The sequence below is a fragment of the Epinephelus fuscoguttatus genome, linkage group LG7 (assembly GCF_011397635.1).
Source record: "Epinephelus fuscoguttatus linkage group LG7, E.fuscoguttatus.final_Chr_v1".
Taxonomy (NCBI): Eukaryota; Metazoa; Chordata; class Actinopteri; order Perciformes; family Serranidae; genus Epinephelus; species Epinephelus fuscoguttatus.
Window position 1 is genome coordinate 45,427,009 of NC_064758.1, and position 287,468 is coordinate 45,714,476.

Sequence of the window (287,468 nt, forward strand, 5' to 3'; positions counted from 1 at the left end):
CCCTGCAGCGCGTCACACCGCAGAACAACAAACACATCGAACTCATCGTTCTGATTATTATGGTTATTGATGACTGATATGTTAATGAGCTGTGAGCCGAATCAAAGAGCAGCTCGAGACGGTTTAAACACGCTCCTCATCTGCGTCCTGCACGCGGAGCTCTGTCGCTGCCGCGCGAGGAAACCTTTAAGTGACCAACTTTTAAACGGACCCTGGTGTGCGGGTCCCTCCATGTGTGCGTGAAGGTGTCGGCGGCTCGTGGCTCTCCTACCTGCGGGGTCTCCCTGCGGCTCCTGCGGGGATCGAACCTGCAGCTGGTCGGTCACATGATCCAGAGAGCGGTCCGGAGTCCAGAGTCCAGGACCCGCCGCTCCGTCCCCGGTCAGCTGATTGTCTCCCGCCGCGTCTCACATCAGGTGTGATCGATCGATTGATTGATGACGCTGATTGTCGCCTCGTGCAGCCGCTCCGGGATCAGCTGATCAGCGCGGCTGCAGACTCTGATCGATCATCGCGGATCGATGATCTGATCAGATGAGGGGTCCCCGCTCTTCATCCTCCTCCTCCTCCTCCTCCTCAGACTGTGTTCACACTGAATGAAGCTCCGCTCCATCAGCACCTACAGGCGCGCTCACAGCGCCGCGGGCACGCGTACGTACACGCACGCACACAGACTCGCATCATGAGACTGTTGATCTGATCGAAGATCTATAAATGTCTGATCGATCACTGCTGATCATTTGTCGGTTCTCTGATGTTTGATTGATTGTTTATTGATTGATTTGATCAGATTGTAATAAATTTGTGTTTTAATCAATCAATAGATTTGATCAGAAAAACATTAAATATATTTAATGAGTTTAAAGAAAAAAGAATTTTGTCATTTGGGACAAATTATGATAAAAACAGTGTTTAATTTGTTGTTTAATCTAACTACCGACCGCACTGCTGTGTGGGTCTGAAACCTGGAGGACCATCATCATCATCATCATCATCATCATCAATAAACTGCAGACTTTCATCAACCAGTGCCTGAGGGTACCACTGCTCTAACCATTTCCTGTTTCCATGAAATTAAGATTAGACCAGACCAGGTTCCTCTAACCCTTAAGGTAAGGTAAGGTAAGGTAAGGTAAGGTAAGGTAAGGTAAGATAAGATAAGATAAGATAAGATAAGATAAGATAAGATAAGATAAGATAAGATAAGATAAGATAAGATAAGATAAGATAGCTTGTTTTTGAGGTTTCAAGTCATCTGGCACTTCCTCATCTAACAGAACTCTGATATCATCATACAGCAGTTACAGTGCTGAGGTCGACCGATCAGATGTTCCTGGAAGTTTACGGTGGCGGCACCTGAACAGCGGAGCAGCTCACCTACTCAAATAAAAACTGCTCCGACTACAGAAACCTTTGGCTGAATCCAGACTTCATCGAAACTCCCAGACTTTGTGGGTGCGTTTCCAGGAAGTCTCGGAGGGCTGATGGCTGTCCAAAGCTACAAGTCATCCAGTCCATTAGAGGCCTCAAGCAGACTTCACTGATTTAATAACCCACAATTCATTGCAATACGGACGTGAAGCTGTTTTTTTCCAATTGCTGAAAAAAAGAATTGACTGTGTAAAATAGGCTGAAAAACTACAAAAGGTCTTCCAATGTCAGTAATACGTAATTTATTTCATTATAGTCGGTTATAGTCCTGTCCTTGTTTACAAACATTTGTGTTGTTGAACGCCTGTTGCAGATTTTATAGAGATGTGTTAATACATTTTTGTTTAGTCTAAAAAAGGTTTCACACGGGATTTATATCTGTTATCTGCAGAGACAGACGAGGTCGGCACGATTCAGCTGCTCACAGTCTGCAGGTCTGCAGGTCTGTGAAGGCTCAGTCTGCAGGTCTGTGAGGGCTCAGTCTGCAGGTCTGTGAGGGCTCAGTCTGCAGGTCTGCAGGTCTGCGAGGGCTCAGTCTGCAGGTCTGCAGGTCTGTGAGGGCTCAGTCTGCAGGTCTGTGAGGGCTCAGTCTGCAGGTCTGTGAAGGCTCAGTCTGCAGGTCTGCGAGGGCTCAGTCTGCAGGTCTGCAGGTCTGCGAGGGCTCAGTCTGCAGGTCTGTGAGGGCTCAGTCTGCAGGTCTGCGAGGGCTCAGTCTGCAGGTCTGCAGGTCTGCGAGGGCTCAGTCTGCAGGTCTGTGAGGGCTCAGTCTGCAGGTCTGTGAAGGCTCAGTCTGCAGGTCTGCGAGGGCTCAGTCTGCAGGTCTGCAGGTCTGTGAGGGCTCAGTCTGCAGGTCTGTGAGGGCTCAGTCTGCAGGTCTGTGAAGGCTCAGTCTGCAGGTCTGCGAGGGCTCAGTCTGCAGGTCTGCAGGTCTGCGAGGGCTCAGTCTGCAGGTCTGTGAGGGCTCAGTCTGCAGGTCTGTGAGGGCTCAGTCTGCAGGTCTGTGAAGGCTCAGTCTGCAGGTCTGTGAGGGCTCAGTCTGCAGGTCTGCGAGGGCTCAGTCTGCAGGTCTGTGAAGGCTCAGTCTGCAGGTCTGCAGGTCTGCGAGGGCTCAGTCTGCAGGTCTGTGAAGGCTCAGTCTGCAGGTCTGCGAGGGCTCAGTCTGCAGGTCTGTGAAGGCTCAGTCTGCAGGTCTGTGAAGGCTCAGTCTGCAGGTCTGCGAGGGCTCAGTCTGCAGGTCTGTGAAGGCTCAGTCTGCAGGTCTGCGAGGGCTCAGTCTGCAGGTCCAGAGGGACGACATTTGGATTCAGCCTCAAAGTTGCTGCTGAAAACTCGTCTCTTCTCGTTGGCGTTGAGTGATCTGAGCTTGACTTCTGAACTGACTTAATTTTGTCGTGTCTCTATTATGTTTGTTTTCTGTTGTTCTTGTTTTTGTTTACTTCTGGATTTAGGTGTTTTGACAGTATTTGTGTTTTCACAACTGTGTTTTTTTGTTTGGAGATATTTTTTGGGGCTTTTTAGCCTTTAATTAATAGGACAGGTAAGCGTGAAGGGGGAGAGAGAGAGAGAGGGAGTGACATACAGCAAAGGGCCACAGGCTGGAGTCGAACCCGGGCCGCTGCAGCAACAGCCTTGTACATGGGGCGCCTGCTCTACCACTAAGCCACCGACGCCCCAACTGTGGTTGTTTTTAAATGTGCTCTACAAATAAAATTTGACTTCAGTATAAACAGTATATAATATTTATTATACAAACAGTGAAAACGATTTCTCAGAGTCGTTTGCTCTCAGATGATCCAGACTGAGCGGCGGACTCCGCCATCAACACACAGCTGAGGTAGTGTCTACATGTAAACACCTGAACAGAAACAGGAAACAGAGTCTTTTGTCATGACATCTGATCACTGACAGGAAGTGGACTCCATGTGGCCGGTAAAAAAAATGCTCTAAAAATCTTTATTGTTCCAGAGAATATTCACAAACGACAGGTTTGACTTCCTGCTCAGACAAACTGACCAATGGGTGAGCTCCGTCATTGCGGCCAACCAGCTCTCGATCAACAGATGAAGAAACAGAAACCACAGAAGAAGAAATAATAACACTTTTCTTGCAGACATTTATAAAAAAAAATGATAAACTAAATATTTTTTGATGCTACAGAAAGAAAATAATTTACAACAGAGCTGGTTTTAACCACGCCCCTCTGCAGAGACTCCGCCCACTGACACCACATGACCTTATCATGACATCACGGGGGTGGGATCTAAGACAGACGGACAGCTATAACTACTTTTAATAAATTCAAACTTTATTGGGTGAAAAGCTGTTGGCTCCGCCCCTCACCTTCTCCATGACGACCGAAAACGTCAAGTTCCGATTGGTTGAAAATGTACAAATATCCTACAAGTCTTTTATTTTGAAGCAGTCAGAGCCCCCCTCCTCCGCGATGTCACAGGAACCAGCTGCAGGGCGGGGCTTCAGACAACGTTAACCAATCACAGTCCCCAGCAGAACGGCGGCTCCTCCTATTGGTCAGTTTTGAACTTCTTTGGCCCGACAGGTTTTCTGAGGGCAGAAATTTAAAGTGTGTTAATGCGACTCAAAGATCAGCTGTGTCACATAAATACTTCATTAATAATACAATATATCACTGAACATATGCACCCTTTTACTGTTAGTACAGTATACGGGGCTTAGCTGGAGGCAAAACAATTCTCCACAGACATTAGCTAGCGCTAGCTAACAAGTTGTGTTGTCTTGTTTTAGACGATGGAGGAAGATGATGTGAGTGGTGTGTTCAGAAACACTCATTGTGAGTGTGGGAGCGCACTCTGACACAAACTGGAGCGTTGATAAATTTGGAGCGCTGTCTGAATGTAGCGTTGGGTTATCCAGAGCAGCGCACTCTCAGAGTGGCAGAGCGCACTCTGGACACTCTGTCTGTGGAGACCACCATTGTGACATCAGCTCTTAGAGGGTCTGTTACTCTTCTTCACGTGAGAAAATGTGAGCAGCTTACACGTCAGGCGAGGCTCCCGGTCTCTTTACAGCTGGTTTGTTGTCTTTACTGCTGTCTACAGGAGAGAGAATATGATCATCAATAATCAATATCAGTAATGATCATACAGCTGATCATTCCGTGCCGGCACATAATCCTCTGGTTATTATTCTCACCTTGGAGCCATCGGACCTGCGTGGCCGGCCCGTAACCCTTCTGATTGCGAGCAGCGATGCGGAAGATGATGGCGGGCTTGGTGGTGTAGTCGATGTGGGCGTTGGCGAGGCTAGTGGACTGGACCAGGCAGGACGGGGTGGGGCCGCAGTACACCCTCATGAAGGCCAGCTGGGCCGCACCTGAGCCGGAGGAGGTGGCCTGGCTGGACTGGATGGCCAGGTACACCGAGTACTCCGTGATCCTCCCTGACGTGACTGCAGGAGGCTCCCAGGTCAGCTGGGCCCCGTCCAGGTTCTGAGGATCCACAAGAACAGAGATAAACAGACTGGATCCACATCTGCTGACAGATCAGTGTGGTGGAACCGGATCCAGGTTCCTCTAACCCTTTCATCTCTACGTGACATTAAGATAAGATGAGATAAGATGACATTAAGATAAGATCAGATAAGATAAGATAAGTTGAGATGACATTAAGATAAGATGAGATAAGATAAGATGACATTAAGATAAGTTGAGATGACATTAAGATAAGTTGAGATGACATTAAGATAAGATAAGATAAGATGACATTAAGATAAGTTGAGATGACATTAAGATAAGTTGAGATGACATTAAGATAAGATAAGATAAGATGACATTAAGATGAGATAAGATAAGTTGAGATGACATTAAGATAAGATAAGATAAGATGACATTAAGATAAGATGAGATAAGATAAGTTGAAATGACATTAAGATAAGATAAGATAAGAATTAAACAGATTCTGCATGTCAGTAATTGATGAACAGATACATGTAATAACAGAGTTGTGTGGCTCCCCCTGCTGGTCTCTGAGCTCTATCACAACACATTACAGTGATGGTGTTTCCATGGTAACCCGGCCTGCTGCTACAGAGTAGGCTGGATGAAAACTTGAAGAGGAGAAACGCTGAACACTGTGACTGGTTTGGATTTGACCTGAGGCAGGATGTGACTCTAATCAAACCTGATCTCCACAAAGATTTGCCAGAAAACTAGACTGTGATGTCACGTTTCACCAGCAGGGCGCAGCGTCTCACAAGTCTGGCTACAAGTCCTCCAGCATATCTTGGTGAATATCAAGTTTGACTGCAGCATCATATCTCACCTTTGGTAAAATCAAACAGGCCGCAGTAACAATGTTCGGTGTTTCATCTCCTCTTTAATCTTACTGGTTCTACTGGGACTAAACCAGTTTGTTTACAACATCACAGACAGGAGGCGTGTCTCACCTTGCTGATCTTGATGGCGCACGGCGCTCCAGGGAAACCAGGAAGACACGTTTTGAAGGCCGACACCTCGGAAAACGCTCCGCGGCCGCAGATATTGATCCCTGCGACACGGAACTTATACGCTGTCCCCGGCTGCAGCTCCACCTTCCTCATCTGACTGTAGTCTGGGACCACACCTGAGTCATCCTGCAGGTACACACATCATCAATAACCTGATCAATAACCTGGTCTCAGTTATATAACCCTACCCCCTAACTCTGAACTATGAGCCATGTTTCCATGGTAACAGTCAGTGACACCTGACAGGAGAGGAGCTCAGGTGTTTCATGTGTTCTTACGTCGGCCATGTTGTCATCGTAGGGGACGTAGTAATGTGTGACCACCATGTTGGTAACCTTGACGATGCCGACGTCATACCAGCGACTTTCTTTCGCCGATGATGTCACCTTCTGCTTCTACACACACACACACAAAGTTAACATGTTAATGAGCATGTTGTTAGCGTGACATGTGAGTGTTTGCGTGTTGTCAACATGTTGTTAGCATGTTGCCTGTATGTTAATCCTCTGCCAGCTCGTTTCTCACCCCTGCGGCTGCTGCAACACCATTGGTCACCTCGGAGGCCGTAGGTTCAATCTTGATAACGCCCCCTGAAGTCAGAGGCGGGGCGGGTCCAAACGTACTGGCCAATCGAGCTACGGCGCTGGTCACTGCTGATGATGTCAGCTGGGTACTCTCTGCTGACGGGTCATTCAGGCTGTCTGCTGGAGCAAGGCCCTCTGGGAAACAACAGGAAACTTTATTGAACAGAGCAGGAGGACAAAAGTCTGGAGAAGAACGACACCTGTCAGACAGGTGAGTCTGTGACCAAACCACAGAAGAAGTGTTCAGGTAGAATTTACTGTTTTTATCCTTATTTTAAACAACACGTTTCACCAGTCAGTCATCAAAGAGTTAAACTGGGACTGAAGAAGAAGTCATTTAAATATTAAAAAAGGGGCAGATTAAATCAAATGTTTTCACGTTACATGAGAAGTCAGAAGTAAAAAGATGAATTATGAATACGTGTGTGTGTGTGTGTGTGTGTGTGTGTGTGTGTGTGTACAGTGTATATGTTTCAGTCTGTTATTATTCAGAGAATTAGGTCAGTTTTTCTGAAACAATCAAAGATTAAAGCCGAAAGTTAGAGTGAACTAAATGATCAATCAGTCAGACTGAGGCTGCGTTCACACCTGCCCTGTTTGATTCGGTTCAATTGAACTCAGGTTCATTTGTGCAGGTGTGAACACACCAAAACAACCGGACCGAGACCTTCTTGAAGAGGTGGTCTCAGTCCGGTTCCAAAGGAACTGTGGTGCGGTTGGTTTGTGGTGAGAAGGTGTTGCGACCTGGATGTGAAGCAACTGCAGTCACATGACACATTGTTTGGGTTAAACATGAGCATGTTCCAGTCCTGGAGGATTATTAATGTGCACCTCCTCCTGTACTGCCTTAATATGCACATTCAGCACATCCAATGCATCAAAACATTGTTTTCTAGTTGGAGCCGCGTTTGCCTCGTTTTCAAACTGTATGCTTTGACTAAAATGAACAATGACAGCAATATAGTCCACGATGAGCAGCGCTAAAATCAACCTGCGTAGTTGTCCCTCCATTGTGACATTAGAAAGTGTCACATTTATCTTGCAAGTGTACTCTTCTTCAACGTTTGCTTTACTTCCTGGATTTTTCCCACATGGAAATTCTGACCAATCAAGAGCAGCTTTCTCACACAAGGCATTTGATCTGGTCCTCTTGTAAATGCTGCCGTGAGAACATGAACCAACTCTAGGCAATTATACAACTTTGGAACAACATGAGTCCCTGATTCAGACCGGAGGAGACCACTCTAGGGCTGACAGCAGCCTGAGATGTTGTTCCAGCTTCAGTTCACTGAGACATCTTCAGTCCCAAAACAAGGTTTAACCACTAAAGCTCGGTACACACTGTGTGATGTTGGGCTGTCCCAGACGAAAGCTGACCAAACCAGCCACGCTGACACAGAGAGAACATGCAAACTCTGCACAGAGGGGCTCCCACACCCCGGGGTTCGTACTAGGAACCCTCTTACTGTCAGGCAACAATGCTAACCCCTGAACCACCGACACTAAACACTGATTTCACAGTAGGATGCTGAATCGTGACATCACTGAGACGTTCGTTCATTGATTCAGGTCCTGAGTGTCTGACTGTGGGAAACAGTCTGAGACGTTTGTGTTTGCTGCTCTACCTGTAGGCACGCTGCTCTGCTCCGCTGGCTCTGACTCTGGATGGTTGTGGATGTCCTGCTGCTGCTGGACCAGAGCTGCCAGCTCCTGCTGGGTCAGAACGATGGGGATGGACTGATCCACCGCCCCCCCTCCTTCACACACACACACACACACACACACACACACACACACACACACACACAGATGAGGATGAATATGCAAAGTGTCTCCTCCCTCAACATGATGGATCAGCTCCTGAACATTAAAACTTCTCTGTGTGACCTCTGCCATCTCATCTCACCCATCTGTGCTGCTGCCTGCAGGACCGCCCGTATGGTCGCCTGCTGAACTGCCTCCTCTGTTGCCGTGGTAACAGCCAGCTGATCGGAGGTCAGTCCTGTCACCATCAGGGTCGTAGCCCCGGAGACCTCCTCACCTCCATCCCCTTCTGATGACATCAGCTCCTGAGGGAGACCGTCCGTCTGAAAGAAAGACAAGCTGGTGTGTTACTCATGGGTCATTGTGTGTGTGTAGTAGTGAGTGTGTCAGGTCAGGTGCATGAGCACAGGTGTCAGGTATCAGTCTACAGAGCTCGCTGCGTGTGCACCTGTGCTGCTGCTGCGCTGCCCTCCATGTGAACCTGTAACACTGGGACCGCCATCTGCATAGGCTCCTCCCCCTCCTCTGCTGCTGCTGCTGTCGCCATGGCAACAGCATCAGAGGACTCTGCCCTGACCAATGAGGAGATCTCCTGCACACAGACAGAAAGAGGGAATCATGGGACATCAGAGGGGACAATGGTTTGTGTGAGTGTGTAAGTGTGTAGGTGAGTGAGTGTGTGTCACTCACAGGTATAGATGGGCCAGGGGTGGGTGTGGCCTGTGTAACCGTGGTAACAGCTCTGCTCTGACTGGCTGTGGTGGAGGAGGCAGTGTCGGACATGGAGGAGGTGGGGTCAGATGAGGAGGAGGCGGCGTCTCCCTGCAGACCGTCTCCACCCTGCTGAGCTGCAGACAGAGGACAGGAAGTGACATCATTTCCTGATATTAATGTTAATTCTCTTCACGTCTGTTTTACTGACCACATTAACATGATAATTAAACCGTGTCTTGTTGGTCGTGTCGGCAGGTTACCTGTCGCTGTGGTGGCGGTGTTGGTGGTTCCTGTTTCATGGGTCTCACACGGAGGATTTGAACACACCTGCAGGTACAAACACCTGAGTTCAGTCTCTGGCCGACACACCTGTCTGTCTGAGGCTACAGAGGGCTGAGTTTTACAGTTAGATACCAGAGCATCACATGACATCAGAAGATCTAAAATATAAGTGGTACCAACCACGCTGGCCCCTTTAGAAGGGGGGAGCTGCCCTATGACTTAAGTACCGTGATCATTTTGTATCATGGGGCCTCTGGTGATTCCCACCACTAACAGTCATCATTTCAATGTAGTGAGACCTTTTTTTTTTTTTTTTTTAACGGACATCACTGTATGAAACGACCTATAGTAACCTCTTGGATAATCAGAGCCTCGTAACACTTCACAGCTACAAACTAGAGACCTGCAGCACTCAGAGGACGATGACTTTCATAGGTATACTGACAATAAGGGCGTTTCTCAGCTGTTTCCAGAACAGAAGTGCTCGCCATCCAATCACTGAAAATGCTTGGTGTCTTACTGTGGTAACTATGGTATCAAAACAAAAACTGTCTCAACAACTTGTGAAACGTAAATGAGGATGGGAACCGCCATCATGTACTCTGATCATAATGTTCTCAGCCCCTATGCACTCTAAACTTTCAAAATCTGAAGAGGTGCCGAAACAGAACACAATATTTATTACATATTTATGACGAGAGCAGCTTCACACGGCGCTGAGCTGCATCTCAAATTGATCTTCAGGTTCCCAGCTTTCAGATGATGTATATCACTTACGTGGCATCTACTGTCGCCCTGCTGTCTTCCCCAAAGAATCTCCCATCCCCATGTGGTCTCAGAAGATTAACCAATCAGGATGCAGCTGTCTGCAGGCAGGTGTGCTCTCACCTGACGAAGTCCTCCCGCTCCAGCTGTGGTGGCGGTGTTGGTGGTTCCTGTGTCGTGGGTCTCACAGGGCGGGTTGGAGCACACTCTGTCGTTGCCACCCATGGTTGCCGAGGCGACGGTGGCGGTGTTGGTGGTTCCTGTGTCGTGGGTCTCACAGGGCGGGTTGGAGCACACTCTGTCGTTGCCACCCATGGTTGCTGTGGCGACTGTGGCGGTGTTGGTGGTTCCCGTGTCGTGGGTCTCACAGGGCGGGTTGGAGCACACTCTATCACTGCCGCCCATGGTTGCCGCCGCAGTAGCAGTTGTAGTAGTACTTGTCGTACTTCCAGGTTCTTCTGAGGTAGGTGAAGCCATGAAGGTGACGGGCAGATCTTGGACCAGCGGCTGAGCCTCGGCACCACTCGGAGTCGTGATCAGAGTCACCTGTACACACAGATCTGCAGTGTTAGTACACACACACACACACACACACACACTGCTGTACTACAGCGTAGAGGAAAAAAAATGCAGTATTACTACAGTACCTGTCCGTCAGTGTTTTTACCTGTTTATGTCCCGCTGCTGCAGTTGCTGTAGTAACCTGGCTGGCCAGCGTGGCAATGGTTGCCAGGGTTGTGATGGGTGTTGCCAGGGAGGCATTAGCAGCTGAAACAGCTCCTCCTGCCACTGTGGTGGAGATACTTCCTGTTACTGTCCCCTGACTGGACATACCTGAGACACAAACACACCTGTCAGAGGGCTGGGATTGGTTCACACACACACACACACACACACACACACACACACACACACGCACGCACACAGGTGGGTGGGGCTATCATACAAGTCGCCAACTGCAACATTCACACACACTCACACAGTGATGACATCAGGAGCAATTTAGCTAAGTATCTTGCCCAAGAATACTTGGACCCGCTCTGGAGATGGCTGTGGATCAGGAGAGGAGGCCCAGGGGGAGGAGCCAATGTCACCTAAAACAAGCCTGATCAACCATAGCTGGGTCACCTGGGCAAGACCCTCAACACCTGAAGGCCCATCACTGATGATGTGTTGTATTCTATCAACAGGATGGCTCCGCATGTTACAGCTGAGGAACGCCTCCATGGCCAAACCGTGTTTACCTGTGGTTCCCTTGACAACCAGTGTGGTGACGGTGGGTTTGGCGCCGCCAACTCCCGGTGACACCAGTCTGACTCCGCCCATTGGGACGGTCCTGAGGATTGAACCAGGCGTCCCCGGAGCTCCTTTTAGCACCACCTGAACACACACAGACACACAAAGGTTTGTGACAACTGATGTGACAGTCTGTTACGGAGTTCCACAAGGTTCTGTGCTCAGACCGATTGTATTCACTTTTTCATGCTTCCCTTAGGCTATGTTATGAGGAATCATTCTGTACATTTCTGTTACGCAGATGATACGCAATTATATCTATCAATCAAGCCAGAAGAAAGCTAATTAAACTACAGGCATGTCTTAAGGATATCAAAACCTAAATGAGCTACAGATATAGTTTCTCTTAATGCCCTGATCCCCAGCACCACCGTAAGGAACCTCGGAGTAATCTTTGATCAAGATATGTCCTTTGACTTCCATATAAAATAATAAAACTTCAAGAACTGTGTTCTTTCACCTGTGTAATACTGACAACATTAGGCATATCTAAAAACTGGTCCATGTATTTGTTACCTCGAGGCTGGATTATATTTATCTCTTATTATCAGGTTGCCCCAACATGTCTCTCTAAACACTATCCAGCTGATCCAGAACGCAGTGGCACATGTCTCGACAGGAACTAAAAGCAGACCTCCCATCTGTCTGCTGAGCGTAGCCACTTCCTATGTCTGTCCTTTCAAATTAAGGTTTGGATATATTTTGACAAGGTGTAGCTCCTAATATCTTATGTGATTCACTAATCTTGGTGACTAATGACCTTTCTGGTCGACTAACGTTTGGTTGACTGTTAAAGGGCAGCCCCGCTGAAAATACAATCTGATAAGATTTTAGATTGTAGAATACCTGTGTGTTTGTGTGTGTTACCTGTGTGTGTGTGTGTGTGTGTGTGTGTTACCTGTGTGAGCCCCTGCTGGCCGCCTGCAGAGATCTTGGGGACAGTGGTGATGATCGTCCCAGCAGTACCTGGTGTCACCATTTTGGTGGTCAGGATTGTGATTGGACTGTTGGCACCTGTAGGGGGAGGGGCTTCACTCAGTCAGTCATCACATTACACATAAAGATCAGCTCAGGTGTTTAGGTGTGTGTGTGTGTGTGTGTCTGCCCTGTACCTGCCCCACCCTGCAGTGCTGACACTGGGATGGTCTTAATGTAGGTAGTCCCAGGTTTGGAGGTTGCCGGGGCGACACCAGCCTGGGCGGTGCTGAGAATGGTGGTTTGTTTACCGTCTGCTGAGGTCACCAGCTTCAGGATGGTCCCTGCTGGGAGGCCGGCCTTCGCCTGGCGCACAGGGAGGGGTTAATATCAGGTGTAAACTTACGGGGCATTTCAGACGACTTAACAACTGAACACTTCACAGAGAGATGTTTCTGAGAACATCTGGTGATGCAGTAACAGAATCTAGATTCATATCTGATCAGTACCGTCTGGTTCAACAGTTTGACTGCAGCACATGAACAGTGACTGAAATAACTGACAGCTGTCTTAGAGTCTCTGCACTTATTTCACTCATGTCATCACCAAAGTTTCTCTTTAATGGCAGCAGCCAATCAAATCCAGCCAGCAACTATTAGTATAAACAGATAAACACAGAGGAGGCATCGATACCCAGCGTCCTGCCTCTCAGCTTCTTCTTCTGCTTTCGCCGCAGTAGGCGTGGTCTCATCTAAAGTGGGTCAGTAAAACGACAGACACAACATGCGCTGCTCCTCAGTCGATCTCAGTAAGCAGTACCTGGAGGATCTGGGTGACTGGGTTGCCCACAGTCTGACCAGTAGCTGCTCCACTCTGAACTGGTTTGGTCTGAACCACGGACATCATCTTCCCCAGGTTACCAAGGTTACCGATCTGAAAGAGAGGGAGAAGTGATGTCATCAGGTCAGTCTACCTGACATCCAAAACATATCGATCAAACATCTGTATGACTTATGGCTCAGAGTTTTAATGACATATTAAAACTTAATTACAGCAGGTGACATCACTCACCAGAGCCCCGCCTCCTCCCACACTGAGAGGACTGTTAACGAGTGTGATGGTCTTTGTGACTCCGCCCACCACTGTGGTGACCACCTGAGCCTGCTGGGACACCGTCACCGTGCCCGACTTGTGCACTGTGATGATTGGTCGGCCAGGGGTCCCGGGGGTGGAGACTACAGGGACTCCGCCCACCTGAGCAGCAGCAGTCTTCAGCATTCTAGTGGCCGGGTTACTCACCTGAGACAGGAAACAGGAAACATGTTTGTACTGATCAGCTGATCACAACAGCTGTTCCAACAGTACCATCACAGTGTTGTACCGCACCGTCTTTACAACAGTTGCTCCAGCGGGGACGTTGAGCACCGTTGCTGTGGATGGAGGGATCTTTTGGGTCGCTGCAGCCGCCGCCGCCAGTGCAGCCATACCACTCATCTGAGGACTGCTTCCTGTTGGCTGAGAGCAAACAGGAAGTAGGAAGAGGGTACTTCAACTGTTGAAAGTCAAAGTTAAGTTTGAAACAAGAGTTTGACAAAAAGTTCAGAACAGAAAGTCCAGTAAAGTGGAACGTTCAGGAGCTTTCAGCCACATTCTGTGGGCTTCATCAGTGGAAAGAGTTGCTCTGTTGTCATGGAGATAGTTTAGTTGCCAAATGACTTCTACAGTATGAATTTCAGTCGCATAACAACAAGGCAAGCATGGTATGAGGCAAACATGTGATGTGTGATGACGTCTAATACTGTGATGATGACACGACTTGTGATAAACAAATATTGAAGTGTGCAGGTTTTGTGTTTCTGCTGACACAGACTCCAAACACTGAAAAAATCTTTTTCAAAAATGCATATTTTTACAGGCTGACATGGATAAAAGATGAAAAACTTGAAAGTGATCACAGAGGGACCTGCTGTAACATCGTGGAGTTTGCTGAAAACTTTGATTTTATGACAGAATTATTTAAAATCTGCTTTTGTACAACTGACGAGATTTTTAAAAATTATTTTAGCATCTAATTTTATATACTTTATTAATCCCCCCGAGGGGAAATTCAATTTTTCACTCCGTTGTCATTAACACACAGGCCCGAAATACACACACATGCACAAACAGGACCTATACATGCACAAAGTGGATTGATGTCAGAGTGAGGGGGTTGCCTTGGTCAGGCGCCCCGAGCGGTTCGGGGTTCAGGGTTTCTACTCAAGGGCAGTGAACTGGCACCTCTCCAGCCACCAGTCCACGCTCCTTATTTGGACCGGACAGGGACTTGAACCGGCGACCCTCCAGTTCCCAACCCCGGTCCCTATGGACTGAGCTACTGCTAATCATGAAGTCTCCATTGGCGCCCGAGTCAGAGTTGTCACTATCCTGCAGTGGTACTCAAACATTTTCTGTCATGACCACTTCAGGAGCCACAAAAATATATGCCCCCCTAACCCACAACTTTTTAATCAATCATTAAAAGCTCCTAATAAATATGAGGCTTCATGTTGAATTTTATTGAAATAAAGTTCAGCACGACAGCATCAGCAGACTCTTGTAGGCTTGGACAATAAGTCATTTTTCATACCTTCATAACGTCCTGAAATTTCAGCGGGGTACTGGCAACGCCACTACTTTGTGCAAGCTCGTTCAGCTTTTTCAAACTAATAAACACCCAGTAGAAACTCACGCAAAATTAAGAAATGTAATAATCTCACAACTATTTTCCTCATTAAACAGAGAAATACAACTGTACACCTTTTGAATTCTCATTTCTCTTGGTCACTGAAACTCGTCAAACACATAAAACTCACCCAAACTGTTCTGGTTTCTCCAGTCAGTCAGTCCACTGTTCCAACAATCAAAAACTTTGGTCGAGATGAACCCTTAATTGATCATCAGGCGCAGTCTGCTTTTTCCACCATTTTAGTTCATCATTAGTGACTCTTGTACTTATTGTACTCCTGTTGTTACTCTGTTAGATACTGTTTTTTTCTTTTGCTCCATGAAAACACTTCTTATCTTGTTATTTGTACATTTTTCCAGATATCTAATACTCTATTCTTATTCTACAACTGGGCCCAATAAGTGACCCACTGGTTGTTCTGGTTGTGAATGTTTAATTTTGGTTACTGTCCTTAGTGTTACTGTAATTTAAGGCATTTCTCTGGCACAGGAATTTCCCTCTAGATAAATAAAACCACGGAAAAAAACACCAGAAAAAAACCACAATGTGTTCCCATGATGTGCACGTGTTGCTCACACAGCCAGTGTGGCCTGGGCGTTACTCCACCATCACTCTGTGTTGCGGTGTCTTTTAGTTCAGCCGCCTGTTCCGTCAGTAGAGATTGGAGACTGACCTCTGGTGGCGTGAGCTGTGCACTACATACATTGAGTTTAAGAAAGGGAAGAGCGCCTGTATTGAGTGTGCCAGTAAACCCGGAACTCCGTTAGCGCTTTTAGCACTTCCGGTTCTCTCGTCTAAAAGTCAAAACGTTTTTTGAATGGGATTTTGGTAAAATGCCTCAAATAAGGTCTGTGGTTAACAAAAGCTTAAGCGAGTTTCAGGTTTTGTTCTACGACATAAAACACGTCAGTAAATACCCTACTTGTGAATTTTGAAGCTTTTACGTGTCGTAAAAAAGGTGGTTGCTAACAAGTTGCTCAATACGACTACAAACCCTGCCGGGGACATTAAACGTCATCACCCTCGAACAGGTGAGAGTGCTGGCAGTCCGCCATTACAGCTTCTTATTTAGCTTAAACAGTCCGATTTCCCCATTATACAATGTTTTTAAAATAAAGCGGCCGTAATCAGTTGAAAGCTTAGTGGCGGTGACGTCAAGAGTCATGCGACCGTGGAGTAGTCATGTAGTCCGTTAAAGCCTAACGTTAGCTTTTTACTTCTGGCGATCGCATTTAAGCTTCAAATGTGGTATGAAAGGTGTTCATATGTGAAGATTATCTCGCTGAACAAAACCTGTAAGTATCATAAACTTGTGTTAGCCACAGAGCTTATTTTCTGACATAATCCAAAACGCAATGCAAAAATCACATTCACTTTCTCTTCCGGGAACCAGCGCGATGCTAAACTTCCGGGTTTTGACGTCAGCCCTGGCACACTCTATTTATGACAATATTAAAATTTACTGTCATTATTTCTGAACACCCTGGTATACTGTAATACTGTGAAACCGCCTGAGCCTGGACTCTTGCATATTTTCCCTCCATAAATCAGATTCATTCATCTTGCCAAAGGACCGCAGTGGAAAATTAGCCAGCTGACTGCACATTTTCAGAAATGTTATTAATGTGTGCTGTCCCCATTAACAAATAAATGAAATAAAATTTGTTTTACTTCATATTTTTCTTCTGGTCATCCATGCCCCACCTGCAGTGGTTCTTTGTCCCCTCAGGGGGGCCCGCCTCACAGCGTGAGAAGCACTGCTATACGCTAACAATCCCACCTCTTTCACAGAGTCCTGTCTGCGGTGGAAACGCTAAAAAGATCTACAGTTTAGTTCAGGTACACTCAGCTTGTTTTGCCTGGGGGCCACTTTTACAAAATGACAGGTAGCTCAGGGCCAGTCGCAGTCGCCTCCGTTTCTAGGATTTGAGGACAACAGGGGCTGAGCCTGGACCTCTGTCGGGGGTCCATTTTGATGCTTTTAATGCACTCTGGCACCTTAAGGCTATTATCAGCATCAAAAAAATTTCCAGTATAAATTCATTCATTTTCATTGTTAATTAGAAAATAGTTGGGGGGCCACCCAGCAGCCTATCGGGGGCAAGATTTGGCCTGCGGCCTGTAAGTTAAGTATCACTGGTTTAGGTACGTGTCCTTGGAGGTTAACCACCAGCTCTGAGGGTACGATACTCAAAGTGTTTGGGTATAACGTGGCTAAAGTGTGATTAACATGTGGTGAGAAGCTCCAGAGGAATAAAGATCTCCTTACCGTCCCCTGACCAGCCTGAGCGGGTACGACCATACGAACACCTGCAGGAAGTGTCGTCACGGTGACCGGAGACTTTGGCGCAGCCTGTCTCACTGTGACAATGGAGGGTCCGCCTGCTGCACCTGGAGCTGCTGCCATCCTCAGGACAGCTGCAGAAATACAGGACACAGGTGAAGAACATTCTGATCTACCTGCTGCCACCTGTAGATGTACCTGTACAGGCGAGTAAACCTACCTGGTGATTTGGCAGTGGCAGCCAATGGGCTTCCAGGTACGGAGGCAGTGGGGGAGGGAACCAGCGTGATGCCAGACAGCGGGACAGTTTGGTTAGCTGGTGGCATGGTGATGGGGGCAGGGGTCTTGGGGGAGCTGGTCGCAGGTGTGGCAGTGGGGATGGGGTTGGGGGCGGGGCTAGAGGCAGGTGAGCCGATGTCGTACTTCTGCACCTGCAGCAGGTAAGTCTCAGCTGTCTGTGATGGACCCCAGCTCACCTCAAGAGACGTGGTGTTGGCTCGGACCAGCTGCACCCGGGAGGGAGCGCAGGGACGCTCTGTGGACAGACAGGTGAGACAGGTAAGTTTAAACTGAACATCTGTTCCTCACCTGTCTCCAGGTGCTACAGGTATTTATTCCTCACCTGTCGCCAAGTATCTAACACAGCTCCTCACCTGACCCCAGATATTTAACATCACTCCTCACCTGTCTCCAGGTACCAGAGGTCCTTGCAGCACACCTGGTTGTTCCAGGCCTTCCTGTATCCATCTCTGCCGCTCCAGATGTAGAGTCTTGAGTTGATGGCCACGCTGCAGTGACCTGCTCGAGCTCTGGGGACGTTCTCCTCCAGACTGTCCATCAGGACCGTCTCCCAACACATCGAGTCTTCAGAGTGGACAGGTGGACAGACAGATGAACAGGTAGTTTCGCTGCAGTGTCAATTTCCTGATGACGTCACTACTCTCTGAACAGAGAGTGTGTGTGTGTGTGTGTGTGTGTGTGTGTGAACATGTATTACCCATGTTGTGGGGAAATACATCTGTTTACACACAGTGGGGACCTGTGTGTGTGTGTGTGTGTGTGTGTGTGTGCGTACCCAGGTTGAGACAGGCCAGTGTGTTGGTACACTTCCACTCCTTCTCATGAGTTGCCACTTTGACATCATCCATCACCAGAGGAATCCAACCTCCAAACACATACATCCTGACAAAGAGACAGACAGACAGGTGGAGACAGACAGACAGGTTAAAGTATAAATGTCAGATTAACAGATGCATTAACAACATGTATGTGTAGTATTACTTGTTGTTGATGGTGGTGGCAGAGTGCAGGCTGCGGGGGAGGGGGGCGGTTCCATTTAGGGCCGGTTTACTCCACGTCAGAGAATCTGTGACATCATAAGAACAGGGACCAGTCAGAAGTCAGTGTGAAGTCACCTGTGCGGAGTCTGTCTCACCTGTGTGGAGGCTAACTCACCTGTGTGGAGCACCCACAGGTCTCCCAGTCTGCAGCCGCTCATCCCTCCGTAGATGATGAGTCTGTTGCCGTTGCGACCATTCGCCACCACAGCCGTGTGACTCTCTCTAGGTGGCGGCGGCGGACCTGAAGTTGTCGGGATCTCCCAGCCGACCACGCTGGAGATCGGTCGCAGCTCCAGACGGTACAGGTCGTTCAGATACCTGAGAGGGACAGGTGTACAGAAGGTTTCTGACTATAACCTGGCTCTGGGTCAGACAGTGGTGCAGGTACCTGAGGACCGTCTGATGTTTCTTACCTGGGGATGTTGTTCTTGGGGTCTTCACTGTCATTGGCCAGTCCTCCAAACAGGTAGCAGCAACTGCCAATCAGAGAGAAGCTGTGTCCGAGGCGGGGGCAGGGGGGCGGCCCATTCTTTGGAGCCTTGGCCTTTAGATGTTTCCACTCCCAACGACTCGCCTGAGGGAGAAAACAGACAGTGTGTCAAATACAACCTCTCCATCAGCAGACTGCCCAGGTGTACCAACAGTCCCTAGGTGTGCCAGCAGCCCCCAGGTAGACTGTGCCCTCTGCAGTGACATCACTGACCTGCAGCTCGTACAGGTCACTGCTGTATTTTCCATATTCGACCATCCCTCCAAACACCAGCAGCCTTGTCCCGTCACATGCGAAGCCGTAGGCGGCACATCCAGGGGGGACGTCGCCTCGCACTGCAGGGATGAACCACTGGTTGGTGGCTACAGGGGAGTCAGACAGATTACAGGAAGAGTTCATTACACTACACACTGAAACATCTCCAGGATGAGCTGCTGGTTAGTCGCTGCGGGATTTGTGTGTGATCATTCTACTTCCTCCATCCTGAGACCCTGAAACAGATCCGGGGTCAACATGTAGGACTGTCTAATCATTTAAATGTGTCTCAGTGGAGACGAGGGTCAGCTGATCTGATGGGATGATAAATTACTGTAATATTAATGGTGCATTATTGTAAAAATGTAAAAATACTTGTAGAAATCATAACACCAACATCAGTCAGTTATGTAGTCAAAAGATAAATGTGTAGAGTCGGCTTCATCAATGACTCGTGGACACACTCACTAACTTCATTTTTTTCCTTATCAGCCAAAATATTTCTCTCATCTTAGTTTGCATGTCAAGTGAATCTTCAGGAACAAAATACAGCTGCAGAAACACACACACACTTGTTATTTATCTAATGATATATAATACTAAAACACTCAACATTATTTCATGTTTTTTTGTTTGGTCAAAAGTTAAAACATAACTTATTATCATTATTATTCATCCAAAGTTAAAATATTAAATATTTGTTAATGTTTATTTCTTTGATCCAAAGAAAAAATATTTAACATCATTTTAAGTTTGTTTTTCCTTTAAATCCAAAATTAAAACACAAAACGTATTATTTCATGGGTTTTCTGTGTACCACGTTAAGACATTAAAATTATTTCCTGTTTTTGTTTTTCATTGATTCAAAGTTAAAACATATATTTTTAAATAATTTCTTATTTTTTGTCTCAATTTTTTCTTCTGCTGCAGCGGGGGGGCGGGTCTCTGTGACGTCGGCAATGTTTTCAGTAAAAACGCGCCATTTCTGCCGGATCCTCTCCGTTAGCTAAATGGCTAATACTGTTAGCATGCGGGTAGCTAACCTAGCTTAGCAGGCTAAACTCCCTGTAAACTTCAACAGCATACCGGCATCAGATTGTTTTACACCAACTGAATACAACCAATAAGCTAGTTAGCTAGCGGTTAGCTTGCAGTTAGCATAAACAGCAGCTAATCATAGCACGGCTAGCATCTTAGCTTAGCTGCATATCCTCCAGACATACTTTACACAACTTAAAAGAGTTAACCGGTTACCGGTGTTATAAACGTGCAGCTCATCCACGATCCCCTCGTTCCCTCCGCCGAAAACCACCATTAGCTCCTTGATAGCCACGGCTCGGTGCCCGTGCCGGGGCCGTGGGACCGGGCCGGTCCAGCCCAGGACGCGCTTCCAGCGGGGCTGCACCACCGCAGGTTCGGAAGCCATGACGATGCTGTCAGGGTGCTCCTCTCCCGGTCCTCAGTGATGGGGTGAAAAAAATCCAAATTAAGTCGAAAAAATACAAGTCTCCGGTTTGCTAACAGCTGCTCAGGATTAGCATCGGCCTGCTAACTAGCTCCTGAGGCTAACTAGCCAACTGAAGCTAGCTAGCTAGCTTTTTTTCAGACGGGATCACAGATTCCGTCTGTTTTATTTAACAGAGTGAATTAACCTCCTCCTCTGGTGATCCAGTCTGTGGCTCTAACAGAGACCAGTCTGTGGCTTTAACAGGGACTAGTTTGGGGGTCTAAAAGGGACCTGTGTGTTTAGCTAGCCCAGAGACTGCAGCAGCCTGCCCGGTGAACGCTGAGCAGTGTCGGTAGCGAACCGCCGGGAGCTGCTCTGGCTAACAGAAACCAGCAGAATCACACATCCAGCTGCGGGAGAAAGCGCCACACGGCCGCTCCATGCATCAGTGTGAGGGGGCACCGTGGGGACCGAGAGCCGCTGTTAAAGATGCAAAGCAGAGCGTCTGTGCGCCGGGATGGAAGCCGCCATCTCGCTGCTAACAGCAATCAAACAAAACACAGGGAGAGAAGCTAAGTGGCTAACTGCTAACAGTCAGCTGGTCCACCGCAGGGTGTCAGTCACCTCACAGTGTTTACACATCAGACACACATCTGCAGACCACAGCCATGATGTTAGGGACTGTACATGATAATAACACACACAAGTCACCTCTTATAAGGGACTCTTTTGGGGTTTTTTCCATGGGAGAAGGGCTAGCAAATTTAATGGCTGTATTTTGTATTTATCTCAGATTTTTAAAGAAAACATGCAGGTTTGGAGGGCATGCTTTCTTTAAAAATCCCCAAAATTACACTGAAACACTGACGAAATGCCAGAGAATGCCTCCGTCAAATAAAACAAAACATAACAAACAAATCTGATCTTAAAAAAGTGATATTTCATCAAAATGACTTTTTTTATCGTCTCATTAAAAATTTGTCCAAAAATAAATTGTTTGCATGACAAGAGTGTAAAGCTGAGGCTTTCTCCAACTCCAGGGTTTCATCCTTAACTTTTAACTTTCAAACATCAAAGGGTAAATTTTAAAAATATAAGGGACTGTTCTTTACTTATGAGAGGAGGGGGATGGCTGGGGTGTGACTTTGTTGTTTTTGTTTGTTTGTTTTTTTACCCTCCCTGAAGCTCCAGATATCTCCCCTTGAACCTCCCTGAGTGACTGGAGGAAAGCCCATGACCCTCCCTCCTCCATAAATGAGTTATTAGATTTTTAAAACTTACCCTTTGATGTTTGAAAGTTAAAAGTTAAAGATGAAATCATGGAGTTGAAAAAAAAATCTAATTTTTTTACTCATTGGACAAACTGTTAATTTTTGGACAAGTTCTACATGAGACATAGAATAAAGTGATTTTGATTAAGTATCACTGTTTTAAGATCTGATTTCTTTTGGGGGGGGGGGGGGGGGGGGTTTATTGTGATGGAAGCGTTCATTGTACATGACGTGTCCAAGGTCCGTCGGAAATTTGAAAATCTAACAATTTCTTCTTTTTTTTTTTTGGTGTGATTTTTAATGAAAACATTGCTTCCAAACCCGCTGGACCGTAGAAACAGTGTTTCCTTTAAAAAATCTGCATTAAAATAAAATATAAACACAACCACTACATTTTTTATGCCTCTACCCAAGACCAAAATAAAAAAATATAAGTAACTCCCACCTCATAAATAAAGAACAGTCCCTATTAACTAATTTATGGTGGAAGGAGGGACATGCATTGGACATGCCTGTTGCTCCAGGAGGCTCAAGGAAAAATATTTGTAGCTTTGGGGAGTGTCAAAGTTAAATAAAAAACAACAGCTCAATCAGTTATCTAAAGAAGTTATCAATAATAATGTTAAAAGTAAATCAATGGTTCTCACAGTAACTCATCAATAAGTTGATCATGTAATAAATGGATTTTGGTCCAGATGATGTGCAGCTGTTTCCTTCAGAAGGTCAGAGGTCAAACAGTTCAACAAAATGTCTGCTGGTCGACTGACTGAATTAAACAGCAGCCACAACCCGGAAACCCAAAAGTTTACCTCTAAGTGATGTACAGAGAGAAATAAATGATTTATTAACCCTTTATAAAGTTGTGATTTTTATTGTAATCTATTGAAGCAGGTAAATTTGTCTTAGGTGTTTGGTCACAAAAAAAAGAATAAATATAAAAATGCAAAACTACAATACAATTAAAATACATCACAGAAATACTGTAGATTTTGTACTCAAGTATTTTATGACAAAGACGTACAAATAAATGTTTTTGTAAACAAACGTGACCAAAAAGTCCCAGCTGACGTGTCTTTAGTCCACCACATGATGTCACAGATACCATGACGTCACTGCAGGTGTGATGATGATGTTGTATCTTCATGTGAACCTCTGCTGCGTATGATTGGTGAGATTACTGATTTGTATAAACGGAGTAAATGAACGGAGATGTGTTGACGACAGCTTCAGTCTGTGGGACGTCCAGAACAGACTCAGCAGTTCGTGATACAAACATGACGATGACAGCGAGTGAATCTGACTCTGAATCAGTCTGTGTCAGTGGTGCTGAAGATAATCCAGCTCGTCACTCTCCTCCGGTCCTCTGACAGAACTCCGCCCACCATCTGACATGAGATATGAAATGAGATATGAGACGACATGGAGTGAAACGTGTGAAAAGAGAAAAAGAGATATAAGACAGAATGAGATCATGGATGAGTGAGATAAACTGAGATGTGTGATGGTGGTAGAAAATATAGCAATGACACAGAAAACTGTACAACATGTGAAATAGAATGAGAGATTTAAAACGACACAGGAGGAAAAGAGATCGGCCTCAGTAGGAGAAAATCTAACGTGATGTAAAACAGTAGACGTGAAGTGAGACTCGATGAGACTGAACGAGATGAATCAAGATGAAATGAGATCTTAACTTCATAATAAGCTGCAGTATGTGACGACATGAGAGGACACAGAATGAGCTTGAAGATAAGATAAAATGTTTTTGTTAGAGTCATTTTTACCAAGTCCTAGTTTCCTATGATTTTTTGCTTGTCACTTGAATGCGCCACCTGACCTGGCATCTGGGGAACCTTTCATTAAAGGCAGGTGTGCTGAAGTGAGTGTGAAGCGTGGAAGACGCCACAGGGCTACAGTCTGTAAGCGCCATGTGTTTGGGTAATCTTAGTTTTTATTGTTTGATGAGGTTTTGTAATACCCCGTTGATGTAAACCTTGCAAACCAACCGAAGCACCTGGATCATAGACCACCACTAGAAGTACCGCCCTGCGGCTGTTTGCCTCCGCACACCAGTCGAATTTCCCTTCTGTTGTGTTCACACCAATCGCAGTGTGAATTTTCACGATGCGTTACTCCTGCTGAATCGATGAGTGAACTTCAACCGGTACGTCCTCGACGTCGTACATCCCTGGAGGATCTCAATGCTGATCTCAATGATCTCAATCACGCACGAATCACTCACTCAGGTTCAGATTTTTCAACTCTCTCAAATAAGCGTATGATGCGAAATTGCACTTTATGCATTTTACTTGCACCTGGTGTGAACACAACGTTCCAGTCTCCATCCATGTCAGTGAAAACATGGATGCTTCACACACAGAAGATCTATACAATCAGCACAGTTTCAAGATTAGAGTCACCAATTCAGTATCTGACCAAATGTCTCCCCTTCTGTTCCTGAGATATGACGTTAAAACATGATGATGTCACATTCAAGCTGACCTTTGACCTTTTGGTTATAAAATGTCATCACTTCGTTATTTTGTCATAATTAGTGAATGAATTCTTAAATTGAGGCCAAAAACATGTTTTGTGAGGTCACGCTGACCTTTGACCTTCAATTACAAAATTCTAATCAGTTCATTACTGATTCAAAGAGGACGTTAGTGCCAAATTTGAAGAAATTCCCATGAGGTGTTTTTAAGATACCACGTTCACAAGAATATCAGACGAGGTCGTAGTGACCATGACCTTTCACCTTTGACTACCAAATTCTAATCAGTTGCTCCTTAACTTAAAGTTGATGTTTGTGCCAAATGCAGTCTTCATTTTGTTGACCAAAACTATGATTTTCATTTTCATCAACAGCCTTTCTTCCATAAATCGATGAATAAATCAGTCTGACGAGCTAAAAATAGATCTTGATATTAAAAAGTAAAATGAAATCTTTGTTTTATTTTCCTTGACGAGACGTGATGAAAGTGTTAGTGGTGGACTGTCGGACATTCAAAGCCGAGAACGGCTGTGCTTGTAATTATCTTCAAATGAGTGACAGGCTGTAATTCAGCGGTAAATAATCACGAGAAAATTTAAGTGTCAGATTAAAACTGATGAGATAATTAGATTAAATGAGATGAGATACAAAGAGACGTGAGATGAGATGACGACACGACACACGTTTGATATCTGATGACATGAAACAGAATGAGATGACGACAAGAAGCATGATGAAATCAAAGATTTGAGATGTTTAACTTACAAAGGTCATCAGACGACAGCAGCTCGGGGGTTTGAATCCTTCCCTCCTCGTACAAAGTTTTCTTCTGCAGGAAACGCTGCTTACTGGGATTCATGTGGACTGAACACACACATGAGAACAATCAGTTTTCAAACTCCATCACTTCAATCACACATCTCCATGGTAACAAGGATTTTTTTGTCTGTTAAATAAACTGTTCAGAGTAGTGACATTACTTTGTTTCCAAAACAAAAAGTGTTTTGTGAAATAAAGACTGTAGTTCAGACCCAAACAAATAAACTGCAGTCTGCTCCTTGAACAAGCTGCTGACGTACCTGAGGGCCCCGGAGACACCAACTGCAGGGACCCCGCAGAAGAGAGGCATTGTGGGACACCATGGAGCTCTGCTGTGGTTTGCCCGGGCCCTGACCCGTCACTGGGGCTGCTGGGCTGGGGAGGGAAGTTGTACTGGTCCTCAGTGGGGACAGAAGGCTGGCTCAGCTGCGACTCTGTGGGCCCAGTTGGCCTGTGATACTGGTCTCTGGTGGATGGAGACAGAGACCTGGAACTGGTCCCATTAGATCTGTGCTGGGAGCTAACGTTGTACTGGGAGAGGCCTCGACTCTCATCCGTTTCACATGGACCAGCAAACGAGGAGGAGGAGGAGGAAGAGAGGGAGGCAGAGGAGTGCAGTGGGTGAGGAGGGGTGAGGGAGCAGAAAGAAGAGGAGGAGGAGGAGAGCTGAGAGGACTGGGAGGGCTGGTACGTGTCCTCCAGTGGTCCCAGTTTGGACAGCTGGTTGGAGAGAGTTCCCACAGTAGAGTCCAGGGGGAGGGGGGGTCTGGGGAGGGACATGGAGGGGGGTTGAAGACGGTAGAGGGGGGAGGAGGAGGAGGAAGAAGAGGAGGAGGAGGAAGAGGAGGAGCTGGTCTTCCTCACAATGACGTGGATGTCCTGAAGTTTTTCAAACACCTGTGAGGAGAACACCGACATGAGGAAGAGAAGAGGACCCGAGCAGGATCCCTGAGGACGCCTCGCTCGTTTCACTTCTATCATCACACATCTACATCAATAAAGAGGAGCTGGCACCCCCAGAGGCTGCAGACATCACTACAACCATAATCTGAAGTTTCTCTAATCTTAGAGATGTCTGTGGCTGCAAATATTAAAATAAGATTATCTCAAATTAAGATTTGACTTTCCATATTTGGTGAATGACAAAATAACATGAACACTGACTAATAACTTTCTGACCTGTGACCTAAAATTAAAATGAAAGTGAGTTTTTGTTTTATTTTCATTTCAACCGTTCCAACATCAAACATTCCAACAAATTGAAAATATACGCTCGCCTGCCACTTTATTAGGTACACCTTGCTAGTGCCAGGTTGGACCACCTTTTTAATTCTTGGTGTCACAGATTCAACAAGGTGCTGGAAACATTGCTCAGAGATGTTGGTCCATATTGACATGATGACACCACACAGTTGATCCATGATGTTCCAGCACATCCCAAAGGTGCTCTATTGGACTGAGATCTGGTGACTGTGGAGGCCATTGGAGTACAGTGAACTCATTGTCATGTTTGAGATGATGTGAGCTTTGTGACATGGTGCGTTATCCTGCTGGAAGTAGCCATCAGAAGATGGGTACACTGTGGTCATAAAGGGATGGACACGCTCAGCAACAATACTCAGGTAGGCTGTGGTGTTTAAACCATGCTCAGTTGGTACTAAGAAAATCTCCCCCACACCATTACACCACCAGCAGCAGCAGCAGCAGCCTGAAGCGTTGATACAAGGCAGGATGGATCCATGCTTCCATCTGAATGTGGTTTTTCCAATCTTCTATTGTCCAGTTTTGGTGAGAAAACCCGTGTGAATTGTAGCCTCAGTTTCCTGTTGTTAGCTGACAGGAGTGGCACCTGGTGTGGTCTTCTGCTGCTGTAGCCCATCTGCTTCAAGGTTGGACAAGGTGTTGTTGCTTCAGAGATGCTCTTCTGCACACCTTGGTTGGAACCAGTGCTTATTTGACTTCCTGTTGCCTTTCTATCATCTTGAACCAGTCTGGCCATTCTCCTCTGACCTCTGGCATCAACAAGGCATTTTGGCTCACTGGATATTTTCTCTTTCTGGGACCATCCTCTGTAAACCCTAGAGATGGTTGTGCTGAAAATCCCAGTAAATACTCAGACCAGCCCGTCTGGCACCAACAACCATGCCACGTTCAAAGTCACTTCAATCACCTTTCTTCATCATTCTGATGCTTCGTTTGAACTTCAGCAGGACGTCTTCACCATGTCTACATGACTAAATGTTAATAAGTTGCTGACACCTGATTGGCTGATTAGATATATGCTTTAATGAGCAGCTGAACAGGTGGCCGGTAACTATAAGTTGTATAAGTTTAAGTTGACTTTTGACAGACATCATGACTGGGAAATTAAGTCATTTTAAATCATCCACTGAGAACACTAGCCCCTTTTTACACTTCCTGTTTGTTCACTGAATGGGGGGACAGAGCTGTCGCATCTTTAATCCGCCATGGGAGCTAGTAACAGCACCCAAATGATGTCTCAGTACACAGCACAGCCAGCAGGACAGCATCATGGGTGGAATGGGTGTGGCAACATATTATGCTTGCGACCCACTGTGGGAGATTTAAAAAGTAGCTGTTAGCACTTAGCGGCTAACTCAAAGAAGAAGAACAGCAGCCGTTAGCAGTTAGCAGCTAACTCAAACAATGACGTCAGGAGCTCCTTACCCTCCGAGCAGAGGACGAGCTCAGCCGCCATATAACAGGGACGCAAAATGATTGTTATTGACGTGCTTTATGTTGTTATTGTTTATAAAGTGCTGCAGATGTGTGTTACATGTAACACAGCGCTGTTGTGTTAGACGTCACACCTGTCATGTCTCCTTTTATTCTGTGATGTCATCATGCTGTCTAAAATCATACACTGGAGCAACACGATGCTGCCGTTGTTTGGTTCTGTATAAAGCTGATGAAACTCTGTGTTCTTGAATAAACTAACGAGCAGGCGGACTAACAGAGCCTCAGTCTAAATATGCAGACTGAATGTTTGACCTAAATGTGTAGAGGAAGTGAAAATAGGTGCACACACTGGTGTTGTGTTGTAGGGTCTCCTCTTCCTGTTAAAATGACACTTCCTGTAGCGCTAACACAGGAAACTCTTACAGGGATGTGACTTAAAACATTTAAGACACATCCTGTGTGTATTTAAAACATCCGAGGAGCTTCTAAGGACCAGCAATCACCCTGGAACTTCATGTAGTGTCTCTGACCTTGGTCATTGCCGGTCTCCTTTTCCTTTTCTTGTCCAGACACTTGCACGCTAAAGCCACCACCTCCATACAGCCAGCCGGCTCTGCAGCACCACCTAAACACACAACATGAGTACAGCAGCTGCAGGTTAACAGGTAGGGAAGGTCATGTGACACTAAAGTGGGATTTATACTTCTGCGTAAAATAGACACTGTACCTATGTCGTACCTACACGCCCTACGCAGTACCCTGACATGCACCTCCCCAGGAATTTAATGACCCATCACGGCACAGTAGACCTCCTGTTTATTTTTGTAACGTGAAAACCATTTCCCTCAGTGGAAACCAAACTTCTACTAACTTTTATTTCACTGATAGGAAACAATAAACTGAAGACAATGAAGCCACAAAATAGCATTTAAAGTCCTGTGTGTGATTTATCCTGGCTTCATATGAGTAGAGAGAAACTCTGCTAGCTGCTAAGCTAATTTATACAATGTAAAATGCCATAGGTTTGTGCTAATGATGTTTGCATGTTGTATTTATTTGGAAAACGTGTTCAGTATCAGACAGTTGTTTTGTCAGTGAACCTTGTGAGCTGTAATGGAGCCGAATTTTGCAACGTTACCTTTGTTTAATGTTGGAGGGTTACAGTAGATGGCGCTGGAATTAAAGTGGTGGTGTCTGCTCAGGTGATCTTTTAAGTGCACTATATTTAGCCCTCTTGGGTGCGTTCGGCCTGACAGAACTTTTTGGATCAAATGGATGGCTGCTGATATACAGTAGAACATTTTGATATAGGCTCTCATGAAGGATCTTCTTAATGATGACAGAATTGTAATCCTCACCCATATCTTTCTAAATATATTTCAGATTGCAGATGCCACAGTCAAACGAATCAATCATCCTCATGTTCTATGATAGTGCGCCAGCTATTGAGCCCTTTGGAAAGTGCGCTCAGATTTTACTGCGCATGTGTTGTACCCCAGTGATATGGTGCCATGCCCTCTCCTCTTTTTAACCTCCTTGACAGAAACCCCATCGCCGGCCAGTGTTTTGGAGGTGTAACTGCAGAGTGATCACAAAGGTGTAGGCCACAGCGTAGGGTCTGCGTAGAGCTGAGGCACAACTGTAAATCCGCCTTAACAAATACACTGACCTGTGATCAGCCGCTGGTCCAGCTGTTTCCTCCAGGATGCTGCACAAGAACCCTCTGGACTGTCCTCCACCTCCTCCACGAGGTCCCTCTACACCACCAGAACCAGAACCAGATCACTGAGCCAAACACCATAACAACACTTCAGCTAGGTTTTGATATTTTAATGTGTGTGTGCGTTCTGACCAGGTATCGCTCTCCTGACTTCGTGTTTTTCTCCAGAGCTCGTCGACCTGTCAGAATCTCCAACAGCACCTGAGACACACAGCAGACGTGTCTGAGTCAGTCCTGAGCTGATGAGCCAATCGCTGTAAAGTCAAAGTAAGTCTGTATCTATCACAGACTACATTTCCCATCGGCCCCTGCCATGTCTCACCACTCCAAAGCTGTAGGTGTCCACAGCGGGCCCCAGCTCTCCGTCCCTCACGTATTCATCCGGCAGGTACGCCAGCGTTCCTCTGACCGTTGCCGTCTTACCGACAGATGCTGTCTGAGCCGCCGTGCGTCCCGCCGGGCTGCGACACGCAAACCGAGCCAGACCGAAGTCCGCCAGCTTGGCCACCAGGTGGCGGTCCAACAGGATGTTTGAACTGCAGAGACACAGAGAGAAACAGAGCTGAGTGCTGACAGCAGGTGAACGTGCAACAGGTGCAGGCAGTGAACGTGCAGTGACCTCTTCACGTCTCCGTGGATCAACACTGAGTGTCCATCAGGCGGCGAGTGGAGGTACTGCAGAGCAGCTGACGCTCCTTCGGCAACACCGAGTCTCTGAGACCAGGAGAGACACGCCCGCTCCTGACAACAAACACACACACAGATGACATCACATCAGGATGGAAACTTTTAAAACATATGAAGACACATAGAGTCGGGATGGGCAACAGAACTCAAGGAATCATTTGAACGTCAGTATTCATTCCAACTATAGAGTCCTCGCCGCTGCTCCTCCGAAATGTGAATATGACCGAAATATTTCTTTTTACTATTTAAAATTGATAAAATCTCATTTTAATGTAGAGCTACGTGCAGTGAATCACTTTACTCAGCGCCTCCTTGTCCCACTGTCCCTCTCTCTGTCCCTTTTCACACAGAGATGGCGCCACAGAGCCGCTACGACATCCCTTCTTCATGCCATCTTTACATTTTTACACAGAACCAAACAACGGCGGCATCATGTGGCTCCAGTGTGTGATGTCAGACAGCATGAATCACAGAATCAAAAGAGGCGTGACATGTAACACAACAGTGTCAGCTTCTAGTGTGACATATAACATACGTGTCAGCAGCTCTTTATAAACAATAACAATGACATCACATGTCAATAACAATCATTTAGCGTCCCTGTTATATGGCGGCTGATCTCGTCCTCTGCTCGGAGGGTAAGGAGCTCCTGGACCTCACTGTTTTCACCATTTGTGGACATTTTCAGCTGCTGTTCTTTGAGTTAGCTGCTAACAGCTACTTCCTCATTTCGCCTCATCATTCATCTACAAAGTCATTGCCATCACCACCAGTGTCTAGACTGCACGGGAGGATTTATCTCCCTGTGGTGCCTAAGCTGCAAAGACTTCATTAAAATCTTATCAGCACAATCATCTGTTAATCTGTACACCTATATTTTGCATTAAATTTGATCTTTATTCCTTACTCCTGTCTCTGCTGATTGAACTGCAGCCATACAGCGTGTGTGTGTGTGTGTGTGTGTGTGTGTGTGTGTGTGTGTGTGTTACCTGTTGCAGTTGGTCCTCCAGTGACCTCATCTCCATGTAGCTGTAGATCAGACACACTGATCCTCCTCCTACACTGAAACCCAACAGATCCACGATGTTCGGATGTCTGAACCTGAACAACACACGTGTTAGTGTTTGTCACTGTGTCACACACACACACACACACACACACACACACACACACACACGATCTGGGCTGTATTACCGCAGAGAGCAGGTTTGAGTTATTTAACCCCAGTGTTGGGTGGGCAGCAGCGTCACTAAAATAGCAATGTCACTAACTTAACTCCATTTCTCAGTAGCGTGGTGGTGACATCATGACTTTCTGAGTCAAATATCTTTTTATTAGTGACACTGATTAATTGATTAATCAAAAGTTCAAAGCTCTTTTTCCCAGGAATAAAAGTACTGTTGTTCTGTGGTGGTCTGGATCAAAGTCAGGATAATAAAACTGAGGATAGGTGATGTCACTGACACCATTGCCACCCCGAGGCACATAGACAAGGGGTCGGCGGATATTCAAGTGCTGGAATTTGTTATTTTCGTGACAACGCCTGAACGCAACACAGGCTCCGCTCCAACTGAGTGTGTGCACAGTGCTGCACTGCGGGTTTGGGCCGTGCTCGGTTATAATTGGGGGCGGGGGCGGGGGCGGCGGCAGGGGCGGGGCGAGGTGCAATATTTATTCTGCAAACAGCCCATCCATAAAGAGACTCCCACAGAATAAATATTTTGCATCTGGCTGATGACAATCTTAATTTAAGGCACCATATTGAATTTAATTTGACATGAAGTAAAAAAAATAAAAGTAGCTCTGCAGGAAGTGAGTTAGTTTTACCATTTCCTCGTAGCTTAGCTTGTTACATTTCTCCGGGGACAGCTTCAATGTAGTGAAACTTCATTTTGATGCAGAGTATCTGGTAACTTAGCTCACTACATTTTCCAAGGAGCTCGCCCAACACTGTGTTCACCCTGAGATGAGGGAAAATTTAGGTTTTTCAGTTTCAGAAAGAGAGGAAACTTTAACTGTCAGTCAGTTAGTGTGGTCACTGACTGTGAGGCGAACCTGCTCGATGGCAGTTTGTTTGTGTCTCCTCCCGTTGATAGAGACAGACACACTGATTTATCTCCTCATTGATTCAGTCTGTATCAGAGCGCGTTAATTAGCAGAAGTTTACTGTGAGAGTCAAAATCCTGGTTGGATGTTAGTGTGCGTCTCATGACCATCTAAAGTTTCCACTGTTATGTCAGTCATTTCTTTGAACAGTGGTTTTTGCCCTCACATTAAAATATCACAGAGCATGAAACCCGCCTCAGCTCAGAATCAAACCTCCTTACAGGACGGATGGACGGACAAACCAAATGCATAATGTCTCCGTCCACAGCTGGCGCCGGCACGAGACATCAAATCTCAAAGTTTACACCGATGCTGTTTTGTTGAATCCACGGTTGTACTCACTTTGACAGTTTGTCCACTTCAGTGTGGAAACTCTCCTTCAGCAGAGCCCAGTCCAGCAGACAGTCCTACAACAACAACAACAACAACAACAGCTCTGACCAATCACAGTCCACTTCCTGTCAGTGTTACAGCCAATAGAAACACAGCTGTAGAAGTTCATGTTCAGTGATCAAACTTGATGTTTACACTTTGATCAATATTCACTGGCTGCTTCCCAAACATGACATCACATCCTGTTTAAGTGCTGCGTGTCATGTGACCTTCACCATGAGTTGTGTGTGTGCTGTGCTGTGATTGGCTGACCTGTTTGAGTCTCTTGATGGCACAGTTGGTGTTCCTCAGAGTCGCTCTGTACACCACTCCGAACCCCCCCTCCCCCACCTGTAGGGAGGGGGAGAACCCCGCCGTCCCAGCATGCACCTCTTCATACGACCAGCACATCACGCCGCTCCTGCTGATGCTGCCACTGGTGCTCGCCAACGCTGGGGGGGCCTGAGGGACAGCATCATCATCATCATCATCACCATCATCATCATCATCATCATCATATTCATTATTATGACACCCTGTTCTCTGTGTGTGTGTGTGTGTGTGTGTGTGTTACTTGGGGGGGTCGCTGAAGGTCAGACTGCAGATTGGGAGGGGGCGGGGCTGGTCCAGGGAGGGCTCTTCTTCCTCCTCCTCCTTCTCCTCCTCCTCCTTTGTCTACTGAATAAAGAACACAAGAAGAAGAGCAGGCGTTGATGCCAATACAACGCACAGATATGCAGTGTACACACACACACACACACACACACACACACACACACACACCTGTGTGTCTAAGTGATTTATTCTGATCTGGTTTCAACTGAACGCTGACGAGAGAATTTTTTTATAATTCAGTTTTCACAACAGATACATTCATGACGTCATCACCTCATCATCATTAACCAGAGGAAGATAAACAAGTAGATGTAGTAGTCAGTAAGTACAGTACTTGACTGCCTCTCTGTACACTGAGCTCATGTGTGTTCACGTGCTTGCAAGTGCGCACACGTGAGCGCGGTGCCCAGAGAGGCAGTCAGAGCTACAGGCTACAATGAGGCTAAAAACAGAGTTCAGATGAGGTTTTTCCAAACAACTTTTTATGTCGGGGCTTCAGGACACTTGGATCACTACGGACGAGCAGTATGGAGATATTTTGTGGTTTCAATGATGTGTTTTTGGACGTTTGAATCTGGGGCGCCGTCAGCCTCCATTAGGTGGAGTTGTGTTGCTACCTCCTCTCCCCTTGGATCTCTGCAAGTGATGTGAGGACTCTAAAACTTCACCTGAGCCTCCCTCGCCATATGGGTGAGTAGATAATGACTGAATTTTCATTTTTGGGCGCACTATCCCTTTAACGCCCATCATAGACTGTATATAAAGATGGACGACGCATGTCCAACTCCGCCCACTTTACAGAGGTAAAGCTAAAGCCAGGTTCAGACTACACGACATGCTTGTCTATTCTGACAGTCACTATGTCACATTAGGCCATTATGGATAGTCATAAAGAGTCCACAACCAATCATCGCTGGTCGTCTTTCACGCTGTGTGTGATGTCATCAAGTTATTTTTATTATTATAGCCATTATTTCTGTCACTGTGTCTGTTCATGTCCCAGCTGAACTGTTACTGTAGTAACATAAAAAGTGCCACCAGATGGGCGGAGCTACAACTGAAGTACCACATTAAAACTATGACAGTCACTGAATCCTCCACAGGAAGTTCCACGAAAATGTTTCACAATAAAAGCCTCTTTAGAAAGTGAAGGGATTCTCTCAAATGAAATGATCAGGGGCTTTTAATCTGAAACTGATACAGGAAGTGTTGAGTTTGAAATGACGGTGCGATGCATTAAATTTAACAGGACAAACAGGAGCGGACCAGACACTATCTGTGAGTTTGATTCCTTTATATCCTCCTTTATGAAGAAAGAACATTGTTTGCTAGCTTGATGCTAATGGCAGTACTCAGCGGGTTGATAATCTGCTTTTTTCCTTTTTACTCTGTGTGCTAACGTCCCTACAGGAAATATCTGAAAGGCCGGGCTGTTGTTGTCGTACAGTTTCCATGGCAGCAGATCGCTCTGTGTTCCTACTGGTCAAAGTGACGGCTGTGACGGGAGAAGTCGTGGAAGACTAAAAGAAAATTAAACAGGCTAGACTTTCTGTTGGAACGTCGTGAGGCGTCCCAGACACAACGTGGGTTGTCGTCTACTATGAAACGATGGATTATTGTGTACGAAACTCGTTCACAATCGGAGCCAACAGCGTACGACCCTGTGTCGGGCTGTAATCGGACCGATATCGTGTAGTCTGAACCGGGCATCAAGACTGAACAGCAGCATGATTAAACTACCTGAAACAATAGAAACCATTTTTGGAAAAAAATTATTTGACGTGTCCTTTGTGTTTTTAGTTTGGCCGATGTCCCATCAGCTGATGTGGAGGGGGCGGGGTTTATGACCTATACTGCAGCCGGCCACCAGGGGGCGACCCAGATGTTTTGGCTTCACTTTTGGGGAGCTGTCAAGTCGTCCATCTTTATTCAGTCTCTGACACACATGTTGTTATGATGCTGTTACAACCTCCACTGCTGCCTTGAAGACTCTGTCCCCATTCTGTGATTGGACCGTTTACACAGAGCGGTCAGGTGAATAACGCCGCCAAGTTCCTGCCTTGAACAGGAAGTGGAAAACAAGCTACAGCCTCCCATCGCTCTGACAACAACCAGTCAGGTTCAGACCTGTGTGTGTGTGTGTGTGTGTGTTACCTGTTGTGCTGAGTCTGCAGGTGCTCAGTGTGGGCGGGGACTCGGGCTGTTTGGTAGGGGGGTCAAAGACAGCAGAAGGAGGAGGAGATGGAGGCGGCGGCAGAGCAGGAGCAGGAGGAAGAGGAGACGAGGAAGGCTTCAGCCTGGACGCCCCTGCAGAGAGAGAGAGAGAGAGAAGTCAGCTGCAGAGTTTGACCTTTGACCCCACAGAGGTCAGCAGAGGTCAGTGAACTCACAGCCAAGGATGACATCACGGGGGCGGAGCAGCTGCAGACGCTCCAACAGGTCGATCAGCTCCCCGACACGACCGTTCCTGTTCTCCCATTGGTTCATCACCCAGTCGGTCCGCCTCTCCCTCCTCTCAGCCAATCGCACGGCAGTCTGATCACTGAGGACCTCCGAGGCTGTAACAGAAATTTATTGATCAATCAGTTTGTAGTTCACAGTACATTTACTCAGGTACAGTACTGAAGCACCACTCTGAAGTATTTATACTTTACTCACACCCACAAAATACTCAAGTACAAGTATCAATAAAGTACGTCAAAATACTTCATTACAAGTAGAGCTTCATGTAGTTAGAGTACTCAAGTATTGTCAGCCTCATGTAGTTGAAGTACTCAAGTACTGTCAGCCTCATGTAGTTAAAGTACTCAAGTACTGTCAGCCTCATGTAGTTAGAATACTCAAGTAAGTCAGCCTCATGTAGTTAAAGTCCTCAAGTACTGTCAGCCACATGTAGTTGAAGTACTCAAGTACTGTCAGCCACATGTAGTTAGAATACTCAAGTACTGTCAGCCTCATGTAGTTGAAGTACTCAAGTACTGTCAGCCACATGTAGTTGAAGTACTCAAGTAAGTCAGCCTCATGTAGTTGAAGTACTCAAGTACTGTCAGCCTCATGTAGTTAAAGTACTCAAGTAAGTCAGCCTAATGTAGTTAAAGTACTCAAGTACTGTCAGCCTCATGTAGTTAGAATACTCAAGTAAGTCAGCCTCATGTAGTTAAAGTACTCAAGTACTGTCAGCCACATGTAGTTAGAATACTCAAGTACTGTCAGCCTCATGTAGTTGAAGTACTCAAGTACTGTGAGCCTCATGTAGTTAAAGTACTCAAGTACTGTCAGCCACATGTAGTTAGAATACTCAAGTACTGTCAGCCTCATGTAGTTGAAGTACTCAAGTACTGTGAGCCTCATGTAGTTAAAGTACTCAAGTACTGTCAGCCACATGTAGTTAGAGTACTCAAGTACTGTCAGCCTCATGTAGTTGAAGTACTCAAGTAAGTCAGCCTCATGTAGTTGAAGTACTCAAGTACTGTCAGCCTCATGTAGTTGAAGTACTCAAGTAAGTCAGCCTCATGTAGTTGAAGTACTCAAGTACTGTCAGCCACATGTAGTTAAAGTACTCAAGTACTGTCAGCCTCATGTACTTGAAGTACTCAAGTAAGTCAGCCTCATGTAGTTGAAGTACTCAAGTACTGTCAGCCTCATATAGTTAGAATACTCAAGTACTGTCAGCCTCATGTACTTGAAGTACTCAAGTAAGTCAGCCTCATGTAGTTGAAGTACTCAAGTATTGTCAGCCTCATGTAGTTGAAGTACTCAAGTACTGTCAGCCTCATGTAGTTAAAGTACTCAAGTACTGTCAGCCTCATGTAGTTAGAATACTCAAGTACTTCAGCCTCATGTAGTTAAAGTCCTCAAGTACTGTCAGCCACATGTAGTTGAAGTACTCAAGTACTGTCAGCCACATGTAGTTAGAATACTCAAGTACTGTCAGCCTCATGTAGTTGAAGTACTCAAGTACTGTCAGCCACATGTAGTTGAAGTACTCAAGTACTGTCAGCCTCATGTAGTTAAAGTACTCAAGTACTGTCAGCCTCATGTAGTTAGAATACTCAAGTAAGTCAGCCTCATGTAGTTAAAGTACTCAAGTACTGTCAGCCACATGTAGTTAGAATACTCAAGTACTGTCAGCCTCATGTAGTTGAAGTACTCAAGTACTGTGAGCCTCATGTAGTTAAAGTACTCAAGTACTGTCAGCCACATGTAGTTAGAGTACTCAAGTACTGTCAGCCTCATGTAGTTGAAGTACTCAAGTAAGTCAGCCTCATGTAGTTGAAGTACTCAAGTACTGTCAGCCTCATGTAGTTGAAGTACTCAAGTAAGTCAGCCTCATGTAGTTGAAGTACTCAAGTACTGTCAGCCACATGTAGTTAAAGTACTCAAGTACTGTCAGCCTCATGTAGTTGAAATACTCAAGTAAGTCAGCCTCATGTAGTTGAAGTACTCAAGTACTGTCAGCCTCATATAGTTAGAATACTCAAGTACTGTCAGCCTCATGTACTTGAAGTACTCAAGTAAGTCAGCCTCATGTAGTTGAAGTACTCAAGTATTGTCAGCCTCATGTAGTTGAAGTACTCAAGTACTGTCAGCCTCATGTAGTTAAAGTACTCAAGTACTGTCAGCCTCATGTAGTTAGAATACTCAAGTAAGTCAGCCTCATGTAGTTAAAGTCCTCAAGTACTGTCAGCCACATGTAGTTGAAGTACTCAAGTACTGTCAGCCACATGTAGTTAGAATACTCAAGTACTGTCAGCCTCATGTAGTTGAAGTACTCAAGTACTGTCAGCCTCATGTAGTTGAAGTACTCAAGTACTGTCAGCCTCATGTAGTTAAAGTACTCAAGTACTGTCAGCCTCATGTAGTTAGAATACTCAAGTAAGTCAGCCTCATGTAGTTAAAGTACTCAAGTACTGTCAGCCACATGTAGTTAGAATACTCAAGTACTGTCAGCCTCATGTAGTTAAAGTACTCAAGTACTGTCAGCCACATGTAGTTAAAGTACTCAAGTACTGTCAGTCACATGTAGTTAGAGTACTCAAGTACTGTCAGCCTCATGTAGTTGAAGTACTCAAGTATTGTCAGCCTCATGTAGTTAAAGTACTCAAGTACTGTCAGCCACATGTAGTTAAAGTACTCAAGTACTGTCAGCCTCATGTACTTGAAGTACTCAAGTAAGTCAGCCTCATGTAGTTGAAGTACTCAAGTACTGTCAGCCTCATATAGTTAAAGTACTCAAGTACTGTCAGCCACATGTAGTTAGAGTACTCAAGTACTGTCAGCCTCATGTAGTTGAAATACTCAAGTAAGTCAGCCTCATGTAGTTGAAGTACTCAAGTACTGTCAGCCACATGTAGTTAAAGTACTCAAGTACTGTCAGCCTCATGTAGTTGAAATACTCAAGTAAGTCAGCCTCATGTAGTTGAAGTACTCAAGTACTGTCAGCCTCATATAGTTAGAATACTCAAGTACTGTCAGCCTCATGTACTTGAAGTACTCAAGTAAGTCAGCCTCATGTAGTTAGAATACTCAAGTACTGTCAGCCTCATGTTGTTAAAGTACTCAAGTACTGTCAGCCACATGTAGTTAAAGTACTCAAGTACTGTCAGCCACATGTAGTTAGAATACTCAAGTACTGTCAGCCTCATGTAGTTGAAGTACTCAAGTACTGTCAGCCACATGTAGTTAGAATACTCAAGTACTGTCAGCCTCATGTAGTTAAAGTACTCAAGTACTGTCAGCCACATGTAGTTAGAATACTCAAGTACTGTCAGCCTCATGTAGTTGAAGTACTCAAGTACTGTCAGCCACATGTAGTTAGAATACTCAAGTACTGTCAGCCTCATGTAGTTAAAGTACTCAAGTACTGTCAGCCACATGTAGTTAAAGTACTCAAGTACTGTCAGCCACATGTAGTTAAAGTACTCAAGTACTGTCAGCCACATGTAGTTAAAGTACTCAAGTACTGTCAGCCACATGTAGTTAAAGTACTCAAGTAAGTCAGCCTCATGTAGTTGAAGTACTCAAGTACTGTCAGCCACATGTAGTTAGAGTACTCAAGTACTGTCAGCCTCATGTAGTTGAAGTACTCAAGTACTCTCAGCCACATATAGTTAAAGTACTCAAGTACTGTCAGCCACATGTAGTTGAAGTACTCAAGTACTGTCAGCCACATGTAGTTGAAATACTCAAGTAAGTCAGCCTCATGTAGTTAGAATACTCAAGTACTGTCAGCCTCATGTAGTTAAAGTACTCAAGTACTGTCAGCCACATGTAGTTAAAGTACTCAAGTACTGTCAGCCACATGTAGTTAGAATACTCAAGTAAGTCAGCCTCATGTAGTTAGAATACTCAAGTACTGTGAGCCACATGTAGTTAAAGTACTCAAGTACTGTGAGCTTCATGTTTCAGTGCCAACAGTATAGAAGTAATCTGTAACTCTGGTGTTGGTAGTTTTGCTGCAGTACGAACTCCTCCTCTGTTAGCTAAAGGCAGACCGGTACACCGTGCTAGCTGTTAGCCGTTAGCAGACGGTCTCGGTTCTGGTCGTGACTCACCGAAGCGGGTCCAGTCCAGGTCGGACAGTCCGTCCATGACCCGACAGAACTCCCAGAGGACGGAGGACGGCAAGTTGTAGAGAAACTGTCCCTTCAGGTCTCCTGTCGACATGTTTCTAATGGAAACTAAACGGTGGCTGACTCTGAAGCTAACAGGCTAACAGCTAACGGAGGGGACACCATTCACACCGGGACCCGGATCAGTCGGTCACATAACAGAACCGGAACAAACAAGATAAAAACTTTAAAAACTTTAGAATCTCAGAAGTTCAGCTGCTCCGCTGCTTCCGCCCTCTGTGTGTCCAAGCTCACTGCAATAAGAGTCGATGCCGGTACCTCTGCCTCCAAAATAAAAGCTTCTATGTCGAAAACAACGTGACCGTATTTATTTTTTCTGTTTAAGATTTTTTTTTTATTTATTCCAAATAATTTTATTTCATTTAAGTTGGACATTACTTTTATTTTATTGTATCTGACAAATGAGATAAAAAGAAACAATAATAAAAAATGAAATAAACTGATATTATATTTTATATTGGTAGATATTTTCTCTGATCGCCTCTCCAAACAGTTTGTACATGACTGTACATAAAACACATTTATTGTGTTTTGTGATGGATAAAATTCTGACTTCATCTATTTCTACGTTTTATATGTTTAAGTTCAGGTTCTGTGACTTTTATTACTTTTCCAACAGGAAGTCCTGAGTCAAGACTTTCTCTGCGCTCTGACTGAGATTTTTAATTTCCCTGTTTGAACTACGGCAAGCATAAAGTTCCCACTGTAATCTGACGTCATGATCACTCACACATACAGCTCAGCTTTGCTTCCTCTTACCACACTGATATTTTTGACTTTGTGGGTTGTGCCTGAATGCACATCTGTAACACTGAGAGATGTTACTTAATTTTCTTTGTGCGTGTGTGTGTGTGTGTGTGTGTGTGTGTGTATGAACATGTACAATGAAACTTGAAAAAAAAAAGTTTAAATATGTAAAAACGAATATTTGAAATTAAGCTTGAATAAAAGTTGAAACATTCAGAATGAAATGTTGAATTTATGGAATAATCATGAATGTGGAATAAAGGTTTAATATATGGAATGCACCTTAAATATGTGAAATAAAAACTGAATATGTAGAATGAAAGTTTGATTTTATGGAACCAACCATGAAAAAATTAAAATAAAAGTTTTTATATATGGAATGAATCTTGAATATGTGAAATAAAAATTGAATATACATTATGAATGTTTTAAATATATGGAATGAAAATATGAGTATATAGACTGAGCTCTCAATATTTGGAATAAGACCTGAGTATATGAAATAAATCATGAATACACATAATGAAAGCTGCAAAACATAAAATGAAAGTTTAAATAAATGGAATCCATCCATCCATTTTCATCCGCTTATCAGGGACCGGGTCTCGGGGGCAGCAGGTCAAGCAAAGCACCTCAGACGTCCTTCTCCTCAGCAACGCTTTCCAGCTCCTCCTGGAGGACCCCAGGGTGTTCCCAGACCAGATGAGATATGTAATCCCTCCAGTGTGTTCTGGGTCTGCCCCGGGGCCTCCTACCAGTGGGACATGCCCCGAAAACCTCCAGCAGGAGACGCCCAGGAGGATCCTGATCAGATGTTGAACCACCTCAACTGACCCCTTCCGACGCGAAGGAGCAGCGGCTCTACTCCGAGCTCCCTCCGGATGTCCGAGCTCCTCCCCCTATCTCTAAGGCTGAGCCCAGACACCCTACGGAAGAAACTCATTTCTACTGCTTGTATCCGCGATCTCGTTCTTTCAGTCACTACCCAGAGCTCATGACCATAGGTGAGGGTTGGGACGGAGATGAACCAGTAAACTGAAAGCTTTGCTTTCTGCCAGGACGGATGGACGCAGTGCCCGCATCACTGCAGAAGCCACACCGACCCGCCTATCCATCTCACGCTTCATTCTACCCTCACTCTTGAACAAGACCCCGAGATACTTGAACTTCCTCGCTTGAGGCAGTAACTCTGCCCCAACCCGGAGAGACAGAGAACCATAGCCTCAGACTTGGAGGTGTTGACTCTCATCCCAGCTGCTTCAAACTCGGCTGCAAAAAGCTCCAGTGCATGCTGGAGGTCACGGTGTGATGGAGCCGACAGAACCACATTATCTGCAAAAAGCAGAGATGCAATTCTGAGGTCCCCAAACTGGACCCCTTCCTCCCCCTGGCCTCAAGATCCTGTCCATGAAGGTCACAAACAGGATTGGTGACAAGGGACAACCTTGGTGGAGGCCAACACCCACCGAGATCATGGTCGACTTCACACTGAGTATGCGGACACAGCTCTCACTTTGGTCATACAGGGACTGGATGGCTCATAGCAGCGAGCCTTGCACCCCGTACTCTGGTAGTACCCCCCACAAGACCCCCGAGGGATGCGGTCATAAGCCGTCTCCAGGTCCACAAAGCACATGTAGACTGGATAGGCAAACTCCCACGCCCCCTCCAGCAGCCTTGCAAGGGTAAAGAGCTGGTCCACTGTCCCACAACTAGGACGGACTCCGCATTGCTCCTTTTCAGCATCCTGGAGTAAACTTTACCCGGGAGGCTGAGCAGTGCGATACCCCGATAGTTGGAGCACCCTTTTTTGAAGATGGGAACCACACACGGCTGCAGATCTGTTGATACGACCACAAAGTCGATCATTGATCTTTGGCCTAGGGTGTTCTGGTACCAGGTACACTTATGAAACTCCCTGTGTTCCAACATGGTGTACATTATGGCCAGTCCATAGCTCACACAGAAGTCCAAAAACAAAGCACCACTCGGGTTCAGATCAGGCAGAAAAAAGAATGAACTTTGAATTTATGGAATACAACTTTAATATATCAAATAAAACGAATTTAATATATAGAATGAAAGTTGAAATATACGGAATGTTTGAATTTATGGAATCAGCCATGAATACATGGAATAAAACTTTTAATAGATGGAATGAACCTTAAATCAATGAAACAAAATTGAATATATATAATGAATGTTTTAATATGTGTCATGAGAGTTTGAATATATAGAGTGACCATTCAATATATGTAATAAAACTTATATATTATATTATATTATATTATATAATATATTAAACTTTAATACATAAAATTAAAGTTTAAAAATATAGCATGAACTTTAAATTTATGAAAGAAAACATGAATATATAAAATGAAAAGTTTGAATATATAGAATGAAAACTTGAATATAGTGAATAACACTTTAATACATTAAATAAAACCTGAATATATAGAATAAAAGTTTAAATAAATAGAATGAACTTTGAATATATGGAATGAAACTTGAATATACAGAATGAAAGTTTTGAAATATAGGATTGACTTTAAATATATGGAATAAAATTCAAATATATTACTAAAACTTAAATATATTAAATAAAACTTGAATATATTAAATAAAACGAATATAGAAAATGAATGATTTAATAAATAGCATAAAACTTGAATATATGAAATAAAACTTGAACACATAGAATGATATTTTGAATATATGGAATGAAAGTTTGAATATATAGAATTACCTTTCAATATATGAAATATGACTTAAATATACAGAATGAGAGTTTGAAAAAACAGGTTCAAACTTGAATATATTAAATAAAGCTTGAATATATAGTATGAAAGTCTGAATATCTAGAATGAACCTTGAATATATGGAATAAAACTTGATTAAATAAAAGATACACCTTGAATATAAATTAAAGTTTAATATATAGAATGATAGTTTGAATACATGGATGAACCTCAGCTATATGGAATAAAACTTAAAATAGAATTAAAGTTTGAATATATGGAATGAACCTTGAAAACTTGGAATAAAACTTAATGGAAGCTTGAATATATGGAATGACAGAAAATACTGATTAAAAATATTGAACAAAATGTATAAATACTGAATGAAATCTGACGTTGTCATGGAGCTGGCGCCATCTTGGGTTTTCAATGTGATTTATATGTAAGGCTGTGAGACACTATGAGCTCGTCAACACAAAATCTAGTATCAGCATGTGCGTGCAAAATGATACAGGCAACCATATTCAGTACTGTTGTCCTGATACAGTGAACCTCACAGGCCACAACAGTCCCTGCCTACCGTCTTTATACGGACCATCCATCACACATTAATATGATGCAGTGTGGAAATAAAACGAGTGTTGATAAATTACTGATGTTCACAGTTACATGTGATGAAATATTAATAATAATGTGACAGAAACATTTTGCTGCATCAGATAGTTCTTTAACTTCAAACACATGTGACTGAAAACACTAAACTTCCTGTGTGTAAATATATTTATGATGGGTCCACTTTTCCTACACCCCTCAAACAACATCATCACCAACATCATGACACCTCCTACTACCATGATGACGCAACACCCCCCCTCCGTCCCTCCTCCACCTTCATCCCTCCTCCTCTTCCTGCTCTTCATCCTCCTCCCCCCTCCTCCCTCCATCTCCTCTCTCTGCTCTCGTCAGGCGGCAGGATGGACGTCGTAAATCAGGTACATAGCTCCACATTATATTTTATAATTCTGCTTCATGTTTTCCTCTCATCTTCATCTTCATCTTCATCTCATGTCTCGTGCTCGGGGTGTGTTTGTGTCGTGTCTCGGGGCGGCCCGCCGGGGATTGGTGTTTGTGTTTGTCTCCCGGTGAAGCATCTCAGTGTCGGGCCGCATCACGGCGGCTGCTCGGAGACATTACTCATATTATTAATCACGATTAATAATAATTCATAAATCATCAGAATCAGAAGAAATGTCGTCAGACATCTGGATGATTTTTGTTTATTAATTATTATTCAAAGGGGAAATTTTGTGTTTCTGTCGTCATCGATCAGAAATATCTGATGATTACAGATGATTCAAGGTAATAATCAGATTATTATGGGATGCTCGGATGATGCTGGATGCGGGAGGTTTTATAAGGAGGGGCAGGCCGGTGTGCGGGGCTCTCAGCCCTGCGTGCTGTCTGCAGGAGAACAGAAATAAAAACACAAACTGTCGAAACGTCTCAGCTCCATGTCGCGTGATGACACGATATTCACCGTGGTGTGTGTGTGTGTGTGTGTGTGTGTGTGTGTGTGTGTGTGCGTGTGCGCGTGAGAAATGACAGCCGGAGAAGGAGGAGGAGGAGGAGGGGTTCCTCTGCTGATGCTGATGTTGATTTCGTTGCGGTCTAACTGAAAGATTAGGGACTGTTCTTTACTTATCAGAGGAGGGGCGTGGCTGGGGAATGACTTCATTTTTTGGGTCTGTTTGTTTCTTGCCCCCCCTGAGTGACTGGAGGAAAATCCATGCTCCTCCCTGCACCATAAATGAAAGTTAAAAGTTGAAGATGAAATCCTGTCTCAGTTTTTCACTCTGGTCTTTTAAACGGTTTATTTTTGGCCAAATTTTAAATGAGATGCAGAGTAAAGTGATTTTGATGAATTATCACTGTTTTCAGATCAGATGTGTTTATAGTTTTTTTATGATGGAAGGTTTCGTCACACATGATGTGTCTGTTGGAAAAGTGAAAATCCAACCATAATTTCTGTTTTTACAGTTTCTGACTGATAAACGGTGAAATTCTACCAATTTTAAAATAGAACACACCTTCCCAAACCAAAGGCATGTTTTCTTTAAAAAATAAATAAACAAATACAAAAACACAACCATTTGAATTTGTATGTCCCTCCCCTAAACCACAATAAAAAACTATTCAAGAAAAAATAATGCCCCAAAATTTAAAAAGTCAAATTTTCTTTAAACAAACAAAAAAAAGCCAAATACATGAAAAGAGAAAAAAAAACAGAGAAAAAAAATTGCCAAAAATTTTAAAACATCTTTTCTTTAATAATCTTTAGTAAAATTACAAAATACAACAATCAAAATCTTGGAGTTGAAAAAAGACTCAGTTTTCACTCTTGTCCTGCAAACGGTTTATTTTTGGACAGATTTGAAATGAGACGTAGAATAAAGTGATTTAGATGAAATATCACAGTTTTAAGATCAGATGAGTTTATGGGGTTTTTTGTCCAGAAACGTTTGTCACATGATGTGTCGAAGGACCGTCGGTAAATTTGAAAATCCAACCATAATTTCTGTTTTTACAACTCATGGCTGTGAGAAATGGAATACTTTTTGGGCCGGGGGGGCTGGAGTGCGACTTATTATCCCGTCCTGATCCTTAGCATCCCGTGCCAAGAGTTAGCATCCTGTGCCGTGTGTTAACACCCTGTGCCGTGTGTTAGCATCCTTTGTCGACTGTAGTATTCCATGTTGACCGTTAGCATCCCTTGCTGAAAGTTAATTAATTTAATTAAGTAACTTGTAACAAAACAGGAGTTGTTAATGCATCCCAAAATTTAACTTGCTGCTCTCTAACAGCTTCACTGTCACGTGTGGAAAATATTTTTACATTGTTTTTATCTGTGCTTTTATTGTATGAGAACTATGTCTGAATATCACACACTTTGTGACAGAATCAGTGACATCTATTAAATTTCTTATCAAAACGTATTTCTAAATGAATGCTTGCAAACAGTCTTATTTCTATTTTTAATGTACTATTTGAATTTGTATGTATCTTATCTATTATCATTGTTGTTGATTTCATCTGATATTGTTATTGTATTTCATTTTATTTTTGTATTATTTTTAACAGTCTGGTTTTATTTGTGTGGCGTAAAGCATTTTCTAACTTTGATTTTAAAGTGTTGTATAAATAAAGTTATATATTATCCTCTGGCTCTCATCAGAGCTGGTTGGACAGAAGCTGAGTGATTTGATGAATATATAAAAATAAACTCCATCTGTTCTGGTTGTGTGCAGCTGGTGGCCCAGGGTCAGTTCAGGGTGCTGAAGGTTCCTCTGGGCTTCATTAAGGCCTTACAATGGGTGAGTCCATCACACTAACACCACTGATGACATCAGCATCTATGGAAGTCATAAATAAGAATACTAATACAAATGAAATAAGACGGGGGTGTTAGTGGTCATCTGGATGAACATCTTCTACATTATTCCAAATTCTAATAATCAGAATAATGTTTCTAGATCATTTTATAAATGTTTACAAAAAGTTTCAATATTTTCTCAGAATATCACAAAGATGCTGCAGAAATGTCCTGAAAAAATTTAAGTTCCCAAAATGTTCCCAAAACTTTGTGAAAATGTTTCAGTACAACAGAAATCTGGCTGAGTTCACAGCAACAACACAAAAATCAGATCCTGCTTAAGTGCAACACACACACACACACACACACACACACACACACAGTGCCAAGCAGGGATGATGATGATGATGATGATGATGGTGATGACGATGATGATGGTGATGACAATGATGATGGTGATGATGATGATGATGATGGTGATGACGATGATGATGGTGATGATGATGAGAAGAAGAAGATGAAGAAGAAGAAGAAGAAGATGATGATGAAAGTGATGATGATGAAAGTGATGAATTGTGAGCTGTAACAGCCCACGATAGTGCATGAGCTACAAGCTACCAGGCTGGTGCGAGCTAAGTGGCTATTGTTAGCTCGTGAGCTAACATTACCGGCTAGCATCCTATTCGTTTCTTTTCTGTGCCATCTTTGCGGTTGTTCTTCTTCTTCTCCTCTGGTAAAAGACGACCGCATTGCATTGTGGTATACGGGAATGAAATGTAGGGTACATCGTTTGTTCACTCACATTTGCTGTGCATTGTGGGTATTATATAGTCCACTATATAGTGAATGAAATTAACCACGGAGAATTCGAACAACACTACAAAATGGCGAACACACTATATAGTGCACTATATCCGTGATGGGAGCGATTTCGAACACAGCTACTGTATGAACTCTGAACACTTTCCCAGAATGCAACAGGTCACAGCAGGCTGTAAAACGTCTCTGATGACATCAAACTGAAAACACTAAACACAGGTTGTTTCGTCCTCGTCATGGTGACCAGCACATCTAGGTGATGATGTCCAGCGTGTGTTAGCATGTCAAACATCGACGCGCCATCTTCGTCTTATACACAACTCTCTTTGTTGTAGCTGAGCGGGAATCTGTGGGCGGGGCTTCAAGTTTCAACTTTTTATTTGTGCTGGCCATTGTCTGACTGACTCGCAGTCAGTCACCTTGTTGTACTAACCTTAGCATGTGTTGCTAACGGCGTACTGCTAAAAGTTTTAGGGAAAAATGTCTCTGTTTTTCTCTCTTGTGCATTTTAAATTTCTTGTGTTTTTGTTTTTTTATCTGATGTTTGTCAGACATGATGAGTCCAAGGACCGTCAGAAATTTGAAAATCTAACGATTATTTCTGTTTTTAAAGTTTCTGGCTAATAAATGAAAGAAAGCATTCATGTCAAACCCACCAGCATGTTTTCTTAAAAATCATCTGTAAAATAAACACAAATCCCTCCCCAGTGCTTAAAAACTTATTTGACACTCCTCCCCCTTTTTCCAGTAATGAACTCTCCCTTACAGCTGCCAAACCTTAGCATATTAGCACTGTTAGCATGTTAGCATGCTGGTGTTAGCATTTAGCTCAGCACACTGCAGTGTTTCACTGTTAGCATGACTGCTGTTTAAGGTGTTTTCACCTTCAAAATCTCTGCGTTAACTTCTTCTCTCCTCCTCCTCCTCCTTCTCCTCATCCTCCTCCTCCTCCTCCTCCTCCTCCAGTTCTTCGCCATCTTTGCCTTCTCCACCTGTGGCAGTTATTCTGGGATGTTCAAGATAGCGGTGGAGTGTAAGAACCGGACATACAGCGACCTGAGAATAGAGGTGGAGTTTGAGTATCCGTTCAGGTCAGTACAACATGATGTCAGCTGCAGGTGTTTGATGAGTCACAGGACTGATTCCGACCGTACGGTGTGAACAGGCAGAGATGGAGGCAAACACAAGATGAGATGAAAATGCCTCAGTGAATAAACAGCACAGTGACAGTGAAGGTAACACAGGAGAGAAACTTTAAATATGTAGAAGTTTATTTGTATTATTTAATAAAGAAAACATCTTTAGCTACGGCTGATCATTTAGAGTTTGGTGATGAAGACAAAAAAAGGATTAAAATAGACTTGTGTGAGAGCTGAAGACTGGAGCTGGATGATCGTCATGGCGAATTGTTTATAGATGCTATGAGATGCAGAGAGCAGAAGAGCTGCTGCTGCTGCTGCTGCTATGAGGGGTCATTAATTAGATCAGGCCAAGGGCCAGAATTTTTCTAAGCAGACACTGTGGGGACCGAACTCCTGTATGTGGGCACCTGATTATGTTTTAAACCTTGAAAGATACATAATCAATGAGGGTCTGAGGCAGGGTCGCCACGTTAATGTGTAAAACTAAGGGACACTTTCTCTGTATCCCCATGCCTGGGGACACAAATCAAGAGGGGTCTGGGCGTCCTCCCAGAGGGGAAATAAAAGAGTCAACTATTGTAAAATGTGCATCAGCCATATTGAGGATAATAAAAACATCAGATCAAAGACGTGAGCAAAATGTTTGGTCTGTCACAATAAAGTATTTGGTATATTTGAAAGAAGTAAGATGGGCAAGGGATCAGCAGGAATCCTGAAGTTAAACTTTTTAAGACCTTTTTCAAGAAATTTTCCACAGCCTACATTTTAAGACCTCGTCGCCACTTTGAGATCTAACAGGTTACACCAGAGGCATATTTTAATTTACATTTACTATAGATGTCACGACTAAACAGTGTAAAGAGTAGTTCCTGATAGCGCCTTGGACCACTGTGTCCATGCAACTTGATTCAGACAGACAGGTGGGAATAACTGCATGAGGTGGAAGTGACGTATACACTGAGAGATTTAGAGCTAAACCTTGTTTGTAGGTCGAGGCTAATATTAGTGATCATATTATATTAATTGTAGGCACATTTGTAAGCTTAATAAGGCTTAGCCTAATTAATTAATTAGTTAGCCTATGCTGATGAATTTTATTAGCATTCTTTTAAATTAGCTCACATTTGAGCCATTTTTTTTTAGCATGAATTGTGCAGCAGTTTGTAAAGTCTGTTTTAATATTGACAGAGTGACAGAGGTGAACTACTGAACACAGCATCTTCACAGATTATTAATATCTTAGTCAGGATGTTGCTTTTTTACTTTATGACATTTAGTATTTTGGTATTTTCCTCATGAGATTACTGAATCTGGTGCATCATTACCGCTAATAATAAGCTGACAGATGGATTTATAACTCACAGGTCAAACTTACATATTTGGGGATGTTAAATCATTTCTAATAAAATTGTTTCCAGTTCTGTTGCTAAGAAAAAAGAAAAAAAGAGATATCCTAAATAGTGTAATGTATTTCTTCCCCTCCTCAGAATCTCTGAATGAATTAATATTCTATGGGCCAGTTGGAAAGCTTTGGCGGGCCAGATGTGGCCCGTGGGCCGCCAGTTGACGATCACTGGTCAAGATAATTTCAGGTTTGCATTTGTGAGAAGAACTTTCATGCTGTCAGAGACCACAATCTGAACTTCCACTCTCTCTGTCTCAGACTCCACCAGGTGTATTTTGACGCCCCCACCTGTAAGGACGCAGACAAAGAGCGTGTTTTCCTTGTTGGTGACTACTCCTCCTCGGCCGAGTTCTTTGTCACCATCGGCGTCTTTGCCTTCCTCTACTCCACGGCGGCTCTCAGTATCTACGTCTTCTTCTTCGACAAGTACAAGGAGAACAACAAGGGCCCGCTGATCGTAAGTTTACCCACCTGATGCCATCTCTGACAGGTGACCTGACTGGTGACCTCATACACTCTGTGTGTGTGTGTGTGTGTGTGTGTGTGTGTGTGTGTGTGTGTGTGTGTGTGTTCGTTCAGGACCTGGGTGTGACCGCGGTGTTTGCCTTCATGTGGCTGGTGAGTTCGGCGGCTTGGGCCAAAGGTCTGTCCGACGTGAAGACGGCAACTGACCCAGATGAAGTGATCACTATGATTGCCGCCTGCGAATCTGAAGGGAACCACTGTCGTGAAGTCCACGACCCGGTCATGTCTGGACTCAACACCTCCGTGGTAAGACCATCGCTGAGCCTGACGCCTCTGAGGGTCAGGGCTGTCCGACCTGTGGTGAGGTCATCAGGTAGATGACCCTCTCAGGATCGTTTAAAGTTTTGGCGATACCCGAGTCAGAGAACTGACTAAAAATCTCTGTGCTACAGACACATTTTAGTCGCTACCAAAATAAAGGGTTTGTTTCCTTCATCCTCTCCTCCTCTTCCTCCTCCTCCCCTCTTCCTCCTCCAGGCCTTCGGCTTCATTAACCTAGTCCTGTGGGTGGGGAACCTCTGGTTCGTCTTTAAGGAGACGGGCATCATCGCTCCCTTCATGCGAGCTCCGCCTCCTCAGGAGAAACCTGCTGCACCAGATGCTTATGGCCAGCAGGGGGCGTATGAACAAGACCCATACGCCAGCAACCAGGGAGGCTACCAACCTGAGTACAGCCAGCAGGGATACAACCAGGTGAGGAGCCCGGCCGCTAACTAACACTCACAGTGTGAACCAGGTGACTCAGAGCACACCTGGAGAATGAATCAATACATCCTGTAGTTAAAACAGTCCAGTTAATTCATTTGGTCCTGCTAATACAGTCTGAACCTCCAAACCCCTCAGCACCAGCTGCATTATCATTTAACTCAATACACACAACCACACACTGCAAACACACAGTCTGTGTAGCAGGTTAAAAAAAAAAGCCTCTCTGCTCTGCCTACGTGACGCTTCTCTGCCGTGCCCCATGGATCACAGCCGTTACACCTCCAGTGTATATATACACTCAATGAGCTACAGTTTAAATATTTAGTGTACTAGAGTATATATATAGTATAAATACTCTGTGTGCTGCAGTATATTCCTGTGTGTGTGCATAATGCTGTTGTGTGTTGTGTCTCCTGAAGGATGCAGAGTACGGTCAGGGTTACGGCCAGCAGGGGGCGCCCACCTCCTTCTCCAATCAGATGTGAACTGACAGGAAGCAGGTGAGTCCTACAGGAAGTGGAGGCTGAGGTCCCTGTCTGATTGGTCCTTTAAATTAATTCATATAATAAGTGATGATGTCACATATGTCTTCTTAAAAACACATCAGTGAGACACACATCTTCCTTCATCATCATGAACACACACACAAACACACACAAACACACACACTGTAATTTATTTCACACACGGACCTGCTGACACTGACACTCGCTACAGCACCAGATGTGGATTAATCCACCAGTAAAAATAGTCCCCAACAAAGTCGTTGAATAATCTGGAGGGCCTTAAAGTCATGGTTTGGGTAAAAGTGAATAGATTTCTGTCAGAAAGGGCTTTCTTTCAGAAAGCCTACAAGGAACACTTCTCCATAAGCTACAGTCTGACTGATGACACATAAATAATAACTATATTTATAATTACGTTTTTATTTATGGCAGATGTCAAACTATGAGCTGTGTCGTCGTTGTTCTTGCTGACTTTTAATTTCTTTTTGCCACAGTCTTGTTGATGAACTGAACAGAGAAACTTTATTTAAACACCAGAGACTTTACATGTTTGTCTTTCCTTCACAGAAAACGTCGGAGTGAACCAAGAGTGGGTCGCCTGCAACCTACCCACAATGCAACACTCCTGTCTGCCTGTCTGCGGTTAATGGGCGGGGGGTGGGGGGTGGGGGTTAGATGTTAACTATTATGAATTGATGTGTAAATGCTAAAAAAAAGAGAGATATAAATAACAAATCTACAACTTGAACACGGAACCAAAACAACAAGAACAACGACAGCAGCAGTGGCGGCGGCGGCGGTGCTGATGAAACAAGTGATGATGTTGATCAGAGTTCTTCATATTAATCTGTGGACAGAATGTTCGTGTTGTATAGATATCACTCTGAACAGATATATTGGCTGAAAATGTTCTTCATGTTTCTGCCCCGCCCCCTCGTTGTATGCCCCGCCCCCAGGATCAACACACCTGATTCATAGGAAGCCGTTCAGACTGGATTCACACTCAGACCAATCAGAACCAGAACCAGATCAACCTGGATCCAAACCAACTCTCCTGTGTCCGCCGACATCACCTCCCAGCTGTTTGCTGTTTGTCTTGCTGCATGTAAATATCAACACAGGAAGTGATGTCACTCTGAGTGAACCCAGTCTGGACTCCAGCTTCATGGACCAGACAGGCATCCTGTCACTACCGAGGCCACGCCCCCTTCTGAGGAAAATAAAACCTGCTGTCACATCAGGACAGAAACAGGAAGATGATCTGAATTTATAACTTCAACACTGACTGTCAGCGTGACGAAATATCGGGGTTCAGAAGGTTGCAGACAAACATTTATTTTAAAAAATGAATGCACACAAAATGAAAATCCACACATGTCCAGTATCACCGATCTCTATCTGGAGGATCATTTTCTATCCAACAGAAGGGGGCGTGGCCTCGACATTCAGAGTGGGTCTGGTCCATAGATGCAGAAACATAGACGCCTACATCGTACGTCAGTGGTGCAGCCATATTGGAGCGGTCAAGACTTCCTGTAAACAAATTCAAGTAAACAGGAGCTGCAGTTTTTCTATAACTGAAATGAACCGGTGTTATATCCATGGCTTTATGATCTACGTGTAGTGGAGAAAAAAAGTTTTGTCCCCAGTTAATTAGAATCTTGGGAGTTGGATGACCTCACCAATCAAATGGCTGCATGCTGCATCTGCTTCGACCACCCCTGATAGAAATCTATATCCTGCCTTTATGCTTTAACCCCAAGAAAAAGTAAAATGGTGTGAAACTGGGTCAGAATGAGCAGCAAGTCCAGAAACAAGAACAACTGCAGCAAAACTTGGCAGGATGAAATTGAGAAAGCAAGTTTTAGGCTAACATCACATCATCAGCGAAAAAGCTAATGCTAGCTCAACAGTTTAGCCTGGTCAAGACTTTGCAGATGTAATTCTGACAGACATAAGACACTTCAGGAACAAGGAGAAAGATGGCTGCCAGAGGACGCAGTTAATTATAATCTTGATATTTAGTGTATCATCACTTCTGGACACTCAGCAGAGGAGTGTGTGTTAGACTGACATGAACTGAATTATAAACATGGTGGAAAGTAATTTATTGTCATGAGGAATTGTAAAATCTCATATCAAACATGGATTTGGATTATTTTCCTTGCTTAAATACTTGTGGAGATGCCTCCATATATAATTTAATGTGGAAGTAGCCAACTTTTTAGTGCGCTAACTAGCTAACACTGTCTGTTTATTAACTCCTTGACCATAAAATAATACAGTAACTTTAATAACTGCTCATTTTAGAAAGGACACCACAAGAAAACATGTTCTTTGATTATGTTGTATAATGTCTGGTTATATTGGCTCCTGTCTGCATCCAGACACAGGAACGTGAGAAGCTTTCTAACATAGTGCACTAGCTATGTTAGCGCACTAGCTATGTTAGCTATAGCTGATCACTGGCAGCCAGAAACAAACATCTGTGATCCATCGTCCAGTTGATAACCTAAATAAAGAACATGTTTTCATGTGGTGTCCTTTCTAAAATGAGCAGTGGTGAAAGTTACTTTATTATGTTGTGATCAAGGAGTTGGTGATAAGCAGACAGCGTTAGCTAGCTAGCTAGCATGCCAGCTAGCTGAGAAGTTGTCTACTTCTATATTAAACTATATTATATGGAAAAGTCTCCATATGTATTAACCAAGGAAAATAAACCAAATTCATGCTTGACAAGAGTAGGATTTTATAATTCCTCATAACAATGAATTATTTTCAGTGGCGTAAAGAAGTTACAACCGGCCCAGTGCACGCCATCGTGCAAGTATTGTCTTGACAGAAATAGAGACTCAACATTGGGCAACATAAACACACATATTACCCGGCAATCACCACTGCATATCTGACAAAAATAACAAGGAAAGTAAGAAATTAAAACAAAAGGAAAGAGAGAACCATGACAGATGGTTTTGCCTTTTGAGGACATTTATAGCAAACAACACCATTTTTAAATGAACAATATTGTGTTTGTTATCATTTAACTTTGAACACAGGTATATTTCCAAGGTAGTAATCTGAATCACTCGCAAGGGCCCGCTCTCTCTACAGGCCCCTCCACCCCAGGGGCCCCAGTGCACTCACACTGCCTGCATTGTCTTTATTTATGCCCCTGATTATTTTACACCATGTAAATAATTCAGTTCCTGTCAGTCTAACACTTTACTGAGCGTCCAGCAGTGATTAGAGACTAAATGTCCAGATTCTTATTAACTGGAGACAAAACCTTTCTTCTACTGCGCATAAATCATAAACCAACAAATATTAAAAACAACTCATTTCAGTTGGTTGAGAAATATAAACTGCTGAGGAGAGGACGGTCACGTGTGTGTTGTACGAGCTCATTTATCGTCGTCATGGTGACAACAACAAACTGCAGCTCCTCTGTTTACTGTCACTTGTTTACTGTGCTCTCTCCAATATGGCGGTGCCTCTGACGTATCACAGCAACGGGCTGACACAGTCAGTGCGGCGTCTACATATTTATGTCTCTGGTCTGGTCTCTACGGTGACGGCTTCTGGTCATTACAGTCTGTGTGTTTGATTGACGGGCTCAGCTGTGTGTCACATTCCTGCAGCTGCTCTCAGATCAGATACAAACGTCCGTCTGAAGATTATTTATTATAATTATTAATATTATAATTAGTTGTGGTAATCTGAGCTGAAGCAGACGTCGCTCTCCGGCTGCTGTGTTTATAAAGCATGAATGTGACCATCTGGAGTCTTCGCCACATCCATTTTGTTGCTGGTTGCTTAGCAACTGTGTTCTCCTAAGTTCAGACAGAGTGTTGAAATGCTGCATCGAAGCTGTTGTGTTGTTTACGAGGATTTTAAAAAGAATCTTAGGTTAGTGTAGCATGTTCAGACAGATTTAATCACATTTAGGACAAAATGAATTAAACAAAAATCTCCTGTAGTTTGTGTCAGTACACGGATACTTTACTGCAGTAAAAGTACTAATACCAGAGTGTAGAAATGATCTGCTACAAGTTAAAGTCCTGCATTGAAAATCTTAAGTACAGAAGTATCAGCATCAAAATATAAAGTACCAAAAGAAAAAGTACTCTGCGGAATAATATAATATTATTGTACTAAAATTATTGATGCATTAATGCACTGATCAGTTTGCAGCTGACTTACTATACTGCAGGGTAGTTTTATCTTTAATAATACTTCATCGATTATTGATATATTTTATATCAATAATCTTAATATTTGGAGGTACTCAGAGTGCAGTTAGCTCAGGACGGTACAGCAGTGAAGCAGTTGAGTAAATTCTTGTGTTTGAGTTTTAATCTTCAGACAGACGTTTGTGTTTATTTGTCTTCTCCTCGGCTCTCAGCCAATCAGCAGCAGCCGTGAGTCTTTCTGGAAAAAAAACAAACCTTGATGCTTCTTTGTTTTTCGTTTTTTTGTTTGTTTTGGGGTTTTTTTAAAGTGAAGCCGTTTATAGCGTCAGTATCTTCCTCTGCATGGTGACGTGTTTCCTGCTCGTGTTGTACAGTAACTGATGATCAGTGTGATTCTACTTCCTGCTCTCTTGTACAGGTGTGCATGTGTGCGTGTGTGTGTGCGCGCGTGTGTATGTGTGTGTATGTGTGTCATTACCTGTCCATTCTTCATCTTTATTATTTCTCCTCCATCTTTTCTTTATTCTTTCACTTTTCATTCTTGACCTCCTGCCCTCTATTTCTTTTCTTTCCTCTCCTTCTCCTCCTCCTCCTCTCTTTTCATTCCCCTCCTCCTCCCCCCCTCCTCCTCTCCGTCGTTCTTCTTCGTGACTCTCCCCTCTGCCTCTGTGATGTAACTTCCTGTGTGATGACTATCTATTCAGCATCAGTAACCATGGCGACGGTGTTGACAGTGACGATGATGATGTGTGTGTGACTTGTTGCTATGGAGACACCCCTCCCCCCCGCTGTGTTTATTCAATGGAAAGTTTCAATAAACTACAAACTTGTCCGAGTCTGTGTCTGTTTGTGAAGAGACGAGTGAGTGAGTGTCAATCAGTTTTATTTATAAAGCCCAATATCACAAATCACAATTTGCCTCACAGGGCTTTACAGCATACGACATCCCTCTGTCCTTATGACCCTCACAGCTGATCAGGAAAAACTCCCCAAAAAACCCTTTAACGGGGAAAAACGGTCGAAACCTCAGGAAGAGCAACTGAGGAGGGATCCCTCTTCCAGGACGGACAGACGTGCAATAGATGTCGTACAGAACAGATCAACATAACAAATTAACAGTAATCCGCATGACACAATGAGACAGAGAGAGAGAGAGAGAGAGAGAGAGAGATGCAGGTAATGACAGTATCTTACAACAACATTAATGAAAGTAATAATATTATAGTTATAGTTCTGGCTACTGCGGTACAATATGTTGAAAGTATGTATTAATATCTGGCAGTATACATGTGTGACAATAGTCATGTGTATAATAACAGTAGAAGTATGACTAATGACTAATGATGGCAGCAGCAGGAGGCATCTGGCAGGACCACGGCAGCAGCACAACCACACACGTCACGCTGTCCAGGCACCGCTGTGATATGAGTTAATCTGAGAGACAGTGGAGCACAAAGGCTCCGGAGAAGAAGCCGAGTTAGTGACATGCAGAATGGCCGGGTTAGCAAGATGCAGTAATAGGATACGAGAGAGAGAGAGAAGGAGAGAAGGGGCCCGGTGTATTATAGGGGGGTCCTCCGGCAGACTAGGCCTAAGTCAGCCTAACTAGGGGCTGGTACAGGGCAAGCCTGAGCCAGCCCTAACTATAAGCTTTATCAAAGAGGAAAGTCTTAAGTCTAGTCTTAAATGTGGAGACGGTGTCTGCCTCCCGGACCGTAACAGGAAGATGATTCCATAGGAGAGGAGCCTGATAGCTGAAGGCTCTGGCTCCTGATCTACTTTTGGAGACTTTAGGGACCACGAGTAACCCTGCGTTCTCAGAGCGCAGTGTTCTGGTGGGATAATATGGCACTATGAGCTCTCTAAGATATGAAGGAGCTTGACCAATTAGAGCTTTATAAGTTAACAGTAGGATTTTAAATTCAATTCTGGATTTTACAGGAGCCAGTGCAGAGAAGCTAAAACAGGAGAAATATGATCGTTTCTTAGTTCCTGTTAGTACATGTGCTGCTGCATTCTGAATTAGCTGGAGAGTTTTTAAGGACTTACTAGAGCTACCTGATAATAGAGAGTTACAGTAATCCAGCCTTGAGGTAACAAAAGCGTGGACCAATTTTTCTGCATCTTTTCGGGTCAGGATAGGCCTAATTTTCGCAATATTACGCAGATGAAAAAATGCAGTCCGTGAGGTTTGTTTTAAATGAGAATTAAAAGACAAATCTTGATCAAATATTACTCCGAGGTTTCTTACGGTAGTGCTAGAGGCCAGAGCAATGCCATCTAGAGAAACTATGTCATCAGATAAAGAGTCTCTGAGTTGTTTGGGGCCAAGAACAATAACTTCAGTTTTGTCTGAATTTAACATCAGGAAATTGGTGCTCATCCAAGTTTTTATGTCTTTAAGGCAATTATGGAGTTTAGTTAATTGATTACTTTCTTCTGGCTTCATCGATAAATACAACTGAGTATCATCCGCATAACAATGGAAATTTATAGAGTGATTTCTAATGATGTTACCTAAAGGAAGGATTGGTCCGAGCACAGAACCTTGCGGAACTCCAAAACAAACTTTGGTACGTAAGGCTGATTCATTATGAACGTCAACAAATTGAAAACGATCAGATAAATAAGATTTAAACCAGCTCAGTGCAGAACCTTTTAGGCCAATTAAATGATCCAGTCTCTGCAATAGAATTTGATGGTCAACTGTGTCAAACGCCGCACTAAGATCTAATAAAACAAGTACAGAGACGAGTCCTTTGTCTGAAGCAATCAGAAGGTCATTTGTAATTTTAACTAGAGCTGTCTCAGTGCTATGATGCACTCTAAATCCTGACTGAAATTCCTCAAATAAATTATTATCATGGAGAAAATCACACAGCTGGTCTGCGACTACTTTCTCAAGGATCAAGGACAATCAGCACAGTTTCAAGATTAGAGTCACCAATTCAGTATCTGACCAAATGTCTCCCCTTCTGTTCCTGAGATATGACGTTAAAACATGATGATGTCACAGTCAAGCTGACCTTTGACCTTTTGACCTTCATTATTTTATCCTGTTAGAAATCTGGGTCAAGTTTTGTGAGGTCACACTGACCTTGACCTTCAACTACAAAATTCTCATCAGGTTAATGTTCAATTCAAGTGGACGTTTGTGCCAAATTTTAAGAAACTCCCTGAAGGTATTCTTGTGATATCATGTTTAGACGAATGAGACAGATGAGGTCACATAGACCTTGACCTTTGACCATCAGAAACTAATGAGTTCATTTATCCACACGGGAAGCATCATCAATGTGTGAAGGCTTTTCTTGCCACATTTGAGCTGCATGTGATCAGCCTGTTAGGTCTATGTCAAAGAATCATTTCCTGTTGCCAGAAAGTAGCGCTGTAACTATAAATAATTGCTGGCATGTGGATGTGTTCATGTGTTTGGGGCAGACTGGAACATGTAGTTTGGAGTAAGAAACCACTTCCTGTTTCATGGCAAAACATGGAAATTTGATACCTCACCAGGGGCAGACTGTGCGACAAAAACTCAGGCTTTTAATAATTTTCTGTGTCGAAGGTCTTTAGATGCTTCAGACAAAATTTGAAGTCAATCAGATTAAATCTGTGGGTGGAGCTGTTTAAGTTCGACCACTGTAAACGGCCATCTTGGGATGTTACATGTGCCCAGCTCAGTTGACGCTTTCAGTAGTAGTCTCAGTCAGTAATTCAGGTCTCGCTTGTAAAAGAGATTTTCAATCTCAGTGGGACTTCCTGGTTGAATACAAGTTAAATAAATAAATAAATAAAATGAAGAGTTAATTTCAGAAATGTTTTTTGTCCTTCTGCTGCAAAGACATCCGAGACTCTGAAGACGTGTCCTGAAACACTTCTGTAAATATAGGCAGATACATGCAAGAATAAATGATAGAAAACAAACATGTTGTGTGTGTGTGTGTGTGTGTGTGGTCGTCATTGATCTCTCCTCCTCCCTCCCTCCTTCCTTGTGTCCTTGGCTCCTCCTCCACTTCTCTCACACTCCTCCCCCATCAGCTCACTTTATACCCCCCCCCCCCCACACACACACACTTTCCCTCCTCCACACTTACCTCATGTCTTTGGCGCCTCCTCCTCTTATCATTTACTCTCACACTCCTCCCCCTCCATCTCTATTTTCTCTCCTCTCATCCCTCCTCCTTCCTCCCCTTCCTCCTCTTCCTCCCTCCCTCCTCTTCCTCCCTGTTATCAGATGAGTCAGTGTGTGTCCGTGTGTGTGTTCAGTCAGTAGCGTGATGGCGTCTCTCAGCCTCCTGCTGCTCAGCACCGCGCTGATCCACACCGCTCAGGTAAGAACAGACACCCGCATCACATACATACAGGGGGGGATGGGGGGGGGGCTTCACATGTGTGTCGCATGTTCTCGTTTAATGTCGTCACGGTAACCTGATAGTGATGCAGAATAATGTCACTGCTGTTTACCTGCCTGCCAACGCTGTTACATCACAGTGTGTGTGTGTGTGTGTGTGTGTGTGTGTGTTGCCTTTACGTCTGTTCTCATTTCCATCTGATGGTGTAATATTTGATTTATTGATCAGGTTAATCACTGCAGAGAGAAACAGACTGTGTGTGTGTGTGTGTGTGTGTGTGTGTGTGTGGGCAGTCACTGTGACCAGAGGAACATTTTTTTTTCTGTCACCATAGCGACAGGAGACGGTAACCCATGGCAACAGGGCCGTATATTAAACAGGTTACAGCAACTCTCCTGACATCTGACTGCTGTTCTCTGTGTGTGTGTGTGTGTGTGTGTGTGTGTGTGTGTGTGTGTGTGTGGCCTTGTTTATCTATCCTTAGGGGGACCCAGTTCAGTCTGGGACACAATGAGGACATTTGGGGACACAAAGGCCTGTTTATTTAACTGCAAAAGCATAAAATTTGTATTTGTTCACATACGTCAGTGTGAAGGTTTATGCTCTAAGTGTTGATTTTAACGGCTACAAAAAAATTTCAGTGTGTATGTTTGCTGTCATAATTATGGATGCTCTTATTCTGGGTCATACTAACTTTGAATACTGATTTTATAACGTCTTCATCCCTTCAAGTATCTGTTCTTTTGATGTGTGGATCGTAGTTTTATGATGTATTGTTCCAGATTCTATTGTATGTTTGTTATCGATGAGCACTCAACCTTACTTTTCTGCCTTTCTTGGCGAGGTCATCACTGACAAAGTACAGAGCCCCTCTGGGGTCATGTGATTTAAACTCTTCTTTATTTAATTTTGACAATATAACTTGTGACAACACATTTACTAAGTTCCTAATAGGTATGACCGATGGTAGCGTAATTGTTTGTTAAAAATGTCAAATTGTAATTTTATGGCTCATCACTGTTTTGATGGATTCAGCTAATGGCTAATGTGAGTTGGCAGTTGTTACCATAGTAACAGTAAATGTTAATGGAGTGGGCTGAAGGAACTAAACAGAGTGATCAAGCTGCATTGTTAGTATGAATAAGAAACACTGTATATGGTAAAAATACAAAATATACACAATATGAACATCAATAAATGACAAGCTAGCACCTGTGATAATAAGAAGGTGGTAGATATGGATAGGATTCACTGTATTATAGATCGTCTACAAATACAGTACATTCTGTAAAGCTACAGTTTATTTAGAAAGCCTCAGGATGCTCGCACTGATTCACCTGACACACTTCGTTTTCTCCACTTTTCCTGAACCTTGATGATAAAGGCGGCCAAGTTAGCGTGACAAAGAGTCAGAAAGAAGCCACGACAGGAATAAAGCCCAGAATCTTATTTTAACTTTAGAGGAAGACGGAGGCCTTGAGCTCTGAGTCTGCGTTAACTTTTCAGTTTTTAACCTCCGTCTCATCTGAAGCTGAACCAGGAGCTGAACACGACCAGGACACATGTGACATCATCATCAGCTTTAGTGTCAGGAGAGGAAACTGAAGGAGAGCAGCTTGAACAAACATGTTCGTGAACATTTTCAGATACGTTTTATCAAAACACGTCAGCTGTTAAAAATGAGACGTATAAAAGTCTTTTTTGGGTTTCTGAGACAGGAACAGGACAGAACTGTTTCTGATTTGAATCATACGTCCCGGATCTTATTCAGACGACATTCAGCTGCTTCGTTTTGCTTCGTTGGTTCAACACGTTGATATTTCTCAGTATATGAACAGCTACCATCTCAACACCTCTGTTCGTATCAGGCTGTAATTTCTACAGAAAAACACTGAGTCAGCAGGAAGTCAGACTGAGTGATGTTCCTCAGAGAACTCATTACACCCTCCTCCTCCTCCTCCTCCTCCTCCTCCTCATCCTCTTCATCATCAGTCTCAGATTAAACCTCCTCCTGTACTGAAGACTGAGCATCATGAAGTTGAGCTGATGCATTCTGGGAGATATTACAGTCATAAATCAGGTTGAATCTGAGCAGCTGCTTCTGTTTCTCTGACACACACAGAAACACCTCAGCAGGAAATTAAACCAGATTCATTTTCTACTGCAGCAAATCTGACGCTCCGACACTGATCATCAAAACTGCTGGTTCATCTTCTACTGTGGAGCTGAATCATCATCATTATCATCATCATCATCATCATCATCATCATCATCAGATACTTTATTATCCCCATGGGGATATTCAGACTCTGCAGAGACCCGTTATCAGTTTTCACCTAGTACTTCTGTTAACGATCAAAATGCTTTATATTCTGGTCTTTTTGCTGCTGACTCACTGTTCAGACTGACTCACTGTTCAGACTGCTGAGTCACTGTTCAGACTGACTCACTGTTCAGACTGCTGACTCACTGTTCAGGCTGTTGAGTCACTGTACAGACTGCTGACTCATTGTTCAGACTGTTGAGTCACTGTTCAGACTGCTGAGTCACTGTTCACACTGTTGAGTCACTGTTCAGACTGCTGACTCACTGTTCAGACTGACGACTCACTGTTCAGACTGTTGAGTCACTGTTCAGACTGCTGACTCATTGTTCAGACTGTTGAGTCACTGTTCAGACTGCTGAGTCACTGTTCACACTGTTGAGTAACTGGTCAGACTGCTGAGTCACCGTTCAGACTGCTGACTCACTGTTCAGACTGTTGAGTCACCGTTCAGACTGCTGACTCACTGTTCAGACTGCTGACTCATTATTGCCGTAAGTCAATTAAACGCATTAACATCAGTGTTCTGATAGAAGTGTGTTTTATAGAAATCTGATCAGCCTGAAGCTTCAGAATCACTTTGGTCATTAAGTCTCCCTCCTCCACACCAACCGCACACACACACACACACACACACACACAGGACCAATCTCATTAGGGGAGGCAGGAACATTACAGCTCGTTATGCTACCATGGCAACAGCCTCCCTTGACGACACTGACAGCATCCTCATCTCTCTCTCACACACACACACACACACACACACACACACACACACACACACACACACACTGTGATCTGTGTGTCTCACACAGGTCAGCCAGTGATGAACGACCTCACTGATTTGAGGTGTGGCAATAATTAGTTATTGATCACAGATCAGAGAGGGATCGTATTACACAGCGCTGCCACAACTGTCAAACAGTTTGAAGTGTGTGCGCGATGAACAGAGCAAACATTTAAACAATACGAATCATTCTTCGTCTGAAAAAGTTCACACATGAACTTGAGGTCATGAGGTCATGGGTCATCTGGTGGGGAATCTTCATCTCAATCTGCTGCTGTAACCATAGTAACACAGCATCACCAAATACAACTGCCTGCTGATGACCTCTCCTCTCTACCTGTCTCTACCAATCAGCTGCCCAATCTGAGCATCTGGTATCTGGTATCTGGTATGGCAACACCACTTGGACAAACAAAGATCACGCAGAACTGCATGAACATAGTTTATGGACTTTTATATTTTAGAATAGAACAAAAAAATCAGCTGCTGAAGTTGAAGCAAATGTAACGAGTAACGAAAAACCTTTCAGCTTTGTGACAATTCATTTTCCAGCTGAGTTTATTCCACATAAAGGAACACATCGTCATCGTTCAGTTTATAAACATCAGCACATCTGGAGATACATGGTTATCACTGGACAGGAAGTAACTAAAGCTGTCAGACAGATGTGGAGCAGGAAAAGTAAAATATTACCTCTGAGGTGAAGAACAAGGAGAAATGGACCTGAAAATGCTTTAGTTTCCACCACTGACTGTCACATGAGCAGCTCTGTAGAGTCTGTTTAAAATAAAATCCTAAATATCTATAAAACACAGTTAAAGGTCAAAGGTCATGAAGCACTGTCAGGAGACTGCAGTGTGACCTGATGTTTACACACTGCAGACAACAGACGGGACTCTTTACAGCAGCTGTATGCTGAAAAGAAGAACAATGTGACAGTTTTCAACAGCAAAACCCAATAAAATCATACAAACTGTGTTTTATTGTAGATTATTTTTACTTTAAGGGAAAAGCGTAAAGTTATTTAAATGTGACTTTTAAAAACATTATGGGCATAAAATAAATATAATTCATTAATAAGAGATGTTTTTAATTTTTTTCATTTATTTACATGGAGGGATGAATTCACACGTCTCATTAAAGATCAGAAACAAACAAGCAGCAGGTAGAGACTCACCTTAGGCCGACCTCTGACGTCACTCTGTCCGGAGGATGGACAATGGTTCGCGTGAACGTTCTCAGATCCAGCAGCTGGATCAGGTGAAGAGCACAGTCCTTATGTCTCGTGTCTCATTGTGTCCGTGTGTCCGTGTTCTCTCTGAATCAAACCTCTCAATCATCATGTGCTCACCTGAGCGGCTGCAGCAGCTCACGCTCTCTGATCACCTGTCCGTCATCTTCCTATTTTAACTACTTCCATCCTCGTGAGGTGTCACCACTGAATCAACCAATGAAAACAACTCATACCTCAAATCTTATTAGATACAGGCCGACAGAAAAATAAAACAAAATAAAATAAACCCAGATTTTAAAGAGAAGTTAAAATATTTCAGCAAATGAATCCTGCGTTTGTGTCAAAATATGAACTCTCATTTTATTCTATTCTAACATCACAGATTTGTAAACTCTAAAACTACCTTGCAAATATAAAATGGATCTGCAGATACACAAATTCTAAAAGAAATGACAGCATAAAATGTAAATGTGCAAGTCTGTGCTTGTGTTAATGCTTTTCATTTATTTGTGAATTAAATACATGTATTCACAGATTTTTATTTGAAGAATTTATTTGTGTATGTAAACTTTTTTTTGGGGGGGGGGGGGGGTGCAAATCTTTTCTGATAGTGTGGAAGTTGTTTTAAATGTACAGATTACACTTTATCACAGAGGCTGTCGATCAATCAGTTCACACAAATGATATCGAGAGTAATCGACCTCTATACATTATTAATATATCTGATATTCATGTGTAATCTAATCCTTATTAAAAGATGTCAGTCGCGCGCACACACACACACACACACACACACACACACACACACACACAGTATGATCAATCTGTCTTATATAATCAATAAAGAACAATAATTAAAAGATAACATAAATTAATTTTACATCCTGCCAACAGAGGAGGGTGAGGGTCATTAAAAAAATAATGTAGAAATGAATGTAAAAAAGCTCACTCGTGTGTGTGTGTGTGTGTGTGTGTGTGTGTGTTAAAATCCACCTCTCCTTCTTCTTCGTGGTCTTCTACTTGGTCCTGAGGAGTTTTTACCTGCAGAGGATGAAAACTGATTTTAGGAAATATAATTATTGTGTTTCTCTCAGAGAATAAAATGGATTAAGATGGATGTCAGTTACGTGTTCAGTGCGGAGCTGCAGTCTGGACGTGGTGTTAGCCTAGCTTAGCATAAAGACAAGTTTAAAAATACACCTGCCAACATCTCAAAGACTGATTAACATGTTATATCTCTGTTGTTTTCTGAGTGTTGAGCAATTTGTTACCTGCACTGCACAGGAGTGTTACGCCCATGGAAAGGTCGAGTAATCCAGAGGGTTTAAGCCCCACCCTCACACCCAACAAAAGCTCCACCCTCCTCTTTGTGAGGAGACAAAATATTTATAGTGTTCAACAACTAATTAATGGAACGCAAGTCTAAACAGATGTGTTTTTAACTGCTTTTTAAAAATGTCCACGGAAGAGGCCGCTCTCAGCTCATGAGGTAGTGCATTCCACCATTTCGGTGCAACAGCCTTAAAGGCTCTATCACCTTTCATCTTTAGTCTTGTGTGAGGGACAGTAAGTAGGTGGCCTTCAGCGGACCGCAGTGACCTGACAAGACAGTGAAAGGACACCAGATCCATCAAGTATGCAGGTGCTTGACCATGGAGGGCTCTGTAAGTGATGGTTAGAATCTTGTGCTGGATCCTGAAATTGACAGGGAGCCAGTGCAGGGATGCCAGGACTGGAGTGATGTGAGTGAACTTATGAGATCTGGACTTATGAGATCTGGACAGAAGCCTGGCGGCAGCGTTCTGGACTAGTTGGAGGCGGTCTAATGAAGTTTTATTGAGACAGGTGAAAAGAGAATTACAGTAATCCAGACGTGAGGAAATAAAAGCATGGATGATCATTTCTAGCTCGGAATAAGTTTGGAAATGTTTTTGAGGTGGAAAAAGCAGGAGCGAGTGACAGTTTTGATGTGGTCATCGAAGAGCATGGCCCGATCAAATGTGACCCCAAGGTTTCTCAACTTGGGGCGCACATTTGCACTGAGGGACTCTAAGCAGCTGGCCACTTTAGATGCTGAGGCGTCAGGTGCAATAATTAAAATCTCAGTTTGAGCTGCGTTTAACTGAAGGGAGTTAGAAGACATCCAGTCCTTAATTACATTCATACAATCGTACAGTGAGTCAATTCCATCGGTCCTATCAGGGTTAAAAGAAAAATATAACTGGAGGTCATCTGCATACATATGGTATGAGATACCTTCAAAATTACTGATGACATCTCTGAGAGGGAGCATGTATAGCGTAAAGAGGATAGGCCCAAGCACTGAACCTTGGGGCACCCCGCAAGAAAGGGGGGCAAACTCTGATTTATGAGGGCCAACAGCCACAGAAAAGGATCGATCAGACAGATAGGATTTAAACCAATGAAGAGCGGTCCCTGAGATTCCTACCCTGTCCCTCAGCCTGTCTAAAAGGATGTGGTGATCAGCAGTGTCAAAGGCTGCACTGAGATCAAGCAGAGGGTATAAACCTCTCGTGCAGTATAGGAAACAAGTTGTTAACGCTCAGGTCTCGACCTTCCTTCTGTTACTGACCCCTGACCCCCGACCTGTCTCCCAGCCTCTACCTGCAGCTCGTGGCGGAGGGCGTGGCCTGGATGTGTCAGTGGGTGGGATCAGACGCCAGCGCAGAGACCTCCGTAACCTGCTGCCTTATGAGGACCAGGTGTTGTCATATCCTGCTTCCCAGGGGGGAGGCGGGGCCAACAACCTGTACTACCAATCAGATGACTGGAGGGGGCGGGGCCTGGACCAGGCTCTCCAGCGATTGGTGGAAAGGGACCAGAGGCGGGAGCAGGAAGAGGAGCAGCGAGCAGGTTGGAGTTTTTTCTCAACATATAAAAATCTTTTTCTCAACAGATTTCAACTTTTTTTTGTCTGTGTATTACGACTTTTTCTAAACATTTTACGACTTTTTTCTCAACAGATTAAAAAACATAATAGGACATTTTTTGGTCAAAATATTGCAAGTTTTTTCTCAATATTTTGCGACTTTTTCTTAATACATTAAAATTTGTTTCTCAACATATTCTGACTTTCTCTCAAAAAAATTAACACTTCTCTACAGATTACGATATTTTTCCTCAATATTTTACGAACACAGGGACTTTATTGTAAACATATTACAAATTCTTACAAACATATTACGACTTTTTCTCAACAAATTACAACTTTCTTTCTCAACAGATTAGGACTTATTTTTGAAATATTACAATTTTGTATCACACTTGACAAATTATTAGTCAGCTGTTAAACAAATCATGACTTTGTTCTAGAAATATAAATACTTTTAAAAATACTTTGACTTTTTAGATATTTTGTCCTGTCTTGAAACAGTGACTGTTTCAGTTTGATTCTAAAATCCGTTCTGTGAATAAATCTTTATCACATTTGTTTCAAGAAATAAAAACTTGACAAATAATTCGACCAATCAAATGTGTCCACAGCATACTTGGCAGCTTTGCTCCGCCTACTGAGCGAGGCAGAGAGCGCAGGATTGGTTGGCCCAGGTGACGTTGAGGTGGTAGAGGAGGAGGAGGATGAAGAGGAGGATCAGGGGCCACCAGGAGACTTCCAGGGCCCGGCCCCCGCGGACTACGATGAGACAGGACGGGGGCTGAACATGGGGAGGCCCCCCGCTGCCTGGTGGGGCCTCCTGGAGCCCCAGCTGGCTCAGGCGCTGCTGGACAGGTGAGCACCAGGTGACTGAGTTAGGGTTTAAGCTCTCGCATTTGTCATTAATCAAAGTTATTGACAACTTGTGATCGACAGGATGGAGCCTCAGCTGGCTCAGACTCTGCTGGAGAGGGCCCGACAGGAGCGCCTTCAACAGGCCGGACGAGTTCCATCAGGACTGAACCGAGGAGGCGACCAGGACGCTCTGAGGTCTCAGCAACATCACACTCATCAATAATCCTGTTTCAAGATTAGTACAAATCACAAAGTTTGTTGACAATAACTTCCCCATATAACCCTGTGTTTTATTGACAGATGACGACTTTATTGACAGAATATAACATTACTGTGACACATGATGACTTCATCATCGACACATGAGGATTCCATTTTGGACATTTGACGACTTTTGTCCATGTACAGAAATACGAGCACTAACGATACCGTTATATGTCCTCTTCCTCCTCAGACGTCTGGTTGCTAGGTTACTGTCTAGCATTGGCCCTAACGACACCCCGGTGATCTCCTCTGGTCGCCGTACGAGGAGGGACGTGTCCATTGCAGCACCTGAACCTGCTAGCTCCGCCCACAGGAGAACCCGCCGCTCCCTTGATGATGTGGCTCCTCCCTCACCTAGCAACGACCCACCTCTGCTCAGAGTGAAAAGGCTGGAGGACGAAGAGGAGGAGGAAGAGGAGAAGCTCAGCCCCCCCGCTGCCGGGCTGCAGAGGATGAAACGCATCAATACCATGGCAACACCTGATGTGGAAGAACTGAATCATGGGAGTCGTAGGCGCCGGAGGAGAGCTGTGGCGAACTACGACCCCCAAATACTGATCGATCAGATCCTGGAGTACATGAGAGAGTAAGAGGAGGAGAGGAGAGGAGAGGAGAGGAGAGGAGAGGAGAGGAGGAAGAGCAGGAGGGGAAAGAGGACAGGATAGGGGTTGAGGAGAGGAGAGGAGAGGAGAGGAGAGGAGAGGAGAGGAGAGGAGAGGAGGTGAGGAAGAGGAGGTGAGGAAGAGGAGGAAGTGTATTTCATCATTGTCTTTCAGGATTTTTTATTTCCTGTATTTTTTAAATGTTTTGCTGCTTTTGGTGAAAAATCGTCTCTGATCAGTCGTTTGTTGTTAAAATGAGAAGAAATGAAAAAGTGATGGAGGAAATTTAATTTATAAAATCTGTCATGTCCTTAAAAAAGTCTTTTAAATGTCCTGCAGAGGGCGGCGTCATTCTGCTTTTTATTTAACCCCTTCATCTCCACTTCAGTGATGAAATATATTCATGAAACAGCTCAGTCATTATTAATTAATATAAAAGTAAACAATCAACTTGATTTCATGTGAAAAAGAAGAGCGGCTCTGAATCATCCAAAGATTTTATCGACTGAACGTGTGACAGAATAATCAGAGAGAAGTTTAACTGCTTTAAACTCAGCGGGTCATTAAAATAAAGCTTTAACAAATGACGTTTGTTCACACTAATGATGAGATGAAACCGGCTCTGTCTGCAACACGCAGCTCAACATAATATCAGTTCATATTTACCGTAAAACTTCTATTAAAAGCCCAGGCTATCATTTGCTTAAATCACTGAAATCAACAGGCCTATATTTGAGACAGGCCTTTAATTCCTTTCACACAAAACTTTTGCTACAATCAAACTGTTTATTTGAACTAAAATGAATATGACTTGTTTATAAATAAGGCTTTGAATAACATTTTAATTATTATATTATATAAATCATTACATTTTTTTTACAGCACCCAGCATAACAACACAACACTACTTTATCCTGTTAAAACAATGCTCTTAACTTGGATTAATGTTTATGAAAAATCTTGATTCTTTTGATCAGTGGACCCTTACCGACTACAGAAATATAAATAACTTAGCGGGAAATAAAGGAATGGACACATATTCTGACTTTATGACCCCTACAGAAGAAGGCAGTCACCATTTCTTTTTCCATCCCCGTTGTTAAACATGCATCTAAATCTGAATGGTTTCAGTTAAGTAAACTGAATGATTGAATTGTAAAGAATCTGACCAAGCTAATGATGCGTAGCATCTCTGTACTGACAACAGTTTAAACATTCATATTTGTATGTGCAATCAAAGCAGCTCAGTAACATTAGCTCAGGTGGCCAACAGCCTGTTTTATACATCCAAAGAACTTCTATAAAAATGAGCAGGCCTCTGATGGAGACAGGCCTTTATTTGTCGACACGTGTAGCAGCACCGGGCTCGTTACAGTGACTGGGCCTTCAATTGAAGTTTTACAGTATTTGGGTTTAAGTGAAGATTTTCTTCCAGAGAAACTCTTTAACGAACAGTCTGAACTCTGTTTAAAATATTAGAACCTAATTATGTTTTTGTTGTTGTTTGTTTTGTGGGAAACTTTTTCGGAAATGACATATTTGCCTTAATCTGGTCTGTGGAGAGGCTTTTAACACTACACTACACTACCCACAATCCTCAGCAGCTGTTCCAAATGCCAAAAATAATCACTTTAACTTTTTTGCATTTTTTTTCCATCAGTTTTACAAAGATCCAACTGTAACATCAAAACCCAGCAGCTGACCCGCAGCACAGTCTGAAGCTCTCTGACTGGTTGTTTCTGACAGCAGTGCTCTCTGGGACTTGTAGTTGACCCCGCCCACTTTAATTCTTTATTTAAAAAAGGTCAATTTTCAAAAATATCTAGCGGTAAATTCAGCTCTGTACTGACCCAATCTTCCCTCCATCAGTGTGAAAATGCAGACAGATGACGGTAACCGTGGCAACAGCTCATCAGCTCTGTGATTGGCTCGTTCCTGTTGTGTTCATGTACTTCAGCTTGTGTGCAGCAGCTCTGTCGGTGTGATCACTCGTCTGTCCGTGGTGAAACGAACAACTTTTATTTATCTCACAATCTGAATTAAAGTCAGTATCCACCACAAACTGCTGTCTGTCTATCTGTCTGTCTGTGTGTCTATCTGTCTGTCTGTGGATTTCTGTCTGACGCACAAACACGATTTACTATCAGCTGTTACACATTTTAGAGTTTCTTATAATTTCTGTGAGGGATGATGTTCAGCCTCCACAAACAACAGACCAATCAAATGTTCAACAAAGTGTTAATAAAGTTTCTGACCAGATGTTTGAAATTAAAAGGTTAAATATGAACAACCTAATCTTACCTCACAGTCGTCATAGTGATGCTCTGCAGAGCTTCATCATGATGACGTTAACGCTCACAAACACAAAGATAAACATCAGCTGATGAAGATCATGTGATGCGATCAAAAGCTCAGCCATTCGTGGACCTGGAGGAGAGATGATTGAAGTCGACTGTTTGAACTTCAAGACTGATGATACATGATGTGACACAGGACTCACCTGTTCAGGTAACTTTACAGGAACAGTTAACTTCAGCTAGATTGTGAACGTCAGTTAAACAGGTCATTTTACCACGTGAGATACCTTGACCTTTATTCAGGAAACATCAGCACTTAAAACAGGTAACCTCACCTGAGCAGGTGAGATTAATCTTCCTGTGATTCAAAACTCACTCACATTTCTGTGGAAAAGCTGCTCAGTGAACCAGGACTCACCTGCTCAGGTAACATCATCAGGTAACATCACCAAGTAACCTCAGTTAAGGTGGTTACATCACCTATGCAGGTAACTTTTCCTAATAAGGTCATGCCACCTGGTCAGGTAACTTTATCACATAACACTGATCTGGTGACATAAAGATAATTTTACCTGGTCAGGTAACATCATTAAGTGACTTCAGTTAAGCAGGTGACTTCACTTACTTCACTGAGGTCCTCTCACCTGGTCAGGTAACATCTTCAGGTAACTTCAGTTCAAGTTACTCTACAGGAACAGGTAACTTCACAGTAACATCAACAGGTAGCTTCAACTAGACCGTTTATATCAGTTAAACAGGTAATTTTACCAGGTGAGATACCTTGACCTTTACTCAGGTGACATCAGCACCAAAACAGGTAACCTCACCTGAACAGGTGAGATTAATCTTCCTGTTATTCAAAACTGACTCACATTTTTGTGGAAAAGCTGCTCAGTGAACCAGGACTCACCTGCTCAGGTAACTTCATCAGGTCACACTGGGTAATCTGGTGACTTACTTACAGATACCTTTACCTGCTCAGGTAACATCATCAGGTGCGCTGTGCTTCAGCGCCTACATTTTCTCTGCAGCAGCAACAGGAAAAGCAGCTGTCACATGACCTGAACAACAGTCATTGTCATCCTTCAGTGATTCAGAAACAAACTCAGTCTGATCAAATCTATATTTTATTGATGAGAATAAAAACATGAACAAACAAACTGTTTATTAAGTTCAGTCTGAAGGCAGCACGATAAACAACAACAAACATTCTACAAACATCCGACATTATAAAATGACTTTTTTACTTTGAGGCCAAACTGTACGGAGGCCCATTAGGGACAATTTGTATTGATCTAATTATGTCTGGTTACAAAATAAAATCTCAATATTAAATATTAAATCTCATATTTGGCCACAGTGATATCACATCATTGATTCATTACTTGTTTCAAACATCAGTTTAATTAAATAAAGTTATTGTTGCTGTCCCGTAAAAAACATGTATCTCAAAAACCCAGGTGGGGGGGGGGGGGGGGGGGTGTTAAAAAAGGTCCATTATAACAGATATAACAGACTCACTTTAGCTCATCAACAGCTGCTTTTTGTTTGTGCTTCAAAGGTCGACACGAAACTTAAACTGAGAGTTTAGATCGATCACTTTCATCTCATTGGATAGCCTAGCTTAGCACAAAGACTGGAAGCTTGTTAGCTGTCTAGTTAATCCTTTAATCCTGTAGTCAGCCAAGCCAAGGGTCAAGAACTAAAAGCTAACTGGACCTGAAGCTAACTCTCAATGTCAGTTCCTCTTCCCTCCATAACTCAAATAACTCCAACATGAATGACATTAGAAAAACATGAAAATATAAAACATAACAGTAGCGACCGTACTGAAGTAAAAACATGAAGGCTAATTATTATCAAAATGTAATCGGCTACTTAAAATAGTTAAAGTCATAAAAGTATCATCAGCAGATTCAACTCAAGGTCAGTATGTTGCAGTGAAAGTGTTTTCCTCTAATTAATAACCCTGCTGTAGATGTTTCAGGTTGAGCTCATTTGAACTCCTTTATATCCTTTTGGGTATTTTAATCTAGGCCTACAGCAATGCATCATGGTCTATAAAATCATTATATGTTTGTAGCGTGGCTGTCCTGTGAGAAACACGCATCTCTTGAAAAGTCAGGAAAACTGCCTGTTTTCAGCTTTGTGACGACGACTTTTACAGCTGAGTTTATTTATCGACACATAAAGGAACAACAGTCAACACGTCTGGAGATACATGGTTTTCACTGGACAGGAAGTAACTATTAACTAACGTCGAGCAGTAAAGAGTAAAATATTACCTCTGAAAAATAGAAATACTCCGGTAAAGTACCTTGAATTTGTACTTCAGTTAAATACTTGAGTAAATGTACTTAGTTACATTCCACCACTGGGAGACGGACCACAGGTAACTGAACGTGATGTTATTGCTGCTGGAGATGCATAGAGGCTGTAACACATCAACACAGAGGATTGTTAAATCTAAAACCTGATGAAGATGTGACACACGTTCTGTCCTCCTGACGCACGGCTTCAAACTAAAGATACTCATGTTACTGTGAAATACATCCTGTTCCCTGTCTCTCCTTTTCTTCATCCTTTTCTCCTCACCGTCACAACATGAAGGTCGATATGGTTGCCAGGAAACCAGGTGATGATGACAGGAGATTCTATTCGTCACCTCCTCCTCTGATGATGATGATGATGATGAAGGATGGAGAGATCAGGAGGAGAAGTGAAGTCAAACTGCCCCTGAAGAAGAAGAGGAGGAGGAGGAAGATGAAACAGTTTGTGTGAAGTGTTAAAGAGACAAAAGAAGAAGAAGAGACTCACCTGGCGACTCTACGCTGACATCAGCAGACCTGTGGTCACTGCAGGAACAAACACACACACACACACCTTTTTATTTATCTGTTTAATTGAAGCGTTGCTAATGCTAAGCTAACTGAAAATGAAGCTAAGATACCCCACCCTCACCATCCTTGGCGTCTGGCGGCAGCAGGGCATCTTGTCTGTTGGCGAGGACGAAGGCCAGCGTGGCCAAGATAGCGGCATCCAGGATGCCCAGGATGGCCAGGATGTAGGCCCAGTGCACCGAACAGTTACCTGGAGAGAAGCTGCCCACCTGGAGACACAGGTTCAGAGTCAGAATTCAGATTCACAAAACTTTATTGATCCTCCCAGAGAGACTGGGAGACGTTACACCTGCACACATACACTGTAAATTATTTCAATATGTAACTGTAATATTTCACAATAAATTACAGTATTATCACCTCATGCAGATAAATATATTAATTACAGAATAAATACAGTAAAGTTCATCCATGAACCATTTTCCCTGGATAAGATCTTATAAAAGTCCATGGTCGTATTCACACAGAGCTGAAGCTGCCCGTTACATTTACAATACATCCATGAAGTCGATTTGATTTATGTGATTTCCAGTTCATCATAATGAGACGTTTCACTGACATAAAAACTGGAGCCATAATGCGGTGTGTGAGCTTCAACTGTATATTTCTGTCCCTGTGCCTCAGAGGCAGACTTACGGACATACAGGATAGAAGACAAACTTCATATTACCTTGTCCCAAAAACATTTGACTGTGGGCAAATGCCATGACAGATGCATGAGTGATCCTGCCTCACCTCAGCCATGCCAACATAGATGTGAAAGGACCGCCCTGTGCACCACCTTTATTTGCAAAATGTATGTATGTATCGAACACATTTGGATACGATTGATAAGTTTCTCAGGTCAGACTCCCGCCGGGCTGAGGTCAGGGACACACCCAGGTCTCTCTCCCACTGATGTTCGATGGAAGCTTGGCTGTCTGAGGAGGCGAGGTACATTAACCCGTACACTGCCGAAACTACTCTCCCTCCTAAAGCGATCCGACTCAATTTATTATCAAGTTCCTTATTAAGCCCTGTGGACATTTTCTTTGTGATGAGGGAGCTTAAGATTGATCCTAACTGGAGGTAAAATTCAGCATCTGTTAAATTATACAACGTCTTCAACTTGTTAAAGCTGAAATCAGAAATGATCATCTCAGTAAAATATTAATTTACCCCAGAATGAAATGGGAAGAACTGTCCAACTCTTTATTTCTTCTCTAATTGACTTTAGGAGATGTGGTCCATTTAAGTCAAAAATCTTGTCTATAGGAGTTTGGATGTTTATTCCAAGATATTTCATGTCCTGTGTTCTCCATTAAAAAGGGGCGGTACTGAGATGTGAAGGACAGGTTAGGTGGTTCGGGGGAGCGGCCTCACTCTTAAAATTAAAATTCACCTTATAACCAGAAAAACTCTCAAATGCATCGATCAACTTCGTCACCTGTTGGATCGACAGAGATGGTTTTGATAACATTGATTAAACATCACCTGCGTACAGATTAGCTTCAAAATCACATCGCCCAATGTCAACACTGGCAATTTTCCTCTGTGCTCGTTGACAACATGTCTAACAGCATTAGAATTTCATGTTGTGTGAACATTAACATTTTGACATTTTGCACAACATTGGCTTTGTTCTCTATATATATGAAGAAGCGTAGTTATTATATGTCAAGGTGACGTTGGCACCAGACGTTGGGAAACCAACAAAATATCAACGTCATCTGTCGTCAGATTTTATGTGAAATTGATGTTGGCATCAATGAATGTTGGCAACCTGAATTCAATCAAATATCAACAGTGAAAGATGTTTATGGCCGCTAAGTGTTTTATAAGAAATGGAAATATATGAAATATGTTGAAAGATGTACAATAGACACAGAATCATCAAGTCACTGATCACCTGATCATCATACACCTGCTGCTGACTCTGTGTGTCTCAGTACTGATTAAGAATAAGAAAAGATTTATTTTCTGTCGATCAGTGTCAAAGAGTTTCAACAGAGTGAACATGTTTAATATAAAACACCTTTATATGCATCTAATATTTTAGATAAATAATTATATATAAAACTCACAGAGTCTCCACACAGAGCTCTCATCTCTGGACTCTCCCACGAGTCTGGAAACAGAAGACAGGCCAACGCCAGACAGAAACCTGACAGACAGACGGACAGACAGAATGTGTTCAGTCTAAAGCACAACAAAGTTTCACCATTTTGACTGCGAACCAGTGACTGACCTGCGGTGAGCTGCAGCCACGCACAGATCTTGTAGACGGTGGCGGCGCTGCAGAACCTGAAGAGACAGAGACAGAGGACGCTGGTCCACACCGCCCACAGAGACACGCCCACCAACACCGCCACCGACTGGAAGGATGGCAGAGGGGACAGACTGGACAGACCACCACGACAGTCCGGGACCGGCCAGTCTGACTCCACACACACCTGACAACACACAGGCATACAGGGACACACAAGTATACAGGGACACACAGACAAAGAGGGACACACAGACATAGAGGGACACAAAGGCATACAGGGACACACAGGCATACGGGGACACACAGGTATGCAGGGACACACAGGCATACGGGGATACACAGGTATACAGGGACACACAGGCATACGGAGACACAGACATACAGGGACACACAGGTATACAGGGACACACAGACATACAGGGACACACAGGTATACAGGGACACACAGGTATACAGGGGCACACAGGTATACAGGGACACACAGGTATACAGGGACACACAGACATACAGGGAGAAATGGAGACAAATTATCAGTACATTTGAAAACATCTGATTTCCGTTGGACATGAACGTCTACATAGAAACACCTGCTAGACTAGTAACTGTTCCTCAGCTGTGATTGGATGGTCACTGTATCATGTTCCTCAGCTGTGATTGGACGGTCACTGCGTCATGTTCCTCAGCTGTGATTGGACGGTCACTGTATCATGTTCCTCAGCTATGATTGGACGGTCACTGCGTCATGTTCCTCAGCTGTGATTGGACGGTCACTGTGTCATGTTCCTCAGCTGTGATTGGACGGTCACTGCGTCATGTTCCTCAGCTGTGATTGGACGGTCACTGCGTCATGTTCCTCAGCTGTGATTGGACGGTCACTGTGTCATGTTCCTCAGCTGTGATTGGATGGTCACTGCGTCATGTGTCTCACCTCAAACAGTCCCAGGGTGCCACTTGGTGGTGCTGGTCCCGCCCCCAGATGGCGAGTGTCTCCCGTGCCGATCCAGGACGGCTGCACCAGGACGACTACCTGAATGATGGCGAAGCAGAGCGTGCAGACGGCCCAGAGGACACCAACGGCCCGGGCGCTCCGCACGAACTCTGTCTGATAGAGGCGAGAGAGGTCGGCGAGGGCGGGCGACACCGACATCACTGAGAGAGACAGAGAGATTAACTTAAATATAAAGTGTGAAAGATTATAATAATCATGACTCATCACTGTTGGTCACATCTGATCAGGGTTTGTTTTACCTCGTCCACTTTTGTGTCAGCTGTGATTTGCTCCCACTAGAGGACAGATTTAAGTGTCCATGCATGAGATCAACAGGTCTGCGTGCGAGACCAGTGAAAGCATGCGAACACACATGAGCGTGGTGCCCATGTCTCACAGTCTCGCGCAAGTGCACACGTGAGCGCGGTGCCCAGAGAGGCATTCAGAGCTGCAGGCTACAATGAGGCTAAAAACAGAGTTCAAATGACGTTTTTCCAAACAACTTTTTATGTCAGGGCTTCAGGACACTTGGATCACTACGGACGAGCAGTATGGAGATATTTTGTGGTTTCAATGATGTGTTTTTGGACGTTTGAATCTGGGGCGCCGTCAGCCTCCATTAGGTGGAGTTGTGTTGCTACCTCCTCTCCCCTTGGATCTCTGCAAGTGATGTGAGGACTCTAAAACTTCACCTGAGCCTCCCTCGGCATATGGGTGAGTAGATAATGGCTGAGTTTCATTTTTGGGTGCACTATCCCTTTAACTCCAACACTAGAGATACATCTTCTTTTAATCCCTTTTTTTTTTTTTTTTTAGCTTTTTGCACTGTAAATTTACAAACATCTCTCAAATCATATTCAAAATCATGCACAGAAAAAACCTTTGTACAGAGTGTGGACTTTGATTTAGCTTTAAACATTATTTGCATTATTTTATAATACACCAAATCATTAAATTTTAAAGTATTGGAATTAATGAACAGTGGGTTAGTGTGATCATAGTAATCAGCCTTGTTAATAATATGTATGGCTCGTTTTTGTAGTAGTGTCATTGAAGTTATAATTGTTTTAAAAGTAGAAGTGAACAATAAATAATATACAAGGCCTCGTCATTTAGTATATCCCTAGATTTATTCAGGATTGCTATAGACTTCAAGATTTTACCTCTAACATAATCAATGTGTTGTTTCCATGTCAATTTATGATCAATCACAACCCCTAGAAATTTTGTCTCAAAAACTCTTCAATATGTTCATAACCAATCTTTAATTCAATCTGTCCATCTATTTCCTGTCGGTTTCCAAATACCATGAATTTAGTTTTCTTCATATTAAGAGACAGTTTATTAACATCAAACCAAATTTTCAGTATTCCCAGTTCCTTTTCTACAGCCAACACAAGTTCCTGTAAATCTGTGTCATCCACAAAAATTATACATTTTAACAATTCTGTAACATTACATACATTGTTAATATACAGTGGACCAATCACAAATCCCTGGGGTACTCTACAGACTGATGCCTATTTTCCAAGTAACTTTTCATCCTAGAGTAAGCTACACCTCGTATCCTGTACTTCTCCAGTTTTCTCAATAACTAGCTGTGATCTATTGTGTCAAAAGCCTTCTGCAAGTCAATACAGATACCAACAGAGTACTCATTATGTTCTATCACTTTTGTTACTTCTTCAACCATCTCCATTACTGCATAAGTAGTAGTTCTGTTTTCACACTCCGTGAGTGACTGGAGGAAAATCCATGACCCTCCCTCCTCCATGAATAACGAACAGTCCCTGATCAAACTGTTCTGAGAGCTGTTTGATTTTTGAAAGGCCAAATATAAAAAAGATGCTGAATACTTTCTAATGTTTCATAACTCAGTTGTGTTGTTGTATTTTCATTGTGTGGCTGATTCAAGACATTAAAATGTTAAAATTATGTGTCTTCTTTCATTTCTGTTTTTGTTTTTTTAAATATGAAAACATGAAGTGTCCCATTTTTGCAGCGGCTGTATAAAGTGTTGTCAGGATTCATGACTTCATGCTGCAGCAGCGGGCTGGTGTTTGGGAGTCACCGGATGATCCAGTCAAATGTTCCAGAATGCGGATTTTCACAGAGTCGCATGTTCCCAACACTCAGCCTCCTCGAGCCACAGTGACTGCTCTACCTGAAGCTCCACCTGACACCAGTCACGGCTCTGAGCCTTCATTTACCCGCCATGTTTATCGATTATTGGCAGAATATCAATAAAAATACACGTTTATATTTGATACTCTGTGAACATTAAGACGGTTTAAGATTTTCATTAATGTTCAGTTTTTATCAATAACTGCGTCAGGCAGCTCCTGACAGCCAATCAGCATCAAGATAAACATAAACACGGTCCGCACATCCCGCCGGTTACATCATCACCTCTACACACACGCGCGCGCGCACAGCCGTGATTGAAAGAGAAGCTGATCTGAAATCAGAAACATCGACACATCAGATCAAAGAAGAAAAACCGGAAACGCACCTGCAGCGGGAGGAGATGCACCTGTCCGTCTGTCTGTCTGTCTGTGTGTGTGTGTGTGTGTGTCTGCAGGATGAGAGGATGCAGGCGGAGGAGAGGATGAAGGGAGAGGGAGGAGGAGGAGGAGGAGGAGGAGGAGGAGGCAGCTCTACATCCCCGGATGTGGATCTTCCTCCACCAGCACTGATCTGTAATCAATAAGTCACACTGACACAGGCCGAGATGATGAACAGGTTATCAGGCAGTATCGATCTGCTGCAAAGGATCGATACTTGGCTTCATCTCAGCGCTTTATACCGTGTTTCTGTGATGGAGCTGCTCACAGCGCCACCTGCAGGCTGACCCGGGATCAGCTTCTTCTCCTACTGAGGAAATGATCTCACTCATTTATAACCACGAAGAAACATCAGGACTCAGAAACACTGAGGGACACATCAGAGGTACTTTTACTCTTCAGTTACCCAAATTACCACTGTAAGTAATCCATTATACACATGTACTGCACTACATGTAATCTATTACTTTGTCATTAAGCTTTTGAGAACAAGTCCTACATTTAAATTATTACTTTGTGCTACTGATAAAAGTACAAAAGTATCAGAGTATCATCATCATCATCAAAGTATACTGAAAGTACCAAAAGTAAACGTACTCAGACTACAGGGTGTATTTACTTATTGTTATTGTTGTTAAATGTAGTGCAGTGAAATTATTTCCCCTGAGACGTGGAGTAAAAATATAAAGTAGCAGAAAATAGAAATACTCAAGTAAAGTACAGGAAAATTAAAATTAATTATTAATGAGTGACATCAGCAGGAAACAAAGATACATACAAACATTTTAATAAAACATTTACAAACACAAATATTGCACAACACACAAAACTCCTGTTGTCTCCACCTTAACACTGCCTTCACCGTCCCTCAGTCTTTAAATCAAACGCACCTCAGACACAGGACCTTCTGACTCTTGTATATTTCCGTCCGCAGCTTTAAAGATTGAACGTCTTCATATGTTGAACTTCGCTGACAGGAAACTAAATGTTCAGACTTTTCAAATTAAAGCGCAGACCTGATAATTAAACTCTCAGTCTGCAGCTACACACTGACACAACTCTGTTTTCAATAAAATAATGTTCCTTAGGTGTAAAAATCAAACGCTCCTGAAGTGAGGACGTCTTCTGTTCAAAAGAAAACTGAAAATTAAAAAGTAAAAATTATCTGGACATTTCAAAATCTCTCGTCTTCAACAGAAACTGGTTATTAAAACTTTTCATCTATGTTTTTTCTGTCTGAAACAAACTTCCTGTTTTATTCTTTGTTTTTAAACCAGTCGGAACGACGTGATGCGTTCATGGACACAAACTCTGACTCGTCTCCTCATCCAGTTGTTTTTTGGTGTTTTTGCCTTTTACAACGAGCGAAATAAACACCTTGTTTTTCAGGCATCTTCTGAAACGTTTAAGTGATTTACAGACACAAAAGATTTCAAATGACGCAGACAACTCGTCTGTTTCTACAAGCGTTTATCTTCTCACTCCCTGTTCTGATTATATATTTTACTGAACTTTTATTTTTCTCCTCCGGCTGATCTCAGTTTAAACTTCCTGTAGTTAATAAATGAAAATAGAACTGCAATTTTTTGTTGTTACTGAGCAGCTGTTTGTGGGCGTGACCTCCTGATGACATCATTCCTACTCCTTTCTGCTCAGTATTTTTTCAGAATAAAAGCACCCAGAGTCTGCTGGTGATTCGTCACATTTTCAGGAACTGAACCAACGACCTGCTGATGATGATGATGATAGAGATGATGAAGATGATCAGCACCAATCTGGATTTAAAAAAATAAAAACACTTCGTTTGTTTGTTTTTTTTGGCAGCTGTAAGACTCCGCAGACGTTGCTACATTTCCCACAAAGCACCACTGCTGGTGTGCTGTATCCATGGCAATGCAACAGCCCAATCACACCAAAGGGAGAGAGACAGGAACAGTGTCAGTTTTTTACACCACCCTCCTCCTCCTCCTCCTCTTCCTCCTCTCAGCTCCATGGAGGGATCTCTTCTCCAAACTTGGCGCAGTGAGCAGCGTTTTTAGCTTCAAACAGAATCTGAAGGAGAAAAAAGTTTCAGTTTATTGATCTTAAATGATGAAGATGTTTTATTGACAATAATAAACGTATGGAGACAGATTTGTGTCAATATTATTTGTGTGAACTGATCAACAGCCTTAATGTGTAATCTGAAAATTTAAAACACAATCGGATCTGCAGATACATTAAGTCCATCAAAAAAACCAACAGTTAATTAATTTAATTAATTTACAAAGAAATTAAACGTATTTGTGACAATTTTACAAACATTCACAAATTTGTGAATCCATTTATTTATTAATCTAACTGCGAAAAACAAAATATATGCAGAAAATTCAAATCCCAGCCTACACATGTGCTTTAACAAACAATCTTTTTTTTATTTGTGTATCTGCAGATCCATTACACACTCACAAAATAGTTTTTAGGGTTTACAAATCTTTCTTTGCATTTGTGGAAATATATTCACAGATTTCACATTAACACACAGATTGTCGAATTCCTCGCACACATTATACTGACAGAAATCCACCTCCATAAACAAATATTGGCACTAATCTATCTCCGAACACAAATATTGGCACTAATCCATCTCCATATTAATGACATATTGTGATTATGATGAGGTCACCTGGTTGTGTATGTAGGCCTCACACAGGTAGCACCACACCGACAGGTCACTGAAGCTCAGCACCAGCGGATGTTCAGAAACAACACCGTGATTCACCATGTGCTCATTAACGTAACGACCACACAACACCTGAGACAGGAAGGACAGCAGGTGAGAAACATCATCATCAACAGGTGAGACAGACTGTGTGATGGACAGGTGAGACAGGTCACCTGGTAGCAGGTGAGACAGGTCCAGTTCTCAGCGTCAGAGCCGCAGTCCTGACACGGCTGGAAGATGTCGATACCTGAGGGGGGGAGGGGCTTCACAGCATCCAGGTGAGGACACCAGGGCAGAGGGTCCACCACAAACAGAGTCTGAAGACAGACAGAGAAAGGTCAGTGACATGGAGACAGAGAGGTATTAATACATATAACTGAATTATATAAACATAATATTCTCTGACGTCCGTCTGTCCTCCAGAAATCAACTCCAGAGACGTCTCAGGCTTCGACCAACCACACGCTCCCTCTGTCTCTGGCTCTGCCCCCGCTCCATCAGCAGCCTTGTCTCCGGAGGCAACCGACTCTGATGCTGCCACGGCAACAGCCTGTGAAGGGTTAATAAAGTATGAAAGACATGAAGATGGACTTTATCTATGATCTATATATTAAATCTGTATATCTAAACTCTCTCTATATATAAATCTATATATCTATAATCTACATAAAATAATTGGATATATTTATTGTCTTTATGAAATTATTAATAATATATCTAAAATCTAAAAATAAATCTTTACATCTATAATTCATATATAGCAAATCTATACAAATATATATATATATATATATATATATATATATACATATATATATATATATGAATCTATATATAATCTATCTACATATTTATATATAATAAATCCATATATTCGTAAACTATAATGTATGTATACATAAATCTACCATCAAGACATGTAACAAATCTATATCTATAAAATATGACTAAATATAAATCTCTCTCTCTCTCTCTCTCTATCTATATATACATATACATATATATATACATATATATATATACATATATATACATACATATATATATATATATATATATATACATATATATAAATATATACACACACACACACACACATATATATACATATATATATATATATATATATATATATATATATATATATATATATATTAAATCTATATATCTATAACCTCTATATAATAAATCTATAAATCTATAATCTATATCTAGTCAATTACTCCAGGCCGTTGATGGACTTCCTGCTCACCTGAGGCTGGGTACTTGTTGCTGATTGGCTCTGCTCAGGTGTCACGTCACAAGACTCCGCCTTCACTTCACCTTCACAGGTGACCTTCTCCGAGCTGGGGCGAACCTTTGGTCTGGCCCCGCCCACGGGGGTGGACGTAGCAGGAGGGTTATTGGCTGAGGTTTCAGTGATGTCCAAACTGGCCAACCCCTGAGTGAGCTGCTCCAGACCACCCTCCGTCTGATTGGAGGAAAACAACCAATAAGAGTCACAATATTCTAATGTCATCCTTTTTCCTCATTCTGATATTAATCTAAAACATTTACTGATAGTTCCTCCGATCCTGCAGGGGGCAGCGGTGGTTTGTCTGCGCTGCTCTGCTCTGACTTCCTTCCATGTCCTTTAGAACTACGTTTCCCACGATGCTTCAGGGCAGGTAGGGACGTCCGCACAGACTCTGGGACTGAGAGAAAAATCGGGCAAGTAATTAACACTAACATTAAAAAATATAAAACAGATGAAGTCCTGCACTCACTGTGTATCCTCAGCGAACTCCAGTAGGGGGCGTGGTGTCGGATGACCTCGTTGATCGCTGTCACGGCACAGTGATGTGGAGGGGGGAGGGGCGACACCAAGGAGGGAGGGGGGTCTCCTAGCAACACGCTGGTGCACATCGCCATGGAGTCAGAGATGGACGTCAAGTTATAACCTCCCTGAGAGACAGAAAGAGAGAGATCACTTCAATTTCCTTCACTTTACATTAATGCACATTTCACATCATGTCATAACCATTCACTTCACACCCTCACCTCCCTTCTGTTCACTTCACTTTACAATCGTCACTTCACTTCTATTCACTTCAATTTCCTTCACTTTTATTTACTTCACAACCCATTCACTTCACTTCTATTCACTTCAATTTCCTTCACTTTTATTTACTTCACAACCCATTCACTTCACTTCACAACCCTTCCTTCCCTTCACTCTACATTCCTTCACTTAACTTCAATGCACGTCATTTCACATAATCTCATAACCAGTCACTTCAATTCAATTCATAACCTTCACTTCACTTCACTTCTGTTCGCTTCACTTCATTTTCCTCATCTACCCTTCACCTCAGTTTCCTTCACATTACATTAATGCACTTCATCTCACAAATATTCTCTTCACTTCACAACCCTCACTTCACTTAACTTCCCTTTACTCTTCACTTCAATTTCTTTCACTTTACAGTAATGCACTTCATTTCACATAATTTCACAGCCATGCACTTCACATCAGAAGCCTTTACTTACCTTGTTTTGTTTTTTTACTTCATAACCCATTCACTTTACTTGAAGACCCTCACTTCACTTCCCTTCACAAGAATCCCCTAAGAATTCCCTGATCTTCACTCTTCACTGAATTCACACACACACACACACACACACCTGACAGTTTGTGTGTTTACCTCCAATATGAGTAGGACCCGCCCCCCCGCCAGTGACATCAGCAGGTGTGTGAGGTGGGCGTATCCCTCTGGGGTCACATGATATCCACCCAGCGGATCCCCCCGAGCTGCATCGAACCCGGCCGACACCAGAACCAGGCCGGGATTAAACTGCAGAGAGAAGCTTGACCAATCAGAACACTCCTTCAGGCCTGACCGCTCTGTGTGTGTGTGTGTGTGTGTGTGTGTGTGTGAGATGTTACCTCAGTTGCGATCGGCATGACAACCCGGTGAAAGGCTGCCAGGTAGTCGGAGTCACCCATCCGCCCGCCACTCCATGCCACATTCACGTTAAACCCTGCCCCCTTGGACACGCCCACTCTGTCAGGGGCAGCATCTATCGAAGACGGGAAGAACATCCCGTTGTCGTAGCGATGGAGGGAGATGTACAGGACACTGGAGAGGGATAGACTCATCATCATTATCACTTCATTTCACTGTACATCACTTCCTGTCACATGACACTCCTCCTCACCTGTCATCGTCCTCAAACATGTGCTGCGTCCCGTTGCCATGGTGAACATCCCAGTCCAGGATAAGGACTCGCAGTGGTGCATCGTGGGAGATTTTCTGGGCGTGGCGAGCAGTGAGCGCCGCCGTGTTGAAGAAACAGAAACCACACGGAAAATCTTTCTCTGCGTGATGACCAGGAGGACGCACGATCGCCACGCCGTTACTCACCTGGAGAGACCGACAGGAACACGTCTCATCTCGTACCACAGACTGTAAATAATGTCCTGCACCACCTGGGTCAGGTGGGAGCTAACGTTAGCTGGTTAGCGGCGCTGCTCATTCGGTGATGACAGCTGGTAACATGTTCCCAGTGGCAGACTGTGTTGCTACGGGAACATTGTGCCCATATTATGGTCTCCCCCAGAATAATGGGTGTAGCTTTCGTTACATCACCCTCTGGTTTGTGGCTCCGGGACGACGTTAGAAGCGTTAAATGAGCTGTGCTGCTAGTTAGTTTCTACCAGACCTAGGTGGTGCACAGAGTAGCAAAACTAAGCTATAAACCGACATGTATGACCGGTCAAGAATATTGTGGCTAACTAACAGTTAACCGTTGGCGTCCCTCATATTCAGTGTCCGTATGTTACCTGTCCTGTGAGGATCCTCTCCACTGCAGTGAAACAGCTCCCAGCAGCCAGCAGGGCAGACTGGAAGCTCTGGTTGTTGATGTAGATGGAGTTAAACTCGTTTCCTAGTTTGTACAGATCTCTGGGCTTCATCGCTGCTGTGGCCTTCATCTGCTCAATGTGCTGCACACTGCACACACACACACACACACACACACACACACACACACACACAAACCTCTGTAAACATCACCGCCTTCATGTGTTATCGGAACAATCTGAAAAATGAGTTCCAGAACGCTCCCTAAAGTCGCAATGACTCAGAAAGTCAATAAAAACTTTGGTTCATTTTTGATCAATGTTAGAAACGTCTTATTTCACATGTTGCACACAGCACGTCCTCTTCACAGCGTCCGTGTTGTTTCCACGTTACGACTTAAAGCTCATGAACACAAACATGAACACGAAGGATCAGAGAAGCACCTGAATGCACCATACGTACCTGTGACACCTGGACAACTCCTCCTCTGTCGCTAAGCGAGCTGGTATCCGTTGGCAACGGTCGACCAATCCCAGCTGCTGATGTTTGGAGAAGATTTTGAAGATTCTCTGAGGCTGTTCAGGATGATGTCTGCATGTGAGTCACAGAGTTACAGTTTTATCATCACATACACACGCACTGTGTTTACACGTCATACATCATCATATCACATCACAGTTATCTACAGGACAGGCGGAGACGACGTCACTCACCTGTCCCACATGTTCAGGTGCTCCATCATACTCTCATCATAAACCAGACCTGTTGTCGTGGTAACGGAGGGGGCGTGGTCAGTCTGCTTTGTGCTGTGCTTATTGGTCGTTGCTCTGATGACACGCCCCTCAGCAAACGGGCCGCCTTCTGCACAGGAAACAGGAAGAGGACAGGAAGTTTATGTTGAGCGTCGTAGTTCTTTCCCTTTGTGAATGTGTGAGTTCTGCTTTTCAAAATAAAAGCTGAGGCAGTGTGATGGAAGTCTCACCCAGCGTCTGCAGAGAGGCCCAGTGTGGATACAGAGCTGAGACGGTCTGAGAGATCGACTGCAGGGCGCTGAAGGACAGACAGACAGACAGATGGATAGACAGACGGACGGACAGCCAGACAGACAGAGAGGCAATCAGACAGACAGAAAGACAGACAGACAGGTGGTTAGAAATCTAGCAGTGTTACTGATAAACTCAGGTGTGTCTCAGGTGTTTCACATGTTACCTGTCAGACGGAGCGGTGGGCGGGGTCAGAGGAGGACAGGCTCCTCCCAGCAGAGCTCTGATACAGGCTGCAGCGCCCTCTGCTGTCAACTGCAGGTTATAACCTCCCTGTGCGAGTACAACAGATAATGCTATATACGTATACTCAGGCAGTATTTATCTAGGTGTGTATTAAGAGTACATGTGTATACTCCGGATTTATTTTGACAAGGCACAGCTCCTAACAGTGTTTCACACTGGTTTTTTGTTGTCTGACTAATGACCTTTCTGGTCGACTAATGTTTAGTCCACTATTAGGGGGCAGCACCAGTGTATACTCCAGTATACATACAGTATTTAGTACACACACACACATGTAAAATGTAAATATATATATATATATGTGTGTGTGTGTTTGTGTGTGTGTACTAAATGCTGTATGTATCCAGTACAGTCTGCAGTGATGATGTGTGAGTGTTTTTACCTCGAGAGCCAGAACGAGTCGACCTTCAGCCAAACTCATCAGCATGTGAGTCAGAACATGGAAACACTGAGGACTCACACACATCTCCCCCTGAAAACACACACACAAGCACACACACACACACACACACACACACACACACACACACACACACACAGTAAGATAAAAACCTATTTAAATTCTTGTACCTGATCTCAGGTCTGTGAAGTTTTTACCTTCAGATCTCCAACTGCAGCATCAAATCCAGCTGAGACCAGAACCAGCTGGGGCTGAAACTGAACGCACACATATATTTATATAATGATGTAAAGCTTATCAGCAATGATGTGTGTGTGTGTGTGTCTACAGGCAGGCAGCGTCTGTCATCCCCGTCTGAGGATCAGTAACACATGACACTGATCAGTGATCAGTTCAGGATCACGTCATCACAATGTGAGGAGTGAACAGTGAGGAGTGAACAGTGAGGAGTGAACAGTGAGGAGTGAACAGAGAGGAGTGAACAGAGAGGAGTCACCTTGTTCCAGGGCAGGTTGATGTTTCTGCCTTCAGCTCGTCCACTGCCGATGAACTGACTGTCAGACTCAGACAGGTGAGGCCAGAAAGACCCCTGCTCATACCTGTGGACACTGAAGTACAGCACACTGACACACACACACACACACACACACACACACACACACACAGATAAGACTCAGTGAATCATAGGTGCAGGAAAAGACGAACACATGGTTTCTGTGTGTTCACTGTTTATATATCTGTCCTCTGGAGTTTACCTGGGGTCCTCCTGGAACTGGTACTGGATGCCCTGACCGTGATGAACATCCCAGTCCACTATTAACACCCTGAAACACACACACACACACACACACACACACACACACACACACACACACACAGTCATTACACTGACAGTTTAAAGAGCCAATCAGAGCACTGTTATGAACCTCTGGCCTTCAGAATAAAAGCAGGATGTACACTGATGAAGGTGATGCCACTTTTATACACAATGAATCAGTGTCCGAGAGACCGTCAGCCAATCAGAGCAGAGGATCAATCACACACACACACACACACACACACACACACACACACCCCTACCTGCTGATTGAGTGTCTGGTCTGAGCGTATCGAGCTGCGATTGCCACGTTGTTGAAAACAGAGTAACCGTTTGCCTCATTTGACTGAGCGTGATGACCTGGAGGTCTGACAGAGAGACAGACAGACAGACAGACAGAGAGAGAGAGAAACAGCTTTTTGAGTGATGAACACAATATAAGTCTCCGAATGATTTGCCTACAAAATGCTTTGAATGTGAAACAAGCGTAGCAGGAAGTAACGGTAACACCTGGAGGAAATGAACGGCTCAATGAGACGACATGTGAACCTGCTGCTCTGACTGAACTGGAACCAGTTTAACACCGTTTGTTCCAGAGAAACTTTCTGCTGACGTAACTGGTAAACATTTGAATTTACAAGCTGAGGAGGAGCACCTGAATGCACCATAGCAAGCTGTGCTTACCTGATGACAGCGAATCCATTCCTGAGGTCAGAGGTCATCACCTGATCGACCAGCTGGAGGACTGAACCCACCGCTAACACACTCACCTGGAAGGACTCCTACCACACACACACACACACACAAAAACATATTTCATACGTGTTACGCCCTCTAACTGGCTTTGCTATTGGTTCACCCCCCTCTGCACCCTGCACCCCTCTGTGTGCTCTGGTTTCAAAGGGGAGATGAGCAGCGGTGAGTGCAAAGATCTGTCTCAGGGAGCAGAGGCAGAGTCTCGATGGTGTGGACCAATAGCAAAGCAGCAAAGCCTGTTAGTGGCTAGAGTTATGTCCACTATCTATAACTCTGTGTGTGTGTGTGTGTGTGTGTTCTTACAGGATGGAGGTAAACAGAGTCGTATTTCTCAGACAGAGTCTGAAGTTCACTTTCTGTCATCGTCTGAGTCGACTTCATCAATTCCACATAATCCTTCCTGCAAACACACACAACATTAGAAGAGAGGACAGTAGAGGACATTAGAGGACATTAGAGGACAGTAGGGGACATTAGAGGACAGTAGAGGACATTAGAGAACAGTAGAGGACATTAGAGAACAGTAAAGGACAGCAGAGAACAGTAAAGGACATCAGAGGACAGTAAAGGACATTAGATGACATTAGATGACAACAGAGAACGACAGAGGACAATAGAGGACAGCAGAGGACAGTAGATGACAGTAGAGGACATTAGAGGACATTAGATGACAATAGAGGACAGTAGAGGACAGTAGAGTCTCACCTGTGAGCCAGCAGCAGTTCGTCCTCTGAGGCCTCTCGGGGCTGAAAACAGAACAAAGTCTCATCTGTGATTCTGAGGTTACAAAACTGAAGTTTACGTGATGTCAGTGAACATTTACAGAGACTTTAATATTTCATTCTGAGCTGCATTCAGGTACAGTAGGAGAGATGGACATCTGTCTTTATTCAGGAGCGTGACTTGTTGATTTCACCTTCAGTATCGCTCTGATCTCATCGCTAAAACTCTTAGATGGTGATAAAACTTTATTGTCAGATCAAGTCTGAGATGTTCACTGGATCACAGCAGCTCCAAACTGTTTGTATGAGCATGAAGCCAGCTGACTAAATAGGAAACATCTAAAATGGCTGCCGTCCAGCCTCAGTTTGTCACCATGGTCGACTGATTCACAGTTAACCTTTAATCTGAGAGCGTCTCTTACAGGCCGCAGATGGGTTCTGAGTTTGGTGGAGCCATCGTGCTTTAATGCAAAATACATGATGATGTCATTTTGTCTCATGCACCTTCATGTCACGGACACAACGATGAGCATGAAGCCAGCTGACTAAATAGGAAACATGGTGCCATGTGTGCAGCTATTTGCACTATGTGCTCCAAGACAGATTTCCCTCCGTAGCAATAAAGTTGATCTGATCTTATCTTAATGTACTGAGATGTGAGGCACTTTTACAATGAAAGGAGAAAATAAAATTAATTTAACAGGTTTATTGCACAAACATGTGAGAGCAGGCAGAGCTCAGAGGGAACGTTACAAACATCCTAAGGGAGGTGCAATTTTATTTGATCAGCTTTTATCTAATCATTTTATTACACTGCTGCTGTTTTGATTTTGCCTCAGTACGCTGAAACCTACCATGTGATGTGTTGTCTTTTGACGTCTATTGTGCCATGTGTGCAGCTATTTGCACTATGTGCTCCAAGACAGATTCTGTAACACTGTAAAAGCTGCTGGTCGACAGGAAGTGACCGCCATGAGACGGCGTATCATCTCTAGTCAATGACTCTCTGTGCTTCTGATCTGTAACGTCGACAGGAAGTGACCGCCATGAGACGGCGTATCATCTCTAGTCAACGACTCTCTGTGCTTCTGATCTGTAACGTTGACAGGAAGTGACCACCATGAGACGACGTATCATCTCTAGTCAACGACTCTCTGTGCTTCTGATCTGTAACGTCCTGTCCACCATGAGACGGCGTATCATCTCTAGTCAACGACTCTCTGCGCTTCTGATCTGTAACGTCGACAGGAAGTGACCACCATGAGACGCCGTATCATCTCTAGTCAACAACTCTCTGTGCTTCGTTCTGATTTGCAGCTTTTCAGACTTATTTTGTGGCTGAATATAATTTGTAGCTTCTTAAAATCTGAATGAGGATAGTGATAGTGAGATACTGGCTACAGTGATGAAACAAAACCAGCATCAGATGGACTGTATTCATAATCAATACGCCACAATAATATAAATAACCAGCGCCAATTCATCAGTCAGTGAGAATGTGTGTGTGGGCGGGGCATAAGTACATACAGCCAGCAGCAGCAGTGACCCACCGTCTGACACCGGCACACCGTGAGGACGGAAACAGAGGGCTCTGTGGGGACGGAGCACCTGCTGCAGCAAGCCAACACACCGTCTGTGGTCATTTTGACTTGACCAGCAGACTTCACTACAAGCTGATTGGCTGTTGAAACAGGTGACGTGCTTTAAAACCAGCCGCCGGCCTTTTGACCAGCTGAGTGTCAGGTGACACCATCAGTCAACTTGAGTCGAGCTCAGACCGGCCAGTTCACACTGCTGACACTTTTCTCTTTATTGGTTACATCTCGTCGTGAATATTTGGTCTGAACTGAGCTTTAAATCAGTACACACACAACAGACAGACAGACAGACAGACAGACAGACAGACCGACCTCCACTCTGATGCAGTGCGACAGCAGCTCCTGTCTCTTCAGCTCCTCCATGATGGACGTCACTCTGTCGGGACATTCTGGATGACTGAACAACAACAACGACACACAGGTGACACCTCTTCCTTAATCATGACTTAGCTAAATAAACCAGGTGTGTGTCTGTGACGTGTTCACAGAGGGAACACAGGTGAGCAGGTTACCTGTCGTCCCACAGGTTCTTATGATGAGTGAAGATCTCAGAGTAAACCAGACCTGTTCCACTGACCGCTGACCTGCTGCTCAGATCCTGCACACACACACACACACACACACACACACACACACACACACACATTATTACTAATTACATTACACGTACCTGACGTGTGTACCTGACGTGTGTACCTGACGTGTGTACCAGACGTGTGTACCTGACGTGTGTACCTGACGTGTGTACCTGACGTGTGTACCTGACGTGTGTACCAGACGTGTGTACCTGACGTGTGTACCTGATGTGTGTACCTGACGTGTGTACCTGATGTGTGTACCTGACGTGTGTACCTGACGTGTGTACCTGATGTGTGTACCTGACGTGTGTACCAGACGTGTGTACCTGAGCGCAGTACTCGAGTAAACGTGATCAGCTGTTTGTGTCTGAACTGTTTAAAGACGTCTTATTAAAGAAGAATCATCACTCTGTTTAGTTTCTCATGTCTCACCAGCGTCTGCAGTTTATCGCTCAGCTCCTCGTCCTCCTCTCTGCTCCTCTCCATCCTCCCTCTCCTTTTCGCCTCCTGCAGAGCGCCTCCTCCTTTCCTCTCCTCCTTTCCTTTACTGCTGCTGCTGTTGCTGCTCTGCAAACACAAACAGGAACATTTCATCACTCCTCTCAGCGACACACTTCAGCTGCTCAGATTCAAACAGAGCTCAGACCTGAAATACAGAAACAGAAGGAGAGAGGGGTCGTCTCGCTGACTTCACTCTGAGATAACCGTCATGTATTAACATGAAACTGTGACGAGAGATCCTGAGGTCAAACTCCAGCTCGGGTTGATGATTGACAGATTTCTTCTTCTTTTCTCTCAATAAATGAAGTTCAGAACAAAAACAAACTCTTATGTTGAACAAGTTTCTTACGGATTTCCACAACTTTTATTTTTGTGGTTTGAGAGTAAAGATGTGAATAAAGAACTGGTTTCAAACTGTCTGATCCACCAGAGTCGTACACCTCTGAGTTTATCTGATCCTGTTATTGATGCCATGCATACAATGATGTCACACTCCTGCACCTACACTGCTGGAAACTTAGAACGGGAAGGAGACATGGCAGAGATGAATAAATGTTGTAAAGTGTGGCTTCATGTCATGAAGACAGACCAGCTGACTGACCTGAGGAGACAGACGAGGAGATCGTCTGACTGACTTCAGTCCAGATCCTGAGGAGTCTGATCCGGACGGCATCTCTGATCCACCTGAAGAACAACAAGATGTCTCCATTAGTAACCGATCAGCTGATTACTTCTTTAATTAACTATTGAATCATTGACGAGTCCACGCTGACGTCTCATTTAGTCCAAACAAATCCAGCTCACTGAGACATTGACAGCAGAGGACCAGATGGTGTTTAATCAGTCATTTAAAGGATTAATCAATCAGAGTTGTCACGTGTTTACCAATCAGTAATGTTATCTGACCCGACTGCAGCAGACGTGAAATATCTGTTGAACTGCCTTTAGGTTGTTTTGATGCATTTTCTCTTCAGCATGTTTTAACCAGAGCTGCTTCTCCTTTGTTGCCAGAGTCAGATGTTTTGGTCAGCCTCTCTCTTGAGTCACATATTATATTTGATGTTGGAAAGCCATATTTAAACCATTGTTAAACACGCAGTATCCAGGCGTTTGCAGATAAGCAAACTGCCAGCAATCACTTTACCTGCTCATTAGACTCATTAGTCTGTTGCCAACAAGCTGCACACATCGACGTGTATCAGCTGATACTGGTGACATTTCAACAGTTTAAATACAAGGAAAGTATTTCAATCAAAGTTAGACATGTTTTGGGATTTTCAGGAACATATTTTAACAACAGTCAAAATTCACATTTCATATTAAAAAACTTTTCCAAGGTATTCTTTGAATCCCAAATCATTTCCAGGCCTGGAAAACAGTTTTTTTATTTCATAACTTTTCCAGAAATTTTGATGACGGTGGGAACCCTGATCAACGACCAAAGTTAGCAACAACTGACACAAAATGCTGTTTGATTTTAAAACATGAGGAGGAAGAGTTTGTGTCTCTGATCGTCAAACTGCTGCTTAACCTCAATGGCAAACACTTGATCTGCAGTGTCACAGAACACACTCACATCTAAAGCTGCAGGATATGGAATCTGTAATTTTTGCATTTTGTTTTAATTGCAAAAATATAAAAATGGTGATAATGTGTTTTTGTCTGGAGTATGATCTGAATGCAGAGTATCTCTGTAGCACCACAATGCTTCACTAACAAATTTTTTATAATATTTGGATTGATTGTGTCGTCATCATGACACATCTGCAGTCCTGTCCTGTGTACAGGATATTTCATTGTTCAGTTTCACCTGAATCACATCAATTTTTCTTTCTTTTAAATATTTTTTGTGATATTTAAAGAAAACAAGTGTTTGGAGGACATGTTTTCTTTGATTTTTTTGTTTTGGTTTATTTTTCTTGTCAAAATTTTTGGCTTTTTTTCTTTAAACCAGGGTTCCTACACATTTGGAATTTCAAAATTCCATACTTTTCCACACCCTAATTTCCAGACTTCTCTGCGTTTTTTCCCCCCCAGAGAATATGTGACATCTGAGTAAATATATCAGTGTATTATATTTCACATCATATTTAATTATTCTTAATAGGCGATTGTAGCCAAGTACCATAATGGCATGCAAATAAAAACTCAGGTAAGTTCAGTGTCTGGGCTGAGGCAAAAAGGTTGGGACTCTGGGTGCAAGCGATGCAGTAACGAGATGTCTGTGTTTTTTCCTTTCATGTGGCTCAGAATCGTTTCTCCCCCATGTTGGCGATGTCAAGCGATTTCACACAAAGCTTGCATCTAGCTCCGTGTGTGAATTGGGAATCCTTGGCCAACCAGCATTTATATACGGTATTGTCAAACCATCCATCCAAAAACTTGCATCTACCCATTGTGAACCACGTGAAACTCGTCTTCTTGTCGAAGGTGCAGTGTTGGACTGAAACTTGATACCTGGGGGGCTGGAGGAGGGTCATGGGGCAGCGACTGGACATACCACTTGTCAATCAGGTAAAAGGGGCGGTATGTTTTCTGAGACGTTTGCTCTCACACAAACTGTGCTTGGCCCGGCATAAAACATGATCCAGATTGATTAAATTATTTTTGGAAATTCATAATTTTCTATTTTAGAAAACAGTATTTTAGAACAGTGGTAATAGTCTGGAAACATAAATATTTTTCCATACTTTATTTTTCATTTTCCATACTTTTTAATACCTGGAAATTGATCAAATTTATTTCCATACTCTTCCATACTTTCTATACTTACGTACGAACCCTGTTAAACATATCTGGCAATTTTGTTCTCTTAAAAATTTCTTGGCAATTTTTGTAGTCATCGTTTAAAAAATGCCTTTTTTACAATTTTCATTTTTTCACTCTTAAAGTTATTTTTTATTTTGTGGGGGCATATTGATTCAAATGGTTGTGTTTTGTATTTATTTTCATTCTTGAAGAAAACATGTCTTTGGATTTGGTTAGCGTGTTTCTATAAAAATTGCCCAATGTACACCATTTATAACAGCTGGTAACTGTAAAAACATACATTTATCATACATTTTCCTCACTTCAGTCACTCGGGGAGGCTCAAGGAAAAATATCTGTAGCTGAGAAGAGGTTTAAAAGAAAGTCACACCCCAGCCACGCCCTCTGCTCTGACAAATAAAGAACAGTCCCTAAACTGAAGGATGAAGTGCTCCTTAAGATAAATAAACTCCTTTTGGATCAGCTGTGAAACTCATCTTCACAAAGCTGAACACAGACTGTTCCCCTGACTCTGCAGAGACTCGTGTGCAGTAAAATGACACAAACAGAACAGACACACCAGGTGGAAAAGAAACACGGGCAGCAGGTAACAGTTACTGCACAGTGAGTACTTTAACTTCATGTTAATAAATGCACACTGTGACGTCAGTCAGGTTTTGATGCAGGACTGTAACTTGTAGCTGAGTGGGTCCACGGTGAGTCTCAGTAACGTTACTGCTGTAAAGGATCCGAGTACTTCTTCACCTGTGCTGTCACAGAGACAGGAAGCTCCGTGTGAAACACAGCGACCTGCTGAAAACAGCTGACTGTCTGAGGACCCGTCAGGCTCTCTGTGACGTCACCATAACAATAACAAATAACAACAATAAAACATGAAACCGTTCAGACTCACCGCAGCTGCTGCTCCTTCCTCTGTTTGTCTCTGAGCGCCAACTGAACGCCAACAACGTCGCGCCCGAGCGACGTCATCGGGGCGTTGGCGCATTGCGATGACGTCACAATAGACAGGCTCTAATGAACTTCTCTTGATAGTGAAACTCCCTGAAATATCCTAATTTAAAATCTGCAAAGAGTTCAGTCCGCACACATTAACAGAGCCTGAAGGGACTGAGATTTAATCTGAATTATACTTTTTAATTATATTCTCATTTTTTACAGCTTGTGTCATATATTCTATTTTTTTCCCTGTTTTTTTTTTTTTTTTAATTACTGTTTTTTACTACAGACATAGTGATTTTAATACTGAGGTCAACCTGCCTTTATGTATTATAATATACACATCTTTCTAACATGTAAATATCATCACTGTCTGTGTTAATATAATAATGCTGATCCTGTTTAATCCATGATTATAAATGTATTTATTCCAGCAGCCTGTTCTGTTGCTGTCAGTGTGAAAGTGTGAGATAAACACGCCTCCTGATTTAAATCAAACACATGGAAATTAAAAAGAGCTGTGAAAGAAATAAAGAACATCCTTTAAAAATGTCCTTATTAAAGAAAACACTTTTATTTATTGAACTATATTTACTCATTTATATCTTTGTCTCATTTACATTTATTTATTTATTTCAGGATTTATCTCACAGCCAATTTTTAATTATGGTTATATAATTGTATATTACTTGTATTCATAGGCATATTTATTTGTGTATTTATTCATACAATATTTTGGATGCAGTGGTGTGCCTCTTGTATGTTTCATGGCCCATAAAGCTCATTCGAATTTTTTAAATTGTGATTTTTTTTTTTAATTATTTACACTTTGTTAATTTATTTTCCATTTTTTTTACTGTTTTATTTTAGATATTTGATTATTTTCTTTTACTATTCACTCACATTGATTTTATCTGCCTTGCTGTAAATTTGTTTTTCAATAAAGAAAATAAACAAACACATTTTACCAAAATAAAAGCTACATTTGGAATAACAGCAACATTAACAGTTGGAATAAATCTCACTCTATATATATATCAAAATATGATTATAGTTATTATCAATAATATATCATGTGATTATATAATTTCTTCTATTGTCCTAAAATAAATCTTTTATTATCATCATATTAAATAAATGAATACATATTTGTTTCTTGTAAATTTGACACCAGTTCTGTCCATTAAAACATGCTGACAAGGTTCAGACTGGAAATTAAATCTTCTTTTTATCTAGATCGTCATGTGGAGCAGAAGATTTAATATTTTATTATCCATTAATGGAGATTTATCTCAAATATAAAAGTTTGAAACTCGTCTTAAAGACACTCATCACTAACTAATTCAGAAAAGTTTATATAAAAATAGTTTTCTGTTATTTTGGATTCATTTGTCACATGATGTTAATATTTTATGAATATTTGACGACGTGCTGTTTAAATGATCTCTGTAGCTAAATAAATGTATTATGTTTAAAATGTTTTTTTCATATTGGCAAAATCTAATCACCACAAAATAAACATTTCTATAAACACATTTAATAAAAAATAAGCAGAAATAATAAAACATCAGGTTTTAATGAAACATCAGCTTGAATACAACGACATGAACAAACAAACAAACAGTTTCTACAAACAGTAAAAAACAACATGAACAAATAATAAAAAATATGTAGCAGAACACTGAGATATAAAATGAGACAACAAAACCATCAGGATAAAAAACTAAACATATTAAAGTTTTAGCTGCATGTTGTTGTTTTCTTATTACACATTAAAAACAACACTAGTGTTGAATACTAAATAAATATATTATCATATGAATGAATACAGGAAATATAAAATGTTATTAATATAAAAATGATGACATGTTATTTGCCCAGCTGCTCCTCACAATAAAAGAGTTTATTTCTGTTTGTTTGAAATTTAAGATTAAAAAAACTTTATGATGAAAAATTAAAAACTGTTCAGCTTCAGATCTGAGTTGTTTTTTTTCATGTATTTACTATTCTTTATCATGATGTTCTGTAATGACACTGTCTGTCACTGGAGTCCATCTGTCTGCAAGAAGCTCTTATTGTGAAAGGATTTTTTCATACATAAGTTTTAAACCCGTATTGCATCATATAAACATCACAGATTCTGTCTGTATTCATTCATGTGATCATATATTTCATAATGCCTTAAACTTTTAGAGAATAGTAAAGGAGAGTGGTTTACGTCTCCATAGCAACCGTGGTAGTGTAGTACTGTTGGAATAAAACCATATAAAAACATCAAGGATCAATACTGTTATTAATGATGTCATCAGATTCACCACAGAGAAACAGTCTCATAATCACAATAAACCATCTCATGACTGTGAGACTTCAGAATGATGTCACCTTTATCTTGTCATTAACAGACCCTTATGATGATAATTATGAATTATTTTCTTGTGATCAGTAAAATAACGCCCGGTGATTTCAGGTTCTGTCACATGATGACCAGATCTCATCTTGTAAACCTTTTCATGACCTCACTGAGACAAAGATTTCAGAATTTAAAACTAAACAGTCTCAAAGTTCTGATAGTTCTGATGTAATTATGAGACGCGGCGGCCATGTTTGTTTCTGTGGTGAACGTGTTGAGCATGTTGTTGGTCTGAGAACTGAAACATTCAAACACACTTAAAATGGAAAGACTTTAAATCCCTTCATGGTGAATGTTCCTCCACCTGTCTGTGTGTATGTATCTACCTGTCCACCTGTCTGTCTCTACCTGTCCACCTGTCTGTCTACCTGTCCTTAGCAGAGCGCAGGTCTGTTGTGATCGGGTCGTGTTGGATGGTCTGGTGCAGCATCAGAGCCAGTAAACCAGCTCGATTCGTCATCGCCGTCCTCAAGTTCCTCTCCTGCTCGAAAAGCTCGTCCAGTTTGTACCACTGAGACAGAGACAGAGACGGAGACAGAGAGGATGATGGTCTGCACTCCAGTCATTGCTGGGATGTTAATTAAAGCTGTTGTTAATAATGTTTTGTAGTTCAGTGAGGACAGAATGTTTGACAGTGAATAAAGTTTTCTGTAGTTCTGTTAACCACTGGACTGTCTCAAGATCAAATAAAGTTTTGCTGATGCTGAATAAAGTTTTGTATTTCTGTCAATCACTAAAAATCTTGAGGTCAACTAAAGTTTTTTTTTAACAAATAAAGTTTTGTTGACATAGAATTAAGTTTTTCGTAGTTCTGTTTACCACTCGGACTCTCTCGAGGTCGACCTCAGCGCGGCGCAGTTTCTCCCAGCAGTAGTGTTTGTTACACTTCCTCTTCGACAGTCGGCAGAACTCTCCTGTCGGCTCAAACACATCTTTCACCAGAGGACAACCACAAACCTCATCTGCTGGGACCTGACAGACAGACAGGTAGACAGACAGACAGACAGACAGACAGACAGACAGACAGGGACATGGACACTTGATATAAAAACAGTTTACATCAGAGGTTCAAGACCTTTTTGCGCCGTGGACCATTTTCATATTACTACATTTGTTGTATTCTATATTGTTCTCTCTCTGCGATGTTCTCTGGTTGTATGTTTTGTACCTTTGGATCTCTGGAGTGTTCTGGACACAGGACCTGCAGCCGCTTACAGTACGTCTTACTCTGAGGGTTATACACATCACAGAACAACCGGGTCGCCCTGAAACACAGACAGACACTTCAGAGACAGACAGGTCCTACTGTGACAGCATTAAACTCCTGAAAAGACAGACAGATAAACAGACAGATGGACAGACAGACAGACAGGCGATCTTACCCCTCTATTCGTGTTGGGTACATGGAACCAAACGATGTCTGACTCTCGTACTGTTGAAGAGACAGACAGAGAGTTGCGATTGGATTTCACGAATTATTTAGAAACAATCAAAACTAAATATCTGTGATACTTAGTCTAAGTATTATGAGATATCGGTGCTGCATATGACATATTCAACCAAACGAATATTAACAGCACTGATGACAAACACTGGTTTGGACTAAAAACACATCTGAGCGAACAACACAGACATGAGGAGTTCCTCAAGGCTCCGCCCTCTGTCCTCTTCTATTCTGGTTCCCTGCAATCACTGAGTAACACCACATTAAACTGTGTCCAGCAATGTAGTGCTGTTTGTTTTAACTTTTTAACTTTCTGTCTGGTACAGTCACTAAACTGTATCTATAAGAATAAACTCTCTGGGACTGTGTCAATGGTCAGTAAAACAGCAGGTCCCAAAAACGCGACCAACTCTTTACAGAGCAGACGAGGAAGAAAGTGAAGAGTATCTTAGCCGATAGCTCCCGTCCTCTCTTCAGCTGGTTTGAGCTCTTGAGCTCCAGGAGGCGCTGTAGATTAAAAATGTATTCAAGAAGTTCTTCATCCCAAATGTCATCGATACAGAACTGCACCCCTGAACATGAGTTATTATCAACCTCTATCTGACAAACACCTGGACAGGAAGTGGCTGTTTGGTTTTACTCTACTGTCTCTGGTGTCGTCCTGGTGAAGACAGACACACTGACCTTAGCGTAGCATCTCTCCATGTGTCTCAGCGCCACCTTCGGGTTCACAGGATGACTGCAGGAGACACAGAAGATCTGAAGGTCTGTGTCGTCGCCGTCACCTTCAGTCACCTACAGACAGACAGACGGACAAAGAAAGACGGATCAAAGAACAGCTAAATCAAACTGAAAGCTAACTGTCTGTCTGTCTGTCCATCTCACCTCCTCGTGATGTTGGACCTGCTGCTGCTTGGCGTTGGCGATGATGCCTTCGAGTTCATGGAAGCGTTTCTCCATCAGCGTGAGGCGGAGCCTCGCCGCCTGCTGCTCTTTCCTGATTCGCTCCAGCTGTCTCCGCCCCATCTCCTCGGCAACGCATGGACTCTGCTGCCACTGCTGGATCCTCTGAGGCAGGATCTCGTAGATACGACTGACAGAGAGAGATGTGTTTACTTGTTTGTGTGGATGTTGTTGACTTGTTTGTGTTGTTGTTGTTGTTGTTGTGGTTGTTGTGACTCACTTGGCGGCGAGCTTCATGCCGCAGTCATCAGAACAGTACTTGGAGTTGGTTCTTGCTGGTTGGACACATCCTGGTCCCAGACACTGCTTCAGAGCCCCGCCCACATCCTTGACCCCGCCCCCTCCACCTCGCTCCCTGTGACGCTGCTTCGTTTTGTGACGGCGAGGCTTCACCTCCTCTTTAGGAACAGACACAGACTTCTACAGAGGAGCACAGGAGTGTTAGTGACATCATCAGTGACATCATCAATCAGTCGGTTTACACCATCCTCACCTTCTTCTCCGGCTTCTTCTCCCGTCTCTTGACATGTTTCACCTTCACCGCCTTCTTCCTCAGAGAGTCCGACTGAGCGTCCTCTTCCTCGCTGCGCCACACCTGCAACACGAAGACACATCACACCACAGGAAGTTCCTGTTCTTGCAGCTGATTGGTCGGAAACAGTCGCACACACTGACCAGGTCTCTGAATCCAGCAGCTTTGTACTGCTCATACAGCTCCAGCTCGCTCTCACTGAAGATCTCCTCTTCATCCTCATCCTCCTCTTCCTCTGTCTGATGCCCCGCCCCTCTACGCGACAGGGCCCGCCCTCTGCCACCACTCCGACTCATCTCCTCGTCTTTGACACGAAGCATCTTCTGCTCAATAAACCAACAACAACATCATCATCATCATCATCATCATCAGTGAGTCGTTAACAGGTGTGGAGAAAATAATGATCAATAAATCTTCATTACTTATAGAACATCTGATCATCCCAGTGGCCACTTTATTAGGAACACCTGTACAGTCTGATGGAGTCTGTTTCAACAGCTCTGTTTATGACTCTGAGTGACAGGTGGAGCTCTGGTGGACGGGCTGTGACTCACAGGGTTCAGCAGCTGATTATAAAACAGACCTGCTGATGAACATGTAGACGCCAGTCTGCGGTGACGTTCACACATGTCACTGATAAACCAGAGAACTAAACAGTGCCGTCATGATGAACACACTCTGTGCGTCTTTAAGAAAACTAAGATTCATCCCAGTCATCCCACTTTTTTTCTATCCGCTAATCTGACAGAGCAGAGGACTCTGGGAGAAAAGAAGAGGAGGCGTGTCCTTTACTGAGGACTGGTGCGATGGGGGAATGTCAGGTGCTGTCCTGTTCCTGCTGTGGATCACTGCTATACGCCGCTCAGAGGCGGCTGCACAGCGAAGTTGCTGCCTGTGTTCTGCAGGAGTGACCATGCCATCATCTTTGAAGTCAAGATATGTAAGAGATGGAGCCAATCAGAATCTGGAGCACATTTCAGGACACAACCGTTGACATCACCAATGACATCATCACTGAGTCTGTGGCTACTGAACCCCCCTTTATCCCTGTGTCACAGCGTGCCGACTCACCCGGGCTCGGACCTCACACTGCCGCAGACGACACTTCTGTCGGATTTTGTTTGGACCTCCGAACTTCTTCATGTCTTTACAGAAGTCACACTGAGCGCAGTCCTCCGTCCTCAGGCAGGCGTCACACTCCCCGCACATCCGGGCTGAACGCTTGATCTGAAACACACACAGACAGGTGTCGCAAAAAAGTATCTGTGAAAATATCGGAATAAATATCAGAGAAAATATGAAAATATGAAAACAAAAAAATCTGAGAAAATATTTCAGTTAAAATATATCAGTCTAGTTGCCAGGTTACCTGTGAGCCCCGCCCCCTGTCAGTCTAGTTGCCAGGTTACCTGTGAGCCCCGCCTCCTGTCAGTTTTGGGCTGAGGGGTGGAGCTCCCGTCTCCATCAGGTTCTGACTCTTTCTCCTCCTTCTTCTTCAGACGGTATTTAATCTCCAGAGACGAGTCTTTGTCTGCAGGGACACAACACAGCTAACAGCTAACACTAACATATGGCTAACAGCTAACACATGGCTAACAGCTAACACTCAGCTAACATATGGCTAACAGCTAACATATGGCTAACAGCTAACAGTTATAGTATTTCTGCATGAACACTGTGTGACATGTGATCAGACACTGACCTCTGCAGGACGGACAGTACCACACTCTGATGGCTTTAGCTGCTTTTTCTGAAACTCCGATACAGTCTCCATGAAACCACTCGGTACAGCTGTCACACCCTCTGACAGACAGACAGACAGACAGGCAGACAGACAGACAGGTTAATGTTAACGGCTGTGTGTTGACTCTCTGACCCTCAGATGAACGTGAGGTTTCTTACATCATGAAACAGTTGATGTCTGGTTTCCTGCACACACAGTAAACGGGACATTTGGGCGTCTCCATGGCAACCTTTTCTTCTCCTCCCTCTTCACCTTCCTCTCCACCCTCTCCTTCCTCTCCTCCTTCTCCTCCTCCACCTCCTCCCTCCTCCTCCTCCTCCTCCTGTGGACCTCGCTCTGCTCCTGCAGTCTCCTCCGACTGAGATGCAACAAACAAACAAACAAACACAAACATGAAAACACCTTTAGACTCGTTCTCTTTTATTAAACATAAAACATAAAACACAGGACAGAGTCGTGTGGATTTATATTTTTATTCCTGGTCAACACAATTGTTTGTAATTGTACCGTTAACTATTAATGTGCCTATCATCCTCCTGTTGGGTTGTTAGATTCAAACTTAATCTTAAACCACACGTCACATATCATATATTAAAAATGAATGTTGGTTTATTTGATCATGTTTCATTGTATAGTTTATCATTTATTGATGATGGGGGTCATGTCAAATCATTTTTAAGCACTGAGGAGGGACTTATGTTTTTATCTTGGTTTCAGGGAGGAGCATACAGATTCAAGTGGCTGTGTTTTGTATTTATTTTTCCGCCCATTTTTAAAGACAAAAAGCAGGTTTGAAAGGCACGTTTTTTACTTTTTCTGTAAAGATCTTCCCTTAAAATTTTTTATTTAAAAATCTTTCATAACAATCTGTCTGTAAAATTTATGGCAAAGCATGCAGTGTGAAGAAAAGACATAGGAAGGAGGGCAGCGGCGTTCAAAAATGTAAAAAATGTTAAAAACTGCAGGTGCTCTTTGGTCCTCGCCGAGTAAGCATAATGAGGAAGTAGAAGAAAATCCCAGTGAGGACACCAATACCAAAAATGTATATATACATGCAGTGTGTTTTCTTTGAAAGTCTTTGACGATATTTTTTCTTGTTAAAAATTTTGGCAATTTTTGTTCGTTTAAAAATTTCTTTTTTGTTGTTAAAATTTTTTTTAGCCTTTTTTTGGGGGGGTTGGGGGGCTCAGGGGAGGGGCATGTAAATTCAAATTTTTGTATTTATTTCTATTTTTCATATTTTTTTTTTCTAAATATCACCAAAATGACCATTTATCAGTACCCTGGAAATCCAGAGTTCTCACGAGAGCACAATTTGAATTTGCTCAGCGAGTCACTCTGGCAATCAGTCATGATGCTCATTACCCATGCCGTTGAAACCGAGCTGCACCAATCACATCGGTGTATCTGATATAGGCGGGCTAGAGGTGAGCTAAACAGATGACGCCAAAGTCCGGAATCAGTCAGTAAACATTGCAAGATGGCTACGGATGAACACCAGTTGTTTGAAACGGCTTTGGCTGCTACAATGAACGAGTTAGACTTGGCTTTTTCTCTAAAAGAGGAACAGAAGACGGCGCTCGAGTCTTTCCTTTGCATGAAGGACGTTTTTGCTGTTTTGCTGACCGGATAAGACAACAGTCTAATCTACCAGTTAGCTCCGCTGGTAGTTAAGCGCTAAGTATTGTTCTGATTGGTCGTAGTGTTATCCAATTACATGCAGTGAAATTTAAAAATGCATGCTTGGTGCCGCCCCTCGAGTTGGGCCATTTGCATTACTCATAGCCAGACCCTAAATCTTTCTAGATTTGGGTCTGGATTTCCAGGCTAGTGTATCAGCCAGAAACTGTAAAAACTGAAATTATGGTTGGACCTTCAAATTTCCTACGGTCCCTGGACACATCACGTGTGACGAACACATCCATCAGAAAAACAAAAAACAAACCATGAACACATTTGATCTTAAAATATTGATATTTCATTAAAAATCACTTTATTCTACGTCTCATTTGAAGTTTGTCCAAAAAAAACCTGAGACTTTTTCCAACTCCAGGATTTCACCTTCAACCTTTAACTTTCAAACAACAAAGTTTTAAAAATCTAATAATTCATTTATGGAGGAGGGAGGGTGATGGAGTTTCCTCCACTCACTCAGGGAGGGTCAAAAACTCAGCCCCCCGCCCTCTGTAAGTAAAGAACAGTCCCTAACTGAAAGAAGTCTGACTTATTTGGTAAATTTGTTTATTCATTTATTCATTTATTTATTCCATGGAGCTCCGGGACATGGACACTCTGCAAACCTTATAAATAAAGACAAGAAGCATAAATAAACAAACTGTGCTCAGACCGCATCAGTCCGGATCTACATTATAAACCAGAGTGAAGGTGGACTCTACTGACAGACTTGTTCACAGTGTGTGTTTAGAAAAAAGAGAGAACAGGAGGATTTCACGGTTTGTCAGTTTTTCATATTCTGCGGTAATTTCCCGGGACTCTGCTCCGCGTGTTTAAACCAAAGCCCGGTCCCTTTCCCACCGAGTCCTGACTTGATGTGATGCTGCGGGTTATTAACCTGAGTCCAGCTGCTGCTGCTCTTCTCCTCCATCAATGAAAACATCTGTCTGTGAAGAGGAAGATGAGGATGAAGACTCACCATGATGAAGCTGCTGCTGCTGCTTCAGACACAGCAGAAGAAGAAACAGTCCTCCAGGTGAACCCTCTCCACACCTCCGTTTATATTTCACTCATCTTTCACTCTGAACACAGTCTGTACAAATCTCTTTGTTTCTGCTCCCTCCTCCTCCTCCTCTTCTCCTCCTTCATCGCATTCTTCTTCTTCTTCTTCTGTAGGCCAAGTAAAGCTGCAGCTGTGACAGAGCTGCCGCTGCAGCAGCGACACCTGCAGGACGGAGACAGTATTACATCCGGAATATTACATCAATAAATACAAAATAACTAAATAATTATACTTAATCAATACACACAAAAAATATATAAAATATTTTATTAAATAAATAAACACAAAAATAAAAATATATAATAAACACACAAAAATATCTAATTACAAATAATAAAGATATAATTATAAATGAATACAAAATAAATAAATAAATAATTATAAATACGTAAATAAACACAATATATATAGTACATACACAAACAAATACATAATTATAAATACATGAATACAAAATAAATAACTAGAGTCTAAAAATATATAATAAATAAAATAATAAGTGAATAAAAAATAAATACACAAACAAATTGAAAATAATAAATAAATATCCAAACACATAAATAAATATGACAATAAAATAAATATGGCTATGAGAAGAATCCTGAAATAATACATGAGGCCATTTATACATAAATAAAAAGACTTCCTTGAGCTACATGTTTATATTTATATATAACTTGACTTGTTTTTATTGTGTTTTTTGTACTGATGCTTTTCTATGTCTTATTTGAAGGACAGTTTAGTGACTGAAAACAAGTCAATAAAATAAGAAAATGAATAAATGTGTAAATGTTTATGGTCTCAGCACAGGAACATGGATACTGTAAATAAAACAGATGTAACACATAAACTATCAGTGTACACTGTTGTGACAGGCTGTAACATGGAGTACAGTGTGTAGTTGTGCGTGTTGTCCAGCAGGCGGCAGCACTGAGGTACTTTTACTCTGTTACTGCAGTAACGTTACTCATTCTGCTCTGTGAGAGTCCCGCTCTGTCCTACAGTCAAGAGTTCTTGTTATCATCAATTATTACTGATGATTTTAATGTGACAGCAGGTGGAGCTCATCTCTACTTTATGTTCTGTAGAGTGTGTGTGTGTGTGTGTGTGTGTGTGTGTGTGTGTGTGTGTGTGTGAGAGAGAGAGAGAGGGGGGGGGGAGGCGGTCACACGCATGCGCGCGCTCCGGACACAGCAGCGAATTGTTTATGGAGAAACGTGACGAGAAAAGTTTCAAAGCAGAAACTGAAGAGAAAGAGACAGAGAGAGAGAGAGACAGAAAGAAAGAAAGAAAGAAAGAAAGAAAGAAAGAAAGAAAGAAAGAAAGAAAGAAGAGGAGGAGGAGGAGGACTGTGTGCAGGTGGGACAGACTTTATTTTTCACTCTGATATTTATCAAAACTAGTTTTTGTCTCATAAACAGAAAAATGATCCTCAGAGTGTCTCTGTGTGTTTCTCTCAGTATCAGTTCAGATTTATTGATCGTTTCCTGTTTACATGTCTGACCTTATTGATCATGTTTATTGTTTATATAGAGTTATATATGTTTACTCTCTGAATGAAAACAGTTTGAACTTCTTATCTCAACATTTCAGACACTCAGAGTTTCTCATGATAACTGAAAGCTCATAATAATAAACACAATAATGAAGACAATGAGAATATAAAGAGTGAACCTATCTGAGACTAATAAATATGTATTAATAAAACCATGAGACAGATTTGTTTAAACCAATAAAGTGACAGCTTTAACAGTTTAATATGAACTTGATTTCTGCAACAGATGAGACACAACAGAAAGATGATCATATTATTATATATTATTATAGAGATGATTTTATTTCTTTACCATTTTATTTTACAACACTATGTATTTTTGAAAATTTGTTCATATTTAAATGTTAAATTTTTCTGCACTTTTATTCATTTATTTATTCAGTCGTTCACTGAAGCATTTTGAGCTGCGTTTAATTTCTGTTGGTCCATGAATACATCTCATTATCAACAATATTATTATTATTATTATTATTATTATTATTGTATTATTTATTATTAGTAGTAATAGTTTAATTGTTATTATTGTTTTTGTAATTATTGTTGTTGTTACTGATCATTATTGTATTTACAATAACAATAATTATTGTTACTATTTTATCATTATCATTATTGTTATTGTTGCTGTTATTTATTAGTATTGTTGCATTTATTATAATCAAAATATTTATTTATCATTAGTAGCATTTTTATTATTATTATGGTTCTTGTTGTTGTTGTTGATGATGATGATGATGATGATGATGATGATGTTTGTAAATAAACGGGTCACATCAGTCACAAAATGTAATTGTTGTTGATGATGTCATCATGTCGGCAGGATGGATGTGACGTCACACTGCACTGGCTCTGAAATCACAGAGGGCGGAGCCAACAAGAACCCGGTCCAATCAGAATGCATCTCGAGCCAGCCGACAGCCAACGGGACGCTCCCGCATCTCAACACAGGTGAGACAAAATCGATGAACCGCACCTTTCACTTCCTGTGTGATTTTTATGACATCACTTGACGACATCAGAGGATTCGTCTCACACCTGGACGTCCACATCCTCTCTGGACCAGAGGAGGATGCTGAGAGACCACTTCCTGTTTCAGGAAGTCTCTGTGGGACACAGGAGGTATTTTTACCCTGAGCTCAGACTGACAGGCCGACTTCCTCACAGCTCCGAAACACGAGAGGCCGAAAATCACAGAAAAGATTAAACAGAGAGTCAAAAACCTCACAGATCAACACTGTGTGAAATATTGATTATAGATCATCAAACTTCTGATCAAACATGTCGTCAGACTGAAAAACTGTAACTTGTGTGTGTGTTCCATCATGTATTGAAGGTGACCTTTGACCTGATGACTGCAGACTGACTGCAGGAAACGCAACACACACACACACACACACACACACACACACACACACTGATAAACACTGTAACAGTGTGTGTGATGTAATGAGTGTGTGTGTGTGTGTCACCCTCACCTGGCTGGATGCTCACCTGTAGCTCGGGGACTCTTCGTACTGATGCCCGTGTTTCTGTGATGTTTTAGATCCCGCCCCTGCAGAGGAAGCCCCGCCCCCACTCTCTGATAGGACAGAGGACAGTGGTGATGACTCTGTAACAGACAGCTCCTCCACTGATGACGTCTCTCGCCTCCTGCCCGCCCAGCCTGCCTCCGCACTCCGAAAACAGAAAGGTAACTGCTGAACACCTGAGTGTGACGTCACCTCTGATGTCACCTCTGATGTCATCTCTCTGTTCCTCAGGTGTGGACATGTCGTCAGTGTCTCCTCCTCCCATCTGTGCTCCTCCATCTTCCTCCCTCACCTCTCCTCCTCCTCCTCCTCCTCCTCCTCCTCCTCATCGGTCGTCCACCTGTAACAGAAACAGCTGCAACCTTCATCATCATCATCATCATCATGGACACAGAACCAATCAGAAGCGTCTCTCCTCCACTAAGAGCCACGCCTCCATTAAGACGGACGCCGCCCACATTAAGGAGGTCGCTGGAGATGGTGAGCCAATCAGCAGTTTGTCCTGATGTCCTGACTTCCTGTCGCTACAGGAGACATCACGTTACTAACATGGATTGCTGAGGCTGGACGATATAAACAGGGATACTCAACTCGACTCGACTCGACTGGTCTATACCCAACTAGACTAATCTCTGCCTGACTTGACTCGACTTGCCTCTTCCTCTCTCAACGCGACTCTGCCTCACTCGACCTGACTCGTCTAAAGTCTGCCTGACTAGACTCGACTGAATTCTATTTGACTCGACTCCACTCAACTCGACTTGACTAGAATCTTCCTGACTCAACTCGATTCAATCTGACTCTGCCTCACTGGACTCTACCTGACTTGACTCAGCTCTACTCACCTCCACTCTATCTGACTTGATTCAACTCAACTCAACTCGACTCGTTGTGTTGCCCTCCCACTTCCTGTACATGTTGGCAAATACTGACGAGGCCGACTGGAGCTGAACAGACTCGTTCATGTACCAGAGTCAGACTGTAGACTCACTGCTGGTTAGCCTGTTAGCTTGTTAGCCTGTTAGCTTGTTAGCCTATTAGCTTGTTAGTCTGTTAGCTTGTTAGCCTGTGAATATTCTTCCTACAGAGTTCAGACTCTGTTGCATGCTGGTTGACAGAAACAATTTACTGTCTGTTAATTTAACGGTAGTTTTGAGTTTTAACTGAAACACGTCGATCATCTGCAGGTTGTTTCTTTTTCCTGTTTCCATGAATCTGACAGGAAGCAGAAAACTGAACACACTCCCACCTCACTGTTTATCAGCCGAACACCCTCAGCATGGAGCCACGCTTATCTCTGCTGCACACACACACACACACACTGATAACACCTCCCACCATCAGTTGGTCTGGTTTCTACCAGCCAACACCCAAACAGGACTGAGACTGACCGACTGTCCTCAGATCAGTGACAGTCTGTGAGACGAGACATTGACTCATGGATTTATGACCTGTTAATAACTGTTGGTATCAAAATGCCAATTTACTCTTATAGTGGAGGACGTCATCCCTCTGCTGTCTCTGATTGTCTCTGTTGCGTTCACTGTCCTGATTGTCTCTGTTGCATTCACTGTCTTGATTGTCTCTGTTGCGTTCACTGTCCTGATTGTCTCTGTTGCATTCACTGTCTTGATTGTCTCTGTTGTGTTCACTGTCTTGATTGTCTCTGTTGTGTTTACTGTCCTGACTGTCTCTGTTGCATTCACTGTCCTTCTCTCTGTCTTCACAGACTGTTGCGCTCACTGTCTCCTGGCATGTCTCTTCTGCGAGCTGCTGTCCATGTGTTCGGCTCTGGGGGAGTGTCTGGCGTGTGGGATGGGCGGAGCCGGGTGTTGTGAGGCTGTGGGTGGCTGCTGCTGCTGCGTGGAGGTGGCAGGAGAGGCGGCCTGTACGGAGGAGGCGTGTCAGGCCGTGTTGGATTGTGGGATACTGGAGGACTGCTGTGGCTCGTCCGACTGCCTGGAGATCTGTCTGGAGTGCTGCTCCATCTGCTTCCCCACATAGAGCAGCCAATCAGAGAGGGGTCACAAGATGATGTCACAGACTCTGTTGCCTGGAGACGGAGCTGCTTCGTCCTGGAAAGACAAAACTTTATTGTCCATGATTGAAAGAAGTCAGAATCTTTTTTATCTTTATTTGTTTCAACGATGAACAAATGACACAAAGACTGAACTCAGATCAGCTGATCACGTTTTGTTCCTGTGTAATGTGTTTTCTCACGGTGTGTTCACACCAAACACAAAGTTTTCACGTGACATAACCATAAACAAAGTCAATGCTAAAGGTCCTGACGCACCACGCCGACAGTCGGCTGTTGCCCAGTGATTGACTCGGCTCTACCTGACTCCACTAAATTCTACCCGTCTCGACTCGACTCTAATCAGTCAAACTCTGCATGACTCGACTCAACTCTACCTGAGTCAACTTGACAATTAACAATGAGCCGGTGGTCGGCGGTCCCTCAGTGTTGGGCCGTCGGTGAGCATTTGTTGCCCCAGTCTTAGCATGTCCTTCACCGTTGGCCCAAGTCGACCCTTGTTGACTTTAGTGACCGATTCAGCATGTTGTGTCTGTGACAGCAGAGCTCATCAAGTGAATGAAATCACTCTGATTGGCAGCTCAGCTCAGCTCAGCTCATGAGAAGAGAAAGTGAGGCAAGTAAACAAACAGCTAAAGTCCAGAGGGTGTGAGACCAGATCAAACTTGTTACAGAAGGGGTGCATTCAGGATTACTCACGCTGAGTGTTGGAGTGCACTCTGGCACACTCTGCTTCCTTTAAGGCCAGGACTTGGTCTGATGTAATTGTGACACACATTCAGACCTGCACTGACGATGATTTTATACTTAATTTTTATGATGAAATTTTTGTTTAGTTATTTTATTAACTTATTACAGTATATTACTTAATTGTTTGACTTCATGATCTATGGATACACTGTCGCTTGGTTTTTAACTGTGTCTTGTAAAGTGTTCTTAAGCGCATTGAAAGGTGCTTATGAATAAAATGTTTTATCATTATTATAGTTATTATTATTATTATTATTATTATTAGAGCCTCTGTGATCACTGTGTTCACGTCTCTTGATTCCAGCTGTCAGTTGTACTTTTAACTATAAAGCAAGTTAGCACTAGCTTTAACGTTAGCTGCCTTCCACAGTTAGCACAGCTGTGAAGGCTGAATATTTGTGTGCTGTAAAATACTCCAAAAAACACCTTTATTCGTAACGCGAGACAAAAGCTGGCACAATGTTTGGTGTGAACACACTTTCAGCTCTGTAACAGTCGTGTCAGTGTTCAGATTTCTGTCTCTGTTGGACAGACAGACGGACAGATGGACCGACGTTCAGGGAGCAGTGTTTCCTGTATGCAGAGAGGTGGAGGTCAGGGGTGGGGACCAGTTCACTTCCTGTCACACAGCAGCAGTTAATGTTCACTTTTTTAAAAACATTCCTGCAAAGCGTTCAAGTGCCAGTGTTGTTGCAGTCCTGCATCAAACATCTGGATCACAAGAGTCTGAAACTTTGTTTAAATTTCATAACTGAGGTGTTCAGTGAAGCCAAGATGGAGGATGTCAGTCCGCCTGTCTGTCTCAGTGTCCACTGATCTGATGTCCTCATGTGAGACTCTAAACGAGACACGTTCAGGTTTTCACACAGAATGTAAAAAAAAAAATGTCACTTTGTTCTGTGGATCAACAAACTGTGAAAACTTTATAATTAAGTACAAATAAAATACTTAAGTAATAATAATAATCGCATGCTTCAGTAGAGGATGAGTTGTGATGATCACATGAACAGGTCTTTGTCACGTAGCTGTAAAAAATAAACACCTGAATGACGTCACAGCGATCTGGTGTTTGTGCGGCACCATGACTGAAGCTGTCCTGAGGTCAGAAACTAAACTTCATGTGTGTAAATTGACAGAGTGAGAATCTCTCTGTGTCCAAACTGATGTTTGTGTGTCTGTGATTGACAGCTCGGGAGGGGGCGGGGTCCTGCAAGGACAGGAAGTGTGCGTTTGTTGAAACGATGTGCCAGGGCGTCCAAACAGGAAACAGGAAATCACTGAAATGACAACGCCGTCTGACCTCTGACCCCCGGAACGCCTGACATCAAAGAGAGGCAGCCACACACACACACACACACACACACACACACACACACACACACACACACACACCACATCTGAGCGTGCTCAGAAAGAGACCTGATTGTGATCTGTATCAGTTACTGCCACCTGGTGGTCGCACTGACAGCTGAGCCTGTTGTGAATGAGCACTGTTTGTGTCTCTGTGTCAGTTTAATGTGAAGAAACTTTATGTCATATGTCGTCATATGGGACCAAACCATTACAAAGATGGACACACTGCCCCCTGCTGGACAACTACACACTGACGGCAGACAGATGGACTCACCTGTCTCTGCACATATAAATGTCTCTTCGAGTGACGTCAGTTGTCTGCGGATGTTCAGTGTGTAAAGTACATTGAAGCCTTTGTGTTTTTGCATTACAGCTGGTCAGACCGTCATCAGCAGTAAGTTAGCGCTGTATGAGCGTAAGCTATAGTCACGCTTCACCTCTCGGGCTCTGATTAGGAAATTATGTTTGTCCCTTTTCACCAAAAACACCAGTCATATGTCACATAGTGTGTTTAGAAAAGACACAAGGCATTGAACAGGCATAAAAGTGTCTTTTTTAGATTCTTAGGTCCTTTTATTATGTCTGTAATGTCTTGCACGTGTAAATGTTATGTTGAGCCCTGTCAAAGAGGAATTTCTGGTACTATTTGGTTCAGACAATAAAGAATTCTATTCTAAACTGACATATTGTCCCAGAACGTCAGCAATAACTGCAGGATGATACCTGGCACCTGATATGTAGACGTGAACAGCACTGACAAAACTGATATTTTACAAGTTGGGGTAAGAACGTGTTGGTAAAGCTCTCTGAGATAAATTGTGATTTGTAATATTGGGCTTTATAAATAAAACTGAATTGAATCCAGCGGTTATCTTTTTTCTGTAGACTCTTTTAGGGCCGACGTCACGATGACATCATGTTATCAGCTGGAGGTGCAGCTGCCTCTCCCCAACAGGGCTGTAGGCTACACAGGAGTCTTAAAATGTGTTTGTCTTGTTTTACTGGGAGCCAGAATAGAAGGAGTCATGGCTCAAAACCAGCCGCCACTGCCCGTCAACAAAAACAAAGACAACTATGGTTAAATGTGATAAGACCAAAGGACTGGACGGAGGCCATCATCAAAAATGCTCACATGTGCAGCGCACACTTCATATCAGGTTAGGGAAAAAGTATTTCCTGTTGTAGGGATGAATAAGGTTATGTGTATTAAGGGTTATCATGTCCACCTCATCAGAAACTGGGGAGGGATTAAGAGGAAGATTGGATTTCTCCCCTGACCATTTTAATGACAGTGCTCACGTCCCTATGTGTAAATGTTCCACCAAAACAAGTTCAACTCCGACTCTATTTTATAAGAACACTGGGTTTAGCCCTGCCCAAGAAGTCTGTGACTGGCTTAAAGAAACACAATCAAACCAGTGTGTTTTCGTCCACTATAGACTCTTTTACTGTTAGTACAGTATGATGTTTTGTGGTGGGCGGGGCTTAGCTGGAGGCAAAACAGTTCTCCACAGACATTAGCTAGCGCTAGCTAACAAGTTGTGTTGTCTTGTTTTAGACGATGGAGGAAGATGATGTGAGTGGTGCGTTCAGAAACACTCACTGAGTGTGGGAGCGCACTCTGACACAAACTGGAGCGTTGATAAATTGGGAGCGCTGTCTGAATGTAGCGTTGGGTTATCCAGAGCAGCGCACTCTCAGAGTGGCAGAGCGCACTCTGGACACTCTGTCTGTGGAGACGGAGCAGCAGAGCGCCGAGCGCAGTGAATGTGTGATTAACTTAACCGTTGGTTCATTCATGTAGAAATATAACGCTGCGTTTCTTCCACCAACAGGGCTCTCATTTTAGTGTAGAGCGTCAGACTGAATTTACCAACGCACCATGTCAGGTCACTCACTCTCCGGGACCGCCAGTGTTACTTGAATAAGTAAACACTGACCAACTTGCTCTTTTCAATAAGTGCAGAATTGTAATTTTTACCCGTATTTGTTTTTCTGATCTGAGGCCGACTGCGGACACCTCAGTAAAAGAGGTGTAAAAGATGTTTTATAACTGGCAAAACTCAAAATCAATTATCAGCACTCCACACCCAAGCAGTTAAAAGGAAAGCCAACCTCATTACACAGGATCCCGCCCCCCCCTGCACAAGTCCTTCCAACTGCTGCCATCAGGCCGCCGCTATGAAGTCCCCCCATCTCAGAAAAACATCCACAAAAACTCATTCATACCCACTGCCATAAGCATCTTAAATAAACAATGAACAATGGACAAAAATAAGCCTGATGCAGTGTCACTTTACACATATCCACACCTTTTATCTTGTCTGTTTTTACAGTTTTAATTTTATACTTGTTTTTAAGATCTATACACACTGTGTGTGTGCTTTCAGAATCTGTGTTGTGCAGTTGTTTCTAATCAGCGTATTGTCTTGTCTTGTATGTGGAGCCACGTCAAAGAAGATTTTCTGTTACGACAGACATTACATTTTTCTGAATCTGAATCTGAATCTATGGGTGGCCACTGGGAAAAAGCAAAGCAGTGCGGCAGGCCGTTCATGTAACTAAAATGTATTGTTGTTGTTTAGAAACAGACGGAGAGAGCAGCAGTTTGTGAGGAAACAAAACACATAGAATCTATTTTTCATAAATGACTTTATTTCTATATAAAAGTTTGAATCTATAAAAACAAACATGATGCTAAATGAAACATATTGAATCATTTTCAGACTACATGCTCCACATAAACAATAAACTGATGTTTGTAAACATAAACATAAATCAGAATACAACATTAATAAAAACAAATCCCTTTATAATCTGATAACTGACCTGTTTACATCTCACCTCTGACCTGCTTCATATTTATGTGAGTTTTAAATCTGTCAGGTGAACATGACAAAGCTAACTGATGACAACATGAACTGTAGAGTTTGTTGCTACAATGACTTGCTAACAGCTGGATCCAGACTAACGGTTACCAGTTAACGAGGTTAACTAGCCTCTTGTATCAGTAACAGTTTGTAAAACAGCTAACAGCTAGCTAACTTAGCAACTGGCACTGAACTACAATAGTTAGCTAGCTGTAAGCGATGAATTAATACAGTCCATAGATAAAAGCCAGCTAAAGCTAACAGTTAGCTTGCTCTACATTACTACGACTTACTATGTGAAAGTTTGTAGATAAAATGAGTAAGCAGTGCGATGACAGTAGCCAACAGTTAGCTAGCAGTTAACGTGGTGAACTATAGAGACTGTAGCTAACTTGTCAGTTTTTGCCCAGCTAACCTAACTGTTAGCTGTGACCTTGAAGAGTCCAGAGATATATAAGCTAGCTACAGCTAATGATTAGCTAATGTAGCAGTTGGCTACACAACAATATTAATGCAGTGCAACAACAGCTGACAGTTAAGCCCTGAACACAACCTGCAAGAGCAGAGAAATTTGTTCTTTTTCTCGAGGTGGCAAGAACAAAAACAAAGTTCTTTTTGGCCAGGACATTTCATACTTCATGAGAAACTCAAGTGCAGAATTCCTGGGAAGTCCTCATAGGCCCCTCCCACTGCAGCATTACCGCATTAACCACGCCCACTTCAAATTTCTGACCAATCACACAATAGTTCTCAGACACCACACAAAAAAAGTTTTGCCCAGATGATGTGTCGAGAACAAGCTGCACACCCAAACAGCCCTGTGAGACAGAACAAATTTCTCTTGCGGAGTATGTAAAGGCCTTTAGCTCGCTCTGACAGTAACTGACTGTATGAAAGTTTTTAGCTATACAACAGCTGACAGCAAATTAATTTGGCAGCTACAGACTACGGCTGTGTCTAAAATTCCAACATGCTGTCTAACGCACTAAAATAATGAGTGTGTCTCAAATCATGTGCATCTGTACTTAACGCTAAATATTTTGAGTGCACAAGTGTGCTAAGTGCGTTCACGCTGCCTAGTACAAGAAAATGCAGTGTACTACTGGCACACTCATAACGGTCCAAAAGTTGAGTGTGGAATGACGGGGGCCTTTGTGACATAGTTTCTGCCATGTCACAAACATCTCAACTTTTGACATGGCGGCTGGAGACAACATGGAGCCTGTTAGTTTTACATGTTTTTGCACCAAGCACCAAAACTGTTGTTGATTTGAAGCCGTCGGTGATGTTTGTTGGGTCTGAAATGATTTGCTACCACCAACAATAATGCGAGTGTTAGCATTTGCTAGCTAGCTAACTTGCTCCTAGCTATGGCGGCTTCAGTTTGGTTAATGTGTGGGCGGAGATAGCGGTCAAATGTTGGCAATAATGCTCTGTCGTTAACATAGTAAACACTACCCCGCTTGAAGGCAGCAAGAGTGCCCAAGGAATGAATTAGCATGTTAGCGCTCCGTTCCCTCGTCTTGAAGTCAGTGGGTTTTTTTAATGCATTTTTGGTTAGATGTCTGAAATAAGATCTGAGTTTAACACAAGCTGAAGAGACTTTATCGTTTGTTCTACGGCATAAAATACATCAGTTACTGTCTTAGGAAAGACGAACAAGCGGCTAAATGAGACAACAGAATATCATCACGCCGAACAGCTTTACAGCCAATTCAAGTGTAAATAAGAAAGAAATATAAATTCTGACTTTGCTAGGTGTAATATAGTTTTAAAATTATGTTTAAATTACTGGTAGAGCTGAGGTTAGCATGGGTTGCCTTGGTTGTATCTCCAACCGCCAAGAAGGCTCTGAGGAAGTGAGGTTGTAATTACAGTTCAGTGTGTCTGATACTGTTTATGTACACAAAAGTATTTTGAACGATGGTACACATGTTGGATATGTAGTGCATATTATGTGATTTCAGACGCAGCGTAAAATTCATACAGTCCAGTTACAGCTAACAGTTAGCTTGCTTTTAACCAGCTGGTTGCATGAACTGTAGAGTCAGGAGATGACAGCTAACAGCTAACTTAGCAGATGTTTCTGAACTCTGTTAGTTTACAATGAGAGGACACTCAGTCAAACAGATGCTCAAAGAGTTTAAAATGTGATTAAGACAAAATTAATAACGTTTACTGAACAGTGATGGATGATCTCTCTAAAACCTGGAAGGAAGAAAATCAATTAAAAAACTGATGGATGATTGATCAGCAGGGATATGAACAACAGGATTTGGAGATTTGAAAAAATAAAAATAGTGCTCTAGTCCTTTAGGTGATGCTGAGTGACAGTTTCCCTTCTGTTTCCTGTGAGGCTCAAACATCTGCACAAACATCAGTAATAAATGATCAATACTGAACCTGATCAGATTCATCAGTTTGTTTCCAGCACACAGTGATTTTAGATTCATGTGTTCATGTACAGATTATATTTACAGTTTGTGTCAGAACAGACGTCTTTTCTTGAAAATGTTTATCTTTACTGTGTATTCGTTTCTAAATGACATCAGCAGAACCTCAGGTGAGTTCACACCTGAACAAAGACTCCTGCTGCCACCTGCTGGTCACACTGCTCACAACAGCTGGAATCATTTCAGCAGTCAAGAACACGATAAAACATCTGATTTCTACTTTGGGTTTTTGACTGAGATGATGCCTCTGAGGGTGAAAACACCTACTGTGATGTCACTGATGGGGGCGTGGCCAGACATGGCTCTGTTAATGTTAACATGATAATGCTGGTTGCTTTAAAGCCATTTTTAACCACAGACATTTTTCTGAGAACATTTTATCCACCTTATTCCAGCTCCGATGACACCTCGCCTCAATTATGGGTGTGACTTCCAGCAATGAACCTGAACCAGTGTTTTCCACTGATACAATCGTACGCTAATTCTCTGTCGTAGATCAACTCTTAAATAAAACATGGAATACACTTAAGACGGTGTAACATGATCATACCACTGTTATCTCTGACAGCTGTCTCAAAGTGTTGGTTATTTTTGTTTTCAACCAAGCCTGTTAGCAATCAGCTCGCCTTGCTGTGATAACATGTTGTTAAATTTAACAGAGCCCGAGCTAGTTTACGTTAAACATCTACACCTGCGAAAAGATGATTTATAATTTTTTACAACTCATAAACAGACACTAGCACATTGGGTATTGGGTAACATTTAACATAATTCAGTTTTAATTTTAGCTCCATGTAAAGTAAATACACGTGATGTTTCCCAGCTAATGCTCCGCTCGTCTGCCTGAACGATACAGTTTACACATTTTTATAGCTGCTGATTTAATAAGTCTGAGTTCTCCTGAGTAAAACATAAGTGAAATATAATGCCAGATTTATGTCATTCCAATTATGTCAAAACGTAGTGAACACATTAGAGTAGGGTGTGCATGAAAATACAGAACAAATCATGTCCCGTATTGATTCAGTAAGGGAGAGTGAATTTTGTTTTTCATTACGGGACGATCCACAATCTTTTCCTCTCCATACGTAGGCCATGAAAACTGTACCGCTTTTTACAGGAACAATCTGTTCAACACGGTTGCTTCAGAGGCAACAAATTTATCTCAGTCTGGCTGTTAGTAATGTTACAGACGTAGACAGTGGAAAAGGTGCCAGAGCTCCGCAGGGACATTTTAAAAACGCTAATTCAACTTTGGTAAAATATCTGTTAGAAATAAAGCAGAACTTGCTAAATTTGAGGCAAATTACTTTGAAAAAGACCCGATGCTGATTGTTAGCTTCTGGGACGAACCACAGACAGTTGATGGAACTCAGCAGCCGACTAATTGGGGTGGGAATCACTTCAGGCCCCACGATACGATATTATCATGATACTTTTCATGATACAATATTATCGCGATTTTAAATATGTTGCAATATGCAGAGTATTGCAATAAAATATACAGCAATTTATTACGTTTTTTAACTGTAAATTATGTCCCCAAAGGAAAAACTTTGTCAACATCTGTTTTATCCTCAAAGATGAAGTTTTCAGTCTGTTCATCTCACTTTAGCCAATTTTACTGCAGCAGTAAAATGTATCTAGTGGACTAAAAAAAAGGTTTAAAGTCAAATTTGTATTTGTGACATTGATAATTTATATAATAAAAAAACTTATACTTGTTATTACATTTTCGCCCACCCCTTAATTCTACTACTTCTGCTGTATCACTGGAAGTTGAACTCATAATCAGTGGAGTAGGGGTACTTAATAATGAGGTTCATGTACTACTTAGTAGATGGGGGGGTTACAGAAGAGGAAGTGCGTTTACTCTCCTTTATATTCCAGTGGCTTTTGGGCTGATAGTTGGGTATACTGTAAACAGACAGAAAAGGTGGTGGGCATACCCCACATACCTGTGTATACCTCCACTACACCTCTGCCTATAATCATTTCTACAGCAGCGCCCCCTTTAGGAATAAGGTGGATAAAAAGCCAAAACTTTTTGTGAGGAAGTTCATCGCAGACAGAAAGAGAAGAAACGGGGTAATCGTCCAAATTATCAGATAAACTGAGATGATGATGTTCATGTTACTAAGATGAGATCATGAGACAACAATCCAAAACTTCTGATTAGTGTCTCATCATTTCTATTAATCTAATAAAAATGTCTCTGCCAACCAATCAGCTGAGACTTGTTCTTTATCAGCCAATCGGCTGGTCTGCTATTAAGATGAGACCACACTGTCATCACACTCCGAGACACAGCGGTTACTATGGTTACTCTGGAGGACACAGGTTGACCTGGTAACACTGTAGATGGTGCTTCTCAAAGTCAATAAGGATTGTTCCAATGTCAAGGACCCATCGAATTCTACCGAGGACCGACCGACTCCTTCCTTCAGAGAATTTGAAGGATGCATGAGTGTATCCTTACAGCATGAAGTACCCACAGTTCTTTGTGTATGATTTCCCAAAATTGAGGGCGGGGCCTCTTCAGTGCCACACACCTGGCTACACTCGCTGGCCTGTTCCAATGTGTGTTCACCGAATCCTAGGATTGAGTCTTGCTTAATCTCTGTGGGACCAGACCTGGAAGGATCTGTCCTACCAAGGAAGCACCCTTGACTTTCAGAAGTACCACGGTGGGACTCACAGTGGTTACCATGGTAACACTGTAGATGATGCTTCTCAAAGTCGAGGAAGGATCCTGAAACAGCTGATTTCAAAAAGGTTACGTCATCAAATTCCGCCAAAGGACTGTTCCAGTGTCAATGATCCTTTGAACTCTATCAAGGACAGAGTCCTTCCCTCAGGAAATTTTCATGGACGCATGTGTGTATCCTCGGGGGGCATTTGGTACCCACAATTCTTTGTGCACAATTTCCAAAATTGAAGGCAGGGCCTCTTCAGTGAGACACACCTGTGTTCACCGAATCATCGGAAAGAGTCTTGCCTAGCCTCTGTAGGACTTGGAAGGACCCATCCTACCAAGGAAGCATCCTTGACTTTGAGAAGCATCATGAAGACTCACAGTGGTTACCATGGTTACTCTAGAGGACACTGGTTGGCATGGTAACACTGTAGACTCACAGTGGTTGCCATGGTTACTATGGAGGACACAGTTGTTCCCTGTGACATCACCTTTGTGCGTTGTATGTTTGGATGACATCAGTGACTGAAATAAAGCTCTGGCCAATAGGATCCAAGCGTGTGTGATGATGTCATCAGAGGTCCTCGTCCATGCTGAAGCTGCTCCTCCTGCTGCTGGTCTTCGAGGCTCCACAGGACAGCAGGGGGTCGGAGGTCACGCCTCCTCCCCCCTCCTCCATCAGGATGTCCCCGAGGCCGTGGAGCTCCGTCAGCCCCACATCGGACATCAGGTCCGGGGAGAAGACGGTGGAGGCTCCCTGAGGCTCATCCAGATCCACGAAGCTCAGGGCGTCCAGACCCAAGGAGGGGGTCACCAGAGGGGAGGAGGGGGAGGAGGAGAAGGGGTGAGGCAGCTGGGGGGCGAGCAGAGCCTGGGGGTCCAGAGAGGAGGTGGAGGTGGAGGAAGAGAGGCCGTTGAGACGAGCCTGAAGCTCCAACTCCTGAAACACAGACAGGAAGTCAGTACTGATTGGTTCTATCACATGACTAACTGTGATGTCACAGCGGAGCACCCCCTCCTCACCTGTATGCGGAGCAGCAGGGAGTGGTTGGTGTTCTCCAGCCTCCTCTGTCTCTCCTCCATCTCTCGAGTCCGCTGTTGTTCCTTCTGCAGTTTTCGGATGTAATCCACCGACGCCTTCAGGATGGTTCCTTTGTTCCACCTCGACTCCCTGAGTAACCAATCACAGGCAGCGCCTCATTAACACACAGCACTAACGAGCACAACGAGGTGATGATGTCTGAAATCACTGAATCTTTGTAAGTGATTTCCAAACACTTCTGATTCACTGTTTGTTGCAGCATTTAATGAAACATCTCTTTTTAAGTTAGTACTACAGCAGAGTGTGAGGATGTGGTGCGTTTACTGACGGGTCGCTGGATTTGGGGATCAGAGCTCCGAGTTCTTTGATCCGGTCATTGATGTTGAACCTCCTCCTCCTCTCAACTGAAACACACAGAATCAATATTATCATTAGTATCACGATATAAATAAACAGAATCAATGATCATCTGCTGTTCAAAATGTCCTCATTGTCCTCGGTGTCCTCATAGTGCAGTAACACTGCAGTACTCACTGAGGTTGTGGTTGTCTTTCTTCTGTCTCTCTTTGATCAGCGCTTTGGTCTCTGACTCTACAACAACACAAACATTTTACAAACATTTCATGAGTAGTTTTCACACACAGGAATTAGCTTTGCTGTTTTGGTGTAAAACACATTTAGAGGAAATTAACAATAAGAGCAGGTATTACAAAAATCAAGAAACATTAATATAAAAGAAAATGACAATAAAATCTCTCCAACGTATCTGAATAAAGATCTGTGCAGTGTTAAGAAGGGACACGTTGTGCAGAAATGTGTTCAACCTTCAAACGTCCACATTCAGAGAATGTGTGCATATAGAGAGAACAGTTACACACACTCCGTCCACTGATGAAGACCATGTCATCAGCTGAGAGCTCTGGTAGGTGGGATGCATTTATCAAAGCATTGTTTCCAAACAGAAGAAAGACCTATAATGCTTTGTATTTTAATTTGAAACATCACAATCTGCTTCTGTCAGAACATTAAAGACTAAAAATATGTTGACAGATGCATCAGGGGCTGCACACACGCTGCGTCTTAAACCGCCTGGAAAACACGAGGTCGGGCGCTGGGCACGACGGCAGGTTGCGTCTGAGGTTTATAAGTGTGTAGGCCTATCGTCTGTGGGACAGATGTAAAGCTCTGGGTAGCCCTGCACTAACATGATCAACGTTTGTGTTTATCAGACTGAATATTCACAGAAGAAGAGAAAGATATCTGTCAGCTGTGATTGGTTGGGCCTCATCACATGACATGTGGTGGGCACTGCTGCCTTCCAAATGTTGAATTTGTTTTATCTCAAGGTGCAGCTGCCGCGCCCTGAAATAACAGGCGCTCAGGAACGCATGCATGCTGCAGCGTCCCTCTGCCGCATGTCTACGTCAAAAACAACGAATTTGATGGCACAAAAAATGCGGCATGTGTGCGGCCCCTAATGTTACATTTATGTTACGATGACGTTACTGTAATGTTACTTATATGTTACAAAATGATACATACACATTACATTAAATGTAAACTGACGTTCAGTCACAGAAGCTTCAAACTGTCAAACAGTTTTTTTCAGCTGAAGCAGCACAAAGTGTTCCTGAGTTCATGTTGACTGAACAGGAAGTGGGAACTGATGATGTGGGAAAATACGACGTGTGTGAGACTGTGTGTGTGTGTGTGTGTGTGTGTGTGTGTGTATGTGCGTGTGTGTCCACAGGAAGTGGTGATGTTGACTCATCAAACTGAAGAACTGATTTCCAACAGAAAAAAGGGAAACAAAGCTCTGACATCACAGTTGTCTGAACCAATCAGCAGTCAGCTCAGTTACCTGTTAACATGATAATCTTCTTGTCCAATCAGGTTGAGAGAACATTAATTATGTTAATGAAGTGTGTGTGACACCCACCGCTCAGCTCCTTCTTGACAGCGTGCAGGTCCGCAGGGCAACTGTTGCTAACGGTGATGGTGGGTGTGGCCATCCTCCCATTGCCGCCGTACACATCCAGCATGTTCCCTGACACCGGCAGCTGCAATGGACCAATCACAGCACAGAGTCAGAGGCTGACAGGGAAAGAGACCAGTCAGAGGTTGAGAATATCCAGAGCATCCTGCGCTGTGATTGGCTGCAGGATGACCTCCTGCGCTCTCTGCTGCTGATAAACACTGCATACCAGGATAACACACGCACGCACAGGCCAGTCTTGTGTGAATGTGTGTGATCAGCTGAGCTGCTGCAGAGAGGTCAGAGGTCACACCACTTTCTGTAACACTGAAGGATGAACACAGTCTGAATGAAGGGCGGTTACCTTGGTATTGATACAGACTCATATCTCCACACTGATATAATATCCATGTATTTCTCAGCTCTGTGACGAACGCTCTTCATCAGGTGTTTGACTCCTCTCACTCACTGTGTCTCCTCTTTACTTTGCAGCTGAATCTCTGATTAAAAACATACTGTTTCAGCTCGTCTCCTGAGCTGCCGTCTGCTCGTCGAGAGATCAGAACATGAATCTGAATATCCGTCACTGATCTACATTATTCATGTGACCTCCAACGATCACACTGAACAGTTCTGACAAGAAGAAACTCTTCCAACCAAATTCTGTCTGAATGCTCAGAGATGTATCACAGACAGTTATTAGTGTTGATACTTTGAGCTCTGCTCAGTGAACAAACTGTGTGTATATATAAATGTTATGTGTTGCATGTATATATAAATATTGCATGTATAAGTTTTGCCTGTCAATCCTATCAATGTTGTGTATATAGAAATATTGCCTTGTATATCAAGACTGCATGTATATAAACGTTCTGTGAATATGAATACGTATATATATACATATACATATATATATATATATATATATATAAAAATATTGGGTATATGGGTACTTTGATCATTGTGCAGTTTAACTGATCTGAGCAGAGACATAAATCAACACGTATTATTTTCACATCAGAACTGAATGAATGAAAAACCAGCTGCTGTAGATTCAACTTTAAAATGCTGCTTCTGTGTTTATACATCTGTAATAATAATCTGTTCAATGAGTACTTTAACTTTGGATACTTTTAGTGCACCCTGCTGATACTTCAGTACTTTAACTTCACACAGTCGCTGTCGTCGCTGACTGACTGACTGACTGACTGACTGACAGCAGCACGGAGCTGATCAGAGGTCAAACTCCCAAACTGACCTGAAACAACAAGAAAAACTCTTTACCTCTGATTTAATCTTCCTCTTCTCATGATCCGGCAGCAAAACCAAAATCCTCATCTTTCCTGAGTTCACACAAACACCTCAACATGTATGGACATATACACACCAACACACACACACTAACACACAGTAACACACACACACACACACACACACACAGAGTACTGCTCTTCCTCTTTCTGTTCGGACGACTGTTGAACAATGAGGAAACGTCTCTTAAAGAAAGAAACAAAAAACCTCCCAGTGAGCTTATTATCTGCCTCACACACACACACACACACACACACACACACACACACACACACACACACAGACTCCACCCATTGCTGCTGCAACAGAAACGAGGAAGTCTGGAAAACTGAAGTGATATTATTTCGACGCTGCAGAAGTTTTGTGTCTGACATTTTGTTCTGTTGAATCAATTCATTAAATAAAGACGATGACCAAAGACACAGCGCAGGGTGGAGGAAGTACTCTGCTTTAAAAGTACTAAAACCACAGAGTAAAATACTCTGTTACAGTAAGGATCCTGCACTGAAAATGTTCCTTCAGTTAAAATATGTTAAGTATGATCAGTAACATCAGTTAAAGTATTAAAATGACTGTACCACGTTTATCTGTGATCTGATTGGATGATTCTGACTCCTACGTTCATGTGAAATGTTGTTGGTTGAGGTGGAGCTCAGTTTGAACTATGGACTGTACGCTGGATGTTTTCTAGATGTTTTGTCAGTGTTTCCCTGATATTTTCTGTTTGTTCCCTGGATGATTCCTGTATGTTGTCTCGATGCTCCTTGGATAATTTCTTTATGTTTCCTAGATTTTTTTTTTATGTTCCCTAAATGTTTTCAGGACGTTCCCTTAATGTTTTCAGGACGTTCCCTGGATGTTTTGTTTATGTTTCCTGGATGTTTTTTGTATGTTCCCTAAATGTTTTCTGGATGTTTCCTAAATGTTTTCTGGATGTTTCCTAAATGTTTTCTGGATGTTTCCTTAATGTTTTTTAGATGTTCCCTTAATGTTTTCTGAATGTTTCCTGAATGTTTTCTGGATGTTCCCTAAATGTTTTCTGGATGTTTCCTAAATGTTTTCTGGATGTTTCCTGAATGTTTTCTAGATGTTTCCTTAATGTTTTCTGGATGTTTCCTAAATGTTTTCTGAATGTTTCCTAAATGTTTTCTAGATGTTCCTGTAATGTTTTCGGAATGTTTCCTGAATGTTTCCTAAATGTTTTCTGGATGTTCCCTTAATGTTTCCTGAATGTTTCCTAAATGTTTTCTGAATGTTTCCTAAATGTTTTCTAGATGTTCCCGTAATGTTTTCTGAATATTTCCTAAATGTTTTCTGGATGTTTCCTAAATGTTTTCTAGATGTTCCCTTAATGTTTTCTGAATGTTTCCAAAATGTTTTCTGAATGTTTCCTAAATGTTCCCTTAATGTCTTCTGAATGTTTCCTAAATGCTTTCTGAATGTTTTCTGAATGTTTCCTGAATGCTTTCTGAATGTTTTCTGAATGTTCCCTTAATGTCTTCTGAATGTTTCCAAAATGTTTCCTGAATGTTCCCTTCATGTTTTCTGAATGTTTTCTTGATGTTTTCGGGGCGTTTCCTGGGTGTATTCTTACCGTGTTGGCGAGCTGCAGTCCAGAGTCGATCAGCGTCAGAAACTCGTCATTCAGGCTGGATTCCAGGCTGATGATGTCATCGATGACCGTCTCTTCCATCTGAAAGAACCAATCACAGATCAGACAGCAGAAAGTCACCGACGACCTTTAACTACGAGTCAACAACAAGATAATATCTGATAGTAACGTTGACTGATGTCATACGTGGTCATGTGACCTCCTACACCTGTCCAAATGAGTGGCTGAGGCACCTGTCCGTCACATGTTACCTGCTGTGATTTGTTGATTTGGACGGGCGGTGTTCATGAGGTCACATGTCAGTGTGAACACGTTAACTGCTGAAGGTTTACTGTGTGTTTACTCCTGTTTATACACAGCTAAGTATCTATGTGTGTGTGTCTTCCCACCTGTCACACCTATAATCCATATCTGTCTTACACAACAGGTGTTTCTGACCAAGTGATCTGATTGGACGAGAAGCACTCCATCAGTAGAGCATGACCTGGACTGTTAACGATACGCATCACTCTGCTTTACAGGTGTTTCATGTGTACGCAGTTTATATGCATTCACCTCCTTTTTGTGGCTGATGTCAGCTAGCTGTAGTTTGGGGGCGGAGCCCAGATGGGGGGAGTGGCTTAGTGACAGTCCAGCTGGGTCCTGATTGGCTGTCTTGGCGGTGGAGAGATACTGACGCACCTGCTGCCTCTGAGCCTGCTGGATGTGATACCTGGTGGGGTTCTCCAGGTGAGTCTGCACCTGAGAGACACAGGCAGAGGTTCACTGTTCTGTGCAGTTGCATCATGGGAAATGTAGGAGCCACTGTTTGGGACATATGACTTGTGTTCTCATGAACACTGTCGCTCATTTTTAACAATTTGGTTTATTGAATAAAGTTTTTAAAGAAACATGAAAACAAACAAACAAACAAACACATCTTCACTTATTTCCTTGCAGAAATCTAAACTACTTCTCCTCCTCCTCCTCCTCTTCCTCCTCATACCTTGAGCACCTCCACAGGGACCTGAGCAGGAGGTCCACAGGAGGAGGACACAGAGACAGAGATGGGGGTGGATGCATCAGTCGAGCGGAGGAGCTGCTGCTGAGCCTCCTTCTGCTCCTCCTCCAGAGCCTGCTGACGCATCAGATCCTGACGCATTAAAACCCTGCAGGAGGAGAACACATGAGGAGAGGAGAGGAGAGGAGAGGAGAGGAGAGGAGGAGGTGCCGATTACCATCAGTGTTTCTGAGTGAGATCAGGCAGGAGGAGCACAGCGCCCCCTGCAGGGCGGACAGAGACAGAGGGACCTGTACTTTACTTTTTGTGTGTGTTGTTGTTTGTGTGTGTTACCTTGACGACATGGCTGACGGCAGTGAGGATGAAGATGAGGAAGAAGAGGAAGCTCCTGCTGATGAACTGAAGAGAGAGACAGAGCTTCCTGTTAATGAAGTTGATGACCTCATCTGAAATCTGTGACATTATCTCTCATCACATGACATCATCTGAAAACATTTATTAATAACTTTTCATTCATTGGTCAGTTTATATATTTCACATGAGGGTCACAGGAGGTCAGAGGTCACAGGAGGTCAGAGGTCAGAGCTGTGTGATACCTGATGCTGATTGGCTGACTCTTGATCTGGTAGAAGGTGTCGCAGTCTGACGGTAGCAAACTGTCGACCTCGATGTCAGCGACGATACCGGACTCCACTCTGACGGACAGACAGACAGACCGAATGAACCAATCAGCTGCTTCTCTGTGTCTCACTGCACTTCCTCTAATGTCCCCCAGGAGCTGCTGTCACCACACTGACACACAACTACAGCTTGTACAAGTTCAGTTTCTACCTGACAGACAGACAGACAGACAGGAGGGCAGGCTGAGAGACAGACAGATCTACATATAATGTCTGACGTCTCAAACTGTCCACTGATGGAAATATTTGAATTCTGGACACCACAGAAGAAGAAGAATGTGGAGGAACAACATCTGTCAGCAGTCTGACTGCTTTCAATCCCACTTCCTGTGTGTGTGTGTGTGTGTGTGTGTGTGTGTGTGTGTGTGTGTGTGTGTTTCTGCTGAGTCACTTCCTCTAATCCTCCACATGGAGCTGCAGACAAACCTCCTCCTCCTCCTCCTCCACTATAAAAAATGTTCTGTATTCAACAACAGTTTTGACATGTTTCCATGTCACACAGAGACGACTTATAAGGCCCAAAATTTAACCAAAGTCCAGCAGTGTTGTTTCAGCACTTGTTAGCTCTCCTCTGATATCAGCACAGAGCGGCAGGAGCACGGGTTGCTAAAGTTGTGAAGGAATCAGGAGTGTCTTTGTTGTGTGTGTGTATTCTGTTTATCTCCATCAGACAAATGAGAAATGTTATCATAATTATACCATTACTGCCATCTACACGTGTTCACACAAACACCATCGACGACGACTGATGGCGTCTCATTGGCCCGTGTCACCGGAGGATTTACACCTCTACATGTGGTAACTCTGTTTTAAGCAGCAAACAGTCACCAGACAACAAGAGGTGAAAATGAGAGACAGAACTGGGTCAAACCTTCACAGACCAAAGCAACATCACCCCCCTGCTCAGACAGATGGTAGCACGCTAGCTACGTTAGCTGAAAAGTTGTTTATTTCCACTTTAAAATGTTGCTGCCGTCTGTTGATGCTCTGCTGAGGGTTAATGTCAGAATGGACAGTCCGTCTGTCCGGAGGGTAGGACACGAAACCCCCGGGAAAAACATGACAAAGTCCACAGCTCCACGACAGGTGTGTAGTCACTGGAGGAAAGCCAACAGACCCCGCCCACATCCCGCCCTCCCTCTGGTTCTTCTAGCGGAGGAGCAGATCACAGTCTGGGTCAGCGGTTTGATGGAGGCTGTTTAGGAGCTCAGAGTCAGGACGCTTGTCACATTTTTACCCGGGGGTTTCGTGCTGCTGTCCTCCAGACGGGTGGGCGTGTTCCTCTGGATCATCCGTTTTAGCACTGATCCAAGTCAAAGTATCAACAGGCAGCAACGTTTTTAATCAACATGTTAAAGTGGAAATACAAAACTACAGCTAACACTGCAGCCAGAAACAAACATCTACGATCCATCGTCTGCTTGATCATCTGAACAAAGAACACGTTTCCTTGCGATGGCCCTCCTAAAATGAAGAGTGGTGAAAGTTGAAATATTCTGTGATGATCCATGACTAAGGAGCTAACAAACAAACAGAGAGCGTTAGCTAGTGAGCTAGTGCGCTGGCTAGTAGAAAGGTTTTCTTCTTTTTTCACTACTTTAAACAAACAATTGTGAACGCAAGGCTAATGTTGTTTTTACAACAACAATCTGAAAGATATATTTAGAGATCTCTGTCTGTACAACATAAACTGAGGGTCTGGTATTTGTCCAAGTACACGTCTAAGGCCACAAGTATACTGGCTGCCTGGCCAAACGTATGCTTAGTGTGCTGCGCCTGTGTGTATACTTGCTGCAGCACGGTCGTTCATTGACGCAGCCAAAACGCCTGATACTGGTGGTCTCCACTAGGGGCAGACCACAGCACTCAGACACAGAGGTCGCGAAAAGCAAAGAAGGCGGTGACTGTATTTCCGGATGTAGTAGGCTATACACAAACATGGATACTCTCGATGAAGAGGAGATTATAATTTGCGGTCAAGGTCCAACAGCCTTTCTTCAAAACTATTGTCCACCACTGTGATGACCTCCGACCTCACGTTCACGGTCTCTAGAGGTCTACTTCACACGAGCGCCTCTAGTGTTCATGTCAATATTGCATCTTGTGCACGCGTCACGTTACTTCGCGTCAAAGTGAGCGGCCTATGCGCCAAACGACTGCAAAATACGCATGGCAGCCATGATGCGTACGCGCATGCGTTGTCTGCAGCAAGTATACTTCTCCTCTAAAACGGCAGCTCCCTGTCTCTGCAGCGGGATGTTTCTCGATACATTTTTTTCAGTTAAGTTTTCATCAAATGTTGCTCAGAGTTTAAAGAAAATGTTAAAACTGAAACCCGACTGCAGTTTAGTTTAAATCCTGTTGTGTGAATATTAGTGAGATATAGAGACAAAGGTGGTCGGTGCCATTAAAGCAGAAGAAGAAGAAGAAACCTGACGCCAAGACTGGTTTCTCTGTGTTACATTGTGACTCACATTTTAACCACTTTCACTTCTGACTCTTTAACTGACACTTTGATAACAAAGAGCTTTAAAGGGAACTTCTTCTGTTGGACAGGTTTGAGCTCATGTTCCACTGAAGCTACACGACGACAGAGAGGCGTCGATACAGACCCTCCTGATTCATGACAGTCTGTGTTCGACAGCTGTGGTTTATAATCACATAATTCACACAAACATGTTTGGATGGAAACATGTTATTAGAGGAAGACAGGACAGTGATGGGGGCGGAGCTCAGAGCCGACAGGTGATCAGGTGATCAGAGCAGAGGCCCTGCAGGTAAAACCCGTCTCTCTCTGTTCACAGTCTGTGAGCTGCAGCAGGATCAGTTCACACTGACTCTGTGTTTCTGTGTTGCACATTAACTCCTGAACATTAAACCCCGCCTCCTTCTACATACTAAGTGTCTTGAACATGAGGTCAACCAACACAACAGTTTCAGAACAAGCTATTCATGATGAATCTCTGCAGCCGAGCTGAAGATTAACTGACACTCACAAATCACAATATAGACGAGTGCAACATCCAAAACGCCCACTGGTATGATTGGCTCACGGGCCAGAGAGGCATCTGCTCCTCTACTGTCTCATATACTGCTGTCAGTTATTACCTCATCGTTAAGATGCAATAAGTGAAACAGTAGCAGAACAGAGATGTTTGTATATATTGTACTGTTCACCTGTAATGTCAGATATGTCCTATTGTGCTGACATTTGGGGAAATGCTTACAAAACAAATCTAGACCCTGTAATTAAACTTCAGGAAAGAGCCCTCAGAATAAAACATGCAGCAGGTCATCTGGATTCTACAATTGTTTAAATCATCTCGCACCTTAAAACATCCAGACACTGTGTTTTTAAAAACATCAGAGACACTTTTTCCAGTTGTCAACAGAAACTTTCCTGTCTGTATTCAGAGGAGTTTGCAGCAGCCAAATATGTTTGTGAAATAATCCAGGGTTTAAGCTGCAGTTCAGTGTTTGGAACACAAGGTGTCGCTGTGATGTTCTCATGCTCAGGTGTAAAGGTAGGAGGGTCACTGCTGTCATCAGCTGTGTGACCCAGAAGGACAAAGGTCTTTGTGACCGCTACTGCGTCACAACGTACGCCAAGGGTTTAGTCTTTGAAACTAAATGGACACTGTTCACGATGTGTTTCAGTGTATAGATGTGTTTCAGAGTACAGACCAGTACACTGGTATATTGGTCCAAAGGTGAAACGAGGCCCGCTTTCCCCTCACACTTTCCCCCGCTGTTTCCAGCCTGTTGAGTTTTCCCTAAGTCCAAATGCCATAAAGTTGCTGTGTGGTGGGCTGCACGGCCAATAAAAACCCAGAGCTCAGCTTTTATCAGCTGCCGAGCAGAAAAACGGAACTTTGTAGAAGAAAAAAGTGGATACAGGCAATAAAACGTGAGGCTACAACAGGGAAGAAACTGTGGGATCCTGACACTCTATATGCCTATGTGTGCAGCTAACACTTTGTCAAACCCTCCAAATGTATTTGCTAGAGTAACAGTTAACTGTATTTATGTATGTTAAGCTAAAGCATTGACAGTATGAATGCAGCTTGTGTTATAATTGTGCCCAGCGCTCCGTGATTCAAGCAGTCCATTCCAGCGGTCCGCTCTAGCACTTCTATCAGTCTGCCAGCATGTAGAGGCATGTCTCAAAACAACACTGTGTGCCGGTAGCAGGAGCAGGCTGACGGCTGAGCATGCCCAAATGCTCATCTTCTTAGAAAAGAATCTCCACATCATGTTTTTTCCAAGACGAGCAAGGTAAGGAGAAGAGACACCGAGGTAGACCGGCAATATTAAGCTTATCAATATACGTTGTCTCTCTGGTAGGCATAGCGTGCTAAAATAATCCTTTGCAATCTTATTATTAGTTAATTATTAGCTAGCTATAGCTAATAATGTTAGCTATAGCTAGCTACTAATTCAGTTGTGGACAGTGGTCGAATTGTTATTTTTTAACAAGGGGGATGCAAGGTAGCTTTGATTTTTTTGCGTGCACACATAATCAAATGTGACAGCACAGATGTGCAAAATTAATCAAGATAAAGAAAAATGGCATGACCTATACCTGCTGCCTTTAAAACACAAATAATACAGTAGGATTGCTATTGCAATACAGACAAAAAACATTTTAGAGTATAAATAATAGTAGTTCTGAATTAGCCATGAAAATTAATTAGGGATGCACCGAATGTCACGGTACCAAAATTGGTAACCGAATATATTCGGCCGAATATTGCAAAAAAACACACATTTGGTATTCGGTGGAATAAGTTAAAAGCAACTGTCCAGAAGTACCTGAACAGCCGAGCCAGCTGAACACAGGTATGTGACGTGTCAGAGGAGAAACGAGCCGTTCACGGCCCACAAACCTCACCACACTTTAGGGACTGTTCTTTACTTATGAAGGGACTGTTCTTTACTTGTCAGGGGAGGAGGGTGGCTGGTTGATTCTTATTTTATTTATTTATTTTATTTTGATCCCCCCCTATGTTAATCACTTATTGATGCTGTTTTTGAAGTATGAATAAGTCAATAAGTAATTTATTCCATTGAAATATCAGTGATGTATTATAGAAAAGTGATTTATCTTTTTATAAATGACAAAAGGCACATCTGCCTCATTTTTGCTGTGGTATCGTGATACTACTCAGAACCATGATATTTTCATTGGTATCGCACAGTGGGTCCCAATTTTGGTACCGTGACAACACTAATCTGGAGGGTTCATCTGCAAAAACTAATGAACAACTAAACAACGATATTCGGTATTCGGTACTCGGTATTTGGCCAAGCGTTTAATATTATTCGGCTTCAGCTTCAGCCACAAATTTTCATTTCGGTGCATCCCTAAAATTAATCTTAGAGTCACTCTTATCCTACAGACATTTCCTTAGCCAGTTATAATTTCTCCTCATCTGTGAAGCCTCGGGTTGATAATTGGTGCTGCTGTCAGGTCCCTGTCCTGATACCTGCCTAGTTTCTCCCTGTCCCTCGTCTATCTATTGCAATAATATAAATAATAAATGTGCAAAGCAAAATAATAAATAGAATTAAGAATAATAGTGGTGACATAGCTGTGGAAATTAATCGCACAGTCACTTTTGTGCTCTAGATATTTTTCTTTCAGCCAGTTATAATCTCTTCTCACCTGTGAGAACCCTGCATGATCATCCTTGCTGGCCTCTGGTCCACTGTCTCCTCCCTGACCCTGCTCTTTCTATTGTGGCAATAAAGATTAAAGAATATGTGCAAAGCAGTAGTGAGCACAAGTTCTTATTAAGGAGGAGTGGGTTTTTTCCTAGCATGAAACTAGCTAGCAAGGTATTTAACATAGTTAACAATAACATTAGTGTTCTTGTTAACTAGCTTAACTTGATATATTGGCCTCTATTAATTAGTCATCATTTAGCTAACATTATCTACATGCAGCAGCATCACTCAGCTTACACGGTTTGTTTGGAAGAAACTGTGCAAGGTTTTTTGCTTCTTGCTGGCTGCTTTGCTGAACATAGTTAACACACAGCAGCACTGCCCAGCAGCACACGTCTCGTCTGTGTGCGAGTGATTCTGATCACAACATGACAGCATGTGTATGCACCTGGCACCGCCTACTCATGGTGCGTTTAAAGACGGCTCGGAAAAACACATTAACACATGTTAAAAACGAATTGAAGGGTTGTCATGTCTGTAAAAAGTGCGGGGGACAGAGGGCACAGATACAGGAAGTGCAGGGGACATGTCCCCTGTGTCCCACCCTCAAATTACGTCCATACCTGCACACACAGATTCTAGATTAACAAGGGGGATGCTTTTTGGTCAGTTTTCTAACAAAGGGGATGGCATCCCCCCTCAATTCGACCACTGGTTGTGGAGGCTTGAAGGTGCGGTTGCGGAGGCAGAATGACAGCGAACGAGTAAAGAAGCGGAGGGGAAAGCGGGCCTCGTTTCCCCTTTGGGGGCGTGGCTTTCAGATTATGACGCGCTGCGCTCTGTCTCTATTGGACCTTTTTCCTGTTGACCTATTACGTCACAGACCAAACAATGGACAAACAAGTTAGCTACGGTTAGCTAGCTGCTAACTGCTACCATGGTGGACAACTTTACAGCTCTGTACATTTGGTCCGTCCAAAAAGTCACGGCTCTGGATGTAGATTTCTCCATGTTGTTACCGGCTTCTTCTTCTCTTACACATTTAATGCTATTGGACTTCCGGGTCAAAGCCCGGGGCGGAAACTGTGGAGCATGCTCAGAGCGCCTCGGCCAGTTTGGGTCTGATTGACTGTATACATGCAGGAGTCACATGATCTGGGTGTGTTAGTCCCACTGTGACACATTCACTGCAGGACCATTTCACTCACACTGACATGTTTACAGGGATTTTAAAAGACTGACACAATAAATCCATTTCCTCTGACGATGTGGAAACGGACTGAGTGACATCATGAGCAGGACGATACAGCAGTCAGTAAAGTTACTGTAAACCAACAATCGCAAAAATGCGTTTAGCCAAATCGTTGAGCCGCACGTACGGTCGAATTTTATCACAGTGTTTTTCCTCTCAGTCCAAATGTGATGATGTATTTTAATGGGTCCTGTTTAAACTCCATGTTAGTTTCCAGCAGCAGAATGGATGAATGAGCAGGAGCAGGAGGAGCAGAGGAGGAGCAGAGGAGGAGCTGACACACTGAAAAACATCTGAGAACATCTGGAAAGAGTTTGAGAGAAAAACTTCTGACGGAGCTGAAACACACTGAACACAACACTGCTCTTCATCACCTTTATCATCTTCATCAATTCACCTCAAATCTTCCTCTTCACAAGCTGAGCAGCGACCTGAGACTGAAACACTCTTCATCTCTCCTCCTCCTCCTCCTCCTCCTCCTCTTTAAACAGTCTGTTTAACATAAACATGGAGCAGAGAGACGTCTTCTCCTGCTTGTTTTTACTTTTGCTTTCTGTCTCACCGCCCACACAAGTTGTGTGTGTGTGTGTGTGTGTGTGTGTGTGTGTGGCAGAGCAGGGTGTGGTGGTGGGACTGAGGAGGAGGAGGGGGCGACACCACAGACTAGACTGGGACTGTCACTCTGCCTGTTTGTCTCTCTGGGAAAATCCATGAGAAGTCCAGCTACTGTGTGTGTGTGTGTGTGTGTGTGTGTGTGTGTGTGTGTGTGTGTGTGTGTGTTAACGTTGGATGACTCATTATACCAGAAGGCAAAGAGGATCAGAGGTCAAAGGTCAGACAGAACAACAACAACCTGCAAGTAACAAGTCTCTGATGGGTTGCCCTCATCATCATCATCATCATCATCATCACTATAACACACACTCAGCACTTTAACACCACAAACTTACACATTTGAACTTTTAAGCTTTTAGGTACCTGAAGAGCACCTCACGCCAAACCTCATTCAGAACATCGGCTATTTAAAGTTCACTTGTCTCTCAGATGAATTTAACTGACGTCTAAAACAAGACTTTAATAAAATTTGAATGCTTAGAGAAAACTCTTCAACTCGGCATACATCTTTATACACCATGACGTATTCACATCAGTAAAAGTTCTACTTAAATAACAGAGATGATTGCTATTTTGACTCTGAACATTTAATTAGAACCAGCGCTTCTTTGTGGGCTGTTGATAGCTGCACAGAGGTTGATCATTAGGACAGCTGACTATCTGTTATCTTCATCATCAGCATCAACAGTTTGGACAGTTCTAGTTTAACTGGCTGCCTTACGCGAAGTTTCCGGTGCATCTCGAGCCGGCGATGCTGAACTTCATTCAAAACTTATGCAATTTAATTTTCCTCGTTGTTAATTTAGCGGTGTTGCAAAGCAGATTCAAGTGTTTCCTTTTCCTCGTTAAGAACCACAGCTCCATTCGGCACTGATCAAAAGCACATAGAAAAGGTTATTTATTAAGAAATGTAACTTAATAAAGCGACTCCGCTGGTTCAACGTGTAAAGATGTTACTTCAAAGGAATATTATTAAGGTAACGTTTGCTGTAAATATTTTTATGCCGATTTTTATCACAGGTCACCACAGATCTGACGGATGTGTAAAGTCACTTTAATCTAAATGTGTCTTGACACTAATGAGCACGGTGGATGTAAAACCACAGATATTTGAATGGAGTTTGGCGTGGCGGTCTCTCCGCAGCACAAATAACGGTGCTTTCCAGGACTTCCGGACTCACCGGACCAGGTTGAGTGTTTCAGCCGAGTCCAGGATGACGAACACGGTCTGCGGCTGCAGGATCCCGGCCTCCTGCTGCTCCGGCTCGGCTCCGGTTCGGTTCGGGATCTGGTCCGAGCTGACAGCGGACATTTCTCCAGAGACAGAGACGTTTTAACGAACAGAGAGAATCAGGCGCTTTTATTTCCCAGCAGCCACCGGAGGATCAAAGTCTCCGCGGTGAAATCACAGCAGCATGTTTCAGGCACAGTCTCTGATTTAATGACGGCAAACACCTGGTCACAGGTTCGAGTCCCCCTCACAGCAGCACCTGGGCAGAGACTGAGACACTGAACTACAGACCGAACCACAGACAGAACCACAGACAGACAGTTACTGTGCTCAGAGCAGCTGTGAATATAGATATACACCACACAGATCAGACACACTGCTGGAAAAAGAAATAAACAAGACATTTTTAGTTTTAAAATATCAGTTAAACAAAATAACTTCTCCACAACAACATCACACAGTTACTGTGATTTAATTAACCATTTAAAGGACTCCTACAGTTTAAGAAGAGTTAGATCTAAGACTTTTTATTACTTCTTGGAATCAAATTTAAAATCAATTTTACAATAACTAAAATTGAAGAAAAAGAAAACATGTACCGACATCAGTTACTGAGGGCTGGATACAGCGTTACCCTAATCATTATTTTAATGCAACATATGACTTTTTTTTGGTTACGTTAATGTGAGAATTTGGTTATTTCATATATGTAAAAAGATAGTAATATATATATATATATATATATATATATATATATATATATATATATATACATATAATTTTTTTTAAAGGATGCCAAAAAAAGATGTTTGCATTCAGTCAATTATTTTTGAAATTTTTACAAAACATCAGAAAAAAAAAATCCTAAAGTTTTACCTTCTATGTCTGAGCAGTTTTAAGACTTTTAAAAGATTAATTTAAAACATTTTAATTCCAGTTTACTTTACAGTATTTCTAGATGAAATAATTAAAGTCCTTTCAAGACTTTCAAGGATCATTGGAAACCAACATTTTTTTTTTGTTTGATTTTTTTTTGTACAAGTTTTAAATGAACACATGATGTGTCCAAAACTGTCAGAAACTCAAAAATCCAATGATAATTTTATTTTCATGATAATAAATATATATTTTTATTATTATTAATATTTTACAGTTTCTGGCTGTAATAAATGGAGTTTGGTGCTTTTTTTTTTCTTTTAAACAAAGGTAAAAATAAATACAAAATACAACCAATTAAATTTGTATACCCCTCCCCTGAACTAAAATAAAACAAAAACGTAAGCCCCTCCCCAGTGTTAAAAATGTTATTTGACATGCCTCCCTTTCCACTCCTGTCATAAGTGACGAACAGTCCCTACATTCTGCTGATGAAATGTGTTTATTAAAGCCTGCAGCTGTTTTTCTATCTGTTCTGGTTCTATGTGTGACTCATCTACAGGAGGCGGGTCTTAGTGCTCGGACCAATGAACTGCTGCTCTGAAGACAACCAGCCAATAGGACTGCAGCTGTGTTCGCTGACAGCCAATGAGCTCCAGCTGTTCCTGGATCACAGTCCGCCGCCATCTTGTTTGTTTTTGTGTCTCAAGCCTCTGGTTACGGGAAGTGAGAGTGGGACGGGGAAATCCGAGGTGACGTCACCCACCTCGACTGATCGGCCGAGCTCAGACTGACAGGAGAGCTGTCCAATCAGAGGGCCGCAGAGAGGCGGGGGGCGGGGCTGAGTTTTTACAGAGCGTTTCATCAGCAGGACTGAAAACACCAAAAATAACCGAAGAAGAGGGAGGTGATGAAAGTGAAAAGAAAAATACAGCCACAAATTATAAAGTGAATAATTTAATTAAAACAGTCGTGATATGATGAAAACAGCCATGTTTCATGATTCATATAATATAATATAATATAATATAAAGTGAAGAATGTTTCATATTTCACAGCATCCAATCGACATTGCACATTTAGGGGTTTGTGTGTGTGTATATATATATACTTATTAATATTTTAATGATATATATATATATATATATATATATATATATATATATATATATTTGTGTTTTATTTGAATATATATATATATACATCAGTAAAAAATATTGATTAATGAAAAAAATATAATTAAATATATATAATGAAAATATGATAAAGTATGTAAAGTAAGTATTTAGAATTAGTAGAAAATATAGTTACGGATTCAGAGACATTATATATAGTCTAATGCATTTGATTCATACAATTCTATTGCTCTATTACTGCATCTTGCTAACTCGGCCATTCTGGATGTCACTAACTCGGCTTCTTCTCCAGAGCCTTTGTGCTCCACTGTCTCTCAGATTAACTCATATCACAGCGGTGCCTGGACAGCGTGACGTGTGTGGTTGTGCTGCTGCCGTGGTCCTGCCAGATGCCTCCTGCTGCTGCTGCTGCCATCATTAGTCATTAGTCATACTTCTACTGTTATTATACACATATGATTATTATCACACATGTATACTGCCAGGTATTAATACATACTTTCAACATATTGTACCGCAGTAACCAGAACTATAACTATAATATTATTACTTTCATTAATGTTGTTGTAAGCTACTGTCATTACCTGCATCTCTCTCTCTCTCTCTCTCTCTCTCTCTCTCTCTCTCTCTCTCTCTCTGTGTCATATGGATTACTGTTAATTTATCATGTTGATCTGTTCTGTATGACATCTATTGCACGTCTGTCCGTCCTGGAAGAGGGATCCCTCCTCAGTTGCTCTTCCTGAGGTTTCTACCGTTTTTTTTCCCTGTTAAAGGGTTTTTTTGGGGGAGTTTTTCCTTATCCGCTGTGAGGGTCTTAAGGACAGAGGGATGTCGTATGCTGTAAAGCCCTGTGAGGCAAATTGTGATTTGTGATATTGGGCTTTATAAATAAAATTGATTGAATTGATTGAATTCAATTCCTTTTTATTGGCCCTGAAAATAAATACAACAAAATTCAATTCTGAGCTGCTGCATGCACATGCGCTGCCATCTTCCCTGTATTTATATATCTGTATAAATGTAATTCTTATCTGAATAAATTTTCATTTTCAGAAATGTAAATTTAATTTATTCAGTTATTTTCTGTACCAGCTTATCCTGTTGGGGGTCACAGGGGGTGGAGCCTATCCCAGCTGACACTGGGTGAGAGGCAGGGTTCACCCTGGACAGGTCACCAGACTATCACAGGGCTGACACATAGAGACAGACAACCATTCACACTCACATTCACACCTACGGACAATTTAGAGTCACCAATTAACCTGCATGTCTTTGGACTGTGGGAGGAAGCTGGAGCACCTGGAGGAAACCCACGCTGACACGGGGAGAACATGTCAGAGCACCTGGAGGAAACCCACGCTGACACAGGGAGAACATGTCAGAGCACCTGGAGGAAACCCACACTGACACAGGGAGAACATGCAAACTCCACACAGAAGGGCTCCCACACCCTGGGAATCCTCTTGCTGTGAGGCCATAATGCTAACCACTGCACCACTGTGCCACCAGTAATGTAACTGTACCTTTTTTAAAATTTATCAAAGGAAAACAAAACACACATTTTGATGTATTGTCAATATTATATTTCACTCTCTCTAAATACAAACATGTCAAAATCATTATTTGTATCATCCGTCACACCTTCACCTGGAGTCACTTTTCTGTTTTTAACAATAATATCATGGATCAGTATTTTCTTGTGTTGACACTGGGCGGTGCTGTTACTGCATTTGTACGTTGTTCTTCTGCATCACAATAAGGCTTTTTGAATGAAACAGCAGCAGCAGCAGCAGCAGCAGTGACAGTGGCAGTAATAGTAGATGTAATAATAGCAAACACACTCCATGTGGTCAGTTTTTACATTTTTATTTCATTTATAACCTCATAAACATTTCTCATTGTATTTTCTTACAGAAGGGCATGATGGGAAACAGACATAGACAGGATGGAAGGCAGTGGCCGGCCACTAACCAATAACCTGCAATCAATCAATACTCAATAATCAATAATAACAAGATACTAGAACTACAACAGGAAGAAGAAGAAGAACAATACACAACCGTGCTGCTGTTACACCTGGAGAGAGCTCCTGGTTCTAAATCAGTTTAACCATTTCTGGTGACGTTTCCAGTTAGGGACTGTCCGTTATTTATGAGGGGGTGGTGCAAAAAGGGGGAGGCATGTCAAATCATTTTTAAGCACTGGGAAGGGATTTTTAGGGGAGGGGCATACAGACTGAAATGGTTATATTTTATATTCATTTTACTGCAGATTTTTTTTAAAAAAAAACAACATGTCACGTTCTCGACTGGCTTATGCTTTTATCCTGACTGTTTTATCTCACTCTGTAAAGCAGATCAGGTTTTTGGTTGTATGTTTTTCTCAGTGATTTTGATGATTGTGTTATTTTCACCTGATCTGTAAAGCACTTTGTAACTGTGTTTTGAAAGGAGCTATACTATATTATTATTATTACTATTATTATTATTATTATTCCAAACCCACCCACCAAAATTATACCATTCATCACAGCCAGAAACTGTAACACAGAAATTATTGTTGGATTTTCAATATAAAAAATATCTGGCGCTTCAGGGAGGGTCAAGAAACAACAACAAATCAAAAAAACAAACAAACAAACCAAAGTCACACCCCTCCTCTGATAAGTAAAGAACATGTCGCTAACATTATTTGGTTTGGTTCATGTTTCAGCTTCATCTCGGCAAACTGCGAGTATAAACGGAGGTGAAAATCCTGATGGTCTCCATGGTAACAGCAGCCAATAACAGTCCATAACACTGTGACCTTGTGATGAGGAGCAATCAGGTGATGCATGTCTGATTTAACACATAAAACCCACCCGAAAAACCACTGAGATTGTATCAGGATCCAGATCAGGACCAGGATCAGGACCAGGATCAGGACCAGGATCAGGATCAGAACAGGAAGTTGAAAAAACAACATAATAAAAACAGTTTGGATATAAAAGACAAATAAATACAAACCCACAGACTAACACTGACAGCCACCGAGTCGTCTGATTTGGCACAGGCAAAAGTTGAATAAAATTCAAAACGTGTGTATAAGGCAAAATACTGATGAGACCAGAACAACAGTCCAGTGTGACAGAACCAGCTCTGACTGGTTAGACCCAGTTAGAACCGGCTCTAACCAGCTGTGGTGGTAACTACATCTTCTGTTAGTTTGATACTGACTGGCTGTACTGGCTTACAGCTGACTGGTACCGGCTCTAACTGGTTCAAAGTGGCTGTAAATAAACCAGTTAAAACTTGATTCTACTGGTGATTTAACTGGTTCTGCTGACGTTATAACTAGAGACGAGCAGGTTGAGTGTTTTCACTGATGCAAAGTAATAAAGAAGCGACATGACTCTAAAACGGTTTTGTTATGAACACAACTCTAAGTTACTGTGTAACGTAACTAAAACTAAAGTTGTAAGGTGGCTAACATTCACAACAGCGCTGCCATTATGCACAACATGGACAAACTTGTCTGCTAGCGAGTGTTTAGCTAGCACTAGCTTTGACTTCATATTAAAACTCCAGTGGTTAAGCTCAGTGCTAACAAGCTAACAGGTAACTGTTTAGCAAATGGGGTAGTCAACGTTAGCTTGTTGGGAAACTGAGGGTGGGGAGTCTTAGTGTTTTCTCAATAAAGCGCTCATCACATCATGTTCATGACAGTCCAAACTTGGTAAACAAATCTAACATAGACTTATATTGCCTCTGTTTGTTTTCAGTAACAAATTTTAATATTTATTATATTTATAGTCTTAGTGAAACGTAAGTTAGAGCGTCATTAGCCTCTGCACTGTGACATATTTCCCAGTTAACTGAATGAAGATTGGTGCAGGAATGAGTCCCAAAACCTGGAAATGAGTTAGCGTGTTAGCACTCCTGATTTCCTCTTTGCAAAGTCAATGTGTTTTTGGTTAGATGTCTGAAATAAGGCCTGTGGTTAACACAAGCTGAAGAGACTTTCATGTTTTGTTCTCTGACATAAAATACAGCAGTAAATACGTCACTCGCGAATTTTGAAGTCTTTACATGTCTTAAAAGAAAAGGTAGCTAGCAGGTGGCTTAATGAGACAACAGAATGTCATCACACCGAAAACGGACTTACAGCCTCGTTGAAGCCATGTGACGTAGTTTGTTTGTAGCCTAACGTTAGCTTGTAACTTCTGGCAATTGCATTTACCTTTCAAAAGTCATAAAGGTGGTGTTTATTTGTGATTATCTTGATGAATAAAACCTGTAAGTATCACAAACTTTTGTTTACCACAGAGCTCATTTGTGGAATTATCCAAAACCCAATGGAAAAATCTCGTTGGATCTTTGACGAGGGAAACAGGGCGACACTAACATCCGTCTCAGCCTCCAAACAGAAAAAAACATCATCCATGCACTCTGTTGTGGTGAGTCATCTTGGGAGCTAGCCTCCTGGCTAAAGCTAGCTTGCTCTCTTCTCTGCAAACATCTGAACAAATTTTCAAGTAGGCGTTATTTTGAATAATAATTTAAAGAAATCTGTTCATTTCACACACACAAAAAAACATCTCATGTGTAGCCTTCATATTTTAATGATGCTCATCTCTAGTTATAAACAGCTCAGACGGATGTAGGAGACTGCAACTGGCTATAAACTGGTGTAAGAGACTGTAACTGGTGATATAAACTGATATCCATCCCAAAAGTAACAACAAGAAATATTTAAACACATAATCTGATATAATAGCCAACAACTTCACAGGCTCTGTTTACTGAATACTGGATAGTTGTGAATACGTGCGTTGGCACACGGAGAGAAAAGTGCACACTGGACTGATACAACACACCACTGTTCAACTGTACTGAACACACACTGGTCAGAACCGCTTAGAACCAGTAAGAACCAGTCAGGACTGGAACCAGTCTGCAAAAGTCTCTGAAAACAGAAAGAAAATAAATCTCATACAAGAAGCAAAATAATCGACACCTGCTCAACACGAGTCACTCAGATTGAAATTGAAAACATTTTCACCACATCGAGACAACTGGTGATGATGGGAACGATAAGGCTGAGTTACTGGCCATTTCCTTCCATTCCCAGTGAGGGAGGAGAGGACGACACACCACTGGAGTCTGCTTTACACGCCAAGAACACGCCAAACACACACTGTGACAACCAGAGCCACACACAGACTGAGCACCATGTGACAGAGGCCTGAAGTTAAAGGAATAGTTCAACATTTTTAAAACATGTTTTAACTCAAGAGTCACATGTTTCACTTCAGTGTCATCTCCGTGGATCCAGGATGTGGCCAGCCTAGCTTAGCATAAAGACTGGAGGCTGAGGGAAACTGCTAGCCTAGCTTAGCATAAAGACTGGAGGCTGAGGGAAACTGCTAGCCTTGCTTAGCACTAAGACTGGAAGAAGGGGAAAACTGCTAGCCTAGCTTAGCCTTAAGAGTGGAAGCAGGGCGAAACTGCTAACCTAGCTTAGCACAAGGACTGGAAGAGGGGGGAAACTGCTAGCCTAGCTTAGCACAAAGGCAGGGAGAAGGGGGACACTACTAAACAAGCTTTGCACAAAGACTAGAAGAAGGGGAATCTTCTAGTAGCCTGGCTTAGCCTGAAGGCTGGAAGCAGGGGAAAACTGTTATCCTAGGAGACTGCAAGCAAGGGGAAATGTAACGCCTAGCTTAGCATAAAAGACTGGAAGAAGGGAGAAACTGCAAAACTCATTTAGCGTGAACTTATAGGCTAGCTTAGCACAAAGCAGGGGAGACCTGCTAGCCTAGCTTAGCACAAAGACTGGAAGTAGGGGGAAACTTCTAGCCAAGCTTAGCACACTGAAGAACAGGAGGATCGACTGAAACGTCAGACTGTCCCTTTGAGCTTCACGCTGTCAGCCGTCTGATTGGCTCTGGCTGTGTGGAGGTCTGCAGAGTGTGGAGGGACAGCGAGCATTAACCTTTAACCTTTACACAGTCACATGACCGGGGAGGTCACAGGAGAATAAATTATATTTACAAAATTTTTACTCTTTGTTTTCTTCTTGCATCAACTTGCATCAAGCAAACATCAAACACAACCCAGACTCATAAACACGGAAATATCAGTTCATCATAGCATCAGATAGATTCATCAGAATAACAATAATAATAATAATATTAATAATAATATTTTCACTATCAAAACACTTTGTCCAAAAGGTGTTTATAGAGACAGAGAGAGAAATACTGGACCACATCATAAAAACAACTCAAGTCTTTTCTTTTGGGTTCAGTTCAGATCGGCTCCGTTTAATTGCTGGATTCATCCAGGACACACAGAGCATCGAGTCCGTCTGATCACATGAAGGGGGACAGTCCAGTCTGCATCCTCTTCATGTCTCCGTCCATCTTAAAAAACTCTTTCTCAAACTTTTTACAACCAACTCAAAAAAAAACAAAAAACCTTCGCCTTCATCATCATCATCATCATCATCATTATCATCTGGGGCAGAGATCATCAGATTCCTGCAGAAACCTCATATGTCAAAGGGTAATAGTACTGTTAAATTATCTTTATTAATTCATCAGTCGTAGAGACACAATCTGAGGCTACTAAGAGTCAAACATTTCTATTTTAAAGTCTTTTTTTGTTTCTTTTTGGACTTAAAGTTGTAAACTTGAAACATCAGCGGACTTCAGTTTCCCTGTTTTACGTTTTGTGAACTGAAGACGCAGTTTGAACTCTGAGATCTAAAATAAATATATTCATAATAAGTATATAAACCGATGATTCTTGATATTTCTGCAGGACGGCGATGAACTGCCCCAGTGATTTTATAAAAACCTGCAGCACCAGACTTCACCAGCAGAGGGCAGAGAGGCTTCAGGTAGAACGCCTCGGAGCAGAGGCTGCTGGGAAGTGTAGTTTACCTCCAGACAGGTGATTTGATTGGCAGGTTCGGAGGTCACAAAGCAGCAGTTGTTTTTTTTCTTCTTCAGGGGAAATTTGGGGTTAAAAATGTCTTTCAAGTGCATTTGAAGGGGACACATGGGTCTTTTTATTCTTCGTGTTCAACAGTTAAACTCCACTTCCTGTTGACAGGTTTCAAAATAAACTTTATCTTTTAAAAACAGGGCTGAATCTCGTGTAAGGGGCGATTTCGGGCGACTGGCTGGGATGTGAAGCTTCTGATCCAGATTGACTGCAGCACGTGTTTCTGTGTGTTTATCCTCGTTCATGTTTTCATTGGGGTTAATGAAGGTTGTTGTTGACGTCTTTACACGTTTATGTCTCAGTCTCAGAGTCCAGATCTCAGACTGTGAGGTCAATACGTTTCTTTATCTAATCTCTGTATTCATATTTGACTGTAGGCTGCTGGACCGTCGTCTCTTCAGTCTCAGGACGAATATTAGCTGTCTGCAGCAGATGTTGGGAGAAGGGTTCCAGATATATTCTGCAGAATGTTTTAAAACTTAATGATTTGATTTCTGTGGATGTTTTTTGAGGGACCTGGAGACAGGCTCTCTGGGAGTCTTTGGAAGTGCGGCCTGTACTGCATTTTGTTCACTGGGATGTTTTATACTTTCTGATCTTTTGTTTTGTGTCTGCTCATCATCGTTTGTTTGTGCTGCTGTCCGTCTTGTCCAGGACTCCCTCAACAAAAACAGATTTTAATCTCAGCTGTTAAAAAAGGTAAAATAAGAAAAAAACACGTTTGTGGAGTTGATATCGATTCAGAGATAAATGAAGATATCGGACTGAATGTGTAGCTGTGTTGTGTTTGTGACCTTCCTGCAGGTTCTGACGCTCACTGGTCTCAGACAGTTTAAATGTGTATTTAAAGGTAAATCAGGAGCTCACAGTAACCGCTGACAGCCGACAGACCGTCTGACAGTAGGTGAGAAAATGTGCTTTATGTTCCAGGAAACGTCCAATCAGAGAGCTTCTTACTGCTGACAGATAAACTCACACATTCACTTCATATGATACAACTCTGATGTCACAGCTCTGGGTGGTGGTGTCCCCGTAGCAACGGTGGCTGAGGCTTATGGGTACTGTAGTGTTTAAGACCATACTCAGGGGAGAAAAAACACAGTGTTTCCTGTGAGGATTTACTGTGGGAGAAGAAGCTCCACCACCTCATTGCGTCACAGCGCAGGTAGGAAAAAAAAAAAGATGAATCATGCAGTGTGTGTGTGTGTGTGTGTGTTAGATATCGGCTGTATATGTACTGGTTTTAATGGTTTCCAATAAGGATTGATCTTTATCATCCCCATCCTTCGTCGTCCCACAGAATCACGTGTTCTCCCCCTCCTCTGCAGCCAATAGCTCCTCCCCCTCCTCCTCCAGACTCTCCACAATTGGCCGGTGCATCTGAGGCTCCTCCCCCCTCCCAGCTCTCAGCAGGACATCCATCCATCGCCGCTGCAGCTCCTCCCCCTCTGCGCTGAAGTACAGGGTCAGGTGACTCTGGGAGATCTTGAAGGCGTGGCGGCGCTCCAGGCGGTCACATGGCTCAGGAAGAGAGACTTCGAAGCCAATCAGAGGCACACTGCGCTGCGCCTTCACGTCCTGGTGGGAAGATAATCAGTTCAGTCTGTTATTTACTAGATAATAGAATCACCACCCAGTGGTTGGACTCCGCCCACCAGTCTGCCCCGTGGTTTTATGACTCCGCCCACCAGTCTGCCCCATGATTGTATGACTCCGCCCACCAGTCTGCCCTGTGGTTGTATGACTCCGCCCACCAGTCTGCCCCATGATTGTATGACTCCGCCCACCAGTCTGCCCTGTGATTGTATGACTCCGCCCACCAGTCTGCCCCGTGGTTTTTATGACTCCGCCCACCAGTCTGCCCCGTGGTTTTTATGACTCCGCCCACCAGTCTGCCCCGTGGTTTTATGACTCCGCCCACCAGTCTGCCCCATGATTGTATGACTCCGCCCACCAGTCTGCCCCATGATTGTATGACTCCGCCCACCAGTCTGCCCTGTGGTTGTATGACTCCGCCCACCAGTCTGCCCCATGATTGTATGACTCCGCCCACCAGTCTGCCCTGTGATTGTATGACTCCGCCCACCAGTCTGCCCCATGATTGTATGACTCCGCCCACCAGTCTCCATCCATGTCAGTGAAAACATGGATGCTTCACACACAGAAGATCTATACAATCAGCACAGTTTCAAACTCAACATTGAATATGTTAAATGAATGAAATTGACACTTAATAGAATAAATCATTATAAAACACTGTACACTTATCTACACTAGTTAAAGAACCTCCATTAATCGCGTATAGTATACTCATCTATCAGCTAAAAAGCCATTGTAATATAGGAGAGGATGCCTACTTCCTCATCAGTAAGCTACCTATCTACCTAGCAGTACACCCACCTCATCAACTACCACTACACCACTGGTCTCTCCCTCCCTTCCGCCTCACCTGCCCTCACCAAAGAAAAAAAACTTGCAAAAAGAGCTTACTTGGGTGAAAGTCGCTTCAGTGAACTCAAGTAAAGCCGGGTAATGGCACATTTTATTGTGAGTTAAAGTAACGGCGTTATAACAGGGGAGACAGTCATTTTTTGATTACTCGTTACTGAAAAAAGTAGCGCCGTTAGTAACGTTGTTTATTTATAACGTCGTTATTCCCATCACTGTTGATGAAGTTCCCTTGAGGCGTTCTTGAGATATGGCGTTTACATGAATGAGACAGATAAGGTCACAGTGACCTTTGACCACCGAAATCCAAACAATTCATTGTTGAGTCCCAGTGAACATTTGCGCCAAATTTTAAGAAATTCCCTCAGGCTGTTCTTGAGATATCATGTTCATGAGACAAGACAGACAAGGTCACAGTGACCTTGACCTTTGACCACCAAAATCTAATAAGTTCATCTTCGAGGCTAAAGGAACGTTTGTGCCAACATTGAAGAAAGTACCTCAAGGTGTTCTTGAGTTATTGCGTTCATGAGAATGAGACAGACTGATGGACAAACCAAAAACATAAGGTCACAGTGTCCCTGACCTTTGACCTTTAACTACCAAATTCTAATCAGTTCATTGTTGAGTCTGTGCCAAATTTAAAGAAATTACCTCAAGGTATTCTTGAGATATCGTGTTCACGAGAATGGGACAGACTGATGGACAAACCAAAAACATTACGCCTCTGGCCGCAGCTTACGCCGACGAAGAGGCGTAAAAATATGCTTTCCTTTGAAAATCCTGCCACACAGAGCGCTCCTGTCTGGAGGGACACTTTTTGTTTCTACCCTCCTGTAGAGACGGACTATTCAAAGACACAGTGGCATCTAATGGATTTTAGCACAACATATCTAAACCAAATGTTAGAGATAGCTCGACCAGGCTGAACACATTTTTTATTTGGATATTGTGGCTGTAATGAACCCTGCAGCCTGTAGGGGGCAGCTGTCATACACAGTATATATGAACAATGTACCTGCGGAGCTCCGTAGATGTAGAGCACCAGTGGCTCGTTCTCAGGGATGACAAACCAGGCCTTCTGCCAGCCCCGCCCACTTCCTTTCTCCATGTGGTGAAGAAAACTACAAATCACACTGTTCTCTGCTGCCAGGGAAGCCTGTTTCTATGGCAACAAGAGACAGAGATGAAGAGAGCATCAGTCCTCTGCCATAGAGACAGAAAATTAAAAAAAAACAAATGTTTGTAGTGATGTCACATATTCTTAATTCCTGATATGATATCAGTAACATTACAAATACAGTTCAGTATTTACAGTTCTCCTGTGGTTCTCAGTCCTGAAACCTCACAGAGCTGAAAACCTTTAACTGACAATTGAGAAACAACAAATATCTATTGGTGATGTCACAGTGATGTCGCACTAACCTCCAGGATGGAACGCCTCCTCTGGGTGCTGCTGCTCAGCGTGGCGGGCGAGGGGCACACCCCCACCAGCATGGCGTAGCAGTCGACACAAACTCGGTTGGTGCGGTTGTTGTCGTACGAAAGGCGAGCACGAAACTCTGAACATTTCCCACAAACCACCTGGAGCCAACAAACTGTCAGTCACGTGTGTGTAGGTTCTGAGGGCACTACAAATGTACTCAGATACTTTACTGCAGTAAAAGTTCTAATACAGACTGAAAATACTTCACATAAAGCTAAAGTCCTGCATTCAGTCGTTCTTAAAGGTTCTGTATGTAACTTTCAGTACATCCATGTTATTACTGACTCCTCTCTTTAAGGCCATTAAGTGAACTGCAGTTAGCATCCTGTTGCTCGCACTCCGTGAGCGAGCGCCTGGGCATTGACCAAAACGCTAACAAACACGACACTGACTGACTGTCATCATGTTGACAGAACGCTCAACAATAAATTACACTCATATGTAGAAAAACATTGCTATTACATTTCGTTTGGACCATTGTCTCTATGATACTACGTAGCTTACAGGTCACGTCATCAGCTAACGTTACAACGAAACCAACTACAGATCCTTGAAGCTCAGTTACAGCTAGCTGGCTAACCTTAGCTCAGGTTACGATTAGCTCGTTGCTGCCCCTGCATCACTCATGGCTACTGTGCTTTGTACAGTTCCATTATTTATTGTTGGCTGAATCAGAATATCATGGACCAAGTTAGCTAGTGAAGTAATTTGGAAAGCTAGCCAACTGACATATCCACTCAGAAATCATCTAAGCTAGCTAATGTAGTGAGCTGCTGCTGTTAGCTGATTTGCTAACAGAAAGCTCACTAATTTACCAGCCAGATCAGGCCTGAAGTCTGGATGAATTAGATGACATTAATCACTAAAGACTGTATTTTGCTATGTTAGCTAGCTAGTAATTTGGCTGCATTAGCAAACCAAATGTTTCCTGTAATGTTAGGATTGTTTGGGTTTTTTTTGCACCGGGGGAAACTGAATTTACTTTTTATCAGACCACAAGAAATGAGACAAGAATTAGCTAGCTAGCACAGCCAGGCCCCAGTAGGTGCACCGGGCTTTGGAGCTAATTGCTGTAGCCTCGCGTTACCAGTTTCCATTCACTCTGAATTTTGTCAGGATTCTGGTTCCGGTCTAGAGAGCAGATCCAGAATTCACCAAATTCACCAAAGTAAAAGTGTTCACCAAAGTAAAACTTTAAATTCTGGCGCACCACCAATTTACAATAAAAGAAAAAGGTTAACTTAATGGCTTGGGGCTTTTCTTGTAAATTATATTCTTTAAATTAAAAAGTTTCACCGCATTTTTATTAGCTTGGTGCTTTTATTTTGACAGAAAGGCGCATCTATTGAATTCCGGATCCTGTCTCTCTCGCCCTGGTTCTGGTTCCTTACCAAAACAGCCACTGAACGGCCCCAGACTAAATTGCTGTCGTGGCCAAACTGTAATTACACGTCACGTGATGCCCTGCAGCCCCATAACACTTTTCCCATTGACTTACATGGTGAAAGAGACTGCATACATTTTTTTGAGCAACACAGCCCCCAAATGGCTTGTTTCATTATCAAGATTTAATCTATTTGGTCTGATAACATTTGGAAAGTCTGGAAGAGCCACATAATTGAATTATTTTATCCCCATTCAGGTTAATGGAGTGCTAAACCCAAAGCAGCCAACTCAGCTGTCAGAGGTCTTTCCTGGGCTGCACAGAAGCAGTGCTCAGTCATCCCGGTTATTTTCTGCACTGCAGTTTAACCACTTTGGCTTCATGCGCCACTGAGCAACTTTCATAGAAATGAATGGGGCCCTGCTGCAAGGCTGTATCAAATTCTCTGTATACATCCATGCCTGCGGACCCTCTACCTCACTCCCCACTGCTACATCACTTCCCTGGGAGGAGAGTGGAAAGGAGCTTGGATTTAACCAATGTAGCATCTGGAATTCAGGCAGTGCAAACCCCAGCCCCAGTGGACTGGTTGTCAGCAGCAGCACTGGATCTAACTTGAGTAATGGCAGCAACAGAATGTTTGCTGATTTCATGGTGGTCAAGAGGGCGATCCATGACCAGACCCCTTGTGCTTGGGTGCTCGGTGGTGCTCTGGCTGAATTAGAGTTGCTACAAGGCTCCTTGAGAAGATCCCTCTCCACCGGACCACCGCTGTAAAATGTATATGGCAGGAATACAGCACGTGTGGACTTGTGTGGGTGCTGGTCGTTTGTTGACGTTAGCTGACGCCATTTTTTAGCTTACGTTAGCTACTGTTGGACACTGTTAGCACTGTAGCAGAGTTAAAGAGAGACAACAAGGCCCTTGGGATCTTTATTGTCCCAAGTCCTTTACGTAGAGGTCAATCCACAGGCTGTTAGAGGAATCTGAGAGAGTCGGGGAAGGTCATCTATCTTCATCTATCGGCAATAAAAAAAATGAATATATGTAAAACGTTACACGCAGAACCTTTAAGTGCAGTACGTGAGTAAATGTACCAGTAATGGAACAGCTGTTGGCAGCTGAGGTCACACGTTAATATAACACAGACTACACTGCAGATAGAGTTGATGATGAACATATGTATCCAAAGGCTTCACAGTGATTTTATTAATGATGAACGTACGTGTCCGCAGGCTTTACAGTGGTGTCGTCTCTTGGTGATGGAGTTGAACGGCTCCTGACACTTCATACACAGAGTGACTTCCTTCTCTCTGATTGGAGTCGGAGCTCGTTTTCCCAGCTCCACACAGCTCTGAGAGACAGACAGGCAGGCAGACAGGCAGACAGACACATAGATGGAGGGAGGTGGACAGTGTTCATTAGATTAACAAAGTAAACTCTGAGTGGTTTATCTGCTGCAGCTGACGTCACTGAAAACTCAGAGATAATTCCTGCATGTTTCATGCCAAACGTCAGAAACAGACACTAAAATAACATGTTGACACTGGTTTGTCCTGCAGCTCTTGAATCTACCATCACATAACTGATCTGTGGTGAGCATGTTACCGGGGAGTGAGGCGGCGTGGACTCGTCGTCTCGTAGTGAACAGTTGAGATGTCTGAAGCTGTCCACCGTCTGCTCGTGTCTCTGGATCGTCGCCTGGATGGCCTGACAACACACACACACACGTTTCACAATAAAAGCCTGAACATCTGTGATGCTTTTAATTTGACACATCTGCACAGGAAGTGTTTCAGTGACATCAGGCCATGTGCACCGTTTTGTTACAGTTTCCAGATTGAACAACAAGTTCCCTTGAAACGGAGTGAAACAGGTTTTGATGCACATTTTCTGTTGTTTGATGGGTGTGTCAGAGGTGACAGCCAATCAGCTGCGACGTGTATATAAATCAAATTCTGGTAGATCTTTCCTGATTGTACCTACAAGTTTTGTTTTTTATTTCTTACTTGTTTTGGCGATGGAACAGATGTTTTGACTTTAAATGAATTAAGGGGCTGTTTGTTACTAGTGAGGGGTGGTGCAAAAAAGGCAGACGCATGTCGAACAATTTTTGAAGCACTGCAGAGGGACTTCTGTTTTGATTTTGGCTAAGGGGAGGAGCATAGAAATATACATGGCTGTTTTTGGTATTTACTTTACTGCCGATCTTTAAAGAAAACATGACTTCCAAATTTTGGCGATGCAATATTTGACTTTTTTTTTTTTTTTACAAACCTGCAGGCGAGATTGGAAGATGTGTTTTCTTTAAAAATCCCCAAAATGACACCATTTATCAGCCAGAAACTGTAAAAACAGAAGTTTCACACATTTCCGACAGACATTGAACACATCACGTGGGACGAACCCTCCTGTTAGAAAAACCCCCATAAACAAATCTGATCTTAAAATAACATCTCATTTAAAATTTGTCCAAAAATAAACCATTTGCACAAAAAGAGTGAGAAAATGAGACTTTTTTCAGCTCCAGGATTTCATCTTCAACTTTTAACTTTCAAACATCAACGTTTTAAAAATCTAATAACTCATTTAACGTGGAGGGAGGGTCCTGGATTTTCCTCCAGTCACTCAGGGAGGGTCAAGGAAAAATATTTGGAGCTTCAGGAAAGGGTCCAAAAAGAAAAACAAAAGCAAAACCAAAAAAAAACCAAAGTCACACCACAGCCACCCCTCCTCTCCTGTGATAAGTTACGAACAGTCCCTAAACCTCCCTGTATTAAAAGGCAGCGCATCTGTGTATCACAACAAGTTGTTCTTTTTACACATGTTTAGCTCCATGTTGTCAGGGCTGGTGCAGCTCTGTTTGACCACAGACCTGTAACCACACCCTGCAGTGATGTCACAGGATACTGCAGTTCATCATGACATCTCTGCAGCCAGGTAACAGGAAGTGAGTGTTTACCTGTATCCAGTCTTTCTTCTCCTCCTCCGTCCTGCAGAGACACAATCACACAGAGAGACGATGAGAAAACAGCCGACCCAGTGTCTGTGTCTGTGTGTGTGTGTGTGTGTGTGTGTGTGTGTGTGTGTGTGTGTGTGTGTGTGAGTGTGTGTGTGTCGGTCCGTAGGTCCATCGGTCCATCTGTCAGTCTGTGTCTGTCGGTCTGTCTGTCTGTCTGTACCTGGCCTGCAGCTCCAGCGATCTCTGTTTTCCAGACACCAGGAACGTCCTGGGAACAGCAGCACTGCTGGTCTCCTTCAGCTGTAAGGACAGACAGAGGGACAGGTTTAATAAAGATGGACGACACGTTTCCTTTTCTTCCGGCTGCACAAAAATTAAGCCAAAATGTTCCAGATACAGCTGCTGCCATCTCATGCTTGTGACATCATTTGGAACAAGACTCTGTGTAGGAGAGATCTTCACGGTGTCCAGTTCACGTCCAGACACCTGTACGACCAATCGCAAGCAGCGCCATTGATCACCAACACACAAAATGGCACATACGCACGATGCTTCTCAGAGTTAAGGACGGCTGAATTTCAAGGAGGCGACGTCATCGAATCCCGCCGAAGGACTGTTCAGTGTCAAGGATCCTTTGAATTCTACAGGGGAAGCACGTGTTTATCCTCAGTGGGTGTGAAACACCAAATTCTTTGCACACGATTAGCTGGATTTCAAAATGTGGGGCCTCTTCAGTGACCCACTCCTGGATACTCATGAAGCGTCCTTGACTTTGAGAAGCACCTACAGTTTATCAGCTGATGATGTCTCACCTCCATCCCGTCCACGTCAATGCGAGCGCGGACGCCATACTTCTGACCAATCAGACGCAGCTTCGGGACACAGTACAGCAACCTGTCGTTAAACTGCAGAGAGAGACGGACCGTCAGTTATCAGTCTGTAGAACAGTAGAACATCAGAGTAGGAGACAGTAGAGGACAGTAGAGTACCAGTATGAGGTATCGGTCCTGTGTGGTCCCGTTCTTGTTGGACAGTTTGAGGATGTGTCCCTCTTTAATCAGCTCGTTCGTTGGGTTGACGATGTCTTCCTCTCCTCCCAACAACTCGTACACCTTCAGCAGCTTCCTCATCCGCTCCTGACAGACAGACAGACAGACAGACAGACAGACAGACAGATGTTCAGTTTCCTGAGCTCTGAAGCTGTTGGTGGACAGAAACTCTGCAACATGAGACAGATCCTGAGGACAGGCTGAGTCATGAGTCATGTGACAGGAAGCAGTTTGGGGTTTAATGAATGTTATCAAAGGAGTTAATTAAAGACGAGGTGGAGGTTAATGACAAACTGTGTGTGTGTGTGTGTGTGTGTGTGTGTGTGTGTGTGTGTGTGTGTGTGTGTGTGTCTCACCATCTTCCTGATGGCAGCGTTGGAGTGTTCTGCTGCCGTGGCGATCAGCTCCAGAGACTCTGCAGAGAGAGACGATCACATGACATCACATCAAGAAATTAAATACAGATTTGGGTATCCCATGTTTTGCATCAGCTGATCCATCTCAGTTTTGTGCTGTTTTTTATTTCAAAGCATCTTTGGATTAGATCACATACAGATAACCTGGGGCCTCATTTATAAAACAGTGTGTAGAATCCATACTAAAGATGTACATGCGGACAAAAAACAAAAATGGTGTGTGTGTAAAAAACATATTTGACAATTTCTACATCCAGGCCTCCACCTCACCATGTGCAGCGCCTATTTCCTGTCTCCAAAGTGCTGGTTAGCACGGGTCAAAGTTTCTCCCATCAGGTCTGTTTTTATAGATCACAATTTTTGCGTGTGAAGTGGCGTGCGCCTCTTTCAGGCCTCGTTCTGTGTGTAAGCAGTGTTTATAAATGAGACCCCAGAGCTCTAAACGGGACGACATGGCCAGTGATATTCAACTTGCGACCTGTGGGCCAAATGTGGCCCGCAGTAGGGTGCCGAGTGGCCTGCCGACCAATTTCCAGTTCACATTGAAAATGAATTAATTCACACTGGACGTTTTTGTACTTTATATGACGCTCAGCGACTTTCTTCGACTCAGTGTACAAACGTGATTAACACAGCGTGAGGTCGTATTTATTTTTAGACACGCGACATTTTTGGACGAAAACCACCAGGGTTCACTTCGTCAACCGCTGTTTGACTTCACTCTCTGAACATGAACATGACATCGTCCATCAGCTGTTTCCTGACGGGCCCATTTTGTCAAACTGTTTCTGAACCAGACAGAGTTAAAGAGCCGAACACAGGCGGGTCGGTCTGTGACCAATCCATGGAAACATGTTCAACTCAGGACGTAGAGCGGGTCGATCCCCTGATACTGAATCCTAAACTGCTCCTGATGGACTCAGATAACTGAGCCGCCGATGCATGAATGGATGAATGCGTAAAAGCACTTTGAGCGGTTTAAAGATGAGAAAGGTTCTATACAACTGCAGGACCATTTATCTTGTTACCATGGAAAATATTCACCTCCTGTTCACTTCCATTCACTGTGAGCAGAGGACCAAACAAAAGATTCGCCTGCAGTGACAAAATAAATTCACATTTTCACTTCGACTTTACTGAACTCTGACCTCAGGAGTCGCAGCCTCCACCAACAGTAAAGAAATATGTGAGGAGGAGGAGGAGGAGGAGACAGTGACTGCTGCTGATGTTTTCTGAGACACACAAACTGATGCTTCCTGTGTCAATCAGGAGGAAACATAGCATTTCAGTGTATCTATCTAAAAGTGACCTATTCTATCATTCTCTTGTTAGACTGCAGCTAACTTTCCGTGTGCAAAACATTTGGCACTGCCCACATTCAGCAGGTACAACATGACATTAGAGTCAGTGTGTGTTTGATTTACGTACTCTGGGCGTCCCTGTGGTCTGGGGCGTCCTCCGGCAGTCGGTGAAGATAATCTTTGAGCAGCAGCTCGTAGCGAGGGATCCTCTGAACCGGCTCCAGCATGTGGTGCTGCAGAGTCAGGTTCCCACAGCGCTCCTCCCTCTGCAGCGACAGAACAAGGATTAACACACAGACAGACGCAACCACAGGACAAAGCCACAGGTTAACAGACAGACAGAGCCACCGCCTGCAGTCAGTCACCTGGATCTCCTGGATGATGGCCTTGAACTGAGCCGATCGCTCCATCCAGGTGTTCACCAGCTCCATGGCCCGGTCAAAGTTCTTCACGTACTCGCCGTACATCTTCAGGAAGGGAGCCAGCTTCTGAAGGATGTCCCCGATCCGTGGGTTCAAGTCCCTGCAGACAGAAGGAGGAATGAAGTCAAGGCAACTCCTGAGGAGGAGAACCAGCAGAAGAGGAGAAAGGTCCTCACCACTCCTCCATTCGTTTCTGCAGCGCCGGCAGCAGAAACTGCTGATGGAAACAGTAGATGGAGCAGATGTTGGAGAAGATTCCCTGAACCACGTCACAGGGGAAGGAGGAGCGAGACCGAGCCTCCTCCAGGAGCCGGGCACAGAAAACCTGCAGGAGGAAACCAGAGGTGTCACAGAGACCTGATCAGGTCTTTACACGCATCAGTATCCTGGGTTCTATCAGAGTACAACAGGTTTCTGAAACCACAGTTATAACATTTACAGACCAGGGGCCTCATTTATAAAAGAGTGCTTTGGATTCATACTAAAAGTTGACGTGCGCCCAAAAGCTGAAAATGGCGTGTGCCAAAAAAAAAAATCTGATTTATAAAACCGTGTGCACGCACACTTGCACGCAATGTTCTCTTTATAAATCACAGACCTCCTGGAGTTGTGCGTACCCAGATCCGCCTCATATTCCGCCCTCTACACGCCCTAGTTCAACCGTAAATGGTCATGCAAATCACCTCATGAATGCGATCTGCATATAAATAAGCCAGCATGCGAGTGTTCTCTCGATGTGAGTCACGGCGACAGGTGTGAGAAACGAACCAAAAAACGGAATTTCTCCGAGACTGAGCTAGAGACCGTTTAACGGGAGGTGGAGGACTGAAGAAAGGTTTTATTTGGATCCTAACAAGGACACTCCAAAGACCAGATCCTAACCATTGGCCATAAAAAACAACTCAGTAGGAAAATCGTCTTTTTCAGAATAAGGGCAAAAACTGGAACATTTGGCTTCGTCAGGATCGAGCGGCAGGTGACTCACCTGGTCCAGTAGGTGGAGCTTAGAGACGTAGGCGATCTCTGTGTGCAGCAGCTCATTAGCGATGTTGAAGACCCTCTGCTGGACAGACAGCTGGACGGACAGACAGACAGACAGACAGTGTGGACGATGTCAGGGGCACGTGTCCTTTACATGCTGCCGTCCTTTAGGACTTTATGAACGAACATGTCATGTGATCTAACTCTAGGCGCAGCTTCAAACCTTCACCTGTCTTACCTCAGCAGAGTCCTGTCTGTCTGTCTTGGGTCGGGGCAGCACCAGCGTTAGCTCCGCCTCCTCCTCCTCTAAGTCACTGTCTCCCTCCTCAGAGAACTCCCTCCTCCTCCTGGCTCCACCCTGTGCCTCTCCCTCCTCCCCCTCCCCTCCTTCTCCGGCGTACGAGGATGAGCTGGAGAGGCGAGGCAGGAGGGCGGGACTGCACGGGTAAGCCACGCCCCCATCATCCACACCAGCGAAGCACAGCTCCTCGCTGTGCGACGGAGAACTGATGCTGTCTATGCCGCTGTCCCGATTGGCCAGCTTCCCTTCCGTCTGCGAGGAGGGGAGGGACAGACGCTCAGAGGGGAGCTCTGATTGGTCGAGCTGTGCCGGCTGCTGCTGTTGTTGCTCCCTCATCTCCACAGCAACCACGTCATCCTCCAGGTGTTTCTCTGAGGGACTGTAACCTGACTCCATGGAGAGACGTTTCTGATGGAAGTCCTCACCACACGCCACTGCCAGCTCTTCGTCATCATCGTCATCATCATCATCATCTTCGTCGTCATCGTCATCATCATCATCTTCATTGTCATCATCATGGTCATTGTGCCGGTCGCTGTCTCCCTCCAGTGTGACGCCATCATGATCTTTCAGCTCAGAGGGCAGTTCCTCCTCAGGTGGGGGAGGGGCGGGCGATGATGATGATGGTGGTGATGAAGGCTGGGAGGAGGGGGGCTCAGGGAGGCGTGGACACAGGGCCCCCCCGGTGATGTCAGGAACCACGATGATCTGCTCGCTGCATAAACACACAGACACACTGTAAATTCTCAGTAAAACCTTTAATGATGACATCACTCCTTCTCTGACCAATCAGAACTCACCGCTCAAATTTCTCGATGAGTGACAGGACGCAGGTGGGGGATGCGGTGCCATCGCCACGGCTAGGCGGAGTCCGGCCCCCCCGTGGGTCTGCAGGGAGGGGTCTGCATGGCGGGGGAGGGGGGAGGGGCTTGTCTGGAGCCCGGGGGCGTGGCCTTGACACCCCTGCTTGCTGCTGGAGGTGGGGGGGCTTTGGGGGGACTGTGGAGGGCGGAGTCTGAGGTCAGCAAGTGTCATAAACTTGTTCAAATCTCAAAGTAAATAATACAAATATAAACATAAATATAAACAAAGGTCGTTACCCTGAGGTTTGGGTCCAGGCAGCGGCGCTCTGCTCTTGCTCGGTGGTGTTACCGTGGCAGCCGGCAGCTCCGGCGGCCCCGTGTCATTGACCAGCAGCAGCCCGTTAGCAGAGCCACGGCGCTCTGTTAGCTCCGCCCCTCCCTCCAAAGAGGCGGGGCCTGATGACGAGGAGCTGGGCCCCGGGTCGGAGCTCAGCTGCTGGGGAGCGTCAGCGTCCAGTGCCCCCTGGTGGCCGCACGGAGAACAGGATGGCTCCAGAGAGAGACTCTTAGTCAGCAAACTGGGACTGGAGGAGGAGGAGGGACCTGAGGGGGAGGAAGAGGGGGGAAGGTCAGAATGGTGATCACATGGCATAGAGGCCACGCCCACAGACTGCCAAAATAAAAGCCAAGAAAAACAAAACAAACAGCTAGTCAGAGATCACCATGTTGCACCGCCATGTTTCTACAATAGCCCAGAGCAGACAAACCAAATAGTGGATCCTGGTAAAAACCTCCTGAACATCTGGGACCGGTCGCACAAAACACCTTAAATTTTCTCCTGTTGCACAGAATCCCTTCAAAGGTTTTCTTAGTTAAAGAAAAAGGCATTTACTGCACTGAAAGAGATTTTACGGCAACAGTTTCCATGGAGACCATTTATTTGCTTGCACTCACGCTTCTGACACCTGTTATCGTCTCATAAAGTCGGCCTGTAGATGGTAAAATGGCAGAAAACCAAAGTAGTCAGAGTCAGAGGCACCTTAACTGTTTTTTCTTACTTACTTGGGTTGCTAAGGTCTTTTTGCAGTGGCAGAAAAAACCTTATATATTTACTTGAAAGATTAAATAAATCTTTAGGAGAAGACTGAAGGGTGTTTTGAGATTTTATTTTAAGGGAACCTTAACTTGGGACTTTGAGGAAAATCTTAACTCTCTTCAGTTATCAGAGAAAAGGTGAGCGAAGGCCACAGTCTTACTGGTTTGAGACCGGCCCACATTTCAGACTCTGTCGTTTAATAATCCTTCACGTGCTCTCAGATCCTTGACTGCTGGGTTTATAAATACACACAAAATTATATGCACAAGAAAATAGGTGGTGCAGCTTTCATTAGTGAAAGCTCCTCCAAAATTATGAAATATCCTTCAAAAGATATCAGAGAAGTGAACTTATGGATGTTTTATCCAACAGCTGAAAACCTACTGATTTAGTCTGGCTGTTAATGTTAATTAATGTATTCATCAAATTAATGCTCATCAATCATTGACTCTTCTCACTGGTCTCTGTATTTTTTACCTTCACTTTTATATTCTGTTCATCATCGACTCCTTTTATTGTCTAATTTTGTCCTTTTTGCTTTTGTGTTGCATTTTTATCGTGAAACACTTTGAGCTGCATCCCTGTACGTAAAGTGCTCTCTATATAAAGTTTATTATTATTATTATTATTATTATTATTATTGTTATATGGATTTTGTTGTGTGTATTTTCCATCACCCCCCGAGTCCTGCTGCTGTCTCTACTCAGAGTTATTAAAAAAGTAGTCAGACAGAACGACACAGTTTCTGGAGGCAGGATGAAATCAGCTGATTGTAAAAACAGCCTACACACACACACACACACACACACACACACAGAGTAATAGCTTCCATATGAGGTCTCTGGCTGCAGCAGCTGGACAGAAATAAACTCCACATGGAAGACAGACAGACAGACAGACAGACAGACAGACGTGTGGTCTGTTAACACTGACACTCATTGGCTGAATCCTGGCTCTTCCTGAGAGCCTATTGGCTGACAGGAATCATTTAAAACAATGCCAGATTCAAAACGATCACCGAGGCCGCAGTAACACGTCTCCGTCTGTTCCTCAGGACCAAACAGTGACTACATCTCCCATGAGGCTTTGACACCAGGCCGAGGGCTGACACTGCACTCATCGATCAATAAATCTATATCAGGGACTGTTTGTTATTTATGAGGGGGGAGGGGTGGTGCAAAACAGAAGAGGCATGTGTGATAATTTTTTTAAGCACTGAGGAGGGACTTATGTTTTTTATTCTGGCTTGGGGGGCGGGGCTTACAGATAGAATAGAATAGAATAGAAAACTTTATTGTCTGGAACCAAAAGGCAACAGAAATTTGTCTTCGACACGGCTCAACACTAGGTTTACACACACACACACAGAAGACATTTAAAGCACATCCAAGACATTTACACGATCTAAAAAAAACACGCAAAAAAGGTACATGTACAAAACACTGACATTACAGAATTACAGATTTAAACATGTATTTTGTATTTATTTTGCTGCAGATTTTTAAAGAAACATTTCTTTCTCAACCTGTGGAAATGCACATCTTTTCTTTAAAAATTACCCAAATTACACAATTTTTCTCAGCTACAAACTGCAAGAACAGAAGCTATCGTTGGTTTTCAAATTTCTGGTGGTCCTTGGACACATCATGTGTGACGTACGCTTCCATTGGAAAAAAACAACAAAACCAAATCTGAGCTTAAATATGTCAACAAAATCACTTTATTCTACATCTCATTTAAAATTTGGCCAAAAATAAATTGTTTGCATCAACCACACATTCTCATCCCAAGTTGTCACACGCTGGCACTTTGCCACTGGCCTTTCACGTCTATATGAGCTAGGTATCCTTCTGCATCTGCTGTTGACATTCTGGGACGCCGCTACCAACGCCATGATGTTAACACAAACACAATATCATGGTTTGGCTCAACATTCAGATGAAAAGCGAACACTGGGCCACTGGGTGAAAGTTCAGGGTCTGTTGGACCCATCCACCTCCCCTCCCGGCCACCCTATAGGGACTTTCCAGCTCCTTATATTGCATTGTCACTGGCAGTGTCTCAAAATGACGCCGTTCAGCGGGTATCACACCGCCATGACAGGTGCTGTTCAACCAACAGCCGATGCAATGTAAGTCCCAGATCACACAGGAAGTGTTTCAGCAGCTGGAGGCGAGACAACAGTTTTTAATGAGAATGAAGTTTTTTGCTCGCCGCGTGTTTCTGTCTAGGTACCTGGCGTTTTTGCGGAAGCGTTCTGAACTCCTCAAGTTTACAGTCGGTAAACAACGGAGAAGAAACTGGTGGTGCTCAGTCGCTCTGCAGGACCCTGAGTCATCCTAAAATCTGCCTGTAAAGGTCCATGATGGAGGAGAAGCTCCTGGACCAACTGGTGGTACTCCCCATGATCCAGCCTCTTTTTTAGGGTCTCATGTACCCACACAGATCTCTGTTTATCTGCTGACAGCCTCTCACCCTCAACCAGAGCTACAGACAGCACCCTCTGCCTCAACATGGCAGCAGCTACACACTGATTACTGCAGGATACACAAACTGTAGACTGATCACACAGGAAGGTTAGGGTGAGGAGGTGAGAGGAGGTGATGGGTGGTTGCCTGGCAACAATAACAAGGTGCAGGAAGAGTTGTTTTTTTTTTTTGTTTTGTTTTTTTTACTGGCAACATTCAATTAAAAAAAAACACAGTGCGGTGCGCCTCTTTGTGTGCGATCGGAGCCACAAAAGGTTCATTGCGGCCACATTACTAACTGACGACGCTCAGCGGTGGATAGAACCGCTGTTAAAAGTGGCTTTGGCGCCGGTGTCTGACGTCGAAATCACTGACAAAGCAGCAGTATTTTGGAAGGAGAACGGGCCGACATGAACTAACCAACTTGAATGACAAGAGTGACAAACTGACACCACTTCAACTCCAGGATTTCATCTTCAACTTTTAACTTTCAAACATCAAAGGGTAAGTTTTAAAAATCTAGTAACTCATTTATGGAGGAGGGAGGGTCACACTGCAGACACCCCCCTCCTCTGATAAATAAAGAATAGTCCCTTATATATAACAAAGAGTCACTTTAAAGAGCTCATTCACTTGTTCCTTCATAAGAACACATGAGCAGCACCAACCAGATTAAACCAAAGACAATCTGGAGCTCAAACTAAATCCAGATCAAATTAATAAATCTGACATGTTGACTAAAAAAACTACAGCTGATCATCACCGACGACCACAATCACACAAACATTCATAGCTCTACTTTCTCTCTCTGCAGCTGATACAGGACCGTCTCCACAGTGTGACTGATTCACTCTGACTGTCTGACAGCTGTTTTCTTTCTCCTCTCATGCTCATTAATTATTCATGATGGACCAGAAACCTGTCGATCGTCAATACAGCAACAGCTGCTGTGAATGAAGTTATTAATTATTTAGTCACGGAGCCATCATTAAAACCTGCAGCGTACTGTATCAATAATCAGAGGATCAATCAAACTGATGGATCGTTGATTCTTTTTAAACTTGGTTCTACAGAATCTGTGACCTCTGACCTCAGAGGAAACGGGAGATCTAATTGGTCGATGCAGCTCTGGGGAGAATACTTCCTCTTTAAATAAAGTTACAGTTCACTGATCTGACATGATGAAAATCATCTTAGATCAACACCAAAAACAAGATAATAAACCCAAAATATTAACAGTCCTGGGAGCTGTGTGTGTGTGTGTGTGTGTGTGTGTGTGTGTGTGTGTGTGTGTGTGTGTGTGTGTGTGTGTGTGCGCAGATGAGAACATGATGGAGAGGTCATGGGAAAACATCAACAGGCTAATGTAAAGCAGATGTTGTGTGTGTGTGTGAGTGTGAGTGTGTGTGTGTGTGTGTGTGTGTGTGTGTGTGTGTGTGTGTGTGTGTGTGTTCATTAGCAGCAGTCCCAGTCATTAAAGTAATTTTAGACCAACAGGCAGTCTCTGTTATTCTCCTGTCTGTGCAGCCTGGCTGACCTCACTACATTACCCACAATCCTTCCAATAACACAGGTTGTTCTCAAGCACTGTTCATACGTGTACCTATGAAAAGTGATACACCAGAATCCCAACGTTAATGTGGAAACTGCCATCATGTGACCACCGAGCTGATGGGATTAAAATAGGTAGTAGTATGATGAACAAATGTTCACGTAAAGGGACAGGATGAGGGGGGTGGATGGGTCAAACAAACACAGGACTTTTCCCAGGAACTTTGTGCTCAGCTAGGCTAACATTCATTCATTCACTCATTCATTGTCCACAACCACTTATCCTGTTAGAGGTCACAGGGGGTGGAGCCTATCCCAGCTGACACTGGGTGAGAGGCAGGGTTCACCCTGGACAGGTCGCCAGACTATCACAGGGCTGACACATAGAGACAGACAACCATTCACACTCACATTCACACCTACGGACAATTTAGAGTCACCAATTAACCTGCATGTCATTGGACTGTGGGAGGAAGCTGGAGCACCTGGAGGAAACCCACGCTGACACAGGGAGAACATGTCAGAGCACCTGGAGGAAACCCACGCTGACACAGGGAGAACATGTCAGAGCACCTGGAGGAAACCCACGCTGACACAGGGAGAACATGCAAACTCCACACAGAAGGGCTCCCTCACCCCGGGGTTCGAAACTTTGTGCTCAGCCAGACTAACAGTTCCCTTTAATGTCTGTGCTAAACTAGGCTAACCACATCCTGAACCATTCTCTGTAAAGGACACGCAGGACACGAGGTCGTCCCTATCAGTGAGGATTGCAGATTACAGATTACAGATTACAACCAGCCTAAACTCCTCCTGGTCAGAATTCCTTCAGTGTTGATTGTTGAGGAGCTGAATTATCCACAGAGGTCTCTTCCTGTCAGAAACACACACACCAGCTGATTCACACCAGGAAACACTCACTTTTTTTAAAAAAAAATCAGTGTTTTTCTGATGCCGTTTGTCCTGGAAGGTAACAAACACACAACCATTCTTATTTTCATCTGATGATACCCTAAAGAAAACATACTGATTATTTCATATTCACTTTAAATCCTCCACACTGGAGCTTTAAACATCCGCCTGCTGCAGCACCACAGTCCCCTTCACAGCTCACACACACGTTTACATCGAGCCTCTCCTGCACCACAGACTGTAACACATTCATGTCTCTGCTGAGAAAACCCCTCCCCCTCCACACACACGCTTGTATGTCAGTGATGTATGCTGTGTTGCAGACAGGAAACACGTCAGGAGCAGCTGATGCAGCAGAGACTCGACTGCACGCTGGAATTTAATAGATTTAAACAGAGACGAGGCATCGTTGTAATGCAGCAGGAAACACACACACAGTCAAACTGAATATAAACGAGTGCAGATACTAAACAGTATCAGAACAAAGATCTTGTGATAATCAAAACACAGACTTCAGATGGAACGTCATGTGATCAACAAGCTGTTGGTTCTCTGTTCTTTAGAGGAGCTGCAGGAGACTTTAAAGTGTTTACAAGGATACTCTTCAGATGGTTCTTTAGGAGGTCCCAGTTGGAGGTTTAAAGGGAAATTTCGGTTTATTTCAACCTGTCTCCTATCGTCCTAAATTTGTTTCAAGTGTCTAGTGACATAAAAATAATAGTTAGCATGTTAGCCGTTAGCCTAGATACAGCCGGGGCGCATAGTAGCGTCAGACCTGTTAAAACGTAAGTGAACGGGCAACCTTCAAGTGTAAAGTTAGTCCACTAAACAAACTTTTTTTCCACAAAGACCACCTCATATCGTTAGGATAAATGTCAGAGAACATATAGAAAACCACATGTAAACGTGTTGTCTTACCTTACCGGTGTGCTGCCATGTTTGTTTACCATTTAGCTAAGGCTGCAACCGGTCCCATTCCTTGCAACAGAGGCATTCCTCTTCTGTGGGCACTGGGGCACAGCATTCACAGGTACACCACCAATCTCCAGAGCTACGCAGCCTTGCAGCAGCCATTCCTCCTCTCTCGTCCTCTACCTGTTGCGCCTCTCTCTCTCTCCTCCTCCGTTCTTCAATTTCACGAAGCTCTTCGTCAGTGTATTCTGGCTCAAATAAATAAGGACGGCCATCAAACTCTGCAAAATCAAATTCCTCCTCCACAAAGTCGAAGTCTGGCAAAAAGTCAGCCATTATTCTATAAATCTTTCAGAAAATAAATGAATGAACTTTTCAGGCTACTGTCCGGTTCTGCCTTCCAGCTGTTGCTGCTTGTTCTCACGAGATTTCAGGCACGGTATGAGATCACTGCTTGTTCTCGCGATATTTTGGAACTACTTTGGAAAGCAGAGGTAAACAGTAAACGGTAAACACACCATAAGGTAAGACAACAACTCTGAAGACCACCTAAATGTGGAACGTTAGTATATAGGCTTTCCACATCGAGAGGCGATGGCTACCTTTATTTATTTGAGCCAGAATACACTGACAAAGAGCTTCGTGAAATTGAAGAACGGAGGAGGAGAGAGAGAGAGGCGCAACAGGTAGAGGACGAGAGAGGAGGAATGGCTGCTGCAAGGCTGCGTAGCTCTGGAGATTGGTGGTGTACCTGTGAATGCTGTGCCCCAGTGCCCACAGAAGAGGAATGCCTCTGTTGCAAGGAATGGGACCGGTTGCAGCCTTATTTTCAAGGTCTGGATGTGACCGAGGACGAGACACCTCCACCTGGAGTAGTATCCAGCTGGGCTTTATCTAGAGCTCGCCAGATATATTTCGGCCGTGCTTTGGAAAGCAGAGCTAAATGGTAAACAAACATGGCAGCACACCGGTAAGGTAAGACAACAGGTTTACATGTCGTTTTCTATATGTTCTCTGACATTTATCCTAACAATATGAGGCGGTCTTTGTGGAAAAAAAAGCTTGTTCAGTGGACTAACTTTGCACTTGAAGGTTGCCCGTTCACTTACGTTTTAACAGGTCTGACGCTACTATGCGCCCCGGCTGTATCTAGGCTAACGGCTAACATGCTAACTATTATTTTTATGTCACTAGTGACGAAACAAATTTAGGACGATAGGAGACAGGTTGAAATAAACCGAAATTTCCCTTTAATGTTCATTCAGGAGGTGACGAGGCCTTACGAGGTTGGAGGTTCTAGCATCAACTGGTTCTGGGGGTCTTTGAAGTCCAGTTCAGACCAAAGATTCATGACGAAATGATACCATTTTAGAACATTACAGAGAAAAGTGTCAGCGGTGTGAACTGGCCGGTCTGAGCTTGACTCAAGCCAGCTGATGGTGTCACCTGATACTCAGCTGGTCAAAAGGCCGGCGGCTGGTTTTAAAGCACGTCACCTGTTTCAACAGCCAATCAGCTTGTAGTGAAGTCTGCTGGTCAGGTCAAAATGGCCACAGATGGCGTGTTGGCTTGCTGCAGCAGGTGCTCCGTCCCCACAGAGCCCTCTGTTTCCGTCCTCACGGTGTGCCGGTGTCAGACGGTGGGTCGCTGCTGCTGCTGGCTGTATGTGCTTATGCCCCGCCCACACACATTCTCACTGACTGATGAATTGGCGCTGGTTATTTATATTATTGTGGCGTATTGATTATGAATACAGTCCATCTGATGCTGGTTTTGTTTCATCACTGTAGCCAGTATCTCACTATCACTATCCTCATTCAGATTTTAAGAAGCTACAAATTATATTCAGCCACAAAATAAGTCTGAAAAGCTGCAAATCAGAAGCACAGAGAGTTGTTGACTAGAGATGATACGCCGTCTCACGGTGGTCACTTCCTGTCGACGTTACAGATCAGAAGCACAGAGAGTCGTTGACTAGAGATGATACGCCGTCTCATGGTGGTCACTTCCTGTCGACGTTACAGATCAGAAGCACAGAGAGTCGTTGACTAGAGATGATACGCCGTCTCATGGTGGTCACTTCCTGTCAGCGTTACAGATCAGAAGTACAGAGAGTTGTTGACTAGAGATGATACGCCGTCTCATGGCGGTCACTTCCTGTCGACGTTACAGATCAGAAGCACAGAGAGTCGTTGACTAGAGATGATACGCCGTCTCATGGCGGTCACTTCCTGTCGCCGTTACAGATCAGAAGCACAGAGAGTCGTTGACTAGAGATGATACGCCGTCTCATGGCGGTCACTTCCTGTCAGCGTTACAGATCAGAAGCACAGAGAGTCGTTGACTAGAGATGATACGCCGTCTCATGGTGGTCACTTCCTGTCGACGTTACAGATCAGAAGCACAGAGAGTCATTGACTAGAGATGATACGCCGTCTCATGGTGGTCACTTCCTGTCAGCGTTACAGATCAGAAGCACAGAGAGTTGTTGACTAGAGATGATACGCCGTCTCATGGCGGTCACTTCCTGTCAGCGTTACAGATCAGAAGCACAGAGAGTCGTTGACTAGAGATGATACGCCGTCTCATGGCGGTCACTTCCTGTCGGCGTTACAGATCAGAAGCACAGAGAGTCGTTGACTAGAGATGATACGCCGTCTCATGGCGGTCACTTCCTGTCGGCGTTACAGATCAGAAGCACAGAGAGTCGTTGACTAGAGATGATACGCCGTCTCATGGTGGTCACTTCCTGTCAGCGTTACAGATCAGAAGCACAGAGAGTCGTTGACTAGAGATGATCGCCGTCTCATGGTGGTCACTTCCTGTCAGCGTTACAGATCAGAAGCACAGAGAGTCGTTGACTAGAGATGATACGCCGTCTCATGGCGGTCACTTCCTGTCGACGTTACAGATCAGAAGCACAGAGAGTCGTTGACTAGAGATGATACGCCGTCTCATGGCGGTCACTTCCTGTCGACGTTACAGATCAGAAGCACAGAGAGTCGTTGACTAGAGACGATACGCCGTCTCATGGCGGTCACTTCCTGTCGACGTTACAGATCAGAAGCACAGAGAGTCGTTGACTAGAGACGATACGCCGTCTCACGGCGGTCACTTCCTGTCGGCGTTACAGATCAAGCACAGAGAGTTGTTGACTAGAATGATACGCCGTCTCATGGCGGTCACTTCCTGTCGACGTTACAGATCAGAAGCACAGAGAGTCGTTGACTAGAGACGATACGCCGTCTCATGGCGGTCACTTCCTGTCGACGTTACAGATCAGAAGCACAGAGAGTCGTTGACTAGAGACGATACGCCGTCTCATGGCGGTCACTTCCTGTCAACGTTACAGATCAGAAGTGCAGAGAGTTGTTGACTAGAGACGATACACCGTCTCATGGCGGTCACTTCCTGTCAACCGGCAGCTTTTTACAATGTTACAGAACAAAGCGTTGACAGTAGTTTGTTTCAACTCGTTTCATTGTGAATCTTTGGTCTGAACTGAGCTGAAGATGTTAATGTGGATCCTGTTCAGGTTCATCCAACAACCACGGACTTCCACCCGGGAGGCCAATGTTCACTTTCTGTAAGACTGTAAAGCCAAACTCTGTTCTTTTTTCCTAAACCCAACCAGAATGTCAACAACCGACACACCGTGGGTACCTTGCATGTCATATGTGGACGTGGAAAGTCCATGACCAAATGTTAATATATTGATGAGGTTGGAGTGAGAATGTGTCCTCGCACCTCCTCTTCTCTGCTCCCATGGTAGCTCCTCTCCTCTCCTCACCTCTCACTGCCTGTGTGTTGAAGAGCAGATGAGTAGGGCCAAGTAGCTGAGGTTGAGAAGTATCTCAAACTCTATGACCCATGATCTCGTCAATGGAAGAACAGATACTTCCTGGTGAGCCACAGCTCTCATGGTTTCATCTAAAGCAGAGGTGGTGAGAGGAACTCAGATCTTTTAATAAAAGCAGTGAGAACTGTGAAACATCTTCCTAGTGGTGCTCGGGGCAGCATTTGACGCACATCATATGATGCACTGCGGTGCTGCAGAAGCAGTGTTTTCAGCGTTAACGGGCTTGAGGTAGAGAAGGTGTCAGGGTCATTTTAGTGGTTCTAGTTATTCTTTAGAAGGTTCTAGCCACTATTGAGGATGTTTCAGAGGTCCATTAGGAGGTTCTGATGGTCACTGCGGTGGTCGAGGGGCCCTTCAGTATCCACGGTTTTGGGGTCTTGGTGGTGATGGAGGATGTTCAGCAGGTTTTTTAAGTGATTCTCCTCATTTCTTGGGAAGTTCTGGTGGTTACTGCGTTCTCTTTGGTGGTTCCAGTGACCCTGGGGAGATTTTAGGGGGTCTGTTTGGAGGTGATGTTTTCTGGGTCTTTTAGGGCAGACTCAACATCCAGATGAATGATTTGATATGAATCTGAAGCTTTCTGATGCCGTAAAAACAGGTTCCTGGAGACCAGGTCTTTGTGTGCAGGCAAGTCTACAGGTAGAGGTGAGGTCTACAATTGAAGCCAATTTCTACACATGGAGGCAAGGTGTACGGGTGAAGACGTGGTCTACAGGTGGAAACCAGGTCTAAAGGTAGAGACAAGGTCGACAAGTGGAGATGACTTCTACAGACTGAGATCAGGTCTGCAGGTGAAGATGAGGTCTACAGTTCGAGATCAGGTCTATGGGTGGAGACGAGGTCTATGCAGTGATGTAGCGGTTGTTGACAAGATGGGTGTATTTCCAGGTAGATGGGGAGGTTACTGAGGGGGAGGTGGATTTATATATTCCAGTGGCTTTCTGACTGATAGATGAGGATCCTGTAAACAGTCAGGAAAGGAGGTGGCGTTGTGCCCTGTATACCCGCATATACCCTCCACTACACCACCAGGTCTACAGGTGGAGACGAGGAGACCATTATAATGTCAGAAACAGACACGACAGCGTGTCGCTGATGCAGCATCTGCAGATTCACCTCCATCAGTGACGGTGTCTGAAGGGTTAACATGAGGAGATTCTGCTCCCTGTGTGTGTGTGTGTGTGTGTGTGTTGGAGGGGGGGCGGGGCAGGGGGTGTGTGTCTGTCTGTCTGCAGAAACAAACCAATAGTACCGACAGACAGACAGACAGACAGACAGACAGACACCACCTCCATCCTGCTGTTCATCCACATCAGCCTCCAACCAGCGTCCATATTTATAACCAACACACACACACACACACACACACACACACACACACGGTCTGATGAGATGAAACATGCAGCAGGTTATCGATCAGTAATCTGATTACTGATACTGATGTGTCACGTGACAGAGCGGGCAGCTCAGACACATCTGGCAGCAGACGCAGTATCATGCAGCCATACTAGCCTACATTCACTGCGGCGAGATGTCGGTCAGTGTGTGCGCGTGCACGACACCGTGTGTGAGCGCGCGTTGGTCATTCCCACCCCCCTCCACCACCCCTCCCCCCTTCACCTCCTCCACCACCTGGATTATTATGAATCTACATCTTTACACACACATTAACACACACCGTCAGAACAAGGTGCGGTGCTGTGATGGAGGCTGCAGCGGGGCGCGCGCCCGTGTGTGCGCGTGCTGGTGCAGCGGTGCTGAGCAGCAGCAGCAGCAGCAGCAGGTATGTGTGGGTGCAGATGTTGCTGCAGATGTTGCTGCAGTGAGACTCACCTCTGGTCAGGCTGCTTCTGTCCATGTACATCGCGCAGCAAAACACAAATCCGGTCATTAAAGAGACTGTTGGTGCGGAGAGCGGGAGAGCGGCTCTCCCGGTCCACGGCACGGAGAAGAAACCGGGTCAGCTCCACACACACACTCACACACACTCACACACACACTGCCACACACACACTGCCACACACCGACCGACCGGACCGCAGCGGGACGGTTCGGACCCACTGACCGGCGGACACACACCGACAGCTGCTGCTGCACCGAGGAGGAGGGAGATCCGCTCGGTCTGCTTCAGAGGGCAGCCCGGTGTGTGTGAGCGGCGGGCGGCGGCAGAGAGAGGAGGGGGAGGGGGGGGGGGGGGGTCTATCTCTCTCTCTCTCTCTCTCTCTCTCTCTCCTCCATTTTGGTTTCCATGACAACAGATTAGAGAGAGTGGGAGAGAGAGCAGTGGTGACAGTGGATGTGTGAAAATGATCAGACTGACAAACTGAAGAAATCTGATCACGTGATCACGCGCGCACACACACACACACACACACACACACACGCACGTAACCTACATACAGACTGATACATATACAGTATATATCCATACAGTACACAGAGCTGCTGAGGTCCAGTCAGATGATGTGAGGACTCTGTGTGTCTGAGTGCTCGGTGATGCTTTTAGGGACTGTTCGTTATTTGTGAGGGGGCACACACACCATATATCAGACAGAGACTGTACAAACAGAAATCATCTGTGGTCCTTGGACACATCATGTGCAGAGAAACACAACAAAACCAAATCTGAGCTTAAAACACGTGTTTCTGAACAGGCCGGCGCCACCAGCAGACTCAGTGTCAGCGTGCAGCCCTGAGGAGACGGGACAGCAGCCGCCGGCCTCAAACAGTTCAGTAAAGTTAGAAAGATACTCAAGAGTCAAACTTCCTGGGTGGATGTTCATGATGTCACATGTTTCTGTCGACACCATACAGGTGTTTAAGGCCCTGACGCACCAAGCCAACGCTCTGTTTTTAGCCTGCCTTCATGTGTGTGTGTTTCATGTGGTCTTGCGCACACGTGTGCGCGGTGCCCAGAGAGGCAGTCAGAGCTACAGGCTACAATGAGGCTAAAAACAGAGTTCAAATGAGGTTTTTCCAAACAACTTTTTATGTCGGGGCTTCAGGACACTTGGATCACTACGGACGAGCAGTATGGAGATATTTTGTGGTTTCAATGATGTGTTTTTGGACGTTTGAATCTGGGGCGCCGTCAGCCTCCATTAGGTGGAGTTGTGTTGCTACCTCCTCTCCCCTTGGATCTCTGCAAGTGATGTGAGGACTCTAAAACTTCACCTGAGCCTCCCTCGCCATATGGGTGAGTAGATAATGGCTGAATTTACATTTCTGGGTGCACTATGCCTTTAATGAAACTCAACACTTCCTGCCGGTTTTTCAAATTAAAAGCCCATCAGGAAGGAGAGGTGTTGGACAGCAAAGTGTTGCCTCACACAGTGAAAATCATCCACAGAGGCCGGTCTGAGCACAGTCACATGACACGACTCTGAATAAAGAGGGTTCATCAGAATCAGAAGAAGTAACATTAATTACAGATCATTTCTAATGAAACTCATCATCACAATGTTATAAATGAAATGCTCATTGGGCTGCTCCCTGCAGCAAAACAAGCGCTCCTGATCAGAGGACAGCAGAGATACCGCATCTAACTCCACCCCACAGCTGGGTCGGGACAAGACGACCAAACAAACACACCCCTGTTAGGAGCTGCTGAACCTGTGGAGCCAGACAGACAGACAGACAGACAGACAGGGTGATCAAAACAAACGTCCCGCCACTTCTTCAGTGTCTAAGTTTGAATCAAACACACCCACACCAGTCAGTGTTACCCGAAACAAACACACTCCACAAATCAAACGCACCCTCAGGTTACTGAACTGTCAGTGATGAGCAAAGGTTAAACTCCACCCCTCTGTTCTCTGTGAGGCTGGAAACAAACGCACCCAAACACTTCAACACGTCTGAGTGAAGGAGAAACAAACACACCCTGTTATCATCTGGCAGGGGAGGAGATAAAACTACAGCCTGACCTCTGACCTCTCTCTCTCTCTCACACACACACACACACACACACACACACAGCTCCCCTCCCCCAGAGCAACAGTGAGCAACCCACTGACCCAAACAGAGACAAGCTCGCTGGTCCATCCCCCCGGGACGTGTGTGTATGTGTGTGTGTGTGTGTGTGTCCTTGATGTGTCTTTGTACAGAGTTCAGCTGTTTGTCTGGTTTAAAACTGAGACGAGAGAAACATGTAACGAAGGTTCTGCTGGAATCAAACCTGCGACATGATTATGTGTCTGACACAGTCAGCAGGACGCCGACATGTGGAGATACTGACACTGACAACTGTTAACACCTTACAACAGTTGTGTTTCAGTAGAAACTTTAATAACAGTAAAAACCACACAAACAACAGTAGAATCTGTACAGTAGAGTAGATTCCACTGTGTCAGTGTGTGTGTGTGTGTGTGTGTGTGTGTGTCAGCAGGAGGTCTCGGCAGCAGTAATTTGTGTTTCCTGTTCAGCAGCTGAATCTGTCATCTATTTTTAACCTTCAGCTCTTCATTCATATCTACATGTCCTGCTGCTGCACGGCATGCTGGGAGGAGGGGGCGGCAGGACACCGAGACCACTTCACTGACTTCACACGTGTTGGGACGTTTTTCATCCAGATGCTTCACGTGTAAATGTGTCACATGTTTGTTGTGTGTTTCTCACACATGATGCTGTGTGACATGACTGTCGAGACATCAGGACAGCAGAAACTCTTCACATCCTCAGACTGAAAACTCACCAGGACCAGGACCAGGACCAGATCTTTATGGACAGACAGGTCCATCATTAACTCAGACAGTCCTGGACCAGGTCCTTATTAAACAACACACTGACCACAAACTCAATTAGACTCTGATCAACCACATGTAACCAGTTCGACCAGACTCGACGTGACTTGGCTCGTCAGCCTGTTAGCTTGTTAGCCTGTTAGCTTGTTAGCCTGTTAGCTTGTTAGCTTGTGGATATTGTTCCCGCAGAGCTCAGAGACTCTTCGCTGAGGTTTGGTTGACAGAACCGTTCAGTGTCTGTTAGTTTAATAACAGTTTTGTGTTCTAACTGAAACACTTTGATTGTTTTCAGGTCGTTTCTTATTTCTGCTGCCGTCGTGATACAACAAACAAACAGCTGGTAGATTATTTACTGTGGTAATAAAACATGTGTGATCATGACACTCATCACAGTGAGTAACACACTTCATCAGTTCTCAGCTACGTGTCGCCTTCAGCTTTATATTTTTGGGAGGGGAATGAAACATATGTGATCATCACACATCACGTCAGCGTGTCAACACAAACACAGGTACCCGACTGATACGACTAAAACACTGGACATACACTGTATGGACAAAAGTATCTGGCCACACCTGTAAATCATTGAATTCAGGTGTTTCAATCAGACCTGTTGCCACAGGTGAATAAAATCAAGCAGCGAGCCATGCAGTCTGCACCACCACCTTTGAAACAAGACGGTGTGTGAATCTTCTCCCCTGCTGGATATTCAACAGTCAGCTGTGAGTGATATTATTAGAAAGTGGAAGCGTTTAGGAACAGCAGCAGCTCAGCCACGTAAAATCACAGAGCGGGGTCAAGGACTGCTGAGGCGCACGGTGCGTAAAAGTCACCAACGCTCTGCTGATCCCACAGCTGAAGAGTTCTGAGCTTCCACTGGCGTTAATGTCAGCACAAAAACTGTGCGGCGGGAGCTTCATGGAACGAGTCTCCATGGCCGAGCAGCTGCACGCAAGCCTCACATCACCAAGTCCGACGCCAAGCGGTGGGTGGAGTGGTGTAAAGCACACCGACACTGGACTGCGGAGCAGTGGACACGTGTTCTGTGGAGCGACGAGTCACGCTTCTCTGTTTGGCAGTCAGATGGGCGAGTCTGCTGGGAGAACGCTACCCGCCTGGTGGAGGAGGGACGATGGGCTGTTGTTCAGGGTTTGGGCTCGACCCCTTGTCTCCAGTGATGGACGATCTTAATGCTTCAGCACACCAAGACATTTTGGACGATGCTATGCTTCCACCTTTGTGGCAACAGTTTGGTGACGGCCCTTTTCTGCTCCAACATGACGGTGCCCCAGTGCACAAAGCAACAACTATACAGACATGGTTTGATGAGTTCGGTGAGGAAGAACAGAGCCCTGACCTCAGCCCCATCGAGCACCTTTGGGATGAACTGGAACGGAGATCGCGAGCCGGGCCTTCTCGTCCACCATCAGTGCCTGACCTCATCAGTGCTCTACAGAATGACTCGGCACAAATTCCACAGAAATCTGGTGGAAATCTTTCCAAGAAGAGTGGAAGCTGTTGGAGCTGCAGAAGGGACCGACTCCATGTTAAAGTTGATGTATTTGACTACAGTGTCATCACAGTCCCCGTTAAACTGAGGCAACATGACGCTCAGACTTCCTGACACTACTGAGCTCAACCTTTCAGAATAAAATCCCTCCACATGTAACAGCAGAAACAAAACTGTGCTGATGAAGAATCCTGAACATCAGCTTCATCATCTCTGTTAGTATAACGATATGAAACTGAACAGACTCCTTTGTTTTCTGTACTTTTATATAAAAAACCTGACCCTCTCCGTCTCTGCCACGTTGTCTGTGGTTTCCTGCCGTGCTCGCTGACTTGACCCAATATTCAAACACTGAGCTGTGAGCACGCTCCATATTTACCCAAACTGTCAGTTCAACTAAAGTCCGTCTCTTTTTTATTCCTCTGTCTGTGGAAATCTCACATTAAATATAAAACTGAGTATTTATCATCTCATGTCCTTCAAAATAAAGGCAGATGTCTCTGTCCTGCAGATGGACTCTTCCTCCTGATGAAGAGCTGATTGAACATGCAGAATATTTTCTGTAATAACAATAAAAACAGGAGGCAGAAGTCATCAATGATTGATCTGACTCATGTGCAGACTGTGCACGCAGCCTGCTGCAGCTGCTCCTGATAGTTGCTCCTTCTTTAAACATGCGACTACAGAGAGTTCTGTTCAGTTTCCTCCAGGATCAATAACATATTTCTGATTCTGATTATCCAGTCGCAGTGTCTCTCTGTCAGACTCTGACCTGCCTGTTCACACCATGAGGACTAAGATCTAAAACATATTCTAGTTTTCCACAAGAGATCAAAAACATTAAGAAATTTCAGAAAAATCTGAACACTGTTTTCAACCTGGTCACAGTAAAATATCAAATTAGTCACATTAAATCAAATCACAGACAAACAGCTGATGATATAAAACCACATCTCATATTTCTGCCTGTGGATGTTTCTGTCTGCAGGAAGCTCAGTGACAAACAACACATTTATTTACAGAAGCAACACACACACACACACACACACACACACACAGAAACACACACTCTGACTCAGACTGGCGGTGGCTGTCTGTATCAGACACACTGACACACAGACCTGAGATCTGCAGTGATACAACAGGATCCGGATCAGACTGGATCTGGATCTGAGGCCTGTACTGGAGCCACTTCAACTTCCCCAGGATATCTTTTCATTATCGCTTCACTAACCCGTCACATCAGCCATCTGATGACCGTTACTACAAGGCTGGTTATCAACTAGTTTAGTCAACTCTGGGTTTTCCTCTCAGCCACGAGCACGTTACTGATGAGTGACATCATCAGAACCATGAACGAAGTAGAAGAATCATATCGTATGAGCTGAAACGTTACTGAGAGTGTGTGTGACTGCAACAGTAAAATCTCAGTGGCGTTGGACGTAAACGATACTCTGAAATCTTATAACGGAAAATGTAGAAACACTGTAAACACTATCCAATAATATCACCCTCGGCTGAGACTTAGTTTACCTGCAGGTATCACTGAGCTGCATGTGACATCAGCACAGAGTACTTTTTGCTGTTTAGTGCGATGATGATGATGATGATGATGATGAAACTCGTCTGAATATGTCACAGAAACACTTTAAAGTAACACCAGACTGTTTCTGCAGTAAAGAGGAGTTCATGACTGACGACGTGTGTCTGACTGAAATGTGTCATTTATAATAACAGGAGCTGATTGACAGTGTGTGATGTGTTTTATCCTCGTTCTCATCACACAGGTGTCTCACGTTGTTCTGAGCTGCAGTGATGAGTCAGTGTCAAATATCAACACTGTCACTGCAACTAAAATTAACTTCACAGAAGTTAAAATCGTGTGTTCAGTGTGTGAACGATCTGTTTGTCATACGCTCTGATTTAAAACCAGTGGAAACAATGAAATGAGTTTACTGACCTGTACTTCTTTACCTGAGACTTTTTTCATCAGTGATCTGATTGGTCAGAGGTCGGGTGATGACAGGCTGTGATCAGCTCATCTGTTCAGCATCAGTTACCATGGTGATTGATCCGGGTAAAAAGAGAGCTGGCTTTGTAGTGGGGGACACCGGGATTGGTTGTCACAGTGTTTATTCCAGCCACACTAGAGGGCGCTGTGACATCATGCTGACATCAAACATTTGGCCTGACATCCTGCTCATTTTGTGCAACGTACACAAAACACTGAGGTGAAGAGATATTCAGAGTCATTTTTCATGTTAATATTTTTGTATTAAAAGCTTGTAGATTATCAGTCACTTCAAAATCAAACACTTATTGAAAAGTCGAACGTAACGGCTTTGATTTGAGTCAACTTTTAGCGTGCAGGCTAAAGCCATGTGGTAGCTAGCTTAAAATGGTTGTCATGAGGTCAGCAGGGGATGGTTGTCACATGTGTGACCATCGCCTGCAGTGACTCAGTCACGGTTGCTCAGGTTACATGTTAGAAACATGTTGGACACTGTTGAGGCTGTTTGTCTTTTTAAGTCAGTCAACTACTGGTCCTGTTTGTTGACGAGGATAAATCAGTATAGAAAGACAGTCAGCATGGCAAACATGTTAAAGTGATCTCACACACACACACACACACACACACACACACACACACACACACACACACACACTCTTACTTTGGTTCCTCATCAGAAAGCAATGATGTAACTAAACAGTTTCATCCTTCACCCTCGGCTCTTAATCTGTTCCAATCTCATGTTTCGTTTATGTTCATAATGAATTGCTATAAAACAATGTCTTTAATAACCGCTTGATTTTTTTCAGCACTGTAAATTCATTCATTTTACTTCTTATTACAGAGAACAATTCAAACAATCAATCACCTGGTTCAGATTCATGATTTAAACACTAATTATGACAGAGATGGTGTTCATCTCAAACTTTATTGGATGTTTCTATCTTAAACTAACAAGATTTAGATGTATAACTAAAAAGTTACACATTTTTAAAATCTATTTTTCTTGGTTGGTCATCACAGTGTGTTGTAAGTAAGTTGTAAAAATGAAAGTGATACCCATTTCAAGCCGAGACCTCAAGCTTCCATTTCATGTAGGAACGATTATTAGATGTTTTGATGATGAGCGAGTCACACATGAGTAAAAAGTGTCACAACCAACCCCGGTCGAGTTAACCCTGAAGTTACCTCGCTAACCCCAAATCCTGCTTCATGGTGCAGGCCTCTGGTCTGGGTTTGGTCTGGGTCCGTTTTCAAACATTCAGCCACTTGATATTCGGCTTCATTCTGACCTCTGAGTGACCTCTGCTGTCTGATCCTGAATCATCACATTTCATCCTCACTGGATCCCTGGAACTGTCTGTGTTCATGTTTTCTCTGTACTGATCAGAGGATCTGAACGATCACCTGTCAGACAGGTGTGATGTCAGTCGACCGTCTCTGTTTGGTCTGTTTCAGTGATTCACAAGTCAAAGCTAAAAACCAGGAGAACAACCAGAGGGCTGAACCACCAAGTCAGTTCATCAGAGTCAGGCTCTCTGTGTCTGAGGGTTTCGGCTTCAGGCTCTGTACACGATCACATAAAACGTGTTTAATGATGCGTTCAGTGCCTCATTTGACACTTGATCCATAAAATAATACATCACATGCCGCCTTTGGAAGAATATTTTAAAAGTATTACAGTAAAAAGCGACACTGTTGCTTCATTAAAGCAATTTCATCTTATCACTGTTTATTTCTGAGGCATTTCAACAGCTGTTCATTCTGCAGCTCTTCCTCTTTAAACTTGTCACAGAAGATTCAAACGTTACACTCAAAAAACTGGCGCTGTCCTATGACGAAGGTTAGGTGTAAATCACTTCAGTTTTCAGACAACTCAAAGTGAAATGAATTTTATTTAAATGTTCAGGTACACTGTAGGAGTGATGAGGAAATAAAGCTCAACATATCACCTTGACGGTGACGATGTGTTGATGTTGAGTTGATTAACCGACACACAGAAGCTGCAGTGGACTCACCTGTCCTGCGGGTGGCGCTGTTGTGGGGAGGTGCTGTTGAGGTGTTCAGGTGGTAGGAAAACCTCATGGTGCTGAACTGACTGGAGAAGGAGGGAGGAGGAGGCGGAGGAGGAGGCGGGGGAGGAGGAGGGAGGCTGAACCCGAGCAGGGCGCTGCGAGGCCGGTTCAGCTGCATGCCGACGCCCACACAGGTACGAGGGTCCTGTCCGCAGGTCAGAGGTCAGTCTGTGTGTTTAGTTCATGTTTCACTGACACTTTGTGAAATGAGACATTTAATCTGAAGGTCTCTGTCTGAATCAGTCACTTCCTGTTTGTACAGTCGAGTCCTCAGAGAGTTCATCACATCAAATAAAGTCTGTTTCAGCAGAACTCCGTCTGTTTGCTCTCCGATGGAGGTCATGTGGAGGTCAGTGTCTCCCCCCCTTCATCCTCCCCCTCTTTCTCCCATCCTCCCCTCTTCTCCTCTTCCTCTCACTCTTTCAGAAAACTTAGAAATCCTCTCGTCTCCATCTCCTCGTCCTCTCAGAGGATCCCTCACTCCATCAGATCAGTCAGAAGAATCCAGTTGAAGAGATTTAACAATAAACTCTTTGCTCAGATCAGCTGCAGCTTCCTGTCGATCAAACTGCTCTGAGATCAGATCAGACACAAACAAACTGTGAAGAATAACTTGATGTGTTTTCTGATTAAATCAAACGTTTCTTCCTCCTGAAGAATCCAGAATGTGCCGACTCAGCTCCCACACAGACGCTGCTTCACTCTTCCTTCAACTTTCCCCTCATTCCTCCTCCGGCTGCTGCTTCACGTTTCCTCCCTCAGAGGAGTTTTATTCTTTCACTCCAGCATCAGTTTGTCCAAACACTCTCACAGACGGACGGACGGACAGTCGGTCGGTCGTCTCTCTCGGCAGCTTCAGGCTTTTGTGTGAAAATCTGATCTGAGTTGCAGACCGACACCACAACTCCTCCTCCTCCTCCTTCACCCAGACATCTGATCCCAGACCAGCTCCCCTCCTCCTCCTCCTCCTCCTCCTCCTCTCTGTGGTCTGTTCCTCATTTTCTCTCCGTCTTTTTTTTCTTTTTGAGGCTGAAATTTGAAGCAAAAGGAAAACTGTGGAGAAAAATTCCAGCAGCACTTTTGTTTTTGCTCTTTTCTTTCCATCAGCTGATCCTCCTCCTCCTCCTCTTCATCACACATTTTACTTTCTGACACTTGGGACAGTTTAAAGCAGCAGAGATGAAACTGAAGGATCATGGGAGTCTGTCTCAGCCAGCAGAGGGCTCCAAACCTCATCTGTCCTCAGATATCACAGCTGCTTCAGTAAGACATTTCAGATCTGGAGGAATCCACAGCAGCAACAGCTTGAACACTTGTTTATAACATGTCGGAGTTAATGTGACTCCACACCTTCTGCTTCACCTCAGAGACGCTCCGACAGGTGAACACAGTAAGGGAGGGCTGATTGATATCATGTCAGTGCTCTCAATACTACGCTTTCATTTTGAAGATCGATCCCAGCGTCAACGGGATCGACACCTAAACAGGGTTTGTTTTTCTCTCTCAAAGGTAGAACTCTCTGTACAAGCAAAAATCTGTTGTCATGAACACATCCAGTGCATTTATTCTTTATTTCTCCACTGCCTTGTGTTGCCTGGACTCAAACAAGTCGCTCCAGACACAGCAGCATCTTCACTTTCACCTGCTGTCAGCAGCAGGAGGACAGTAAGCTCAGTCTGACCCCAACTGTACTATGAATGAAACTGCGTGTGCATCCGTGTGACTGTAGCTGTCTGCAGACGTTCAATGCACAAAGTACGTCAGAGCCTGACTTCTTTAATACGACACAGTAGTGACGTCTCATTGAAAGAGCAAATGAACATGAGAAAGAAAAGAAGGGAGGAGGAGACAACACCTCAGCATCCAGACCTCTGACACAGAGACAGAGTTCACAGGGGATCAGGTTAATATTTTAGTCAAATCAGATTCTCAGCATTGGTTAATGTTACATTCTCAGACTGTAATTGGTCCTCATCAGCTGTTCCCTAATCAGACTGATTATTCACCTCATTAATCATGACACACTGCTTTCCCTTACTTAAAAACATGCCACTTTTAATGACCCTGTATCGCCTAATATCACCCACCACCAGAACACAGGTGTTATTTACAAGATCACAACCTGTTTCTCGGTCAGCTTGCTTGTATTAATAAAATATCATTTTCATATTGTAGATTAGATGAACTACCTGTGGAAACACCAACAGCTGCTGTATTGTTTTTTATGTTTGTCAAGAATCTGAGTCATAAATTTACTGTGACGTCATCTTATTGAGCACAGCGTTAGTTCAGGCAGGACATGACGTCAAACTCAGCTCACATCCCAGCTACATCAGCTGATCTCAAGCAGTACAATCAACTGATGGATCAGCTGATTGATGGAGGGAGTCAGCTGATCCATCACGATTCCTTTCTATGAAACCAACTTACCTATGGCTAAGCCACGCCCCCTCCACTCACCTGGACAAACTATCAACATTCAGTGCCCGGCGCTATGGCAGGTGTCACAGTACACGGCATTTCACAGGAGGCAACTGATGATTTTTGGGGACATAACGATCAGATGTCATTGAGAAGTAACCAAAAGGGCCTAAACTACGCATTGGAGGGATATATTCATCATTTTATTGTTGAGAAGGTCGATGAAAAGCTTAAATTACAAGCCAACATTTACAGGTCACAGTGTACGCTTGTGAACCGCATCTGGTTGCCGTCACCATCAAAGACAGCAAGTTAAAGTGCCACTGAAGTTAAGGTTTTTGGCTCAGAATATGAGAAAAGGATAACGGCCTTTTTACCATCTTTACCAAGAGTGTCTCTCCGTTAGTTTGGTGCTACAGTATTTACACTGAAGCTAATGTTAAGCTCCAGAAGTTAACGTTAGCTTAACTAGAGCCCTTTGGACAACAGCTAACAATGATGTACCATCACCAAAGTACAAAACTAGAACAAAATAGGCTAATGAACTCCCAGCAAACAAGGTGACATGATGAACAACGCAGCTAGGAGCTAACGTTAGGCTAACTTTAGCTAACGTTAGCTAGAGATGTTAAAGATAACTTTATATTTCTTTCCAGCAAAGTGACAATATGTTGCCTCAAACACAATGTTGACTTACCTTAGAACAGATGTAGACATCATTGTTAATCTTATTCACGTTGAGTTGATGTTGTGGTCTAACGTTACCACACAACTTTATCCAAAGGAGACACTTTTCTCGCTTGAGATGTGGTTTAAAGTGTAAAAATACACCTGGTCGCCCAGCCTCTCAGGATACCTTGTGTCAGAGTTGCATGTACCCCATGCACACCGTTTGACCATTTTTAAACTTCAAATCTCTGAAAAAGCTCATAAAACCCAACAAACTGACTTTCTGTAATGCATTTCAATGGACGTCCAGGCAGAGAATGTCCCAGTGTGTGGGAATGGCTATACGCACTGTGATTGGCTCACTGTGTTTGAGGGCGGGGCTTAGCCATAGGTCAACTGGCAAGTCTCATTCAGGGCGCCCTATTTAAACTGCTCTGGCCTGCCTACTGTTGCTGCTTCGCACCCTGTCTCCACCCCAGCTCCTCCTTTTCATGCTGTGTCTGACTTATCAATGTCATTTCTGTTTGTCTTTGCTGCTCTGCTCTGCTCTGCTCTGCTCTGTTCTCGTGAGATCTTTGCGGCTGCTCTGTCTTAGGCTTTCCATGTAGGCACATGGAAGGGCAGAGAGGCCCCAGAACAGAGCCACGCCACCAAATAAAATACTGCAAATGGTAATAAAGTTCCTTGGACTTAACTCTTTTTCTTCAGTTCTCTTCTGTTCAAGTTCATTTTGACTCATTGAAGACAAAGGTTTGTACTAAACACCTGCAGTGATTATTATCATTATTATTGTTATAATATCAGACTCAGAGTGTAACTGTCCTCTCTCACAGACACAGTAAAGATGATATAACTTTTACATCTCATCATTCCTTCAGTAACAAAACTTAAGTGTTTCTATCACTCACCTGCTGCAGGCGATCTTTAAGGGTTAAATATTTCTGTGCATTATCACTGAGATGAGATGATGTCGTCTTCTCTAACTGAAGCTGCAGCTTCCACTCAATTAAATTTGTCTCGTGTCTGAACACCAGTTTCACACGTGTCTGTTCAAAATCTAAAATTCAGTTTTTATTTAAATTCAGAAAAAACATCTGTTTAAAATTTACAAAAGAGAAAGAACAAAGTGTGACGTTCCTTCAGTGAGTCTCTGAGCGTCGGCTCCTCAGGCTGTAACGAGGCTGACCAATCAGGAAGATGAGGATAAACACAGGACAGAAGAGAAGAGCAGAGGTCAGAGGTCATGAAGACATTACATCTCTTTTTCTCCAGATTTAAGTCCTGATTGGTGACACCTGTGGTTACCACGGTGACGCTAAGAAGATCTGTATAATAAAAGGTCTGATTGTTTAAAATGACACACTGTGATGTGATACGTGTCAGACATCTCTGAAGCCCCGCCCATCACTGTGATGTCAGAGCTGAACACATTAACAGTGAAGCGCAGTGTCGCTGTTTGACATCATCAGTAATCAATAATCAGATCAGAGGTACCTGTTTATCCTCCACCAGGATGCTGTAGACCAGAGGGGAGGAGGAGGAGGTGGACGGGAGGCGGGAGGAAGAGGAGCGACGAGGACGCCTGCCTGGACTCACTGAGGCCTTCTGGGTCGTGGGACTGAGCACTGAGGCATTGTGGGTAACATACGGCTTCTGGGTGACGTCAGCTGCGGAGCTGTTCACTGTGCTGCTGAGAAAACTGTCGGTGCTCCAACCTGCAGGACAAACACACTCACTATGTTCACGCCAACATGGCTGACAGTGTGTGGACACAGAGGTGAGACAGGTACCGACCGATGTGTGTGAGGTGAGACAGGTGTGAGTCGTCTGTGGGCGGAGACACCAGTGTGCTGCACTCCTCCTCCTCCTCCTCCACTTCTTTTTCTCCTCTTTTGATCTCCTCCCTCCTCCTTAGCGCCTCCTCTCTTCTGCTGCCCTCTGACCTCCTCTGGAAGAGATGTGATTGGTCAGGCTGATGTTACAGGAAGTAACCTCTCTGCTCTGTGACATCACTTCTGTTCTCACCTTCAGTGGCGGCTGATTCTTCGGTTGATTCCCCAGACACTCTGCGGACAGACAGACAGACTCAATGAGAGCTGCAGTTCCTCTACTGTCCACCAGGTGCTGCTGTGCTCACACTGTGTTGAAGTGTCTGTGTTGATTTGGACTCACCTGCGTGCTGCAGCGCCTCCTGCAGGCTCCTCTGTGTCTCTCTGAGCTGCTGCAGCACCTGCAGACTCTGCTGCAGGGGGTCTCTGTACCTAACACACACACACAGCAGGACACACACTCCAACACACACCATGAAGCGCCGCAACACACTCACATACCCACTGACCAGCTCCTGCACACACACACACACACACACACACACACACACACACACACACACACACACAGGTCACAGGTTATAACGACACACAGTGACTGCAGGACACTTCATAAGCTCACCTGACAGGTGTGAAGCTGTGATCACACTACAGGTGACACATCAACAGGCTACAAGTCATTTTTAAATGAAGCTACAAACTGACTCGTCGGGCATAATACGCTACAAATTTGACTTTTTTAGGGCTCTAATAACACAGTGAAGCTCCAACCAATCATACATGTTGGTTTCTAGCTGTGGTATTGTGTTATGTAGCTAGTTAGCTGGTGCTATGCTAGCTTATTGGCACTGCAGTGCACATGGGGATGCAAAATGTGATGTTAAAATGGGGCTCGGACACTAATGAAAAGCACAGATTTGTATTGACAAACACTTGAGCAAAGAGGGTAGAGTGTGTGTCAGGTGTAGAGAGTGTGTCAGGTGTAGAGTGTGTGTCAGGTGCAGAATGTGTGTCAGGTGTAGAATGTGTGTCAGGTGCAGAATGTGTGTCAGGTGTAGAGAGTGTGTCAGGTGCAGAATGTGTGTCAGGTGTAGAGTGTGTGTCAGGTGCAGAGAGTGTGTCAGGTGTAGAATGTGTGTCAGGTGTAGAGAGTGTCAGGTGCAGAGAGTGTGTCAGGTGTAGAGAGTGTGTCAGGTGCAGAATGTGTGTCAGGTGCAGAATGTGTGTCAGGTGTAGAGAGTGTGTCAGGTGCAGAGAGTGTGTCAGGTGCAGAATGTGTGTCAGGTGCAGAGAGTGTGTCAGGTGTAGAGTGTGTGTCAGGTGTAGAATGTGTGTCAGGTGCAGAGAGTGTGTCAGGTGTAGAGAGTGTGTCAGGTGTAGAGTGTGTGTCAGGTGTAGAATGTGTGTCAGGTGTAGAGTGTGTGTCAGGTGCAGAGAGTGTGTCAGGTGTAGAATGTGTGTCAGGTGTAGAATGTGTGTCAGGTGTAGAATGTGTGTCAGGTGTAGAGTGTGTGTCAGGTGCAGAATGTGTGTCAGGTGTAGAATGTGTGTCAGGTGTAGAGTGTGTCAGGTGTAGAGAGTGTGTCAGGTGTAGAATGTGTGTCAGGTGTAGAATGTGTGTCAGGTGTAGAGTGTGTGTCAGGTGTAGAATGTGTGTCAGGTGTAGAGTGTGTGTCAGGTGCAGAGAGTGTGTCAGGTGTAGAATGTGTGTCAGGTGTAGAGTGTGTGTCAGGTGTAGAGTGTGTGTCAGGTGTAGAGTGTGTCAGGTGTAGAGTGTGTGTCAGGTGTAGAATGTGTGTCAGGTGTAGAATGTGTGTCAGGTGTAGAATGTGTGTCAGGTGCAGAATGTGTGTCAGGTGCAGAATGTGTGTCAGGTGCAGAGAGTGTGTCAGGTGTAGAGAGTGTGTCAGGTGTAGAGAGTGTGTCAGGTGCAGAATGTGTGTCAGGTGTAGAGAGTGTGTCAGGTGTAGAGTGTGTGTCAGGTGTAGAGTGTGTCAGGTGTAGAATGTGTGTCAGGTGTAGAGAGTGTGTCAGGTGTAGAGTGTGTGTCAGGTGTAGAATGTGTGTCAGGTGTAGAGAGTGTGTCAGGTGTAGAGTGTGTCAGGTGCAGAATGTGTGTCAGGTGCAGAATGTGTGTCAGGTGTAGAGAGTGTGTCAGGTGCAGAGAGTGTGTCAGGTGCAGAATGTGTGTCAGGTGCAGAATGTGTGTCAGGTGCAGAGAGTGTGTCAGGTGTAGAGTGTGTGTCAGGTGTAGAATGTGTGTCAGGTGCAGAGAGTGTGTCAGGTGTAGAGTGTGTGTCAGGTGTAGAGAGTGTGTCAGGTGTAGAGAGTGTGTCAGGTGTAGAATGTGTGTCAGGTGTAGAGAGTGTGTCAGGTGTAGAGAGTGTGTCAGGTGTAGAATGTGTGTCAGGTGTAGAATGTGTGTCAGGTGTAGAGTGTGTGTCAGGTGTAGAGAGTGTGTCAGGTGTAGAATGTGTGTCAGGTGTAGAGTGTGTCAGGTGTAGAGTGTGTGTCAGGTGCAGAGAGTGTGTCAGGTGCAGAGAGTGTGTCAGGTGTAGAATGTGTGTCAGGTGTAGAGTGTGTGTCAGGTGTAGAGAGTGTGTCAGGTGTAGAGTGTGTCAGGTGTAGAGAGTGTGTCAGGTGTAGAGTGTGTGTCAGGTGAAGAGTGTGTCAGGTGTGAGAGTGTGTCAGGTGTAGAGAGTGTCAGGTGCAGAATGTGTCAGGTGTAGAGAGTGTGTCAGGTGTAGAATGTGTGTCAGGAATGTGTGTCAGGTGTAGAGAGTGTCAGGTGTAGAGAGTGTGTCAGGTGTAGAGAGTGTGTCAGGTGTAGAATGTGTGTCAGGTGTAGAGAGTGTGTCAGGTGTAGAATGTGTGTCAGGTGTAGAGAGTGTGTCAGGTGCAGAATGTGTGTCAGGTGCAGAATGTGTGTCAGGTGTAGAGAGTGTGTCAGGTGCAGAATGTGTGTCAGGTGTAGAGAGTGTGTCAGGTGTAGAGAGTGTGTCAGGTGTAGAATGTGTGTCAGGTGTAGAATGTGTGTCAGGTGTAGAGAGTGTGTCAGGTGTAGAGAGTGTGTCAGGTGCAGAATGTGTGTCAGGTGTAGAGAGTGTGTCAGGTGTAGAATGTGTGTCAGGTGTAGAGAGTGTCAGGTGCAGAGAGTGTGTCAGGTGTAGAGAGTGTGTCAGGTGCAGAATGTGTGTCAGGTGTAGAGAGTGTGTCAGGTGTAGAGTGTGTGTCAGGTGTAGAATGTGTGTCAGGTGTAGAGAGTGTGTCAGGTGTAGAGAGTGTGTCAGGTGTAGAGAGTGTGTCAGGTGTAGAGTGTGTGTCAGGTGCAGAATGTGTGTCAGGTGTAGAGTGTGTGTCAGGTGTAGAGAGTGTGTCAGGTGTAGAGAGTGTGTCAGGTGCAGAATGTGTGTCAGGTGTAGAGAGTGTGTCAGGTGCAGAGAGTGTGTCAGGTGTAGAGAGTGTGTCAGGTGCAGAATGTGTGTCAGGTGTAGAGAGTGTGTCAGGTGTAGAATGTGTGTCAGGTGTAGAGAGTGTGTCAGGTGTAGAATGTGTGTCAGGTGTAGAGAGTGTGTCAGGTGCAGAATGTGTGTCAGGTGTAGAGTGTGTGTCAGGTGCAGAATGTGTGTCAGGTGTAGAGTGTGTGTCAGGTGTAGAGTGTGTGTCAGGTGCAGAATGTGTGTCAGGTGTAGAGAGTGTGTCAGGTGCAGAATGTGTGTCAGGTGTAGAGAGTGTGTCAGGTGTAGAGAGTGTGTCAGGTGCAGAATGTGTGTCAGGTGTAGAGAGTGTGTCAGGTGTAGAGTGTGTGTCAGGTGCAGAATGTGTGTCAGGTGTAGAGTGTGTGTCAGGTGCAGAATGTGTGTCAGGTGTAGAGAGTGTGTCAGGTGCAGAGTGTGTGTCAGGTGCAGAATGTGTGTCAGGTGTAGAGTGTGTGTCAGGTGTAGAGTGTGTGTCAGGTGTAGAGAGTGTGTCAGGTGTAGAGTGTGTGTCAGGTGCAGAATGTGTGTCAGGTGTAGAGTGTGTGTCAGGTGTAGAGTGTGTGTCAGGTGCAGAATGTGTGTCAGGTGTAGAGAGTGTGTCAGGTGTAGAATGTGTGTCAGGTGTAGAATGTGTGTCAGGTGTAGAGTGTGTGTCAGGTGCAGAGAGTGTGTCAGGTGTAGAATGTGTGTCAGGTGTAGAGTGTGTCAGGTGTAGAGAGTGTGTCAGGTGCAGAATGTGTGTCAGGTGTAGAGTGTGTGTCAGGTGTAGAGTGTGTCAGGTGTAGAGAGTGTGTCAGGTGTAGAGTGTGTCAGGTGTAGAGTGTGTGTCAGGTGTAGAGAGTGTGTCAGGTGTAGAGTGTGTGTCAGGTGTAGAGTGTGTCAGGTGTAGAGTGTGTCAGGTGCAGAATGTGTGTCAGGTGCAGAATGTGTGTCAGGTGTAGAGTGTGTGTCAGGTGCAGAATGTGTGTCAGGTGTAGAGTGTGTGTCAGGTGCAGAATGTGTGTCAGGTGTAGAGTGTGTGTCAGGTGTAGAGTGTGTGTCAGGTGTAGAGTGTGTCAGGTGTAGAGAGTGTGTCAGGTGTAGAGTGTGTCAGGTGTAGAGTGTGTCAGGTGTAGAGAGTGTGTCAGGTGCAGAATGTGTGTCAGGTGTAGAGTGTGTCAGGTGTAGAGTGTGTGTCAGGTGTAGAGTGTGTGTCAGGTGTAGAGTGTGTGTCAGGTGTAGAATGTGTGTCAGGTGTAGAGTGTGTCAGGTGTAGAGTGTGTGTCAGGTGTAGAGTGTGTCAGGTGTAGAGTGTGTGTCAGGTGTAGAGTGTGTGTCAGGTGTAGAGTGTGTCAGGTGTAGAGAGTGTGTCAGGTGTAGAGTGTGTCAGGTGTAGAGTGTGTGTCAGGTGTAGAGAGTGTGTCAGGTGTAGAGTGTGTCAGGTGTAGAGTGTGTCAGGTGTAGAGAGTGTGTCAGGTGTAGAGTGTGTCAGGTGTAGAGAGTGTGTCAGGTGTAGAGAGTGTGTCAGGTGTAGAGTGTGTGTCAGGTGTAGAGAGTGTGTCAGGTGTAGAGTGTGTCAGGTGTAGAGTGTGTCAGGTGTAGAGAGTGTGTCAGGTGTAGAGAGTGTGTCAGGTGTAGAGTGTGTCAGGTGTAGAGAGTGTGTCAGGTGTAGAGAGTGTGTCAGGTGTAGAATGTGTGTCAGGTGTAGAGTGTGTGTCAGGTGTAGAGTGTGTCAGGTGTAACATACTGACCATGTGTTTGTGTTCAGGATGATCAGAGTTTATCACAAAGTGGTAGATCTTCCTCTCCAGATAGAAGTTTAAACACACCAAACTCAACAACACCAGCCTAAACACACACACACACACACACACACACATTAAGCACAAAACTAAATAATTAAGTGACTCAAAGACTGACAGCCCAGTTCCCTATGAGGAGGAGTTACCTGGCTGAGGGAGGAGGTGAGGAGGAGGAGTTACCTGGCTCTGGAGGAGCGCTGGGTGGAGGTGATGAGGAAGGCGGTGCAGAGAGCAGCAGCGTTGTAGCAGCAGGAGCTCAGACTGTGAGCCTCCATCAGCAGGAAACTCTGCAGGAAGGAAACTCTGTTGAAGAGTTCGGACAGCGCCACCTGCTGCTCCCTGGAGACACTGCTGAGCTCCGAGAACACCGACCGCAGACCTGACAGACGGGTGGAGAGGGACAGACAGACAGACAGACAGACAGACTCTAAGGTTATGTGTCTCTGTGTGTGTCATACCCAGAGTAATGTACCTCAGGCTGTCTGTCATCTTGTTGGTTTACCCTGGGTGGAGTCTCTCAGGGTGACTCTCAGCTCCTCTCCATTGTTCAGGATCTCCTGCTGTGCCTGTAAGGCAGCGGTCTGGGCATCAATCAGGTCCTCAGCCATCTGCCTGGTGGACTGAAGCTGCTCAGCTACACCTGCTGAACTCTCTGTTAACCTGACACACACACACACACACACACACACACACACACACACCTGTTACCTGTATATCCTGTGTGTGTGTTACCTGTCCAGGTGCTACCTGTGTGTGTCGCACCTGTGCATGGTGTCCTCAGCTCGGCCCTGCCAGGCGTCAGACTGCAGGAAGTGACAGATGGAGTGTGTGTGGGTGAAGAACTCTGTGTAGGTGTTAAAGGCCACAGCGTCCATCGCACCTGTACACCTGCTGACCTCTGACCCCTCAGGGCATGATGGGAAATCTCTGCCTGAGCTGACAGACAGACACACACATACACACACACACACACACACACACACACACACACACACACACACAGGAGAGATTTTCTCTTTTTTCTTTGATTTTTTTATAGAAATAATCAGAAATCATTAATTCATGATTAAAAACAAGATTCTGTTTTTAATTTAATAAAATTTTCATCTGAATTCAGATTTAGTTCAAACTGTTTCTTTCCTTCTACCTGTCAAAGTCATGACGTCATCAGTGCGGTAACCGTAACCAGGTCTTCAACACGTTTTTCTGACTAATCATAATTTAACATTAATATTAAACATGCTTCTGATGTTTAAAACTGGATTTGACCGTTTTCAGTGAAATAAAATTAAGTTGATGGTAAACTTATTTAGTGTGTGTAATGAATCAATAATTGTTACGATGATTATTACCCATTACGGAAATCAATAACCTGAAAGGTCACGTGGTGTTCGGTGAGGAGCTGATCATTAACTGCAGTAACACGTCACTGGAAACCCGCTCAAACACCAGCAGGATAAACAAATGTCTGCAAGAACTATGTATCCAAAGGAAAAGCACTCAGAGGGCCGCACACTGACACACACGCACAGAGAAATACTCGAGTACAACACTCCTCATGAGTACTCCCGTGTCCTCTGTGTACACATGAAGCAGCTCATCAGCTCCTCGCTGTGACTGATTTACCTGCTCAGGTGACAGAAGGTGAAGCTCAGCGCGATCCGGCTCTGGCTCTCTGACGTCATGTCCCTGCAGCGCGTGTCTAGGTGCTCCAGAGCTCGCGCCCAACATCCTCCGTACCTGGGCTGAGCGGCAAGGCCCTGCACGCGCCGCAGCTGCATCCTGCCGCGTTCAGAGTCCGGACTGGGATCGGAGGAGGAGAGACCCGGACCCGCCGAGGGTCCGAGCAGCAGCAGCAGCAGCAGCACGGCGTACACCTGAGCCGCCATCTTCACCTGTCAGTCTGCTCAGCCAATCAGAGAGCCAGATTTTGAGCAGGTCAGAGGTCACCGAGAGGTCACGATTTGTTCAAACTGTATGCATGAAACGATTTAATATGAATGACGTCATTTAAATAATATTTACTAAAAACAAACCAGAGTTTAATGAGATAAAAACTGAAGCTCATTAAAGCTCTGAGCATTAATATCATGACGTCACTCAGGCAGCAGGTGGCAGCAGTGCATCATGGGAGGTGCAGTCCCGGTCTGATGTGACCTGATGGAGCGTCACACTGTGATCAGTGATCAATAATCAGTGATGTGACGTCATGAGTACCTGTGTGCTGTAACACACGGTGAGTTACAGGAAGTTCAACATGTCTGTGAGCTGATTGTGTGTCTTGTTGGTTTCATGTTCAGACACCACGATAATAAACGTGAGACGTCGTCTCCCAAAAGTTAAACGAAGTCTCATGATGTGTGTGAACGCTCCGTTCAGATGTTATAATCCTCTGGCCTCTGAGGTCAGGTGAGCCAACAGTATTCAGGAGGAAAACAGTGTCAGAGTTCACACAGTCATGAAATTACTGAAAGTTACGAGAAAGTAAAAGTGATTTCAGGCCTGGAAGAGGTTTGGAATTAACTGAAAGGTTTGCATATATGTTGTTTTGGCTGTTGTTTAAAATATGTTTGTAAACATGTCTGACGTTATTACGTAATTGTTTCTTGTGGGGATGCATGATTTTGGATTTTCTGCTGCCATCCAATATGCCGATATGTAGCAACTCATTTGACCGATAACAGATATGGATATATCTACTTTATCCCACCTGATGTCAGTGATCATCATCAAGTCTCTTCTGTATTAGTCTCTATATACAGACTCTACATTCAGTGAATGTAGAGTCTGTAGGCAAACCCCGGAGATCTTGCCTCCGGAAGAAGAGCGGAAGAGCCCTGGTTTCCAGTTGTAGGCTGTTTGTAGTCTGCGTGATATTAACCAATCACGTTTGAGCCGGCTGCAGTTGTTGCCAGGTTAAACGGACTGTACGGTGAACTAACGAGGTGGAACATAATTGCCGTCACTGCAAACCCTGAATCCATCGCAATGGTTCAGCATATTTACTTATATATAAACGGAAGTCGCAAACGGAAATTCGCCTCCTCCGCCCAAATCAAACTGGAATGCCAAAAAATCTGCCCCCATCGGCTGTATCGCCGTCTGCCGCAAGTCAGACGGCGATACAGCTGATGGGTTCCGAGAATGCTTCTGTAGTGAATTAACATCATATTACACACACAGACTGTGATGGTGACGGCCCAGCAGCAGGTGGAGACATGAACACTGTTCAGTGTCTGTGACATTCATTCATTGTGATAAACAGGATAAAACACTTTGGCTGATTCTGTTCACTTTAATACTCTCACTAATCAAGTGTTGTTGTTGTTTTGGGTTTTTTTTTGCCCTAAACCACAACATTGTTGAAACGTAAAGTTTGCTACATAATTTGGTACAAATGTGATCTGTGGTTTACAGAAACCGAAAATTTGAACATTTCTTTAGGCGGTTGGGTTGAGGCGTTGCTGCTCAGGTGTATTTACATCAGTGGTTCCGTCTGTTTCAAAGCCATTATTGGCAGATATCGATGATGTGCTGATGTTGTCGTGCATCCCTTGTTTCTTGTGTTACTAATTTAAAATGCTGCACTGTGTGACTGTTGAAACGTCACTACTATAATGTGACACACCAAGACCAGACCTGGGACACCGATCCACATGGACGGGTGGCCTGAAGGGACATGACAGTAATCTGTCTTCATTTATTAACCAGATGCTCAGGTTCAGGCCGGGTCATCGAACAGCTGTTTTTAATCCAAACATGTCTTCAGTTTCTCCAAAAACGGTGCAGCCTTGATGTTTTGTGAGGAACCCACGTGCCGGTTTGGTCTATAGGCAGTGGGCCGTGCAGCCAGTCGGCAGCTGGAATATCGAACGAGTGAGTAACGTCACTTAGTGCTATCAGCTTGATGATCTACAAACACCTGGGAAGTGTTAAATAATGTATGACTTGATCGTTACTTAAACCTGCTCATTTTAAACTGTTTATACAGTCATGGCAATATGGTAAAAAAAAAAATAGTGGAAAAGTCTTGAAAATCCATTGGTAACTTTAGAATCACCACCCTGTGGTTGTATGACTCCGCCCACCAGTCCACTCTGTGGTTGTATGACCCCTCCCACCAGTCCACCCTGTGGTTGTATGACTCCGCCCACCAGTCCAGTGTCTCTGACAGTCTCCATCCATGTCAGTGAAAACATGGATGCTTCACACACAGAAGATCTATACAATCAGCACAGTTTCAAGATTAGAGTCACCAATTCAGTATCTGACCAAATGTCTCCCCTTCTGTTCCTGAGATATGACGTTAAAACACGATGATGTCACAGTCAAGCTGACCTTTGACCTTTTGACCTTCATTATTTCATCCTGTTAGACATTTGTGTCAAGTTTGGTCAGAATTAGTGAATGAATTCTTCAGTTATGGACTAAAACTTATGTTATGTTATGAGGTCACACTGACCTTTGACCTTTGACTACCAAATTCTAATCAGTTTATTCTTCAGTCTAAGTGGACGTTTGTGTGAAAATTAAAGAAATTTCCTTGAAGCGCTCTTGAGATTTCATCTCCACATGGATGGGACAAACAGACAAACCGAATGCCTCCAGTCACGGCTGTCGCTGTGTGTGAACCCTGGAGTGTGTGAGTTGTGTGATTTGCGTGAAGTGTGACGTGAGTCCCATTTTCTTTTATACCACATAAACTCTGATGATTTAAGAGAGTTAATGATCCATGAAATGACTCGTCTACACTCTGACATGTTCTGCTGCTCAGACAACCAAAGGCTTCAACGGTTGTTTAATTTGATGTTTAAGTTTGACATTTTTGTCAGAAAAGGAGACGGCGAGAAACTTTGTTTCATTATTAATTATTATGATTTTTTTTCAGCTCTACACGATAAATTCCTGTCCTACACACTGATGATCTACTCTGGTCCTGGATTGTTTTTAGCTTCATGGTGTCTTGTCAGCTCATGCTGTTTGCACAGGGACCCTGGCACTAATACACACTGTGAAAATACTTCACTACAAGTAAAAGTCCTGAATTCAAAACCTCACTGAAGTTACAGTGTGTCTCAGATCTCAGACTTCTGTACTAAACATGTCATATTTTGAGTGTGTTAAGTACGTTCACACTGCATAATATGGGAAAATGCAGTGTACTGCTGTCGCTCTCAAAAGCTGAGTGTGGAATGACGGACACGTCTCATCCTCAACGGTCGCCATCTTTGTGACGTAGCAAATTTCTCATCTTTTGACATGGCAGCTGGACAAAACAAGGAGCCGTTAGTTCTGCATGTTTTTTGCATTAGTACCAAAACTGTTGTCAAACAGAAGCCGCCAGTACGGCCAACAATAATGCAAGTGCTAACGTTAGCTTGTTAGCTAGCATTAGCATATCTCTAGATGGATGCATGTTCAGATTGACATCATGATAAGAAAAAGGAGAGGTCATCTCCCAAAAATTAAAAAAAAGTCTCACCATCTGTATGAACACTCCGTTCAGATTAAACAAACCAGATAAGATCCTCTGGCTGCTGAGGTTGGGAAATTCAACAATATTCAGGAGGAAAACAGCATGAAAGTGATTTCCAGGCCTGGAAAAGGTTTGGAATTAACGTTTGGATATATGTAGCCATGGCAGCACATTTTAATCAACACAGACGCTGCGTCGAAAGTTTTTGTTGTTAGGTCTGTAATAATTTGTTACCACCAACAATAATGCTTGCTAGCTAACTTTAGCCTCGCTAGCTAGCTAACTTGCTTCTACCTACGGCTGCACATATTAATCAGCAGTGACGTGGTGTAAGTTTGGTTTATGTGTGGGTGGAGACAGCGGTCAAATGTTGGTGATAATGCTCCACCGTCTGTTTGCAACTTGTCATTTAATAAGAAGATGCAGAAGAAGAGGCAGTTAGAAAAAGCCGTCGTCAGTTGCAGTAAGTGCAAAACGGCAGTCCTACCCTCCTGAAGTTGGTGCACCACACTGGAAGTAAGTAGTGTACTAGACTGAAGTAGCAACAGAAGCGTGAGATTTGAGACACGCTGTGAGCGTTAAAGTTTGTGCTCAGTTTAACTCCGTTGTATGACTGTCCTGTGAGAACCACGTATCTCTTAAAGGTGTCAGAAGAACAGCCTGTTCTTAGTTTTGTGACGATGCATTGTCCCGCTGATCCAAGAGGGTTTTTAAAGAGTTTATTTAGCTTTAAGAAGTCGGAGAATTTTCTCAACACATTCAGTTTATCACAAACATTCAACATCAACACATCTGGAGATACATGGTTTTCACTGGACAGGAAGTAACTGAAGTTGTCAGCAGTAAAAAGTCCAAGATTTACCTCTGAGACGGAGGAGAAGGGAGCAGGAAGTGGAAATACTCGAAGTAAAAGTACCTTGGATGTGAGAGTAGTTGAGTAAATGCACTTGCTTCCTGGTCTGGTTTGAGTTGAGCTACAATCAGTGAGACGACCACAGATCAGGGGACAACAAACGCTTTTAGTTAGAAATAAAAATAAGAAAACAGGTAAAAACTAGTTTTGTCTACAGCGACAGTGTATTGGAGTTTCCACTGAATTCCAACCAGAGTAAAAGCAGAATATTCATCCTCAATATTAGCAACTATGAAGTCACCACACACATCACTACTAAGTCTAGAAACACAACATGGCTTGGCTGACATGGTGGCTTCTGGCAAGACGCACAATATTATAGGCACTAAACTCTGGAACATGCAATATGGTGGCTGGTTACTGTAGTTTGTGCCGGGTCGAGTCCTGTGGAGTGAGTCCGATCACAGAGGGACGTTTGATTTCTGCAGCTGCGTGAGAGACTGCATGCTAACAGGTGGACTGGGCGGCAGGCGGAGCGCCAGGTACGCAGAGGTGAGGCCGCTTCAGCCTCAGGTGGATACACACACACACACACACACACACACACGGTGTCACCTGTGTGAGGTCACGATGATGCGACCGCAGCCTCAGGTGAGAGGACATGGACTTTAGAGGCACATTTATTGGATCCAGGATGAAGACATTCAGTTATTGGATGTTTTCTGGTCGACGGGTGAAAAGCTCAATTTTTTAACGTCATAGTTAAAGTGCGGGAGCCTTCGCCACAGAGTCCGCTGGACACTAAGGTGCAAAACTTTATCTACTGAGAGAGCATCGACATTCAAACAGCGTCTGTACGTTCAGATCTGAGAGCTCAGGAGACTCTCTGGAGTCATTCAGCTTCCTGCAAGAACAACACAACAGAAGCTTCTTTGATAAACGGCTACAACAAACCTGCCAACACAAAAACTGCAACTCCCAGGATGCATTTCACCAACAGCCAATCACAGAGCTTCGCATTATCAGCGTGCTCAAGCTGCTGAGAAAAATGATTTTACAGTTTGCAGATTATATTTTTACTGACTCGATGACTGTTTGTTTATAAAATTTCATCAGTGAACCCGCTTCTGTTTACAGGGAGTAAAACTCTACTGAGCGTGTGCAGTGAGCCGCACAACACGGGAGCAAAGCCAGAAGCTAGAAAACATTTTTGGTTTGGGTGTCCAGTGAGCCATTTTCATTCAAGTGATGCCATTTTTGATATCCAGTTCTTACAACACATCCATGATTCAGCAGGACACGCCCACATCTCACCACCAGACATTTGGCCCCGTCTACATGTAAGCAGATATTTTCATCAACAGATAATTTGGCCTCTCGTACACACACACGGAGTTTCAGGTCACTAAATCTGAGATTTTTTAAAACACCTTCTAAGCTGCATGTTTTTAAAACTCTAGTCCCTGTTTATCCGTGTGGATGTAAAACGAAGCGCTTGAGAAAGAGTGACGTCATCTCCTCAATTTGTGCATACTACCTGTTTGTTTACATATGGTTTGTACTGCTTGGTCTGATGACAACTTTACACTTAAACCTACTGTTGCTGCACCACTTCACGGACAAACAGAGGTGTCTGCTGCGCCCAGTGCTGTTGCTCCACCTCAGCGTCCACTGTTTAAAGTCTGTGAGAAACGACTGTTATAGATCAGACCGGTCGAAGCTGCAGATGGTAGGACGCTCTCCAGAATGGGACTGTGTGATCTCCTTAATCCTCACATTAAACAGGAATCAACATTGATGAAATTATGGTGTGTTGAAAAAGGTCACATCAGCCTGTACACTTTACTACCTTTGAGACGAGGAGAGGCCGCTGAGGGAAGATAATGGCGGCCAGAGTTTGGAGTTGTTTTTGTGTTCTCGTGTGGACGCCGATGTTCTGTAAAACCACAACAACATTATTTTTTAAAACGGGAGGGGAAGTATTTGTTTTCTGAAATATCTGTATAGGTGTAGCCGGGGCCTTAAAGTCATGCAGACCGATGACAAGGCTGACAAGGCCCAAAAGGTGACATTCGGGTCAAACCCCGCTGGAGATCAACTGGCCGATCTGATCACACAAGAAGTTCTTAAAAAAATCAAATGCAGGAGTCTGTGATTCTGTTACTGCGTCTAATGGCAACTAACACTGTACAACTTTCATGAGCTATCATAGGCTGCACAACCTGATTTTAGCCAAGTAGGACATGCTCCTGTATCAACATTGCAATCAATCAATCAATCAATCACAGCCCTCTGACATCATCAGTGTGCTGCTCCTGCGCTTCTTTCAAAATTTTTTTGTCCTTCTTCTGAGCTAAGCTAGTTTTCTAAATTGAAGTTGGTACAATTCAACAAAATGCTCAGAGACAGGATTTTGTTCAATTGCACAACCTTCAGTTTGGAAAATTAGGAATTTTGAGAGAGGCGCAGGAGCAGCACACTGATGATGTCAGAGGGCTGTGACTGGTTGATTGCAATGCTGGTCCAGAAGCGCAGTGTGGGATGTTGATCCAGGAGCATGTCCTATGTGGCAAAATCACATCAAGGCGTGATTGGCGACCGGCGGCCACACTTTAGCCAGGAGGAAACCTGACAAGTCTGTCGACAAAGCACACGAGGAATGATACAGGAAAAGGTCCAAAAATGGATGCACTCAAGAAGCCATCCCAACTGCTTGTGCGCTGATTTGCAGTCAAAAACAAGGAGTTCTGTTGCAGTTGTTAAGACTCCTCCCCCTGGTGTTTCCCTCGCCCTGTACCTTTTGCTCATATTGGCTTGAGTTCGTCGCTGTTGTATTTGCCGTCAAAACTAATTTCACACTGCAGGATTTGGACTCACAGGGAGTTCCGGATATATACCTCAGAATTCACAGATAGCGATTGTTGCTCATGGGAGCGCCGATCTCTCTCTGATCTGGAACTCTGTCACCAAGCTCCAAAAACTGTTGGTGAAAATCAGAGCTCAGATCATGAAGGGTAAACTCAGCATATAACTGTAGAAACTCTAAAATATCTGTTTTGTTGAAACTGAATAACTTGTTTCTGCTGAATGTTTATTTCAGTTCAGACCATCAGCAGAGGTCCTGCAGGTTGTTTCACTGCTGAACTTGCTCTGCTCTCTCCTTCACGCTCCCGGATCTGGACGTACAGACTCAAACTTGTGCTCACTGAATTGTTGTGTGTTGTGACTCCACGTGAAGCTGAACCAGACCTCGTTCAGGGTTTTACTTCTGCAGAACGTCCTCCCTCACACCGCCAACATGACCGACAGTAAACCTCCCGCGAGGTCGACCTCTGTGTACGTGCGGCTCCGGTTGAAGGCCTGCAGGGTCTCCGAGCGACATGCAGGCGGTTGATTGTACAAACTGGAGGAGTGCAAACTGTTCCAGACATTCAACACGAAGACACAATAAAAATGAGTCCATTTCCCACTCTTTCATTAAGACTACAAACTAAAATAAAGCTACTGTAAAAGTGGGTTTGGTTTGATATTAAAAGCGCTTCCTTTGGAAACAAAAACACTACCGAAACAAACAGATTCCATGAAGACCAGTATGGAAGAATCTCTAACCTGGAAGAACAACTTGCTGCGTTTGAAATACTTGAAAAACGAACGAGGAGCGCTCGAGATTTTCCTATCAAACCACCGACTCGACTGTTTCTGAGGCCGTTGTGGCGTCTGACAGGAGGAAACAAGAACGCCTCGAGCTGTTCAAACATTTCAAACAATATTTAAAATGGGTTTTAAAGACTCAGTTCAGAATGAGGTCTGTGTAGAGTCATAAACATGAATACTCATACATCGCTACCTGTAGGGGGCGGTCTGGAATTGGATGGAAAACGTTACAGACGCCCCTTTGTGTTTATTGTGAACTTGATGTAAAATGGGGAGGAAAAGAAAAGTGAGATTTCCAAGAAACCAGTTAAAGGTGCAAACCACCGCCCCACATCACCTCTGAGGCTTTCAGTCGTGGACTAGTTTCAGTTTGGGACTGTCAGTCAGTAGGAGGAGTCTTAGCGAGAGACGGGACTTTAAATAAGGGACTGTCAGTCAGCAGCACGGCGATGAGTTAAGGGACCGTCAGTCAATAATATCAGAGTTTAAAGCTGTATAACAGAGACAAAACAATAAACTATCAAAATACGAAATAAAAAAACAAAACAAAAGAAAACAGGTTATATTCCGGAAGCAACGTTTCGTTCAGAGTAATGTGTTGTTAAGCGTTGGTTTTTAGTTCCAAACTACTCCCCCCCTCCCCTCGGAGACTAGCGGGACACAACAGCTGCCTTTTGATTATATATACACACACACTTTTTTATCGGTTTTTCCTCTTTGTTTGTTTTTCCTAGAAAAAGACACTATCTGTTCTCCTCTCCAGCTGTCCCTCAGCGCCAGGTTGGTTCTCAGATCCAGAACTTTACAGAGTCTCCAGACAGAATCAGACGGAGTAGAAGCTGCGACAGTCCTACCAGCTCTGTGTGACGTTATCCTTCTATCTGAAAACAGTGTAAAATCATTACACGTCCATGACCAGCCCAGTCACACTCCTCTTCCAACTGGTGCTGACTCAGTCCATCAGTCTACCGATCAATCAGCCCGATCAATCAGCTGACTCTTTCGCTGACGGCAGTCCGTGACTCTACCGTTTCTTCTCGGCTGGGACAGGGGACGGCGGACTGGGGGACGATGTCTCTGAGCTCCCTGCCCTCACCTGCTGCATCTGGCTCCGCCCGGAGCCTAGCCCTACTGTCTCCCCCAGGAACAAGACCGACCCCGGCCCCGGCGACTCCTGGAGGTCCAGAAGGCATGGAGCTGGGAGGCCTCGAGGTGCTGTTTGACCCTCTTTCTCCACCTAAAACCTCTCTGCTTTCTGATGCCATGGCCGACTCCCCTCTCCCTTCCGCCCTGACGCGTTCCGCACTGACCTCTCGGCTCGGCAGCAGACTTCCTCGGCCAGGTCGCGTGGTGCTCAGATCTTGGGGCTGTTCGCTCTGGTTCTGCTGAGAAGGGACCAGGTTGGTTCTGGTTAGACTGGGTGACGGTCGGTGGGATGCAAGGTGCTGCACATGGGGCCTGGTGAGCTGAGGGTGTGGTTGGGGGCGTGGCTGTGTTTGAATCCGCTGAAAGTGTGGTTGTGCTTGGGACTGGGGTGGCCTAGGCTGGGAGAGAGACTGTCGGGGTTGCGGTCTGTATTGAGTCTGGAGTTGGTGTTGTGATGGATGCCTCGTCTGCTGTTGGGGTTGCGCTTGATGCCGAGGTTGCAGGTGAGGTTGAGTTTGGACTGAGGTCCTGGACTGGGGTTGAGGCTGAGTTTGGGCCGGGGTCCTGGACTGCGGTTGAGGCTGAGTTTGGGCCTGGGTTCTGGACTGGGGTTGAGGCGGAGTCTGGGCTGGGGTCCTGGACTGGGGTTGAGGTGGAGTTTGGGTTGGGGTCCTGGACTGGGGTTGAGGCGGAGTTTGGGCTGCAATCCTGGACTGAGGTTGCAGCGAAGTTTGGGTTGGGGTCCTGGACTGGGGTTGAGGCGGAATTTGGACTGGGGGCCTGGACTGAGGTTGATGCTGAGTTTGGGCTGGGGCCCTAGACTGGGTTTGAGGCTGCATTTGGGCAGGGGTTCTGAGCTGCAGTTGAGTCTGAAGTTGGGCGGTGGTCCTAGCCTGGGGTTGGAGTTGAGGCTGCAGTGATTGCCGGGGCTGGGGTTGAGATTGTTGTTTGAGCTGGGTTTGAGGTTGAGGGGGGTGCCTGGGTTGGGTTTGAGGTTGGAGTATTGTGGGAGACTGGGTTTGTGGATGCGGATGCCTTGTTTGGGGTGGATGAACGTGCAGAATGGATGTGGACTGAGGAGGGTGTGACTGAGGTGGAGCATGCTGAGCCTGAGGCTGGATTTGGTGCTGGGCTGGGGAGTGGACAGGCTGTGACTGGGATTTTTGAGGGGAAGCTGGGGTCTGACTGTGGGTTTGGGGTGGGGGTTGTTGGGACCTTGACTGGGGCGAGACATGCCTGGTTGGAGAGGGCTGGGATGGTGGGTATCGAGGCTGGACTTGGGGCTGACTGGGAGACTGGGTCTGAGGATGCTGCTGGAAACGCGGTTGAGGCTGATGCCGCGGCTGAGGAGGAGGATGCCGAGGTTCAGGTGGGGACTGAGGGGCAGACTTGGATTGTGGTCTGGGAAGAGCTTGCTGAGTGTGCTGCAGTTGTTGAGTGGTGAGCTGAGGCACAGTCTGGGGCTTGACTTCAGGCCTGGACTGACTGGAGGGTGCTGGGTGTCCAGAGGCTGGAGGAGGAGGAGGAGGCTGATCCAATGTGGAGGCAGAGGAATGTTGGTGGCGATGATGATGATGGTGGTGGTGGTGGTGGTGATGGTGGTGGTGTTTGTGAGGTGGTCGCTCCTTCCTTTTGTGGCTTTTTGATGGGCTAATGCTACTGCTGCTGCTGCTACTCCTTCCTCCACCTCCTCCCTCTCCTCCCTTATCACCTACATCTTCATCTACTTCCTCTCCTCTGCTTCTTCCTTCTCCTGCTGCTGTTCCCGTTTTCTCCTTGTGCTTCCTCCCTTTATGCGCCTTGTGTCCATGTGGTTGGCTTTCATCTGAACCAGCAGGCTGCTTCTGTGATTGTGACGGACTCTGCTCAGAAGGGGCGGGCTGAGGTTCTGAGGTTGCTGCTCCTTCCCCTTTACCTGTCTCCCCCTCTACAGAGACCCTTTTTTCAGTCTCAGTTGTTGTAGTGGTTGGAGTCTGAACGCTCTCCCTCTCCTCCACTGTCTCTCTCGTTTTGCGTTTTTTGATTGGCAGGGCTGTTTCCTGGACGACAGGTTTGGTGGAAGACTCCTTGGCTGCTCTCCGTTTGGCCTCTGCAGCTAAAATGGCAGCTGCAGCGTAGCTTCCAGCTGTTGAGCTACCAGAGGTTGATGCCGTGGAGCTGGATGCTGTGGCGACCGATGCTGCTGCTGAGGCTGAGGCTGGTTTCCTGCCCCGCTTCTTCGGAGCGGTCTGTGGTGGGGCTGGAAGTTCCTGTTCTGATTTCCTCTTTCTGCCGGGACGGGACTTGGGCACCAGGGCAGGAGACACCACCTGCAGGGAATTACCACATCAACAGGTAGCATTAGCATCAACATTGTCACTACATTTTTATAAACTATTAGAATAAGGTCCTAAAGCACAAACTTTACTTTGTCCATGTCATCTACCTGTGTTGGGTCTGCTCTAGGCAATGCATTAATATCCTGACCATGAAAATCATAAACATAATCGCACAGCCTTGGCCACAACACCCACTACAATACATCCTTAAGGACAAGGTCTGAGGTCTTTACCCCTGGACTGCCCAAACTCGAGTAACCCCCAAGGATCCTGCTAGTAGAATCAAGAGTTTCTGAGACTGGGTATCCCCAGTTATGTAAGCAGTTCATCTAAAGCTTTGGGCAAAGTCCTGTCTCTCTTTCCTGAGCTGAAACCTTTCTGAGGCCTACTGAAAGTCCTTTCAATGCTGAATTATGGGTTCTTTGGACCCCTAAAGTCCACTTTGTGGTGTGCACTACTTCTTGGGTTGCCACCACCACAACAGGCCCCAACAACTTTCAGGTGACAACTCTGAGCAGGCACCTCAAGACCTACATAAGATTCTGCGTCCACATCCTTACATGGGATGTAATGAAAGTCTTTCTGAAGGTGGAAGTTGAAGACCTTGGAGACAGGCTCATCAGCCACACGTTCTCAGTTCACCCTAACTATAAGTTTGGATTTTCTGGATCTGCTTTGCCGCCCCTGCCAAATAATTTAACAGACTACCAGCTGTATATCAGTTGGTAACTCTTGTTCTCTTGTTCATCAATAAGGGTTGCTGGTACCACATTGAGTTCATGATCATTGAGTTCTCAGTTTGCTCATGTTAATGATGAAACCTCCATGCATGCTAAAGTTTGTGACAGAGTTCCACAAGGTTCTTCATTTGGAACAATTCTATACATTTTATACATGCTTCCCTTGGGCAATTAAATTAGAAATCACTCCATAAAGTTTCACTGCTATGCAGATGATACACAATTATATCTATCGATCAAGCCAGAAGAAACCAATCAGCTTACTAAACTACAAGCATGTCTTATGGACCTAAAAACCGGGGTTAGCTACAGTTTCCTGATGTTAAACTCAGACAGAACTAAAGTTATTGTTCTTGGCCCCAAACACCTCAGAAACTCTCTATCTGAAGATATAGTTTCTCTAGATGGCATTGCCCTGATCCCCAGCACCAGTGTAAGGACCCTCTATGTAATATTTGATCAAGATATGTCCTGTAACTCCCATATAAAACAAACTTCACAGACCGTGTTCCTTCACCTGCGTAATATTGCCAAAATTAAGCCCATTCTGCCTCAAAAAGATGCAAACTGATCCCCGCTTTTGTTACTTATAGGCTGGATTACTGTTATTCCTTATTATCATGTTGCTCCAACAAGTCCTTAAAAACTCTCCAGCTAATTCAGAATGCAGCAGCACGTGCACTAACACAGTGTTTCCCATACATTCATTTATCTGTGGCGGTGCGCCACGAATAAATTATCTCCGCCACATATAGATTTTTCTGCTTTTGGCGCTACTTGTTCGACCTCGCTCATAAACACATTATAATGGGACTCACTGTCTGTGAATGTAGCTTGTCGTTACAATTCCGGTGCAATAGGTGGCGGTATGCATCGTAAAGACGCACTTAACACACCTGGTCCACCAGAAGAAGAAGAACAAGAAGCAGACGTAGTAGCAGAACGGATCCAAACACCTCTCGGTACAAATATGTGGGCAAAGAAGTCCAAAAGTGGTTCGAATAACTCTAACTCATCATGTTATATTAGCCTGTGTCTGTATTAACATAGCTGGAAGCTCAACATGTGCAGAGACATTAACTCACGCTGTTAGTAGTGTTAACTGCAGCGTGAGTCCCGTAAGCAGCTCGCCCCGTTAATCAATTACAGTGGCTGCACCGGCAACGGAGCGCGCAACAACTCTCTTTACGCGGCTCTTCTATTTTTGTTGCGCTACGCTCCCCTACGCGACCCTCCAGCAGATAAAAACTACATGAAATAGTGTGCGCAACGAGCACAATGTGTTTTTAAATGAATAAACCATTATCAGAGGTGATATATGATGATTTTTTTTCATGCATTTACCCATGTTTATCCATGACATTGTGTAAATGTCCGTGGCGGACATTTGAAAGCGAGGAGATGACAATCACTACAGTAAACTTGTAGATAACTCAAATATATGTAATAACTTAGGTGGAAAATGCTTTAACATTTCATGGCTCAGCAAACGGTAAACAACCCCGCTGGCTTCTCTATGTGTCACTTCCACGCAGTCAGTGGAGCCCAAATGAATACGCCGCGACGCTACGCTGACGGGATGCTTACTTTTGCAGCTGGTGGAACCCGGCCGTTAGAGCCCGGCTGTAAGGTTCTGCTCATTAGTAATTAACTCTGACGTTGGATGTTCACTCCTTCTTCTGAGTATTGAAAAATATTTTTAATACCCCCCCACACCACCACAAATAAATTCCTGTCCTGTGGGAAACACTGTAACAGGAACTAAGAAACGAGATCATATTTCTCCTGTTTTAGCTTCTCTGCACTGGCTCCCTGTAAAATCCAGAATTGAATTTAAAATCCTACTGTTAACTTATAAAGCTCTAAATGGTCAAGCTCCGTCATATCTTAGAGAGCTCATAGTGCCATATTATCCCACCAGAACACTGCGCTCTGAGAACGCAGGGTTACTCGTGGTCCCTAAAGTCTCCAAAAGTAGATCAGGAGCCAGAGCCTTCAGCTATCAGGCTCCTCTCCTGTGGAATCATCTTCCTGTTACGGTCCGGGAGGCAGACACCCTCTCCACATTTAAGACTAGACTTAAGACTTTCCTCTTTGATAAAGCTTATAGTTAGGGCTGGCTCAGGCTTGTCCTGTACCAGCCCCTAGTTAGGTCTTCTGTCTCCTTAGTCTTCTCTCTATCTCCATTTGCAAACATTCACGTCCCATTAATGCACATCACTAACTTGGCTTCTCCCTCAGAACCTTTGCGCTCCCTTGTGTCACAGATTCCGTTGGATCGAGGTTGCATCTGGATGGTGTGACGTGGTTGTGCTGCTGCTGTTATTATTAGTCATACTTCTATTGTGATTATACACATATGTTCATTATTGTCACATATATATACTATTATAAATGAATTTAGACATAAAACATACATACTATTATAACACTACAATTATTATTCATATTTATTTTACTACTGTTATAGTTGCTTTGGCCATCATTGTATCTGCTGTGTATCTGTCTCTCTGTCTGTCGTCCTCCATGAATCATTTCGTAATATGGATTACTGTAATTTTATTATGTTGATCTGTTCTATCTGTTCTCATCTATTGCACGTCTGTCCATCCTAAAAGAGGGATCTTCTCTTTCTGAGGTTTCTACCATTTTTTTCCCCCTATAAAAGATTTTTTGGGGAGTTTTCTCTTTTCTGCAGTGAGGGTCTATGGACAGAGAGATACTGTATGTTGCAAACCCTCTGAGGCAAATTGTGATTTGTGAATTGAATTGAATTTTATTGAACAGCATGCCCAGGAATCACAAAATTTGTCCCACGCAGTCTTCAGCTGCTGAACAAGCTCTGATCACCTGGTCTGGAAACAGCACTTCTTAAACTTGATGCCCTTTATCAATTTCCCAGTGATGATACTTTTAATGCTGTTTAATGATGTTTGTTTTATGTTATGTGCTGTTGTTGATGTGTTCTTTGATATTACTTAATGCTCAGTTGTGCAAAGCAAATATCCTGTTAGGGCAACGAAGGATTCATTCATTTATACTTTAGCACAGAACACGATTTTACAAGGTGAATAACTGACTTTTTTTCCTTGTACCCAAGTTTATTAGATCCATGTGGCACAGTGTAGCTGCAATAAACTCTCACAGTCTGTAGGAGGATTAAAATCACACAGTGGAGCGACATGATGCCACCGTTGTTTAGTTTGTTGTAAAAAACGCAAAGGCAGCGTACAGAAAGGACATCACAGCAGCTCTATAGCATCATGTGGGGAAAAAAATCTACATACGTGGGTCAAAGGTTAATTTTTAGAGAGTTCGGCGGCCTTTCACTAAGAGTTTTGTTTTGCTGCTTGAAAACGTATTACTCCCAGAATTCCCAGGTGGAAGGACTGGAGGAATTTGCTTGAGAAAAGTATATTTGTTTAGTTGCTCTCATCCTTAAAATATATACATCTCAAAAATGTATGGAATACAGATTATTCTTAGAGACTGTAAAGAACCTGGAACACCTGCCTCTCAGAAACTGAAATGAAAAAGGTTGCAGCGTATGAAAGGATGTCGTAAAGGAAATGGTGCAGAAAAGTAAAGTGGGGAAGGTATATTGCTTTTTTAAGAGCACAGGAGTGAGGGTAAGGTGGAAGCACTTTAATCACAAGTACTGTCAGGTGGATTTTATGTTTTTATGTTCTTGTAAATCCTCACCTGTACTAAGGATTAATGTATTTGTTATTTTTTTTTTATTTTACATAGATTTTATTTTTTTTAAGCCACATTATTGATGTACTTATTGTTTCTCATTCGTGTTCTGGGTGTTACAGCGGGTTGGGAGGGAGGATTTAAACTGTATTTGGAATTGGTGTTCACTGATTGTTTTGCAAAGTGAAAAATTTCTAGAAATAGGACTAGAATCACCGCCCCGTGGTTGTATGACTCCGCCCACCAGTCCACCCTGTGGTCGTATGACTCCGCCCACCAGTCCAGTGTCTCTGACAGTCTCCATCCATGTCAGTGAAAACATGGATGCTTCACACACAGAAGATCTATACAATCAGCACAGTTTCAAGATTAGAGTCACCAATTCAGTATCTGACCAAATGTCTCCCCTTCTGTTCCTGAAATATGACGTTAAAACATGATGATGTCACAGTCAGGCTGACCTTTGACCTTTTGACCTTCTTTATTTTATCCTGTTAGACATTTGTGTCAAGTTTGGTCAGAATTAGTGAATGAATTCTTCAGTTATGGACTAAAACTTATGTTTTGTGATGTCACACTGACCTTTGACCACCAAACTCTAATCAGTTTATTCTTTATTCCAAGTGGACGTTTGTGTAAAATTTAAAGAATTGCTCTTAAGCTGTTCTTGAGATATCACTTAAAAGAAAACGAGACAGACAAGGTCGCAGTGACCTTGAGCTTTGAAAATACAAAACTTATCTGTTCATTGTCCAAGTGGACATTTGTGCCAAATTTGAAAGAAATTCTCTTGAGGCATTCTTGAGATATCGCGTTGACACGGATGGGACGGACGAACATAAGGACAGGCGGACGTACAGCCTGAAAACATAATCGCTCCAGTCACAGCTCTCGCCGGCGCAGTGGTGTATAAAAAAAAGAAGACATATATGGATTATGGGTGACAGAGTGAGTGTACCTTGGAGGCAGTGGAGGTGGTGCCAATGGAGGACTCTGCCTTGCCGAAGGGCATCTTGACCAGCAGTTTGCCCGGAGTTTTCTCAACCACACGTTTCATGGCCACGCCCTCTGTCGCCTGCCGCATTTTCCCACTGCCTACATGACCACAGAGACGAGTAAACACATAGGACAAAGAACACGTATGAGCCCCGCCGCGTTCAGTTCAATAACTTCAGTTTCATCTTTAATGTGAGTGCTGGAGTACCTTTGGGCCGCCCCCGGCCTCGCCCCGATGGTTTCACCACCTTGGGTTTTTTGGGGGGACGCTTCTCGCGGCGGGAGGGGCTACCGCGACCGGTGACAGTGAAATCAAAATCGTTGGGGTCGGTGGTCGTGTCGCCGACCTTCTGGAAATAGGCGATAAGTTCCACCTTGGAACGAAACGCTTTTCCCTCCGAGCTGAACAACGAGACAGAAACAACAAACATCATCTCCGATATCGTTCATTCACTCTGTCTCATCATCATCAGGGGTGGGCGTAGCTTACTTGATCAGGTAGACATCAAACTTGCCCGCTGATCGTCCAGACTTCCTCTGTTTGAGTTTGCGGGTCCAGCCTTCAGGCAGCGACGGGTCGTCGTACAGTGGCCCGCGGTCCCGGATGACGGAGCGCCGCTGCCTGGGAGAACCTGCAGACTCACTGCCGGCCGCCGACTCTGAACCTGGCTCTGAAGGGCCCGCCACCGGCTCTGATGCCTGCAGGAAGGACATGAAACCAGGTTTACATTGTTTGGTAGCTGGCCGACCTCTGACCCCTGCTGTTACACCACCTGTCTTTACCTGGGTCTGTGGCTCCGCCCCCGCCTGTGGCTGAAGCACTGAGGCTGTGGTCTCCGCCCCCCGCTCGGCATGGTGACGCTCCTTGCGGGCCTTCTTGGTCTTACTGTGGGACCTGTCTCTCTCTCTGGAGGGAGGCTGGGGGTCGACAGGTCCCTCCTCCCCCTCCTGACCCTCCTCTCTGTGAAAGAGATGACATCATGCCTGTTAACATTAGATCACCCATGACATCACAGCTGCACAGCATTTCCTGAGGTCAAGACTCCAAATCTGACAACTAGCTCACACAGTGATTGGTCAGGTGTGTGCAGGTGTGAAAGTGGGCGGAGTTTCTCAGCTTGTTTTTTTTTCCCTGTCCTTTTCATGTAAACTTAGTGAAACACTGTGACTGTCCTCCTGAATGTGCGCTCTGATGTCACGTGTCAACGATCTATCGTACAGAGACCACAAAGACACCTGGACGCGGCCAGAATCCAGTGGCACTTCATCCTAACTGAACTGTTCTGGATTCATCTGATAGTCACAGAGACACAGGAACTGGAATTGAACCAGTGATGTGATTACAGGGTAAGCCTCCTAACCACTCGGCCACCAGGCGGCCCCGCTTGAGATTTTTCACTGAAGTTCGTTCAGGTTCAGGAGGAAGAGCTACAGACGTCCAGGGACACAGACACACAACACTCTTCCTTCATTCTTCCTCTCTTTCGTAAAATTATCACTGTCACTATTTCCTCCTGTCACTCAGTCTGTTTCCATGACAACAGAGGAAATGGATTTATTAAACCAGTCTTTATAAATCCCTGTAAACATGTCAGTGTGAGTGAAATGGTCCTGCAGTGAATGTGTCACAGTGGGACTAACACACCCAGATCATGTGACTCCTGCATGTATACAGTCAATCAGACCCAAACTGGCCGAGGCGCTCTGAGCATGCTCCACAGTTTCCGCCCCGGGCTTTGACCCGGAAGTCCAATAGCATTAAATGTGTAAGAGAAGACAAGTGTAGATGACCTGACGTGACCCTGACCACATCTGGTTATGTGAGGAGAAGAATTCTACACAGTCAGCACAGTTTCAAGATTAGAGTCACCAATTCAGTATCTGACCAAATGTCTCCCCTTCTGTTCCTGAGATATGACGTTAAAACATGATGATGTCACAGTCAAGCTGACCTTTGACCTTTTGACCTTCATTATTTTATCCTGTCAGACATTTGTGTCAAGTTTTGTTATAACTGGTATTCGGGCTGGAAATGAATCAAAACCAACATTCAGTACTTCTAACTGACGTAATCTGGACCTTGTGGGTAATTTCTTTTTATTCTGTTAATACTTTCCCCACTGTGTGTGTGTGTGTGTGTGTGTGTGTGTTCATGTACTGTCCCCTTAAAAATGTACTACTGCGTGTGTAGTCACGTGACTCTGCCTCGTCCAGTCATCGCCCTGGAAGCAACGTGGAGGAGAACTCGAACAACAAGCCAACAGGAGCAGCTCGTACCAAAGAGAAACGCTGTGTCCATTGTTTGGACACATTCTGGCTTTCATGAAAACGACACTGAACAAAAAGAAATCAAATGTAAACACTGCGGAAAAACTGTTTCAGAAAGGTGACATCAGCAATCTGCGTCAGCACCTGGAGCACCGTCACGTTACCCAGTATGAACAGTACACAGCTCGACTGACAGACACCTCCACACAGCAGCTCTCTGTAACACAGCATTTACAAAAGTCACACACTCTGAAACAGATTCAAGACAATAGTTCATCTGTGTGTTTCCTTCAGTTATATTTAAAATCAGAAGATTCACTCTTTGATTAGAAAAAATATCCCAGCTTTAATAGTTGAGCATATTTAAACCTTGTCAGTGAACTCTGACGGCAAAAACAAAACAATCGTTCATTAATGCTATCGAGGCCAAATGCTCAATTAATCGTGATATTCATTTGAGGTCATATCGCCCAGCCCTAATTAGTGCATGAATTCTTGGGTTTGGCCAAAAACATGTTGTGAGGTCAAAGTGACCTTTAACCTTTGACCACCAAAATCTAAGCAGCTCATCCCTGACTCCAAGAGGACTGTTGTGCCAAGTTTGAAATAATTCCCTCAGAGCATACTTGAGATATCGAGTTCACCAGAATAAGACGGACAGACGACCCAAACACGTAACGCGTCCAGCCACGGCTATCGCCAGCAATACCAGAATTTGGTTTTCATAAACATGGCTGCTGATTGGCTAACATCTCTGACACACCCACCAAACAAGAGGAAACGCACCCTAAAGCCTGTTTCACACCGTCGCTCAACCTGGAGGCCAGAGCAAAACAGTGCACAGCGTTTCACACTGAGAGTACTCCAGGTGGTGATGAACAGGAAGTGATGTTCTGATGTCCTGTTTCTCCTTTATGATTTCACATTCACAAACAAAAAGTTTGTTTTTTTTCTGACTGAGAAGTTTAATATTTTTTTTAAGTTTTATTATTGTTTTTTCTGTCTGCTTTTTTTTATGAGCTCTTTTGTCTTATTTCTGTTCTGCGCATTATATTTATCGATCAGTCTGATTAGTTTGCTAATTATTAAATTCATCTTGTGTCAAATAAAAATGCTCCTCAAAATTTTATCAATTAGTATTATTAATCATTAACAGCTGATCATACTAGTCTTAATCATCTTTTGAGTGTTTTAATCTGTGTTTGAAAGCAAAAAAAAAAAGCCAAATGTTTACATTCATTTACTTCTGAACCATCAGTCTTTAATTTGAGGACAAGAAGACGACTTGAACTGTTGAAATCTGCCTCATGCTGCAGCTGACAGATGATTTTAACATCCAGATGTTTAGAAGAGGAAGTGACGTTAAACTGGGCGCCATCTTTACTCGACCCACGACATGACAACACAGATCCCAGATCAGTCCGTCACCCTGCAGGACCAACAAACTACAGACACAAAGTCCCGATCTGTGGTCAGTCACATGTTTCTCCCCACGCTGTGTCAACTTCTCAAATCATCTTTAATCAATACAAAGAAACTTCATCTTAAAATTTAAGTATTAATTATATTTTCGAGCAGAAAAGATGAAGACGTTGATGCTTCTCTGTTTTTCTGTCTCAGTAAACTGAATCTGTTTCTGTTGGTCCGACGTTTAAAGACAAAACCTTTAAAACGTAAAACATTTCCTGACATTTTACAGACGAAGCAGTTCATCAAGAAACAAATCAAAACAAAACAGATTTTAAGAAATGGATTAATGGATGTGAAAATTAATAAAAAGAGGATAAATAAACCCGTCCTCTTTGTGCCCGAGGCCTGACCTCAGAGGCCCCCAACCTGAGAGGCCCTTGGCCAGATGATAAAACATCTGGATTGTCCCCTGGCTGCAGTGCAGGTCATAAACCCCGCCCCCTCCATGTCAGCCGATGGGACACGGGCCAAACTAAAACTATGCGTCCTTCAAATTTTTCCCAAAGGCGGTTTCTGTAGTTTAAAGCCGTTCTTATCAGGCTGCTGTTTGTTCACGTGTTTCCTGATCAGTTTGCTTTAATCAGTTATTTAATGCTATAAGAGGCGGGTTTGAGGTCATGATTGACAGCTGTTTGAACCAATCAGTATGCTCGCTATCAATGGCACCGCTTGTGATTGGGCCAAAGGGTGTATGAGCGGGAATCCTCCATATTATGTCACCTGCGTAAGATGGCAGCGACCACATCCAGTACATTTTGGTTTCATTTTTGTACAGTGGGAGGAAGTGGAGACACGTCATCCATCGTTATACACAGTCTGTGGTTCAGCAGTTTGAAGCCTCATTGTTACACTCTTTACATCCTGCTCGTTATGTGTGTGTGTGTGTGTGTGTGTGTGTGTGTGTGTCTCTGCTCGTCTCTGTTTGGACACAACTGACAAACACATGGAATCATGGGATGCATTTCTGTCATTTATCATCTAATTATCTAATTTAACCTTTATAATGTTTAGTAGAGATTTCCAGTGTGTTTGTGTGACTCGCAACTCGCATGAAAAATAGACCAGACGCCGAAACTATAACTGCAGGGCGCTCGGCAACGCGCCGCTGCCAGTGTACCAAAAGCAAGCGGACAGTGCTCCAGAGAAAACTGGCGTGCCTCCGTGTCCAGTGTGAACGCTGCGTAAAACTGTTTTTAGTACCAGGCTGTAAACATGTGTATTTCTACATGTTAACATGGAGGTCTGTGGGGACTGACTCACTGTTGGAGCCAGCCTCTAGTGGACATTAGAGGAACTGCAGGTTCTAGCTTCAATTTTCAGCCCCCGAGTCGCCGCTTGCATCAGATGTCCGAGTCTTAAATTATCAGAGAAACAAGCTGAGCTAACGTTAGCTGTTGCTCAGCTCCAGCCCTGGCTGTGCGGAGGAGCGTCGGAGAAACACTGATTTTTAGCGTGAAACGTCTTTATGCTCTGTGAAATGTGTGTAAATTACTAACATTACAAATAGAGATTAAACTTTTGGTCACTTACTAGAAAGATATAATCAGTTGATTTTTCAGTTCACAAGAAACAATTTAGTGCAATAATAAAAGTCTAAAGTGAGATGAACAGACTGGAAACTTTATCTTATTAGATCAAACAGATGTTTTCCTCTGGGTACAGAAACGTAGCGATGCCACGCCAGAAAAAAACAAAAAAACAAAAACAAAACAAACAACAATCAGTATCAAGTAATAATAATGTGAAAAACTATTATTTTTCATGTTGTAACGAATCATTTTTGTTATAACAAGATGTTTTCATGTTATAACACAAAACTGTTCTTGTACAGAAAATAAACTTTTCTTGTTATAACGTAAAAACAATTCTTGTAAAAATGTGAAAAACATCTTGTTATAACAAGAAACTGTTCACGTCATCACCAGATACCGATCGTAGTTTTTTGCTGACAGAATCTGCAGTTAAAAAAAGGTAAAAACAATATGTTATCACGATACTCAGCATGTCGTAACATGTTCAAAATCGCAGCCCACCCAGAGTTCAAACGGTTAATTTTTGGACAAATTTGAAAAAGATGTAGAATAAAGTGATTTTAATGAAATGTCACTATTTTAAACTCAGATTTTGTTATTTATTATTTTATCTGACGCAAGCGTTCTTTGCACATGATGTGTCCAAGGACCGCTGGAAATTTGAAAACCAAACAATGATTTACGTTTTACAGTCCCTGGATGATAAATGGGGTCATTTTGGCAATTTTTAACTAAAACCTGCGCAACAAACCCGAATAATTTCTTCAAAAATCAGCGTACGAATAAACACTAATTACAACCATGTACAGGGTTCCCACAAATTTTTATGGACAAAATTTCCAAACTTTTCCGTGACTTCTCAGGAACCCGTAATCACTATTATTTTTTTTTTTTCGCCATATATGCTCGGCAATTTTAAAAATATCAGATTCAAACATAATTTCAGCTGGCTGAACATGATGGGAGGGACGAACCCACGAAGAAAATGATGAAACGTAAGTGATGGTAAAAAAAACATTATCACACGCTGACGCATGTTAGCGCTACATTACATCTTCCACGCCTTTACGTAACTTTACATGTAAGGTGAACTACAGAGGATTATTGTAACAATTTTATTATACTCAATAAAACTCCCCGACCTTTCCAACACATTCAAGTATTTTTAATAATTCCATGACTTTTGAATTTCATAGTCAAATTTTTTTTGTCAGGTTTTATTGTGTGCAATGAAATTGTATCTTCTGTAGTTCATCGTACACCTAACGTAAGATAACAACAAATTAATTTTCTGTGGCTGTTGACATGACGTAGCTCTAACATGCGTCAACGTGTGATAACATTTTGTTTACATCACACGTTGCGTTATTTTCTCTGTGGGTTTGTCTCTCTTGTAATGTTTACTTGCTACTTTAAATTATGTTTGAATAGAGTCTGATTCTGATGTGTTTAAAAATGCAAAGAAAATGGGGCAAGAAAATGTGAGCGTGACATTCCACAATTTTTCCAGGTTTTCCATGACCATGGGAACCCTGTGTTTATATTTGTATGGCGCTCCCCTCAGCCAGAGTGAAAAACATAAGTCACTCCACAGTGCTTTAAAACTACCTGACATGCCTTCCCCTTATTAGTAAAGAACAGTCCCTAACTGGTTGTGACCAGCTGTTTCCTCCTGCAGGCCTGAGGACGTACACCACCGTATTAATTAAATAAAGACGATGAAGAACGCCTTCTAACAATCACATGATCATGTCGTCATGTCTGCTGCTGACCCCTCACACTGATCACATGACCTCTTGTTGGGGTCCCGACCCTCAGGTTGGGAACCCCTCTGTGTGGTGATGATGATGAAGCTGCAGGTGGAGGTGAAGCAGAGCAGAACAGGAAGTGAGCCCTCCCCTCCCCCCGCGGAGCGTCCGGTACACAAACAGCCGCGGGTTCGACTCCAGCCTGGACACACACACAGAGTCACACACACACCGCTGCCTGGCTCAGCAGCACTGAGGCAGCTGCCTGCTAATGATGATGATGATGATGAGGGTAATAATCTGATTAAACTGTCTGACAGGGGGCGGGGGCAGATAACGGGATGTGTGTGTGTGTGTGTGTGTGTGTGTGTGTGTAACGGGGGGTTAACCCGGGTACAGCAGTCTAAACACTCAGCCTGATGAAAACACACTCTCAGTGTTTGCTAACGAGCTAGCAGCCTGTTAGCTCCCTGCCTGTCTGACGGAGGCGGGCGGACACACCGCCGAGCCCCGGACACACCATCGCCGACCCCCGGCCTCACTTCCCGGGGAGTTGTGTGGAAGTCAGAGCGGCCCGGCGGCTCACGGGCACGCGGGCTAAAGCTAAAGCCGAGCTCCGTGCCTCCGCTCCGGCTACAGCGGCAGCTAAAGTACGGACTGAGCAGTAAGTTGGTGACGTATTCCCGCTAACCCCGCTCCGCCGAGACAGGCCGGGGTAAAAATCAACGCACTTTTACTTCAATAAAACACACGACACAAAACGGTCGGCGGCGGCGGCGGCAGCGGCGCTTTAACGGAGGATAAAATGTAAAAGACCCCACTTACAGTCTTTCCTCTCCGCTCTCCACGGCGGCCATTTTTATTTAAATAAATAATTTTATATTAAAAAAAAGCCTCCAAACATCTCTGCTCCCTCCTGCTGCACCCCGCCCCCTCCGAACATCGCGAGATCTGCGCGTAGATGAGGTCAACGCAAGCGTAGGGGCGGTGTAGTCCCGCGAGATGTGAACTCTCATCGGTCACACTGAGACGTTCAGGGACACGCTCCAAAAAATCCGTAAAAATAATAAACAAAGAATCTGAAGCTCCATCGACCGTTAATACTTCATGTAAAACATCCAGAGTGAAAATATTAAATTAATTAAACAAATATAATAATGAAAATACATTAAAACAACTAAATATGGACTGAAATAAAAAACTAATGACAAACAGATTTAAGGGTTAAATCTAAAATATAAGTTTAGTCAAACAAATCTCATCAAATGTAATTATAAAATACACAAGATAACAAAATATTGACTGAGATAAAAAATATTGACGAACAAAGAAATAATTCTTAAATATTAAATTAATGAAAAAAAATTACTAAGTAAAGGCATGTACATGTTGTACATATGCACATATTACACATATTGTAAACATGTCTTATTCTTATTTCTACTTGTGTATATACGGTGTTTTATACTCTAACATTATACACATATTTTTATATTTTGAAGTTTACATATTCATTTTAACATCGTATTGTAGCATAAGGCACATATTTTTTATGTTTACACACTTTATGGTCTCAGCACATCATACATATTTCATATTTTAGATATTCTACATATTGGTGTTAACACTGTAGCACATTGTACTTTGTATTTGTCCTTCTAAGTTGACAATAGAAACAGGAGGTTAGTCTGGGTTTGGTAATGTTGGAATATCAGCTGATCATAAAACAAACTTTTTTTTTTTTAAGTTTTGCAGAAATGTTTCCAACTGAAGTTTGTGTCTGCACACACTGCCACTGACCTACATTTTTTGTCAGTGTTGCTCCTCCAATAAATGGTAGGGTACGAACTGATATTGTTGCCATTTTCCTTTCTGTATGGATCCATTTTGCATTTGTTTTAAGTGTCATTCACTTATTCTGTATAAAATTTGAAATCATCTTATTCCATGTATTTGAATTGGTAATGTTTGGAACAGGAATAACAGATGTGGAGTACCATCATTTTGTATTATTTCACCTGGTGTCGACCTCCATCTATCTAAATCCTGTCATATATTGTTTTTTAAAACACAATAACTATTGTCATTCAAATCTCCTAAGTATTTACTAACATTATTACCCTTCTCAATCACTGAGTCGACTGCAGAGGACTTAATCAATATAATGACTGAGGGTCACTGAAATCAAATCCAACATCCAAGTTCACACAGTATCCTCTGCTGTCATGAGACACTGTGGAGACGTCCACTCATTTCATTCTGCTTGTTTTCAGATGTTAAAATACTTTTGGTGTCTGAATTATATTGTTTTTTTTTGTTATCTCTGCTACAGTAGAAGAAGAACATCAGGATGATTACAGACTTGCAGACATGCTTTATACAAACTTTCAAACATGCTGACACGTATATGTATGTCAGAGTGTGAAAGTATGAAAACTTTCATACACAATCTGATCGTTAGCGACTCTGTTCTGCTCTTAAAAAATTCATGCATGTTACTCCAACTTAGACAGTCAAAAAATATCAGTAAACAAGAACGACTCCTTCCAAAAGTCTAGAGTGCTAAAACTCCAAAAAGAACTCTAAAAATCTGAGATGTCACAGGATGTAAAGCCTGGAGCTGCTCCACAGAGAATGAACAGTGAAAGATGTTCTAGGTTTGTGGTTCCCAACTGGTGCAGCCACAGGTCCAGATTCTTACTTAGTCATTAGTTCATGGTCCACACAATGTAATATATATGCAACGTCCAGCTAGTTTGCTGTCTCTGTCCAGTAGCTCTGCGCTAGAAATTAACTGTACTTCAAAATAAAGTGTGTTTTTTGCAAACTTGACACATTTGCGAGTCACTTTTGGTCCATTCAGAGTGGACCCTGACCCAGCACATGGGAACCACTGCTCTAGATGACACCGAGAGCAGCCAGGGGAACGTTCTGAGTATATGGGAACATTTTCTGTTTCACAGCTGAGAACTCTACAGTACAATAAAGATCATAGTCTCCCACTCACTGTCTATGGAGCAGCTCCAGACTTTATACCCTATGACGTCACAAGTTAGAGACTTCTCTCTCTGGTTTCCGGCTCTGACAGAGTCATCTTCACTGATGTTGACTGAACTTTCCGAGGACACGGACGTAAAATACTGAAATTCGTATTTTAGGTGGTGTTCCCATTTAAAGGGAGACACTACAGGTTAACAGAGTAAAACTTTTATTTTATAGATTTCAACATGAAACTTCTGCAGATGATTATTTACTTTAAGACGATGATTTTCACCAACATTTTGATTTATAACTTTTTGAGTACATATTCTTCTCTCAGTAACTGATTACAGTTACATTTCTGGTTACTCCCCAACAATGCCATATTTTTCAAGGTCACAGTGACCTTTGACCTTCCACCACAAAGTTCTCATCAGTTTATTCTTCAGTCCACTGGGCGTTTGTGCCAAATTTGAAGAAATTCCCTCAAAGTGTTTTGAGATATTACGCCCACGAGAATGAGACAGACAAGGTCACAGTAACCTTGACCCTTGACCACCAAACTCTAATCAGTTTATTCTTCAGTCCAAGTGGACGTTTGTGCCAAATTGGGAAAAAAATCCCTCAAGGTCTTCTAGAGATACTGTATTCATGAGAATGCAATGGACAGGGTCACAGTGACCTTGACATTGACCACCAAATTCAAACGAGTTCATCCTTGACTCAAAGTAGACATTTGTGCCAAATCTGAAGAAGTTTCCTCACGTTGTTCTTGAGATATTATGCTCACCAGAACACGATAAATGCAAGGTCACAGTGACCTAGACATATGACCACCAAAACTTTGTCAGTTCATCTTTGAGCTAAAGATGATGTTTGTACCAAATCTTAAAACATTTCCTCCAGGTCTCCTCAAGATATCAGGTTTATGACAATGAGACAACTGAGGTCGCAGTGACTTTGACCTGTGACCAGCAGAATCTAATCACTTTATCGTTGGGCCAAATTTGACAACCTGAAAACATGACACCCCCACCTACAGCGATCGCTGGCGCGGGAGGCAAAATGAGCCTTTGTTCAAAATGTAACTTTATTTGTTTAACAGACTGAACCAAAAATAAAAACAAGTGTGGTTTTAAAGAACATGGCGGAGACAGACAGCAGCTTATCGTCAGTCTTTATTTGAGGTAAACGAGGGTTCAGGCAGAGCTGTGTCTCAGCTGAACGCGGCAGATCTCAAAATCTGAGGAGGATTTTCGGGGGAGTCCAGGCGTGGAGTTGAAAGCCCTTAACTGCTGGGAAACTGTCGGAGAGAAAAACTCAAAGATGATGGAAACACAAAAATTCAGACAAGACATAAACACCAGTGGAGCGTCTGCTGTCCAGTGTGAAACCAACAGAAATCCAGTTCTCTCTGTCAGAATAAAAAATATCGTCAAACATTTAAAAAAGAAAACACACTGAACACACACTCAGGTTCTCCCGTCCAATAAAAAAACAACTAAAGTCTGAACGCCTTCATTTATGAGAATAAAAATACACGTTATTAAAATATGAGAACTATAATCCTCCACGCTGCACTGCGAGCGGCAGAGCAGGAAGAACATCAGCATTAAAATACATCAGAGATCCTGATATAGAAAACCTTTAGAACACAAACATGAGAAGGACAGAATCACACTGAACGCCTCTCAGGCTGCCATCAAACAGGAAACAGAATTAACCACTGACTTTCATCCTGATTTCACAGCAGAAACATGTTTACTTATTGTTGTATTTTCCTTGTGGAGTTTAACGTCAGTCGACTCTGTGAACTTGTTTCTAAACTCTTTCCAAAGCTTTTTTCTTGTGGTCAAAGATTACTGTTCATCAGGAAACCACAGATTTTAATAATGATGAGATGGACTACAAGATGGCGTCTTTCACTCCAATGGAGCTGCTCGCCTAGTTCTGTCAGCACAGGCAGAGCCCTCTATCCAGGGATCCTGTCGCTCCCACACCGCTCACTGAAGAGGGTTTAGGATAGGTAGATAGATAGATCATACAGCTCCTGTATAAACTCTGGGCTCTGGGTAGGCACGTCCTGATTGGCTGGCTATGTTCATGCAAATTTCAGTGGGGGGATGCCTGCTCATGGTTGGAGGAGCGTGTTACTCAAAGGATCCAGTTGAGGCATAGATTTAGATAGATTGCAGATGCCAAGATGGCGCCTATTCATTCCAGTGGAGCTGCTCGCATGCTGCATACACAGTAGAGTTTCTAGCTTCCTGGTTTACCTCCACAGTACGCGGCCCACTGAATATGTGCAGTAGTGTTTCTCCTGCTGGCCCCGCCCACGAGATTTTTAAATCTCTTTTCTAGGAAAGTTTTACAAATATAAATCCTCAAAACTTCAGAATAGAAAAACTTTTTTTTTTCAATTTTTCTCCCTTTGTTTCGTCCATTTGTCTGTCTTGACTAAAATGTTACCAGACCGAATGGTTCGAATCTTTTTCAATAGTTGTGATGCTAAAATGTTTCCACTGATTTACAAACGTCTCTCTCAAAGTAAGTCAATGTAAAAAAAAGTCTTTTTGGGCTCAGTGACATCACGTGATGAACCAGGAGGTTTTAATTCAACCGTTTGGTCAAAATAGCACGGATCTGTCAGGGGAACAGGATACAGCGTTAAACACGGGGCTGTGGTCATTCCCATTAAAGTTTCTCAGTGGCACATGAAGCCAAAATGTTTTAGTTGCAGCATATAACATTACCCAGATGACCCAGGGCTGATAGACACTGTGTGGCCCAGAGCGCAGGCGCACTAGAGACATAAGGCCTGTACACATGCTGCATCTTTAACCGCCCTGGAAAACACAAGGTCAGGCACTGGGTGCTGCTCTTGTGCCTTTTTTGTGCCAACTTTCAAGTGCGCATTTGCAGTTTGCATCTGAGGTTGCTAAGCAACCATATCAACCCTGAGAGCAGAGTTGATCTACTTCCTGTGTGTCTGTGGGACAGATGTGACGCTCTGACAGCTCTGCACTAACATGATCAACTTCTCCTCCGTATTTATCACACACTGATATTTACTGAAGAAGGAAGGATATCTGTCAGCTGTGATTGGTTGGCTCTTGTCACATGACATGCGGGGCGCACTGCTGCGTTCCAGAAGTCGAACTCAGGGCACAGTCATCGCTCCTTGAAAAATAGGCACTTGTAAACACGTGTGTGCCTCGACGGTGTCGCTCTGGTGTTTGAGCGTGCCTGCTGTACAACTACATTGAAAACAATGAATTTAAGGACACAAAAAATGCAGCATGTGTACAGTACGGCCCTTCAGGGTCACGGCCGACTGCAACTGAGCGTGACCAAGTGTGGCAGAGTGTCATACCTCCCCTGGCTGAACAGCTGACCTCTGGTGTGGCTCTCCACTAACTTAAATGGGAATTAAATGTCAGACCAAATAGATCAATTCTTGATGGTGAAACGAGTCATTTCGAGGGCTGTATGCCTCTCAAAAAAATTCATCCACTGATTTACATAAGACTCTTTGCCATGTATGTTGATGGTAAAAAGTCTTGGACCCTGGAAGTTGCAGTACCACTGTTTGGCCACTGGGAACACTGGCTTCAAAGCCCGGCACGCTTCCTGGTGGGACTTGATAAATGCTGCTACACAAGCTAACACTGCTGTGTGAGTGGCTAATGTTTGGGTAGACTCACAAGTCAGTCTTTAGACGCTTTGCTTAACTAAAGACTGATGACTTTCTCCCTGATTTTGTGTTTAGATGGGCGGATACAATTTCAGAGTTTAAAAAACTCCCTACGTTGCAGAACCAATAGTAAATCTGCAGGGCGGTCCTTCGGTGGCTCGCTGAACTCTTGTGCTCGTAAACATAGTCCGACTGTGTTAAAAGTCGCTGTAAGTCCTTCATTTCCACAATCTTGTGGACTGAGCACACGTTTGATAAAACGGAGTTAAATCTCTCGGCATCCATTTTCAGGCTCTCTGTGTGTTTGTGTCCTTGCGGACAAGAAAAGGGGGAGCGTACATTTCCATGAGGGCGTGTCCTTTTAAAAAATGCAAGAGGCGTTGATTTGTTGCCGGCCGTTTTCACCGGTGTGTTAAACACACTTTAGAAAGGAGTGTCCCCAGACTATCAGAAGGCGGAGATCTCTGATTGTCTGGTGGCGAGACTAATGTTTGGCTAGCTTGTTGCAAAGTGCTGTAGACCTTTAAAACATCACAACATAAGCATTTTATATGGGTCCCTCTGTACAGAACCCTGCTGGGAGGACATTTTCCTGTGAGCCGACCCTGAGGTTAGCGTCATCCTGGCCCCCCCCGTGGTAGTTTTCCATTGGATTATTGCAGAGAATAAACTCTGTGACAAAGAAATGTTTGTGATATTTACAGGTTTTGTTCAGAAAGATAATCTTCACACATGAACACCACTTTCATGATTTTTGAAGCATAAATGCAGTCGCTGAAGGTAAAAAGTGTTTTGCTACAAACTACACCACTGTCACAACTTCAGCGTCACCACCACAAGGCTGTAATGCCGTGTTCGGCGTGACGATGTTCTGTAGTCTCACTGAGCCACTTGTTAGCAACTGTCTTTTTTAAGACTTATAAAAGCTTCTAGATTCACAGTGGGGAATTTACTGATGTATTTTATGTTGTAGAACAAAACGTGAAAGTCTCTTGAGCTTGTGTCAAAAACCAACCTTATTTCAGACATCTAACCTAAAGCACACTGAATGCTAACTGATTTCTGGGTTGTAGGATTCATTCCTGTTTAGCCAGCAGTGTTTGGTGCCTGCCACAGACTGTGTAAAGATGAACGACGTGACAGCTCCCCAAAAGTGAAGCCAAAACATCTGGATCACACCTGATGGCTGCAGTATAGGTCATAAACCCCGCCCCCTCTATGTCAGCAGATGGGTCATGGGCCAAACTGTTATTTTAGGTCGTTTTTAATCACGCTGCTTTTTGTTCAAGTTTCTGTTTTCTGATAAGTTTGGTTTAATTAGTTATTTGATGCTATATAAATTTGATGTCATGATTGACAGCTGTGTGAGCCAATCAGTATGCTCCTCCACCAATCGCGCTGCTTGTGATTGGGTCAGACAGGTGTGCAGGCAGGAACTCAACACAGCAGGGGTCACTACTGCACAAACTCTAGCTCTTAATGACGTCACCAGTGTAAGATGACAGAGGTCATATCTGGATATTTTGGCTTAACTTTTGTACAGTGGGAGGATGTGGAGGCGCGTCGGCCATCTTGACATACAGTCTGTGGTCTGTGCAGTAACTCTGAGCGTGCTAACGCCGCACAGCTGCTGGTGGTCGATACTTCGTTGGCGTGGGTGTAGCTATTCCCTCTTTAAGCTAACTGGCTGCAGCACAGTGCTAACCTTTAGCTGGTTAGCTGTAACTGTGTTTACCTTCTTATAAAACAACACAACCTGTAAAACTAGCAGCAGTGCATTGTGGGTAAAGTGTGATTCTGTGCAGCTTCACCACAGCAACACGCTGACGATACACGTCACAATGACGACTTGACAGCGCTGAGTCACACTCTGCTGACCGCCATCTTCCATCGCTTTTCCACCAATCTCGTCAGTCAGTATTACTCTGATTAAACCCCGCCCTCCTCTCTGTCTTATCACCTGATTGGTCAAATGTCTTGTCAATCACTGATGCTAATCTCAGTCTCATCTGTCGTTGGTCCAGAGGCCATCAAAATGATGTCACACAGGTCATTTCGTCGGCCAGCTCGTCCTCGTCATGGCCTGTCCTGATTGGCTCCTCATCACTGTAGAGCGCGGCGGGGTCAGCAGCAACGCTGCTAAGGAAACTGTGGCTCCCGGTGCCGAGCAGGTCGCTGGCAGCAGACTCCATCTCGTCCACCGTCATGTGACAGGCGTCTGCTATCTCCCGCTTCGCAAACGCCACGAACTTCGGATCCCGGGCGTACAAACCGAGACCCTCGGAGATCAGAACCTGCAGAGAGCAGAACGAAGAGTCACTGAGCGGCTGCGGGTTCTAAGTTACTGATCAATATCAGTGATCGATCAATGTCTCCTCACCGCCTCCACCAGACTGTCGGCTGAGCCTCGTTTCTCTGTGAGCTGAGCGCCGAGCTGCGAGGGGACTCTGAGGGTGGTGTACGCTCTGTACGGAGGAGGAGCTGCAACCACAGTCACATGACACGAGAACACACTCATGTTTAAAACTACAGACCGCTGTTTATGTTGGATAGAAAATGATTCTGGAGATAGATATCAGTGATATTTGACATGTGTGTGGATTATCATTCTGACACGTCTGTGCCCTTACTTCTTGTTAAACAAACATTTGCTGATGAGTGAGTCTGATGATGACATCACCAGGAATCATCAGACCGAGTATTGTTGTCTGTAAACAACCAGCTGTGTGACGTTAGCTAACGTAGCAACATGAACACACTGACAGTGAACATTCACGTGTCCTCTGAGCCTCAGGTCTCAGTGTTAAATCCTCAGTTAAAGACTTCCTGTTTCTGTCCTGATGTCACAGCACTGTTCTTTCCCCAAAAAGGGGGCGTGGCCTTGACCGTTGATGATGTAATGCAGGTCTGGTTCATGTCAAAGGTGATTTTGTGTGTGTTCTTACCTGATGTCCCTGCAGGGCCTCCATACCAGGCCGGTCTGGGTGCTGCACCCGTCACACTGACACCTGAAAGGTTAAAGTTCATGTTTACAGATCACCGTTAGCATACAGCCTGCTGTTACTGAACCACTGTAATGTTTGCTAACGTGTCATCGCTGCTTCCTCTGAGACATAAAACATTTCAGTTGGAGTCTCCTCACCTCTTCCTGCTCCTCCCTTCTTCACCTCTCCTCCTCCTCCTCCTCCTCCTCCTCCCCCCCAAGTTGGGCTGCCTTCCTCCTCCACCAGGATGAGGGGAGCATAGAGGAGGCGACCACGCCGTGGACACGGGTTTGCCCAGGACGCCGAGGAGGCTGCTGAGGAGCGACCGGAGGAGTGACGAGACTCGTAACTGCTGAAGGTCTGCTGAGGAAGAGGAGCGAAGGGTTACACACTCTGTGTGTGTGTGTGTGTGTGTGTGTGTGTGTGTGTGTGTGTGTGTGTGTGTGTGTGTGTGTGTGTGTTACCTGTGTGCGTGTGCGGCGTGGAGGGGAGGTGGGGTGGTACGTCCCAGGGATGGGCAGGTCGTCACTGCTGCCCTGCCTCCTCAGACACTGGATGTTGAATGATGGCTTCCGACCTGACAGATGACATTAAAACAAACTGCTCAGTGATGATGTCACTCTGTCAGTGATGATGTCACAGGTGTGTTTGGTTCAGAACAGTTCAAAATGAGGTGAGTCACTGCAGCTGCTCTAAGAGTTCAGGAACAAAGACCACGCCGCCATCACATCCTGTTTCTGCTGCAAGAGTATTTAAGCACACCTGATGCCATCCTCCACCTGTCTGCGACCCCTTCACCTTCGTTCCCCCATCCCTTCATCTCCTCATCCTTTCATCTCTAGACCCTCATCCCTCCTTCCCACATGCCTTGACCGTCTTCCCTTCATCCCTTCAACCCTGCATTTGATGTTATTGATCATTATTGATCATTGGTAAAGTCAGATGCTTTGGTTTGGGATTCACTGATGTTCACTCCTGTCCAGGAGTAAACAGGGACAGAGCGGGGTTCCTCAGGGTCGTAGTCTGGGACCTCTCCTTTATTCTATATCCATAAGTGATCTTGTATCAGTATCAGATCAAGCAAAAACAGTACAGTGATGTATGCAGATGAACACACTGATGGTGTCTGAACTGAAACGAGACGCAGCGTCACCGTCACCTCAGAACCATCTGAGTCTGTTACATAAAACAGAACCCAGAGATCCTGATGGTTCTCAACTAGGACAAAGGGTCACCTGTGGGCGTGGCAGGAAGAAGGCGTCTCCTGGTGGTCCTCCTGCCCTCGTTGTATCCGTTACCATAGCTACTGTTGGTGTAGGGGGCGTGGCCATCGTAGTGGTCTCTGTACAGAGGAGGCTCTTCAGGGTAATGTCTGCAAGGACACACAGACACACACTGAATAACACACACACACACACACACACACACACACACACACAGGTCTGTCTGTCTGTCTGTCAGTAGACTACCTGTCCACCTGTCTCACCTGTCTCTGGAGGTGATGCTGTCGTTGTCCTCCTCTCTGCTGTAGTAACCCTGCTCTCCGTACGCCTCCATGTCTCCGTTCCTCCAGTACCTGTCCCTTGAGTCCCTCCTGCACAACAACACACTGTGATTGGCTGAGACACTTCATCACCTGACACTGCAGCGTCTAGTGGGCGTTACAGGAAGTGAACGGATCACACTACAGTACTAGATGTTCTGCAGTACCTTGCGTATTTGTGGTATGACGGTCTCTTGTGGTCCAGCAGACCGTTCCTCACTGATGGGCGGCGCTGATGGTGATGATTGATGGATGACCTCATGTTGTCTCCACGGCGAATATGTTCATCACGTTCGCTGCCATTTGGCATCTTGGTGAGAGAGCCAACCCGGTGAACCAGACCTCCATTAGACACGCCGCCATCGCCCACCACACCGCCAGGACCTGCAGCCAGACGGGTTTTTTCTTTTACTGACACAATGATCTTAAAGATTTTTGTCCCAAATCAAAATAAATGTTAAATAATAAATAAATAATATTTTGATTCATAAAACGTAATATCTAACGCTGCGTGTTGTTGTTTTGTTGTCTAACGTCTGTTAACTAACCAAATGTAACCACAGTAACATGATAAGGTCACATGATGTAATGTTGTTGTTTACCAGTGGGCGTGGTCAGTATGGAGCCTCGGCGATCTTTCTCTGGTCCGAAGCCATTTTCACCCTGCGGACAGACAGACAGACAGTCAGATAGATAGATCAGCTGTTAATACACGGTCACATGACTCTCATTACTTGTTTAAAAACAGACCTCATACGCAGCGTCCTCCTCCATCTCTTCATCCTCCATCATGGCCTCATCCTCTTCCTCCAGGTCCTCGTTCAGAGCCAGACGCATCTCTGGACCGAGATCCTGCAGAGTCTTCAGACCGGCTTTACACAGCTGCAAACACACACACACACACACACACACACAGAGTTTAGTAAAGTTGTTATAACCATGAAGTCCCGACGACAGACGGGATGATGAACAACTCTTTTGCAGATCGTGAGAAAATAATATTGACAGTCAGTTGATGGTGATGAATTTTCCATTATCGTGATAATCGTGTGTGTCGTGTCCAACAGACCCAAAGAGACTGCTGGGAAACCAACAATACACAACACACCAACCTTAAAAAACAGATCTTAATCAATCAGTATTTCATATCAAGATATATGATGTCATTTCAGAATAGCAGAAAATATATATAAGCTTGTTCATACAGTATACACAGAGACAGACAGACAGACCTGGACAGCAGACGGGTTGGTAGCGTCTGGCTCTCCCGTCAGATTTCCTTTCTCTTTCCTCTTCCTGAACTTCCTGAAGTAATCCTGAATCAGGAAGGTCGCATAAAACTTCCCGACTGTCACTTCCTCCTCTGCAGGACGACACAGAGCAGTCAGCAGCAGTATTTACTGTGGTATTAGAGAGTTTGTGGTGTTTACAGTTGTGTGATGATGTTTGTGGTATTTGTATTGTCTCTGTTAGTATCAGCAGTGTTTGTAGTGACTGTAGTTATATTTGTAGTGTCTGCTGTAGTACTCGTATTGATTGTTGTAGTGTTTGTAGTATTTATTGTATCAGTAGTATTAGTACCTTCATGTGGTGGTATCACTTCATCCAGGAGTTTTGGTTTCATCCTCTTCCAGATCTTCTTGATGATCCCCCTCAGCTCCTCGTTCTCCTGGTCGGGGTTACCTAGCAACAGCACGGCGTGGGCGAGGCCAAATACAAATTACGATAATGCTGAGTTTATGTCATATCACAATTATCATGATTATGAGTTTCCGATGTGCGCGCTGTGTTCACATCAACAGCTGAGTTATGATTCTCGAGAGAAGCTCTGGCTAAATAAAACCAAACAAACATGGACGCCTCCCCTCAGACATGTATTAACCTTAAACATGGCATGATATCGTCACAGTGCAGTATTTTATAATCATACAACATTCCTGATGACGTGAACAGACAGACAGCTCTGTGGACCAATCAGATACCTTCAGTCTTGATCTTGAGGGCGGTGCGAACCAGAGCGAAGAGCGTGGCGTTAAAGGTCACCATCCCGTCACTGTTCAGAGGCATGTTCATCGCTACGAGGCGCTGAGAGGGAGGAAGAGGAGCAAATGTAGACTGGAGCATGCACTCATATTATGGGATGTCAGTGCATCTTTACACCTCTGAATGAACTCAGATATCGTACCTAAGTACAAATTCAAGGTATTTGTACTTTGATACTTGGATTGAATAACAGACGCATTAACAAACAGCAGCAGAGGACCCACATCAGAGCCCTGAGGGACTCCACAGGGGTCAATATTCATTAAGTTTAAATAAGATTGTTCCTACATTACATTTATGAGTCTGTGTGATAACTCCAGTATACAGTGCTGTATAATTTACCTTACAGGCCACTCTGTGAGGACACAGTTTCCCAAAACCCAGAGGAGGCTGAATCCTCCTGAGCAGAGCCACGACGTCCAGGTGCTTTATACGACCCCTGAGAGAAGACAGTACGATACAGTACAATACTTTCATATACAATAAAATATAATACATCCACTGAGACAAGACAGCAGAGAACATTACAATACAAAACTGGTGGATTCAAGTCCTTATGTACAAGACGCAAAAGCACTCTACAAAAATACTCTATTACAAGTAAAGTCCAAATTTTATATGTAGAAGAATTAGTAACAACTTAAAGTATTCTCTTAATGCAGAGTGGCCTCTATTAGTCTCAGTAGTTACCCCTGCTTCCAGTCTTTGTGCTAAGCTAGGCTAACGGTGTGAGGAAACAGAACAAACATACTTGGCCTCTGGATCGTATTCAGACCAGATCCTCTTAAATTCGTCCAGATGATGTGGTCCCAGAATCGACCAATCACGTGTCAGATAGTCAAAGTTGTCCATGATGACGGCGACGAACAGGTTAATGATCTGAAGGAGACACAAACAGTCAGTGTGTGTGTGTGCATGCATGCGTGCTTGTGTGTGTGTGTGTGTGTGTGTGTGCGTGCGTGCGTGCGTGTGTGCGTGCGTGCGTGTGTGTGTGTTCTGACCAGGAAAGCACACAGCATGAAGAAGCTGATGAAATAAACGATGGCGAAGTTGCTGCCGCAGCTGAACTCTTCTCCTGGTTCGTAGTCTGACTCGGGGTCACAGCGTTTACCTGGCAGACTGGCCAACATGATCTCCTGCCACGCCTCACCTGTGGCACACCTGCAACACACACACACACACACACACACACACAGTATTTTTTTTTTAAGATTATGTTTTGGGCTTTTTGCCTTTAATGACAGGACAGAGAGTGGGGACTGACATGCAGCAAAGAGCCACGAGCCGGATTTGAGCCCGTGGCCACTGCAGCAAGGCAATGCCTTTGTACATGGGGCGCCGGCACTATCCACTACGCTACTATAGAATACTTGCGACAGATGAAGAACAGACACATGAGCAGCAGAGATGGAGTTATCCTGACTACAGTTCCCATAATGCACCTGGACCATCACCATACATTTATTCACCAGAGAAACAAAAATGTAATTAAGAGTCAGCAGAGTCTGTCCAAGAGGACGGGAGAGATTAGAGCAACTCATTTATGAGTCTCATACGAGGAGGAGGAAGAGGAGGAGGAAGAGGAGAATCTTACCTGAAGAGAAGGAGAACAGCCTGAGGAAATGTCTGAAAGTTGTTGTTTCTGTTGATCTGAGTATGATCCTGCATCGCAACCTTCCCAAAGGTCTGACAGACACACAGAGACACAGACAGACAGGCAGACAGGTTAGAGAATTGTCTCCTTCATCAGTTGAGCCCTGTTCCTATGGTGGAGGATGTGACACAATGCTCTGTAGTATCTAACGAACATCACAGATAACATGGACGACACACACGCAGACGACTGAACGAGGATGAAATCTGCACTGAACTCTATGAGCTCTGAACTGTGTCGTATTCTGGACCCGTCTCAGGGAGGAGTCTGGATCGTGGTTGTGCATCAGGTCAGAGCGCCACCTGCGGGATCACCTCTGCATGAGCTCACCTGCATCCCGATGACGGCGTAGATGAAGAAGATCATGGCGATGAGCAGAGCGACATACGGCAATGCCTGCAGACAGACAGAGAGGAGGTCAGACTGCTGCCCTGCAACGAGGCAGCTCCCTGTTAGCCCCGCCTCCTACACATAGCCCCGCCCCTCACCTGCAGCGACTTGATGAATGTCCACAGCAGCGTCCGAATCCCCTCTCCTTTACTCAGCAGCTTGACCAATCGCATCACTCGAAAGAGACGGAAGAAGGTGATCGACACCCGAGAGCTGTCCTCCCCACTCTGAGAGACAGACAGAGAGACAGAGGGACAGACAGAGAGGGACAGAGAGTCATTTGAATGAAAATCATTTCAGTTATAAACCTGAACACTGAAGTCAGATGATGCGTCTTCATGGTGTCTGTGAGGTTGTTCCTGTCAGTCACAGCAGAGGGCAGCGTGCGCCACTAAAGAGATCACACGGTCTGTGTCATCACCTGAGACAAACCACAGCACCTCCACCTGTCTGAGTACTCACGCTGAACTCAGTCACCACGATGTCAACGACGCTGCCGACCACGATCAGAGCGTCAAACGAGTTCCAGGCGTCCACAAAGTAATGCTGCGGGAAAAGAGACGTTTATAAAGTGATGTCATAACCTCCGGGTCATCAGACTTTAACGTCAGATTGAAATAGGTCAATCTTTACAACACACATCTATAGTTTGATCAGTGATGTCATCAAACAGCTGCTCACTGGGACTATTTTCACTGGCGGATTAATCCACATATGGTGCTGCGGTGAGTATTGGTGTCAACAGTGTGAAATGAACCACAGTGTGTGTGTTCATGGTGAAGTGTGTGTCACTGATGTGTGTTTAACAGCCACAGAGGAAGAAGAGGATTCATCACTGTACGTGTTATTTTGCAGGTGCGTTTGTTTTTCTCACCCTGAGTCTGAGAGCGAGCAGCTTCAGCAGCATCTCCACCGTGAAGAGTCCGGTGAACACCATGTTGAGGATGTCCATGATGTAGCTGAAAGTTTTAGACTGTTCGTAGTGCTGCAACACACAAACAAGGATTTTAGGACATGAGACACACCAGACTGAGTGTGTCGAACATCAGGCAATCTGTCTGTGTTCATCAGTGTGTGTGTGTGTTACATACCTGGACAGCCAGTGTGACGGTGTTGAGCAGGATGAGGACGAACATGACGTACTCGAATCCTGTGGAGTTGATGATGGACCAGAACTTATACTGAACCGGGTTCTTTGGGATGTAAAGTTTCAGTGGCTGAGCCTTCAGAGCGTACTCCACACACTGACGCTGCACACAGGAAAGGGTTAATGTGTACCGCTGTACTAACAGCGCATACTCCACACAAAAGGGGGAGACATGTCAAATAATTTTTAAAGTGCAGGGGAGGCACTTATGTTTTTTTTTTATTTAGTCTTAGGGGTGGGGCATACACATTTAAATGCTGTAGTTTGTACTTATTTCACTGCAGATATTTAAAGCAGCTGTTCGGAACTTTACGTTTTCATTGATTATACTGCCCCCTTTGGTCGAAGCGGTATGACACCCACAGCCTGGTGTTGTAAAATTCCGACTGCAGCCGGCAATTACCGCATGCATTTGTTTTGGAGAGTGAGAGGAAGATCATAAATGTTCTGGTGTAGCTCTGAATTTCTTATAAACTGAGGACAACTGCCTGCTGTGTATTTGTGTTCATGGTCACAGTCACAGATAATTTTGTGGCGTTTGTTGTAACATTACTAGACAAAAGCGGTTCACATCAGCTAACGTTACATTTAGCTTTCTTATAACTTCCATGTCGTCATATATTGAAGTGAAACAACGTCTAACAAGTTGCAGTATATTCTCTAAATAAAAACAAAAATGACATACCTGTCGATTAGGAAAAGGGCCAACTCGGGATCAGTTTAAAAACCTTTCAAATCTCTCAGCTCTCTCCACTTGGTGAATGCCCGACTGAGGTTTACACGCGTTTGGGCTGGAGCCCTATCACTGTCCCGTTTAGCCTTCTTCTGTTCTTCTGTTCTTTTTCTTTTAGATGGTGCTCCTTCTTTATCCGCCATGACATCAAAAGTGCAACCAAGTCCTTATAGACACATCTGGTAAAACTGTTATGTGTTCAGCAATGCCCGTTGTGTACCACTTACTCGGAGAACGCTCTCTGTAAACACGGCTCCTTCTTCTTCTGTGGTTTAATGGCTGCGGGCTGCTGTGGGCGTGCAGACTTACTTCCGCCTCCGGGTGCCGTATTCTGGTTTGCTGACTTCCGTTGTGTCTAACCCGACCGAGGCTACGCTAAATAGCCATATAGAGAAAGGCTGTTTGTCGCTGTTGGGTTCAAATAAATATGCGGATCTTCAAGGCGGGGTGATACGAACTAGGGACAGTTTTATAAATGGTAAAAAGTTCCACACAGCTGCTTTAAACAAAAAATCTTTCTTTCAACATTTTGGCATGACAAGGCAGGTTCTCTCTAAAATCTTAATTAAAAAATCGATCTTTAAAAACACTTTTTAAATCTTTCTTTAAAGGGATAGTGCACCCAAAAATGAAAATTCAGCCATTATCTACACACACGTGAGCGCGGTGCCCAGAGAGGCAGTCAGAGCTACAGGCTACAATGAGGCTAAAAACAGAGTTCAAATGAGGTTTTTCCAAACAACTTTTTATGTCAGGGCTTCAGGACACTTGGATCACTACGGACGAGCAGTATGGAGATATTTTGTGGTTTCAATGATGTGTTTTTGGACGTTTGAATCTGGGGCGCCGTCAGCCTCCATTAGGTGGAGTTGTGTTGCTACCTCCTCTCCCCTTGGATCTCTGCAAGTGATGTGAGGACTCTAAAACTTCACCTGAGCCTCCCTCGGCATATGGGTGAGTAGATCATGGCTGAGTTTACATTTTTGGGTGCACTATCCCTTTAAACATTTTGACATGCCAAGGCAGTTTTTAATCAGAAGCCTCGGCTTTCTGCTGCTAAAAGAATAAAGGTTCTGGCTGTTATGGTTTTTAATTTAAATAGATGTATTCAGGATTGTGCAAACAACCATCTCCTGCAGCCGTTATGAGGAAATGACGGCGTCATTATACCGAAATACCACGTTTTCACCGCACGTAAGGTAACGTAACATTTCTTATGATTTGTAACTATATTCATGGACGTTTGTTCTGGACGGACATCAGAGATGATGAGAGGTCACACTGAATTATATCAACATGTGCTACATGACTGTGTTCATGTTTCACTGAGTGATGAAGAGGAGGATGAAGATGTGTGTGTGTGTGTGTGTGCTCTTACCTGGTTCTTGTCCAGCTCACAGTTCTTGTACTCCTGCTCTCCCTGCTCTCTGAACGTGATGATGACAAAACCCACGAAGATGTTCATCATGAAGAAGGCGATGATGATGATGTAGACGATGAAGAAGATGGAGATCTCCACCCGGTAGTTGTAGATGGGACCAGAGTTCTCCCCGTTAGCATCGATGGCTTTATACAGCAGCCTGGAGAGGAATAATATCTCCCATCAGCCACTGCTGCACCACATGTGACATGTGACATGACAGACTCAGGGACACGTTAATACATTTATAACATTTATAAGATCTGATGTTTGGTTATTAAATGTTTATACAGGTCCAGATGAAACCATCAGTCCTTTAATCAATGAGTGCATTGATCAGTGTTAATCACTGTGAAGTATTGGTAAGAGTGTTGTATCAGTAACAACTGTAATTTATTAATAATAAAATGAATCAACCTGACAGACTGTTACTGAGGAAACATTTATTAATGATACTGTGTCTTATCAGTGCTACAGGATCTGAGCACTTCACCAGAGCATCAGACTGTTGCTGTTCGGTTGGTTAAAGTTAATAAAGTTTGAATTGCAGACTCACGCGGGCCAGCCCTCGAAGGTGGAGACGGTGAAGAGCGCCATCATCCCCATCAACACGTTATCAAAGTTAAAGTCACTGTTCTGCCAGATCCTCTCTCTGACCATCGGCAGGTTCACGTCTCCGTCTTTATACACCACGAAGGTCCCTCTGTGCACACACACACACACACACACACACACACACACACTCAGTGATGTCATATCTCAGTGTTTAAACTAAAGTCTGTCTCCGAGCTGAATAAAAACGTACTTGCACTGTTCAGGAGTGTGTTTGGCTTCATCTGTGCAGCGATAAAATTTACCCTGAAACACAAACATACGTGACTCATGACATCAGTCAGACTGTAAACAAATATAAACAAATATAAATAAAGTTGGTCACGTGCAGGAAGTCAGCAGTCAGAGGGTAGAAACACTTAAGGTGATTTTTGTGTCTGAAGAAGTGACGTCATAAAATGAAACTTATATCAGTCTGAAGACTAAAACTGATTTTAATATTTAGCTTTAATATCAAATCACATCAGAAAACACTGTCACACATTAAATACAACATTAATGTGGAACAAGTGACGTGGGACTTTTTGTTATGTTGGTTTTGAAAATTCTTCTCGAAGAGGACAAATGACAATAATATCTGTACATCTCCACTCTGACGGGGGCCGATATATAAACTAAAAGCCCCACCCCCTGGTTGTATGACTCCACCCACCAAAGTCACCAATTCAGTATCTGACCAAATGTCTCCCCTTCTGTTCCTGAGATATGACGTTAAAACATGATGATGTCACAGTCAAGCTGACCTTTGACCTTTTGACCTTCATTATTTTATCCTGTTAGACATTTGTGTCAAGTTTGGTCAGAATCAGCGTTTGATTCTTTAGTTATGGACAAAAATGTTTTCTGAGGTCACAGTGACCTTTGACCTTTAACCATAAAATTCTAATCAGTTTATTCTTCAGTCCAGGTGGACGTTTGTGCCAAATTCAAAGAGTTTCTCTTAAGGCATTTTCGAGATATCATCTTCACAAGGATGAGACGTATGTGCGTACGCACCAACGGATGTACGAATGTGAGGATGTACGTAGGAACATACGTATGGACGTATGGATGGACCGACCACCAAAAACATAATCCTGCCGTGGCGATCGCGGCGCAGAGGCATACAAAACAAAGATCTCATGATATTATAGAGCACATGTTGATGTGGACAAACAGCTCTACTTGTTTTAACAGAATGTGTGTGACAGATATCAGCTCCTGTGGAAACGTCTGAAAATAAGCCTGTCTCAGAGGAGGACGTCCTCGTCCTCAGAGATTTGGACAGACGGACTCAGTTTCTATAAAACAGGTCAGAAATATTAGAACCTGATTTTTGAGTGTAGAAACAAACTGAACAAACATTTGACGTCTTCCAGCAAGAGAAAGCTACGGATAATAAAAGTGATGAATCCTGTTCTGTTGAAGCTGATCACTGTCACATGTTTAGGATTTACAGATGGTGCAGTTATATATACAGTAGGTTACTTGTAGATAACAGGTCTGATTGGCCAGATGTTTGACATTAACATGAATGACAGACTAACAGTGAGTATACAGTACTTCCTGTTCACAGTCTGTAGTAAGACGTCCCAGTGTCTCCAGCTCTGTGTCGTCACACTCAGTGTTCACAGTCCGTCCATAAAGACGTGAGCTCACAGTTCGTTAACAACAAACACAAGGAATATAAAAACTGTCTCACCTTGAAGAGTTGGACTCCGATGCAGGCGAACATGAACTGAAGCAGCGTCGTGACAATCATGATGTTCCCGATCGTCCTGATCGCCACAAACACACACTGCACCACATGCTGCAACACACAAAACACACAAGAACACACATTAAATAGGTGTCAGCACATTATGAACTCTGATCAGGAGGTTCCACATCGGCCCCCACTAACAGCTGGTCCCCACTAACTATTGGTCCACACTAACTACTGGTCCACACTAACTACTGGTCCACAGTAACTATTGGTCCACACTAACTATTGGTCCACACTAACTACTGGTCCACAGTAACTAATGGTCCACACTAACTACTGGTCCACACTAACTACTGGTCCACAGTAACTATTGGTCCACACTAACTATTGGTCCACACTAACTACTGGTCCACAGTAACTAATGGTCCACACTAACTACTGGTCCACACTAACTACTGGTCCACAGTAACTAATGGTCCACACTAACTACTGGTCCACACTAACTACTGGTCTCCACAAACTGCCGACTGCCTTGTTTGAAGTTCGACTGAATCTAGTAACTGTACATTAATTTTAAACTCCTCAAACATCCAGATTCACAGGACACATTAACAGATCTCTGCAGGGTCTGTCCTCCTGGTATCCTGTGATCATGTTTTTAATCCACCCACACACACACACACACACACACACACACACAGTCAGTGTGTGGTTACCTTCAGTCCTTTGGCTCTGTTGATGGCTCTCAGAGGTCGGAGCACTCGCAGGACTCGGAGGATCTTCACTACTGAGATGGCACTGGAGCTGCAGACACACACACACACACACACACACACACACACACACACACACACTAAGTCAGTCGACTGTTTACATCACATGTAAGGATTCAGTACATTCAGAGATGTAGCTGCTGTTTTCTACCAGCAGAGTGCGCCACACACACACACACACACACACACACACACACACACACACACATTAATACTGAACTGTGAAGGATCAGAGCTTCATGTTTGACTCCAAAATGTTTCTCACATCTCTGCTGATCAGTTCCTGAGTCTGTGTTTGCACTGATGTTTTTCTGTCCACATGTCTAAATGCACTGAGTTGCTGCCATGTGATTGGCTGATTAGCTTTTTGCATTAACGAGCAGTTGAACAGGTGTACCTAATAAAGAGGCTGGTGAGTGTGTGTGTACACATATATACATATACACATATACACACACACATATCCATATGTATAACCTCAACATAAACCATCCTGATGTTTTTATCTGTTAAAAAGAAAATATGTAACGATACAGCAGGTGAAGACTTCCTGCCTCCAGCTGTTTGTGTGTGTGTAACATGGCTGCTGCTGCTGCTGCTGCTGATGATGATGATGTGATACTGACTGCAGGAAGAAGGAGACCAGAGACACGCTGACGACCAGCAGATCCAGCAGGTTGAACCAGTTCCTGCAGAAGGAGCCCTGATGGAGGAACGCTCCGTGGACCGTCATCTGTCACACAGACAAAGATGATGATGTTTGAAAAACAAGAGAAGAAGAGAAAGAGTTGGTCTACCTCACACAGGCTCCGCCCCCAACTGGACTCCCTGGGTAATTCTCTCCTCTGATCACAAGCGAGCATTTGCCGCTGAAATTTGCATAAATGTAGCCAGCCAATCAGGATGTGTCTTCCTGAATACATGTGCACCCACAGTATCTATAGGACAGGAATGACAGCATCCTGACCGCCCACTGATCAGCTGAGATCAACTTGACTCCCCCTGACGCAACTAAATGTTCCCATGCTCCAGGACGACCTGGGAAATAAGGTGTGCAGAGTGTCTATTCCTTGTCTTCTGACCCCTGCAGGGTGAGGCCATGGCTCCGCCCAGTTTGGCTGCTCCCCACCGTGGTTGGCTGGTGCTCCCTACGACTCAGCTGCAGAGGTCATAAAGAAGCAGGCGGGCTGCGGCAACTAACCGTTACCCGGCAGGATCAGTGTGGCTGGGTCCATGTTATATCACAACAAGACGTTCACTCAACAGGCTCCACCCACTTTATGCGTAGAGTTGTAGAGGGCGGAGCCTGTGTGAGATATAATGAAGGTTACAACATTGTAACCCTAGTTCTATAAGCACAGGCGGAGCCCTCGACCCAGTAATCTTGTCACTGGGTGCAGGATGGCAGACACCATCATACAGCTCTGAAATACACTCTGGGCTCTGCACATATTTGGGTCGGCATGTCCTGTTCAAATTATGGTGGGGGGTGCCTGCTCGTGGTTGGAGGAGAGTGTTACTGACAGAATCCAGTGAAGACATAGAAGCCAAGATGGCGCCTATTCATTCCAGTGGAGCTGTTCGCCTGGAGCATACGCCAGTTTCCGGGTTTACGTCCATGATATGGTGTTTCTCCTGCTGGTCCCGCCCACGAGTTCCCGCTCAGCTCGTAGACTTTACATTGTGATGACAATACAGATTTTCAAATCATTTTTTATCGGATTGAGGAAAGTTTACAAATATAAAACCTCTATGGATTCAAAATTCAGAATAAAAAAGAGTCATAATTGTCCATGTTCACAGTTTGTCTGTGTCGACAGTTTCACAGACGTCTCTTTTATAATGCTGGTCTCCGGGGAAAATGATATTTGGACTGCAATAGTGTGAGTGGCCACCGGGACAAAGGAAAAGCAAGGCTGAGCGTGTTTCCTGGGGGCCTGAGCAGAGGGCTCTGCCTGCGCTAATAGAACTGGGGTTATAATATTGTAACCTTCGTCTCTTCCTCATTTACGGTGATGTTTTTTTTTTTACCTTTAACAGAATCTCCACGGTGAAGATGGAGGTGAAGGCGTAGTCTGCATAACCCAGAATCTGCACACACAAACACAGAGACAGAAAACAGAGTCAGGTTCTGACTCGAACTTCACTTTCACACAAAGTCATTGAGTCATTTCAACTCAACAGGCTGACGAGTCATCAGTGTTAAAAAAATCACATTCTGATTCAAGCCAAAGTTGGATTCAGACTCCAAGTCATGTGACTCGAGTTCACACTTCCGCCCGCTGTCACAGGAACCAAACAGATCACCTGAGACATTAATATGAGGTTTGAGTTAAAAGGTTAGTCTGATTCAGGCTCTCACATGTTTTTTCCATGTATTTTGAAAGGCTGTGATCATGTGACCAATGCGCTGACGGCAGTAAACAAGGAAGCATCCCAAGCTTCGCCTAGGCCTTTCCCCGGAGTGGCGTCTTCAGATCTGAGTGAACTTTGAGTCATTTGAAGGAACATCGTCACCATGTTCATAACGTTACGTTAATTACGTAACTGTATTAAGGACATGACATCATTCGTGGGGCACAAATTCATAGGATATCTTATGAACCGTTCTACGAGAATAAACTGACTACATGACTCAGACTGTGTTTTAGTGATGTCATCATGATGTCATCATGTTCACTGATCTCAGCTGTTAGTTTTACTGGTAGAAACGATGAAAGACACCAAAGATGAACTTGACATCAATACGCAGGTTTTTATCCAGAACAGACACGGCTAATAAAAGGTTAACATCCTGCATGTGTGTGTGTGTGTGTGTGTGTGTGTGTGTGTGTGTGTGTGTGTACATACAGTATGTGTGTGCTGATTGTATGTTAGCAGTCATTTCTTTTCTCAGCTGCTGCTAATTGCTATGTCTTGCATGAAGCCAGCTGCTGCACAGCAAGTGTGTGTGTGTGTGTGTGTGTGTGTGTGTGTGTACAGTTTTCTCAGGATCAGACAGTAAACTGGTGATTTTCTCTCCATGTGTTTCCCTCTTTAACCCGGTTAGTCACTGACCCACTTCGGCTGTGTAATCTGCTGAAGCCCCGCCCCCAGCTCTCAAACCACAGAGGTGTGTGGACGACATCATCAACGACATAATCGCGATGAGACCTCGCTGATTGGCTCTGAGTTTGAAACAGGAGTCTATCACAAGTCCACCAAAAACTCATCACTCATTAGCTTAGCCACAATGCTACATTTCATTCTCATGGTTCTGTGATGTCACTTTTGAGTGATGTCACCGTCATTAGTTCGATCAGATCCCACCTCCCACAGCTGATCCTGCTAACAGCTAACAGCAGCTAAGCTAACGCTCACACACACAATGTTTGTGGACTCACGTTGTTCCTGAAGGAGTGCGCTCTGATTGGATCCTCGGCAGCCAATGAGCAGCTGCTGAGGATGATGAAGACGAGGATGAGGTTGGTGAAGATGTGGTGGTGGATCAGAGTGTGACAGGCCACACGGATGCTGCAGACAGACAGACAGACAGACAGACAGAGAGAAGAGGTGTTCAGGTGTTACTGCAGACCTGTTCGTGCTGACAGACAGACTTCATCTTATTTTTGTTGGCGTCCATTATCTGATGTCATAACTTAAATTCAACCAAACGTCATTCTCTAAGTACGGTGGCAGCTGCTGGGACGTCACTATACTGACTGGATTATTACATTTCTCCCAGTTACAGTAATCCCAGTTCCTGAGTGTCTGTCTGCTGATTACTGCTGGAATGTAACTAAGTACATTTTCACTAGTATTTAAGTAAAAATCTGAGGTGCTTTTACTTTACTGGAGTATTTTAATCTCTTCTCCACCACACTGCAGAGGGAAATACTGTACTTTTTATTCCACTAATATTATCTGACATCTTTAGTTACTTTACAGATGAGGATTACTGCTGGGCGTCGTTAGACTCACGGGTTTGTTTTGCTGAGGCAGAAAAACGCACTGCCTTCTGGGATTGGAAGAACCTTCTCTTTAGGAGGAGCCAGGTCGGCCATCTTCAACTGGACTCCTCCATCTGACAGGAGGAGAGGAGGAGACAGGAGGAGAGGAGGAGACAGGAGGAGAAAGAAGTCATTACTTATAAGTTTAATTTGAACTAAATCATTTAGGCATCAGTGTGTTGTCTCTGTCTCAGATCGTTCAGCTCGTCTTCACACAGTTTAATAACTCTTTCACTAACTGACCGTCTTCTCCTTCAGGAAGCTCCTCCTCCTCCTCGTACTCGGTGTCTTCATCGATGTCCACCTGCAGAGACAAACAGCCGTCAGACGGACAGACTACATTTACGATTACAGATTAAAGTCAGAGCTCCATCTTCACCTTCGCTTCCTCTTCTTCTCCTTCTTCTACTCCAGCCTCCCCCTCCTCCGCTCCCTCCGCCTTCTTCCTGTAGGAACAGGAAATAAGAGACCACCGTGTTCTCCGTCTTTTATCGCCTCCATTTACTCCTTTCTCCTCCCTCCCATCCCTGTTTTATGTGTCCTCTTACTCTCCCTCCCTTCATCCCTCATCACTCACTCTTTCTTCTTGTCGTCTCCGTCTCCTCCTGCCAGGTTGTCCACGGCGATGGCCAAGAAGACGTTCAACAGGATGTCTGATACATGTTAAGAACACCCAACAACATCCAACTGTCTGACCTCAGCTTATTTTGGTGATCAATAAGTCACATGACCAACTGAAGGCTGGACACGAGGAACCACACCGGAGAAGGTCAGATCATCTGAAAACATCTGCTGAAGATGAGTGTGTAATTTATTAAACGCCGTCACAGGCTGAAACTTTGACATGATTACAGAGAGGAAATGTTCCCGTGTGGATGAGAACACCCGCTTTGTTCTGGATGTCAGTGAAGGCCTCACTGAGAGAGTTACATCATAATGCACCTGTTGTCAGGCTGCAGGTGAAGGATACAGTTACCACAGATGAAGAGGATGACAAAGTAAACGCAGACGATCATCCCTGGAAACACCGGCCCTCCGTACGCCATGATGCCGTCGTACATGACCACGTTCCAGTCCTCACCGGTCAGAATCTGCACACAGTCGACATCAGGATGACACGAGGAAGACTGTGTGGAGTGAAACTAAAGACCTGAGACTGGCTGTGCAAAACACCTTAAGTTGTCTCCTTGAATATGACACTCAAGGCTTAATTCCTCCTTAGCTGAGGGACTTACACAGCTGCACAGAATCCCTAAAAAGTTAAGGAAAAACGCTGACTCATTTACTGCGTTAAAAGAAATTTGTCATGTCACTGGAGAGGCTGGTCCTGAAGAACCTCAGTAATCATCACTGGAGCCCTGCAGTTTGCCTTCAGCCCCACACTGGAGTGGAGACGCCATCATCTTCCTGCTGCACAGAGCTTATACTCACCTTGAGGAGGCAGGCAGCACATTTGCCTTTATACACAGAATTGACTGAAAGTGATTGATCTTAAGGAAACCTTAATGAGAAGACTTAAGGGTGTTTGGTGCAACTGATTTTAATCTGAGGAAACTTTAACGAGGACTTTAGGAAAATCTTATCTTAAGGTGTTTTCAGGTGCAGGTGTGTTACCTGGAAGCAGGTGAGCAGCGCCTGTGGGAAGGCGTCGAAGGTGCTGCGTTTGGTCTGCGTCTCGTCAAAGTTGAACTTCCCTCCGAACAGCTGCATGCCGAGCAGAGCGAAGATGATGAGGAAGAGGAAGAGCAGCAGCAGCAGGGAGGCGATGGACTTCATGGAGTTCAGCAGGGACGCCACCAGGTTGGACAGAGCCGTCCAATGGCTGAGCGGACACAGAGTGATGTCAGAGGTGCGCTCAGCGAGGAGCAGTACGAGCTGCGTCAGGTGTGTTTTCTCACCGTGTGACCTTGAAGATCCTCAGCAGGCGGACGCAGCGCAGCACTGAGATCCCCAGAGGAGGCATGATCTCCAGCTCCACCAGGATGGTCTCCATGATGCCGCCACACACCACGAAACAGTCGAAGCGGTTAAAGAACGCCACGAAGTAATGAGCCAGACCCAAACTGTACATCTTCAGCAGCATCTCCACCGTGAACAGAGACAGCAGCACCTTGTTGGCGATGTCTGTGGTAATGAATGGGAACAATGGGCTCCAACATTTAACAGCATTAAACTGATGAACACATGAATGCATCAATAATCACAACACAGTCATCTCATACTCTGCTGAATGAGTCATTTTAATTTTGGTATTTTAAGTTTATTTTAATACCGATGCTTTTGTATTATTACCAACATTTAATGACTTTTACTTTTAACTTCTTAAATTTTTGTTGACTAAAAGTTCTATCTATCGATCGATCTAAAATTTTGACTTTTTGTCAACGAGAATGTTTTGAATTTTTGTTGACTAAAATATTTTGAATTTCTGCTGTTTAAAACATTTTGAATTTTTGTTGACTGAAATATTTTTGAATTTTTGCTGATTAAAACATTTTGCATTTTTGTTGACTAAAATATTTTTGAATTTTTACCAATTAAAACATTTTGAATTTTTGCTGATTAAAACATTTTGAATTTTTGTTGATTAAAATATTTTGAATTTTTGCCAATTTAAATATTTTGAATTTTTACCGATTAAAGCATTTTAAATTTTTGTTGACTAAAATATTTTGAATTTTCATAGACTACGTTTCGAATTTTCACCAACTAGAATGTTTTGAAGTTCATCATCTAAAAGTTTTAATTTTTGCCGACTAAAATATTTTGAAATTTCATCAGCTAGAACGTTTTGAATTTTTATCAACTAAAACTAAGAAGGATAAAAATGACTAAAATGTGACTAAAACTAATAAACGTTTTTGTTTCAAGACTAAATTTAAATTAGGTGTAAAAACCCCCACAACAAACCCCAGGGTGTACTGTGATGCACTGTAATTTTAATTTTAACTATTTGAAATTTTAACTTTTTTTTAAGTCATACCAGTGTTTTATTTTTTATTTTATTGTAAGTTACACTATGTATGCGTCTACTCATGAGCCAAAGTAACAAAATATCGTTTAATATGTACACCGATGGTGCGTTTGTTGAATGACAATAAAGCAAGTCTAAGTCTAAGTCTGGAAGCTCAAACACACACACACACACACACACACACACACACACACACACACACACACACACACACACACACACACACACACACACAGAGGGAGTAATGACATTACTCCCTCTGTATCTTTACACAGACAGCAGCTGTTTGCTGTTGTATTAATATTCTGAATGTTTCATAGTGAACCTTTAATAAAACACTGCTAATATCCAAACAGTGTGTGTGTGTGTGTGTGTGTGTGTGTTACCTTGCACTTGTGTCAGCCAATCAGGTTGGTTGTAGTGCTCGGAGGCACTGAGGGAGGTGTTGAGGAAGACGAGCAGCAGAACCAGCCAATAGAACGTCACCGATTTGACGGCAGTGCGACAGTTCCTGCGACAGACTCGATTCCACCGACGCAGCGTCCGACTGACGGAGAAGAGAACGGTCGTTAGTGAAGTGTGTGAGGAGTTAATGATGGACGTCAATGGCAAACGCTTTGTGTAATCAGTGAGGCTGACTGGAAACACTTCAGGTTTCACTTGTGGAAATGACACGTGGACGAGTTAAAATGTTCATTTAAGATATCTGTGACTCTCTACTGCCGCGACTACTCTCTGTAGTTTGAATGGAAGTCAATGGTAAAAGGTGACCAGTTGTAATTAAGTTACAGATATCTACAAGGAACATTTCCACTAGAAAGAAATGAATTACTGACTCAAGAATTGACATTTTAACTGGTGAGAAATTAATTGAATTCTTTGCTTAGAATTGCTGCTACGCAAAATTAAATTATGGAACGATAACAAGTCCAAAAGTGACTGTTGAATCTACGACTGCTTTAAATGCTCTGATTAAATGTTAACGGTTTACCACAGGATGTCCAACAGTCAGTGAACTCACCAGCAGCCGATCTTCATCATCCGAGAGCTGAAACGAGACTCGAGTTAGTTCAGACACTTTCCTGGTGTTTTAGACATGGGGTGTGTGCGTGTGTGTGTGTGTGTGTGTGTGTGTGTGTGTGTGTTACCAGCAGGCCTGGCAGCAGTTGGTGTGTTCCTCATCGATGTTTTCAGTGTTTTCAGACGCTGTTTCACTGGCAGGAAGACTTGCTGAGAGACAGACAGACAGACAGACAGACAGACAGACAGGCCACCACTTAATGTCACATCAATAAGTTGGTATTTTAGTCCACAGTGAATTAAATACATCACATACAGATGATAAACGTGATACACTGTGGACTGAAGTGATGTTTGAGGCAGTAAATTAATAACTGAGAGAGAGACGAGAAACGGGGTCACACAGAGACCCAGATCATCTTTCTACATTTAGACTGAAACACACACACACACACAGAGACACACACACAGAGACAAACACACACACACAGACACACACACACACATCTGAAACACACTCTCCGTGTGTGTAAAGCAGATAAATAAAGACGGAGGTTTCACCGTGTGTTTCATTGGAGTGACTGAACCATCCGAACTTTCCTCTCTTCTTATCCGACAGATCTCCCAGAGACGGACCTGAGACACACACAGGAAGTGTTTCACATGATCAGCAGGTCGGCAGCGACACGTCTCATTCATTCACTGAGGAAACAACAAGAACTAAACAACAACAGGGTCCTGAGAGTTAGTTCACATGGAGACGACAGAAGAGTTTTCTGTTTCAGAAAGAAGCAACTTCAACTCTGAACTGAAGCTGCTCACTGGCAGGTTTTCTTCTACAAACCCTGAGTCTGTGTCTGTGTCCTCCCTCTGACACATCCACACACACTGTTTTAGTTCCTCATTAATTCACTTCATTAGCAGAGGTTTACTGTGAGAATCAAAGTCCTGGTTGGATATTAGCTCATTATTCAGGACCATCTAAAGTTACCACTGTTATCAGCCGTCAGTTGTTTGTTTGAACAGTGGTTTTTGCCCTCACATGAAAATATCACACAGCATTAAAGAGGCAACAGACAGCATCTTTTCCTAAATATATCATGATGAAAATAATGTGGGTTGCACAGGGTAGTGTCCACAGTAAAATCAGACTATCAGCGTTTACATAGGTTACTTAGTGGCTTTGCAATCTGTGCAATAAGCTTCTGCCACCGGTGCCGGAATTTCGCGGAAAAAAATCTGCTTTACGGCAGGAAACGCGTCATGTATTGCGAAACTGGTCGGTCAGCCAATCAGGGACTGGAGCTGGTCCTTATGAGGAGTTGGGCATGAGATAGTTGAGTCACGAGCACAATGGCAGACGGACAAAGTTTGGAGACAAGTGAAAAACGGCCTAGCAAAAGAAAAGGAGCTCCTCTGTGTGAGGAGGCAAAGAAGAGCAAAAAGGAGAGTAAACAAGAGTAAACCTCAGTCAGGCGTTCAAGAGATGGAGGGAGCTCCGTGACCAAAGAGGCTTCAAAACCCATGTCCAGCTAGCTTTCTTTCTAATGGATCAGTCAGTAACACGGCTAAATGTTAGCTAGACCAGAGAGGACTGGACTGTACTGGCTGCTAGTTCATTCCTAGCTGGCCAGCATCGCAAATCGCCGCAACCAGGGAGCGGGTAGCCCTCGGACAGTGATACCCCCCTCCCTTCCTTCTGTTCTCTTCTCACGGAGGCAGCTATCCACGGACATCGCCCAGCTAAGTTACGCCCAGCTAAGTGAACACTGGACTTTGTTTCCCACTCAATTTGAGCTCCAACCGGCCGCATGGTTTCCATACGGTAGCGTTTATTGTAGAATGGGGACTGTTTACATGTGCATATTGGTATAATTCCACTGTGTCTACTGTTGTTTGTACTGGTACTGTACATATTGGTATCATTTACTGTGAGCTGTTTGTACTGGTACTGTACATATTGGTATCATTTACTGTGAGCTGTTTGTACTGGTACTGTACATATTGGTGTCATTCACTGTGAGCTGTTTGTACTGGTACTGTACATATTGGTGTCATTCACTGTGAGCTGTTTGTACTGGTACTGTACATATTGGTGTCATTTACTGTGAGCTGTTTGTACTGGTACTGTACATATTGGTGTCATTTACTGTGAGCTGTTTGTACTGGTACTGTACATATTGGTGTCATTCACTGTGAGCTGTTTGTACTGGTACTGTACATATTGGTATCATTCACTGTGAGCTGTTTGTACTGGTACTGTACATATTGGTATCATTTACTGTGAGCTGTTTGTACTGGTACTGTACATATTGGTATCATTTACTGTGAGCTGTTTGTACTGGTACTGTACATATTGGTGTCATTCACTGTGAGCTGTTTGTACTGGTACTGTACATATTGGTGTCATTCACTGTGAGCTGTTTGTACTGGTACTGTACATATTGGTATCATTCACTGTGAGCTGTTTGTACTGGTACTGTACATATTGGTGTCATTCACTGTGAGCTGTTTGTACTGGTACTGTACATATTGGTATCATTTACTGTGAGCTGTTTGTACTGGTACTGTACATATTGGTATCATTTACTGTGAGCTGTTTGTACTGGTACTGTACATATTGGTGTCATTTACTGTGAGCTGTTTGTACTGGTACTGTACATATTGGTATCATTCACTGTGAGCTGTTTGTACTGGTACTGTACATATTGGTGTCATTCACTGTGAGCTGTTTGTACTGGTACTGTACATATTGGTATCATTTACTGTGAGCTGTTTGTACTGGTACTGTACATATTGGTATCATTTACTGTGAGCTGTTTGTACTGGTACTGTACATATTGGTATCATTTACTGTGAGCTGTTTGTACTGGTACTGTACATATTGGTGTCATTCACTGTGAGCTGTTTGTACTGGTACTGTACATATTGGTGTCATTTACTGTGAGCTGTTTGTACTGGTACTGTACATATTGGTATCATTTACTGTGAGCTGTTTGTACTGGTACTGTACATATTGGTATCATTCACTGTGAGCTGTTTGTACTGGTACTGTACATATTGGTATCATTCACTGTGAGCTGTTTGTACTGGTACTGTACATATTGGTATCATTTACTGTGAGCTGTTTGTACTGGTACTGTACATATTGGTATCATTTACTGTGAGCTGTTTGTACTGGTACTGTACATATTGGTATCATTTACTGTGAGCTGTTTGTACTGGTACTGTACATATTGGTGTCATTTACTGTGAGCTGTTTGTACTGGTACTGTACATATTGGTGTCATTCACTGTGAGCTGTTTGTACTGGTACTGTACATATTGGTGTCATTTACTGTGAGCTGTTTGTACTGGTACTGTACATATTGGTGTCATTTACTGTGAGCTGTTTGTACTGGTACTGTACATATTGGTGTCATTCACTGTGAGCTGTTTGTACTGGTACTGTACATATTGGTATCATTCACTGTGAGCTGTTTGTACTGGTACTGTACATATTGGTGTCATTTACTGTGAGCTGTTTGTACTGGTACTGTACATATTGGTGTCATTCACTGTGAGCTGTTTGTACTGGTACTGTACATATTGGTGTCATTTACTGTGAGCTGTTTGTACTGGTACTGTACATATTGGTGTCATTCACTGTGAGCTGTTTGTACTGGTACTGTACATATTGGTATCATTCACTGTGAGCTGTTTGTACTGGTACTGTACATATTGGTATCATTCACTGTGAGCTGTTTGTACTGGTACTGTACATATTGGTATCATTCACTGTGAGCTGTTTGTACTGGTACTGTACATATTGGTGTCATTTACTGTGAGCTGTTTGTACTGGTACTGTACATATTGGTGTCATTTACTGTGAGCTGTTTGTACTGGTACTGTACATATTGGTATCATTCACTGTGAGCTGTTTGTACTGGTACTGTACATATTGGTATCATTTACTGTGAGCTGTTTGTACTGGTACTGTACATATTGGTATCATTTACTGTGAGCTGTTTGTACTGGTACTGTACATATTGGTATCATTCACTGTGAGCTGTTTGTACTGGTACTGTACATATTGGTATCATTTACTGTGAGCTGTTTGTACTGGTACTGTACATATTGGTATCATTCACTGTGAGCTGTTTGTACTGGTACTGTACATATTGGTATCATTCACTGTGAGCTGTTTGTACTGGTACTGTACATATTGGTATCATTTACTGTGAGCTGTTTGTACTGGTACTGTACATATTGGTATCATTTACTGTGAGCTGTTTGTACTGGTACTGTACATATTGGTATCATTTACTGTGAGCTGTTTGTACTGGTACTGTACATATTGGTGTCATTTACTGTGAGCTGTTTGTACTGGTACTGTACATATTGGTGTCATTCACTGTGAGCTGTTTGTACTGGTACTGTACATATTGGTGTCATTTACTGTGAGCTGTTTGTACTGGTACTGTACATATTGGTGTCATTTACTGTGAGCTGTTTGTACTGGTACTGTACATATTGGTGTCATTCACTGTGAGCTGTTTGTACTGGTACTGTACATATTGGTATCATTCACTGTGAGCTGTTTGTACTGGTACTGTACATATTGGTATCATTTACTGTGAGCTGTTTGTACTGGTACTGTACATATTGGTATCATTCACTGTGAGCTGTTTGTACTGGTACTGTACATATTGGTGTCATTTACTGTGAGCTGTTTGTACTGGTACTGTACATATTGGTGTCATTTACTGTGAACTGTTTGTACTGGTACTGTACATATTGGTGTCATTTACTGTGAACTGTTTGTACTGGTACTGTACATATTGGTGTCATTCACTGTGAGCTGTTTGTACTGGTACTGTACATATTGGTGTCATTCACTGTGAGCTGTTTGTACTGGTACTGTACATATTGGTATCATTTACTGTGAGCTGTTTGTACTGGTACTGTACATATTGGTGTCATTTACTGTGAGCTGTTTGTACTGGTACTGTACATATTGGTATCATTTACTGTGAACTGTTTGTACTGGTACTGTACATATTGGTGTCATTTACTGTGAGCTGTTTGTACTGGTACTGTACATATTGGTGTCATTTACTGTGAGCTGTTTGTACTGGTACTGTACATATTGGTGTCATTTACTGAACTGTTTGTACTGGTACTGTACATATTGGTGTCATTTACTGTGAGCTGTTTGTACTGGTACTGTACATATTGGTGTCATTACTGTGAGCTGTTTGTACTGGTACTGTACATATTGGTGTCATTTACTGTGAGCTGTTTGTACTGGTACTGTACATATTGGTATCATTTACTGTGAGCTGTTTGTACTGGTACTGTACATATTGGTGTCATTTACTGTGAGCTGTTTGTACTGGTACTGTATCATTTACTGTGAGCTGTTTGTACTGGTACTGTACATATTGGTGTCATTTACTGTGAGCTGTTTGTACTGGTACTGTACATATTGGTATCATTTACTGTGAGCTGTTTGTACTGGTACTGTACATATTGGTGTCATTTACTGTGAGCTGTTTGTACTGGTACTGTACATATTGGTATCATTTACTGTGAGCTGTTTGTACTGGTACTGTACATATTGGTATCATTCACTGTGAGCTGTTTGTACTGGTACTGTACATATTGGTATCATTTACTGTGAGCTGTTTGTACTGGTACTGTACATATTGGTATCATTCACTGTGAGCTGTTTGTACTGGTACTGTACATATTGGTGTCATTTACTGTGAGCTGTTTGTACTGGTACTGTACATATTGGTGTCATTTACTGTGAGTTGTTTGTACTGGTACTGTACATATTGGTGTCATTTACTGTGAACTGTTTGTACTGGTACTGTACATATTGGTGTCATTTACTGTGAGCTGTTTGTACTGGTACTGTACATATTGGTGTCATTTACTGTGAGCTGTTTGTACTGGTACTGTACATATTGGTGTCATTTACTGTGAGTTGTTTGTACTGGTACTGTACATATTGGTGTCATTTACTGTGAACTGTTTGTACTGGTACTGTACATATTGGTGTCATTTACTGTGAGCTGTTTGTACTGGTACTGTACATATTGGTGTCATTTACTGTGAGCTGTTTGTACTGGTACTGTACATATTGGTGTCATTTACTGTGAACTGTTTGTACTGGTACTGTACATATTGGTGTCATTTACTGTGAGCTGTTTGTACTGGTACTGTACATATTGGTGTCATTTACTGTGAACTGTTTGTACTGGTACTGTACATATTGGTGTCATTTACTGTGAGCTGTTTGTACTGGTACTGTACATATTGGTATCATTTACTGTGAGCTGTTTGTACTGGTACTGTACATATTGGTATCATTTACTGTGAGCTGTTTGTACTGGTACTGTACATATTGGTGTCATTTACTGTGAGCTGTTTGTACTGGTACTGTACATATTGGTGTCATTTACTGTGAACTGTTTGTACTGGTACTGTACATATTGGTATCATTTACTGTGAGCTGTTTGTACTGGTACTGTACATATTGGTGTCATTTACTGTGAGCTGTTTGTACTGGTACTGTACATATTGGTGTCATTTACTGTGAGCTGTTTGTACTGGTACTGTACATATTGGTGTCATTCACTGTGAGCTGTTTGTACTGGTACTGTACATATTGGTGTCATTTACTGTGAGCTGTTTGTACTGGTACTGTACATATTGGTGTCATTCACTGTGAGCTGTTTGTACTGGTACTGTACATATTGGTGTCATTTACTGTGAGCTGTTTGTACTGGTACTGTACATATTGGTGTCATTTACTGTGAGCTGTTTGTACTGGTACTGTACATATTGGTATCATTTACTGTGAGCTGTTTGTACTGGTACTGTACATATTGGTGTCATTTACTGTGAGCTGTTTGTACTGGTACTGTACATATTGGTATCATTTACTGTGAGCTGTTTGTACTGGTACTGTACATATTGGTGTCATTTACTGTGAACTGTTTGTACTGGTACTGTACATATTGGTGTCATTTACTGTGAGCTGTTTGTACTGGTACTGTACATATTGGTATCATTTACTGTGAGCTGTTTGTACTGGTACTGTACATATTGGTGTCATTTACTGTGAGCTGTTTGTACTGGTACTGTACATATTGGTGTCATTTACTGTGAGCTGTTTGTACTGGTACTGTACATATTGGTGTCATTCACTGTGAGCTGTTTGTACTGGTACTGTACATATTGGTGTCATTTACTGTGAGCTGTTTGTACTGGTACTGTACATATTGGTGTCATTCACTGTGAGCTGTTTGTACTGGTACTGTACATATTGGTGTCATTTACTGTGAGCTGTTTGTACTGGTACTGTACATATTGGTGTCATTTACTGTGAGCTGTTTGTACTGGTACTGTACATATTGGTATCATTTACTGTGAGCTGTTTGTACTGGTACTGTACATATTGGTGTCATTACTGTGAGCTGTTTGTACTGGTACTGTACATATTGGTGTCATTTACTGTGAGCTGTTTGTACTGGTACTGTACATATTGGTGTCATTCACTGTGAGCTGTTTGTACTGGTACTGTACATATTGGTGTCATTTACTGTGAGCTGTTTGTACTGGTACTGTACATATTGGTGTCATTCACTGTGAGCTGTTTGTACTGGTACTGTACATATTGGTATCATTTACTGTGAGCTGTTTGTACTGGTACTGTACATATTGGTGTCATTTACTGTGAGCTGTTTGTACTGGTACTGTACATATTGGTATCATTTACTGTGAGCTGTTTGTACTGGTACTGTACATATTGGTATCATTTACTGTGAGCTGTTTGTACTGGTACTGTACATATTGGTGTCATTCACTGTGAGCTGTTTGTACTGGTACTGTACATATTGGTGTCATTTACTGTGAGCTGTTTGTACTGGTACTGTACATATTGGTGTCATTCACTGTGAGCTGTTTGTACTGGTACTGTACATATTGGTATCATTTACTGTGAGCTGTTTGTACTGGTACTGTACATATTGGTATCATTTACTGTGAGCTGTTTGTACTGGTACTGTACATATTGGTATCATTTACTGTGAGCTGTTTGTACTGGTACTGTACATATTGGTATCATTCACTGTGAGCTGTTTGTACTGGTACTGTACATATTGGTATCATTTACTGTGAGCTGTTTGTACTGGTACTGTACATATTGGTGTCATTCACTGTGAGCTGTTTGTACTGGTACTGTACATATTGGTATCATTTACTGTGAGCTGTTTGTACTGGTACTGTACATATTGGTGTCATTCACTGTGAGCTGTTTGTACTGGTACTGTACATATTGGTATCATTTACTGTGAGCTGTTTGTACTGGTACTGTACATATTGGTGTCATTTACTGTGAGCTGTTTGTACTGGTACTGTACATATTGGTGTCATTCACTGTGAGCTGTTTGTACTGGTACTGTACATATTGGTATCATTTACTGTGAGCTGTTTGTACTGGTACTGTACATATTGGTGTCATTCACTGTGAGCTGTTTGTACTGGTACTGTACATATTGGTATCATTTACTGTGAGCTGTTTGTACTGGTACTGTACATATTGGTGTCATTTACTGTGAGCTGTTTGTACTGGTACTGTACATATTGGTGTCATTCACTGTGAGCTGTTTGTACTGGTACTGTACATATTGGTGTCATTTACTGTGAGCTGTTTGTACTGGTACTGTACATATTGGTGTCATTCACTGTGAGCTGTTTGTACTGGTACTGTACATATTGGTATCATTTACTGTGAGCTGTTTGTACTGGTACTGTACATATTGGTGTCATTTACTGTGAGCTGTTTGTACTGGTACTGTACATATTGGTGTCATTTACTGTGAGCTGTTTGTACTGGTACTGTACATATTGGTGTCATTTACTGTGAGCTGTTTGTACTGGTACTGTACATATTGGTGTCATTCACTGTGAGCTGTTTGTACTGGTACTGTACATATTGGTGTCATTTACTGTGAGCTGTTTGTACTGGTACTGTACATATTGGTGTCATTCACTGTGAGCTGTTTGTACTGGTACTGTACATATTGGTGTCATTTACTGTGAGCTGTTTGTACTGGTACTGTACATATTGGTATTCACTGTGAGCTGTTTGTACTGGTACTGTACATATTGGTGTCATTTACTGTGAGCTGTTTGTACTGGTACTGTACATATTGGTATCATTCACTGTGAGCTGTTTGTACTGGTACTGTACATATTGGTGTCATTTACTGTGAGCTGTTTGTACTGGTACTGTACATATTGGTGTCATTCACTGTGAGCTGTTTGTACTGGTACTGTACATATTGGTATCATTTACTGTGAGCTGTTTGTACTGGTACTGTACATATTGGTGTCATTTACTGTGAGCTGTTTGTACTGGTACTGTACATATTGGTATCATTCACTGTGAGCTGTTTGTACTGGTACTGTACATATTGGTATCATTTACTGTGAGCTGTTTGTACTGGTACTGTACATATTGGTATCATTTACTGTGAGCTGTTTGTACTGGTACTGTACATATTGGTGTCATTCACTGTGAGCTGTTTGTACTGGTACTGTACATATTGGTATCATTTACTGTGAGCTGTTTGTACTGGTACTGTACATATTGGTGTCATTCACTGTGAGCTGTTTGTACTGGTACTGTACATATTGGTATCATTTACTGTGAGCTGTTTGTACTGGTACTGTACATATTGGTATCATTCTGTGAGCTGTTTGTACTGGTACTGTACATATTGGTATCATTCACTGTGAGCTGTTTGTACTGGTACTGTACATATTGGTATCATTTACTGTGAGCTGTTTGTACTGGTACTGTACATATTGGTGTCATTCACTGTGAGCTGTTTGTACTGGTACTGTACATATTGGTATCATTTACTGTGAGCTGTTTGTACTGGTACTGTACATATTGGTATCATTCACTGTGAGCTGTTTGTACTGGTACTGTACATATTGGTATCATTTACTGCTGGTTGGTGTTCTCACGGCAGCATTTACAAGAGGACCAGATCAAATGCCTTGTGTGAGAAAGCTGCTCTTGATTGGTCAGAATTTCCATGTGGGAAAAATCCAGGAAGTAAAGCAAACGTTGAAGAAGAGTACACTTGCAAGATAAATGTGACACTTTCTAATGTCACAATGGAGGGACAACTACGCAGGTTGATTTTAGCGCTGCTCATCGTGGACTAGTCCTAAAACCACACTGAGAATGATCCACTACGAGTAAAAGTCCTTCTCAAAACATTTTTTGCATTTTTTTTCTTAAATTTTTTTTTGCCATTTTTTTTTTCATAAAACATTTTTTGCATTTTTTTAAAACTTTTTTTTTTTTTGCAATTTTTTTTAAACATTTTTTTGCATTTTTTTCATAAAAACGTTTTTTTTTGCAATTTTTTTCTTAAATTTTTTAATTTTTTTTCATAAAAGTTTTTTTTTTAATTTTTTTTCTTAAAACATTTTTTGAAATTTTTTTCTTAAAACATTTTTCTTAAAACTTTCAACATTTTACATGATACTTAAAGAAAATGTTGGGAGGGCATGTTTTCTTTGGAAACTTTTGGCAATTTGTTTTTCTTTTCATATATTTGGAATTTTTTGTTTGTTTTGTTTTGTCTTTTGTGTCTTTTTATGTTGTTATTTTTAAAATTTTGACTATACTGTTTTTACTATTTATTTTACCACATTTTTTTAAACTGCCAGAATGACACCATCTATAAGCCAGAAACTAAAAAAAAAACAGAAATTATTGTTCGATCAAATTTCCGACAGTCCTTGAACACATCATGTGCCACAAACACTTCTGTCAGAACAAAAACAAATCTGATCTTAAAATATAGATATTTCATTAAAATCACTTTATTCTACGTCTCATTTAGAATTTGTCCAAAAATAAACTGTTTGCACGACAAGAGTGAAAAACTGAGACTTTTTCATCTTCATCAACAGAGACAGTTTACACACAGGACACAGGCCTTGGTGCTTCGCCCCGACTGAGCTCTGCTCACTGTTAAATGGGTGAACTGAACCTTTACTGCTGTCTGAGAGGAGGTCTGAATGCTGGAGGACGTTTATAAGGTTTTACACAATAAAAATGTGTGTGTGTGTGTGTGTGTGTGTGTGTGTGTGTGACCTGGTAAACATGCATGTGGAGAATTTGTGAGCATTTCAGAGGATTACCAATCTGTCATCATCCCTGCTCCACAAGCACACACACACACACACTCTGGCCTTTCTGTACTTGTGAGGACTCTCGCTGATGTCATACATTCCCTGCCCCCAACCATGAACCATCACAGCTGAACGTCCGACTCCTGCACCTTCAGATGTGAACTCCACACAGACCTGTGAGACAACGTGGGGACCGGTCTCACGTCGCAAACTGTCCTCACTGCAGGCTGACACTCAAACTGGACCTCACAGAGACACAGGACATGTACACACTCTCTGTCCTCAGTTTTTGTTACACTGACAGGAAATTACTGAATTTAAGTTCACTGACTGACTGTTGGAAAGTCTGTCGTCATGCTAACAGCTTTAAGCTAACTGCAAACATCAGCAGGTTAGCATGCTAACAGTGTAGATGCTAACCTGCTGATGTGTAGCAGGTTTACACTGTATATGTAATGTAAGCACAGCAAAATGATATTTCAGTTACTGTTGATAAGTATTTATTATTATCATGGTCCTTTTGCTCTGAGCTGCTGTAACAGCTGGGATTAAAGGATAACTTCGGCATTTTTCAACCTGGACCCCATTCCCCTGGGTAAACTGATCGAAGACACTGATGTGAACAACAGTTTTTCAAATTGGTCCAGTACTGAGCAAGTCGGCAGCTGTGGAAGGAGCTGCAATGGAGGCACACGGAGCAACTCAACATCGTCGCTGTATGTCCATTAGAAGTAGTTATTGTTATTATGAGTGTCCAAAGCATTTCTTCACCTTTCACTTGATCCGGTCTGTTTGTTATCGCCTCGTTAAGCAGATGTCTCGCTCTGATACCTTATGAAATGTCACGAGACGTGTGTTTGAGATCTGGAGAGAGTGTAAGAACCAGAGTAGCTTATAGAAAATGTATTTTAGTGTTGTCTAAAAGATTCTGAATATCATGGATTTATCATGGACAATACTGTGGAGAACTGTTGCTCACATCAGTCTCTTCGATTAATTTACGCGAGGAAATAGAGTCCAGGTTGAAAAATGCCGAAGTTATCATTTTAATGCTAAAAGCATCAATTATAAACAATAACAGCCAAAATGTTCGGTGTGACGTCATGAAGACCTGATGCTTTACATCTTTAAAAACTACAAACAGAAATCATTTCGTAATTTACATTTTTTTGTTGTTCACTGTTGAAAACTCAGAGATTATTCTTCTGTTTCCACTTCATCTTTTCTTCCACTCGTTTATCTGCAGCAGTGCTGGAAAGTTCATTTACTGAAATACTGCATGTAAGTGGCCCATAAACATGAGGTACTTGTACTAGAGTATTTCCAATGTACACTACTTTATACTTCTCCACATCTCAGAGGCAAATATTGTACTTATTACTGCACTACATTTATCTGACAGCTTCAGTTACTTTACAGATAATAATAGATCAATAATAAATATTGATGTATTATTTTAGATGAAACCACAATTTAAAGTCATTAACATGAGCTCCACATTTACCAACTGCAACATTAAAGTGATGAACCATAATTATAATATAATACAACTGTGTATTATTATTTTACTTTTAGAACTTTATATTTCCATGTTGATACGTTTCTTCTTTCCTGAGTCAGATTGTGACGGCAGTATTTTTACAGTGTAACTGAAGTAAATCTAAACACTTCTTCAGCTGCAGATCTGCAGTCGTTGTCGTCTTTTGTGTAATCATGTGAGAATGAAACGCCACAAAGAACAACAGCGAGGCAGCGAGGCAGCGTGCTGCTGCGCCGTCACTTCGATAAACATGACTCCATCAGCAGTGTGTACAGTCGGAGTGTAACTGAAGGTAAAGAGACAGAGGCGTACAGAGGAGACAGAGAGAGAACCATCAGAGCAGAAACCTCTCAGAGTCTCAGCTGATCAGATCTGATCTCAGACCTGCCACTCATCTACTGTACGTCTCGATGACCTCTGACCTTTACAGCAGTGAGGAGGTTCAGATCATCTGACTGAAGGAAAACACTTCCTGTTCACATGTCGGACAAACACACCTGAGCTCACACTGACCTGTCTCACCTGTCTCACCTGTCTCACACCTAAACTGTACCAATCCAACTAATGAAGGCAACGAGTCCCGGCCAGTCAGAGGAAGAGTAGGGTGAGTCATGCCTTAGACACGTATACGTGGACGCTGCAGTGACTGTGTCAGCCCGTTGCAGCGATACGTCAATGCTGCAATCACACTGAAGGAAGCAAAACTCAGCTGTAAATAAATGACAGTAAACAGAAGAGCTGCAGTTTTTCTGGATAAAAAAAATTATGATACGTCGAGGTGTTTGTGGTCGACATGTAGTGGAAAAAAGTTTGTCTCCATTTAACCAGAATGTTGATATTTCGTCTGTAATCACTGCTGGACGCTCAGCAGAGGAGTGTCAGACTGACAGCAACTGAATTACTGACGTGCTGGAAGATAATTCATTGTCATGAGAAATTATAAAATCGCGTTTGTCAAAGATGAATTTGGTTTATTTTTCTTGGATGTCCCGATATAATATAATTTAATACAGAAGTAATGCTACATAACTTTTCAGCTAAGCAGTGCGCTAGCTAACGCTGTCTGCTTTATCAACTCTTTGATCATATCAGAATGTCGTCATTTTCATCGCTGCTCATTTTAGAAAGAAAACATGTTCTGTGTTCATGTTGCATAATGTGTGTTGAGACTGATTTCCGTCTGTCCAGACGAGTTATTGAAAGGCTTGTAAACACCTTCCTGTGCTGCACAGCCAGCGACAACAACATACAACCAGGCTACATCAGACATGAACAACAAGCTGCACGTCATGGCTCCGTCAGTGTGAACGTATTTTCATTATTTAATGTGTTTCAGAACGATATCAACACTGCTGCCACCAGGTGGATTTAAATATAGACCGAAATATTATTTCATGCTGCAGCTGTTGGTTCTGTGAATTACATATGTCAACAATAAATAGATTTTTTTTGTTCAAATCAAATTCTCGCAACAATAACAATTTGTTTAGCTTCAAACAGCGCGCTCAACAGCTTGAGTTCCTGTTCTGACATCCACCAGCAAAACAAGACAATTTAATTCTGAATATCTCGACTGTTTTTTTTTTTTTTTTTTTACCACATGTAGATCTTAAAACCATAAATATAAAAATGAGTCATTGCAGTCAGCTGAGAAATATAAACGTGATAGTTCTTTTTATCCAGAAAAACAGCAGCTCTAACTAGAACCATATAGGATTCTCCAGTTTTTCCTCATAAGAGAACCTTTTTGGTTCCTTGCAGAACCTCAAGTTTCCACCTGGTTTCCTTTCAGGAGGTTCTACCAAGAACACAAAGGGTTATACCGAGGACAATCTGTGAAAGGCTCTACCTGGAGCCCCTATACGAGGTTTAACATACTACTCTTTGGTGTACTGCTTCCACACAGAACCCTCTCTGGAGGTTCTATCCACAACCCTTCCATCTTCTAAGGGTGCTAACAAGAACACAACCAGGACTTCTACTGAAAACCCTTTTATATTACAGGGGTTTCATCTGGAACCCACATGGGTAAACTGAATAACTGAGGGTGGGGGTTCTTTAACACCTATGCTTTCAACAATCATTAAAGATCTCTTTCTTTCATAAAGGGTTCTTAGTCGACATCAAAGAACTAGCGGGGACGAAAGCCAACTGTTGCGTCGTCTACGTCGCCTCACGTCGCCCTGTGTCAGTTGCATTTGAACACACTACACGGACTACATCCGACGGCCAAGTAGCACGTACGTTCTGCGCCTGCGTGAGAGAGAGCGGAGTGAGAGAGTGGTACATCCTGTCAGCCGAGGGGTTTCCTATCTGTGCAGCCGAGCACCGCAGCACCTCCACAGACTATTACATCCAGACGGTCCCGGTGTTTCCTCCGCAGGCTCCACTTCACTCAGCTGCCCGATAAACCCGCTGCTTCTTCCCACTTTAACCTGAATAACAAACCAGGGCTCGGTGCTCCGGTTGGATCCAAACGGAGAGCCGGGGCTAGCTCAGAGACTAGCGGAGGCTAACTGGCTGTGCTTCCCTCCGGTCATGCTGCGGCTAACGCTCCGCTAGCCGCTCTCAGCTAGCTCCGGTTTGTTATTCAGGTTAAAGTGTGAAGAAGCAGCGGGTCTGTGGGGCAGCTGAGTGAAGTGGAGCCTGAGGAGGAAGCACCGGTTAGCCCCGGTTTCACTACAGGCAGATTCACTCGCTACAGGGGCGAGGAAATAAAACCTGAACAGCCAATCAGAGTGACCTCTCTCACCAACAAGCTCCGCCGCCGATTCAACATGCTCAATCGGCCAAAGTGCAGACGGTGCGGGACACACCGCAAAAACTAATCCGACAGACGCTCACCGACAGCCGACCGTCGGCTTGGTGTGTCTGGGCCTTCAGGCTGACAAAAACCCCTCAAAGAACCCTTTCTTGAATCAATAAAGGTTTCTGCAGAGGCAAATGGTTCTGGGTAGAACCCTAGCTGCTCAGGAAGAACCTTTACGTCTGAGACTGAAACCAAGAGAAAAATTTTCCAGCAACTCATGTTTCAGCTGAATGTAGTTTAACATTTAACAATGTGATCTAACATTAGACACACCTGACGGAGGAACACTGACCTGAGGCTCAGATCTTAACAACAGCTGAGTCTGTTCACCTCAGACACTCTCACACTCCTCCTCAGCTCCTTCAGCTGCTCTTAATGTAACGTTCTATAAGTGTGTATTTGTTGATCTCACCAGGTCGTGGTTGGTGGAGTTGGAGTCGTCCTCAGGAAACGGTTTGGAAACTCCCAGAGCCACACAGTTGGCAAAGATGGCTAACAGGATGAAGATATCAAAGGGTCTGAGAGATGTAAGGAAGCTCAGCAGGGACAAAACAAGAAAAAGCACAATGACATCAAGACTGTGTAACATTATCTTTAGTCTTAGCTACATCCTGGGCTCTGTGGAGATTTTAACTGATGACTCATTAAAGAGCCTGTCGGCAGATGAAAACTGATCTGGTGTAAAGCTGACAGCTGATTGGTCGGAGTAAAGGATACTTCCACTCGACGATGGAGAGAGCGGCTCGTCTGATTGGATTGTTGAGTTTTAGACAGTATAACGCTCTGGGAGCTCGTTGGACCTGATTACTTCCCTGGACCTGAGGAAGAGGAGTGACATCATCATCATCATCATCATCATCATTGTCATCATCATCATCAGTTTCAGTTCAGTTCAGTTTTGTTAGCTTGTTGTTTCTGCCGTTCATTACAGAGTCCTGCACTGGGTCGGGTACCCGCGAGTACCCGATGGGTACCCACACAAACAGCTGATTTGCGGGTGGTTTTTAAAAAAACATTTTTTCCTGGGTTCGGATCTGGGTGTAAAAAATAACATGCGGGTCAGATCGCAGGTTTTAGATAAACACATCAGTCATTAGTTCGGTAAACTACAGATAACTATCTTGGTCATTGGTTCAGCTGTTTACACACGTTTCACCATCTAATGGTGCTATCAATTTGTGATTGGACGAGAGAATCAACATGGCTGCCACCGTCTAACAAGCGCCGCTTCCAAAACAGTAAATAATTATTTAGGTATTTGAGAAATAAGTGGATTAAATGAACAACTATCACTTTATAATGCTTCTGAAGTGTTTCTCTGATGGATTACTTCTCTCCTCGATGGACTCTAAAAACATGTGACGGCTCGTAACTGCTGAATGTCGCTCTGGACAGAAAGTAAGTCTATTATTACACATGTAAAGTTCCTTTACATAGATTAAAAGTTTAAAAGCATTAAACGTAACAAACGAGTGCTTTTACACTCGTATGGGAGAAGAACACAGAGGGTTGATGATGGAGCTGAAGTCAGGTTTTTATTGTGAGAGCTGCTTCATTCAGGTCATTGTTTACTTACTGGCACCTTAACTGTGGCGATATGCTGTTCAGTATTCAGCCAATATGACCCAACATGATTACTTTAAATCCGGGTTACGGGTCGGGCTGCGGGTCGTGTTTCAACGGGTCGGACCGGGTTGCGGTACTAATTGGCCTGATGTGCGGGTTTGTGGTTCGGGTGCGGGTTTGTACATCGCTGGGTTGGGTTGGGGTGGATCTTGAAAACTGGACCCGTGCAGGACTCTGCTTCATTAGCATGTTGTCTCACCTGTTTCTTAGCGTGTTTCTGTCTCACCTGTTTCTTAGCGTGTTGTCCTTTCTTCCTCTGTGTCCCCGTTGAACTCGTCGTTGAATGAAGCGTGTCGGTTCTCGTCATCCTGACTCCTCCTTCGTCCTCTCCATCCAGCTCTGCATCCCAGTCTGCGTCCCTCTCCTGTCCCTCTCCTTCTCCTCCTTCTCCCCCTCCATCCCCCTCTCCTCCCTCCTCCTCTTCCTCACCCTCACCTCCTCCCTCTTCCCCATCCACTGCTTTGGTGTAGCCATTACGACCAGCACCTGGAGGCAGACAGACAGACAGAGACATACATCAGGGTATCATCTGCATGGAAACTGATGTGTTATCAGGTGGTTGCTGGGTGTGTTAGGTTTACAACTAACTATGGTGTTACTAGGTGGTTGCTAATGAGCTACTGAGCAGTTGCTATAGGTTACCAGGTGATGAACAGCCAATAGTTCTAACTAAACAAGCACCGTGAAATAAAAAATAAAAAAAATCAGTGTGCTACATGAGACGTTCAATGACTTTAAGACAGGACATAAAGGAAATACAAGACAACTAGTCCATACTCATTATGTACAGCATACCATACCATGACTTAGTCATAGCAAACATTAGAAAACACCAACATTGGTCCACAGGGGGAGCCACAGCGATCGGTACATTTTAGCCATTTTGAAGCATTTTTCTGTTGTTATAGCGCCACCCAGTTGCCAATTACAGTTAAATTTTTCCAGTCACCTTGAGGCGTCCTGTTCTACATATCTACCAAGTTTAGTAAAAATCCATATGGCGGTTAGGCCTAGATAAGAAATGAGCTCTCTAGCGCCCCCATTTTGTTTGATGGGCTCAATAATGGAGGGGTCCCCTCAGATTATGTGTGCTCATATGCCTACAAAGTTGCGTGGTGATGGGTGAAACCCTTGAGATGTTCTACACCTTTATGTGATGAGCCACGCCCTCCGCAATATTCATTGCCTTATAGAAGCTCAGTTTTAGGAAGTTTTCCAACTTTTGCCAAGAGGGAACTTTAGATATTGCTCCCTAGATTATGTTCACCCAGTTTCATGCAGATCGCTCAAACTTCCTAGGAAGAGATCCATTTGAAGTGTTTTTCAAAAAATTCAAAATGGTGGAAAATCTATATAAGCGGAAGTTATGGGTTCTTGAGGCAAATGTGTTCCTCATGAGGAGAGGCATCTCTGTGCAAAGTTTCATGTCTCTACCACATACGGGGCATGAGATATGCCCATTCAAAGTTTGACATTTCAATGGGTTGCTATAGCGCCCCCCTTTGGCCAATTGATGTAATATTGCTTCATTGGCATCCTCCCATGACCCTCTACCACTGTGCCAAATTTCACATGGACTGACCAAGTCAGTGAGGAGAAAAACGTGGAACACACACACACAGAGTTTCATCATTATATAGTAAGATATAAAAATACATGAAAATTATTTGAAACAATAGAAAAAAACTGAAGTTATTTAACTATACTGTCTTACAGAGGCTAATCGTTTTTGACTTAAGTTGAACATTTGGATATCTGTTCTGTGTCGTGACAAAACTTCCTGGTTCAGTCTCGTTCTATTCTGGTGAAAATAGGCAGTAAAATTACTGTAACTACAAAATCCAGCCAAACCCCCAGACCTCCAGGAACATAAGCGCGTAAATGTTGCATTGAAATTTGTCCCGACAGCTTTGCTAACACGCGTTTCAGCAAGCGACCTGTCCAGCACGACGAAAAGATGCAGAGCAACAGAATGTTTTTTCTACATATAAGGTTTCAGATATAACGTCTCTGTAATCACCAATAATTAGTTAAGTAACTGTAATTAAATTACATATTTTTTCTCAGTAACTGTAACTAATTATAATTATATAATAAGACAAATATAACATTTATTTTGTAATGTAATTTACATGTTACCAGTTACTTCTCAACAATGATTGTATTATATTAGTTTTTTTATTTATATATTTTTTACTTTGTCTTTTAAGTTTTGTTTTGAGTTCAGTTCAGTTTCAGTAATTATCCAGAGCGTTTGCTCGTTTCAGTTTTGTTTTTATTGTTTAAAAGTGTTTCCTGTAGTTTAGTTTGGAGAATCTTCACGCTGGTGTTTTGGAGGAACTTTGTGTCTGACAGTGCAGAATCACTGTCTTTTTTATCTGAACTGTTCCTAACTGAGGTGTCAGAGTCGGTTTCTTCCTCCTGCACTTATTTCCTTGACCTTTTCCATTGAGGTCACAGAGGAGGAGACAGGAGTAGGAGGAGAAGTAGGAGACCAGGAGGACAGAGAGAAAGGAGGAGGTGAAATGAACAGCGAGAGGAAGAGGAGGAGAAATGTGACTGTTTCCAGAGGAAGTGAAAACAGAAATATTGTAGTGAACAGCTGTGACCTAGATCAGTGTGTGTGTCTGTGTGTGTGTGTGTGTGTGTGATCTGGGCCGTGATTTATGTGTTAGTACCTGAGGACCCTGAACACACACACACACACACACACACACACACACACACACACACAGAGATAAACCCAGTGATGGACGGCACAGTGAGATTAGATGATCATCTCTCTCCCGTTGAGTGGTTTCCTAGATTTCCTGTTACCCAGAATGCTTTGCTGTTGAGTCCAGCTGTTTTTGCACATGCAGGTGTGCAGAGGTAGAGCTCACCGAGGAGACGTTCACAGTCGGTGGGAAATAAACAAGTTTAAGAGGACGTCACACGTTTATATTTTCCTCTCAGTGATTCTGGTTTTTATCAGCAGAGTTCAGGAGATGTGATGACTTTATTTTACTCACTGTTTCACTACATGTTTATATCACACTGTAAAATATCTGACTGCACATTTACAATATATTACTAAGAAATTACTGTATCATTTTTACAGTAAATTACCGTGAGCTGACAGCTGTACACTGTGATCTTGCAGTAGTTATACCTGCATATTACTGTGATGTGAAATACGCAAATTAAGTAGCCCGAATGAAGCACGTAGTGTGATTTTGATCTGAACTTCAGCAACCAATTTGTGCCACACCAGCCTGTCAGCATTGACATCCTCTGGGAACATATGACGCCAAGGACATAGCAGTGAAAGTTCATTCATTGTTTCAGCAATTTCACACATGTATGACAAGGGTCAACAAAAAATATTCTAGTGTTCACTAAAATTCACTAAAGTTAGGCGCTAACTGCTACCTGCCACCATTTCAGCTCACCAGCTCCATGTTTGCTACTGACGTCCGAGGTGAGAGCCACGCATGAATACTGCAAGTTGATAAGTAAAAAATATTTTGTGGATTCTTCCCATGATTCGGATATGCTGCAAAATTTAATGGGTTCTTCCCAGGCCTCCAGGAGCGCTGCTCAACCTTACAGCAAACCTGTCCCAGTGGCCTCTCGCAGTTGCCTGGTGAAAAAATCCCAAAAATAATTTTCCCCACAGACACAATTATAAAAGAGACGTAAAACTGTGACAGGACACCTCCGACTGCAAACAAGGTCAATTATGACTCTTTGTATTCTGAAGTTTTAATTCATGGAGGGTTTATATTTGTCAAACTTTCCTCAAGCTGAGAAAAGAGATTTAAAAATCTGTGACGTCATCACAGTGTAAAGTCTATGAGCCAAGCAGGAACTTGTGGGCGGGGCCAGTGGGACAAACACGACTGCACATATTTAGTGGGCCACATACTGCTGACAGACAGGTAGGAGGACAGAGAGACAGGAGGACAGAAGGACAGACACACAGAGAGACAGACGAGGTAATGGAGCTGTGAAGATGGATTCTCTCTCTGACGGCTGATTGGACGACTCCAGTCTGAAAACGGTCTGAGAGTTCACGTGTTCTAAAAACAGCAGAATGGCCCTTTACAGTCTTTCCTCCCCTGAACTCGGAGCTGGCAGCGTCCCAGCAGGTTTGTCATCCGTCCAATGAGCAGCTGAGGTTTGGACGGTGCAGGTCACATGACTGTGGGTCACGTTGTTTCTTCCTGTGGAGGAGCTGCTGCTGCTGCTTCACCCGCAGGACGACGAGAACCGACTAATTATCCCCGAATTATCCCGAGTCAACTCACATCAGCATGACAACACACTGTGTGTGTGTGTGTGTGTGTGTGTGTGTGTGTGTGTGTGTGTAGCGGGTCATCCCATCACTCGCACACAACCCTGCATCCGCCTTGTTAACTTTCTACTTTTCACTGCCTTGTTTCTAACTGTGTGTGTGTGTGTGTGTGTGTGTGTGTGTGTGTGTGTGTGTGTGTGTCACGCTGCCCTGCAGCCTGGTCCAGCTGGAAGGTCATCAGTTCATTTAGTGAATGTTGGGGCAGTGTTTCTTCTTCTTCACTGACTCACACTCGCAGCAGCTGCAGAGCTGCTTTTTAAACTGAAGTTGGATCAATAAAACATCAGACCTGACGTCTCGTCAGTTTTACATGTTTTAGTTTTTCATTTGTGACATTTTATTCTAATTTTTTCTCATATTTCTTAGCGATGCACAGATCCTCAGCCATGCTTTTGTCTCCAGTCGTCTCCATGACTCTAACTCATCATTTAAAAAATGTGTACAAAAGGTACAGGACAGCACTCCAATTATAATGTTTACTGCCAGACAACACACAAACGTGTGGCAATAAACATTATAACTGGAGTGCTGTCCTGTATCTTTTGTACACGTTTTTTACATTTTTCATTGAGGATTCAGCACCCATTCATACTTCTGAGGGTTGAGCGTGTTTGTTTGGACTTCTAACTCATCATTTGCCACAAAAATCAATCAACTGCCTCCAACTGGTCCAAAATACTGCAGCTGTGGTTTTTGCAAGATCTTAAATATATGAACACACGTCCCTGTTGTTGCATCACTGCACCTGTGGTGTCAGAATTTATTTTAAAATCTTATTGATTGTTCACAAATCATTGAGTGGTTTGAGACGACTCCATGACTGTGGAACAGCCTCCCACAGACGAGTCACCTCACTGTCCTCTGTCAACACTCTTTAAAAACTAATTTCTATAAATGAGATTAGAGTTTGTCTGTTTGTGTTATGTTTTTATTAATTTGCTTATTCTCACATTTTTATTTATTGTCTCTTATTTGTTTCTGTTTTAAGTGACACTGACCTGACTCTAGTTTTGTACTTGCACTTTGTATTTTGTTTTTTGTCTGTAAACTACTTTATAAACTTGTTTTTGAGAAGTGCTGTATAAAGTTCATCATCTGGACTCAATATTTTTTGTTTAATCTGAACCAAAGTTTCAGGTGTGAAACCTCCGTGGAGCAAAAAGCTGAACCTCAGTCTCAGTCACAATAAAGGTGAAGCATGTTAGTAGGTGTAGAGAGGCAGGCGGGACAATAACACGCTGTCTTTGATCATTTTTAATTTCAATCCCATAATTTTGTCTCTTTATTTTATAATTTCTACTTTTTGTCATAATTTTGACGTTTATCCACTTTTTATCTCAGAATATTCAGGTCGACTTTTGGACCAGTCACAGACAGTTCTGTCTGGCTGCAGTCAAAATGAGCGACAGTGGCACATGGAGAGAGGATCTACATGTTTAACTGACCACGGGCCACTAAACACTGAGTGGTCTCCTCAGTTTGGTTTGATCTCCTCAGCTCTTCAGGACAGAAAGTGTTCCGTGCTGCAGTTTATCAGATGAAGGTGAAACAGTTTGTCCTGTTGAAGTCTCGTCATCTGTGTGAATCCAAGTAAGATTTCAAGTGCAGCGATTTCTTTACCTCAGATTAAAAAACTAAGTTGTACGAGTGTCACGAATACACGTGTCATCATGATGTTATAAGAGAGGAGACTCCAGAGACAAAGACGATGTGTTAAATGTCCGTCTGGTCCATCAGCTCACAGTCACTGAGCCTTTCTGTCTCCCACACAGTCACTAACTGAGCTAATTACATCCAAACACTCCGTCATTACAGCAGCTTCATCATTCACCACAGCTGACCTCAGGTCACCCCCCCCCCCCCCCCCCCAGCCTAAACACTGGAACAAACTACAGTGGATTTTAACTCCTGAATCCCACCGGCTGATTTTAAACTCCTAACTGTTCAGTGACGTCTGTGTTTGTCTCTCCACTGTACTCAGGTTGGATCAGCTGATTAAATAAAGGTTTAACACGTTCACCTGTTTGATTTCACCTCAGACCAGCTGATTAAACATCACAGATATTTCTTTAACAAACACCTGGAGCTGTGGTTCCCAACAGGTTTCTCCTTAGTCATTAGATCAGTGTCCACACAGTTTAACATATTCAGTGTCATACTTCTGTTTGGCCATGTCGTTGAGCTCGTTTGCCATCTCTGTTAAGTAAGAATGCATTCGCACCTGCCCCGTTTCAACTTCCAGTGTGTTTGCCCCCTCAGTGTGGTTCATTTGTGCAGGTGTGAACACACCAAAACAACCGGACCGAGACCTTCTTGAAGAGGTGGTCTCAGTCCGGTTCCAAAGGAACTCTGGTGCGGTTGGTTTGTGGTGAGAAGGTGTTCCGACCTGGATGTAAAGCAACTGCAGTCACATGACACATTGTTTGGGTTAAACATGAGCATGTTACAGTCCTGGAGGATTATTAATGTGCACCTCCTCCTGTACTGCCTTAATATGCACATTCAGCACATCCAATGCATCAAAACATTGTTTTCTAGTTGGAGCCGCGTTTGCCTCGTTTTCAAACTGTATGCTTTGACTAAAATGAACCTGCGTAAGCTCTGTGCCAGAAATTCACTGTACTTCAAAATAAACTTGACTTGTTTACGAGTCACTTTCAGTCCATTCAAACATACCTGTGATCCACTTTTGGACCAGGATCCATCAGTTGGGAAACACTGATCTGGAGGAAGATTTAAATCTCCCACACTGAAGACAGAAACTGAGACTAATGTTGACTCAAAGTGACGTTAACATGACAACGTTACTTAAATGTACCATTAAATGTTTTCTGGTTCGTCTCAGCTGTTTTGTTGCTGCTTGTGGTTTCAGATCGTAGATGAATGTCTTTCTTTTTTACTTCCATGATTTTTAGCTACATTAGCTACACACATTACTGACAGCGACATAACGTTAAATGTAAGATGCTGTTTTTTCGTCCATTCCTTTGACCTTTCACATCATCGTGTAGTTTTTCATTATTGACAAAAATATTTAGTCAGAGTTTTTGTTTTCAGAAGTTACTTTGCATTTAGTTTTAGTATCACTTCCATTTAAAAAAAAAAAACCATCAAAAAATATTCTTTTAATCAGTTTTCTTTGGTGAAATTGAGGCTGTACCACATGAAGTTAATAAAATGAAGCTCAAATAATTTAAAACTAAAAACTTTTGGGACTTTTTACAGGTTTATTCAAATTTTCTTCCCTTCAGTCAGACATTAGTTTCACTTTAATTCAATAAAAATATACCTTTAGTGTATATTTTATGTTTTTTTTAATATTTATATTTATAATGAGAAGAGTGGAGGACCCAGTATGGAGCCTTGTGGAACACCCAGTTTACAGTTTGGAGGTGAAGACTTCACATCATTTACCTGAACACACTGCTGTCCACATTACGAAAATAAGTTGAAGTTAATTAATGTTAATTTATAAACTTTCCTGATGATAATTTTCTGAGTTTTACACTGATCTCTTTCATTTCTTTGAAGACTATAATCCATTTTATCAGCGGGTCATAAAACAGCCGACAGCAAAGAGGAACATTCTGCAAATCTCCCTTCCGCTGCATTCAAGGACACTCAGACATCTGAGCTGAACCCTTTTCATGTAAAATAACAACAGAGTTAATTACTACAGTGTCAATGTTTGATGATTGTCTCCTGAGGAACCAATAAAAACACGGGATCGGTTGGAATAAAGGACTTCCTGTCTGTATCAGCTCACTTTGAAGGTTTCTCTGGGGTTAGATAAAGTTAAAATAAGCCTCATTTCATGGACGGAACAAAAGGGCGGATTAATGAATTGTGATAATGTCACGTGTTAATGCTCATCTCCATGACAACCATATCTGAGGGTCCGCAGGGGCCATCTTAATGCAGCGAGCAGAGAGCAGGAAGTCTGATCCTCCGTCAGGATCAGGAGGATTAAACTGAGTCACTTTGTGAAAGATGGAGGTCGTGACCTCTGTTAACCCCGTCTTGACACACAGCTGCGTACCTGCTCAGGTTACACTCACTAAACATCCACGCTTTTATTTTGACAGTCCTGTCAGTTACAGCTCACGTCAGAGACTCAGAGTCAGGTTTTAAATCAGGAACATGGTTCCCAACCTGAGGGTCTGGACCCCTCAGAGGTCCTGAGGGGTCCAGAGCTAGCTGATTAATTATGGGATGTTTATACTTGGTTTTTGTACCTTATTCAGTCTATTTGCACTTGTTTCCACTTCTTTAATTTTTGCTTTTTTTTCTTGAGAGATGCTGAACGCTGACACCATCACAGCAAATCTAATGTGAGCCAGTCTGAAACCTCTCTGAAACCGTGACTGGACAGACCTACAACCAATCAGAGCAACAAAACACATGATGTAGTTCTGAGCGATGTAACCAGACAACAGCGTGCAGAGATGAGCTGAGATGGTGGAGCATCAACGAATGAATCTGAAAATACTGCTCAAACAGGAAGTTCCACATCAGCTGCGGCCATCTTGGTTGTTTTCCAAAATGCTTCAGCGGTGCTCCTCGTTAATAAGATAGATTTATGCACAAGGCAAAAAGGACGTCATCATGTACTTTACATAAAGCGTGGAGGCTCCGCAAGTTGTCAGATGTCGTCTGAGACCCGCTCTATATTGGAAAAATGGTTGTGATTGGCCCGAGGCGAGCAGGTGAAGCTGTGTGAACAGGAGGAGGAGGAGGAGACACATCTGCAGAGCTGCAGATTCACCTGTTTCACGGGGTAACTGAACGCCTCTTCAGACCAATAAAAATCCTTTATCTGTGCTTGAACTTCTTATAACTCACATCCAGAAAAACGAGCAGCGGAGCATTATGAAGCGAGGGGAGGTGTCGCCTTGTGGCTTCATATTTCTACTGTAAGTCATCAGATTCTGTTCATCAAATTAAAACACTGGCTTAGTGCGCTGACTGAGTGGATGTGATGTCATCATAAAAACTGACAACAATCTCCATTTTCTTTTGAACTTTGACCCCAGCAGACCGGCCAGTGTCTATTCATTCTGTTCCTACATGACAAACTGTCTCTCTGTCCTCAGGGCGTCCTGCAGGCTCTGAGCGCTCAGAGGGACGCTTCATTCTCACACCAACAGATCAGATCACACTTTGGTTCAAATGAGAATCTTTGCTGACACACAGGAGCTCTGAGCTGCGACATGAACATCAGCAGAGTCGACAGGGTCCAGCTGTTAATGTCTTTAATCTGCAGACACACTGAAGGCCAACGTCTGTTTCATTCTGGACAAACTTCACAAACTGAGTACTCACTCAGGTCGTTTCCATGACATCAGAGGAAATGGATTTATTGTGTTAAACTGCATGTTAGTCCAACTGAAATCATACTAAATCGAATTTCTCAAAGTCAGACTGATGTGGGCGCGAATAAAACAGTTTGTGCAAGTGACATGTGAAGTCAATGTAAAGACACAATTAGACGCGAATTCCTGCCGGGCGGCGTGATGAGCACAACGGACGCAATGCAACTGACGTGAAATGCGCAAATTAAGCAAGTAGTGCGATATCACATCATTTGCTCATTCGCCTGAGTTGAAAAATCTGAACTTCAGCGACCAATTTGTGCCAGCGTTGAGTCCTTCTGATGGCGTACGATGCCGGCGGAAGTTCATTCATCGATTCAGCAATTTCGTGCACATATGACGTAAATTATCGTGCATATAAAGAAAGTCAACACAAAATATTCTAGTGTTCAAACACACCCAGATCATGTGACTCCTGCATGTATACAGTCAATCAGACCCAAACTGGCCGAGGCGCTCTGAGCATGCTCCACAGTTTCCGCCCCGGGCTTTGACCCGAAAGTCCAATAGCATTAAATGTGTAAGAGAAGAAGAAGCCGGTAACAACATGGAGAAATCTACATCCAGAGCCGTGACTTTTTGGACGGACCAAATGTACAGAGCTGTAAAGTTGTCCACCATGGTAGCAGTTAGCTGCTAGCTAACCGTAGCTAACTTGTTTGTCCATTGTTTGGTCTGTGACGTAATAGGTCAACAGGAAAAAGGTCCAATACTAACAAGCTGAAAGGGGGCATATCTCCACCTATCGTAGAGGAGTCGCACATACTTGGCTCAATAAATGGATTCCCCTCCCGTGCTTGTATACTGGGACAAGGACAGTAGGCCAGTTAGATGTCCTCGTCCAGCTGGGACTGTGGCTACACTTCACTGTTACCATGGAGACGGACTGAGTGAGTTCAGTAAAGAAATGATGAACTGATGAAAGATGAACGTCTGAGTGTCGTCCTTCATCAGTCACATGGTACAGTTTCAGTCTCCAGTTCACAGAAAACTGCTCAGTGTGACGCAGGTGAGTCAACTGATGATGTCACACACCTGCACTGTCAGGTCAAACACTCCGAGCTCTCAGTGTCACGTGACAAAACAGGTGTAGATGGTTATTAGAGCTGCTCACCTGAAGAGCTCTCAGCCTGATGTGTTTATATTAAATATACTCTGTAAACACTTTGTGACTGTTTTGAAAACCGCTGTACGAATAGTTTCTTTATTGATTATTATCATTGATGAAACGTCATGTTCATGTCCTGAGCTCCACATTAATTAATCATATTCATTATTTTTCACATTTACTTTATATTGACAGACTTCATACAGATACATCTTATTATTATTATATTTCACTGTAACTTCTACATGTTTGATGATGTAACTGATCGATTAGTCTGAGAGCTGATGTTTCTCCCTCTGTTTGTTTAAATCCAGTTAATCAATAAAAATAAATCAGCTGTTTCTGACTCGTGAAACTGGAACTTGAACTCATCTGATGAAGAAACAAACCGCTTCTTACTTTTGTGTCTCTCCTCGTACATCTCCGCTGCTTTCAGCTCCACACACCGAGAATCATCTTTAATCGATCCGCTCTTTGATCAGTTTCCGCTCGGTTTGATCCTCATCAGCAGCCGGAGCTGGTTACCACACACACATAAACACACACACATACATACACACAACTTCACCGCATCTCAATCCGGATCACTGGGACAAATTCACATCACTTAAATCCCTCTTCTTCTTCTTCTTTTTCTTCTTCGTTTCCTTTTTCTCCTGCAGCTGCTGATCAATTCATCGATTCATCGATTTACATCCGGACAGAGGAAAAAAGTGAGAAAATAAATCCAGAAATCTGAGGAGACAATTTCTTTTTCCAGCTCCGCTTCACTAATCTGACTCTCAGTTCATCCCTCTCCTCATCTCTCTGTTCATCTGTGTGTGTGTGTGTGTGTGTGTGTGTGTGTGTGTGTGTCTTTCTCTCAGTTGGGATTACACATATAAAAAAAGCTCGGTGTTAAAGGGGAGGGCAGCTGAGTTAAAGGCGCAGACTGAATAAAAATCACCATTTATTTATTGTTATTAACAGAAATATGTCCTCAGTGTCCCTCAGTGTTCAATCTATCTATCAATCAATCAGTCAATTCAATTTTATTTATAAAGCCCAATATCACAAATAACAGTTTGCCTCACAGGGCTTTACAGCATACGACATCCCTCTGTCCTTATGACCCTCACAGCTGATCAGGAAAAACTCCCCAAAAAACCCTTTAACGGGGAAAAAACGGTAGAAACCTCAGGAAGAGCAACTGAGGAGGGATCCCTCTTCCAGGACGGACAGACGTGCAATAGATGTCGTACAGAACAGATCAACATGATAAATTAACAGTAATCCACATGACACAATGAGACAGAGAGAGAGAGAGAGAGAGAGAGAGAGAGAGAAGGAGAGAAGGTGCCCGGTGTATTATGGGGGGTCCTCCGGCAGACTAGGCCTAAGTCAGCCTAACTAGGGGCTGGTACAGGGCAAGCCTGAGCCAGCCCTAACTATCAGCATTATCAAAGAGGAAAGTCTTAAGTCTAGTCTTAAATGTGGAGACGGTGTCTGCCTCCCGGACCGTAACAGGAAGATGATTCCACAGGAGAGGAGCCTGATAGCTGAAGGCTCTGGCTCCTGATCTACTTTGGAGACTTTAGGGACCACGAGTAACCCCGTTCTCAGAGCGCAGTGTTCTGGTGGGATAATATGGCACTATGAGCTCTCTAAGATATGACGGAGCTTGACCATTTAGAGCTTTATAAGTTAACAGTAGGATTTTAAATTCAATTCTGTATTTTACAGGGAGCCAGTGCAGAGAAGCTAAAACAGGAGAAATATGATCGCGTTTCTTAGTTCCTGTTAGTACACGTGCTGCTGCATTCTGAATTAGCTGGAGAGTTTTTAAGGACTTACTAGAGCTACCTGATAATAGAGAGTTACAGTAATCCAGCCTTGAGGTAACAAAAGCGTGGACCAATTTTTCTGCATCTTTTCGGGTCAGGATAGGCCTAATTTTCACAATATTACGCAGATGAAAAAATGCAGTCCGTGAGGTTTGTTTTAAATGAGAATTAAAAGACAAATCTTGATCAAATGTTACTCCGAGGTTTCTTACGGTAGTGCTAGAGGCCAGAGCAATGCCATCTAGAGAAACTATGTCATCAGATAAAGAGTCTCTGAGTTGTTTGGGGCCAAGAACAATAACTTCAGTTTTGTCTGAATTTAACATCAGGAAATTGGTGCTCATCCAAGTTTTTATGTCTTTAAGGCAATTATGGAGTTTAGTTAATTGATTACTTTCTTCTGGCTTCATCGATAAATACAAACTGAGTATCATCCGCATAACAATGGAAATTTATAGAGTGATTTCTAATGATGTTACCTAAAGGAAGCATATATAGAGTAAATAGGATTGGTCCGAGCACAGAACCTTGCGGAACTCCAAAACAAACTTTAGTACGTAAGGATGATTCATTATGAACGTCAACAAACCGAAAACGATCAGATAAATAAGATTAGAGCTTCATGTGGTGGAAACACAGCATGTGGGGGTCATTTGGTGACGTTAGCAAACATTTCTCAGCCTACGTTAGCTACTGTTGCACACTGTTAGCGCTGCAGCTGAGCTGAAGAGAGACGGTAAAACACAGGGACACGAGTCAAAAAGTCAAAAAACACCAATCAAATGTTTCCATTGGATTTTGGATTATTGCAGAAAATAAAGTCTGAGATAAACAAATGTTTATGATACCGACAGGTTCTGTTCAGTGAGATCATTTTTTACACAATTTTTGAAGTATGAATTCAGTCACCAGAAGTCAGACTAATGAACGACACCACGGTCACATGACTCAACGTCACCTCAACGAGGCTGTAAAGTTGTGTTCAGTGTGATGTTCTGTCTCTGGTGGCCTCAAGCCTGCTCTACTTCCTGTTCTCCTCTTCACCTCCTCTTTCAGTTCAGAAACTGTTTTATAGACAATCAGATAAAAACTCTGTCTCCATCAGATCAGAGATGACAGGATGAGAGTGTGTGTGTGTGTGTGTGTGTGTGTGTGTGCGCGCGTGTGTGTCACTAAGCTTCTGTATTAATCCGTTCATAATCCCGCCGCTGGACTCTCAGAGAGGATTTACTTCTTTCTCTCTGTCGTTTGTTGTTTGTGTCAAAATAAAATACAAAATAAATGACAAAATAAAAGTCAGCTGTTTCCTGTCAGAAACTCGTCCACTTCCTGTAAACTTTGAGCTCCTCTCTGAGCATGTGGTTTCAGATTTTAAAGAAAAGAAAAGTAAAACATGTTCCCCAAGTCACTATGTGAAATAACCAGTGGTAAAAAGTAACTAAGTACATTTACTTAAGGATTACATTGAGGTACTTTTACTTTCCATTTCATGTAACTTAATCTACCAACTAGGTGTCAGAGAGAAACACTGTTCTCTTTACTTCACTGTGTTTATTTGACAGCTAAAGTTTCACATTATGATTTTATATCTGAACATCTGATCGGTTTATTAATATGATTGTTGAAGATTAAAGTACCGAAAGTATATGAAGTATTAAAATTACTGCTCACATATTAAAGCGAAGTGTGGAGTTTCTGATGTGGGGTTGTATGAGGTAATTATCCTTAAGATGCTGACACACCAAACCAACATCAAAGAACTAGCGGCGTCGAAAGCCAACTGTTGCGTCGTCTACGTCGCCTCACGTCGCCCTGTGTCAGTTGCATTTGAACACACTACACGGACTACATCCGACGGCCAAGTAGCACGTACGTTCTGCGCCTGCGTGAGAGAGAGAGCGGAGTGAGAGAGTGGTACATCCTGTCAGCCGAGGGGTTTCCTATCTGTGCAGCCGAGCACCGCAGCACCTCCACGGACTATTACATCCAGACGGTCCCGGTGTTTCCTCCGCAGGCTCCACTTCACTCAGCTGCCCGATAAACCCGCTGCTTCTTCCCACTTTAACCTGAATAACAAACCAGGGCTCGGTGCTCCGGTTGGATCCAAACGGAGAGCCGGGGCTAGCTCAGAGACTAGCGGAGGCTAACTGGCTGTGCTTCCCTCCGGTCATGCTGCGGCTAACGCTCCGCTAGCCGCTCCCAGCTAGCTCCAGTTTGTTATTCAGGTTAAAGTGGGAAGAAGCAGCGGGTCTGTGGGGCAGCTGAGTGAAGTGGAGCCTGAGGAGGAAGCACCGGTTAGCCCCGGTTTCACTACAGGCAGATTCACTCGCTACAGGGGCGAGGAAATAAAACCTGAACAGCCAATCAGAGTGATCTCTCTCACCAACAAGCTCCGCCGCCGATTCAACATGCTCAATCGGCCGAAAAGCCGATGTATTTTGTCAAATTTGACACAAACGTTCACGTGGACTGAACAATGAACTGATTAGATTTTGGTGGTCAAAGGTCACTGTGAACTTGCGTCCATCTCATTCTCATTAAAGCAATATCTTAAGAATGCCTTGGGGGAATTTCTTCCAATTTGGCACAAATGTCCACCTTGACTGAAGAATAAACTGATTAGAATTTGATACTCAAAAGTCAAGGTCACACCCAGGGTACCTTGGACATCATATGTGGATGTGGAAAGTCCATGACCAAACATGGACATGTGACAAGGTCACAGCGAGGGATGATGATGTCGACGCAGCAGCGACGTTAAATCACTGTTTTTTTTAAATGCAGTCTGACTCTGAGGAGAAGTGATGTCACAGCTTCAGCTTCCTGCCGGATGTCACAGTGAGGTCACTCTCAATATAACGTACACTTGATCTGATACAGATTTATTTAGGTGTCTGAAACACATTTGGTCACTGACCCTCCACAGCTGTACATCGCTGAGCTCACAGGTCCGACTCCAGCTGCGTCTCCAAACTGAGGGCGTGATAGACACTGTGTTTCACATCCTGTCTATGGACGAGTGCTTCATACAACCCACTTAAAGGACCTGCACTATCCTTTTAATACATCACTAACAATGATCATTTAAAATGTTGGCTGACTGTTTTTGTGCCGTGGTATTAATACTTAAACTTCAGAGAGTACTAACTGTATTTATAATAAAGTCTGTCTGTGACATCAGACAGTGCTGCAGGTTCACACAGAGTATTTTAATATCAGGACTGTGAATATGATTCATGTTGCTGAGTTAGAAAACAACTGACTCAGTATTATAAACAAATATTCTTGTGTAAAAACAAACTTTTGTTTTTCTGTTTAAAATCAATAAACGTGTAAATCACTGCTGTTTAAATAAAGTTTCATCTGATCGTCCTGATTCTTTATGAAAAAAAAATTTCCTCTGCTGAAACATAAAATCATCTCTTTGTGTCTGAATCTCTTTTTTAATAAATCCATCTCCCATAATCCTCTCTGGATGATGTCATCCCTCAGAGAGTAAACAGCACTCTGCTGCCTCCTGCTGGACAAACACTGTGTTACACCCAGAGAGGAGGAGGTGAGAGAGGAGGAGGAGGAGTTGAATGTTGGAGTGGAGGAGCAGAAGGAAGAGGATGAAAAAGAGGAAGGATAGGAGAGGAGCATGTAGAGGAGGACAGAAGGAGGTGACACAGGCTGCAGCAAAAATAAAAAAGGAGAAATGGGAGTCATAGGAGAAGGGGCTGAAGGTGGAAGAGGAGGAGGAAGATAACAAGAGGAGGTGAAGGAGAGGAGAATGAACAAGAGAAGGAGTAGGAGATAAGCATGTAGAGGAGGACAGAAGGAGGTGACACAGGCTGCAGGGAGGAGAAACAGGAGTCACAGGAGGAGCTGAAGGAGAGGAGGAGATGGAGCTAAAAACCACTGAAACAAAGTAACTAAGTAAATTTACTCAGGTGATATTTTTAAGGTATCTGTACTTTGAGTTTTTCCATTTTTAGTTGTGTTGTATTTTAACAATTCAGATTATTGATACCAAATATAATCAATAATAAATACTGATGTATTATAATGATGAAAACTCTGTGTGTGTGTGTGTGTGTGTGTGTGTGTGTGTGTGTGTGTGTGTGTTCCATGTTTTTCTCCTCACTGACTTGGTCAATCCATGTGAAATTTGGCACAGTGGTAGAGGGTCATGGGAGGATGCCAATGAAGCAATATTACATCAATTGGCCAAAGGGGGGCGCTATAGCAACCCATTGAAATGTCAAACTTTGAATGGGCGTATCTCATGCCCCGTATGTGGTAGAGACATGAAACTTTGCACAGAGATGCCTCTCCTCACGATGTGCTGTGATGGCAATGAAATGCCTGATGTAGGTCACACCGACCGAAACGTTGCTTAAATAAAATGAAAATAAGAGAGTGAGACAGTGTACGGAAGCCTTTTTGATTCTTATATATTTTGGGGCCTCTCTCCTACGCACCTGCTGTTTTTGGGTGTGCTGAGACGATCAGGTTTATTTTGATCTCTTCTGCGACACATCAAACTGACACTTTATTACAGCACAAAGAAAAACTGACTTCAACGTGTCATCAGAAGTTCAACATGAACAGCAGGTCGTGATCCAGCTGCTCTTTCTGCTCATCCATCACAATGTCTGTCCCATATAGTCTGTTCCTTTGGTGCAATGCATGATGGGATACATACATTACTTGTCACGGTGCACTGTGGGATACTGTGAGTCCGATATATAAGGAATAATATTCCCACCATACATTCGAAGAGAACTACAAAATGGTGAGCTCACTATATAGTGACAGAGTGATTTTCGACACAGTCATTATTAGATCCAGTTTGTTTTTAATTATTAGCTGTGGTTTTAGTTTAGTAGTGCAACATGGTGATCTGTGTAGACGAGGACCTGCTCCCTGTGGAGATATAAACAGCTCATTCTGAGGGAACCAGAACACAACCATTGTTATTTTCAGCTGAATACACACTAAAGTAAACACACTGATTATATTCTATTATTCCTTCTCTGCTGATAGGAAGGATCTGAGTACTTCTGAAACTCTAATTGGTGCTCAGAAAGAACACACACACACACACACACACACACACACAGCAGATGATAAAGTGATCATTAGAGTTCATATGACAGCCTGCAGATAGAGACGCTAATGGACCTGAGAGAGAGTGTGTGTGTGTGTGTGTGTGTGTGTGTGTGTGTGTGTGTGTGTTTCCCTGGTGGTTTCCACAATAACTAAACATCTATTGATTAGAGAATCCCTCAGAGAGAGTAAACACTCTGTAGAAACTACAAGTACCACACTTCAGAGTATTTAAACTACAAACTGATGTGTAGTTTCTGATGATGCTCAGAGGACTCTGTGGTGGAGGAAGTACTCGAATACTTTACTCAAGTAACAGTACTATCACAGCATTACTGGGCTGTGCAGCTGAGATTTATAATGTTCTATGTTTCAGCAAATGATGCTCCTCACTGAGCTGAAATGGATCCTTGTGGTCTGACATGACCTCTTCACTCATACATGTGCTCAGACACTGTTAAAGACAAACAAAAAACTATGGAACAAACTAAAAATCCAAGTGTAATAAAGATATTTGATGTCAAGAAAATATTTAAATGAACCACGTGTCATCACAGTAAAGTCCAATATGGGGCAATCAGTTCTTTGTACCAGGAGGAACAGATGCAACATTTAAAACTAAGGGTCGCAAAATGAACCAAAACATTTATTTGACAGATTCAGACATCATGATATCGTTAGATGAGCTGATGAGATAATTATAACCTCAACAGAAAACATTTATCTTCAGTTAAGAAGCTTCGTTAATGTCAATCAAATAATGTACTGAGCAGTCCCCGACACTCAGCTCAGAAAAGATGACGATCAAAGACAGCTGAGAAACGGAATATTGTCAGAGTTTAATAATTCGCTGACGTCTTACTCAACCGAAAATTCACAGAATAAGTTAAATGCCCGGAAGGAAAACTTGCAACTTAAAATTAAGTCTGAACTGCAAATTATTTCCAGGAAGTTACAACATGTAACTAATATTTCACATATAAATTACATTATTAACACCTCACAGGCTTTCACTGTGATACTTAACCATATTTGAATTTTATTGCGAAATTCATGCAGGTAGTAATTTTACAGAGGTACGCCACTAAATTACAGTAATAACTGGAGTTTAGTCTCTATATACAGACTCTACATTTAGTGAATGTAGAGTCTGTAGGCAAACCCCGGAGATCTTGCCTCCGGAAGAAGAGTGGAAGAGCCCTGGTTTCCGGTTGTAGGCTGTTTGTAGTGTGCGTGATATTGACCAATCACGTATGAGCCGGCTGCAGTTGTTGCCAGGTTAAACGGTCTGTACGGTGAACTAACGAGGCGGAACATAATTGGCGTCACTGCAAACTTTGAATCCATCGCAATGTTTCAGCATATTTACTTATATATAAACGGGTCGGAAACGGAAATTCGCCTCCTCCGCCCAAATCAAACCGGAATGCCAAAAAATCTGCCCCCAGAGGCTGTATCGCGATGGGTTCCGAGAATGTCTGGAGTTTAACTGTGAGATTACAGTGAAATGCAGTGATTCTACAGGAGTGCATAAATTAATCACAGTAATTCATTCATAACCACTGTGAGATCACAGTATGCAGCTGTCAGTTTACAAAAATTTGCTGTAAAAATGATACAGTAACTTACTGTGAAAGTGATGCAACTAGCAGCCAGGTATTTACTGTAAATGTACAGTCAGTTATTGTAACGTGTGTTAATGCGTACTGTGTGACGCCAGTGGAATCAAATCGATACAACAAAAACATACTTGACATGAACAGAAAACAGAAAAACATTGTTTGACTGCAGATTTAGGGGCCGTACACATGCTGCGCCCTCAAATTCATTGTTTTCAATATCGATGCCCAGCAGGTGCGCTAAAACAGCTGAGGGACGCCAGTGTGACATCGAGTTTAACTTTTGAAAGCAGCTGTGCGCACCACATGTCATGTGATGAGGACCAACCAAACACAGCCCTCAGATATCTGTCTTTCTTCAGTACATATATCAGTCTGTGATAAATAGGTCTGTTCCTGGCGTCTAATTTCCCGGTCGACTAAACAAAAAATTTAATTAAGACTACTCTAAAAAAGGGAAACACTCAGAAAACAGTCAAAATGTAGCGCCGTTTATTGTTTGTATTTGAAACAAAAATATTGAAGCTTTTAATCTCATTTTTAAATACCGCTGAAGTACGAGACACTGCGCCGTGTGCTATGAATGTAAACATGAACATTCAAGCTCAACATATTGCATTAACTCCCTGAAGCTTTTACTAAGTTAACAGAGGAAGTGAATCTCTTCCTCCAGAACACCATGAGTGACCCACTGAGGGAACAAGATCTGGAACCCAACAAAGCTCTCACCAGCCCCGCCCCCCCAGCAGCAGAGTTCAAGTTGACGGAGCCAAGTCCGAAGGAGGTTGAGGAGATCATCAAGGCTGCCCGCCATAATGACACCAATCTTCTTCTTTTAACATTAGACGCAGAGAAAGCCTTTGATTTAGTCTCATGGCCATTTATGTTTGAGATTTTAAATAGTTTTGGTTTTCATGAAAAATTTTGCATGTGGATTCAAGGAATGTATAAAAATCCATTTTCTAGAGTAAAGGTGAATGGCACACTGTCTAGAAGGTTCTCAATCCATAAAGGGACAAGGCAAGGGGATCCCCTGTCACCAATTATATTTGCTATATGCATAGAGGCACTCGCAGAAAGTATAAGGAAAAATAATAACATCAAAGGTATAGATATAAAGGAACAACAACAAAATTTGCATTATATGCAGATGATGTGATCATTTACTTAACATCCCCAGATCAATCGTTACCAAACTTGATGGAAACAATCTTAGAATATAGTAAATACTCAGGATATAAACTAAATGAAAATAAAAGTGAAGTATTAACATTTGGAAAAGATATATCACCAGAACTCAAAGAGAAATACAAATTGAAACGGCATTCAAAGAAAATTAAATATTTGGGAATATACCTTACTGGAGACATAAAAACTCTGTATATGGACAACTACCAAGCTTTAGAAAATAAGTTGAAAGGAGACTTCAATAGATGGAAATCAATACCAGAGTCAATACTGAATAGAATAGATATCGTGAAAATGATGGTGCTTCCACAGTTTTTGTTTTTATTTCAAACCCTACCAATAACCATCTCACGTAGTACCTTTAAAAGATGGAATACAATACTTTCAAATTATATTTGGAATTATAAAAGGGAAATGAAAAAACTTGGTATGCTAACCCAACCTAAAGAAAAAGGTGGGCTTAGCTTTCCAGACTTAATGAACTACTTTTATGCTAGTCAAGTAGATATAATAATGAAATGGATGAATAATAGAGTAAGAACTAAATGGAAACTAATAGAACAACAGTCAATATCAATATCAATTGGAACACTACCCTACTTAAACTTAAAAGAAATGCAAAAATACAACAGGAACAATTGATGTATAGAAAATACATGAATAAACTGGAGATGTATTCGAAAAATGTACAACTTTGATAAAGAATGCATTTACTTGAGAGAGATGGCAAACGATCCTGACTTTTTGCCTAGTAAAACAAATAAAGTATTTAAAGACTGGGCAGGGAAGGGATTACAACTGTATTCACAATTGATGACAAATAATGTGCTAGACTCTTTTGAAACAATAGCAAATAAATTTAATTTAGGTAAAAATGATTTATTCCAATATTTTCAAATAAGGAGCTATCTCATAAAGAAACAGAGGGAAGAACAGAGTCAGCAAACGCATGGTTTAATGAAATTCATAAACAAAAATAGAAATAGTCTTTGTAGTAAAATCTCAAAATTGTATAAAATCTTACAGGAAACAAAGGAGACTGTGGATAATACTAAAGAAAAATGGGAAATGGAACTGACAGTAACAATCTTGGAAGAAGAGTGGAAAGAAGCATGTAAGAGAATATTTAAGACAACACAATCAAAATACTGGAAAGAATTTGCCTGGAAAATCAATATGAAGCTGTTTCTAACACCAATAATCAAATCCAAATATAGCTCATCAAGAAGTGCTAAATGCTGGAGGGAATGTGAAGAGCAAGAGGCTAACCATGCACATATTTTCTATTTCTGTCCAGTGTTGAAGGAATTTTGGAGG

The 287,468-nt window shown here is 43.4% G+C and overlaps 15 protein-coding genes and 1 pseudogene across 19 annotated transcripts in view; 4 read left to right on the forward strand and 12 right to left on the reverse strand.

Annotated features, from left to right (window-relative positions):
- The window catches only part of ccdc120a (coiled-coil domain containing 120a), a 32,419-nt gene extending 31,816 nt beyond the window's left edge, over nt 1-603 (reverse strand). The window contains exon 1 of the mRNA XM_049581464.1: nt 272-603. The gene's annotated coding sequence lies outside the window, so the exon portion shown is untranslated. The remainder of the gene's footprint in view (nt 1-271) is intronic.
- A 2,612-nt stretch (nt 604-3,215) lies between these two features.
- On the reverse strand, nt 3,216-21,486 carry hcfc1b (host cell factor C1b). Its single transcript, XM_049581585.1, has 28 exons — nt 20,585-21,486; nt 19,289-19,437; nt 18,999-19,159; nt 18,701-18,903; nt 18,527-18,611; nt 18,321-18,427; nt 17,930-18,109; nt 17,466-17,780; nt 17,231-17,379; nt 13,620-13,748; nt 13,305-13,532; nt 13,053-13,166; nt 12,431-12,599; nt 12,217-12,332; nt 11,267-11,402; nt 10,690-10,856; nt 10,146-10,568; nt 9,236-9,302; nt 8,952-9,109; nt 8,710-8,853; nt 8,404-8,584; nt 8,123-8,254; nt 6,439-6,632; nt 6,192-6,308; nt 5,854-6,039; nt 4,603-4,897; nt 4,448-4,502; nt 3,216-3,993 (listed from the first exon to the last, which is right to left on the reverse strand). The coding sequence occupies exons 1-28, from the start codon at nt 20,754-20,756 to the stop codon at nt 3,954-3,956; spliced, it is 4,572 nt and encodes a 1,523-aa protein (XP_049437542.1). The 5' UTR covers nt 20,757-21,486; the 3' UTR covers nt 3,216-3,953.
- Nucleotides 21,487-22,903: 1,417 nt separating this feature from the next.
- On the reverse strand, nt 22,904-40,435 carry irak1 (interleukin-1 receptor-associated kinase 1). The gene is made up of 15 exons (XM_049581530.1): nt 40,116-40,435; nt 35,952-36,119; nt 35,716-35,868; nt 33,521-33,624; nt 33,220-33,408; nt 32,917-32,981; nt 31,458-31,569; nt 30,401-30,522; nt 30,104-30,317; nt 29,914-29,982; nt 29,731-29,818; nt 28,592-28,686; nt 25,622-26,258; nt 25,308-25,406; nt 22,904-23,433 (listed from the first exon to the last, which is right to left on the reverse strand). Exons 1-15 carry the CDS (start codon nt 40,225-40,227, stop codon nt 23,366-23,368), a joined length of 2,295 nt encoding a protein of 764 aa, XP_049437487.1. The 5' UTR covers nt 40,228-40,435; the 3' UTR covers nt 22,904-23,365.
- Nucleotides 40,436-44,570: 4,135 nt separating this feature from the next.
- On the forward strand, nt 44,571-57,181 carry LOC125891939 (synaptophysin-like). The gene is made up of 8 exons (XM_049581557.1): nt 44,571-44,673; nt 46,987-47,052; nt 48,837-48,961; nt 50,676-50,874; nt 50,997-51,188; nt 51,420-51,635; nt 52,070-52,150; nt 52,724-57,181. The coding sequence occupies exons 1-7, from the start codon at nt 44,656-44,658 to the stop codon at nt 52,133-52,135; spliced, it is 882 nt and encodes a 293-aa protein (XP_049437514.1). The 5' UTR covers nt 44,571-44,655; the 3' UTR covers nt 52,136-52,150; nt 52,724-57,181.
- Nucleotides 57,182-60,484: 3,303 nt separating this feature from the next.
- On the forward strand, nt 60,485-71,429 carry pcsk1nl (proprotein convertase subtilisin/kexin type 1 inhibitor, like). The gene is made up of 5 exons (XM_049581979.1): nt 60,485-60,680; nt 67,664-67,919; nt 68,550-68,793; nt 68,875-68,988; nt 69,248-71,429. The coding sequence occupies exons 1-5, from the start codon at nt 60,627-60,629 to the stop codon at nt 69,645-69,647; spliced, it is 1,068 nt and encodes a 355-aa protein (XP_049437936.1). The 5' UTR covers nt 60,485-60,626; the 3' UTR covers nt 69,648-71,429.
- Nucleotides 71,430-73,524: 2,095 nt separating this feature from the next.
- On the reverse strand, nt 73,525-81,282 carry lhfpl4b (LHFPL tetraspan subfamily member 4b). Of its 2 annotated transcripts, none has more exons than XM_049580942.1 (7): nt 80,605-81,282; nt 78,033-78,253; nt 77,084-77,288; nt 76,920-76,999; nt 74,918-75,065; nt 74,774-74,811; nt 73,525-74,692 (listed from the first exon to the last, which is right to left on the reverse strand). In XM_049580942.1, exons 2-6 carry the CDS (start codon nt 78,249-78,251, stop codon nt 74,783-74,785), a joined length of 681 nt encoding a protein of 226 aa, XP_049436899.1. In that variant the 5' UTR covers nt 78,252-78,253; nt 80,605-81,282; the 3' UTR covers nt 73,525-74,692; nt 74,774-74,782. The 2 variants fall into 2 exon arrangements, with proteins under 2 accessions (XP_049436899.1, XP_049436898.1); XM_049580941.1 differs by having other exon boundaries at nt 74,912-75,065.
- Nucleotides 81,283-81,427: 145 nt separating this feature from the next.
- hdac6 (histone deacetylase 6) lies at nt 81,428-97,617 on the reverse strand. The gene is given in 29 exon segments (XM_049580943.1): nt 81,428-82,708; nt 83,322-83,450; nt 83,534-83,677; nt 83,767-83,910; nt 84,613-84,831; nt 84,918-85,054; nt 85,127-85,304; nt 86,045-86,194; nt 86,287-86,479; nt 86,559-86,764; nt 87,184-87,352; nt 87,665-87,793; nt 87,916-88,063; nt 88,185-88,252; nt 88,412-88,518; nt 88,874-88,963; nt 89,089-89,184; nt 89,228-89,245; nt 89,388-89,514; nt 89,647-89,715; nt 89,972-90,076; nt 90,393-90,490; nt 90,768-90,864; nt 91,170-91,210; nt 93,097-93,181; nt 93,297-93,382; nt 93,795-93,929; nt 94,465-94,547; nt 97,525-97,617. Coding segments are annotated over 28 exon segments (3,309 nt in total). The 5' UTR covers nt 94,537-94,547; nt 97,525-97,617; the 3' UTR covers nt 81,428-82,639.
- Nucleotides 97,618-99,182: 1,565 nt separating this feature from the next.
- cxxc1a (CXXC finger protein 1a) lies at nt 99,183-107,514 on the reverse strand. Its single transcript, XM_049582264.1, has 14 exons — nt 107,315-107,514; nt 104,820-105,019; nt 104,620-104,720; nt 104,327-104,448; nt 103,989-104,144; nt 103,061-103,240; nt 102,879-102,980; nt 102,606-102,805; nt 102,308-102,515; nt 102,107-102,217; nt 101,361-101,410; nt 101,147-101,243; nt 100,798-100,950; nt 99,183-100,489 (listed from the first exon to the last, which is right to left on the reverse strand). Exons 1-14 carry the CDS (start codon nt 107,315-107,317, stop codon nt 100,343-100,345), a joined length of 1,830 nt encoding a protein of 609 aa, XP_049438221.1. The 5' UTR covers nt 107,318-107,514; the 3' UTR covers nt 99,183-100,342.
- Nucleotides 107,515-108,614: 1,100 nt separating this feature from the next.
- zgc:113363 (uncharacterized protein LOC791449 homolog) lies at nt 108,615-115,471 on the forward strand. 3 transcript variants are annotated; one of them, XR_007449718.1, is made up of 6 exons: nt 108,615-108,757; nt 109,771-109,898; nt 110,494-110,640; nt 110,711-110,959; nt 112,209-114,368; nt 114,456-115,470. XR_007449718.1 is itself a non-coding variant. In XM_049582132.1 (6 exons), exons 3-6 carry the CDS (start codon nt 109,772-109,774, stop codon nt 112,481-112,483), a joined length of 798 nt encoding a protein of 265 aa, XP_049438089.1. In that variant the 5' UTR covers nt 108,665-108,702; nt 108,734-108,757; nt 109,771; the 3' UTR covers nt 112,484-115,471. The 3 variants fall into 3 exon arrangements, 2 of the variants coding, with proteins under 2 accessions (XP_049438088.1, XP_049438089.1); XM_049582132.1 differs by having other exon boundaries at nt 108,665-108,702; nt 108,734-108,757; nt 112,209-115,471; XM_049582131.1 differs by having other exon boundaries at nt 112,209-115,470.
- Nucleotides 115,472-117,253: 1,782 nt separating this feature from the next.
- Nucleotides 117,254-139,351, reverse strand: tfe3a (transcription factor binding to IGHM enhancer 3a). Its single transcript, XM_049581083.1, has 11 exons — nt 138,974-139,351; nt 130,175-130,273; nt 129,912-129,977; nt 129,564-129,726; nt 129,134-129,319; nt 128,561-128,659; nt 125,620-125,740; nt 124,215-124,271; nt 124,009-124,084; nt 123,662-123,809; nt 117,254-123,578 (listed from the first exon to the last, which is right to left on the reverse strand). The coding sequence occupies exons 1-11, from the start codon at nt 139,102-139,104 to the stop codon at nt 123,213-123,215; spliced, it is 1,512 nt and encodes a 503-aa protein (XP_049437040.1). The 5' UTR covers nt 139,105-139,351; the 3' UTR covers nt 117,254-123,212.
- Nucleotides 139,352-142,893: 3,542 nt separating this feature from the next.
- Nucleotides 142,894-183,868, reverse strand: fgd1 (FYVE, RhoGEF and PH domain containing 1). Of its 2 annotated transcripts, none has more exons than XM_049581079.1 (18): nt 182,660-183,868; nt 161,878-162,183; nt 161,578-161,776; nt 160,715-161,492; nt 160,481-160,570; nt 159,672-159,820; nt 159,439-159,595; nt 159,201-159,339; nt 157,713-157,771; nt 157,297-157,443; nt 157,120-157,212; nt 156,528-156,607; nt 156,308-156,338; nt 154,954-155,055; nt 154,571-154,699; nt 151,901-152,059; nt 151,494-151,640; nt 142,894-149,605 (listed from the first exon to the last, which is right to left on the reverse strand). In XM_049581079.1, the coding sequence occupies exons 1-18, from the start codon at nt 182,832-182,834 to the stop codon at nt 149,330-149,332; spliced, it is 3,216 nt and encodes a 1,071-aa protein (XP_049437036.1). In that variant the 5' UTR covers nt 182,835-183,868; the 3' UTR covers nt 142,894-149,329. The 2 variants fall into 2 exon arrangements, with proteins under 2 accessions (XP_049437036.1, XP_049437037.1); XM_049581080.1 differs by lacking the exon at nt 182,660-183,868 and adding an exon at nt 174,212-174,508.
- Nucleotides 183,869-186,902: 3,034 nt separating this feature from the next.
- Nucleotides 186,903-195,944, reverse strand: LOC125891670 (uncharacterized). The gene is made up of 10 exons (XM_049581082.1): nt 194,522-195,944; nt 193,658-193,831; nt 193,398-193,555; nt 193,076-193,274; nt 192,845-192,941; nt 187,979-188,150; nt 187,832-187,872; nt 187,601-187,754; nt 187,301-187,521; nt 186,903-186,987 (listed from the first exon to the last, which is right to left on the reverse strand). Exons 1-10 carry the CDS (start codon nt 194,782-194,784, stop codon nt 186,946-186,948), a joined length of 1,521 nt encoding a protein of 506 aa, XP_049437039.1. The 5' UTR covers nt 194,785-195,944; the 3' UTR covers nt 186,903-186,945.
- Nucleotides 195,945-196,094: 150 nt separating this feature from the next.
- Nucleotides 196,095-219,721, reverse strand: mecp2 (methyl CpG binding protein 2). Its single transcript, XM_049581081.1, has 6 exons — nt 219,618-219,721; nt 212,558-212,735; nt 212,265-212,473; nt 211,983-212,176; nt 211,737-211,873; nt 196,095-206,333 (listed from the first exon to the last, which is right to left on the reverse strand). The coding sequence occupies exons 1-6, from the start codon at nt 219,647-219,649 to the stop codon at nt 203,868-203,870; spliced, it is 3,216 nt and encodes a 1,071-aa protein (XP_049437038.1). The 5' UTR covers nt 219,650-219,721; the 3' UTR covers nt 196,095-203,867.
- A 7,295-nt stretch (nt 219,722-227,016) lies between these two features.
- cacna1fb (calcium channel, voltage-dependent, L type, alpha 1F subunit) lies at nt 227,017-248,630 on the reverse strand. Its single transcript, XM_049581084.1, has 39 exons — nt 248,560-248,630; nt 248,433-248,459; nt 247,798-247,958; nt 246,336-246,561; nt 246,052-246,259; nt 245,408-245,528; nt 245,015-245,090; nt 244,817-244,883; nt 244,681-244,741; nt 244,409-244,511; nt 243,832-243,961; nt 242,480-242,539; nt 241,075-241,181; nt 240,392-240,479; nt 239,673-239,780; nt 238,185-238,237; nt 237,936-238,082; nt 237,338-237,539; nt 235,171-235,329; nt 234,954-235,064; nt 234,542-234,625; nt 234,178-234,306; nt 234,020-234,085; nt 233,630-233,721; nt 233,037-233,196; nt 232,787-232,914; nt 232,378-232,474; nt 231,975-232,077; nt 231,574-231,675; nt 231,225-231,355; nt 230,743-230,874; nt 230,595-230,655; nt 230,160-230,376; nt 229,936-230,043; nt 229,685-229,821; nt 228,914-229,026; nt 228,608-228,809; nt 227,846-227,946; nt 227,017-227,759 (listed from the first exon to the last, which is right to left on the reverse strand). Exons 2-39 carry the CDS (start codon nt 248,450-248,452, stop codon nt 227,496-227,498), a joined length of 4,635 nt encoding a protein of 1,544 aa, XP_049437041.1. The 5' UTR covers nt 248,453-248,459; nt 248,560-248,630; the 3' UTR covers nt 227,017-227,495.
- Nucleotides 248,631-262,944: 14,314 nt separating this feature from the next.
- Nucleotides 262,945-276,901, reverse strand: LOC125892364 (voltage-dependent L-type calcium channel subunit alpha-1D-like). Its single transcript, XM_049582335.1, has 5 exons — nt 276,830-276,901; nt 265,814-266,100; nt 264,706-264,806; nt 264,401-264,506; nt 262,945-262,977 (listed from the first exon to the last, which is right to left on the reverse strand). The coding sequence occupies exons 1-5, from the start codon at nt 276,849-276,851 to the stop codon at nt 262,945-262,947; spliced, it is 549 nt and encodes a 182-aa protein (XP_049438292.1). The 5' UTR covers nt 276,852-276,901.
- Nucleotides 276,902-285,642: 8,741 nt separating this feature from the next.
- LOC125892365 (uncharacterized) overlaps nt 285,643-287,468 on the forward strand; it is a 7,417-nt pseudogene continuing 5,591 nt past the window's right edge.

Coding starts and splice junctions, on each gene's coding strand:
- mecp2 (XM_049581081.1), bottom strand. CDS start 219,649: ATGGCCGCCGTGGAGAGCGGAGAGGAAAGACT. Junction 212,736..219,617: donor GAGAGCGGAGAGGAAAGACT/GTAAGTGGGGTC, acceptor TCTCTTTCACAG/AGAGGAGGGTCAGGAGGGGG. Junction 211,874..211,982: donor AGGCCGGGGGCGGCCCAAAG/GTACTCCAGCAC, acceptor GTGGTCATGTAG/GCAGTGGGAAAATGCGGCAG.
- LOC125892364 (XM_049582335.1), bottom strand. CDS start 276,851: ATGTACGAGGAGAGACACAAAA. Junction 266,101..276,829: donor GTACGAGGAGAGACACAAAA/GTAAGAAGCGGT, acceptor GTCTGCCTCCAG/GTGCTGGTCGTAATGGCTAC. Junction 264,807..265,813: donor AGAAACACGCTAAGAAACAG/GTGAGACAACAT, acceptor CCTCTTCCTCAG/GTCCAGGGAAGTAATCAGGT.
- pcsk1nl (XM_049581979.1), top strand. CDS start 60,627: ATGGCGTCTCTCAGCCTCCTGCTGCTCAGCACCGCGCTGATCCACACC. Junction 60,681..67,663: donor CGCTGATCCACACCGCTCAG/GTAAGAACAGAC, acceptor CCTGTCTCCCAG/CCTCTACCTGCAGCTCGTGG. Junction 67,920..68,549: donor GGAAGAGGAGCAGCGAGCAG/GTTGGAGTTTTT, acceptor ATGTGTCCACAG/CATACTTGGCAGCTTTGCTC.
- lhfpl4b (XM_049580941.1), bottom strand. CDS start 78,251: ATGTCGGTGTCGCCCGCCCTCGCCGACCTCTCTCGCCTCTATCAGACA. Junction 77,289..78,032: donor GCACCCTGGGACTGTTTGAG/GTGAGACACATG, acceptor GTGTGTTGTCAG/GTGTGTGTGGAGTCAGACTG. Junction 74,812..74,911: donor AGACGCCAAGGATGGTGAGG/GTGGGGTATCTT, acceptor TTGTTCCTGCAG/TGACCACAGGTCTGCTGATG.
- LOC125891670 (XM_049581082.1), bottom strand. CDS start 194,784: ATGGCGGCTCAGGTGTACGCCGTGCTGCTGCTGCTGCTGCTGCTCGGA. Junction 193,275..193,397: donor CCTGAGAGACTCCACCCAGG/GTAAACCAACAA, acceptor CCCGTCTGTCAG/GTCTGCGGTCGGTGTTCTCG. Junction 187,522..187,600: donor GTCTCACCTCACACACATCG/GTCGGTACCTGT, acceptor TTTGTCCTGCAG/GTTGGAGCACCGACAGTTTT.
- tfe3a (XM_049581083.1), bottom strand. CDS start 139,104: ATGTCCGCTGTCAGCTCGGACCAGATCCCGAACCGAACCGGAGCCGAG. Junction 130,274..138,973: donor GAAACACTCAACCTGGTCCG/GTGAGTCCGGAA, acceptor TCTGTCCGTCAG/AGTGGAGTCCGGTATCGTCG. Junction 123,810..124,008: donor ATCCCCAAATCCAGCGACCC/GTCAGTAAACGC, acceptor TTGGTTACTCAG/GGAGTCGAGGTGGAACAAAG.
- hcfc1b (XM_049581585.1), bottom strand. CDS start 20,756: ATGGCTTCCGAACCTGCGGTGGTGCAGCCCCGCTGGAAGCGCGTCCTG. Junction 18,904..18,998: donor CCCAAGAACAACATCCCCAG/GTAAGAAACATC, acceptor TGTCCCTCTCAG/GTATCTGAACGACCTGTACC. Junction 17,380..17,465: donor TGCCACTGCCAAATCACCAG/GTAGGTTTACTC, acceptor GTATTTCTGCAG/CTGTCCTGAGGATGGCAGCA.
- cxxc1a (XM_049582264.1), bottom strand. Junction 102,218..102,307: donor AGGTCCAACATCACGAGGAG/GTGAGATGGACA, acceptor GTCTGTCTGTAG/GTGACTGAAGGTGACGGCGA. Junction 101,244..101,360: donor TACCCAACACGAATAGAGGG/GTAAGATCGCCT, acceptor TCTGTGTTTCAG/GGCGACCCGGTTGTTCTGTG.
- LOC125891939 (XM_049581557.1), top strand. Junction 47,053..48,836: donor TCATTAAGGCCTTACAATGG/GTGAGTCCATCA, acceptor CTCCTCCTCCAG/TTCTTCGCCATCTTTGCCTT. Junction 48,962..50,675: donor GAGTTTGAGTATCCGTTCAG/GTCAGTACAACA, acceptor TCTCTGTCTCAG/ACTCCACCAGGTGTATTTTG.
- zgc:113363 (XM_049582131.1), top strand. CDS start 109,772: ATGGATGTGACGTCACACTGCACTGGCTCTGAAATCACAGAGGGCGGA. Junction 110,641..110,710: donor CGCACTCCGAAAACAGAAAG/GTAACTGCTGAA, acceptor TCTGTTCCTCAG/GTGTGGACATGTCGTCAGTG. Junction 110,960..112,208: donor TAAGGAGGTCGCTGGAGATG/GTGAGCCAATCA, acceptor CTGTCTTCACAG/ACTGTTGCGCTCACTGTCTC.
- fgd1 (XM_049581079.1), bottom strand. CDS start 182,834: ATGCAGCTGAACCGGCCTCGCAGCGCCCTGCTCGGGTTCAGCCTCCCT. Junction 160,571..160,714: donor ACAGACAGGACTCTGCTGAG/GTAAGACAGGTG, acceptor CTGTCCGTCCAG/CTGTCTGTCCAGCAGAGGGT. Junction 152,060..154,570: donor ACTGTAAAGCCTGCGGACAC/GTACGTTCATCA, acceptor TGTTGGCTCCAG/GTGGTTTGTGGGAAATGTTC.
- cacna1fb (XM_049581084.1), bottom strand. CDS start 248,452: ATGATGAAGATCGGCTGCTG. Junction 244,742..244,816: donor GAGAAGAAGAGGAAGCGAAG/GTGAAGATGGAG, acceptor TTGTCTCTGCAG/GTGGACATCGATGAAGACAC. Junction 234,086..234,177: donor CATTCATCAAGTCGCTGCAG/GTGAGGGGCGGG, acceptor GTCTGTCTGCAG/GCATTGCCGTATGTCGCTCT.
- irak1 (XM_049581530.1), bottom strand. CDS start 40,227: ATGTCGACAGGAGACCTGAAGGGACAGTTTCTCTACAACTTGCCGTCC. Junction 33,409..33,520: donor ACCTTCAGCGACCCCCCCAA/GTAACACACACA, acceptor GCTGTCCCTCAG/GCCCCCCCAGCGTTGGCGAG. Junction 30,523..31,457: donor TGGAGGACCAACTGCAACAG/GTAACACACACA, acceptor GTTTGTTGTCAG/GAGCGGGCGTGTCTCTCCTG.